The 288,358-nt window shown below is 42.4% G+C and overlaps 1 protein-coding gene across 1 annotated transcript; it reads right to left on the bottom strand.

The window, feature by feature from the left end:
- Positions 1 to 109,889: 109,889 nt before the first annotated feature.
- Positions 109,890 to 282,409, bottom strand: KCNH5 (potassium voltage-gated channel subfamily H member 5). The gene is made up of 11 exons (XM_086613018.1): positions 282,337 to 282,409; positions 266,908 to 267,031; positions 258,451 to 258,557; positions 253,975 to 254,103; positions 238,162 to 238,277; positions 233,932 to 234,324; positions 217,949 to 218,378; positions 165,576 to 165,775; positions 153,667 to 153,919; positions 142,724 to 142,920; positions 109,890 to 110,837 (listed from the first exon to the last, which is right to left on the bottom strand). Exons 1-11 carry the CDS (start codon positions 282,407 to 282,409, stop codon positions 109,890 to 109,892), a joined length of 2,970 nt encoding a protein of 989 aa, XP_086469144.1.
- Positions 282,410 to 288,358: the final 5,949 nt, after the last annotated feature.

Below are 288,358 nucleotides of genomic sequence, written 5' to 3'. Positions count from 1 at the left end.
AGACTTCAAGTGCTGATAGATGTACAATCATATGATGTTAGTGCTTTACATACCAAAGTGCACCCATTTACAATCTTTGTCATGTTTTCTCTCCATAGAGTAGTAAATTCCTCATTGTAGAACAGCTTATCAAACTTTTCAATCTTTAAAAGAATCCCCTACTTGCTTCTGAAATGTCCTATAATGGCTATAAAGAAGAGAAAATAGAAAAGAAAAATCTTTACCTTCTTAAAATAACTTGGAATGTAAGAGCAGGCTTTGAGATCAGTATCGTGATTCCTGTTCTCTGCCTTAGTTGTCACTAATCCCATTATTGACTGGGTATAATGGGCTCACTTTATGTTTTATCCATGAAGAATCAAGAAGCAATCTGGCTCAAGACTGTCTCTTGTTTCACCAGAATCTCCATTATTGGATCTCACAAGCCTCACGGTCTACTTATGAAATATGGGAAATGATTTTTTAAATTTATTTGTTTGCTACTGTTCTATGGAAAATGAGTATATCATGGGATTTCATGCAGTTCATCACAATGTCTCCATACCATTCCATTTTGAAACAATAGTGAGGATCCTAAAATATATGAGTAGCTATGGAGGGTTGTGGGCTACACAGTCTTCCTCTTCCTGAGAAGGTGACCTCTTTACGCTTTATTCAGAGTTAATAGTGAGAGACATGATCCTCTCAGGCTGAATCAGGACATCTGAATTAGGTTCCTTGACCGACTCTTGTTCTCTACGGGAACCCATTTCTCTTTACTGACTATAGAGGAAACTTGGGATCCTTGTCTCCTTATTTTAACATGGGTCTTTGAATAACTGCTGAAGACTTTATAACCTTTTTCTCCTAATGAGGTTCATTAGTGTAATTTAAATCTCATTAAGCTAATTGTACTCTGTTAGACCACGCATCTCTGAAAATATGTTTAAAAAACACAAGGGATGTTTAATGCAGTAAAGTGCTATATGAAGTACTCAATTAACATTTAAGTAAATTTTCCTTGCATTTATGCTTGTATCTGGAACAGTTTGGCTAACTGAAGGGATATTACCCATAAAACTTCATTAAATTATTGAGAAGTAATTGTCTTTTTCTATCAAATATATCAGTCTTCTTCCTAAAAAGCCAGCTCTTTAAAATAATGAAAAGATCCAATATTCTTAAAACATTTTCATTCAGGGTATGGATCTGTATATCCAAGTTTTGCCATCTATAATTACCATTTAAAATACAAATTGAAGTGCCTTGGCTTCTGGGATAACTCCCAGGTGTGTTGAGATGAATGCTGTAACCTCCCTGTGAAGCAGTGCTTACTGCTGCATTTCTCAAGATTGCATTTCTTTAGGAGGTCTTCCAAAACAGAGGCATCCCAAACTGCTGCTGAGTCTTGGAAAAATCTTGGCTATGGTCAAAGGCTAAAAGACAGAAATAGCAGCATCCACTCTCTTGCATTAGAAAACCATTTGACATGTTCATGTTACTGCAAAAACTTCTCAGATCTCTGTTTCTCCAAAGAAACATCAGGCTCCAGCCTGGAATGAACACCTGCTCAATAAGGTTGGCTTTGCTTGCTGCCAGCAGTTAGACTTGGTGCAGGACCCATTTCTCACACCAGGGAAGGGAGGATCTCAAAGCTGTGTGGCCCTTTGGGGGCTCTTGCCTGCAATATGTTGGTTTTGGCAGGGCAGATCCAGCCAGCTCTGCTGTGCTTGGGGAATGAAACAACCTCAAGTAGGCAGATCTTATTTAATGTTGGGTTTTGTAGATCAGAGCTTACCTCTGGGCCCTCGCAAAAGCTGTGGTTCTGACTGGGAGTATACTGGGACTGTGTGTTCACAGACTCCATCTGGTGAGTGGATAGGATTCCTCCTTCACCACGTTTTACTTCTAGTGCATATCTGTGATCTTGCCCACTGGGACCACTACATAGAAGTAGTGCACTCTAGACATGGCAGTGGGTGCACTTCAGGCTAACAAGAAGTGCAAATCATAGAATCATGGAATGGTTAGGGTTGGAAGGGACCTCAAAGATCATCTAGTTCCAACGCCCCTGCCATGGCAGGGAAATCCTCCACTACACCAGATTGCCCAAAGCCTCATCCAACCTGGCCTTGAACACCTCCAGGGATGGGGCATCCACAACTTCTCTGGGCAACCTGTTCCAGTACCTCACCACCCTCAATGTAAAGAATTTCTTTCTTATATCTAACCTAAATCTACCCTCTTTCAGTTTAAATCCATTGCCCCTTGTCCTATCACTACATGCCCTTGTAAAAAGTCCCTCTCCAGCTTTCCTGTAGGCCCCCTTTAGGTACTGGAAGGCTGCAATAAGATCACCCCGGAGCCTTCTCTTCTCCAGGCTGAACAGCCCCAACTCTCTCAGCCTGTCTTCATAGCAGAGGTGCTCCAGCCCTCTGATCATCTTCGTGGCCCTCCTCTGGACTCGTTCCAGTAGCTCCATGTCCTTCTTGTGTTGAGGACTCCAGAGCTGAACACAGTATTCCAGGTGGGGTCTCCCGAGAGCTGAGTAGAGGGGCAGAATCACTTCCCTCGACCTGCTGGCCACGCTCCTTTTGATACAGCCCAGGATATGGTTGGCTTTCTGGGCTGCCAGTGCACATTGCCAGCTGATGTTGAGCTTCTCATCTACCAGCACTCCCATTAAATAAGAATTAATGTCTGTATTTCTTGATTACAAGCATGGATTCTTCAGTTTTTCATGTTTAAGTTATCACTTCCACATTCCAGCTCACTTGTATTGCTATTAAAACCTCTGTGAACGTTGTTCTTTGGCTAACATTTGAGATCCCATCATCATTCCTCCTTTCTTTCCTCCATGTGCTGTGGTCACTTGGCTTTCCAGATCTGAATCTTGGTCAGTGCTACAAATCCTTCTTGGGCTTTTATCCTACTGGGCTGATAAAGTCTGTAATGAATGGAAGTAGTGATTTATGCGGAGACTTTGATACCCAAGACATAACTGTGAGAGAAGCCTGTACTAATTAGTAAAACTTGTGATTAAGTATGGGGTGGGGAATGGGAGAAGAGGGGTTGCTGCCGCAACAAAAGCTGTGCAGGTGCTAAATATGCTGATTATAAGCTTGAACTCCTTGGAGAAAAGGAATGGTAATGGCTTATTGCTGACAAAAAATGGTTTAGAAGGAAAGTTGAAATATAATGTATTTGGGCATGCGGTAGTGTTATTTGTGTATTTCAAAGTGAAAAAGTCACTCTCCATGACATTGTTTTATAACGGGGGAATTTAATGTTAAGTTTGGGGTTTGTAACAGGAGTAAGAATCGGAGAGCAAGGAGGATAATTTGACTTCCAAAATCAGGATGATAGACTAGTGCAGTGCTTGGTATCAATTCTTTTAGTGGTTGGTACATTTCCAGTGGAAAATTATCTGTAAAACAGAGTTGTGCGTTTCCTGAAATGACATAGGGAGTGTAAAGCTGTGCCTAAGTCATGGGAACATACTGAGGAATGGATGTGTGGGACATGACCGCCATCAGTGATGTGGCTGGAGACCAAAGAGCAGCAACAGGAAGGTTGCTGTCAGCCACAAGGCTGCCAAACCTGTTTTCATCTCTAATGCTCCCTCTATTCCAAGAGCAAGGATTTTGTTGTGGGTTTTTTTTGTGTTGCGTGTTTTTTTTGTATTTTGTTTTGTTTTCTTTTTAAATAAGGTGTTCGTTGAATCATATATCTTTCCTGGGAGGAAAAGGTGAGAATAAACTATCAACAATGTTCGTCAGGTTACTTGGTATATAGTACCAGAAAGCACCACAAATGAGCTCCAATAAAGGAAAAAAACAGTAAGGGGAAACATAGATTTCATAGATTTCTAGGTTGGAAAAGACCTTAGAGATCATCCAGTCCAACTGTCCCTAATCCCCATTAAACCATATCCCCAAGTAGATCATCCACCCTATTCTTAAACACATCCAGGGATGGGGACTCAACCACCTCCCTGGGCAGCCTATTCCAGTGGCTGACAACCCTTTCAGAGAAGAAATACTTCCTAACATCCAACCTGAATCTCCCCTGACTAAGCTTATACCCATTTCTTCTTGTCCTATCACCCATCACTAATGTAAAGAGCCCTTCCCCCACCTCCCCACCATCCCTTCTCAAGTATTTGTAGGCTGTAATCAGGTCTCCCCTCAGCCTCCTCTTCTCCAGGCTAAACAGCCCCAAGTCCCTTAGCCGCTCCTCATAAGTTTTATTTTCCATCCCCTTGACCAGTTTAGTCGCCCTTCTTTGGACTCGCTCCAGGAGCTCAATATCTCTCTTAAAGCGAGGGGCCCAAAACTGGACACGATATTCCAGGTGCGGCCTCACCAGTGCCGAGTACAGGGGCAGGATCACTTCCCTGCTCCTGCTGGTCACACTATTCTTGATACACGCCAGTATCCCATTGGCCTTTTTGGCCACCTGGGCACACTGCTGGCTCATATCAAGCCGGTAGTCAACCAACACCCCCAGGTCCTTCTCCGCCAGGCAGCTCTCCAGCCACTCTTCCCAGAGCCTATAGCGATGCTTGGGGTTTTTATACCCCAAGTGAAGGACTCTGCCCTTGGCCTTATTAAAGCTCATGCCATTGGCCTCAGCCCAACGATCCAGTCTGTTCAAATCCCTCTGAAGGGCCTCCCTATCCTCGAGCAGATCGACACAGCCTCCCAGCTTGGTGTTGTCCGCAAATTTACTGAGGGTACATTCAATCCCCTCATCCAGGTCATTGATAAAGATGTTAAACAGAACTGGACCCAGCACTGAGCCCTGGGGAACCCCACTGGTGACTGTCCTCCAGCTGGATTTAGCCCCATTTACCACCACTCTTTGGGCCCCGCCATCCAGCCAGTTTTTAACCCAAAGGAGGGTGTGCCTATCCAGGCCAGCAGTTTCCAGTTTCGCAACCAGAACACTATGAGAAACTGTATCAAAACATGCTCCAACTGGAGGACACAAATCTGGGGAGAAACACCCTAAAAAGAGGAACGAGAAACATCAAAACAATTCTGAGCTGGGAAAACTGCAGGATAACAAGGAATTTTACACAGAACATTGAGAACTACTAGGGAGGTATGGCAAGTGTTAGTGAGCTTTTTTTTGCTTTTGGTTTTTGACAATTGTAAGATACTCTAACAGGAGAAAAATGACATATTGGTCAAATTGTGAAAGAGAAGTGACCAATAAGGAGGCTGGACCTTAGCTCAAGAGGTCAGGTACTCAGCAGGAGAACACTGAACACAAAAGAACATTCTTTGTGAAATCTGAGAAAACACTGAGAAAAACATTGAACTATGTCTCTTATGATTGAGTCTGGCATATCTTTGAAGTAACAATGCTCCCCCAAGGAGGTAGGAATTGATATGCAGATCTGTCTGTTGACTCCCTGGCACCAAACAAACGAGTCTGTCCTCTTTGCTCTTCTTCTGACCTTGCAACTCTTAGGTTCTTGGCTACAGAAGGACTTTGGTTTTTAATTCGTGCACAGAAGACAGAAATCAGGATGGGCATGTCAGCTGCTAAGTGCAGAAGGCTCCAACCTGAATTTTGATTTCCCTAATGTTCTTTTCTGTAATCCCAAGATACAGACCTACGTCCAAGACTGTGGCAGTTTGATACATGTCCCCTTGACTTTGGCAATGGTTGACTTTTAAGTATCACTTATTCAGCGTACTGAAGTGTGAATCCTTGTACAATGTGTAACTAAGCAGTGTGAATTTTATTCTTTGAACAGCGTGTGGGTTTTGGTTGTTATATATATATATATACATGTTGCAGACCTTGACATCATGACTGTGTCCTTTTGGATTCTGGCCTCACAATGCTAGAGCTCTGAGTGGTGCAGTACTTGAGTTCAGCTAGGACGTTTCTGAGGCTTTTCAAAATGTGACTTGGGTTCTCTGACATTCCCCATTCTTCTGCTAGAGCTCTAAAGAAAAATATCTATTTTGTAAAAGACACCCAATCTTGATTGAAGGACTTCACACGAAAGAGGGTAACACCTGGCATACTTTACCCTGGGCTGTGGTTAAACACGCCTCATATTTTGCTCCTTTCTCTTTGCCTTAATATATTCTAACCTCAACTTCTAGTTCTTGAATCTTGTTATGCTTCTCTGTTCCAGTCATTCACTAAACTATATCTGAAATCTTGCCCCCAGTAATGTTATGATAGCTGCAAAGTGCCAGTCTTCTAAAGCAGACGCTACGTAATGTGGTAAAACACAGTGAGCAACCATTTATTAAAAAGAGAGATGTACGTATGCATCTGACTGTCTGATTTGAACATCCAGATGATGAAAGGAACCAGCACGATGAGGATGCTGTTTCGTTCCTCCATTCCTGTTCTTCAATAATCTGAGAATTTGAAAGGCATAAATATGCAATGATTGGTGGTTTTGTTTTTTTTTTTTCAGTTCTCTTTATATCACAGTGAACAATAAGAAAAGAGACTTTAGATGAGGTGTTTTAATATTAGCCCTTTTTCAATTGTTGACAACTGAAAAACGTACAGCAACAATAAGCTACAAAACCTGACCGTGAGGCAGCTTCTAAATAATTACAAGGCACAAGCTTGTCAATGCTATATTAGAGCATTGTTAAAGTTTGAGGAATAAAATCAGTAAGAGCTGTTTATCAGCTTGCTTACGTATCTGGAACAAGATGCAGCAGACTGGTAAGAGGCTTTCACAGCATGGAGGAAAATGCTACAATTCTTTGAGTGGATTGTCCTTAGTACTATTGCTTCAGCAGAGTTTCTCCTTTGCTATGTGTCCTTGTCCCACATACATGAGCAGAATGCGGCAGGCTTCCATAAAAATGAGGGAAAGATACTTTCTGGTGGGACCTGATTCTGCAAGCTTTAAAAATGCCACCTTTCTGTAAATGGTGCTGCTGTCTGAAATAAATAAATACATAGATTTGACTAGTCATTTGTCTGCAGGAATCCAGACCATATGGATGTGGAAATGAAGAAAGCTCACCTGGAAAGTCAGGCAATACTGGGGGGAAAAAGTTCCATGGTGGTTTGAAACATTTCCCATCCCATGAAGAAAACTCTACTTATTCAGGTTTTGAAATCAAAAGCACATTTAATATACCGGAATATGTAAATTAAGCAATCCAAAGCTGAAGTACAGGAGACAGAATTACACTTCATGTGTGGTAGAAATTAATACTTCAGTATGTCTTCAATATTTTGTTCCCATTTTACCCAAATAAGTTATGCTAAATAACCCCTTGAGTGACAAAAATTATACCTTTCAGTTCCTATACGTATTTTAGTAAAGTCCTGCTAAATACAGCACAGTATATGTGCATTTGGTGACATGAGTTTACAGTGCTTAACAGGAGACTTAAAATCTGATGCAGTTAACCTCACTGCAGAGCAAAAGAATAGAGCAAGACAAACCGTGCAGTTGCATTGAGGATGCCCCTCCTTCGTGGAAGATGATGGAGATGGCTGTGTTCAAAGTGCGATTCCCCTTGAAATAGTGCTTCCTGCAGCTTGCTTGCTCTGAGTGTATGCAGTTTCTCTGAGTAAACAGTTGTCTTGCAAAAAGTCAAACACAGCATGCATGGCTTCGGTGGTGTTTCTGAATACAGCCACAGCATAGAGCAAAATCTGACCAAAGTAGCACACTAAATCACCAAGAAGACTGATACAATTTTTTTCTAAGCTTTTTTTTTTGTTTGTTTGTTCCCTGCCTCATCCCCCTCTCTCCTCCCCTTTCCTCTGGAAACCTGGACAGTCAAAAAAATCTGGAAACGCTGCTATAATTAAATATGTGGTATGAAGTGTAGTGGCTTTATACCCCTGGTCTTCCCCATGAGCTAGGCTCTGGGATGAGATGTGTTTTCTGTAAAGCACAATGGCTACCACCCCTCATGAGAGAAGGTGAGGGAGAGCTGCTCAGGGATGGCTCTGGACAGCTGATCCTCCCTCAAGAGAGATGGACAGGTCTCTTCTCATCTCAAGTTATTTGCAAAATCAACAGAGTGGTTTGACCATAAGGACGTTCTTCTGTTCTCTTAGCTGAGTATGAAGCTTTTCCTAATGGAAGCATTTGTTCAACTGTTCCTTCTGCAATGCTGAGAAAGAGAAGAGGGCTGATGTAGTATAGGCCAATATGGGCCATCCTTATGTGAATGTATTTTTAGGCCTGGCATTATGGGCACAAATGGGCAGGAAGTTCTGTTTAAAGATACGAAAGAAACCTTTTTTCCTGGGAATGTGGTCAAAGAGTGAAAGAGGTTTCCCTCTGAGGTTGTGAAGTCTCTATCCTTGGAGCTATTCAAAACCTGACTGGATACAGCCCTGAGTAACCTGCTGTCCCTGGCCATGCTTTGAGCTGGGCACTTGGGCTAGACTGTTTCTAAGGGTCTCTTCCAGCCTCAGCTGTTCTGTGATTCTGTGATCAGAACCTTTCCCAGATGGGGAACGGCCAGTCTGCTGTGTGTGGCTGTCACCAGCCTGATGCCCTGTGGGCGAGGAGAGGTGGAGCAGTGAGCATAGCAGAGCATGCACATGTAACCTACAAAATTGTGTATTACGCATCTTTTTCTGCCAGATGCTTCTGTATCTGTCCTTTAACTAGCACTTGAATCCTGTGCCCCACTTCCAACTATCCCAGTATGTTCTGTCCTTTAGAAAGGCTGATTCAAAGCTGGATGAAGTCCCTGTGTTGTTCCCCACCGACTTTAGCAGACAGGGCTTCAGGTCCTAAACTAGCTTTGTTCTCCGCTTGTGGCAAATCTGGATTGTACAGAGGAGGCATTTTCCTGATTAACGACTCAGTCTTACGCTGCCGCCTGGGCTGTTCTAGGACAGGATCTGATGAAAGCTGCTGTTCTTGGTCTCTCTAAAGGAAGAATCTGAAACTCCTTAGTTTTGAGACAGCTGGTGGTACTGCTTGGGATACACACATTAACCACCCTTCAAAATGATTTGTCTGCAAAAACCACGGCTATGCTGTCACCCCATGCAGCCCCTCACCGCACGTGGGCACACACACTTTCCTGCCAGTCCATTGTCTCTGACGGGCAGCTATTTTTGCAAAGCTGCCTTTTGTTTTGTCTTCTGCTTTCCTGGCTTTGCCCACACGTGTCTCTCGCTGAAGCCATCTCTCCCTCTTATAGGCAGGGAGCTCTTCCCCCACATCAGCTGCTTTGCTTTTCATCCCACTCCACCATCTTCACCATCATGGACAGCGCCCTCAGAGCTCTTTGCCTTTTCATTTCAAGGGACAGACTTCCAGTTTCCACTATTGCCAGACTATTTCTTTTAGTACATAACCACATGCCATGTGCCTTTCCTTTCCAACAGAGATTCATTTTGCAGAAGCCTTTGTCCTACAGACACCTGCAAACTCTTCATTGGTTTGTCTTGTCAGCTCTCCCTGCTCAGTCTCTGCACTGTCAGGGTCTCTGGCTCTACTGCCTGCAGCTTTTCTCTTCTTGCATAAAGGTGCAGGCAGATATACCTGTGAGGCCTCTATTGTCAGCAAAAATGGACTTCCATTGGGGCCAGAAGTATAAATAACTTCCTTGTGCTCTTGTCCAAAAAACAAATTTAAAAAAAGCCCTTTTATCTGTCTGCACTCACAGAAAGTGCAAAAGGCTCCACTGCTGTGCCTTCTGTAGCTTTTTAAACAGGCTGCTTCCTTCCCTTCCCTGATTTCTCAGTGCAGCTGTTTGAATGCTGTCCAGGGCTATTTAGTGCTCCTGCCCCCACGTTAGACATGGCGTTAAAAAAGAAACAAAAAAGAAAAAAGGTTTGATGTAAAATGACCATTTGCTTCAAAAGACCATTGATTGAATAATACATCAAGTTTCACTTTGGTGCAATGTTTTTAATGAAAGATGTGCCTTTGCCCACACGCTTCTGCTCAGCGTTAACTTGAGAGACTGAAATGTATTGAGTATTCTCTCTAATTTAATAATCAGTGGTTAATTCTCCTCTGGCCTCTTCTGATCCTTTTGGTAGCACTCACCGGCCATTAAAAGTATGAAGGTGAGATTTAAATTGAGCTCAAGCCTCTAAAGCTTTGATCAGCAGACTAGGTTGGTTTTCTTCAGCATAAACTAATAGGTGTTAGTGTTCGCATTCCCAACTAGAGCGAAACAGGAAAGTGCTCCTGCAATCCCTGCAGCAACACCAGCTTTTTCAGGTGGCAGAGCTGATCCCTGTTTTAGGGATAGGGCTGATTCAGTCACACTGAAGTTTTAACACCTAGATTGTCTCATGCTTTCTGGGGAGTGTGCCAGGGGTTTAAAATAGAGAATTTGGAACTGTGCATCTTTGACTCCAGTCTCATGTTATCAGAGGTGAGGTACTTTTCTCCAGTCCTCCTTTCAGCTCAGAAGTACTGCTTCTCCTGTCAGTCCACACAGTGCCACTTCAGCTTTTTCTCCCAGTTCCTGTCCCATGGAAAATTCTTCCTTTCATCCTCCACGTGAGACTTGCTGAAATTCTCATGTCCCCATCATGTCATGACATCCACTCCTGTCTGGCACCGTGGGTCCTGCTGGTCCAGCTCGTCTCCCAGCTGAACTGGTTCAAAGGCTGTTGACCTTCTCAGTCTGTCACTGCAGACTGACACTGGTGATTGTTCCAAACTGAAATTGAGCTTCCATGGGCTAATTTCATGCTAAACTTCACACTGGCTTTTCTGAAAGTGGAAAATAAGATCACTTGTAACTTGTACAGTGTTGATTTGCTACATGGCAGTCTTGAATTTATCAACATTCAACCCAAAGATGTGGGGGACGTTCATTTTTACTTCTGTGAGAAGGGAAAAGGTAGTGTCAGGTTTTCATCTGGTCAATTGAAATCAACCCTTGTTCTTCTCAGGAGAAAAAAAAACAAACTAACCTTTATATTGTTGCAGTTTTCAAGTGGCAATCTTCTGTACCTGGTGAGACCCGTGTTTTTAGAACCTAAGTTCAGGTTTAGTTCTGCTCCCATTTGCTCTCTATGGAAACTTTGCCATTTACATGAACGGCAATAAAATCAGAGCATAACTATTAGCATAAACAGTTAGATCACTATTGCTTTAGTCCAAATTCAAATTGCTTGCTGATAATTTGAGAAATAAACTGGCTTTGATAAATTCTTTTCCCGACATTATTTAATAACCATAATTATTTGCTGTTCTGCTTTGAATCTGCAAATTATCTCATACAGCTATATTTACACATGCAATAAAAACTGAGTACATGATCTATCATCTTGCCAAGAGTAAAATAAATAAAACAGTTTGTGAAAGATTATGTCTGACTCTTTGGCAGAGCTGTGATAAATAAATAAATAAATACTTAGATGATAGATTCTTAGAAGGGATAAGTATGGAACAAGTTTGAGATGAAACACTTTAGCATATACACTGCTGTAGAACTTTTGTCTGAAGGCTTATTCTAAAACCATATTCAGATTAAACATGGAATTGCAATAGATTTTTCATTTTGAAACATGTTCTGATAAAATATTCCTCTGTAAAAGGAACACAGTCTTTGAGTTTGAGCATTTGTAGTTTAGCCAATAAACCTGTCTAAAAGACACAGTGGATGAAGGTACATCAATCACGTTTTATGATTATGATAGCAACATGGCAAAGAAGTAATGTACCAAATAAGCGTTGAAATTGATGGCTGTACCCTTTGTAGGTCATAAAGAATAAAGGCTTGTGAGATGTATATATTTTCAGTATTGTTGGCAAATTGCTTTGATATTTTGGATACAAATATTACAAAATCAGGTGTAGAATTATTGGCATGCATTCTTATTTCCAAGAATGTGTAAAAAAATCCTGATTGAGAAGGACCATCAGTCACGTGCAGGATAGAAATCCACACAAAAGCATATTTCAGCAAATATGTCGTAAGACCTGCTCTTGTGGCTTCTACAATATTTTAAAATAATTTTCTGCATTTACTGATAAACCAGATATTTGTTTAAAAAAATTTTAATGAAAGCAGTAAAGTATCTGAGAGTGTCATGTGAACATATTTGGGTAAAAGTTAGCAAAAGAAATTTGACTTGCTTTTCATTTTGTAGTTGACCCATGAACCTCCACATCACCTTCTAGATTTGGCAACAAATCAGTACACTGATTATTCATGAGCAGTCTTCACCCTGACAGAAGTTGAGAAAGACTTAGAAGTGTAACTGTAAAAAAAAAAAAAAAAAAAAATCATGGTGGAAGTGATATGTGAAATGGAAACGGGTCAACAATGTCAAATTACTTTCTTCTGAATGACTCACCCAGCTGTAGCACTTACAGTAGCGTACAGTCAGCAACAAGGAGTCAGGACAATAACTACGGATTTCCTTCCTCCTTCTCTTGCATTGGGCGAAAATACAAACTATTGAAAGTACTGCTAGGACAGGGTATATCTTAATACCTCTCCTAGGTTTGTCCATCCTGTCTCCAGTCCCCCAAAATCTAGTGGCAGCTCTTCAGGTTAGCAATACCTTTTATATCGTTTCATGTTCTCAGTTTTCCTTACCTGAGCAGAGTCAGGCTCAATTCCTGCAGTGGTATAAGCCGTGTATGAAAAATTGTGGTTACCCTGCAAAGTTCTATTGAAACGGGTAGTGCACGTCCTCGCTGTGTTAGTGCTCTGGGTATTGCATCCCTGTGGTCAGTATGTTCCTGAAGACGTCACAGACCAAAGGAGGTGGTAAAACCATGACCATAAAAATCCTTCTGCAAGACTCTAGATGTTGTCTCAAACAGGTGACCTACTCTGGGTAACCAAGAGTCTGTCCATGCATCCAGGTGCAATCAAGTCACATTTCACCCTTCACAACTGGCAGGACCTTATTCTCTGCTCTGAGATCAAGCACCTGTTAATGAGAGTCCTGCCCGGACTAGGAAGCCCAGCTGACACGTACAACTTGTTAGCACCATTGTAGTAATTTGCTACAGTCTTTACTACACTTCCAGCCCAGAACTGCCTTGTGCCGCACCGGCCCAAAGGGTGAGGAGATTTTGTCAGTGACACACTGTGCTCTACTGCCTCCATATGTCTTCAGAGTTGGCTCAGTGTGTTTCCTCTGAGCCTTCAGTTTGATGCAGACCTTCTCTCTCTGTTAAACTTGTGGGATGTTGTGTGTAGGAAGGAAGCCTGGCATGTCCTGAAGGAGTGTGCATTTCAACATGAGTGAGTGATTCTTGGGTACTTGCAGTGTTCGTTGGGTGTGAGCTTTTTTCTGTGCTTATTACCTGCTAAGTGTCTTTTGATCTTTCAGGACAGGAAGCCTGACTCTGTAATAAGTTAAGGTTTGTTTATTGTGCTGAGGAAACATTAAAGAAGGTAAAGACCCCTTGAAGAAGAAAGGACTAGACATGACCCTAACCTAGTACCTATGCAATGGCTGATCAGTTTGTAAGGAATCAACACAGACTCCTTGCACTTACATAGAGAAGTGAGCAAAAGCAAGGCAGAACTTTTTTCAAGGCAGCAAAACCCAGAGTTGTTTACCAGGTGAACCAATTCAAGGCAGACCTGCAGCTAGAAATTCAACACGTTCTTTGCAAGTCTATCTTTGCATGAGGATTGCTGCTCTTTAATGTCTTCTTCCAACCTGCAATACTTAAAAAATTACTTTAGATTCCTTGTAAATCAGTGCTAATAACGGCGATTGAAGTACTCTTTACCAGCCTCCTTGCACGGTACTGAAAGCAATCGACTCTGTGTAAAAGTAATATGCATGGAATGCAATGTTCCCTTGGGGAATAATTAGTCTTCTTATATTACCTTTACCCATACCCTTCAGGTATACTTTCCTCAGCTGTGATTGTTTTGCAAATAAGGGTACTGGCTTTCACATTGCTGTTTAAATGCTGCTGCTGCATGTGCCTGGGGTGATGGTTCTTTCAGGTTTTGGCCTGAAAGACTGTTACAGCACTGAAGCAAGATATTGGAATAAGTCCTCTGGCCTTTAAGTTAACTGGCAAACTTGGAAAAAGGTTAGAGAATATCAACTGTTTGCATAGGATGCTCTTTTACCTTGCACATCAGGCGTGCAACTATGTCCATTTTACTTTAGAAATGCCTTTGCTATTGGGCAGAGTTATTTGCACCCGGACTTGTTCTGCTGTGCTTCTGGAAGGTCTTCTTGAGACTCATATACCTTTCCATAAATATGCAGACACCTCTCCTGACACAAGAACAGGCAGAAGGGGCAGAGGTGAACTGCACTGAGTGTACACATAAATGCTTTTTCTTGCTGTGTAAGGTGTTAAGAGGTCCATCTGACTAGAGGCTTCTGTGGTCCTCATTTGCCTGGTAGCACCTTGTAGTGTTCGCTAGACTTCAGCCTTGATAAGTTCAGCAAGGAAGAGAAGTGAAGCGATTATTTCCATTTACAGCTGGGGAAGCTGATATCTCTGTCAGATCTAAGCTTATGTGAGGTTGTGCAGACCATCCGCAGCCGAACTGTGATTTGAATTAGTCTCCAGCAGTGTCTGATTCTCTTGATACAAATGAAGGTCTTTCATAGTTCTCGTCAGGAGTCTTTTCTAATTCAGGAAACAGAGTTACCGTGCTGAAGACTCTTCTTCTGGACTACCCATGTCTGTTTCCAGGTCTGTGTGGTCTTTGGCTGCAGGAGTATAGAGCACGGTTTCTATCTACTACCTCTGTTCTGTGCTCTTGAATAGATGATCTTTGAGCAGAGACAGGTCAATTCGTGGCTGCTCTTTCTCAATGTGGAATTCAGTGATGCCCTGTGCATGAACAAGAGACAAACCTGGCATCAGGTGATGACTCCTGGAAACAATGTGTTTTCTGTCCTGTTTCTGAAGGGATGGAACCTGAGGGTATTTCTTACATAGGGCTTGTGACCAAATCACAGGATATCCCAGAGTTACTCCTCTGCCCAACCATTTATCAGGTGTCCTGGAGTTGAACTGTGTAGAACAGCAGGGTTAGTTCTTGATAGCCGTTTCACTTAGCAAAGCTGAAGCATGTTTTACCCTATGAATATGACTAACACTTGTCATAAAGGCAGGAGAGAAAAATCTCAGTCCCTGTGCTGAAGCAATAGCTAGTAGGACTGATTATTGGTAATTAATTATGTCCTGGAATCTTGCTGTACATCTTGTGTTTACTAGAACTCCTTACAATTATTGTTCGCCTACTTTCTATACTATGGCACAATGCATGTACTGTGCTTTGAAAGCACTAAGTGCATTGAATAAGTTCAGAGGAGATTGTCTCAAATTTCAAGGTAAAGAAATATGGGTTCTGCTCTTTAGAATAAGCCCCAAGGGATCTGAAAATCTTCCCTTTGTCATTCTAGGTCCTCAGTATCCACCCTGTGTATATGATATTCAGACCTTTCTGTAAGAATGCCCAACTCCACTAGCATATTTGGGCATTCTCTTTTTCTTGGCAAGTTCTGCTTTGCAAGAACAAATTAAGTGCACCTGGAAATGTAAAAAGTGAGTTGTGGAAATTGATAAAGGGAGCCAGTAACAGCTCATCTGCAAAATGCACTTGCTCCCAAAGCCGTTTTGGATGCTGCCTGTAAGACACTGGAAAGGTACCACCATGCTAATTTAGCAGGGATGGGATAGCTGTCACCAAAATGTTAAATCAAAGGGCTTTATAAACTGGAAAAGTGGGCTTCTTGGTAATACACACAGCCTTCTAGAATCTCTCCTGCTTTTGACATTATTATAGGTTTTCAATGAAATGGCTTCATTTCTCCACAATTGAGGAAATCCACTTATGTAGTGGTTTTATAATAAAAGGATTAAGGGTTGAGACAAGAACAGAGAGGGAGCAACCACCAACCATGGTCCTGGGCAAAACAGACTCGGCTTTCTTAAAACAATTTATTAACAGTTGCTTAAAAGGACAAAGGGAAACAAAACCGGTTACTTGAGAGGATAAAGAGAAAACAAGGCCAGATCTTAAAAACAACACCTCCCCACCCCCCTTTATTTTTTGTTCCCGGCTCTACCTTCCCCCCAGTGGTGCAGGGGGGCAGGGAATGGGGGAGTGCAGGTCAGTTCATCCATGTTGTTACCGCCGCTCCTTTCTTAAAGGAGGAGGAGTCCTTACACCATTTTTCCTTGCTCCAGTGGATCCCCTACTCATGAGGAAAATCCACAAACTTCTCCAGTGTGCGTCCTGCCTACAGGACACAATCCTTCCCCATCAGATTGCTTCAGTTCAGGCTTTACCACAGTCTCGGATTCTTAGGGAGTTGTGGCCACTTGCTTTGGCTTGGGTTGTCCCACGGACTCTAGATGCCTCACAACCTCGTCGTGCATCCCATGCTCCATTATTAAGTTACTCATCGTGCATCCCCTGCTCCACGACCTCTCTCAGGCTCAGGCATCTCTTCCCCGACGTGGGCTTCTCCACGGGCCATGAGTGGGTCTCTGCTCTACTGAGTTCATCCCTGGCTGCAGGGGGGCCGCCTGCCATCTTGCCACTGGTTGCAAGGGAAACTCAGCTCCAGCACACCTCCTCCTGCTCCATCTTCACCACCTGGTGTGGCCGTTTCTCTCAGGTCTTAGTCCTCTCTGGGTGAACTTGGCCCAGAGGGCACCCCGGGAGCAGGGCTCTCCCCAAGTTCCCCACGCAGCTCCATCGCTGCCATCTTGAGCTCGTGGCGCCGGCCTGGCACGGGCAGCCGCCCGGCCGGGGGCCAGGGAGCGAGGTCAGTGCCCCCCTCCCTTCTCCTAGCTCCTGGGCAAAGCACCTTTTCTGGTTCCTTTGTCCCAACTTCAACAGGGCAATTCACAGAGGGCACCGATGATTGGCTCAACCCCAAGGGGGATGGGAATCCAATCTGGTGACACAGGGAGCAAATCCCCTCTCCTACCACCAGAACCCTCTTCCCCACATCGGACTATCACAACTTAGAATTTTACCTAGTGCGTAAGAACTCACCAAAGCAGTGTTGCGCGTAGACACCAAGGAGTCAGGACAGTAGAGTCTGAGGATTTCAGCATGGAAACTGAGGGTCTTTGTCACTTAAATTGAAGCAGCTCTGCGCTAAACTGAAATATCATAGCAGGCTACTGTTATGACTTCCCACTACTAGCAAACTCATTAAACCAATGTATAGGTGTTCTGGCGTGTGTGTACAATACACTCCGTACTTGTTGTGGTTTTTTATTGTGTATCGCCTGAATTATATTAAAGATTGATTGAGCTGCACTAGCCTCTATTGGAAGTCATCTGACTCAGTGCACTCTAAAACCAATATAGGTCTGTAAACCTATTTAATTCTCCCATTTGGGAATGCATTTCATTGAATATAGCAGCTTGATGTTCATTAAAATTAAAGACAGAAAATAATATGAGGTAATGCAGCACTTTTCCCTCAGCAGTGTAGGGCTGGCACCTCCTTGATGAAAGTTTGACCCTTTGTGTTGTTTTGAGAAGTTGTAAATTATTTTCACATTATTGGGATATTTTCTCTGATTGCTCCTGTACTTCTTGTACATGATCATCACTCAGTCTGTCTTTCCCTATTCGGATACTTTTCGGAGAATGAAATACCAACATAGAAGAGTTTTATACCTATTGATCTTCCATCTAGCATATAACAATAGTCAGTTTAGGGCATTGGACTCACTAATTTAAGTCCTCATTCCAAGCCACAGAAAGGAAATGCAGCTGTCAAGGTACAAATAAATGTTTCTTACACAGTGGGCATCGCTGTGGCTGTTTGAGTCTAAAATACCAACAATAGTAATGCTCGTTTTGTAGATACTATGTATGGGTTACAACTACAGAAATCTGTTTCCGATATTGTGCATATCAACTTGCTGGGTCAGTAACTACAGTTTTTTTCCAACCTAGCACAAGTCTGACTTACCTTTAGTTCTGGAATTGGGCTGATTTCTCTTGACAAGGAAAAACTGGAAGTGAGTAGAAGTTTAAAAAATGTTGAATGTGGCAGATAGTGTTTATAAAGCTGTAGCCCCAGAACTAGAACAATTACAGATCCAGAAGAACAGTACTTAAATGTTAACGTTTATAGACTCTTTACAGAACATCAGAATTACCATAATGGACCAAGTGCATCCTGGGTGTTAATCTAGCTGAGGTCACTGTTGTACCAGAGATGCTGCTGATGTACAACATGAAAGAAAAAGTGCTCTGTTTTTTAATTTGTGGAGGCTTGTTGCTAAGCAATTGGGAAAACAGTAAGGTAAAAGATATGAAAGCATAATTCACTTTGTAAACAATAAAAATCTTTACAATTTTGGAAGAAGCCGCAGCAATAATGCATAACATCAGAAAGGAGAAGCTCTACAGAACATCAATAGAGCATTATTCATTTTTTTTAAGAATGTCAGAAGATTGACGACTCTATGCCAATGTAGAATTGAGTTACCATCACAGATATCAATCATTTCCCTACCATGGTAAACAGTACCTAAAACCTCAATCAAGTTAGAGAGGCACGCACACGGTCACACTGCTGATTTATTTCACCAATGTAGCTTTATCACATCAAAAACAGTGACAAAGTTTTGCAATTTGCAGGTGGGGAAATCTTGATGTTAATACAACTTTGTACAGTTGGCTTTTTACAAATAGTTTGTGCTGTGGGATTATTTATTTATTTATAAAGAGTGCCAATAAACATCTGTGCTGCAGTGGCTTTTGCCTGTGAATTAGTACAGGAAGCACTGATTTCTCAAGGACAGCAGAAAATTAGCTACTGCTTGTCCCTACAGATGAACAGGTTTGGGAGAAAAAAGTAGTCACATCTATTCTTTCCCAATCAGTGCTATAGCTATTTTGCGTTTATGATTTTTCCAAATGGTGTTGGCTCCCTGGTTCGATAATTCCGACTAAGCACCTACCTGAGGGTCCTGCAGCATTATTCCCTGTACCAGTCCTTGTCTGTTTAAATTGATGTTGCCCTTTTGAAATCAACGGAACGAAGACATTTTCCATTGCTTGAGGAGCTGTCCTAATGTAGAAATAGTTCCTTTTCTATCAGCTCTACTAGTTTCAGTGGTGTTTTCAACTAGCTTGGGGGTGAGTTTGAAGACTGTAGTACACTTTTACATCAGCTACCAGAACATTAGGAAAGGGTGGTACAACCTGTTCTCCTGTTATCTTTATAAAAAAGATCCAATCTTTTATTTGAAACTCCCAGATTTGGGAGTCCAAATGCTCTCAGTGCTCCTGGGTATTTTCTAGGAGGTTGTTCAAGCAAGATCATTCAGGTGTTTCACACATGGAGATGTGGGAAGAACACATCTGGATATGTGAAACTGATTGCACAGAAATTTTTCTTCTGCTTGTGTTTGTGCTTAGCTGTATTTTACTATGAAATGTTTTCCTTTGGTAAATTTAGGAGAAAACCCTAACGCTCCTCTTAAAACAAGCATGGACTGTGGCATCCACAAAGAACTTGTTTTAAATCAAAAGATTTCTCTTGTTTATTTTTTCAAAGCTAAGTCCTTAGACTGGTTTAGAAAAAAACTTTTCAGGAAACTGTATGAAACTTTCTCGCAGCCAAGAGAGTGAAAAGTTTTTTGGTTACCATTTTGTCCCTTTTGCCAGCCTTTCTCATTTGCACTTAGCTGAGGAATAAAACAAAACCAAAAAAAACACCATCCCAAAGCCACTTTCTAATCCTTCTGCTACACCTCTGGTACACTGCACTTGGCGGTGATCCACAGCTTACCAGATCAGTCATCCCCATCACCAAATCAAACACAACCACAGCAAGCGCTCAGACTGAGTGCGTCACCTCACCTGAGCAAACCCATGTTGCTGATGCCTCTTCTTTGGTTCCATTCCTCTGTTGGTTTGCTCCAGCCATCTGATGCATTGTGGTGGGACGGGATGCTGGACCTTGCTGAGCTGTCTGTGTGTGCTCTCCTGGCATTATCAGGAGAGATTTTGCCTTTGCTGCAGCAGAAAGAACTGCAACCAAGATTGTAAATCCTTAGGTGAGTGATGGTCTTTAATGTCTGCCCTGAGCAATGGGACCTCTGATACTAAGCCTTTAATTAAAGGTTGAAATTAAATTCTAACAAGTTGCTATGAAGCCTTATGATCCATTGAAATCAATGGCTGGAATCTTGTTGACTGCAGTGCATCTAGGCTTTGTCTAAAGGTGTTTCGGCTTTATTCACGTCCTCAGAAATGCTAAGGATACTGCTGTGTCTGTTCATTTGATGAAAAGTCCTGCAAGATCACAGGAACAGGCCTAAAAATACAGTTGGCTTTGGCCTTCTACAGACAATATTAAGGTTTGGTTTTTAAAGTTTTGATTTGGGTCTCATACTTTCATTAAACAGCAGCAATTCAGATTTTATTTTCCGTGCAAGTCTGGTAATATAAAGAGTTTGTTTGGTACACAGGTGAACTCATCCATGACAAATTATATGGAAACTATGGAAACACTCTGCTTAATGGAGTACAAGGTCAGGCTGTCTCATGCTAAAAAATTAATCATCCCTCTGCTTTTTGCACAGGGTTCCTTGGGAGGTGGGGGAAAGAGGTTCAGATTAGTAGGACACAGGAAGACTAATAATGGAATTGTTTAGAGTTAGTTGAATTAATCATTGAGAACAAATTACCTGACAAATTTCATCTTTTCCTTTTTAATTGGTTCCCTTTATGCGAGAGGAAGCGTTCATTTCTCTAAGCGTTGATCGAATGATTTACCCAAATGTGTTTCCATTTCTGGAGCGCTCATGTCACCCACAGATGTGCCCTTGTGTCCCCTGGGACTCATGTGGGAGCCTTCTGTATTGAACAATTAACAGCCCAAGCGATGAGATAGGGTGGCCCCGTGGGCAAGCAGGAGTCCCAGGCAGGGCTGGGATCCTCAGGCATCTCTTGCTCTTCAGTGGCTTTGCTGGTGGTGGTTGAAACAGGCCATTGTGATATAGCATGTCAAAATATTTTCAGGACGTTGGATGTGGATACTGTCACTTTCCACTCAGCCTGACTGCAGGAGAGTTGGTTGCATATTGGGTACTTGAATTCATCCTCATAATGAGATTTTGTATTTTTGCCTTTGTGACAGCAATTAGCTTCTCTCTTTCACATAGACCTCCCATCCAACGCGGGTTTATCCAGCAGTGTCCTGGAATCATTGTGAGTGCTCAGCAGAGCAAACATAATTTTTGGTGGATTTTATCTTAGATTTATTTGGGGTTTTTTGTTTTGTTTTTGTTTTTCTTATTTGATACGTATTTCTCCCCTTCAATATTTTTAGGTTCTGGTAAACTTATAACCAGGTTCATTCATCTAATGCTGAAATAACCCAAATGTTTGTTATTCAGTTTAGCGTATATGAAAATAACACCATATATTTGAATTCATATCATATGAAAATTACTGCTGTGAAGAAGAGATGTTGCATATCTGCCATCTATATTGTTCTTGCTTGGTCTTTTTCTTGACCTGGAAGTGATACAGTCAGATTCATCTGAAAGAATGAATCCTGAATTCCGAATGGAGAGGAGTGCTATGAATTTCTGAAATAGGAGAAATGAGTTGCCACATATGCAAACTTGTCACCCTTAGTCTAAGGTTATTTAATACAAATACTTAAGATAGTTAATGCAACAGAGTAGGAACTACCGAGTAGCTTGACATCAATAAGATTTCAGCATATACTTGAATGTTATGCGGATTTCAAGATCACAAATATAGTTAATTTTGATCGTTTTGATGAAACAATGCATTCACAAATACAACTTACCATAGAGGTGGGTTGTTTATAGTGATATTTTATTTCAAGAGGCAGAAATGGGAGGAGGAAGCAAGACTACACTACCAGTAGCCAGGACTCTGGCTGGGCTTGCAGAAGACAGCTCTCCAGGTCTGTACCCTGCCTGCATCAGAGACCTCTGATATGTGAGGAGCTCACCTGTGAACCAGGCAGACTCAGGGTGTTGATTTCAACCTTTTCTGTCCTTCCCATCCATTTATCTTAAGGGAGGAAAAATAAGGAAATCCCTATTTCTGTGGTTACATTTCATAGAATCATAGAATGGTTAGGGTAGGAAGGGACCTTAAAGATCATCTAGTTCCAACCCCCCTGCCGTGGGCAGAGAAATCCTCCACTACACTTTGCTCCCCAAAGACCTATCTTTGTTAGTGCTCTTTATCCATGAAGATAAGTGACACAACTTCCAGAACAGGTCCAGTCTTAGAGGCTTTGTGAAGTGCCTGGACAGTAGATATGTCCATAAGTATTTCATGGCTCATGAACACACATTTCTGTCTGAAAGTTTGGATATGGAAAGAGGGGAGCCCTACATTGCTAGTTTACAGGCAAATATATTCCCAAGCACCAAGGGGCAGTGTCTCATGGGACTGGTTTTGGTCTATATATTACATCCCTCTGAATCATTTTCTTGAGTGGTAGCTTTGGAGGGAGGGAGCTTGCTTTGCGCTTGGTGGACAGCAGAGCCTGCTCAAGGAGGAACGTTTCCAGGGTGCAGGTGATAAGAGAAGAAAGACAGCGTGAGCATTACAGTAAAGAGACAGAGAAGACTGCAGGCATGAGATAGACCTCACAAAGGATGGAGACAAAAAGCTTCCTTGAAATTAGGGGGGATTCACAAACTTTTTGTGACTGAGAAAGTCCTTGAGCTGGCCAAAGCAAATCCCAAAAGCTGGAATCAGCTCTGCCAAGATGTAGAGGAAAGGTAGCTGATAAGCCCCTTTTTATTTACCTTCTTCCTTTCCTGGTAATTATCAATTGTTCTTTCTGTAAGAAGTAAAGTATTCTGCTTCAAGTTCTTATGCAACTTGACATTTTTGAATCTTTCCTTTTTTCTTTTTTTTTTTTTTTTTTTTTTTTTTTTGCCAGGTAGGAAAGGCTCTCACAAACCCACCTGAGAGCTCTGGTTCACCTGAGCTCATCTGACAACACTACTAAGCTTCTGACCAAGATTTGTCATTTTTTGATAGTGCTGAGTGTCCTGCAGCTCCATATTTTATTGTTTTGCCTGACACTGATTTCTTGGTTTTGTATTGGAACACTAGTACTCTACTGAATATTTTGAACAACCATAGAAAAATGCCACTTGCCTTATCAATTATTTCTGTGAATTTGGTTCCCTCTTCACCCTGCTCTTGTTCTTGCATGGTTTATAGCTCTACTTTCCTCAAGCCTATGTTAATTGCTGGTATTCTCTGAGTGCTGCCTGGCTGGAGGTCCTTGATTAATGTTTACGTAGGCTGGTGTGAACTAGGCATGTATGTCTTTTTTCCGTGAGCATGCCCACTATGTAAGGCCAGAAAACTTGCAAAGATCTGATTTCTGCTAGCCTTCCCACTTAGGGTTCTAGACACAGGCACACCTGCTGCTTTTGTCTCTGAAGCGGCTTAAACTGGGATGAACGTTGCATGCAGGGAAAGGATAACTAAAACCTGGGAAGGAATCTTTGATTGCCATTCAGATCAGACCCTCTGGCATGTATACCTAGAAGGAGCATGAGTCATCCACTTTAAGATGTTTTTGTATCTGAAATTCACTTCTCTGCAGGTGGATTCAATATTACCATAGCTTTATGAGGCAAGGCAAATGTTAGCTTCCTGAGTGTGAGTTCACCCACCTTTTGTTCAATGAAAATAAGCTCATATTCAGCATCATTAATAACATCCCTATGTGTAGATTACAAATGGGTCCACGTTTACCCTATTCTCAAACTTAAACCAAAAGTATTTCTGAAACTCAGTACAAACTTGTTCTCCTTCTGCCACCCCCTTTACCTCTATCTCAGCCACCTCCTTCTCCAGGCAGATGGTTCCCACCCCCTCTCAGCTCCCCTTGACACCCTGCCAACACCATGCCCAACCACCCTTGTCATCTGTCTCTTGTCTCTAACCCAGTTCCCTCAGATATGACAGACTGCAGTCTCCTCTTTTTCCCAAAAAAGAAACACTGCACCAGCATGCCAGTACCCTGAAAACCTGGTCAAACAAATGTGATCGGGGATCAGAGAGGGGGTGGAAGGTTTCCCTATGGAAGATCTTTGACTTTTCAGCCAATACAACTAGGAACTGTCAATTTTTAGGCTATTTATTTCTTCCTGTCCAAAAAAAGCAAACACACCTTCACTTCATCCTCCTGGTCTGGTTAGAAGTGCTGTTGAAGAACAGTGTGGCAGCTCTAGTGCAATGTCTTGTGCATCCCTTCTCTCCTGACTCTTTCTGACTCCCCTTCCTTCCTCCCAAAGCACCCCACTGAGCCTCCTGAATCCTAACTCCGTGCTTCCCATAAGAAACCCAGCCCAGAGAGATGGAGAGAGAATGTGGCATGTCAACATCATGCCAGTCACATGTCATGTTTTTGGCTGAAATCTGAGAACTTTTCAGAATCCAAATGCTTTGATTCTTCATTTTCTCTAGGAAGTTGAAATTTTTCAAGAAAAGCAGAATCCCTCCTTTTATGGGGAAAAGAACCACCTCAAAACCAAATCAAAACCACCAAGAAATCCTCATTCCCACAATTTCTGCTGAAAATGTTTTGATCAACTTCAGTAACAAGCTATCTGCTGCAGCAAATAAGGTAGCCATAAAATGTGACTTTTCTTGAGACATATCTCTAAGGTCTGCTGGCTCCAAGCACGGCAGGTTTTTCATCTTTGGTACTACTGAAGTTGTCTGATCATAGCACTCTGGTCAGGTTTTCTTTGCATATTAAAGAACTTCGTGTCCTCATCTCCCAGCATTAGGCTTGCACATAAACCTTTGTAAATTGGCCTCGGGAGAGCCTGGGGAATTTATAATCAGGATCGTAATACATCTTCGATAAAGTATTTTCATCTAAGATTTCACATTTGAAGTTAGACATATACCTTTCTAGTTCAGAGAACAAAATGGGACTGCCTCTGCCCTTAAACTGATATTTATAAACTACCCTTAATCCAGTGCCTCCCACTGGCACATTGGGCTTTCAGTGATCTGTTAGGCAATACCTTGTCCTTTCTCTCCGTTGATCCCTTGTTTGTTTAATATATTTTGCATTCCCTAGTCCTACAGTGATGTAGTTTTTCAGTTATGTTTGGATTAGCGATACTGGAGAAGGCATGTTTAAGAAATACTTCTGATTTTCCTTACCTTTTAATACCTCGATACGGAAGCTCTGTCAGTAGGATAGTGCTGGTACTGCATAAGGTTGCTAAAGAAGCACTTTTAGAAACTCTTTGAGGTTTCTCTGTGCTTGCCTTTATTTATGCAAGAAGACGCAACCCCAGGTGAGAGATCATAAGAAACCAAGGAAAAGACTGCTATAATTTGTTGCCATGTCTTGTGGATATATGTTATCACATAAATAGATATATATCTGTACCTCGAAAACATGCCGATGGATGTAGGGAGGTACGTTCATGCTGCATTCCTCAGTGTTGTAGCGTCTGCAGGGACACCTGTTCCTTGAGTTTTAGTTTTGCTCTGCTTTTATCTCATGCACATAGTTATCAATGAGTAACATGAGCTTAACTTTTGGTGGTGAATCTGTGCTAACATTTGAAAACCTCTCTGATTCCATTTATAAGCCTAACAGGGTCTGAGAGGTGGTCACTGGCAAACTGAACGATCTGCTTTCTTCTGAGACATCGAGCTGTTGTCAAAGAGTCTACAGGGCTGAAAATCACATCCTGAAAAACATAGACATGCACTCTATGGCTTTCAAAAGCAGCTTGGTGTCTCAGGTGGCAGTTGATACACTGAAAATGAGTGAGACTTTTGCTCTTAAGAAATTTAGCTAAAAAAATCCCCTCCTGTGTTTTGTTTGGTGCTAAAGCTGAGACAGGCAAAATTGTGAAAGTGAAAGGTGAGTCAGGGAGACAGTGCTGTTGTTTCCACAAAGCTGAAACAATGATTGACCAGGCTGGGTTCCTGTTTCCTCTAGAATTATTGGAGTTCTCAAGAACAGAGTTCCATGAAAGGTCTTCATATTCTTGCTCTTGTCCAATGCACCTAGGAAGGGTTTTTAATATGTTACTGACTTCCAGTAATTTTCTGCTTTTGCACTTGTTTCAGCCTGGACAACGGAAATTTCATTTATCTATTTCTAACCACAAAAGACTTTTTGTTATCATGTAGCAGCCTAGCAATAGCAGTGGGAATTGAGAAGAAATTTTAATTTCTAGGACTTGATAAACCTTACCAAATGTAACTGCTTGTATTTTCTATTTAAATTGCCGAAAGGGTCATAAATCTGCCCTCCTTAGCTTTAACAACAACAACAACAAAAAGTCTCATTCTTAACATAGATGTAAAATGCAGAAAAAATGCAGAAGAAAACAAAGAATAATAAATTGAGACCTGTGGTCAGGGTTTTTCTTTCCTACAACTCTTTTCTGAAGGGTTAAGTGCATAATGCTATTAAAAATCAGGTTAATAAGTAAACACTATCCTTCAGCAGCAGCTTCTTCTAGGATGCAATCTAACCAGCTTTGTTTAGAAAGCTTCAGGCTCCGTGATGTAATTTTAATGACGTATAAATTTAGCATTCATATTGCAGAACAAAGAGAGACTTGCCCCTGTGCAGCAAGGCTTCTTGTTGCCATGCAGAGGCGAAGGCAGTAAGGATTCTGCTCATGGCACCGTGGGTAGTGTCCAGAAAGAGTCATGACTGCGAGTGGAAACAACTCCCCGCTTGCCCCCATGTCATTAAATAAATATTTGTCCAATTAATAAGTGCTCCTTATTTTAAGCAGTTAGGTTAACCTAAAAAGGGAGAAAAATAATCAGTTTGTGCTGGCTGAGGCAGCAACTCTGCTGAGTGCCTGAGTGATAAACAGCAAGAGTGGAAGAGGGAGCAGACATTCACACTCATCCTCAGAGACTGCAAGTATCACTGAGCACATGCAGACAAAATATTCATTATTTTTCCATTGAGGAACAAGGAGGACAGTCTGGGAATCAAAATTTTGATAGTCCATGTAGCCCATGCTTCTTTTCAGCCCCATCCCAATATCAGCTTAACAGCTCTCAGGGAAATGAGTCTACACCAATGTTACCCATCCTAAGTCAATGGATACCTTATTTCAAGAGGAAGCTCTGCCTGCCCTGCTTCCCAGCTAGCACATTCCCATTGCCTGAATGCTGTCCTCCTCACTAGGTTTAAGTGGCCTGTGTAGCATGGAGGACCTGTTGGTGTTTTGGTTCTGCCCCTGTTCAGAGAAGAGGTGCAGGTTTGTGGTGAGGCCACATACTGTGTGGGTATCACAAACTGGGTGCTGTTGGTTAGAAGATGAAGAGAGGTGGCATTAGCAAGGCCATTGCTGGAATAGCACGTTCAGTTCTGGTAGCTATGCTGAAAACCGAGTTTGGAAAACTTGGAAAAGAGCTACAGAAACAGCTCCAGACCTGGGATTGTACCCTGGAGACCCTGAGCTTGAAGACGGCTTTAGTGTAGAAGCTCTGTAGGTGGGTGACCTCTAAGATGGGGGGAATGGTCTTCAAATTGTCAAAGACAGAATGTGATCAAAGAAGATCAAAGAAGATTTAGATTAGATATAAGAAAGAAATTTTTCACTCAGAGGGTGGTGAGGCGGTGGAACAGGTTGCCCAGAGAAGTTGTAGATGCCTCATCCATGGAAGTGTTCAAGGCCAGGCTGGATGAGACTTTGGGCAACCTGGTGTAGTTGAGGGTTTCCCTGCCCACGGCAGGGGGGTTGGAACTAGATGATCTTTAAGGTCTCTTCCAACCCTAACCATTCTATGATTCTATGATTCTATAAGTGGAACAGAAAATTCAGACAAAAGTTGTGCTGGAAAGAGAGTGTGATTTTTGACAATAAGAATAATTCTCTACTGAAACTGCTTATGAGGAGATATATGGGATCATCATCACCCTAGACTTGACTGAATAGCGTTCTAAAACATGGGCAAGAACTTCAGAGAAACTGTGGGTTTGATGCTGGTTTTCAGGTGGGAGATTTTTGGTCCGCAAGCTGTAAGATGGTACAAGGCTCAAAACAATTCTGTGTGCTTCTTTACAGGGAAGTCTTTGTTGGTCACTATATTTTCTTTACATACTTGGGGTATTTCTCTGTGTCTCGGAATGAATAAAATGCTAATCTTAATGTTATGTTGTTTTTCATTTAAAATTGCAACATTTGAGAGGGACTTTTTTCCCCTTTAGAATCTTATTCCTTTTCTCTGTTTTTATGGCCTGGAGGTTTTCTCTCTCTTTTTTATTTATCATCTCATATTGCTACGGTTTGAAGATATACAGCAATGACGCAGGCTGCTGTTGAGTTTTGGTTCTTTGACTGGTTTCTATTTTTAGAGTGTTCTTAGTTGCACTAAAAACAAGCAGCAGCAACTGTATTGGCCCCAATATATATAGCACAGTTTTTGTCAGAAGATACAATGTGAATAACACAGCTTGCCCTATATTTAGGGACTATGCAGAACATGATCCTTTTAAGGAACATACTCTGCCTGTATAAGTAATAGCTCTCACTGTGGCTGCTTAGATCCCCTCTGGACAACTGAGACCAGAATTAATAACCTTGGCTCAGCATCCTCACCGAGATTCAGTGCTGTGACCAGCTGCATTAGCTCACCCTACAGAAAGTGGTCAACTATAGCTCTTCTGCTGTCTAACTGGCCATGAAATGCTCAGCAGGCTTGAAGTGCACGTGTACTGCTGTGCAGGTGGATGCCCTAACCAGCCCAGAGGATCAGCCTGCCTGTCTCTTCTGCCCAATGTTTGATTAAAAAGTGGAACATCTCCTCCAATCGGGGAAGAGTCTGGCACCTCGAAACTCAAAGCAATTAGAGATGACAGAAGAGCCAGGATTAACTCTTTGGTGTGAGCTGGCGGATCAGTGACTGTCCCTCAGCGCGCCAGAGACCGGCTGAGCATCCTTCGTGTAATTAGTCACGGTCTCTTTTCTTTGACGAAGTAAAAAACACTGAGCCCTAATTTTCTCCCAGGGTATGATGGGAACATTTGGGAGTTCCCAAAATTTCCACAGGTCAGAATAAATAAAATTTTAAAAATCCCTGCTCAGTACTTGGCATAACATTTTATTAGTGTTTTTGCTTTAGAGGAATCAGGAATTCCCAATTCTACCCTTTCGTGCAGCTACCTTCGATCTAACTCAAAATCCCTGTAGGAGATATCTCCACTTGGGATAAATAAAATGAAGTAATTTTGCTAGCAGTTTCCTGTATAAGAAACTTTGCCTGTGAAAGACTTCTTGAAATTGATTTTCCTGATAATATGATTTCCTTTTTTTTAACTTGAATTTCCCCTGAGATTTTGTCTCTATATTTTTGCCTGGATTACCTTAAGTAAGAAAGTTTTAGCCGAGCTGCTTTTGAAGAAGCAACACCAATATTAAGAAAGATTCTGTTTGAGATTGTGATTTCTGCCATGTAAAAGTATTCCTAAAGTTTGTATCAAAAAAAAAAAAGGGGATCTAATAATGGTGAATAGGGCTAAGTGAATGAAAATGCAGACTTAACTGTGGTGTGCTTTTTTTAATAGATTAGATATGATGCCTTTTCCCAGCCAGTTTGAAAACATTATCCACGCCAGGCATTTAATGCTAAAGCACAGCTCCATTAGCTATATAAAAAAACTGCCCTAGTTGGGGAAAGACTCTCGTACAGGCTATATTACTTCTCATATTTTTATTTGACTTCTCTTCCCAGTTGTGTTCTCAGGTCGTGCACTGTTCATGTGGATATTCTGAGCAGTTAATGTCACTGAGCAGTCTGTGTCCACATTGCAAAGTGCAGGTCCAGGGTTCGAGCTGGTGGCTGTCCAGGACCCCCTTGGACACATCAGTCAGGCATCATGAGATTTACCTGAGGGAAAAGCCTCAGCATGAACTCACTCCTTCATACCATGGGGAGAGATGAGATGCACTCCAGGCAGTGAACTCGAGTATCTGACAGCTTTGTCCCCAGCAGGTATCTTCGTAGATGCCTGCTTTAAGTCAAACCCACTTACATCTACCAAGAGCCAACTATGTGCTCAGCATCTGCATAGAGTGTGGCTCCTGATACGTTTTATTCCACTTGACATCCTGGTTTTATCATCCTTTCTCCATCACAGACAAAGCCATGGGCCAAGAAGTACAAAAGAGAACCTCACTGTGTTATTTTCCATCTTAAATCAGATCTCATGGTCATTTGCTCTGTGACTGTTCTTAAGTAATTCTGTCTAGCATCTGATTTAAAAATATCTTAGGCAAAGTCAAGCTGCGAGCAATATCATCTGTTCAAGGCAACACCTAAACTGAACTGTAACTGCACACTCAGTGCCCTTGCTTATTTCTGAGGAGGAATGTGTTTGATCCAGGAATGGAAGGATTTCTGCAGCTTCTGTATCCACTGCTCTAAATTTTTCCCTTAGGTTGTTTTCTGAACTTGCAAAAGGCATGAAATCTCTTTAATTCTTCATCTATTTGCAGTTGTTCTGATTAGTTGTTCCTTTTGCTTGCCCATCTTGAAATCAGAATGTCACACAGCAGTATATTTTGCCTTAACTAAGGGCACATTAGAAAGTACTTGAAAATAGTTTGGTTGTGATTTTGCAGCCCATAGTAATTGGAATGTCATTAATGTGGACTGTTCTCTATATCACCCTTACGTCACCCTTACAACTTTTTCCTGTATTCAGTATTTTCCCTTCTCACGTCAGTCAGTGTTAGCCTGAATTGCTCTTGGTTTTGTTTGTTGGTTTTTTGTGTGTGTGTGTGTGCATGGCCAGTAGCTGAGCATGATCCTAATGACATTTCAAGGGCATGTTCCTCTCTCCTGCCTGATACGTCCTTCCGTAATGAAATATGTTGTGAAGTTTAGAGTGAGACAACTGTTACCTGCCTGTGAAGAAACAAGCAATACACCAGGTTAAGTACCGTAGTACCTTGGTAACGACTGAATAATTTGGGTTGGAAGGGACTTCTGGAGATCATCTAGCTCAAAACAGGCACAGCGCTCCAGACGCAGTCTCACAGGCACTGAATAGAAGGGAAGAATGACTTTCCTTAACTAGCTGGCTATAGCTGGAGGGTCTTTTTAGCTGCAAGGACACACTGCTGACAAACTATAGCCAAATGTGGTTAAGAGGTTTACGAGTGGCCCAAGAGGGTGAGGCACACTTGTGCAAGTGGCCATGAACTGAATAGTAAGTGTGTGCATTGCTCACACCCCTGCTGCCCCTGTGGGTACGATCATCCATGCATGCTGTTTTCTCCAGAGAGATGATCCTCTTAGGCAGAACTTGTGGGATTTACCACTAGGTTACAGACAAGCTCCAAAGCAGATATTAGAGGCACAGATGAGTGTGGGGAGCACTGGTGAGATCCACCCTGCCCTAAAGCTTGAACTCGTGTACTGGTCATCTATCAGAATGTGAAGTAGTGCACAGGACAGATGTTCTTTCCAGGGACAAGAAGTGCCTTCTTAGTTTGTCCTAATAGCAAACATAACTCCCTTCTTCCTTTTCTTGGTGTGTGTGATGCAAGTTTCCCTTCTCTCCAGAGTACCTCTTTGGTTTCCCCTGAAGTTGTGGTTCACCACCTCAACCAGCACACAGTCTGGCTGTATCATTGCTTGTTTTATCTGAGACCTGCAGTGCAGTGCCCACCCTCTGGGTTACATTAGCTTCTGAGGCATGAGGGTTTGACGCAGATGCCCTCGAGGGCGGTTGCAATAGAAAGAAACACCAACATTTCTTTCTTCTCCAGGGCTTTCGCTGTTGCACAGAGCCACAAATGGGAGCTATAGCCAGGAGGGGTTGTGACAGCAGCACCATTGAGGAAGTTTGTTTAATGTTTTCCTGACTGTGGGCTGGAGCTGTGGATCCAGCAGAACACCAGAGAGCAGGGTAAAGGGTCAAATCCTGTGTGTCCTCCCCAGGGGCTGCATCCCTTGAGGGTCCTCACATGCTCAGGGAGATGAGGTTTGTACTTCCCTGCACCAGAAGGCAGTGGACCAGAAAGCCATAATTTAAATCCAGAAGAGGCTGTTTATAATACTCCATTCTCAGCTCCTGCCTAGCACGGGCCAGAGAATTCCTCCCAGTAATTCCTGCCTTGCACATGGCATCCCAGCCTCTGTTTGAGCTAGAACAGATCACTCGGAAATAGGGGTTTAGTCATGTTTTAACAACACTATGAGGTGCAGAATTTGCTGCTTCCCTTGGTAATCTTTTTAATCTAACCAAGCCCCTGAGTGGGAAAATAGGCCTCAGACTCTTCCTGAATAAGCTGGGGCTTTAAACACTTTTATGAAATATTTTTCAAAATAGATTTGCTAACTATTAGGAGCTTATTCTTACCATTCTTCATCTGGAAAAAAAAAATGACTTGACGTCAGAAGCAGACCTGGCAGGCGCTGTAAGTCCATTTCATTTCACTTTTTCATCTGGATAGCTAAGAAATGCTAATAACTTATTGCTCCATTATCTTAAGGTTAGCCATTAGCTTTTTCCAGTAATGCAAATATGTGACTGGTGTTGATGCTGTTAATTAATCATATTTATTCTTTTAATCTCCTTTTGTAACATGCAGTCCAACTGCTTATGCAGATGCCAGTCAGGCAATAAAACCCCTCAACCCCAAAAGACAAAATCACGACTGATGGCTCTATCTCGCAGCACTCATTGCCTATGCATTTGGTGATAAATCCAATGCTTTTTCTGCATCATTGACTAGCAGCTTGAGACTCCTGTTCTTTTTTGTCAGTAGCTTGTACAATGCCATTTTGATGTTCCTGTCTTCCTAAATGCAGCCTAAGATCTGGGTGAGGCTTTGGCTGTGCAGGCAAATGAGCTGATTGCCCTGAAATTCAGGAATAGTGAACAGAATTAAGTTGAAGTGCTCATACTGTCTTCCCAGGTCTGTCTGCCCACCTGTTGAGCATTCTTCCAGGCCATGTCGGGTATGAACATGCTTAGTTCAGGCTGCACCAACCAGCTGCTGTTTCAGATCCAAGAATTTCACTTCTTGGCTTCCCTGACAGCAAGGTCTGGAGAGCTTTTGGGATCTCCAGATGAATAACTATGATTAGCAGGTGGCCTTGGTTATCAAGGTAACCTTGGTAAACTCTGAACCTTGGGGATCATGAGCTGAAATTCCCCCTGCTCTCAAGGGAAACAGTATGAGGTTGGGAAGTCAGTAATTCACCCGTGTCCCAAGAAGCAGTGAGAAAAACCAGCTGAATGAAGTAGCTCCCTGCAAAGCTGTTGAGCTCAGGAGGCCTGTTAGAAAGGTTTTGTGAGCCCTGTACGAATCAGAGATCCTTCAGCATCCCAAGCATCCTCACTGCAAATGTGACAATGCTGTGTTGTGTGTGTGCTGTTCAGCCATATACTGCATGTGAGGGCTGGACCTGTGGGAGCCCTGAGATTTATCTATGCATCCACAGCAGCCGTTGTCCAGAGACCAGGTGTCCAGCAAACAGGAGTTGCCCCAAAAATTTGGGAAAACCTCTTCCATGGATACTTTTCTCAAAATACATCATGGTGTAACATAATAAGGATGTCCTGTATTTCTCAGGGTAGACAGCAATCAAATCAATCTCAGATCTCTTTCTCTCTGAGGGCTGAAGGTCTGAGCTCCATGGAACTGTGGCACAAAGCAGCACCGAGCCAGGTGCAAAAACTCAGTAGTGCTTGAACTGTGTCAGCAAGCAGAAGACAAGGGGTAAAAAGAAATTTCTGCACAAATGCGTCTCTTGGAGCCAGAGAAACCAGGGCAATTGTTCTTTTGGAGAGGTTATTAACTCCTCTGTAGTGGAGACATCGCTGTATTTCATTCCTGTGGCTGGAGCTTGTGGTGATTTGTGGCTTCTGTGGTGATTCAAAGCTGTTTGCTGTGATCAAGGGCAGAGCTGTGGCCTCCTGGCAGCACAGGACCGGCTGCAGCGCAGGCAGGATGGCACCCGGGGAATACGACGTCGGTACCTGCAAGTATCTTTCCACTTGAGTTAACTTTATTGTTATAAACTCCTGACTTCTGGGAATTGCTCATGCCAAATTAAGATGTGCCCCATGAGATCGCTAATGCGATTGCAGCTGAAAAGCTCCTCGAGACAAGAATGGGATCTGAGATTATACCAGGAACCCTGTAGTATCCGCTTCCCAGTTCAAAACGTGACTGTAATGGCAATTGCGCCTCATGTCCCATTATTTTTTGCCCATTTTTTTTTTAGGAACTGAAATATTTAGCCATTTTTCCAGCACAGCCGGACCTCGTACCTGGTTACAGAGTACACCCCTGGCAAGCTCTCTCTGGAAACACTTTTCTTCTCTCAGTCCTGATGAGAGCACGCACACCGTTTCACTGAGTTAAGAGTCTCTAGTGACAGAGGTACCAGGGCAAAAGGGTTTTTATGCTGATAATCCAGGATTGGATTATAGCACCTGGAGCAGTTTACAAGCCATGTCATGAGGGTTTCCCAGAGCCTCTGTCACCCCATAAGCCTGTATGTCTCTTCAGTTTTTTCACAGTATAACTCCTCTCCCTAAGAATGCTCCTTAAAAACACATTGAAATCACTTTAGGGGGAAGCAGTTTGATCAAATAAGTCCCACTTCATACCTCCCTTTTGCAGTGTCCACCGAGCCAGGATGACACACACCCTGCACATCTGCACGGTGAGAGAGAAGAGGTGCCGTTCCAGCTGAAAAACTGCTTTTGCTGAATTTCTAAACCGTTTTGCAGTAGTGACATGCTGTGCAAGTCTTGGAGCAAGTCTGAATTTTGTAGTGAGTCTGGTTCAAAGCAAACTTTCCAAAAACTTTTTATACCCACTCATTTGTTAACCCAGAAGTGGTATTCCACTCACTGTACCAAATTCACTCACTTCTTCACCCAGATGAAAATCTCATCCTCTCCAGTATGCAAAAATGGTCCAGCAAAAGGCTGTTAATATCAAGAGGTGTAATACACATCCTGACAACATACTTATCCTGCTATCACATTTCATTGAGTTTAAGCCATTGTAATTACGGTTTGGTCTCCTGCACAGAGAAGCTTATTTTTCTGGGAGACAGATACTTGTGATTGAAATGGAATATATATTTTAATAAAACATCTAGTCTTCACTTACAAAGGTCAGATGATGGTATACTGTATTAACCCCTCTTCGCACTGTGCTCCAATGCTTAGTTATTTTCACTATTCAAAATGTCTTATTCTATATTTAGACTTAAGTCTCTGAGGACTGGAAATTTTTACATTTGCTGGTTTAAAGTGTCGTTTGCATGGGGCCCGTTTTCACTGTTACTGTCTTGTGCTTTCATTTAAATCCTATCTTAAGCTTTTATCTGATAAATAGAATAGCATAAATAGAAATCAGAAGCTCTGTTCCATGAAAGATAATGGAATGTAAAGTTTACATTAATTGTGTCAGAGCACATCTTCAGTTAAACTATATTGCAAAATGCAGGTAACCTGTGGGAGCAACGTCAAACTGGAATGTTTTGATATGACTCAAATACTTCCGTCTATGTGTTTTTGAGAGAAACTTAATTTAAAGTGACAATTTTGTGTTGAAATCTTTTCTTATGGAAAGATAATTTCGGACGTGAGATTGTGCTGTTGGAAAATTACTGGTTAGCCTGAGCTCCTTCTCTTTTCTTTCAAGATATGTCTTTAAGATAATGCATTTTCCCAACATCCTTTTAGAAGTGTGGATGTTCCCTTGGTGAGTTTATTATTCCATATGTGGAGGAGACATAAACACTGTGTATGACACCCTTTTATAAATGCATCCAAGGACCTTTTAGGAGTTCTTGTCTTTATGTTTTGTTCCTCTTATTTGATTTTCTTGCACCAGCTTCCTTTTCAATAATTTTCTATATTTTTTTGTCAATTACATAAGTTGCTAAGGAAGACATTTACTGCTTACTCATGTCATTGTTGTGCATAGTTTGACTTGATTAGACTTGCCATGCCAATTTGCTTTGAATCTTTCTGCCACTTATTCTGCCAAATGCGATATTAATCTATTTTTAATAACTGCAGTGTAGTGGTCTTATTGTTGGCGATTTTATTAGCCAATGAATCACCTCACAACTGCTTGTTGCCCTCAGCTTCATAACATGGTCTGCTTGGGAACCAAATTACTACTTCATAACCAATTCTCATGTCTTTTACAGATTGTAGACATCTGTGTTTTCTTTACCTTTGCATATTTTTACAAGTGCTTCTCATCCTTATCATTTGGTATCCAGCTGATTGTCGGCACAGGTATAAATCTGCAGAGGTCAGTCTCTTCACTCAGCATGGAGATGCTGACAACTTGGTACCAGATAGGTTCTCCTCTAAATTTTGTACACTTTAACAATGACTCCCTTCTACAAATATTTGGGGATGCATTTATTTTATTGCTAACTCACTGATAAGCGTCTCCAGTGGATGGAAACCTGTGGTAAGAGCCTAGTGGGAATGGGCTGCCTTACCCTTTACACGAGGAAAGATGGAGACTGTGCATAGCAGGGAGTACTGAAGTGTTCTTCACCCACCAGTTGTATGTGTAGATGTTGGGAAGCTGAGATGTGCAACACACCTCTGTGGTCTCCCTGTCAAGTGTCCCTCTGCTCTTGTGCTGCTCCTGCTGCTGTGCGAGGCTCCGCAGCCACATTTGCCCTATACACAGGTGTTACTGTGGCATCTTTGATTTCATCAAATTTCAAATGAAATCATCAAATTTCTTTTGATTTTTGTGTTTTCTTTTCTTATTTTATTTATAACTCAGGACCAGGGTCTAAGGGCTAGGACTATGCTGCCCTCCTTGGGCTGTGATCTTTGCTCCTTACTGTCTTCCATCCCAGACAGGACTGATGTGTACCTTGTGGGAAAACTCTGTATTCTAGGAGACCAGAACCTTTTGATCTGCAATTGCAGAAGGTCACTGTGAAGTGTCTGATCAAGCCAAGTCCACGACATGAGATTCTATCCAAGTGTGTTTCCTGCTTCAGAATGTATTTCTCTCTCTAGTTTTATTCCTCAGATGAATTTATCTAGTTTATAAGTGACAAATGACTACTTCAGCATGGTTGTGGGTTTCTTTTACGTGACTGCTGTTCTGCTGACATAAAAACTCAACATATAAACTCTTCCCTATTCTTGGGAGTGTTTGTCCTAAATCTGAGCCTGCAAAATTTCTGCTTTCCCCACTATGATTTATTTACAATACAGAAGGGAACAGCTCCAACAGGAGAAATGTAGAAAAGAGACAGATTGTCACCATTAGCCAAGTGCTTGGTTGTAAGGACATTTGCCTCAATTGCAGGAGATTTGAACTCACAGTCTTGACTGGTATCCTATACACTTGTAACTGGCACACTCGTATTGAGGAAGAATAATCTTGTTAATGGCCCCTTTCCTATTTGGCTTTGGTGAAACTTTGTGTCCCAGTGGAATTGTTAATGCTGCACTGATGTTAACAAACCTTGCCTGACCAAGGTTATCATCAAAATCAGTATATTTCCCTGAAAGGGTTTGGTTTCAGTCAATTAGTCAGTAGTTTTTGATGAACAATAAAAGTTATTATCTCCCTCCCCCCAAAAAATTCCACACAAGTCTCCTAATTACATGTCTACCAAAAGATCACAAATCTGATTAAATACTCAATGGTAGCAGATGAGGTCCAAATCTTTGAAAGATTCTTTTCATCCAAGTATCAGAATGCATAGCTCAGGATATTGCATAAGTAAGTAGGCTATCGATGGCAGAGAGTGCAGAGGGTTGTGCTTAAAATAGACAGAAAAATATAGAAAATGATATGTCAGCAAAATAATCTCCAAGCATGTTTCAGAATTTTTCATGAGGCATCAGGGATCTTTGACCTAAGCTCAAAAAAAGATATTCTGCCTTTCGTTATGTATCTTAGTCATAGAGTGACACTTTAGGTTCACTTCAGCAGAGTCTGTGCCATCAGAATCCAGCGTGACTTCTCCTGTGACAGCATTAGATCTATCATGTTTTAAAGAATGCAAGTAATTGCATCTGCTCCATTTTCAGAGATAGTCCAAAACTGACACTTTGGGATCACTGCAACCTGAGTTTCTAACATGGGTTTGAAGGTGAGAGAAAAGTGTCACAAAGCTGTATTTTCAATATTCTTATCTAAAACAGTTGGTTTCCAATTAAAAAAATAGAATATGAACAAAATGCCTAGAATGAGTTTTCGAAAAATGCGATAAATCTCAGGGACTTCATTGAACTCAAAGCACTGTTAGCCCTTATTGAACACACACTGAGGTTATAATTTTAATGGGTAGGTCAGGGTATTTGAAGTTCAGACATCTGCAATAACCTCTGTGAACCAGGTCTTTAAAGGCAATCTTTACTCCAGTGACAGACCTAAATAGAGAGTAGAAAACGCCACCTGGATGTAACTTCTTGATGAATTCACTAGGAAGGACTGATACATGTGGTCTTTGAGAAAAATGGGTTACAAGCCCAGTGAGAGCGCTTTTCCTCATGCTGTAGATGTTCATGAAGGCAATCATGATACGTGCATCTTTGCTAAACTTGCACCTCCTTTTCACAGTCTTGTATGCAGGCACTGGAAATTCAAGCCAAAACCAGACTAGAAACAGACTGTGTTTTTCATGGTGATGGCAAGCAATCACTGGAGCAAATGCGAAGCGTTCTTGACAGCTGTCTGTTGCTAGCATCTCTTAAAATGAGATTAGACAGTTTTCAAAATGGAACTGTACTTTAAATGCGGAGAAATCCCAGGAAGTTCTTGGTTCTACATTGCACAGAAAGTCAGGCTAGTTAACAGCAGTATTTCCTCCTGACCTTGTAGTCTGAAGGTACATTATGTACCTCATGATAAGGCTGTACCACCAAAGAGAAAAGGCTGTGGGGAAATAGGAATTAAGACGTTTTCGCTGCTAGGAGTTTGCATTCAGAGAGCATTCCCTCTAGCTTTACTGCTGCTGTCCTGCTAACACAAATGCTCTACACATTTCACCTTCTCCCATGTGTCTCGAGAGGCCCCACTGAGTGAGAAGATCCTCTAAGGACATCCTGCAGCTTTATCTCCTGAAGTCTTAGCTGAGTGCTTTGCAAGTGAAAAGGAATAAGAGACACCACGCCAGCCACCCCCTTCCCCTCCCTTGCCTCATGACCAGATGAAGCTTGTCTCTGGGATTTTGTTCAAGTGGCAGGTTGGGTGAGCATTGAAAGCAATAAGGATTACATCTTCCCGGTTCTTCAGGGTTTCTAGCAGGTAGCAAGTCAGGATAGACCAGCACAAGTCCTACCAGATAGTGATGGAAAAATCATAGAATCATAGAATCGTTAGGGCTGGAAGGGACCTTCAAAGGTCATCTAGTCCAACCCCCCTGCAAGGAACAGGGATATCTCCTACTAGATCAGGTTGCTCAGGGCCTCATCCAACCGGGCCTTGAACGTCTCCAGGGATGGAGCATCCACCACCTCTCTGGGCAACCTGTTCCAGTGTTCTACAACTCTCATGGTAAAAAATTTTTTCCTAATATCCAACCTGAATCTACCTCCCTCTATTTTAAAACCATTACCCCTTGTCCTATCACAACAGGCCCTCCTGAACAGCCTCTCCCCATCTTTCTTGTAGGCCCCCTTGAGGTACTGGAAGACCGTTATAAGGTCACCCCGGAGCCTCCTCTTCTCCAGGCTGAACAGCCCCAACTCTTTCAGCCTGTCCTCATAGGAAAGGTGCTCCAGCCCTCTTATCATCTTCGTGGCCCTCCTCTGGACCCTCTCCAACTGGTCCATGTCCTTCTTATGTTGGGGACTCCAGAACTGGACGCAATACTCCGAGTGAGGTCTCACGAGGGCAGAGTAGAGGGGGAGAATCACCTCCCTCGACCTGCTGGCCACGCTCCTCTTGATGCAGCCCAGGACGCGGTTGGCCTTCTGGGCCGCAAGAGCACATTGCCGGCTCGTATTGAGTTTCTCGTCCACCAGTACTCCCAAGTCCTTCTCCTCAGGGCTGCTCACGATCCATTCTCCGCCCAGTCTGTATTTGTGCCTGGGATTGCCACGACCCAGATGTAGGACCTTGCACTTGGCCTGGTTAAACTTCATGAGGTTGGTACGGGCCCACCTCTCCAGCCTTTCGAGGTCCCTCTGGATGGCATCCCTCCCTTCCAGCGTGTCGACGGCACCACACAGCTTGGTGTCATCGGCGAACTTGCTGAGGGTGCACTCCATGCCACTGTCCATGTCACCGACAAAGATGTTGAAGAGGGCCGGGCCCAACACGGACCCCTGAGGGACGCCACTCGTGACCGGTCTCCACTTGGACATCGAGCCGTTGACCACTACTCTCTGAGTGCGGCCATTGAGCCAATTCCTTATCCACCGAGTGGTCCATCCATCAAACCCATGCCTCTCTAGTTTAGAGAGAAGAATGTCGTGCGGGACAGTGTCAAAAGCTTTGCACAAGTCCGGGTAGATGACATCCGTTGGTCGACCCTTGTCCACCAATGCTGTCACCCCATCATAAAAGGCCACCAAGTTGGTCAGGCACGATCTGCCTTTGGTGAAGCCATGTTGGCTGTCACCCACCACCTCCTTGTTCTCCATGTGCCTTAGCATGGTTCTCAGGAGAATTTGCTCCATGACCTTGCCAGGCACAGAGGTGAGGCTGACCGGCCTGTAGTTGCCCGGGTCCTCCTTGTTCCCCTTTTTAACAATGGGGGTTATGTTCCCTCTCTTCCAGTCATCGGGGACCTCGCCAGACTGCCACGACTTCTCAAATACAATGGCCAGTGGCTTGGCAACTTCATCCGCCAGTTCCTTCAGGACCCGCGGATGGATCTCATCAGGGAGAAGAAATGAGGCCAAGAGAAAATGAAGGCCAAGAGAATGATGCAGGCACTAAACTTTCTCCTTCCCACTGCAAAATGTTCTCACTAGTCCTTCCCAGGCTCCATCCACAGGCAAAGATGGCTATTTGGTAGTCAGCGCTTGTGGCCAGGCCATGAGTGATGAGGCTAGAGGCAAAGAGGACACATCAGGATAGCTCTGTCTCTTCTCTGTGCGTTAAACCCTTCCGTTTTCTACAAAGAAATGGGAAACAAAAGGTTATATTGATAAACTTAATAATCGGAATCTGTTTTTCATGTGCCTTTCATACTGTGAAATCAAAGCACTGCACCCCTGCCAGGCGTTAAAATGCCAGATTTGACATTAAAAGCAGCAGTGTGCTTAATCAGGAGCCCTTACGGAGCAGCACAAAGCTGCTCCTCCCTTTCTGTACATGATTTATTTTTTAGTAAGGGCAACCACGATGATAGCCTGTGCCACACACTGTGCTGTGCGAGTGGCTCTGCAGCGGGATGCAAACCTGCTCTGAGAGGTTTGCAAACTCTCTCTGCAATGTTAATGTCTATGTGAACAACTTGGAGGAAACAGTGCCTTCTTATTGCTTGAAATGCTTTCCCTGGTCATATGGGCCTGTCTCATTCTGGGTAAAGAAAGCAGTTGCAGGATTCATTATGTAGATATGAATTTTTAAATGGTGTATGTTTATTACCTTCTGGTTTCCTCTGCAGACTCCAGTATTAGTAACCCAAGGTACAGAAGCTCACCTCCCTCCGTCTTTGGAGAGCTATCCAGCCTTCATCAGAAGATGCTAGCTGGCCATTATGGTAGGCTTGGCTTATTAGCTTCATCCTCAAATAGCAAGGATGTTGGATGTGGGACTAGATGAATCTCCAGCTGAGTTTTTACGAGTGCAAAATGCAATGCACTGGGTGCAGCTGACAGCTAGCTGTTTTCCTGGTTCGTTGTAGCTCCAGGAACCCCCTTGGGTAGGATTCATCATTCAAGTTAAGCACAGGATCTTCTTGACAGGTGGCATAGACCTCACAATGTCACTGTCTTCAGGGTGGTTTGGAAGCCAGGCCAGGTGCACTGGTGTCCACACATTTTATATGGGCAGAATATGATCTTCATATGCTCCCACTCTGAAAAAAAAAAAAAAGGCAAGCAACCAACCTGCCTTGCACAGTCTGCTACCATCCTTTCAGATGAGGTTCACTGCCTCATCTTCAGTCACCGCTGCCACAGATGTTTGGGTGCTGGGTGGCCCTTGCTGATTCCTCTCTCCAGCTCTGCCAGCTCCACCTGGAGCTCGAGTCATCAAGCCCAGGAGCAGATTTTGGCTCAGGCTGCAGCCAGCAGAGCCTCAGTGGTGAGGGACCAGTGGTTTGCAGCACACAGCCCTCATCCAGGTGTGCACCCGACTCGACTGCTTCTCCTGTGGCTGAAGTGTCGTAATTAGACCAATTACCACAGGGCACAGACCTGTCACAGGTCGTCAGGCTGGGATATAGCTAGCATGTACAGGAGGACTGCACCTCCTCTGGATTCCCTTTTCCCCTTTGGAATACAGGACTCGATGCTAATCTTCATAGAAAGGTGAGGTTTTAAAGTGGGAGAGGATGGACACAGGGAAAGCAGATGATTACGTGTGAACGATACATGAGTGAGAGAGGCACCTGCTGTCCTAAAGGATTTTCAGATGTTAAACAATATCATTGGGGGCATAAGTTGAAAGAGTGCACAGGGAGCTTTTAGAGTGGGGGGCTGGTGCTTACACAAAGGATCGCCCTTTTGTCCCTCTGATTTTGGCAGCCTCCAGGAGCAGTCTATTCACATGGCTGAAGGATTAAGAAAAGAAGTTCCATGTGGTGGACAAAATAAGGATCACATTTGCCCTTTCCTTTCAAATCTTCCTTCTTCTTTCTGAGTCTTTGCTAAATCAATAAATCCTCACACTGCAAGCTACCATTTATTTCTCTGCATTTCAGACATAAACCTACCTCTTTCACGCTTCCTTTTGTGAGCCAGGGAGACCGTTCTGAAGCCCTAGGGACATGCAATCGTGCATCTAATTTCCTAGTGACGAAGGCAAAGGTTTTCCAACAGATCTGATGACTGTGGGCAATCACTTTGTGAGAAACATAAGGAGAACCTGCAACTCAGAAAATGCTGAGCCTTTTGAAAGCTGTCTGTTTAGACAGAATTTGATGGAGGGAGAAAAGTTTGCTTGTTTTTTCCTTTTTTTAAGCTTGCAGATGGAGCTCGGCTCTTACGAGAGCAAGGGGTGAGTCGCACGGATATGAGCCAGACATAGGACTGGTAGGCTGTGCTGCGACTGCCCCAGATAGATGTGTTCATCCCTCCGCGCGAAGCATCCTCTGTTGTTCCCATCCCAAACAGCTCCTGATCACAGACTAACAGCCGAGCTGTGGTGTTGATTATCATTAACACTCTGGGAAGGTTATAAAGGAGCCTGCTTTTTATCAGAGCCTGAACTGGGAGAGTTCATTTCCCCCTAGTTGAGCTAAAGTTTTCAACCCAGTTGGGTATGTTTTACTGATTTTGTTGCATGAACTCATCACTCTTGTGTGGCCTTGAGACTGAAGCATTTGAAGATTACTCTATATTTGTGAAGTGTGCACGTGCTGGTTCAAAGAGCAGTGAAGACAGAAGCCTCAGATTCCTCTGCCTTTTGTGCTGAAGGATCCAGAGGCATCTCTCAAGTTATAAATTCCCTACACCACTGAAGTGCCACAATTTTTTAGGATGTTCCATGGATGTCCTGATGAATAGAAGAAGCCAGGAGTGACACACTGTGTAGTTGTGGATACAAGGATAAGTAGCCAAAGGATGAGTGAAATCATGTCCTGAGGAAAAGATGTTTGGTGAACCCCTGAATGACTGTGCAGCACAAGCAGGATTTAGCCCTCCTCTGAAGGACCAAGGCTGGTTAAACACTTGGTATTCTTCTTCTCTATCTGGGGATACTGAAGTGCTGAACAGGCTGTGCCAGGGTTTGAACTTCTGCCTAAAAGACATTGATAAACTTCAAAGATGAAGTGTTATAATGATACTAGGTGTTTTGTTGTATGTATCCTGGTGTAACTAGAAGACAGATCTCCTGTTTGCACCACCATGATAGTTCTTTACCTGCCTCTTGCTTTTTTAAAAGAAACTTATCCTGCCCCCAAATCAGCTTCAGGTCTCCAACAGACAGCACTGTGAAAAACTTCCAAGAGAAATATTTTGAAATTTCATTGTAATTGTGGAAAATGTGATTATTTCGTCCCATGGTAAAGGTGAAGCTCAAGGCTGCAGCAAGATGACAAGGGGTGGTGTAGCAGATATAGGCAATGTCTGGCTCTGGCAGCCTCTCCTTGAGGAATGTGTGAAGAGGACAGCCATGTTCAACTGTTAAGAGAAAGTGGTTTTGGAAGGGCTGAAGATGCTTTCTCCTCTTCCTCTTTGAAGCCATTAATTTATCCTTTTTTAAATTCTACATTTTTATTGTCTGGCATTGTTAATGTTCCCTATGTGCAGATTTTTTTTTCTTGTAAAGCATGAGATAAAAGTGTAGATTGGTAATGTTGGATAAACCAGTTCCAATCATTTCAAATGGATTTGACTGTGGCTCAAGTGGAAAAATCTAAATTTTCTTGGGGATGATCTTTTCATTTTGTCAACTGGACACCCCCCTCAGAACAGGAATGCACACAAAAGCCTGCAGAGCTGTGATATGACCACAGAAAAGATTTCCTTTGAATCAACACTGCTGTGTGGCCTGAAACAGCACTAGCTTTGTCTGCTTGCATGCTTAAGACATGAAGCATCAGCAGGGAACACAGACAGACCAGAATTTGACCTAGTGGACATGGAAGATACACGTATTCCCTGGAAGTAAATCTGCCAGCAGGATGTGGATGTGCACAACTTGTTCTGGCCTTTCAGATAGCTTTTCATCTCTCCCAGATACTTTGACCCCTAAAAATAATGCTGCTTCTTAAAGAGTGTGCTGTCATGCTGCTGAGACCCTCCCGAACAGGAGCACATTAGCCCTTGCTAGCCCACTTAATGAATATTCATAATTAATGAATATGCCATAATTTGTATTCACTCCGCTATACCCCCCCCAATCCTGTATGGTGGCATCAAAGTAGATAAAGGGGTTTTAAATGTGAAGAGATGATTAAGAGGAGAGGGTAAGGCGAATTTCACACTTCAGTTAGTGCTTTTGAGTCAGCCCCTCTGGTTGCAGTTTGCCTAACGCAATCGGCTGCTCCCCACAGCTGCTGCTGAACATGAGAAGCAATCCAACTTGCCCTGAAGTCCCTGGTTAACAGCAAAGGTCATGGAAAAGCAATATTGTGGTATTCCACAAGTTAACACTGTAATTAAAGAGAAGCTAGGAAATAAAACCTTGCTGATGGTTGGCTTGTCAACATCATATCTCTGCATTCTGGCTGATATTCAGGACAGATGCCTATGAAAAGCAAATGAAATCCTTCCCTGCTGCGCAGCCTGCAGAAGGAGTATGTCTTTTACACCAGGAAAGGCACAGACAGGACTCGGAACGGCTCAGATACACGTCCCAGTCACATCCTGGCAATGTGCCCCTCTGCTGAAAGCAGCGTTCAGTGCAGCGCAGCCGTCTCTGCAATCTCTCCAAAGAGACATTTGGCCATGTTTTCTTTTCCATCGTCCCCAAATTCATGCTTGTGACCTCTTTTAGACTCTTCAACTACCTCCCCATTTCCTACTCATTTTAACTCAGACGTAACTCAGCGAGAAGACAGAAAGCACAGGAAACTAGTGATGCCTTAGATAACCCCATAGATTTTGCTTGCAGTGCAAGGATCTCCAGAGGGGCAGGCTGAAAGACCTTGCTCCTTGCTGCACGGAAGGGGTGGTTTAATATGGAGGCAGGATGAGGACAGAAGGACAGTGTATCTGCTGGTAAAGGTCACATTAGCGGTCTCTTGACTGCTAACAACCTCTCTGGTCCCCCTGAAAGGTATCATTTTGACTTCACAGCATGCAGCCCACTTGAGGGGTCAGGCACTATGTTGGGGTCTCTCTGGAGGTGGAAGAAGTCAGCAAACAGTACTTTTTGGCTTTTATAACATAGGGTAGCAGAGAAAATGGAGGAGCCGCCTTGATTTCCCTATTGTACACCTCTCCCTGCACAGGGCTATGTGTGGCACTGAAAGGACCCACTTGGGTTCCAGTGCATTTGAATCCAAGCTTATTTTCTTGTGATGCTCGGTGGCTGGAGTGGAACAGTATGCCTTGGTGCTGCCCCAGCGCAGAGCTGTGCATCACAGCCTTTGCATGTGCATGTCACTTTCTCCACTTTCCCTTGGGCAAATTTGTTCAAAATTCTTGCAGTGTGCAATGCTCATCTCTGGAACACTCCATGTTATCCGCCAGCTGAGAAAGCACTATGTTGAGATTTGAAATCTATCAGTAAGGGGGAAAAAAGAGAACACTTAAATGGCCTCAGACTGTGCAAGCCCTTGAGCATGTAGGAGGGGAAGCGATTCCTCAAACAAACCTCTTTATGTGAATACTTCAGGACACTTCATCTTAACTGCTCCAACTGCCCAGGCAGGGATGGTGAGCTAGTGCAGGCCAGAAGGGACCACAGAAATACTTGTCTGGTCTGTTTGCTGCAGAAAAAAAACCTTTCCAAAGTAGCCTTACCCTCCCACAAAAACAGGATCTGCTTGGAAAGAAAATGCATATCAAGCACATGGGTAAAGGGAGTGCCTCAACACACAAACTAAAATTTATAGAAGTGTCTGACTTCCATCTTTCTCAGATACAAATAACTTAAAAAAAAAAAGTGGAAAGTATGACAATAAGTTATTTAAGTTATCAAACACAGGGACAAAACATTTGTGACCTGTCTCTGCACATTTCGTGCAAGACCCACTGAAGCCTGCAATAGGTAAATGGCTTCCCTTAATTCTATTTCCTTTCCTTTTCTTGCTTTCCAGTGCTCTCTGAAACAGGTTTCCTTTTCTTTGGTGTATTAGATTTGTCTGGACGTTTTTTGTAACATTTTAAAGTGGCCGAGACCTGTCCTGACTATTATCGAGGGCTGATGTGGTGTGTGCAGCTCACTGCTGTTGCCCATGAAATATTCCTGGTGTTTGCCCTGTGAGAAGAAGAGGAAGTTCTGGTAAGGTAATAGTCCAACAGACAACTGGAGCAGTGCCCCATAGCAATGTGTGACAACAGGCTCATTGTATTCCTTCGAATTATGTTTGAAATGCTATTATTGAAGGTGGTCAGTCAGAAAATGGAATTCTCATTCTGCAGGAAGCTTACAATTTTATTTTCAAACCAGCACGAGAAGTCAAAATTAAATACCAGCTGAAGATTGGGAAATTTTTTGTTTCTGAGACATTGAAATGGGTTTCTTGAACTGCTTCGTAATGGTAATTTAGAACATTATGCTCTTATTTCTGCTTGTCATAATAGTAGCTAAAATTATTTTATTGAAATAAAATTATTTGAAGGTATCACAGTGAAAGGTAATTTCGTGGTGAAAACACTTACGGAATTTGATACCTTTCTGCAAAATGTCTTGATTTTGTCAAAAAAAGCACTTATTGTTATAAAACTTGAACAAAGCAGCCTTTTTGGACTTGTTTTTATTCCATTGTCATTTGTGCTACTTTGTGTAAAACTGAAAAAAAAATCAAAGCTAAAGAACAGAAAGGCAGATTTGAATGTCTTACATTTAGGTAACCAACATGGAGAAGGAGATCATAGGGTTTTTGGTCTGTGTTGCATCTGATTTTCTGTTCAATTAACCTAACAAATTAGTCTCACTGAGATCCCTTCCTCCCTTAGTGATGTCTGTCTAATCGTGCAGATGTAAGTCTAGCACATGATGACAGGAAAATCCGTTAAAGCTTTGTAACGTCCATCTTCCTTCTCATCTTTCTTCTAATGTGGAAGATGCTGAGTTTCTGCAGCATCAGGCTGTGATACGAGATCTGAGAAGACGTACGCTCTGGACTGGTAGCCATGTCTGCTGCACTCAATATTTTTGGCAGCGCCTTAGGATCTGTCTCTGCATAGGATGTCTCCGGTCCCGCTCTGCAATGTTGTTCATCTCTGCTCATCTTTCTTTGATAGAGACTGTGACTTACTTTCTTTTTGGAACAAGCTCATAGGGCTGTAACAGCTAGATAGACTTCTCTGTAGAGTTGGAGGAGATGATAGCTATTAGATGATGTTTCGCAAATGGCTTCTCTTTCTGAATAAATTCCTTCCCATCTGTGTTTTTTGAAGGCCAGTCACTCTTTGAACCACTTGAGAACTATAAATGATAATCCTTTGCATCACGTAGGTAGAGAGGCACCATTAATGCTTACAGGGGCTCTTGGATGGGAAGATTCTACCCACATGGAGTCATTCACCCGCCTTTGCAAGTGTGGCAGCTCTCTGTAACACTAATGCTCCTATTACTTCTAACATATCAGCTTTGCTAGGCGGGGGCATAAAGCCCACATTATTAGCATCCAAGATACATTTCTATTAATAGCTGTTCACTAGTTCTTTATTAGATTGGCATATATTGAAGATATGTAGCTGAATTAAACTAGACTGAATTAAGACCTGCTAGCAGAATTTCCAGATTTTTTACTGGATTTTCCATTGTCATCTTGTTTCTATAGCTACAATGAATTTTTCCTTAGGTTGCTGCCTTGATAAAATACAGGGCTCCTATAGAAAGATAATAAATAACCTGGCATACATTCCCCACACCCCCCTCCCTTCTGCATGATTGAATTTTTCAGCACCTAATAACAGATCTTGCCAGCACAGCAATATTATTTCTAAATCTCAACACACAGAAAAGAAGTAAGTTTAGACAATATTGAAGTGAAGCAACTAAAAGTTGGAATTGAAGTCTTGGCACTGAGTACGAAGTCTGCCATTTATTCAACTTCTAAAACATCCCAGGCTCCATTTCGAAGCAGACTATTGTCAATATTTTAATTCAATGTCTGAGGACTTTGTGACTTCATTCAGGGCTTTTAAAAAGTCTATTAAATGTTCCAACTGCTTTTTCAGAATTCACAATTGTCCTCTGTTACTCAATGCTTTTTTTGTTATTGGGTGGGTTTTTTTACCTCCAGCCTCAATAATTCAGACCTGTTAAGAGCTGACTGACTTTTTCAATCTTGAAGGGCACTAAAATTTCAGCCAGGTTCGGTAGCTAACTCGTTCACACTATGAAAATTCATAGGATTTCCAAAAGACCTGGCTTGTTCCCACTCATGATGTGACTGTGCCAACTGATTCTAACACTTTTGACAGACGTACAATGATTGGCGAAGGCAGGCGAGGGAGAATAATATATCACTAGAGTATAGGATCAGTCAGCTATAGCAACAACAACGAAAACCAGCAAAGCTGTCCTCAAACTGAAATAGAAAGTCATGTTTTCAAAAGTAGGCACTCGCTCCTCCAGTGAGAGTCACTTGCTCAAGATGCCATGCACCCGCAGTTTCACGTACCCTATAGGGATAACGTAACAAGCTCCATAGCCAACAAGTATTTGTGTTTTTATAATGCTTAATGTTACATGAACTATCTGCCTGACAATGCCTCAGAAATGCCTGTATGGCCTCTAACTCTGCTTGTGTCGAGGGATTTTATTTACTTTCATTATACAAGCCAGTAGTTAAATTCATCTAAATTTGCCAAATCAGAAATGCTGGAGTGATGTTTCTGTAGGAACTTCTCACCTCTTTGACAGGCGTCACATCAAGTTGGGGAGGGGGGTTAGCAAGGAGGTTTGGTGCATCATCTACATTAATACGAAAGGAAGTGAATAATGAAGTGACTCAGTAACTTTACTGGTGGAATTAAATACTGTCACCAGAAATGGAAAGTGCTGGAAGTGAAAAGACAGCTCAGGAAATGGGCAAATACTTGAAAAGAAAGCTTGTCATTTGTTCCTAGGTATGAGCTTTGGAAGAGGCTGGCTAGATGGAAGTAATGATAGATCATTAGACACCTCAGGAGAAGTTGCTCGTCTCATACCCAATCTTCTCAGTCAAGTCTTCAGTCAAATGTATTACTATTCCTGTTGTATATCCTTAATAATGCAGTTATATGGGTTTCACAGTGCTGAACAGAGAAGGGTTGGCTGTCCTTGTGCAGCAAGAAAATGTGAAAAAGAGGCATGGCTTGTGTTATTCAGCAGGTCAGCAGCAGACCTGAAACTAGGCAGCAGATCTTCTGATTGTGTCTCTAACCAATAGGTTAGCTTTCATTTGCTACTTGTATCTTGGGAGATTACAAATGAAAACACTAAGAAATCATACCAAAACAAATTTGCATGTTGCCTTATTATATGGAATTAGACAATGAGTATTTTAAGATAACAAAGCTGATCATAATTAAATTAGCATTATAAAGACATTGCGTGGCTCTTGGGCTCTCAGTTCTTTTAGTGTCAGTCTGGATTGATTGACAATGGATTTAAACTGAAGGAGGGGAGATTTAGATTAGATATAAGGAAGAAATTTTTTACATTGAGGGTGGTGAGGCAGTGGAACAGGTTGCCCAGAGAAGTTGTGGATGCCCCATCCCTGGAAGGGTACAAGGCCAGGTTAGATGAGGCTTTGTGCAACCTGGTGTAGTGGAGGTTTTCCCTGCCCATGGCAGGGGGGTTGGAATTAGATGATCTTTAAGGTCCCTTCCAACCCAAACCATTCTATGATTCTATGATTCTATGACCATACGAGAGAATTTGCTCCAAATTTGTGCTGTTACAGTCAAGACTGAGAGCTACCCGGTAATGCTGCATTCTTGCCCGAGTCTGTAGTGTTTGAAGGAGTTTTACTCTGAAATGGAAAGCTGAGTGCTACTGTTGTTGCAGATTTAGCAATTTGATAAGAAATTGGCATATTTCTAATTGATGTGTTGTCTTTTGAACAAGAAGAAACCAGGAGCTTTGGTCCTAAATGTCAGTTGTTGGTCATGCATTGGTTTACATCCTAATGAAAATAAAATAACTGGGGTTGACTGCCCACTCAGGCTATCTCTGTGCACACCTAACAAATGCTGTTCTCCTTCAGCATCTGTTCTTCAAAATCATAGATGTGTGCAATGGTGGAAAAGAGCTTTTGTTGGAAAAGAACATCTATGCATCTATTGTAAGGCAGACCCAATTTCTTTTGTTCAGAAACTGCACGACCCAGTAGAAAACCCTTGTCTAATGGGACCCTTTCTGCTTGGCAGCATTTTGGTGTCCTTCAGAATAATCTGAATATGAATATTAACCATAGACATCATATCAATGTCCTCGGTTTACTTGGACCTAGACCACTTGATGTGATAGGACATTTATATTGAGCTAGCCTTTGTATCCAGCAATGTACACAGCAATGATGTGGGTGTAGTGGGTGTTCTTTCAGACTACTGACAATCCAAATAAATATGTACCTATTTAAAGTGGGCTCAGTTCAAGAAAGCTTTGGTACTACTCTATACAGAGACTTAAATACCTGGATGCATAGCATGATTTCTTCACCACGGAGCTTTAAGATCTTTAGATCCTCGGAATTCGTAGCATAGCACTGGGATTCATGGAAGCAAACTAGACGTTTACTAGAGTAAACCACACAGTGTTAAGGCCACTGCTGATTTTCTGCTTGTGGCAAACTAAAAGGTACTGCAGATCGTATTTTTCTGGAGTGAGTTATAAGCTCATCCCAACAAGCAGCCTGCTCGGTGTAGAAGACTACTGGTGAGGATTGCAGAAGTTTCCTAATTTCTTTTCTCCTGGCCTTTGATTAGCTGACTGTCAAGGCTGTTCTTCACTTATAACACTGCAGCACTGGCAGGTATAAGCAAGACAAATGTTGCTTTGAATGAACTTGACTAGGGCAGTGCAGTCAACAGTGACCCCAGGAACCTAATGGATGTGTCATTGTCAATGTATTTGCTCAGGGCGTGAGCACTTCAATCCATCAAGGTGGTAGCCCATATCTAATGGAGGCAGAAGGCCAAATGGTGTCTTGCTACAGGATATTTTCAAAGGCTGGAGCTCAAATATTTGTATTTCTTGCTCACTCTGGCTTTGTGACTAGTAATCCTTGAAAACACATGTGAAATGTGTCACCTAGTGTGAGGAAAACAAGCTCTTTACTGTCCACAGGGCCAGCTGGTTGCACTGATTTCTGGAGTGCTTTGCAGGTCTCCAACTGGGCTTGAGTCAAAACCTTGAGTCATTTTTTAGAGGAATAATTAATGGATTCTGGTCAAACTGGACTATCTGCTCTCAGGGCAGCCCTGTCATGGCCAGTGGTCTGCAGAAGATGAGCAACAGCACACACTGTTGTGTCTATCTTCAGTTGCATCATTTGGTTTGTCCTTTCCATAGAGCTCAGTACTGTAGGTCAGAAAGACAAAGGCTGAGGAAGGGAGAGCCCAGCTGGACACAACTGCTGGTGAGAGCGGCCCAAACACAGCATTTCCAGAGGTGGTGGTTTTAAGTGAGCTTGTCTTCTCAGCTGCACCAAGCAGAAGGAAGGTGTAAACAGGCCCCACTCAGGCTCTTAACAGTCTCCCTTTATTGCTTTCCCTTGACCTGTCTCTGTTATGAATTAAATACTTCCAACTGAAAAACTGAAAAAAAATTATACATGTGATTGAGTATCTGTATTTTGTGTCTGAAGGATATCCATTTAAGTAGAATGCCTTGTTTTTAATGAGGAACACAGGTATCCTGCCATTAATATTCCATGCTGTGAAAACAAAGTATTTTACATTGATATCTGTTTCCAGAACATCAATATTTTATTTGCTACAGAGTATGGTCATTGGAAAGAATCACATGCTTTCTTGATTTTGTATTGTTAGCACCCAAGAACTATTCCCAATGTTTGTTAACAAACAAATCCACTGTGTTGGTGAATAGCTTCAAAATCCATTACTGTAATATTTCATGTCATCAAGAACTTTTCTAGAAATATTTGTGCTAAAATGCAGAGAGACAGTTTAGTGATTGTTTAAAAGCAAATATATTTTTTTCTTATTTGTGTGCATGTTAGAATGTTCGTTCCATTATCCATCATATCATTATATTATTAATTAGTGCTTATAAGACGCTTCCAATTATGGAACACAGATGACTCTCCTAGGCACTGGAGAAAGCACAGCAGAAAAGATTTTTAGAAGATGGTTGTTACCATAAGGAACTACCCAATGTATGTGTACTGGGAGTGTTGTTAGACCCACACACTGACCTTGTAGGTGCCGTATCATCTATATATGAAAGAGAAGCAAACGAAGATATATCAGGCTAGAAAGCCAACACACTCACTACAGTGTTTTTGAGTGAAAAACAAGTGAGTTTTTTTTTGTGTGATAGTTTTTTTTTTCCAGAGGCTCAAACCGAATTGCCTGTAAAGCACGTTATGTCAACTGTCATTGTAACATGAGCCATTGCTCTAGAGAATCTGCAAAGTAGGATGTGGTAATCACAATGAGTGGGAAATAAAGTCCTCGTAAAAGACCGTGGCTCCTAAAAGAGTGACCATTTTAACCACAGCGTTAAAATGCTGTGTGAAACTGCTCTTGTACTAAGGGAAACCTCATGTGGCTAGAACAGCCTGAAGCAACCAATATCTGGACGTTTTCAGCAAAAGTTTGGCTGTCCTCCTCCTTTCTCAAACCCTTGAGAATTGGATTCATGGCACTGTCAGAATAGAATGATTGCAGGAAAAGCATGGATATCATAGAATATTTTTGTAATGCATGGAAGCCAGTTTTTAGGTAGGTTCACTTGATATACTAAAATTGACAGGTTCACATATAGCTGCAGTGTAATTTCAGCAGCCTGACAATGTTTTGTCCCATCATTGTGAATTGTTGTTTTTTTTGCATTTAATGATGGGTGGATGAAATATGAAAACATATTGGCTTGGAAGAGGGCACCCAGGGCATTGAATGCAGTCCTTTGCAAGAGCAGGACACCAAGCAGTAGTCAAAAAAGTCCATAGGCTTCTCCTCACCCCAACAAGCACCATAAAACATGCCCCATTTGTGACCAGTCTAAGACCTGTAGTGAATTAGTAAATGCCATAAGCATACTACAAAAATGGGACAGAAGTTGAGGGAATCACCAGTGTCTTATACCCCTGTGATACTAGAGCACCTGGTAAATGGATTTCCCTTAAGATTATGGAAGAGAGATAAGGCTTACGATAGAGGCAAGCCAGTAAATGCTCAAAATTTCCTGCCAATCTCACTTGGAGGGAAAATTCCCTTCCAGTCTCAAGCCTGGTGTTTGAGTGCAAGCACTGCACACCAGAGAGAGCAGAATGTCACTGGATGTCCCAGAAAAGCAGCCTTCCTTTCATGTTCAAATTTGGCTACTCTTTGGTACCCAGAGAAAGCAGAAAACAGCAACCAGCCAGAAATTGAATTCTGCAGCAAGACAAGAAAGAAACCTGAATTTCTTACTGTCCATTGCACGCAAGCAGCAGCAGCCCCGAAGTCTGAGGCTTGTATCATGTGGGTACAAAGCTGAAAAAGAAGTCACCAGCCACCTCCTCGCCTTACAAACCTGCTTGGATATATTAACAAATCAGACAAAATGCTTTATTTTCTGGGACAATCCAGGATCATGGAAATGGAGCGTAAGTTGGTGTCTTCTGGTGGTGCAAGGCAAGAGACGTCCTGGTTAGTATTTGTAACAACAACTCTGCAAAACTTCACTGGTTTTGCTTTCTGTTAAGGCAAACAGGTTATTATCATAATTGCTTTTAATTTTGCCAAGACCATAACTCCCTCTGTGCATCTGTAATTAAGCAGTTGCTCTGCTGCCTGGCCAGGATTGTCTGTCTTTTTTAGCTTTGTGGTTTTTTTCCTTTAACAGGAAATGGTATGCAGTAGGCGTTTTTCTGCAAATCTGAGCAATTTGTCTGCTGGACCTACTTTTTCTAAAAATAATTAATAGAATATCTGTGATGGCCGGCCAGAACGTCTGCAAAAATTCCCTCACATAGAGTGGGAGACTTTAGGTATCTGCTTAGAGTTGATTTTAATCCCAGCACAGGGTTTTAAAACCTGCAATGACAGCCTCAGCCACCAAACCCTGCCGAAGCCTGGTCAGACAGACAGACTCCCTTTAGTGGCACTGCAAGAAGCACTTCTCCATCCCTTGTAAAAAGAAGAGTGAGGTTGAATGTGAAAAACAGCGTTGCAGTGTGTGTCCCCTGGATATACAATTTTCCTTTCACACCTGAGTAATGAAGCTGCAACAGGGCTTCTTTCCCAGACATGTTCTCCCACTCCTCCAGCAACCACTCTACAGAGAATGGCTTCATTTTGTCACAGCTGTCATCCTTTAAACTCTTTGGTAACAAGGTCTGCACAAAGCACCTGCTCCTTCAGCAGCTTCGGTCGGTTGGCTTCAGGCAGGGCCAGGGGGTGCATCTGCCTGGCTTCCAAATTTGCAGATAGGTTGGCAGCTACTGTATCAGCTAGTCCTTGGATTTTGGGATACATACCAATAATCCTCGCTTTCTTCTAATCTTCCTATCTGTAACAAACTGCTTGAAGCCACTTTTGATGGACATCTGTGGCTAGCTGATTTGTTTGAGGCATCTGAGATCACTAATGTTTCCTTCAAATAAGGCATGTTTTGGGGAGAGTGGTGCAAGAAGTGATCAAAGTGTCTCCAGTCCTTCAGCTCTTTCTGTGATATGTGTTGGATAACTTGAGCCTCTCAAGAGCCCCATAAGTGATTTCTCCAGGGTGTTTCCTCAACACCCAGCTCCTCATTTCCCTGCAGCAGCGCCTGCTGCTGAGACCTGTGCAGAATGGCATTGTTTCTGCCAACTCTGCCTCTGAGAAAGGAGCCAAAATGGGGAGAAATCACCCTGTTGGGGTGACCAGAAAAGTGGTGTGTTCTTTGCTCTTCTCATGTCAGAGTGTGCAGATGGCTGAGGACCACTCTTGCCAAAGCAGCTATTGAACTCCTGGAGGCTTCAAACAGAAGTCAAAGGTGTTCAGGACCCTCTTTCCTGCCACCTCCCCACTGGGTGGGTTGTGCAGTTATTTACTTTATCTAACAAGGTAAAGCAGGTCCCCACTAAACAAGCTTGTCCTCAGACCTCCAGCCCAGGCTTTCCTGGGTTAGACCCTGGAGGAATCTTCAGCTGAGGAGACAGCCAATGTGTACCCTGCCTTTTGGAACATGTGTTAGACAGCCTCAAGGGGTAAGACTTTGGTGTGTCTTAGTTTTAGCCACAGCACTAGACTATGACAAAAGTGCAGGCAAGTGAGCAATGCTTGAGGTGAAAAACAAGGTTGAGTGGCTGAAGCAGCAGAGCATGGCACAAGGAGATGCAGTGGATGGTGACCTTTACACACCTTGATTTTAAAAGCTGAAAAATTTAATATCTAAAACTTAGTCCTAAGATTTTTTTTCTTCTGATCCAGGATTAATCTCTGCTAAAATAACCCTCTTGTTTTAAAATGAAAAATACACCTGCTGGGGTCACCTCATAAAAACTGCTGTGGAAAAGGCATGAATTCAATTTAGAGGCCTCTGGCCAAATTCATCAGTATCCAGCCTGACTGCCTGCCCAATACCGGCAGGGAGCCAAAACTATACAAACGCCTGTCCTCCTCATTTGTGCATGAGGGCTTGAAAAGGGGCATGCAAGAAGTTGCTGAACCAAGGACCTTCAAACAGCTTTCATCTCGGTAGATTTGGCCTTTCGGTGGTGCTCCGACTCTGCTTCTTTTCCTTCTTTCTCCCTCTTCCTATCCCTTGCTGTGAAATCTCACCTCCTCCCACTGTCTCACTGGTGTCATAATGTACAGTCGGGATTAGGCTGAGTATCCAAATGTGATGCAAGGCAGCGGGGTGGTTGCTAGATCACACATTGGCTTGCAAGGTGGATCGTTAGAGGGGAAGACAGCAAATGAGTGGCACGGGAATCAGCCCCATCTCCCTCTCACTGAGAGGTGGATTTACCTTAATGAAAATCCAGGTCCTCTGTGCTAAGAATTTTAAATGTCTTTTCCATTTTACATAAGCAATGGGCTAAATCTTAGAACGTAATGATTTTGCTGAAGGGGAGAAAAAGAATCAGGAACTAAAGTTTGGAAATCTTACTGCAATTACCTAGCTGCTTGGTTACTGGGAGAGGGGTGGCTGGTGAGTGGTTGGAACTGAAATGAGGGATTAGGGTTTGGAGGTTCAATATACAGCTCTGATTCAGTTGGTAACGCATGAAAGCTTTCTTAACTTCTTTATGCCTTAGGTTACCACAGCAGAACACAATAGTACTTAGTTGTCTCGCGGGCATTAAGAAGATTTATGAATATGAGGCTTGAAAAGTACATTGCCATGAGAGAATGAGGGATATTACTACCTACAGATGCCAAGAAGCATTTGTAGCCTCAGCACTCCTGGTGAAGGCTGAACATAGAAAATGTTTAGAAATAATAATAATAACAAAAACACTTTCCCAAACCTGCAAAAAGATATGGTGCAGTTCATTTTGGAGACTTGGGCCAAAGTTTAGAACAGTTTAAGCATTGCTAATCTAAAACCTCTCTTCTTTGTAGAATGTTTTTTCTACTGCAGGAAAAAAACAATATGCTGTTCATTACTTGTTATATGGCATTTAAAATTGAGTTACTGTACACAAAAAGGCAGCACAAGACGAGGTGTCGTGCAAATCCAGGTGGAGCCCCAAGAACAAGAGGTGGAGGAGCAGCACAACTTTCTTCATAAGACAAGCTTGACCCTCAGCAAACTGAGCTAAGGAATTAAATGTTAAAGCCTAAAAATCTTCAGGTGGAAAATCATCCCTTTAAAACCTAGAATTTTAGGCTCTAATATTAGGAATTTCAGGTTTGACTGACTGACTGCAATCAGTACAACACTCCATTTTTAGGTACTGCAGGTATTGTAAGTCCGATCTTCTTCTAACATCCTGTTGCTAGGAAAAGCTGCGTTTGATTCCTTTTCAGGCAGTTCAGACAGCAGTGAACAAAGTCAAGACGGAACCAAATGCTTACAAAGCAGAACTTATCTGAGAAACATTTCCCAAGCTGAACTTGAGCTCTCTGTCCTTTTTTGACTCGCAGGAGTGGAGAACAAGCCTAGCTGGGGCTGCGATGGAGGAGTGAAGTAGCAAAGAATAATATGTGGCTTTGATTACTGCTAGCTGAGCACTACAGATGTTCAAGTTTGACTGACTGTATAGCAGCAGGCTGACAACTGTCATATGAACAGTTTTTCCACCAAAGAGAGCAGCAGGATTTACTTGCAGGCAGGTAGAGGTGTGAGAACAAATTCACTGCTGTGATGGCCCTGCAGCTGCAGGCTAACAAACACGTTTGGGAAGACAGGACTGAATGTCCCATTGGCATCAACGAGCCAAGGTTTGTGGCAGTGGGTAAGGGCCAGGGCATAGTCTGTATGTCTTCCCATCCTTCCTAATTATGCTTCATTCCTGGAAGGCCATCTGAGTCAATGCTGCCCTTAGTTTATCTTGAGTGCCCAGGGAAAATTTGGTGCACCAGTGGTTTCTCAGAAATACCACAGACTGTGACGGAAAAGACATATAGGAGACCTGATGGTCCATCCTCAGGATGAACTGAAGCAGCCTGACTTTTATTTTCATACACCCTCACATGGCTGAGGCTGAACCCCCTCATGCTAACCAAAACCTCCCCAGTTCCTACAGGGTTCCTCATGAGGAAGGCTGTCCTGTTAAGGTTCAGGCAGAATCCACGCTGCATGAGTGAAATAAGCATGGTGAAGCTTCTGCTGAGATTAATAATTTAATTCAGACTTGAAATTCAGAATTAAGTGAAAATTTTGACATACTCCTCCTTTTAGGTAGACACCAGAGACATGGAAATAAAAACACACATGGAAGAGTCAGAAATTGTTTGTTGCTTTAGGCTTGTTTTAATTTGTTGCTCGGTAGGGAATGTATCAGCCCTTCACTTTGCTGGTGTAACTAAAATTATTAGTTCTTCAACTCTGTTTTTTGTGGTGTCTCTGGAGCTAAGAAACTCAAAATAATGAATGTACCATCTGCCAGCAAGTTTAGGTACCATTACTTGGTTTATAACCAGGACTGTATGTGACGAAATGAACCAGTCTTGCTAAAAAGGAAGGGATGGAGAAGTTGAGCAGTTTAACAAATGGAAATTATACACAGAAGCTGAGGATCCTCTGAGCAAGGTGAGATGTTGGAGCTTTTAAACAAATATGAGTGTTTGCTCCCTTCATTTACCAATGTGCAAGGAATTTGTCCCCATTAGGTGACTCGTGAGGGAATTTGTTCCCATTACAAATACTAAAGTGGAGTCCATGTCTCCATCATGTAACTTGTTGCTCAGCATGCAACAGAAGACACTCTTCATCTTTCCTTCTGCTAGGACAAACCAGTTGAGGGCCCAGGAATCCTCTGCCTTACCTCACACCAAGAAAATGAATGGTATGAGAAGAGGTGTCTTTTTTTCCAAAATCCAGGGACAGAAATCATATTAGGAAGCATGCATTTGGGAATACAAGTGTTTGTCCTGTCCTCAAATCCCTGTGTGTGCTACTCATCAGATCTTAGTTTTGCCACTCATTTCAGCCTGCCAACTCCACCTAGAGGCAGCCTGTCACTATGCTGTGGTGTGCAATGATCAAGCAGTCACTGAGCAGCTCTGGTTTTTGGTCCTCTGGAAATGCTAGACAAATGGCCATGGTGTGCAGACACAGCAGAAACGGTAAATGGAAGGACAAACTGGTGCTTCAGACTCACTTCTCTTGTGACATAGAGCCAACCCATGCATAGCAGGGGAAACTCGACTGGCTCTACGGGCAGAGGTGGTCTGCAGCAGAGGTACCAGCAAACCTGGTGTTCCTCATGACTGTGGTACTACTTATGAACTTCTCCTGTGCTGGTGAGTGTCTGCAGCTCATTGTATGGTGTAGCTCAATCCACTGGTGTACAGTGGAAATTACAGTCTATATTTCTTCTTTGTGTCATAGAATCATAGAATGGTTAGGGCTGGAAGGGACCCTCAAAGGTCATCTAGTCCAACCCCCCTGCAAGGAACAGGGATATCTCCAACTAGATCAGGTTGCTCAGGGCCTTGTCCAACCTGGCCTTGAACGTCTCCAGGGATGGAGCATCCACCACCTCTCTGGGCAACCTGTTCCAGTGTTCTACCACTCTCATAGTAAAAAATTTTTTCCTAATATCCAATCTGAACCTACCTCCCTCTATTTTAAAACCATTACCCCTTGTCCTATCATAACTGGCCCTCCTGAACAGCCTCTCCCCATCTTTCCTGTAGGCCCCCTTGAGGTACTGGAAGACCGCTATAAGGTCACCCCGGAGCCTCCTCTTCTCCAGGCTGAACAGCCCCAACTCTTTCAGCCTGTCCCCAACTCTTTCAGCCTGTCGTTGTGTCGTTGGAGCAGGAATTGCTTTGTGTGTTATAGTCGCAGAACACCTCTGACTAAGTTGCAGAATGTTGAGAGTGACTTGCTACAGAGTTGGGACAGTACAGGCTTTGCATCAAACTGCGTGCTCATTCAGACTGGGAAGCCAAAGGTTGCTTGGTTGTCATGCAACGTATTTCCTTCCCTTGTGCCCCATCAAGTTCAGCACAAGTGGACAGAGTGGCATTAATGGAATGGCCTGGCTCAAAGTGACCTTAGCATGCTGTCAGTGCTCAGGGTCATTCAGGAGGAAAAATGTTGGGAAGCAGGGGAAGTAGGGATTTGATGGGCTGGTATCGAGATCAATGAGTGATCGCTTGGGACCACCTGCCTGTTGCCTTTTTCAGCAGTCACATCAAAGAGTCAGAACCTTTGAAACATCTTTGTAATGGGAAAAGGTGATTTGACTTTGACGCCATTCCATTTCATTGATCATGTTTCATCTTCTGTAATCCTGGAGAGAGAAACATCTTGTCCGACTGCTGTGCCCTGCTTTTGAATGTCTCCCTGAGAAGCCTCATTCCTGAGAGCCAAGAATGCGAGTCTGGAATCAGAAATAAAACAAACCCATGGGCTAGTTTGGGCCTCTGGCGCACTGGAAACCGGGCCCAGTCTTGTCATCTCTGCTGCATATCTTTTTGATTTGTATAAGGAAAGATCAGGGAAGTCTGAGGTGTGCACTTGTCTGTTTATTCCTTGACAAAGCCTTTCTCAAGTGTCCATACATTTTGTACTTGATGTGTTTGTGCATTTCCAGCACACTCACCCTGGCTTCCCTTGTCTGGAACAGACTTTTCAAATTCCTCTACTGCTGCAATGATCTTTTAGAGTAAACACGGGTTTTGTGTTAATTTAGGCAAAAAGTGCACGATGTACATGCTCCCTTCCTGCCTTCAGTAGTGGACATACTCTCCGTGTATTTTATCTTAACACGCTCCCTTGCCATGCTGCTGGGGGTCAGAGGCTCCCAGACTGCTTCTCTAAAAGTTAGTGCAGTTGGAAATGGTTTAGTTGCATCAGGATGATGTTTCATAAACCAGGACACATTGGCTGGGAAACGATGCCGTGACTGTAGCGATGTGAATCATCTGCGTCCCTTCACCTGGTGACAGACTCTTCACACGGGGGGTCTGACCAGAATGAACCAGTAATGAACCCTGGTGCTGCTGACTCTCTCCAGACCTGGGCCAGGAGTTCCTTTTCAGAGCCACTTTGGCTTTGGGCTGTGTCTACCGTCTACAGCTCTCATCAAGCCTCTGAGTTGGGTCTCCTCACTCTATCCATCTGTGAATGCTGCCAGCTCTCACAAATCCCATTCCAACATCCCCAAATCTGCACGGATCATGGAGCGCATTAGGAATACTTGAGCAGAAAAAAAAACCAACGAGATTCAAAAGAAGCATAAATTACCTTCACATTTGTATCTCGTTATTGATTTATGCTGTCACTTCAACACAGAGACTTTTTTTTCGCTCCACTGATTCACTGATTTTAGTAGTGCTGGGAATCCATAAAAGAAAATGAATTCAGTTTAATATATTTGATGTGTTTGTTAGAAAACCCTTCATTGAGTTTGAATAATTAGAAAGAGTTCATTTTATCTCTACTGTCAGGTCCTGGCTCTATGAATATGAGTTGGTTATAGAGATCTAAAGGTAAGTTGAAGCCTGTATCTTATTGGACTATATTCTTGTTGGAGCCAAAGTGTGGTGATAAATTGTTCATAAACCGCATCACAGAAGACTGCTTATTATGTCTTTGAGTTGCATCACTGTCTCCCTAATTGACTTTGATATTGCTGTGCTTATTTTAGGACAGTTCTGATGAGTGAAGAATTCTCGTTTTTCCACTCTGAGATAAATGTGCTATCTGTAGTTCCTTTTGCACTGTTTTCAAATTTTATTCCAATGCTGTGGAGGATATTAAACCAATTGCGTTGCATTAATTTCTGCCTGTTGGATTGCTGCCCTGTTTCTATGAGCATGAAACAAATGGCTAGTCAGAACTAAACTGAAGAAATTTAACATATATCTTAAAATATTTTCTGAAAAGTAAATGTCAAGTTCATACAAATATTTTGCCCTCAGCTGATTCAGTGGTCTCAGCTCTCCTCAACAGTGGTAAAGTTTGGCCTTGCACCAGCCACAAACGTAGTTCATGCTGTCGGCATCTGACGTGAGGCCCTCATGGACTGGGTTAAGTGTCTCCAGGACAAGATCCAAGTTGATCAGTTCCAGACCATGCACAGGCATTTGAGTGTCCAAACTGGGGAGTTATAGTTGCTTTCTCTCTAAGGTGCTCTCCCACTGTCTGGTAATTCCTGTTCTTCTGGCTACTCAATGTCTCAGGAAAGGCAGCAAGCATCCCTCCACCCTCACCTATCCCACAACCCCATCCCACAGTAGCCAGGTGGCTCTGGTACTCCTACACAGGCAACTGAGATGGACTGAAACCTCTTCAAGCAAAGACCTGCAGTTGAGGTTATTTCAGGCCAAGTCCTCTGACTGTTGGCTGTGATAAGAAAGGTGGCAACTGTCCTATTCAACATAAAAGTCTGAGGTTTTGGAGGCCCAAACGTGATAGTTTAGCCAAGAAGGTGTTGCTTTTTCTTGTGGATGCCCAAGGAACCTTGTGGCCACCTCAAAGGACATTGTAGAGATTCAATGGTAAAGCAGTGCTGAAGAGCAGACAGGCTGCATCAGTACAGGGACTTGAGCAGAATTTAGGTTGTCTGGATATTGTCTACAGAATCTGATTGAGGAGACAAAAGTGTGCTCCCATCCATCTCCATCTCTTTCAGGAGCAAGTGCCTCTGTTGGGTCATGGAAACAGATTTTCTGGAAGTATCACTCTACATCTGAGTATTTGGAGATGGACGGATCATGTGGGAAATAGAATACTCAGAAATGAATGTACCAAGTCCTAAGAAACATAAAATGATAATGAAATTACTGCAGTCAAAGAGAGACAGCTGCAGCCAACAACTCCTTAGAAAGTTCTGGTAAAGTAAGAAAATCTCCTTTGTCTTTGGCTGAAAATGGGGATGCCGTGGACAAAGCTCACTCTGCTGAGCTTTACCGAACAACAGAGAGCAAGGAGGGAGGAAACTGGTGAGCTCCTTGGTTCATTAAGCATCTCTTCTGTCTCATTGCTTTCATCCCCATTTTCTGTGACTCTTGGAGGACATGATGCCTGAATTTTTAGTCTGTAGTGCCCACTGCCCTCACTCTTCCCTCTTCTGATTCACTGTAGGGTTTTACATTCCCTTTCTGTCTTTTAAGGCAACTTGAACTCCTAAATATGGGGAGCAGACATGTTCTCCTGAGCATGAGACTTAACCAGCTTAGATGTTTTGTGAAAGGATAGCAACAGACTTTTGCGAGGTTTCCCACTACCTTTACTGTGCTTGCACTGCACACGTTGCAGCCCATGAAAAGGCTGAAGAGATGCTAAGTTAAATGGTTGGAAGGGACAAATATGTCGTTCACGTCTAGTCTTGCGTGCGTTAAGCAAGGTCGATGAAATCTGAGAAGTATATGTAGTCCCAGAAGAGGAGCACTGGGAAAGGTGAGGAGCAAAGAGAGTGCAAAGTGGATTGTCCAGAGGGACCAGGAAGAATATGTATCCCTCTTAAAGAGTAGTGGGTCTGTTATGTTCATAGTGCTTTACTTTAGAGTGGTATCCTGGCTTTCAAACATGCTTTGAAATTGAATCTGTGTTGTTATGTGCTCTAGGAAAGCTCTCAGGAAAATAAATAGGTGGTTTTCAGTGCTTTCTGCCCTGTAAATACAGTCATCCTGCATTTGCTGTCTGAAAATGATACTGAGTTCAATAGTTTAAATGAATCATAGTGACACTCTCAAATTATTTCTTTCAGCAATGTAAGACGAGCACGACACAAGATATTAATTACTGAGATCTATCTTTGTGTCAAACACATAATCAACAAAAAAATCTGATTCTGACAAGGGAAAAGGGAAACCACCATTTCTGAACTGCTCCTCCTGAAAACTGCCTCCTTTCAGGACTGGATTCTGGGTGGCACTTCCAGGCTTTGTTTCTCACAGAGTGCAGAGATTTCTGGACCAAAATTCTTGATTATAAGGAGAGTTTAGTAAGGGAGTACCCTAGCCCACCAGCCTTTGTGGGGAGCGATGGAAGGACACTTGGAGTGCGTAGAAGCACAGTGAGAGCCATGGGCCATTTCAGGGAGAGTCCAGGATCACAGCCACCTCACTTCATTTTAAGATGTACAGAACATCACAGCACTGTTTGTGTCATCTATTCTTTCACAAATCTATGACTTCGTTGCACGCTGATTGCACATCTATGATGTGCAATATGATGAATATTGTACAAGTCACCTCTTGAGCTACAGAGATGGGAGGCAGAAAGAGGGAAGCTGATTCCATTATGCTCAGGGTCCGAACTGATGGAGTGCTTCAGTTAGCTATTTATTTTCGTTTTCCTTTTTGCACTCCCATGTCACTGGAGAGACAGCCAAGAGATCCTGAGATTAGCTCCTGGTGAAGCTCTCGTGTTACAGCTGTGAGCCATTAGTTTGGGGCACGCTGAGGTCTGCGCTGTGCCATCGCAGAGTGATTAATGTGGCTCTCGGGCATGTCCAGCTCTGAAATTCTAATGGAGTTTTGCTTGGTGCAGGGGAATCGTGCAGAGTGACGCTTGCTTGTGTTTGATCAATGCCAGGGAGAACTCTGGATGGCATTTCCTGCTCTCTGTCTCCACTAATTAACTATACGTGTTGATATGAAGTTTTGGCAAGAATTTGATGTGAGAAGTTCTAAGGTAAATGTAATAGAGTTACCATATATTCTGAACCCTACTGAACTACCTGTGTGCCTTCTTGATGCCTCTGGGTGGAAAGCCAGAGTACATCTAGTAAATAAATTGCTTTCCACAACCGCCTTCAAGTCTGCCTCCTTTAAATGAGCATGGACGTGAAACACAGCTGTGAACCTCTGCCACAATTTTTCATTTTAATTTGTGATTTTATCCAAAGCTATAGGCTTCTCAAAGCTGGCTTCATCACAGTTCAAATGTGTTCAGCAGAACATTAACCATCACTAGTGCAACTCATCAGGTTTTCCGCTTGCAGGGAGAACTGCTTGTTGCTGTTTTGCATTCAGGGCTAGCTGTGTGCTGCTTTGGCTTGTTCCACTTCCTCCCATGTTCATGTTTAAGTGGGGTCATCTCTCGGGAGGAAGGCTAAGTTAACTTGCTGAAAAAGCAAAGAGCTTTCTTTTCTTAGCATGAAATTGCAAGTCTCTTTCAGTCTCATTTAGGGGGCTGTTACACTGGCACGGACACCTGATTTACAGTGCTGCCTGATTTACAAGTCTGAGAGATCAGATTTAGCCCTGATTTCTTGAGTTAATGCAAGTGGAAGCATAACTGAAGAAAAGACAGCCGAAAGGAAAATGCAGTTTAATGGTTGCTAATGAGAGGAGTAATTATGGCTAACTGGTGACTCGATACACAACATGAGTGAGCTAAAACCGTGACACTTGTGTCCAGGTGCAGTAAAGGGTGGAGGGATGTACTCACCTTCAGATACGAAAGCTCCATGGGCTACACCTAAAGCTAAGCTTGTGAAGAATGACTTTGGATCTGGTGAGACTGTGGTCTAGGAAAACGGTTTCTCCTTTCGTGCTCTTATTTTTATGTAGGGTCATGAAAAACTTGGCAGGCAAGTGCCAACCCACTTCCTTTCAGGTTGCTAACCTGATGGGAGGAAAGAAAACATTGGCGTGCTCTGGTTCTGAGGCTGTTGGCTCCAGGGATTCACTGCCTGGGTGATTTTTACTTTTCGTTGTTTATTAAGATTACAGTGAGTTGGCACCAAACTCATGAGGTCAGGAGTCTCAAATTAGGCAAATAAATATACTTCCTTTCTACTTCAAAAAAAAATCTGCAAATATGCTTTTCTATGAGAACAGATGGTTCCATCATTTTTGCTTCTGCGTAATGTTTTGTTGTCATCTCTGTTGTTTTTCTTAAGGTTTTGGTTTATGTCAGTTTTCACCATTATCACATCTCTGAGTGCATTAGAACCCAACTCTGTGACTGCAACAAAGATAAAGTGGCTTTGCCAATTATTTTCATAATTTCTTAAAATACTTACAGTTTTCATTCTGATTTGCAATGAAATAGCAAAAAAAAACCCACTCCTGTGGCTAAAAATTCTTGTCAGCTCTCATTTTGAAGCAATGGGCCAAGGGACACAATTTAAAGTGCTAGATAAATAACTGGCATGCACACCCTACACTGAAAGAACATGGATCACATATGCTTCCTTCTCTCATCTTTGTCTTGTAGACTATCTTGTTTGATGGACAGCCAAGCAAGGGCTGAAATGTACTTTAGATGGAATTCAGTAGCTTTTTTTTTCTATTTCCTGGCCAGTGGGATTTAACTTGCAATATTTAGCACAGAACCGTACACTCCATTTGGTACAACTTCAAGAGCACAATAATTACAGGAATAAATCACTAATATCTGCTCAATGTTTGTGGAAATTAAGATTATAAAGCACTAGAGAGCTGCAAGCACTAACAGCTAGAGAAGATGGTGTTGGAAAGTCGTTTGTCTCAAAAGTTACCTCCCTAAGGAAAAGAGTTAATTATGATAATAATATTCTTATTCTTTTGTTTCTTTGGGGACCAGAACTTTGGAAATGGGTCTGAGCAGTAGTATAGGCAGACAAATCCAGAAATGCTCCCAAATATAAAAACTGCAGTATTCAAGGCATCACCTTCTAGATAGAAATGCATGGAGGACACTTTCCCTACATATCTCAGGCACCTTGGATCTTGATCTTCAAAAATATTCCAGTTTTTGGTTCCTATGGAAAATAAGGGAGGTTAAAATGCCAAGCAGGTGTTTATGTCTGCTATCTCAAGTTATTTTTTTTCTTTCTGTCCTTTTGATGCTAGCCCAAATTTACAGCCAAATTTGCTATACAACAAATGTAGTTTGGATTTCTTGATGTGGGATACAGAAACCTGCAAGCTTGACCCTCTTTCCGTCCCTCCACTCCTCTCCCAGATATAAGTATGGCAATAATCTGTATTTGTACCAGTTTGGGCTCCCTACAGTACTTTACCAAAAAGCTCTGCAGAAAACTTTGTGCTGTGTATACAGACACTCAGCCTTTGGGATTTTTTTTTTTTTCCCTTGACAGGCACTAAAGCAAACAAGAGCTCAGCTACTGAGGAGAGATAAATTTGTTACAGACAGTTGTTGAGATTAAACGCATCACTTCATCATCCTTGAAGGTTTTTGGAAAGGTTCCACATCTCCCCCACATTTCTTGAAGGAGTCTTCACAGAAGCATCTGCCACAGGTCCTTCCAGCACTAGCCAAGAATTGAGGGTCAGGGCAGGAAGAGTGATAGCTGATAAGGCACAACAAATCATAGATGAGATACCTGGAGGGGTTTTAGACAGTCCTTGAGTGTGAGGATTGAGTTTCTGCAATCTTCAGTTGACTTACACTGAATGAGGAGTGCAACCGGCCCACTGGTATCGATTTAGACTTCCTTGCCAGGGAAAAGCTTGTTACACGGGTGAGACTGTATAGTCTCCAAGTAAAACATTTCATAAATGAGAGCAAGTGCCTAACATTTACAGGCTGGCTATTTTCTTTCTGTGATAAATGCCAATTCTGAAAGGCAAACAAGAAGCAGAGTCTATTCTATTCTTCAAAATTTTGGATAGTAGAAGTTGCAAACTGTTTAAATTTGGAACCACTTGAATGCTAAAAAGACACCAAAACCAATATAAAATATTTTATAAATATAGTTCAATACGACTGATTCATTTTGCTTTGATTAAAGTAAGAACAAACCTCTTGTGACATTTTCAAAACAAAATGGGACAACCTCAATAAGTCATTTACATTTTTTCTATCTAATAATAGTTTGAAAAAAGTATCCAGAGAAGGGTTTCACTTTCAATGAAACTGCAAGGAAAATCTCTTCTGGCTAATATATTTCAACCTGCTCTGGGATTGAAAAAATCCTGGGTCAACATTTATTTTACAGACCATCAGATCCATTTCCTGGCAAGACCACCTGGCTGGTGAATACCAGGGAATAAAATCAACATATACAAGCCTCAGGATGAAGGATTCTGTCACAAATAAATCAATGTCGCAGCAGTACATAAATGGAAAGTAGGAGAGACTGTAAGGTTGTGATCATGTGAATTTATTAGAATTCAGGTCATGCTGATATATGAAAAATGTCGGGGAACAATAATTCACTTTACTTTGGACTGGATAGACTGGGAAATATGGCATCTTGCCTTAGTTTTCAGAGCTGGTATTTCATATGCATGGGAAATGTGAAATTCACTATGTCAGTAAGGAATGAAGCTGTAGGGGAGAGAAAATCTGGGGCTTAGCCAAAACTTTCAAAGCGACTACTGACACTGGGATTGCTACTGGAATCTTACCTTCAGAGAGATAATCTAGAAACATCTGTGTCTCTTTAATGTCTCTTAAAACTGGGCACCCAAAAAGTGAGGAACCCATCCTAACTTAATAAGTCTTAGTCTTAGTTATTAATTCTAGACTCTCTCTAGAGCCAATACTTACCTGGACAAGAAGAGATTGTGTATTTGTAAGTCAGCACTTGTCCACACTGGTTTACAAGAACAGGAGACAAACCCATAATGAATAAATGTGATCTTTTCATGGAGTTTTTTAGCATCTTGGTTTCCCGTTTCCGCACACCTTATTCTAAGAACCTTTGTTTATTGCCCAGAAGTGGGCTTCATCAAGTTTATTAGCATGGTGTCAAGTGACATCAAGTGGTCATTTTAAGAAAGCATTTATGTCTTTCCTTCAGAGCAGTGGCCTTAGGCTGCTCTGCAGACCCCCAAAGGCTGAGGTGCACAGAACCGTAGTAAGAGCTCAGTACTACTCCATTCTACTGTATTAAAACCAAATATTCATAAATGTGTGCACTCTGTGATTGTACTTTGTGCAGTTCGTGAAAGACTATAATCTTCCCAGGATTCCGCTGAGCCAAATATTTGGGAATCAAATTCTTGAAATTACCTGGGATTTCTCTACCTCCTCGATCAGCTGTACCTGTTGGTATCAGCCAATACATTCCTAAATATATTGAAACAGAGCTTGTTTAAATAAACTTCTTATTCTAATCTTAACAAATCCATGGTCCTGACCATCAAAGTTCATTTCACAGGTGTCTGAGAACTTTTCTAAAACACAGCTGGGCCATGCTCTAGGAGAATGGGTGAAACAACAGGCTTGGTAGATGAGCAGCCCTGAGCAACCTGCTCTAGGAGACCCTGCTTGAACATGGGGTTGGGACTAGGCGACCTCATGGAATCATAGAATACTTTGGATTGGAAGGTACCTTTAAAGGTCATCTTGTCCAACCCCCACCCAACCTGTCCTTGAATGTTTCCAAGGACTGGGCACCTACCACCTCTCTGGGCAATGGGTTCCAGTGTTTCACCATCCTCATTGTGAAAAATGTCTTCTTCATATCTACTCTGAATCTAACCTCTTTTAGTTTAAAACTATTACCACTTGTCCTGTCGCAACAGGCCCTGCTAAAAAGTCTGTCCCCATCTCCAGGGATCCCTTTCAGCCTCATCCATTTTGTGAACCTGTGATCCTGTTTGGTTGCAACAATATTGAAATTCTTGTTTTGAAAACACTCTTCTGTGTTCGTTTGTTTTTTTTTTTTTCTCAGACCACTTATCCTCACAACATGGTTTCAATCTACTAGAATGTAATTTTATAGTGTAAAAACAGTCTTTCAACTGTTTAAAAACTTTCAACTGCTGTAGTTCACAGAGTTGCTATGTGAAAAAATTCCAAATCCATAATAACAGGCTCAGATCTGAGGGCAGAGACACCAGTACTTGAAAACTCGCTGTCTAAATCTGTTCTTGATTCCTACCAGGTCTGATGTATTGGTAACTAGATTCTGTGCATGTTTTTCGGGGAGGCTGAGGACAATGTAAGTGTTATGAATTCAGCTCAGTTATTCTTTATGCAAGTTTTCACTGTCTCAAAGTTTCAGAGTTCTGGTGATAATTAATTGCAGCAATTTTAAAATTTTCATCTCCACCTTTAACAAGTACTTTAGGTTTAATAAACCCAGTAACTAGATTAATGTCATCTCATCCATCTCTTCAGCTTCTCTTGTGATGCTCTGGTGGGATTACATGGCTTCAATTTTTTTTTCAACTGTTAAACTTGTATTGATAAATATGTAATAGCACAGAAGTGAAAATCGTACTAAAAGTGTTGTTATGAAGTTACGAGTTGAGGTTGCTTATAGCACCTGTTGTATTCCTGACCTATTCAGAAGTGATTTGTTTTTCCTCAGCATTTCAATTAAGGCATGTTGAAATCATTTGAGGTTTAACTATTAGACATGACACATCCTTCTATCTTTAGAGTTTAAAAAAAAAAAAAAAAGACCTAGCTTGTCTAGGAAGTAGGAATATTGACACATTCAGGTAGCGTTTTTTATTCCATTATGTTAATTTCTACCAAAGATTCCCCATGTGTCTGATAATTTAAAAGAAAACAGGACAGAAGTTTCCCGCAACTTTGGAAAAAGTAGTGACAGGGTTCAATGCTCTGTGGTGATGAGATGGCCCCAGATCCATCTGGGAAATTTATATCTGTGTTACTAGACAAGATCTTCTGTTGGACCTTGCTTTCAGGCCCTGTGAGAGGGACCTGCAAGTGTGAGGGGCAAGAGACAAGCTCTAATGCTCATATAGTATCCCAGGGTAGAGTCTGCTTCCACCATATCAAGGTATCTCCTGAATGGTGCCATCATACAGTGACGATCGAGACCATCAAAAGATGAAGGGACCGGTTCTCTCCTTTGTCGTGTAGAGTTAGATATGGCAGCTCTCCAGTTCCTGTCTTGTTCCAGATGAAAAGAGCCATGACAAATAGAGTTATTTTCTTTTTTAAAAAATGACCAGAGGAGATAGATCTCATCTTATAAGGGCCTTATTCTGTAAGTGTGTTAGGTACAGCTCTGACCAGAGCGGGTATTTCTAGAGAGAGTCACTGCCTCACCTGACTTCTAGATCTTTAGCCAGTCTCTGGCAGGAGCAGGAAGTCCAGTTTTGGGAAGAGTAGCTTTGGTGCTGGGCAGAAGAGGTAGCTGGGAGAGGTTGGCAGCACAGAGTTGCTGTTGAGCTGAACTTTTCTGACTTTGGTCTTTGGGTCAATTTAGGATTTATTTCCTGCTCTGCTCACTCTATCCTCTAGCAATGAAGCAACTTTAACAGCGCCTGGAAAAGCAGTAAACTTACTTAAGAAAAGGTCCTCTTTTATGCCATGCAAATTCAGACTGTGGTAAGCTTCAAATCAGTCCCTCAATGTAGGTTTTCAGATGTCAGTACTTTTATTGCAACTCATCCCACTTCAACCTAGGCAATCAGCTACTGAATCAAAACTTTATTGTAAAGTTCCAGCAGTGCTTCCTGTCCCAGTGTACTCGCATTTCTATGTAATATTATATTTGTATCAGTCATGGATCAAACTCTCCAAATGTCACTTTACCATTTTTACAGTCACCCTCTTGCGTATTTTCCCTTCACATCTTGAATTTCTTCCAGACATTTCTATATCTTTAAAACCTTTGTTTTTACAGAAGCAGTTGTGCTTTTCCCAATAGGTAAAACTATTACTATTCCAGATATTTGCCCAGCAGTTAATAACTATGTCCTATAAATCAAATGACCTAGAGCTTTCTGAAAAGCAATGGAAACTTTTCCGTCAGTGGGAATGTGTCAGTATTTTAATTAAATGCAAAATAACACTCATTACATCTAACAATGCAAGTAGAGAAGCTTTATGTTTTATCCAAATAAATGAGCAAACAGTCCAAATCCCAAGAGCAACAGAATGAAATGGAATTAAGCTGCATATGATGGTTACCCCCGCAAAAAATAATCATTCCTGGCCACTGTATCACAGGTGCTTCCGTTTTTCAATTTATTTCTTAATTACATTTTCCTTTCAGAATTTTGTCTCTGACTTCAAGTGCCATAATTCATCTATCTCTTTTCCTTCCTTTCTAAAAGTTGCCTTAGACTCAGTCAGAAATGAAAGTGAGGGAGCAAGCTGGAGCACTGATTGAAATGGAAAATGGCATCACTCTATTAAGGTCCAAAATAACAAATGGAAAAGTTTCCAAAAGGTAAAGGAAAAAAAAAATCGGTGATGTGTACAAAATATCATCAAAGTACCCTTGGGTTGAGTCAATTTTGCCCAGTATGTTAAACCGCTTCCACAGAAGAGTCACCAGAAGGCTTGTCATGTGCAGAAGCTTTAACATGCTTGCAAAGCCCAACGGGACGTATGACGCAGCACTGCTGTAAGGGAATTTTGAGGTCTCCGAGAAGGAGGATCCAGGCTCAGATTCAGCCTGTGAGCACTTATGGAGGGCTCCAGGCAGAGGTTGCACAGCCAGGAATTCACACCTGCAAGTGGAGTCTTACAGTGGCTCTATATGCTATGCCACCACCCTGTGCATAGGCTTTGCTCTCCAGCGTCACAGGGCTGCTCTGTGTTTCCAGAGTAGTCCAACCACACAGCAATGCCGTACCCTTTGCCAGGCTTCTAGGGAATATCTGTGCTGTGAAATGAAAGGCAAAGAACCAGCTTAAGTGCTGGACCTCTATCGTCCATGTTGCTTAGCTGATAACTCACTCTCCAACTCTCTTGTGGCCTCTCCAACTCATTTCTAGACAAATTTGGGACAGAAGGGTAAGCTCTAAACAGTGTAGATGTGAGCCATCTGGTTCCACTTGCTCTTGGTGTCTGAGGCTGTCTCCTTTGGCAGCACAGATATGGCCTAAGCAGCTCTCTGGAGGAATTGCCTGGTTGATGTTATATCCCAAAACAAAGTCTGCAGTACTTTAGGGTGGAAAGTTAATGGTGAGGCATTGAGTTTGGGACCTCTGTTCATTCAGAGGCTTCACGAAGAAACACGTGAAGTGGCTTCTAGTATCAAACGGGCCTGAACAATTTTGAAGTGAGTGGAAGAATTTCTTCTGGCTCCAGGGGCCCTATATCTGACCGTAGTTGTAAAACTGCTCTGGGGACTGCAAAGGAGACCAGAGGTGGGCTGGCTGTGCAGGGACTCCTAGGAATATGCCCGCAGGGTTTGTCTACATCAGCAATAGCTTTCTGCACGTTGCCTGGCTATGTTCTGGCCAGTTGGAAGAAAGCAGAGCTTTTGAGCAGTCCGTCATAGTGTGTTAGTGCCTTTTCTGTCCTGTTCATATCCCGTAAGGTGCTGCGCTCTACTGAGATGTATTTTTGCTAAAAAAAAATCTGAAAAAAAATCTGAAAACCTATTAGGAGTGACTTTAGTGTCTTTATCAGCAAAAATGCAGATTTAATCTGATATGAAAACTACTAATCCATTAGGACTTGGACATTTCATTAGCATGGAGAGAAGCTTTTATTGCCTACTCAAGCTTGTAAACTTGTCTCCAGCTGGAAGGAACTGGCATGTAGTTTGAAATCCCGGAGTTGGGTAGTACATGTGCTCAGGTGCCACGTCAATCTCACTTGCCCCAGGGAATGCTTGTAGCACTCTACTAAGCCTATGCTTAAAGGTCGCATGAGGAGAGACTGCTACTAGTCATGCTGCTCTGCAGCCAGCAACTTTCCTCTGCAGTCACTGTGCTGGGAGCTGAACTGTTGCTTGGGAAAGTGCTGCTTGAGTAGGGAGAGGTACTAAGCTACTGGCCAGCTAAGCAGTCCCTATGAGCCTCTGACATCAAGGAAGTGGGAAAAGGAAAGGAAAAGTAATTTATTGAGAGTCACAGGTGAGGACTTGGCTGGGCTTTCCACCCATCAGCATCAATTCCTGCCTTAGAGGGTTCAAATAGTAAGTGACTCACTGGAGGAAGTCTTGTGTCCTTTCTTCCCATTCTGTGCTGTCCCACCCAGCTCACAGTCCCTTTGGCTCTGTATCACCCTCACAAGTGATCTGCCTCCCTGTCTTCTCCTTTCCCCTTCTCCTCTCTCTGCCTCTGCACATGCCTAACTGGGCTTTCCTACTCCACTACTCCTTCTCTTATATGGTTCAGCCAGGTTTATCCCCCTTTTCCCAGCCTTAGGAAGGGTTCTTCTATGTTAGCTCTTCTTCATAAACTGTGGAGAGCACAGATTTGAGCCTTGAATGAGGGCACTTCTTCAAAGTGCTCCTGGAGGGAACAAGGAGGTTTAGGGATGGCTCTACTCCTGGAGAGAAGATTTGAGTCTACTGTTTTCTCCTCCCGAATCTTATATTTCATCCAATGTTAGAAAAGATTACATGTAGGCTATTACTGTCACAACCATGGTGTAGATCTGTTGCAGGAAGATTTATGCATAGTATTGGTTGAAAATGGCAAGAGCTGGTCCCTGCTGCATCTTCTGCCTCTATTACTCAGGTGATGGAGCTGCATTTACTGAATGTCAGGGGAATTCTGATGAACATTGGTACAATCCCCATCAAAATCTAGATACTGGTGCTCTATTCAACCTCAAGGCTGGAATGAGCTTATTCAGAGCAGCTAGCATTAGGGTCTAGCATTTCAAGGCCAGTCCCCTGTATTGCCGATGCTGCTGTCATCCCAGTGGAGGGGGATTGCCTCCCCAGAAGAGCAATTCAGAGTGGCAATTCTACCTCCTCAGAGCTGCCTCCCAACTTACTAGCAGAATACAAAGTGAGGGTCTTCTGTTGTCTCTCAGCCTCCCAACTGCTTACCTTTTAAGTTGTACCTTCACTTTATCTCCTGAGCAATCTGATAATAGAAATATATCAGTGAAGCAAAACTCAGTAACCTGATAAAGCAAAAAATGGTCAGAATCCCCAAGTACATTATCGTTTAGCAGAAAGACAAAATTATCAGTGTTATTTATCTGACCACTTCAGCTGTTACACAACAGCTATTTGCAAAGCCAGGGTTATGTCTCACAGCTGGTGCAGCCTGGCTTAGATAAATATAAAACTTGCTGTAAGGGAATAGCTCGTAATTGGGTTATGCACAGTGTTTTAATTAGATTTACGTAAATGCATACAATGCATTGCAGAAATCAATAGCTTGAAGAGCTTCCTCGGTTTTATTGTTTAATTCAGCAACATCAAGGCAGCTGAATTTAATAGCATGTTTGCATTTACCCTGACCCTCCAAAAATGACACTCTGAACATGACTGATGGTACGTTTGCAATGTACAGTGCTGCATAATGAGCTCCACTGAGCGGGTCCATTGCACAGTACCCTCTTTTACGGGTCTGGCCCCTGAAGATTGGGCACTTGCAGACAGTACCTGTTCAGTGCAAAAGGAGGAGGTAGAAAACGTTTCAATTCTAGGAAGAATTTAAGGATTACACAAAAGCTGTGCTATCCGAAACAGTAGAGGTTAACAGTGATTCATCTGACTTGGTAGGCTGGCACGAGCTAACCAGTTATTGGAGTCAAAGCGTTTACCACCTCTGCAAACGGCAGCAATGGTAGAGAATAAAGCAAAGTCTTTCTGTTATGACTTGAAGTAAGAGCCTATGAACTACCTGTATCATGTTTCATAGATAGGGTGTGATGTTTTTCTGCATAGATCTTAAGGAAAAAATAATTGTTACATTTTTTATTTCAACTGAGAAATGGAAATTGTTAAAAATAATTGCCTTATTATTACTGATAAAGACTTTCTTGCCTATATCCATCAACTGAGAGGAAAAAGGCAGAAAGAAAACAGCATTATCAGCTGTTTCTTAAAGGGGACAAGTTCAAGTGCAATTTGAAATGGATTTAAAATACTCTAAGGGTCTCACATAGTTATGTATTGCATTTGTTTAGGGGAAAAAAAGGAGCAGACTTTCTTTTTTTTTCTGTTTTGTTTCCTACCTCAGTGTGGTCAGGTTGGCACTACTGCTTTTCCATATCTGAAGAAGCCTTTCTGCCCTTAGGAAAACTCTTAAGTAAAATAATGGTGAGACTTTTAGAACTTCTTGATATTGGGCTCACTTAGAGTCAATGGAAAGCAGCCACCACCAAGTGCTTCAAAGCTCTTACCTTAAAAGATCACTTGTTACAGAGAAAAAACATGACTTTCCAGGAACATCATCAAGTGCGGAGTTATGCACTCAGGAGTTAACTGCTAGATTTAAAGAGCTTGTGCAAGGTCCATTTTTGCAGAGTTTTTATGATGCAGTCTTTAATTGACTGATCGCCGTCTAATCCTGCAGCCTTCTTCAGTACCTCAGTGGACACCATTCATTTCTGCTCGCTGGATGAAGTGTAGTTTCAAGCCTTTTTTAGTGCTGCTCTTTAGCCCCAGTATATCGTTCTTCACTACCCAAGTTTTATCATTATACTAACCTGACCAGATTTTTTTTGGGTCTGAAGATGGTGAGAGTTGTAATGGAAGTTTTCAGAGTATCATAGAATCATAGAATGGTTTGGGTTGGAAAGGACCTCAAAGATCATCTAGTTCCAACCCCCCTGCCATGGGCAGGGAAACCCTCCACTACACCAGGTTGCCCAAAGCCTCATCCAACCTGGCCTTGAACACTTCCATGGATGGGGCATCTACAACTTCTCTGGGCAACCTGTTCCAGTGCCTCACCACCCTCTGGTATAATGGTTTTTCCCTGGAAATCCCAACTAGATCCTCCTGCTCTTCCACCTATAAGCCTGAGCTTTTCAGTTCTACTCCTCCAACCTGTTTTGTTTTTTTTTTTTGGTCTCATTTTCATATTGTACCATTCAATCCTGTCTTATCCCCTTCTCCCAAGTTCAGACCCTGTCTTGTCTATTCATTCTTTCTCCTCCATTCTGTTGCTTTGCTGGATCCTCTTTCCAAGCCCTTGTCTCTCCTTTTCTTTGCTGAGCGGATCCCATCACCAATCCTTGCCCCATCAGTGTTTCATTTTTTCAGTGTTTTTCGTGCCCATCATCTTGGCTGCTTGTCGTCTTAGCTTTCTTCATACACCCTTCCTGTTTAGCCAGTCAAGTGCTATTCAGCAGTGATCAAAGAGAAAGTCCAGCTCCTCTTTCACCACTGCAGGCTGCAGCATGTGGTGTCCCATGGGGCCGTGGCCTGTGCTCCACATCGGTTGCATATTAGAAGGATTACACATCTCAGAGACGTGCAGTCTTCTGAGACTGAAGCTGCCATCTTCAAAAGTATCAACAGTCAAAGTCAGAAAAATCCACTAAATCGAGCCTTATAATCCGATGGATTTTCACAGCATCGGAGAAAGGCAGAGCTATGACCCTGAAGATCAAGCCTGCACTAAATTCTAGTATGTTTATGGTTTCTAATGAAACTAAGGAAAGCAAAACAAAACAAAACGGCTTGCCAATACTATTTTAAGGCAGCAAAGGACAATATACTTCCTATTCTCTTTTATTCATTTTCAGAAGTTCTAAACTTTTTTTCTCAACTGGCTTTCACCAGAAAAGAAAAGAGAAAAAAAAAAACACAATAACCAAAACTAAAACCAAAAGCCCAAGCAACCTCTGCCTTATAGGAATTCTCAGAGTGGAAAATTCTAGTGACAGTATGGCAAAGCTATAGGCAACTGAAAACAGGTTCTCTTAAAGGAAGTATTGTCTTTATCAGACCTTGCATGCACGCACCCACACCCCTTCAAATGGCTCTGAGACCATCTTGCTTTCAGTAAGTCATGTTCCCCTTCATTAAACACCAGAAGTTAGTGTTGATAAATGTATACCGTTAATTTAATCCAAAAACCAAAAGCCATGTGTATCTTTAATAATGTTTGGTGCTAACATTGATTTATACCGTTTTAAATACTAAGTTTAAATTTGATGAAAGGATGGGAATTGTCATTGTTGAGGGCTAAAGCTTTCATTCTGTCTAGAGTGCAGCTAGAGTGAACAGCAGCAGCACATTAACACTTACATAGACCACGAAATGGGCTACATGAGGACTATGAGAACAAGCACTTAATAGAAATAAAATCCTTCAACCAGCTAATTTGTGATTTCCCATGTTTGCCACTTAGTTTGTTCTCTTACCATTTTTTTCTCTTGTCCTTCATCTTGTGCTACCTGCAGCAACACCGTAGTTCCAGAAAAACAGGTGGTCTGATGGGTCTGGTGAGACCTGTTTTCATGCAAAACTTCTGCTAAACAAACTGACACCATAGCCGGAAGTATCCAAGCAGATACTGTTTTCTGAAAAAAAACCCCAATGGTAAAGACAGCTAATAGAGTTCTGTGCTCGAGCACCTTCATCAGGCAGATCCTGAAAATTATCCTAGTTGTCTCAGTGGATTGAGAACTGGTGATCAAAAGGTGGTTTTCAGGAAGGAAGATTTAGGGTGCCATTTAAATCAGTGCACAATTTTGTGCTAACCAAGAAAATTTACAGTCATTAGGTCTGTGCAGACCAGACTTAAAACATATCATATCATCTAAACAGATTTAAATCAGGGGTTACATAACTAAAATACAAGGACTTGGTCTCTATAAGGAGGAATTATATCAGGAGCTGACCATAGATGCAGAATTTGCATATAGCAAAAAATAGGCAAATATGCCAATAAAGTGTTTAAAATTAAAATAACAATCACTGGAACAAAAAAAACCCTTTCAGTTCAGCCTTTGAAAGAGTATGAAATAAATTCCTTTGCAGAAATTTGAAGGTATGCCCAGCCAAGACACATATGAAAAGAAATCTGAATTTGAGGTGGGAACATGCATGTGTCCTATAAAAATGGTGGATTTTTTTTTTTTGCAGAGTAAGACATTCTTCAATTAACTTTCCTAGACTCAGCTTGTGCAGGGAAATGCTAATGTTATTGTGTAAAGGAAGCTGCTGGGCCAACTCAAATCAAGTTTGGACTGCATCCTACAAAGTCTGTCTGGTTAAAACAGAAGGAAGCATATGCATTTTTGTTGCCTGGATTTGAACAGTAGTCTCCAAAATAATTTTGTTCGATATTTGGCAGACAGGGAACAAGGAAGAAAAGCTGAATCTTCAATAAAATTGTCACTTGCATTCACAAGAGTAATATAGACCGGAGTAAGGTGCTTTGAAATTGCACAAAAGAGCAAACAAGAAAATGGAGCAAGAGATGGTGAAAACCACAAGAAAAGATAAATAAAGGTCAATGCTGTGGTAGGCTTGACAGTTTCCCTGAATGAAAAAAAGAAATCAGTTCCACATGGGAGCCAGGAGCCAATAACTAGTAAATGATAAGGGCTGGAGACAGTAGAAGAAAGAAGGTCCTGGGCTAAGAACCTGAAGAAATGGCACAAGGAAATGGACACTGAACAGACAATACTGCTTAACTGTAGTTTTGCTTACTCGCAGTACTTGGGGAGCATATGTGGTGTATCTTGTCATCTTTAAAAATAAAGTTGGGTGGCTGGTGGCCTGGTGCATCACTCTTTTTGCAATTAGTTTCATGGTGAGAAGACTAACTTTTCATGGTGTTTGTGAGGATACACTAGCCCACCTCCTTTGAGCCCCAGCTGATGCATAGACATGAAGTGTTCCCTCGGTTGGCCAGTCCAGGTGGAGAAGTTGAGCTTATACCTCCACCAAGGTAGAGTGGTAAGCCGTGGTGGCCCTAAATTGTAGTGGTGCACTCCAAAACTTTCAAACCTACTATTATCCTTTTTATATTTCATTATTCAGCCCTGGCTCTTTCCAGCTGAATCTGTTCTGACTGTATAGTAGGGCTAAATTTTTCTGTTACATATCTTATGGAAATCCATAAAGCAGAATTTCCAGAAGCAATGTTATTTGTTTTTCAATTAGACTGTTGAGACTATAAATTAATGTGATGGCAATACTTTTCTTGTGAAATGTTGTGGAGAAAGAAGCCCACACTTGACTAATTTCTTTTTGCTCATTTTTCTATTTTAAGAACTCATATAGAAAGAGTCAAGTTTTCTGCAGTCATCTACGTCTGTTGGTTATTCCTGACACTGGTCACATCACCCTGGCATGCTCTCAGGAGATGTCTTCTTCCAGGTTCTCACAGCGCCATGGGAATAGAAGCTCTTGGTAATGCTATGGCTAGTGGCACTTCCCAGGAGGTGGGTGTGGATTGTGCCTGGTCAGTGGTTGCTAGGAACAAAAAGATCCAAAAAGATAGTAGTTAGGGAATAAGATTAAGAGATTCTTGGCCAGAAAGAGTCACCTTGATCAGCCAGTCTCATCGCTTGCATAATCAAAGCCTGATTCGGTCAGTAGTTTATGTAAGAAACTCATAGTTCTTCAAGATGTTGCTTTAAATTCTTTTAAATGAGGTTCCGTGTCTTCTTAAGTACAGCAAGGAGTGGTGAACCCACCACTTCCCAGCCACAAGTTTGGGAAGCCAGTCAGTCAGTGCAACAGCAATGCTCTCTCTTCTCTAGTGTGTCCTTGTCCAGTGGCCCGCATGCTGACTTTTGTAATGTCTTTCAGAAGCAATAAAGTCATCAGTGATTAACTGGGATGTCTTCCCCACCATGATCTCAACCATGATCTTCATAACTTTCTCTTGGTAGTTAAACCAAGTCAAGAAAGATGGCACCAAAGTCCCCCTAGCTATATTTGTATCATGCAAACGTATGTGCTGCGTGACAGAACTGACAATTATTGTTGAGATGCAGGAGCAAAGTCTAGACAGAGCCTCTTCCCTCTCCCACTTCTGCCCTGCTTTTCGTTCTCATCCCGGTGAGTACTGCCCAGATGGAATACTCGGTGGGCTGAAGGGATAGCAAAAGGCTGTGGATGTACAAATATCAAAGGCCCTTCATTTATCTCATCTGAACTCATCTGAGCATCCCCCTGGCCAGCAGAAGCAAACCAACCATGAGCGGGGTCACCACATGTGCTGGCTCAAAGGCAGTTCTGCTTCAGTTAGCTTTGGAAATTTGGCCTTACACAAATTTAAAGGAACCTAAATCTTTTAAGTTGTCCACAAAGGAAAATTAAGAAGAACATGTTTCAGAAGTAAAATGCTATAGTTCATTTCTCCTTTCTGTTCACGTAACACACAACTTTTTAAAGCAAAAGTGAAATGCTTAACTTAAAAAATCCTTGAAATAGTATGGTGTGACATTGTCTGCTTTTTTCTTAACTTCTGTTTGCTTCCAAAGATAAAATATTGGCAAAATCAATGTGATTTTAGTATTGATTCATACTTTCGTGGAGCTATGACAAGCTGCCTATGGTGTTTGCTATAGTTAGTTACATTTGGGTGGTCTTTCAGATAAACTGGCTCGCATGAATTCATTCATGGGAAAGGCTGACCACACATCTGGGGCTGGCAGCTCCACTTAGTAAGGGAAAGAATCTGCCACCCTTTCTTCCAGGGTTCGGTGTTATACACTTTAATTATTGCCAGTTATTTCAGTGAAACTGTCAGTGCAATAAGGTACTTCTCAATGTTCAGAAAAGCGATGGAATCCAGCTCTACCTCATTACCACGGCTATAGTGAAATGGTAAAGGCGGAATAAATTGCCTCATATAATTATGTATATGCCAGATGTTCTTAATCATTCCACTTCAAGCCTCTTTTGCTAACTGCAATTTTGAGCCTTTTCCGAATCTAAAGGAATTGGTAAACATGAGTAATTAAAAAGAAATTAAATGGATTTTAGAAGTGAATTGCTGTAGTTCCTGCAACACTATATAATATAATTAGCACCTCTAAAATCAATCTGGGCTGGAAGATGCGCTTTATGTGGCACAAAGGATGTTTCATTTGTGGTTTGCTCTAAAAACATAGCTGTTAGTGTGGTTAAACATCTCAGCAGAACCATACCAGGCAAATAAGGAGAAATTTATTCTTACAGCTGATTTATTAAAATAGAAACAGAAAGCCATATCTCAGCTGGTGTAAATCACAATATTTGCACTGGCTGTTACATGCTGAACTTGCACCAGCTGAGCCTGTGGCCCATCCTCCGTTTGGATTCATGCGAGCAAAGGTCTGTTCATAGCCCTATTTGTAATGAATGATTTTTGGCTCTGCAGGTAGAACTCCTCTTTCAAATGGGACAAAGTTCCTGTAGCTGAAAGTAGAAGATACCTTACTATTAGTTAATGATTTATTTTTTTTATCCTGTTGCAACCTTTCTTTTATTTGCTTTCCAATACTCTAAGGGTATGAAGAAAATGGCAAAGCTGTTAACATAGATTGTCCCAAAGAATTTTAGTTCAAGGGCTAAACGTTTCTGACCACAGTTTTCCTTAGAGGCTCAAAGACACTTGTGCTTTGTCAGAACTCTGTGACATCCCATAAAAGCTCTATTTATCCAGGAGAATACAGGTATTACCAATCAGAAGAAAGTGAATAAGCACAGGATATCTGTTACCGGAATCACAGACATAGCCGTGTTGATTGGAAACGAGCTCTGGAGTTCTATAGTCCAATTTACCGGTCAGCCATCATTTTGTCTAGCTCTGTCTTGAAAGCCTCCAAGGATAGAGATTATAGCACCTCCCTGGGTGGCTTGCTATAGCATTGCAGCATCCTCCTGGTGAAAAAGTTTCTCCTGAATCCCCAAAATGGCAATTTATGGGTGTTTTTCCTTGTTATATTGTCTGCTCCTACTGAGTCTGGCTTTGTAATCTTTGTAATTACGCTTCAAGTTGTTGAACTACCCTTCAAGCCACCTGATCATGCCTTAACCTCCTCTCTGCCGGATGAAACAAGCCGAGCTCCCTCACCACTTCCTTGTAGGTCATGTGCACTGTTAGCTCTTATTCAACCATAATTCCCTGCTCCTCTTCAGCAGGACTGCTGCTCGTTGAGGCAGATCCCAGCCTGCACGAGGGAATGGGTTAATTCCAGGCGCGGAACTTTCCACCTCTCTTTGTTGGACTCCATGAGGTTTCTGTTGTCCCAGTCAAGTTTCTCAAGATCCCTCTGGATTGAAGAGAGGCATCAAAAGAGAGAAGAATCCTTTTCCATATATTTTGTCCTACATACAAGACACCTCCTTGACTTACTCCCAATAAATTCTTTACCTGCAAACTAGAGGTGTACCCTTCTAGTATTTCCCATGCATTAAAGAACAGACATACTGTTGCTTCCTTCCCAGTTTGAAATACTTTATAGTATTATCTGTTACCATTTGTTACAGGATCGTTCATTAGATGCAGCATAAAGTAAAAGTATTTTTATAGGGTTTTCAGCTCTCTTTTCCTGTTAGAGAAAGTTTCCACTTTTGAATGAATATTAGAAGAACATTGAAGTCTTAGATATCCCTAATCTTTATGGTTTCATTTGAGTTCATAACGTATCTTTTGGTTGATCCTATGAGCTGGGAGCTATCTATTTGAGGGACTTAGTCGAAAGATACAGTATAAGCAGATAGTTTGGTTAAGCTGATTTTTGCAGTCTAAGTGGGTCTAAAGCACTTCATGCCTGGGATTATCTTTATACTTGTGCTTAAATTTGACAGAATTTGAGCATTCTCTGTGTATTGCAGCGTACAGCTTGGAAAGCAAAAGGCAGCTAGGTTAGTGGTTTATATGTAAAGGAGCGTTTGAAGAAGCACGTAGATGATTTACATTTTCATTCTTTTCTGCATCACTCAGGGAGAAAGTAAATATTTTGGCAGCTTAGATCATGTGATAGCGAAACAAAAGACCTCATTAATTCAGATATTTCAGATTCAGCAACAGCAGAAAGGAGAGATTATGACTGCCCAATTTGATCCAACTGGAAAAATCTAAATCTAGACCAAGGTCAGGTACATCACAAATGAAGGAACAATATGAAGTGCATTTAATTTCCTGAGAGCTGTGATAAAATTAAGATAGGAGCCCTGGGAAGAGAGTCTAATACACCACTCAGCCCTATGAAGCTTCACATGTTTACTAGGTGTGTCATAGCTGATTTGAAAGGATGATCCCTGAAAGAGACCTGCAGAATTTTCTATTTTTATTCTTTTAAGAGTTCTTGTCTTTTTAGGCAAGGGCGATTTCTTGTCTTTCTTGTAGGGCCATTCACATGGTCAAATGAGATTCAGTTGTGCAATATTACTTAGCAAAAGTGCTTATCCCCTTTGTCAGTAACTAGGGGCAAGACCACACTTTCATTTCTTCAGCCAGCATATAACTCTGGGATGAGCTGTGCTTTCCCTCTCAAGGGACTGCAAATCAGAGCACTGCAATGGGCTTTGCCACCTTCGATTTAACATTTGCCCTTCACAGCATAGACTTGCTCATGATAGAAAAGACCCTTCCTCGAGAACTCCAGGGCCCTGGAGGAGTCCTGCACCACTGCTCTTGTAAAGCATTTCCTTAAGAATAATTTATTTTGCAGAGAAGAGAAAAGAGGGAGCAGCACTAGCTAAGGGGGGAATAGAGGCAGTGGAAACATAGCTGCTTTACATTGCCATCTCCCTGGTCGCTGTTCTGAGAATGGCTGTTGTTCCAATGGGTGAAAACTTGCCGTCTTCCTCTACGGTTTTCCTTCTCTCTTCAGCCCATCTCTTCAATAACTTTATTTGCATGCCCATAGGAATATGCGTGTGCATATGTACACACGTATATTTTTATATAAGGGTGCGTGTACATTGTGATGTGAATTGAAAGCGTGTTACTACTGTCTCCTACAGACTGAGGGCTGTGCTCTAAACAGTAAATGTCATACGCATTCACTCCTGCTTGAAAATAACACCCCGCGTTTTCTTAGCTCTTATTAGGTCAGATCTAGGTAACACTAGGAAGGAATTTAAATTGCCCTCTAACCCAAGCCTATCTTTCCTTCTTGATTTCACAAAGGTCAGACGAGCCTGTGAAAACTGCTCTTTGTCTTCTGCCCACTTTCCTATTCTCCTCACCCAGGTAACAAAAATCCTCTCTCCCTGTCCAAAGCCCAGACTGGAACAGCTGGCTCTTCAGCTCAAGTAACAGCAGTCGAGCAGAAGCGTTTGTGATTTAAAGTAACCGCTGATGAAAGGGGAGGAAAGCAAAATACCTGCAGGCCACCCAACGCTGCCCAGCAACTCAGCTGTAGCCAACTGCGAGCGCTAATTAGAGACATTGCATCACTGACCTGCTATTAAAAGGGAAAGGAGGCGGGTCTGTTTACCTTTATTGTGTTTAGTTCAGCTTACAAAAAGAGTGACTCTTTCTCCTGGATTTTGAAAGGTGTGTTGCTGGTCCGATGCTGCACCCAGAGCATGGCTCCAGCAGTGAGTGAGAGGGTACAGAGGTGCAGGAGAGCAACAGGTTCTCAGCAGCGAACTGCAAGTTCAGGTGGACCCTCAGAAAAAAGTCTATATTTCTCTTGTTGTCTGAAAAGCGAATTCGTGCCCCGTGTGCAATGAACCAATTCCACACGCTCAGGAGAGATGTTGTATTTATCCAGGCCTGGGTGCTCGGTGGATTTTCCACAAATCAAGCACACTGACCGGGAGAGAAATTGCAATATTGATACAGGAGGTTTACACAAAATCCAGCCTACCTAATACATACGCAACAGATTACCTCACTATGCTAGGTCACTCTTCTTGGCTTTGGATCAGAACTCAGTGTGTTTGAGCCAGTTCTTCTGATAGTCCCAGGTGGTCTTATAAGGGTCTTTTGGGGAGCATCCCCTTCCTCAGTTATTCCTCATAAGATATTGATTCAACTCAGGACACAATTATACACTTATTCCTCAGCCAGGTCCACCATCCATTAACCGAGAAGAATATATGTCTTTGATTAAGCGATATCGGCTGTGCTGCAGACATTGTTTATTGTTTTATTGTTTTATTGTGTACTTGAAGAAAGATCAGAGAACAGTTGAGGAGAGAACCACTTGTGAGGAACAGCTAATGAGGAGGGAGGATGGAACAGATAAGGAGATGACTGCTTATGAGGAACAACTTGTGAGGAGGGAGGATGGTTAGTATCACTACGAAATGTAGTTGTGCAGTCTCTCTCACACGCACATAAGTATTAAAATCAGATTAAATTAAAAAGGAAAGCAATCCAAGGGGTTTTTTTTAGAGCACTGAGTTCGGTATCACTCGGCAGTAGGCAGCACTGTGAGCACCGTGCGGGCAGAAACCATCAGCCTGTTTCCCCCCAGAGTTCACAGGGGTGTAGGGCCGGTGTATGCAGCATTTTGCTGTTGTAAGTTCATGTGTGAGTTTGTGTGTAATTCTCAAGGGTGGGTGAGCCACGCATTTACATTAAAAAAAGAAAGAGTAGTGATGGCTCTGAGGTGTTCATATGGCTGTAGGATCTAATGCTTTTACAGCTGTCAGATGTCAAGAAATTTTACATAATAATACTACTAATAGTACAAAATTACTAGTTTCTGTAACTCTCAGCCTAAGCAGGTCTTTATGTCCTCTTTATACCTGTGTGTCACACGCTTGTTCCAAGGCATGAAATCTAAATTTAAAGTCTTCAATTATCTTCCTTAATTCTGCAACAGCAAGTCCAGAAGAGGAGAGATATTTGTCACCCCAAAAGCTGTCCCCTTCCTCTGCTCTCAGGCATCAGAATAAACGAGAGCAATAATTTCTCATCTCATCTCACCATCAGAGGCATGTGGAAGGATTTACCTTACCCTGATGGAAACCCCTCAAACGGATCTTCAGATGAGATGATCCCACTGATGCTTTCAAAACTGTGGAACCAGCAAACAGAGATCAGATGTGAGAAATGTATTTCCAGATTAAAACACCACTAACTCAAGGTGCTTTGGGAGCCAAACTCCTGGTAATTTCATGTTAGCAATGCTGAGTTACCTTCTTTTGAAGAGTTTGGAGGTCACCCTCCATTGATTCCTGGTTTGCTGCTCTCCGGATGATCGGATCGTGGTTGCAATTGTCTGCCACACTTGTTTTAAGTTAACATTTTGCTTCATTTGTTTGGGATTTTATTGCTCGGCATGAAAAGATGTGCTTAGGTAATGGAAACATGAACTCATTGTTGTAGCCCTGTACCAGCAGCTTGGTTTGTCTTGACATGAGGGTTGGAGTTGAACATACAACTGCAAGCCAGAGGGAGCGAGGTGCATGTCTGATTATTTGCAGGGCAGCACTGCACTGAGGCTGCTGATGTGTTTCTGCAAAAGAGGCTGTGTGTTACCCAAAAGCCATGTCCAGTGCGGGAGGCAGCTTGAGTGGATGATCAGTTGGCAGTGCCAACAGTGATGTGCAACCGCTGAAGCTCCTCCAGCAATGGTGAACCTCAGATCAGAAACCTGGGCTGCATTATAGGTTGAAATTACCTTCTCAGGAGAAGGTTGGAGACCTCCGTTGCAGGAGAGGGATGACCAGGTGACCTTGATCATCCTTAAGGAGAAATTACACAGCCCTTGAGTCCTCATTGTTTTTCTAATAAACTACTCAACAAGCTCATCTTCCTGCAGTGGGTCCCCAATCACAAGGGTGAAGAATTTTCTGTTTGTTATATCTGAGCACAGAACAACTTGCATCTCTTAGAAATGCCAAAGTAATACTGTTTTTTATACAGAAAGGATCAGCTGAACGTTGTATGCTGCTTGTTTTGAAAGCACATTTCAATACATACTACACGGTAAATGAACCCAGCGATTGTCTGGGACTCCATAGGGGGTTTTACCCCACACTGGGAGAAGAGGAGGGCTGCATCACCCACACAGGCTGGCGTGGTGTTTTGGCAACATGGCAAACAAAAGCAATTCCATAGAGACATTACGCAATCTTCTTCAAGATGGGTTAGATACATGAGCTGGAAACGACAAACGATCATGTGAAACTTGTAAAGGGAGAGAGATACTCCCTAAGTACCAGTGCTGAAAAACCTTTACTGAGCGCTCTGTTCAAACACACGTTTAACATAAAGCAAGTGGGCTCACCAAAGTTTGAAATTAATATCCTGGGTAATAAAAATTCTTGTAGCCAAAATGTGGAATTGAACCAAGAAAGAGTGTAAACACAGTGGCTGGGCTGCTGCAACCAGAAGCTGGGAGCACTGCTGGGGTCTCTGCGGGCCCTGGGACAGGTGGTTCAGAATTATCTGCTGGTTACAGGGGAATGTTTTGCCAGATCAAAGCCTCAAAGAACGGGTGAGATTTATCTGCCCAAACAAGGCAGTGCATCTCATGAGGTTCTAAGTTCCTAATTTAAACCAAGAGAGGAAGAGTTCCTCATAAAGCACTGTTCGTCTGACCTGTCCAGATGTTTAATTTTGAGAAGAATATGCTGTTCAGGCACACTGCTGCATGCCTGCACACACATGAGCACATGTACACACACACAGCCACACATTTTGTCTTTTTAGGTTGCCTGCAAAAGAGGTCTGGGTGATTAGCTGAGTTGCAAAAAATTGCAGGCCAGGCACCAAAGGGTGAACAGATGAGCCCCAAATGAACATGATGTTGCAGGGAGCTGTGACAGCAGCACGTTTGCAGGAGGGAACAGCTTTTCTGTGCATGGCGCTGCTCAGCACTTCGCTTGCATCCAAGCAAGCCCCCAGCTCTCTATTTAGAGGTACTAGAAATGATATTCTGATTTCTTTCACGGGACAAGAAAAAAAGAGCATTCGGAGACAGGATCAGCTGCTTCTCCCTTTGCATTGGTGGTGCACACATCTTTTTTCCTATCGCCCTGGTCCTTCAGGTGTTCAAATGGGCAGCAGCAGTGCTGGGCATTGGGCGAGCATGTGTGGGTCAGAGCTGATGAGCCCTGGGTGAAGCTGGACGCAGCCTGGAAGAGAAATGGGAGCACAGAGGAGACTTTTAGGATGAAGCCCCAGATCAGCAGGTCATCAGGATGCTAGCACTGGCAGCATGATGGGCTTGGGTACTAGCCCCTCTTTGTGACTCCAGTCCAGAGCTTGGCATTGATTTTTAAAGTATTTGAAAGCACTGAAAGGTTTTCTGCACCTTGCTGCTAATGAGATTTCAATGTAAGATAAAAGGAACCATGTCTAACCCAGATTAAACTCGTTCCTGAGTTATTTTTAGCTTACCTAAACTCTTTCAACCCTTTTGGTAAAACTCATCAAAATTCATCTGTACTAAAGGGATGTAACTTCAAAGAAGTCATATGCATTAAATGTCAACACGCTTTACTCATTATAAATTACAGTATCATTAAATCTAACATGAGTTAAAATGAGGAAGATTTAATTTCACTATCTTTAAAATGAAGGCTTTTTAGCAAGGGAATAAACTTTGCTTTTAAAATGATTTTTAAAGTAAAAGTTGGTATAGAAGCTTTATTTTGCATTGTATCATGTTTGTATACAATAATAAAGGCAAAAATGTAACACCTCATTGTTCTTAGGAAGATGTGGAAATAGTAGCTTACTTCTGCTCATTTTACAATCCTCTTTTTGGACACACTTCTAATTTAAACTATGGAAAGTGAAAACGTTCCTTTAAAACTGGTTGTCATGGTTATAAAATCCCGAAAGAAATGATGTGCGTCTGCATCTGCTGAGGGAAACATTTATGGCATGATTTAGCAGGGAGAGGGGGGGCAGGGGGAAGCAACCACCCACCACAACCCATTTTCAGACTTGCTTATTACATTACTTGATATTAATTCATCACCCTCCCCAAAAAGCCACAGAAAGGATTCTCACACATTTTTCACTGCATGCAGTCCGTTAGCAAATATCATATGGCGAGGGGTTAGTTCTGTCAAGATCTAACAGGTCAGGGCTTTTCGTTTGTTTATTTTCTTTAGTTGCCTTTGTTTCAAGCAAGCTTATCTGGAACTACAGAGTGTGCGAGACTGCTAGCATACATTTGCTGTCACAATTGATGTCTTGCCTTCCCTCTTTTTTTTTTTTTTTTCATTTCCCTGCTACAGTTAGAAAGTTGGCTGGCCAGAATAAAAACCCAACCTCAAAACTGTAGGTCAAACAGGTCAGAACAAAAGGCTGCATTTCTTGATAGAGCTCAAAAATGAGAAAGAAAAGGAAAAGGGGAAAAGGAAAAAAAAAAAAAAACTGAGAAGGGGAAAAGGAGAAAAAAAGGAGAAAAGGAAAGGAATAAATGTAGAGAGAAAAAAAAGAAAAGGGAAAGGGGAAGGGAAAAAGGGAAAGGGAAAGAGAAAAGGAAAGGGGAAAAAATATCACCCTACCAAAGGAAAATTGAGTCTTCTGTAAAGCTGTTACATGGTTATATGCTCCTAGGATGACGTTTCCCAACCTTTCAAAGCTGTTGGGTTTTTAGAAATGGGTCCGTGTTGGGCCAGGACTGATCTCTTGCAGGGATGCAGAAATCTGCCCATGTCTTAGAAGCTATTGTTTGGCACTTCTCATTTTTCACTAAGAAAAGCTAATTACATACACAATTGAAAAATCATGCTGTGAAAGACAGAGGTAGCATTTTTCACCTTTAGAAGGAAGGAGAAGGTCAAAGGGTAGGTGATCTCTTCGCTGGAGGAAATCTCTGCAGCCTCTGCCCCTACTTCACAAAGTAAATAGGAGATAAATAGGATGAGGGTGTTCTAGATAAATAATATGCTTTTTGTTTTCAGATTGTGAAACACAAATGGGACTCAAAGGGTCTGCCTACACCCGTTGATCCTGGGCTTTTCCTATACAAAAACTGCTGCTAGTGTTTGGTGTCCCAAGCATGAAGCAGAACCCTTCTGAGGACGGGTGATTTAGCAAATCACGACAGGCTGAGCTACTTCTGAAAAGCTGTGAATGTTTCCAGACCCTTCAACCTTCCCCCACCCAGGAAACCAGGGATGTTATTCTTCACTGTTCTGTTTCAGTTGAAAATAATTTCTAATGAATATTTTCTACTTTCCCAATAGAAGCCAGTAGTGCATTGCATCTGAATGGAAGAATGTAAGAAACTGAAGGAGAGTGGGAGCAGCAGGGACAGATTTATGCTTCTCCAACCCTTTTCCCTCCCTTCTTTCCATCTCGGCAAACAAAAACCTTGCCACCATTTTTGAATCCCTGAATGTGACTTCTCGTTGTTCATGTGCAGCATGATCACAAATTTGCCTTTTCCCTTGCTACCTGTTGAGTGAGACATGTGCTTTCCCATGTCTGCACCACCCAGCCCTCGCCCAGGCTCTGCTCAGCCCTAATGGCTGCAATAAATATGATGAATGTGGGCAGGTGGCGGGGCTGTGTCTATCCAGCTCCTCACAGCTGGTCCCACTGGTACCTTCTGCCTCCACTGCAGGGTACTGCCAGTTATTGCATAGTGGAGCTGGGGTCTTTGAACGTTACAACACATATATATGTATGAAAACCAGCTAAATATGTCCAAATTCTCCTCTCATGTTGAATAGTGTCTGTTCTGCAGTCTTAGATCTCTCATACCGATGTGCTATTCTTTGAGTAATGTCTGTGTCACTGATTCATAATGTCATCCTAATACCTGTGTATAAGCAGATGACAAGACTGATTAATCCATCAAGGCTGTCCATTCATCTATATTTCATCTCCCTTCTTTTCTTGCCTGTACCTAGCAGACAATCAAATGATTCATTCTATCTCCTTAAACAGCCTTTCCTTATCCCCTGCTAATTATTAGTAAATAGACCTGGCAGTTTCTCAGAGGGTCACCCTCTGCCTGGTGCCGTGGGGGCAACGTTCTCACCTCCTGTGAGCTGAGATGGACCATCACACCATTCTGCCACTGAAACCCTGCTCTCTCTAGGGGCTGACGACAGTCCTCTTCACCGCAATCAGATTAATTTGGAAGTATGTTACTTTCCTGGAGAAAATGTCACAGAATTACAAAGGAGAGAGATAGAAGAGGTTTATTAAAGTGGCCGGTCAATCTTCCTGCCAATCAAGGGCAGTTCCCGACTGCGCACTCCCAGCTCTGCTCCAGTGATGTTTTAAAAGTGCCTCATGATGTGCTGCCGGCCCCTGCCCTCAAGGGCTCTTCACAGCCAGCACCATCCCGTGTTCGGCAGCACTTATCTGGCCACACGTCCCGGCCCATCACTGTTTCTCCGCATTTATTTCCACTTGCGAGTGACACAAGCGTACTTGGAAGACCTTCCTCCTGTTTGTTAGAGAGGTGTTGAGTAGCACAAATCCTGGCAGCAGCACTTGTGAAGTCAGAAAGCCCCTCTGGGATGGGTGACTTTGGTGTTTATCAGGGGAAGGTCATCTCAATGCCTCAGTGGCCGGTTTCCAGCTGATGTAGCTATGCTCTCCTGCATCCCAACAGGACAAGATACAGACACCGAGATACAGATTTAGACCCTTTGCTATAATATTTAACTTGCCCTAGACTTTTTGCCTTCAAACTCTATCAGTGAGAACCTATTTTAAAGTAATATTTTAAGTTGTGGTGATCTAATGAGAAACAAACTCTTCATGTAGTCTGTGTAAGATGGGAATTCCCCAAAATACCTATGACATTTGGACATTTTTGAAAGTCAGCGGGCCAGCACAGCACTGGGCTAACACGGCCAACTTTTGTTCTAACCTTAGCACGTATTTAATTTCAGTGTGAAGTTGGTGGTGGGATTCCATGACCTGCTGCAGAAGTGGGTGGACTGTCCCAAATGGTGTCCCACGCAAGCTCTCAGATGCTTTTCCATCCTAGGCATCAGAGATGAGCCTTCAAGAAGCAGCAACCTGCTGCTTCTTATTTCAGGTACTCTTATCCTTGTTTCAGCATCTCTGAAAATCAGAAAGGGAGCAACTGGATTTGCAGAGAAAACTCAGGTTTGGGATCTTTTTAAATGTCTGTCTCTACCATGCAGAGTCACAGGCCGGCTTTAAAACTGTGCCCTGAATTGGAAGTAAATGACTGCTCAGCTCTCTGTCTGTCTTGCTTACCTGCCATGGGAGCGATGGTGGTGGGAGCTCTTGGGAGGTAGCAAAGTCAGCAAGAACTAGGCAGGAGCATCCGACTCACAGTCACGGGGCGAAGCGAAGGGACAACAGGCAGCAGTGGGTGCAGACCTGAGCCAGGGAGCTCGTGGAGACAGGAGCTGACACAGATTTGTGCTTTCTCACTGCGTTAGTTACCGGGCACTTCCAAGCAGAGACACTTGTCATTTGCAGGGAAAGACCAGCCCACTGGCTTTCCTCTGCAGATGTGTTTATAAAAAGCCTGGGCAGAAGCGCACGTTTCTTCACAGAGTAACTCCATTTGTGGCTTCCTTTTCAGCAGTAAAATGTCCATATCTCCTTTCTTGACAGATGTTTCTTTCCCTCCTCCTAACCACAGGTTCTCCACATGCAGAAGAATAAATTCTAGACACTACCAGTGAACCAAACTTTGCCTTTCATAATCCAAATTTTAATAATCATGTAGCCAGCCCCTCACAACACATTCACAGAAAGCTTTTGGCAGCTCCTCTAGAAACAAATTTCTTCAAGTCTTTTGCAAATGGGCTCTTCAAGAATGGTCTTGATGTATAGTACGTGTTGCTCTTGATGGCCTATGTGATGACTCTAAATACCGCATTTCACCTTCCCAATATGTATTTGCAAAGATACAGGAGCCAATGTTTCCATGCCTGTGTTTGTACAGCACAACGGCAATTCATAACTACGAGCACAGGACACTAATGACATAAGGGTCTTGTCACCTTCTGTATAATGGTGTCAGATAAATTCATCGAAAGGGTTTCAGTGAGCTGGGAATGCCCTGTGTCTTGCCAGTCATGAAGGATCTTTAGGACGATCAGGTTTCAGTTTGGCATTCTAAATTAGTAGCATAAATTTTACATGAGATGAACATAGTCCATAGGAGAGTAATAGTTCAGATATTGTCTGTCTCTTGGTGAACATCAGCAGAGCTTGAGGGCAGATTTAGATTAGATATAAGGAAGAAATTTTTCACTCAGAGGGTGGTGAGGCACTGGAACAGGTTGCCCAGAGAAGTTGTAGATGCCCCATCCATGGAAGTGTTCAAGGCCAGGTTGGATGAGGCTTTGGGCTTTGGGGTTGGAACTAGATGATCTTTGAGGTCCCTTCCAACTCTAACCATTCTATGATTCTATGATTCTGCATGTCCATTTTTGATGGCAGAGAAATTAAGGTGAGTACTTTGCTAGTGTATCTAACATTTCTTTATACAGCACAATTTATCTATATTTAATTCTATAAATTCATGATATATTTGTATTTATGTGGCAGCCTTTGAAGACAAGTGGTCATGAACAGGAGAAGCCATTGACAAACAACTTGCAAGGCAAACCTCTACTTCCCACATCTGAGCTAGGCAATCAGGACATGTTCTTTCTGTCTTTCTATCTAACCACGGGCAGAAGAGCATTTCCAGAAAGTTGTGGCGGTGACTGCTGGGCAACTGCTGGTACTGGAAGTCCAAGGGACTGAGCAGTGCTGCCACAAAGGTGTTTGCAGAGAGGTATTGCTGCGTGTGAGCTGAGCATACCTTTTCAAATATCTGCCCCATTCTGACCAAACGCTTCAAACGTTCTACCCTGAGGCTTGCAGGACCAGCCCGTGCGTGCCTGAAGGTAAAGATTTATGGACTTTCTTAAGTACAGTCAGGTGAGCAAGAAACTATACTCAGGCAGACCTGGCTAGATGGAAATCGTTGGCCAGGAGAGGGAAGTGGTCAAGATGGCCCCAAAAATAGCTGACATCAGTGGCGTATCTCTCTTTATCCATTTTCTGAATTGTGCACTAAAAATGTTCAGGTAATTTTCAATGCCTGGCTCAATTTGTGCTCTGAAGTGAGCAGCTCCTTTATTTCTATGCAGCAAAGTTAACCACTGAAGAATTTCCAACATTAAAGAATTTGCTCACACTGTCTTTATTACTTTGCCCAATCTGAGGTGCAAGATGATCGTTTTAGCCTTGTTCTCTGTCAAATAACATCGCTGTGGACCATAAGGAAAAAATATTCTGTAAGGAGTTGCCTGTAAAGGGTGCACAGGTGTGAGGAACCAGCCCGTCTGAACCAAGCCTCAGTCTCTGGCCCGTGCTCCCAGCCCATGTTCGCTTATACACATTGTTTATAGCTGGATCTTAAATCAGTGGGAGCATCAGTCCTGGAGAATAAATCTTCAGCCCAGTGTGTTGGATGGTGCACTCGTAAAGTCAGTGAGATGTGCATGTATTTCAACTTGTTTCCCTGGCTTTTGGGGCGTGTTTAGGTAATATGCACAGGTAAAGCAATCTGCAAAGTGGAACCGGGGCTTTGTCTCCCCCAGGGCCTCCACTGTCTCAGGGACTGGTCCTGCATCTCAGCCGGCATCCTTGCTGCTTGCAGGGGTACAAGCCAAACCCTATCTGGGGGAGCAGGAGTTTGGGATGCTGGTGAGGACCAATCCCATGGATAATGACAGAAGTTGCCAGCTTGCTCAGGCACAGCTGCACAACCACAGCCAGTAATAAATTAGCTCCTGCACATAAACCCACTGTTGCTTTACCCTCCAGTCTCCCTCCATCGTGCCTGGCAGCTCCCTTTCCAGCACAGCTCCCAGGGCTGGGATGCACAGGCTTGATACGGTCCCAAACATCCCCTTGGAAAAAGCTGCTGTGCTGACCCTGCTGGCTTCTTATCTGGTAAAAGCCATTCCTAATCACTAAAGACAAGCAGCAGCAGCAGGTTCTGACACTGGGTTTTCAGCAATGGAAATTACGGCCTGTTCCACCAGTGCCTGCCATGAAGGCTTTAAGCTGTGCCCCTCCTGAGCTGAGCTTGGGGTCTCCTCATCGCAGCTGAGGATGCTCAGAGTGAGAACTCAGCGAGTCAAAAATAGAAAAGGTCAGCAATGGGTATTTTTCACCATAAATAGAAAACATTTTCTCCCCAGAAAGGCTGTCCCTACAGATGGCAATGCCTATCTGCAAGATTTGGATGTTTTACCCTCAAACTGAATTAGTCCCGCTCTGTCTGTCTCAGCTGTTAATTGCCCTTCCATACCCAGATATCACCACTGGCCGGGACAAAGCTTGTAGGATCTGGGTCAGAGCCACTTGCATGGGAATAGAAAAACCTCCACCAATTTCCACGTGCTTTGGCTTCTGAGCTGAAGGAGTGTCAGAGCAACCGTGGTTACAGGAACACGTCAGCCATGTTGTGTATATATGTGTCAGGAAAGACACAGGCACCTTGGCACAGGTGATTCTTTGGGTTATGCCACTTGTGACAAAACTAATGATGCAAGAAGCAAAGGGAGGAAACGTCTTAGAAATTATTGGAACTTGCTATTTCCAAGTGAAACACTTCCACCTCTACCCCACCCTCTCAATCTTTATTTTTCATTTGGGATGTGAATAACATATGGAATTGTTTTGAAGCAAAGTTACGCATTTGCACTGAATAAAATGGAACATTTTATGAACAAAAGGTTATACGCAAATACTTACTATCCACTTAGATAGTATTCCCTCTTCATCTTGATTTGCTTGAGGGAGGGAATTAAATGCTACAAAAATTTTATGTATGAGATACCTGTGCCCAGCTCAGCTTGATTTATTTCCTATTGTCTTCAGGCTAGTGAGGAGGAAGGCCAAGCATTGTTCCTATTGTACTCTATACCAGCTCCATTCTAACAACAGATTTATGTGTCTCCCCCATCCTCAAACCTCCTAAAAATAAGATTATGTTTTGCTCATTAATCTCAACAAATTGTGTTCCGCTTTGGCCAGGAAAACAAGAGTTATTGCTTTTACGATGCCAGAGCTGAAGTAACAACACAAGTACACAAGGTCAATAAAATGCACTTTTTATTCTGTATCAATGAAAATATAGCCACATGTAAATAAAGACGTGTGGAAAAAAAAAAAAAATCAACGTTGATCCTCCCTGAAGAAGTACAGTTCATTGTGCTAAAACCCATAATCCTTTGGGTTAGAAACAGTTGTCTGCCAATGCATTAAAGTGACCCACATTTTCCTTGTTGTTGAATTTTTAGCAAACAGAAAAGTGCAACAAGCAGCTTGCTACAGATTAACCAATTTCAATCGACCACACATGGCAATGTCCCAAAGTGACAGGGTAGTCACGTTTAATCAATGTGTTCCCATGCGTTCCTCCTCGGCAGTCACGAGACTGGTCAAGGGAGCATCCACTCTGTACGACCTGATGTGTGATTTTCAGTAGAAAGATGGTCCTTCCTCGATGTAACTCATGATCACTTTGCAGATTTCAGATATGCTAGCAGAGGTGCATTCCTTTTATAGCTGTTCAGTTTCAAATGCTTTATTTATTTTTTTTTCTCTAGGTTTTTATAAGCTTCGTGCTGTCAAAATACAGTTCTCAATTGCTTTTGTAGAAATAATCCTGAAAGGCAGAGGCATTTAAAATCCCCCCAAATCCTCAGTATATTAACAACAGCAAAAAAGATAGCTGGGCTCTTCAAAAATATCATCAGTTACATGAATGCCATTTGCATCGGCTAGTGTACAAAGAGCAGCAAGTAGTAACAAAAGAAACATTATCCAAGCAATAACCCTTTCCCCCAATTTCTCCCTTGCAAAAAAGAGTTTTCCTAAAATATTTTTCCTCCCCACAGTCCAGTGTCTATGAATCCCATACATTCAAAAGCTGCAGTTACTCCGTAAATCAATTTTCCCAACATGAGCTTTTAAAACCAGTCGCTTTGCTCAACTTCTCTGTAAGGGTTGCGCAAACACGGTTCCACCAGCTGGTGCTTTTTCAGCTAATGGGACACCTTGAAATTTGAAATCAAAACTAAGGACCTCAGGGTAAAAAGGAAGCTTTAAAGCCCGTTATGCTTTGCTTGGGAAGAAAGTCCTGCTAATGTTGGTGGAATGATTCTCACAAACCAGGGATTAGCATTGCAGGATTGTGCCTGTTAGGCACCCAGGAGTGCAGGTGTCATTCAGGGTGAGGAGGGAAGCCTAAGAGAAAAAGCTAGAAAAATAGCACAATGTTCTGACTGTAATGGGGTCCTCTGTGATGACAAAATTCATTTAGAAAAAGCTCCCCCTGCCACTAATTGTGAGGACACTGTAAGCACGCTCCTACAAGGATACTTCACCAGACACCACTGGGGAGCCAGGGGTGCACAGAGACATATGCAAGATCACGCCCACCCCTCGTCCGTCTTTCCTCCTAGTATATATTTCCAAGATTTTTCTTCATTTAGGAGCCTAGGATGACTAGTTGTCTAAACTAAGTGGGAACTTATAAGCAATCCAAAGGGATGGGAGAAAGCAGAGGAGAAATCCTAAAACCCATGCCAAAACTCCTGTGGCCCTCATGGAGCCAAAGGGATGGGAGAAAGCAGAGGAGAAATCCTAAAACCCATGCCAAAACTCCCGTGGCCCTCATGGAGCCAGGACTTCACCCTTTGAAGCCTGGTCTGGGGTGGGGGGGGGGGGCTACACTTCCTGAAGTCCTACGCAAGCTGCTCCTTCCCTGAGTGATGCTCTGTTCCCCTCCAGGTGTGGACGGACACGAGGAAACACAAACAGGACTCAGAAGCTGAGCACGTCAGGCCATGTCTGAATCCACAGTGCTTGGATACAGGGCTGCAGGGCAGGAATCAACCTCACAGTACCTGGGGCATAACCTCCTGTCTTTGTCATCGTCTCTCTCTGTGGTGGCAATAATAACTTTATTTTTAACTGTGCTTCTCCCCAGAGAGAGTTTGCACAGCTTAGGTACATATCTGGTTTGTACAAGGATATTCTAGACAGTCATGAATTTTGAGCAGTTACTTTGGATGGAAATTACTGACAGTTCAGACACCAAGAATAAGTGTCTGAATATCCAACTAAGAATATTTGAATTCAAATATGTATTGATTAAAAAGTGCCCTTTCCCTGATCGGTTCAGCTGATTTTTATGGCAATTCACCATTGCTGTCCCAATCTTCAAACACATCCTCCACATTTCTGCCTGCATTCGGCATGTAGCATTTTGTAGGGCATGAAATCTTGGACCAGTTTGCATCAGACAAGGGCCTGAAATTAAAATTCTAGTACCCACAGTTCTCAGTTTCCAGAAAGCTCAGCCCACGCTGGAACTCACTGTCCTGGTCTCTCTGCAAGAACTGGTTAGAGTATAGAAATTAATTGAAAGATTTCCAATGACCTTAATAAGAGCATTTACACAAGATGCTCAGAAGTCTGAAAATACTTTGAAATACCTTCAAAACGAAGAACATAATTTAGAAGATCTGCTGAGACCACTTTACTGAACCACTCAGTCACTGGCTGGTATTTAAGCAGGACATTAACAAATCAGCCCTAACTACAATTTCTATTAGCATATTATTTACTCTGAACACAAATAGCAAAACAGATCATTATTTCATTAAATATGCTGATGCAACATTACTTAATCAATCTTCCTGTTTCTACAAGTTGTTAGTCTAATAATCTAGGCAAGAAAAGAGGAAGTCAAGGAATGAAAGAAAGCAAAAAAAGAAAAAGAAAAAAAAGAAAAAGAAAAAGAAGAAAAAGAAAAAAGAGAAAAAAGAAAAAGAAAAAGAAAAAGAAAAAGAAAAAGAAAAAAGAAAAGAAAAAGAAAGAAAAAGAAAAAGAAAAAGAAAAAGGAAAAGAAAAAGAAAAAGAAAAAGAAAAAGAAGAAAAAGAAAAAAGAAAAAGAAGAAGGAAGGAAGGCAGGAAGGAGGGTAGAAAGGAAGAAAGAAAGGAAAAGAGAGAGGAAGGAAGGAGGGAAGGAAGGGAAAGGAAGGAAAGAAAGAAAGAGACAAGGAAGGGAAACACTACTTTTCATTGTGGAAAATATTCTGCTTCATATCACGTAGCTCTCAACACACAGAGACATGAGCACAAGATACGCGGCTACACCTGCATGTAAAAGCCCCAGCCAAGTGCCATATGCGTAACAACAGTAAACAGGTATGTAAAGTTTATGAAGCATATCATGTCCTAATTCCTGTGAGGACAGTTTGCAGTACTAATGGGATTTTGTTACACAAACTGTGCTGATAAGGCGTTGGAGCTTTAGACAGTGAACAAGTGCATTTTTACTACTGGGATGTTTTCCAGAAAAAAAATATGGTGAGCCTTTATCTCCACTGCATCCTGCAAGCTGTTGGTTTATTGTGGTGTCCCACATCCCCCTTCAGGGCCACAGCTGTCTTAAAGGGCAAATAATCGACAATCAGTGACGAGCAAGGAAGAAAATGAACCTGTCCTAGGAGAAATACTGTGGTTCCAGCTTTAGGAGCATCTTTGAATCACCGTGAAACTAGTGGCAGGGGAAACACACTGAGGTTAGTTGTGAAATTTGTCCATGCTAGTAAAACAGTGCTAACAATTACTTTTGAGGAAACATGTTTTGCATGCAGAATTTTCTGGAAAAGCTGATTAGCCAGTTCTGCACTCCACAGAAACAAGTCTTAGTTCCCCTTGTCTGAGTACAGGGATTTTCACTGGGACAGTTGAAAGGTACATTTACAGAGTTGCTTTGCACTTTAACGCTAATGAGCTTTTTCACTGGTATCAATAAATTCTCCTGCTCACATGTTTAGCATTCCTTTGGCATGCATTGCCAGATAAATCCTTTATTGTCTTTCTGGTAGCTTGCCCAATTCCCACAGGACAGATTTTTAAAACCCAAATCCTGTCTTATTGCTAACTACTGCCTCTCCCACTCAATAAATTCAATTTACCACTTGATAAAATTATGCAGTTGGTGGCACTCAGCCCTTCCTTTAAGACAAAAAAAGCAGCTGGGGAATCTACAGAGCATCAACGGGCAGTAGGAAGAGCTGGGATGTGCCATTGCATCCTTGCACCCACAGTCCTTTTCTAAGGGCCACATCGTGGGAGGATCCTGCAGAACAAAAACCTTTCTGGTAATGAATTCAGGAGAAGGACGTTCACACTGATGTACCACCGATGACCCCAAAGAGATGAGCTCTGAACCACAGTGAGTGAAATGGGGTTGCTGGTATTCAAAAGCTAGACTTAAACTATTAGTTCAGGTGACATTTCAGCTCTGTAGTTTTTAAGTACTGCCTGACTGAGCTTGTTTGTAACGCCAGGACTCCTAATTATACCTAAAATAAAATAAAAAGATAAATTAAAAGCAGTTGCCAAACAGCATTTGATGATCCAAGTGAAGAAGGCAGTAATTAATCCTGCAGGAACAACAGAGGACTAATTAGAAGCAGAGCACATATTTTGTTTTGCTTTAGAAAGAAAAAAAGAGAGAGATCGAGTTATGACACCCGAGTTACAATCTGAACTGTGACCTTCGACTAATGGTCCTGACAGCAGCCCTGAATGGAACTGGATTCCTAACTGATCAGCCAGAAAGCGCAGCGTGCCACATGGCTCCTTGCCTACTTGCAATGAGCTGGATGTGTCTTCTTCTGCCCCACCAGCTGGAGGAGGTGGACACCAGCACAGAAGGGGCTTCTTTTTTTTTTTTTTTTCCCTAAGAAATCAAAGTGGTGACAGAGAAAAGAGGTGTGACAACTCAGGAAATTCTTCTGTAACCAAGCCCAGGACAGGAAAGCACCTGCGTGTCCTGGCATAGCACACATGGAAATGTTGAGCAGAGCCCCAGGGTCTGCCTGAGGAAATGAAGAGGACTTTTACCAGTACTACATGGAATCAGTTCAAAGTGCCGCTGGTGGAAAAGTTCACCTAAGGTGTAACTGGAGGAGGAAACGGTCACACAGGGCAGATGCTGGTGTGATGAGTGTGAAGCTGGTGTCTCACTCGAGTTCCCTTTCTCAAACTGGCTCATTAAAACCCACAAACACTCCAGTCCCTGCTATTCTACGTTCAAGGTTTTCCAAAGATCCATAAATAAAATAAAAATTAAGGTTTGTTTAATAAAATAACGCACCAATATGGCATAAGTTTTGCACTCTTATTCCTAATTTACTTGGAGACTTGCTGCTAAGCCATAGATTGGAAAGGATTTTTTTGAGTAACTGTGAGGGATATGGAGGATAGGGATATACAGTCTGGAAAAAATAACTTTTCACTTAAACCTAATGGGGCCAGGTGTAAATCTTGGGATGTGCCCAGAAAAGCAGGGAATAAGCCTGGAAATGGGGCTGGGGTAGGCTCTAGGGACATGCATGGGCCCCATGGATGTACCCAGACCATTTCAGCAATGGTGTTCACACGCTGACAGTGAGAGGAGCAGGCTGAACCCAGAGGGTGAGAATCACTCCCAGACCCAACCACTAACGAGAAACCTACGTGCCACTGCCCTTCACGCACTTCCTATAGCCTTGGATGTGGTGGTCTGCCAGAGCGACACTGAAAACCAGCTGAAATGCTACTGATTTTTGAAGGGCATTTTCAGATCATAGAATCGTCTTTCACTGGGCTGGGGAAGAGGCTGGAAGAGGGAGTGGGTGTTACTGATGCATCCATACTAGCCCGCCGCTTCCAGAAACTGCACGGTCACTGAGACATTCTTAGTGTTTGGCATGAAGCGTGGATGTCAGCTGATGCCCAGTGAAGGGCTTAATTTATTTATAAGCTGTAGTTTTAGATCATGCCAAATTTCTCTGGTGTCTGCCTGATGAGTATCAGCTTTTAGAAATATTCATTATCTTTAAAGTTGGCACCACATTCCTCAGTATGGTATTTAAATTGAAAACCAGAAAATAATGGAACATTACTAAGAACCTTCTATATTTTACCTCCTCTCTCCTTGCGCAAATAAAACTACAGAATCACTGAATGATAAAACAACATAGCTTGGAAGGGATCTTTTGGAAATCATTTGATCCAACCCTGCTGCTCAAAGCAGGGCCATCTTCAAATATAGAGTCCATACACTGATGCTACACCATATGGATACTATATGCCCCCTTCTGACAACTCTTTGGCAGGATGAAAGAGCTTTGGCTCTCCTGAAGCCCTCATTTTCCCCTAAGGGCATCAGTATTTGGGTATCCTCTAATGGCCCTTTCCTGTCCCACAGTTGCCACCCCAGAAAGGACTGCCAGCCTCATCCTTAAATGCCACCTGAAGGAAAGAGGAGTCTGCCAACTTCCAAATAAATAAATTACGAAGGCACAAACAGCCACCACGCAGAGACTAGTAAGTACTGACTGCAGTGGAATATTGTCACCATTTTTGGACACCATTCTTTATATCCTTTCTTCTCCCTCTCCCCTCTCTCCTCTCAGGCTCTGCTGTAGCCTGGACAATCGCCTGACTGTCGGTCACTTTCTGTCTACCTTGGAAGCTCTTCACTACAATTTTTCCCTTTATTGGATGTTTCCCAGTCTCGGCCTCTTTCCACTGCATAACATGTCTCAGCAATAAGACTCCTAATGTCCTCAATACCTCAGAGCAGCCGAAGATCCCACGTAAGTGGCAGCCTTTCACTGTCCAAAAAGTGACCGGGGATCCCCCTGTGCCTTGGCGTTGTACATCATGATGAAGAGCATCTCAACTGCTATATACCTGCGAAAATGGGGGTCCCTGGACTATCCTGCCATGGCATTAGGGTAAAAAGTTAAAAAACTGATCACCACAGACCAAGAACTGAGCATTTGAGTGTCTTTATGGAGCTGTCATTAGCAGTTCAGGAGCTGAACACTTTGTTTCTGGCTGCACACTGAGACATTTCAACATTCCCTGTGCTTCTGTGCCAAAAAGATGGTAAGTGGTCCCTTTTAGAGGCACCTGTTTAATACAAATGGGATCAGGCTTGGAGCTTGAGTTATGGGTTGGATTCACTTCATTTACCCTCTAGCAGTCTACAAATCAAGTGCCTAATCTAAAGTCGTTACTCTACAATAAATGATGAGAGACGGGCACCTCTGGAGCATGATTTCTCCCACCTATCTGAAACACCTGTCTTAAACCAGTCAGATCTCAGTTCCTGTTCCAAATGGGTAGGTATACATACATCTGGTGTGTCTATGTCTATACATCCTTTGCAGGAAGGCAAAATATACTCTGCCATTGCTTAGTCTAAACTCAATCTGCTCTGAACCAGATAACATACAGTCATGTCACTGCGGGCGCAGGGGCAGATTGAGCCCAACCTAACAGAAAATCCTTTTTATAGGGCTTTTAATTAAGGCTAATTGATGCATCTGTGGCGGACAGCCATAATCTCAGACTGTGGGCCAAGCAAGCTTACATCTCCAAGCAGAAAATGATGACAAAATGCACTTATCTGCTTTATAAACAACAGATAAAAAGGTTTGTGAGAATATTGGCCCAGATGCCTGTTTCCACCTGTCTTGCATCAGGAGGCTGATTAACATAACATAATAAATTAATATAACTTATTTAGCACGGCCTGGTCAAGCCCTTTTTGAATGCTTCTATCATTTGAGTATTCAAAATCAATATATGTCTTCTTGTCCCTCTGTGCCATACAAGGTCAATTTTCTGTATGACTAAATGCACCCTCAGTAAGGATGATTTTATTTTGTTTGTCATTTGTTGGGTATCACAAAGCTGATCTTTGCACAATATTCTTTATGTCAGTAAGAAAATTTGCTGCTTTTCTGCCAGAAATAATGTTGACTTCTTGTCTATTTTAGCTCCATTCAGCACTTTGCTTTAAGAATATATTTAATTTTGAAATGCGATATAACATATTAAAACTAACAAAAAATGTATAGATGATGTTATCCAATTTTTTTTTACCAAAAAAATAAGGGGAAAATTATAAAAACTATTCCCAGATGTGGAAATCCAGCCTGATTAGACTTTTCCTCCCTGTAGGCTCCGTGGGAAAGCACTGCTCTGGTGACATGGGCGAAAGACTGGGGCCATCCAGGAAAAATGGCAGTGTCAGCTTTTTTATTTCCTTCCTTCGATTCCCTGAAAGAAATCAGTGCAGATCCAGAAATGCCAAGGAAAACGCAAACTACTGCTGTTTAGTGCTCCCAGCTTTCATTGCAGCTCAGGACAAGAGAGTCACAGAGCCCACGCTGCCATGGAGAGGTGCCTTTCTCCAAAAGAATCCCACTTCTCAAACCTCCTCTAACAAGTATGTTAGCAGCAAGATGATAAAGCAATATAGATCTTATAGACCTGAAGATATGTGTTAACAGAGCAGCTTCTGGTACAAAAAAAAAGAACTGAAAAAAAAAAAAGCCTTTAGATATAGCCTATTAAAAACAAAGGTAACAAAACCTGTTAAAATCCTTTTCTGTAGGAAAATGGTATTTGAACACTTTTTTTTTTTTAAATCAGGTATCACTTTGATGCCACCTCACTTAGGAAAAAAATAGTTATTTTAACAAACAACCTGTCCAATTCTGACATCCAAAAAGATAGGTTTGGGTCTTCTAAATCCTGAAAATCTAAGTAAAAAAGTGTCAATTCATTATAATATATCTTTCCACCTCGTCACTCCCAAATTCGATATTAAGTCTTTGGCTTTTTATTTTCCCTTCCAGTTCAGGATGTCTTTTTCCCCAAAAAGCCTCCAAGCTATCTCATGGGCACAACATCTGTTTTCTGACCCATGTAAACGATGATGTCTCTATAACGGTCTCAGTTACTTCCAGAGTGACTACTCACGGCTTGCAAATAGAACGTTATTGCAACAGCTGCCAGTTCTCTAAAATTGTCCTGGGATCCCAAATACACTTTAAGCTCCAATATGATGATCAGATTCAACTTTCAGTTCACACCTGTATAACGTGGTGGTAAATGAAGCCTGAATTAGAATCTAGCAACGAGCCCGAACTTCAGTGCCAGCAGCAATGGGTCCCTATAGTTGTGCTACTTCTCCACAACAGGAAAAAGAAAAACGGGCAAAGCTGAAGTTTGTCACTTCCAGAGTCAGCTCTGCTCTAACCCCTATCCCCTGGCAAAGACAGAAAGATGGAAAAAAGGATTTACAAATACAAATTCAGAAGAACTGAATCTTCACTACAACAACTATTTTTTTTTCAGTTATTATCCTGAAGTGCTGTTCTATCTCGTATACGTAATATTACACAAAAAAGCTATTAAAGGGTCTCTAGTTCATTTGCTTTGGAAAGTGTTTACTTTTCTGTACACATTTTATTTCTATTCCAAAGTCCAGAAAGATAAAATCCACTTGTATGCAGCGAAAATGCTTTGAACACACAAAGCACAAGGTAAGTGCTAAGAACGCTGTTGCCAGCACGTGGCTGGAACATCTACCCAGGCATACAGCTCTTACCGGAAAGGAGAGCATGCAGCCGAGAGCTCCCTCCACACGACATGTAGCTGCTGGAGCACCAGCTTGGGTGGAAGAGACACATTTGTGTCCTTATTGCACTTAATGACTACAGGTGGTTGCTTTTGGTCAAGCCTGAACTATGAGGCTACGACTCAAGCTTCTTTAGCAGAAAAGGAACGCCCCAGCTGGCAGCACGCTCGATCGCATCACGCGCAGCCGCGAGGGGACGGGAAAGCTGAACCAGTGCCCTGGTAACAACTCCATGAAACAACACCCGAACGCTTCGATCAAGAAATTTGGGAGGCAAATTGCTTCAGAACTGTACAAGCCAATTTTTCAGAGTGACAGCTGCCAGAGTCAATCCCACAAATTTGGTGTCCGGCTGCACCCCCGGCACACAGGGCCTGGGATAGCCCATCTGCAGGTGGTATTTATCCTGTTTGCAAGACACCCATCGCGCTCCCGCCTCGTACGAGGTACAAGCGGGTTGGAGAAGTGGACCTGGAAACACTGTATTTGTTTCCTGAACTTGGTATTTTACACTATTTATAGCTTTTAGCCACTATACGTTTTAACCAGTCGAGTTGCACTTGAACTGTAAGAGACATTCTGGGCTTGAATAATTTTCAAGGTCAGATTAATCCTGTTACATGTTCTCTCCTTGTAAAGTGGCACAAAGTTACACCTGATTTGCAAGATAAACCTAAATAGAGGCTCCTTTGCATGCCATGCACTCCTATCTAGGATTGGTATCAGTTACAGAGAAAGAAAAGAGGTCCCTCACAAAGGCAGAGGAATGCCATTAAGGCTAAAGCTTTCTAACAAAGTCACCCCCGTTACCCTGATGGCTCTTTTGCAGCATCACATCACGGCATATTCATGCATTCAAGGAACTTTACCAAAATCTGCCCCCAGACAGCCTGCGTGACTCAGCTATTCGCTGGGCAGCTCCGGGCAGTTGCTGTGTGTCTGTCTTAACCAGCGACCCAAGTCAGGCAGGAACAGTCATCTCTTCAAAGCTTGGCACTTAAGTTGTACCCACAAGGTCTGTACATACTCCTGAAGCTTGCAGCAACCCCGTAACTCCCTAACCCTATGGCCCCTGGACCCCTTCAGAGTCCCAGGGTTGGATTTAGAGAAGGACCTTGAAGGTTCTGCTGTTTCACAAGCGCAGTTTGTCCTTGCAAACCAAAGAATGGTTGCAGAGCTACAGATTTGCACTCCTGTCAGAACAATAGCTGCAAAATACAGCTGCTGCAAGTTTCAACAGTGGCAACCGCAGCTGTGGAAAACTGTAATGAGCAGGCAGTCTAACCACCAAACTTTGGGAAGAGTTGTCCCTTTCGGTGGCTTTTTATTCTTCCTAAAGAAAGGAACTGGAGAAGGGGCAGAAATAGGCCTGAAAGAAAAAGCAAATGAGGAAGACCACCATGTCCCAAAAAGCCTCTGTGAATTGACAGAAAAAAAGCGATGACTTCTTCGGCTTTCTTACAAACTTTTTGGAGTTTATGGGTTTGGATTTCACAGCAGACCATACATTCAACCTAAGATGCAGGTTCCTAATTGCCACTACTGTAAATGATGATTTGTTTTGTTTTTGTTTTTGTTTTTGTTTTTTTTCAGTTTTTCAGCGATTTAGTTTAGTTCAGTTTCCTAATGTTAGGTAATGCATCTGGTATTGGTGTTTGGTAAGGATGCCCACTAATTATAAATATGTATTTACCTGATTGATAGTGATGCCTTGTGGTACACAGAATCATAGAATTGTAAAATCAAGTCCAACCACTAACCTAACACTGCCAAGTCCATCACTAAACCATGTCCCTAAGCGCCACGTGTTTTACTACAGGCACTTCTGAAAACACGAGATCTTGATGCAAGAGGCCATCTAAGTGTGGTGGGGAAATCCTTCCCTGAAGGAGCCATTGCACCCTGCTGGGCTGACCTCAAGCTGTACCAGTTAACAGCTCTGAAGCTGTGATGGCCATTTCTGCTGTGCATCGCATGTGGCTGGATTCTCAACCAGTGCAAACAGAGAGGCAAAAAACCCCACCATGCTTAGGTGCAGACCGAGGCAGGGCCCAAAATCTGAGCTCCAAACGAGAAAGAACACGATGCAGTGCAAGAGCCTGCCCTGATGTAGCCCTGCGAAGCCAGCAGCGCCGCGTGGAGGATGATGCTCCAGCCTAGGTGGTGGAGATGGGGTCTGAGCATGGTTCAAGACTGGGACATGATGATGGAAGTCAGCTAAGAGGAGGGTGAGAGCACCTGACAAAGACCTAAGGGCCTTAGTATACATAACAGGCTGTGTGGGCGCTGCAAGCCTGCTCCTGGTGTGCCCCTCCCCATGCACTGAAACCTTCCACAATTCCAAGACAAGAGCAGTGGGCAGCACCCTATGGAGGACTTCATCTCCCAACACCCCCGCCACTCTCCCACCCAAACATTATCATCCAGGTGCCTTGGACTAAAGGGAATTTCATCCTGACTGGTTATTTTCTCTCTGTCTCAAAGGCAGTTGCAGACTGATAAATGTCTTCAGAAAAGAGAGTGGAGGGTGATTAACTGCAGCCTTTTAACTTCAGGCTTTCAAACCTGCTCACATGGCTCCCGAGGAGCTGAACTACAATTGTTCTCTCCCTTGCTCAGACCTCGTGCAAAGTCTTTCTGCCAGGGGCAAGGCGGGGGACAGCGGGAGAGCAACCTCAACCCTGCAAAAACGGGACATCCTAATGAAGATACTGACAGAACCAGACACCGTCGCTGAGTGCTGCAAAGAGAATCTACATAATGTTACTTTAACAGTTCAGTAACAATGGCATCTGTAAAAGGAGGCTTTCAAGAAAGAAGTTACCCCCAAACACACAGGGACTGCAGCTGAGAGAGTTTCTGTTAGTTTCATTACATAAATCACCGTTATTATTTCTTACTTACGATGTTAAAAGAGCAGGAGAATACTTGAAACAAAAGGCTGTGCATGCACAATACCCACACGAATAAATTCCAGTGATCCACCCCAGCACCGGACACGGTGCCCTTCCCTGGTCACTGACCCGAGCCCTCCCTTTAGGAGAAGGAGGGGAATTCATCACCAAATATACAGTATATTGTAATGGAATGATACCAGGAAACAATACTAATTGGAATCTGGACGTGTCCTCCATGTGGTCACGTTAATCTACTGTTTAACTCGGCAGGAAAGAGTGAGGAAACAAAAGCTCAATTCACCCAGCCTGAGATCAAAACTGTCATGGCAATATTCGCAGGTTAGACCCTGATTCTTTAAATAGTACATTGCCTTTGTTAAACAAAAGTCATTCTTTTATTACATCATAGAGATTATAAATAAATGTAAAGTGTGCATGCAGTCAACTGCATATTATACAAGCAATATCTATGTTAATAATTGTTTTCTTTGGCAGGCCAGAATCCAGCTGGACATGCAATATTTACATATCAAAATCCTTGGTGTGTTCAAGTCATATTGGATGCAAGTGAAAATATATATGTATATATATTTACTGTATACACACACACATATATATGTATAAAGGTATATATACACCTCTGCATATATACTGTATACATATATACACATAGGTATATGCTAAAAGTGGATTTCATCTTTTTCTGATTCAGGTGATGCAGGCCTTGAAACACTAAAAATATCCTGACAGGGTATCTGGGAGGGCCGCTGGGGTGATAAGTGAGATGTGGGGGAAGAGATCTGGGGTACGTTCTTTTCGGACAATATTTTTAAAATTTCTGCCACCTGCTTTTCAAGGGCAGCCATCCTACTGCTTAGCAGCTGGATATCTTCTTTGAGTTCATGCTTGACTTCCTGCAGAGTGGTTTGTAAGGCCTGCTCAGGAATAGGGTAGAAAGGATGCCTAGCATCAGCCTGAATGGGGCTGTGCTCCAGGGGACTGCGAGTCTCACCAGCTTTATCCAAGCGAAGGTCACTTTTTGTTATTCCACTGTCACAAGAGTCTGTTTTCCTCAGTGGGTTTTTATTTACACCGTTCTCTGAGTCATTGCACTTGGGGTCGTCCGACAGCAACCCCATGGACTCAGCCTTTGTGACGTTGTTCCAATCCTCCTTCTTCTCCTCATGGGTTCCCATTGTGTTCTTCAGGCGAAGCCACCCTTTCCCATTCCCATTTTTCATCCGCATAGGACTGTTTACTTTCAGACATTTTTGGTCTCCATTTCCATTTGGCTTGAGCTCCATCGCATCCCTGTTGTTCTGCTTCACAGCCTCACTGGTTTTCATGTAAGCCAGGGACGTCTGGATAGGGGTGATCTGAGACACGGTGACCACGCTGGTACCTGTGATGGAGGCCCCGTTCTGCACGCTCCGGCTTTCCACCTGAAGCTGGTTCCGTTCTGGATCGATGTGGGTTGAGCCTTGGTTACGCATCTCCTTTTGCTGTTTGAATTTCTGGAAGAGTTTCCGCACGGGGTGGTCCACTGGGATGCTCAGCGTCACCTCGTTCTTCTGGCGCAGGCGCTCCTCTTCTTCCTTCTTGACATCGCTGATCTTCCGGAAGATGATCTATGGGGGACATAACCACAAGAAAGTCGGTACCCAAAAGACATCATATAGGGCAAACGGTACTGGGAGATGAGGAAACATCATGGCCCCACTGAGAGAACAGCCATGTCTCCTTCCAAATTTCTTATAGTGAATTTAAATGGACCTGATTAAAGCATAATAACCACAGATACATGTCACTGCATAGATGGGATAGACACACACACTTTCTTAAAAGTATGGATTAAAAGTGACTTTCACCTTTATTTTTGATGCAGAAGATAGAGCTTTGAAGAATTAAAAATATCCCAACACCAACAGAAGGAAAGAAACTGAATAAAGAGAAGAAAGAAAGTGAACCAGAATCCAAATATCGTGAGACTTACCTACCCATTACTCACACTCATACCTGCTCCATCGCTATCCTTAGTACAGATCAAAAGAAAACAGTAATTCAGTGGAGACTACACAGCTGTAAGTTTAACTCAACACACACACCTTTCCAGGGACTGAAAAATCCAAACGTGCTCAGTACTTTTTAGCTTTGCTTCTTGCTAGTTTTATAACAGTGGCTGGAGGGTGCAATTAGGTTCCCCATGAGCCTTGTTGTGTGGCTTCACACAGCAACAGGAGCGTTTCCTAGAGAGTTTGTATGTCTAATATGTGTGGGTGTACTGGAAGCACCAAGAAGCACCGTAACAGGGGTGTGAGATTACAAAACCCAGCAACATCCACTGTTTCATGATGCCATGCCATTTAACACTGCAGTTATTTCACCCTGCAGCATCTCTCAGGCCTCTACAGAAAAAGAAATCTGAGGCTCAAGTTTTGGAAGGATCCACAAAGAAAAAAAAACCATTCTGTTGATTTTATGCATGTTACTCATCTGAAATGTTGGGGTTTTTTCAAGGTTCATCCAGTTTGAATGTGGGACTGAGGCAGGATAGGGAAACTCTGGTTCTCTGGATGACGATACTAAAGTGAAAAGCAGCACGTGATTAAATACAAATATGGACTATGTAGGGATAGTGTTGATAAGAAAAGTAAAAGAAAGCCCCTGTAATACAGAAACAAATCCCCATGACAGTCAGATGTAGCTTTTGAAGTATCTGTTTCAGTACCTGTATTGCAGTGTCTAACTACTGTTTATAAAAAGGCTTCTCGTGCCTGTCCATATTTGCAAAGAAATAGTTGCTTTCAAGTCTCACGTATTCAGAAGTCAGCAGAGGAGTGCCACGATGGCCACAGCTCCTTCCCTGCATGAATCTGGGATGAGCTGGACTTCAAAGCTTCGTTAGAGAGCTTTCAAACGCAGTAAATAATATATCCTCGCGTGCTGCTGATAGATGCAGCTGCTTGTAATCATTTGGAAAGTTAACATGTTTATTAGAAGCCCAGTTTAAAAAATAAAAAAGCAACAGAGAAACATGGAAGATACTTTCATCTGATTCTTCTGACCTAGATGCAGCGACATGTGCTCATTTGGAAGCTCTCCTTCATCTTCATTAGCAACTCATGGAGCAACTCCCTTGGACAAGCCACTGGGGACCGCAAATAAATGCAAGAGAAGTTGCCCTTGATTCAAAATTAAGTGATTACATTTAATTGAAGCCACGTTCTCTAAATGAAGATTTGGAAGGTGGGTTGTGTTGTTTTGTTTGTGCCTTTCTTTCCCTGGAAGGCAGCGTGGCACCTCTGGCAGATGATGCAATGCTGAAAGCAACCAGCTGCAAAGGATGTGTCCCCAAGGTGTGTCTCAGAGAAGATGGCCGGTTCCTCTGCTGGTCTCCCCGTCTGGCTGTGCTGGTCTGCCCTGTGATGTGCCAGGCCAGAATGGCTGGGTGCCTGAAAACATCTGGGGTGGGGAAAACATCCTCTACTCAATGTTTTCCTGCTCTGTGGCCATGACCCGACTTCACAGCTTGAGCATCCTCCTCTTCCTCAGCCAGCTCGTGCCTGGCAGATGTTGGCTGGAGGCAGCCAGGGATGCTGCAAGGCAGGCAGCTGCCTGCAGCCTGGCAGGGGCTCGCAGCGCTCCCGTGTCCAGCGCAGCAGTGAAGGTAACTTTGGTAACTCCTGTCCTGCCAGCTGTTTATAAAGACCAGGGCGACAACAACAAAGACCGCAGCACCAGTTTTTGATTCCTCGTCAAACACTCGCCCTTCACTGAAAACTACCCTCATCTCCTTGTTTTTTTTCCCAGTCTACTCTTGTTCTTTCATCTCTCCCTTTTCTCCTCTCAGTTCAAAACTTCTCCTGTCAGAGGTTATCTCCCTGCACAGAATATAATTACCCGTGTCTGCTGCTGCTGCCTTCTGTAGCAGAAAAGCCAAGACTTGGCTAATTTGACACTGCCTGTACCTCACGCTCCTGAATTGGGCCCTTCCGAAAGCCACAAAATTACTTTGTTTTTCTCTGCCGGACGCTTCGCCCCAGAACCACTTGGCCAGATGTCACTCGGATGAGCCGAGCCCACTGGCATGGGGAGTCTGAGCCCGAGCGCCGCTGTGCTGCAGCACAGGGCCAATGCTCTGGGGAAAGCTGAACGCGTCCCTGCTGCAGGGATGGGTGGTCCAGGTGACAAACACCATCAGATCCGCAGTGCAAATCTCCTCTGACCAAGTAAGACCAAAGACTCAGTAATCACTCACAGCTGTGGGGTTTTTCCCCACTTTATGCCCATGCAGTAGAGAAGACACACTCCCAAAGCCTGCTGCCACCTTCTCAGGAGGAGAGGTTCCTTCAGCCTCTTGCAGGACACAGGCAGGAGCCCAGCAGAGCTCTTCCATAAATCTTTTCCTTTTTCTCTGCTTGGGACAGGAAGGTGCTACACCCTGGAACGATTATGGGCAGCTCTTTTGAAGAAGCAAAGCTGCTGCACTCGAAATTAGCACAGAAAATGCCCAGGGACTTGGAAATCCACGGGTTAGCTGGGAGTCAAGAATTCCGGATTGATCTACCTTGGTGGAGCCGCATTTCCAAGGGAGCAAAGGTGGGCTGACGCACAGTCCTGCACCCACCCTCCCCTCGGCTTGCTCATGAAACCTGGATGTGTTCACAGGTGTTGGCTATTTTGTTTTTCACTCTGAAATCCATAACCATGCAGACCCTCATATCCCAGCTGACACAGTGAGATTACAGCACTTTGGAGACCAGGGTCTTGGTCCTCGTTCACCCACTGAACTACTCTGTCACCACGACAAAAATGTTTCACCCCTGCGTCACCCCACGGAGACTGCGGAGACTGTCCTGTCTTCAGGATGTCCACCCTAAACCAAGGGAGCACTACGCCTAGCACAGCAGGGATCCAGTCTTGGTCAGGTCTACTTGGTATTGTTAGAATACGTACAAGTAAAGGAAAAGAAAGATCTTCTTATACAGACAAAGAACTGGGAAAAAAAAAAGGAGATGTGAATCCTAGCAGTAATAGTTGTTTCTCGTTACCAAATGTTTCCATATTAGGAATTTTTTCATGCGGTTGGATTTAATCCACTTCCACAGTAGCTTAACCTAAGCCAGAATAGGATTAAATATGTTTACATGGAGACTTAATTCTATTAATGTCTAATAACTATTACTGGCTATTTTTCTCTATAAATAAGAACAGAAAACCACTCCATGCAATCTGACATTCCTCAGCAAATTGGGAGAGGCTTATTTTGAAATCTTAAATTGGATGAGCTATCTCAGTTGTCCCTGACCCCTTTCAGAGAGGTTACACATAGGCCTGTCCAAATGTATGTCCCAGGAACAGACACAACCCCCAAAGGAGCTAATGAGAAGAAACTGAATTAACTGTGTGCATAGCACATCTCAAGGAGCAAAGAGCCATGCCCCAGTCTCATGGCAAGTGCTAATTAAAGTGATGGAGATTCAGTGTAGGACTTCATTTCCTTTACGGATGGGATTGTGAAAGACTGCTCGGTGCAACACAAATCCTGTCTCTTGAGACCAGGATCTTGTTTTGCTTACTCTTAATGTATTTGTTTTGGGAAGGAGGGGGAACAGAGGTGACATTGTGTCATGGTTTAACCCAGCCAGCAACCAAACACCATGCAGCTGCTTGCTCAGTCTCTTCCCACCCCTGGGGGATGGGGAAGAGAATCAAAGGGGTAAAGAGAAGGAGCCTCACAGGTTGAGATAAGAACAATTTAATAATTGAAATAAAATAAAATTAAAAGTAATAAGGATAAAAATAGTAATAAAAAAATAACAGAATACATGAATGAGTGATGCACAATGCAATTGCTCACCGCCTGCTGACCAACACCCAGCCCGTCCCGGGCTAGTGACCCCGGAGGAGAGAAATCCCGAAACCACAATCCCGGAAGAGAGACAGAGCTTCCCAGCCAACCTTCATCTATATACTGAGCATGACATTGCATGATATGGAATATCCCATTGGCCAATTTGAGCCTAAGCCCAAATCCTAAGCCCAGAGTTGTGGGCCCATTGTTCCAGCTATGCTCCCTCCCCGCTTCTTGTGCACCTGCACACTAGCAAAACATGGGAAATTGAAAAGTCTTTGATTTCTTAGCAACAACTAAAAACATCAGTATGTTACAAAATTCTTCTCATACCAAATCCCATACTAAATCCCAAACACAGTGCTATTCTAGCTACTAAGAAAAGAATTAACTCTATCCCAGCTGATACCAGGACACATTAATCATTGAGCTGGCAAAGGTTAAGTAGAAGTTAACTGATGGCCAGCCCTGGAAACTGAAGCATTATTTGGGTTATCTATGAGGCAGGCACAGAGGAGACAACAGCAACCTGGGATTCTCCATTTGATCTTAACCCCAACCTCCTTTCCCTCCCCTCTGTAGCAAGAGGTAACTTGGCTGATTGCAAACTCAGCCCATCACTGCTTCCAACGAGGGACCTTACCAAAGGTACTGGCAATGGGTACATCACTGCTGGAGCAGCTCCCGTGAGGTACCAGCTTGTATGACCAAACCCAAAGCCAAATGCGGACGAGGGCAGCAGCAATGAGAGGTCGGGGAGCCAGCTCAAGAGTGAGACACACACAAGTTCTCCCATCTACTGCTGAATTAATCGGTAAAGCTGCAGCCTTTCCAGATGCTTTGAAATGCATTCCTTGTCTCTTGCCTTTTTTTGTGCCAGTACTGTGAAAATCATGCCTCCATGACCTTGCTCTGTTCACAAAGACCCCTTAATAAGTGATTCCAAGGACAATACGTGAATGGATTAAAGAACTGGTAAAAGTCTTGAAGAATTACAGTGAGTTCATAGAAGCGGCAAATATTTGACCAGAGATCATCCTATCCTGTTCCCAGAACATCCTATGCCATTGTCAGTGGCGTTCAATACACACCTGCCACTCACCATGGAAATTCACAGAAACATTTAACGGTATAGCAAAAGGGCACACAGTTGTCATGGTGATGAATATGGCAGGTGAGCACCAAGTGAGAGAGCGGGAAAGCCACACAAGCCCTTCAATGTAAAGATTTTCACAGTGACTAGTAAACTCTGGGTGCCCAAGCTGAGGCATCCTACAAGCGTGGCTGGTGGGCATGGGATGCTCGAGTCCTGCAGCAAGGGGAGACCTTGTCCTAGGAAAACTGGCTTGACTCAGCTCACCGTGTCTTTCTGCAGTGCCAAAAACTGGAACAGAAAGCAAACACAACATTTCAGCCCCCACAGGTAGACACACCCATGTAGAGCAGAAAAAGCCCTGCCATGAGGCTGGATTGGGGCCGCAGTCAGTAACCGACAGGTTATTGATGTACAGGCTAGCCTGATGTGGGTGGTGGTCACCTCTCAAACATTTGTTCCAGAGGTAAATATCTTGTCTGTATTAATGTCTTGTAGAAGCCCCATCTCCCTCACATCTGGTTACTCACAATCCAATCTATTTGCCCAGATCCCTGTATTTTTCTTCCCATTTAATACAGGAACATCCTAGAAGGCACCTTAATTCAATATTGTGGCCCCAAAGACAACTACTTGCTGTTCCCCTCCTGAGCAGCATTGAAAATTGGATCAGTGAAATGATCCAGGTTAATAAAACTGAAGAAATAAATAAAGCTCTTATTTATTTATTATTCTTGGGCCTGCAAGAAAGCTGGACAAGAAAGAGGGACTTTTTGCAAGGGTATGTAGTGATAGGAGAAGGGGTAATGGCTTTAAACTGAAAGACGGTAGATTTCTTTTAGATCTAAGGAAGAACTTCTTCACTCTGAGAGCAGTGAGGCACTGGAACAGGCTGCCCAGAGAAGTTGTGGATGCCCCATTCCTGGAAGTGTTCAAGGCCAAGTTGGATGAGGCTTGGAGCAACCTGATCTAGCGGAAGGTGTCCCTGTCCATGGCAGCGGGGTTAGAACTAGATGACCTTTTAAGGTCCCTTACAACCCAAATCATAGAATCATAGAATGGTTACGGCTGGAAGGGACCTTTAAGATCATTTAGTTCCAACCCCCCTGCCATGGGCAGAGAAATCCTCCACTACACCAGGTTGCCCAAAGCCTCATCCAACCTGGCCTTGAACACTTCCAGGGATGGGGCAGCCACAACTTCTCTGGGCAACCTGTTCCACTGCCTCACCACCCTCAATGTAAAGAATTTCTTCCTTATATCTAATTGAAATCTCCCCTCTTTCAGTTTGAATCCATTGCCCCTTTTCCTATCACTACACGTCCTTGGAAAAAGTCCCTCTCCAGCTTTCCTGTAGGCCCCCTTTAGGTACTGGAAGGCTGCAATAAGATCACCCCGGAGCCTTCTCTTCTCCAGGCTGAACAGCCCTAACTCTCTCAGCCTGTCTTCATAGCAGAGGTGCTCCAGCCCTCGGATCATCTTTGTGGCCCTCCTCTGGACTTGCTCCAGTAGCTCCATGCCCTTCTTATGTTGGGGACTCCAGAGCTGAACACAGTATTGCAGGTGGGGTCTCACGAGAGCAGAGCAGAGGGGCAGAATCACTTCCCTCGACCTGCTGGACACACTTCTTCTGATACAGCCCAGGATACCATTTGCTTTCTGGGCTGCCAGCGCACATTGCTGGCTCATGTTGAGCTTCTCATCCACCAGCACTCCCAAGTCCTTTTCCTCAGGGCTGCTCTCAATCCATTCTCCGCCCAGCCTGTACTTGTGCATGAGATTGCCCCGACCCACGTGCAGGACCTTGCACTTGGCCTTGTTGAATTTCATGAGGTTCTCACAGGCCCACCTCTCCAGCCTGTCAAGGTCCCTCTGGATGGCATCCCTTCCCTCCAGCGTGTCCACAACACCACACAACTTGGTGTCATCTGCAAACTTGCTGAGGGTGCACTCAATCCCACTGTCCATATCTCCAACAAAGATGTTAAATAGCAGTGGTCCCAGTACTGACCCCTAAGGAACACCACTCGTCACAGGTCTCCACGTGGACATTGAACCGTTGACCACAACTCTTTGAGAGCGACCATCCAGCCAAATCATTCTATGATTTCATGATTCTACAACCTGGACCATGCCAGTGACCCATCTGACAGCAGAGACTCACAGTTGTACTGGAGAACACTGCAGATGAAGTGAATGGGATGAGTGAATGGAGCAAATGAGAACTTCCCAAGCTGGCTGCAGTGATGGAGGCAGAAAGCATGTTAGGGAAATGGACCATCCCTTGGACCACACTGAAGAGCTGGTGGCTCCCAGCTTGCTTGTGGCTGGCTGAGACCTGCAAAGCAACTCCTTCACCCACATTCAGATCCCTCCAGAAGAATTTGATCTGGTCCACGTCCTACAGGAATGTCTAATTCCCACAAAAAGGTCAGTGTCCTCACTGTGTGTTCTTCTTGTCACTGTTTTATATAGGTTCTTTTCTGGAAATACGAGAGTTGTCTTCCATTGCCTCCTTGGCCTGAAATGATTCAAGGCGAGTCTTTCACACAAGCTTAGCTGAAGCTGAAGGATGGATTTTAAAGTTTTTGATGATACAACCAATATCAGACAAATATAAAACATCAACCAAACCTTTGTAAAGATGTTTGCAAAAAATGCTATTATTTTTTGCATCTTGGAGTGCACTGCAGAAAAGTAATTGCCATTTTTCTCATGCTAATGAGGAAGGCGGATTTGTGTCAGACCCAGGATTTAGATACAGGATGCCTCAACCCATGCTGTGCTCAGACAAGTGAGCTATTTTTCTGCTTCTAAGAACAAACTACAAAATACACCCAATTTCCAGAGCACAGACGCTCAGAACAGGGTTCACCCACAAAGGCGGTGTTTGCATCTGACCTCATCCTCCAGGATGAGCCCTGTACAGTCGAGGGAGAGAAAAAGGCACTTGGAGGGTGTGAGTCATTCCACCTGCAGCTAGATGTTAAAACAGGTCAGACAAGCTGTACCCCACAATGCCTGTTTGTCTCCGGTGTCTATACCGGGAGCTGTGTCCGTGAAGCTTGGTGCAGACATCCTCCACGTGATGGTGGGTAAGAAGCATCCAACCCCCTGCCTCTAGCAGTGCAAACGTCAGGGTTTGGCGCAGATCATGTAAAAAGCCTTCCCGGAAAGCTTTTCTCTGTGTGTGTGTATTACACCCTTCAGCTGATGCTATTTTTATTCCCTGCCCCCCCCAGCACGCTGAGGTATTGCCAGTTCCCGGCTGGGATGCATTCTCCATCCTGCCTCAGAGACCAGCCAGTCCTTCCAGATAAACACTATTATTTTAAAAGCTGCAGTGGGAGAAACAGCGACAACCGCACAGAAGACCATGCCAGACTGGTGGGTCCAAGTGAGAGCCTGTGAAAAAACAGATATTTTGCCTGCATGGAGCAATCAGATGAACCACTAATGGGGATGGCAAAGCCCCCCTGTTCTTACCCTGCTCCCCAGGAAATCCCTCCAGCAGTTGGTGGGGAGTTAGGGGAAGGGCTCTTTACATTAGTGATGGGAGATAGAACAAGAGGAAATGGGCATAAGCTTAGTCAGGGGAGATTCAGGTTGGATGTTAGGAAGTATTTCTTCTCTGAAAGGGTTGTCAGCCACTGGAATAGGCTGCCCAGGGAAGTGGTTGAGTCCCCATCCCTGGATGTGTTTAAGAATAGGGTGGATGAGCTACTTGAGGATATGGTTTAATGGGGATTAGGCATGGTTGGACTCGATGATCTCTAAGGTCTTTTCCAACCTAGAAATCTATGAAAATCTATGAACTGAGCGGGTCTCCCCACAGCTCCAAGGACATTGAAGGCCACCTGGGATGGCTGTGTCTTCTTCCGTACAACCACTCTTTTGCAATTGCAAATCTCATCTCACTCCCAGATGTTGCAGCTGCAGGACAGATCCTGCTCAGATCTCTGTCACCACTGGCACTGTGTGCTGCTATGGACTGTCATCATCAGCAAACCCTTGCCAGGCCATTGCTTTGATGTGTTCAGGTGAGTCTAGGATGCTTCATCTCTCAGTTCTTATGGCCAATCCCTCTCTAAGAGCCTTTGGTTGTCAAAACAAGGCATATCTGGGGACTCTCTATTTTAATATTCTGAAAACTAGTCCAGTCAAGCCCAATTTCTTAGTGTAACCTTTGGTAAACAGGCTTGCTCCAAAACCAAAGTGATTTTAAAATCTAGATGGGCCACAGAGAACATGATTCAGTATTAATACTTGTATGTTTAAAAGTTCATAAATCTTATTTTTTCAGATATGAGATTTTTTTAAAAAAAACAATTTTTAAGATGTTAACGACTCTTCCTTTTAATTTACATGAATTATAATGTGCTTAAAGATAAAAAGTTAAACTTTTGAAAAGAATGGACAGAAATGAACGAATAGGAAATAACCTCACACAAGCCCCTTTGTCCGTAAACAGGCAGAAAATGGAGCCCTGGGGCCTGGGCTAGCAGAGCTGTGAAATGCAGTTCAGTCTGACAGAAGAGCCACAGGCCTTCTATCTGTATTTGTCCTTCTTCTGAAAGTCCAGCCTGTGAGCCTCACAGCGAGCCGGAGAAACCTGGACAATTAGTGTCAATGCACCGACTGTTGGGATGGATGATTGACTAATCATGGGACGGGTGCAGGAAGCTGCTGCCATGCACTGTGGATGGACTCACTATGTCTGGGCTGGTTCCCTGCCTTGAAAACCTGTTTCACTGCAGGTTTACTGCCCTTCCAAGACAGAGAGGGCGATGGCAGCAATTCCAGCTCTTGAACCCAAGGGAGAGTTTGGAGTAACGCCTCCTTCTCGGCAAGGAGGTAGAAGCAGACAGCTAGGATGGGAAGGCCAAGCCAGCAAGACCAGCAAACACCAGCTAAAGGTCAGCAAGCAGAACTGGCCCTGACCCAGCCAGGTCCATTAACAGCTTTTCGGTATGGCTCATGCACGAGCGCAGCCTCCGACCACGGGGTCTTGTGCTGGCAGGAGCCTCTGCAACCGAGAAGCACGGTTAGAAACCCTCTGCTGAATACGACAGAGACAAGAAACCTGGCAGAAATGGAAGGGAGCTGAAGCCACAAAAAGCAAGACTTCAAGCCAGGGCGCCTCATTCCAAATGCAAACAGCATTTAGGCTGCTTCACCTAATTTACTCCTGCAAATCTCCATGTCCTCTTAGCTCACTTTCCTAATCTGCACTCTGAGGAGGCAGAATAGATGGCCTGAAATGATGGCTTTATTGTTCTTCTGCTCTGTACACTCCTCAGATAGCTTTACTTTGATGTGAAATTCAGCCTCAAAAAACAAATTGCCCTAACAACTGTTTTAATTGCTCTCCAGTAAATTCTCCTTAATCCTCCTGTCCTAGGAACTGTTTCGTGTTAAACCATTGCTCCATCTGCGTGTGGGAAAGGAATCGTTGTCCTTGGCTGTGCAGTGAAAATGACTGACTGCTGAGCAATTAGTTAATCTCCGGGATAGGAATGTTTCACTAAACAGTCTTTCATGCTGGATTTTGGAGGAAAAGAAGATTTTTGTAGGTTAGTCTGCTGGCTGCTTGAAAGAAACAGTGAATAATAGCCTTTCTGCAAATTTCCATTGATCCTGACTTCACAGCTACGGTAGCATGCAAAAGCAAAAGCTTACTACCAAGCACGAAGTACATTTTAATTTTGCTTTGGAGAAACTGTATTCAAGCAGTTTCCTCCTAAGCGATGATAGAATTGACTTGTAAGAGATGTGAAGATTTCCAATCCAAGTAACAAAGTGATGTCACTTCAAGGAAAGGAGAATTATTTCCATGACGTTGAAAAAGCCCTTTCAAGGGAAATTTAATGGCATTTTATGTGCAAGAACAGGGTTAATCTTTTCATCATGACTTAATGAAGATCTGTGTCCCCCAAGTTGCTCATCTAAAGAAAAAGTGGGGTAAGTAGGGAGGGAGAGACCCTTCAGAAGAACCCAACAACAGCCAATAACTGATCTCCCAGAGCCGAGAACTTCCATCACCTCGTTACTGCTTGCTCTGTGTTTTAGAAATTGGTTACTGTAGGTCAAATTTTAATCTGGTTCCATTTTGTGTTTGCAATCAATTTGCACGGCACCCGACTACTCTTGCAGAGAGGCATCTGTGCATGCTGACAGTCAATTAGGCTGATCTGCATTTGTGAACAAGCACGCATATTAAGAAGAGAGCACTTGAGAGTTTGTGCCACCTACTTCATACTTGGTATGGATCTGAAGCCATCCTGCTTTGCTTTAAAACATGTCTGGATTGAAGAAGAAAGAGAAGAGAAGCAGGCAGAGATCCAAGTCACATTTGTCATACCCTGAGAGCATCATGGAACAACACACACTACACCAGGCTGGGATTCAGGAGGATGGATTATTCCACTGGCCTGACCTTTGGCCAAGTGGGAGGTCTTGTGCAAATCATGCTATCTGTTCATGTCTCCATCTCTCCCAGTGTAAGAAAGGATAATAACACTGCCCTCATTTCTGCAATTAATTGGAAATCCCTCTATCAGCGCTAATTATTTACAACCAAGAGACTAGGATCTACGGATGACAGCAGAGAGAGGCCACTGTTTTGGCCTATTGCCAAAACTGAGACAGTTCATTAAAAAAAAAACACCACCGTAAAAAATACACGCAGGTGTTCCTAGGACTTTAGCTCAAGTGTAAGGTCCCAAGGCACTGCTGCCCTGAGACATCTAGGGCAGTGCACAGCGGATGTACAGTGCTCCATGAAGGCCTTTCTGATGCCCTGACACATCAGCCAGACCTCGATTAAAGGTAGCATTGACACCTACTTTGCAAGGAAGGACAGGTCAAATCGCCCAGCTTGAGTACGATGACACATTTAACTAAGAGCATGCTGAGCTCTGGGGATAAGGAGTCAGATTTCCAAAAGAAACGCCAAAGCCTCTTACTCTGTTTGCACAATCATACACATTCACACCAACCACAAGAGTATTTTTGCAGAGCAGCTTAGTCTCCTGAATCAGGAGCATTTCTGTTCTTCCAGTTGCCCTGACCTGAGCACCTCCTGCCCATACATTTGGCACTTAAGATGTCTCCTTCTCTTTGTACTCCACGACCTTCTGCTGCTGCAGGCTTGGCCGTATCTGACGCCTGCTGGGCTCTGTGTTTCTGCTCGGAAAGGGGTGCTGAAGAAGGGCACTGTGCACCTTTGGAAGTGGGGAGCTCTGCCGTGGGTTTTAAACACGATTCTGGAACTGAAACTGATCTCTTCTTTTGCTGCTTCGCCCTCACTATTTTCAGGTTTTCTTTGCTTTACCCAAACAGCAGATGCCGTAGCATGTTGCAGAACAGCCAGATTCAGACCTACTCCTCCAGTACTACCAAAGACAGCAAAAGGCACCTTCCACACACAGAAAAAGTTATTTTGAACAATAAACCACTATGTTGGATTTATATGGTGGGGTTTTGGTAGTGGGGGAGGGGCTACAGGAATAGCCCCTGTAAGGTGCTGCTAGACACTTCCCTGGCTCCAAGTCAGACCCACCTCTGGCCAGGGCTAAGCCCAACAGTGCCTCTGTGAATGACAGATTTAAAAAGGGACAAAGTAGCCTGTGCCATGCAGGACCTGCAGCAAAGAGAGGAGGGAAGCGAGGGCCTGGAGCCCAGCATCCCGGGAGGACGGCTGCCTGTACTGGGCCACGGCCACTCAAGTGGAGATGGCCGCGGTGGCATGGCTTGGAGAGCTCTAAAGTGTCCTGCACCTGGGGTGCCCGCTGGGCAGAGTTCTTCCTGCTGGGACTGCTGAGGTTCATCAGGCTGGTCAGGCCTGGTGTAGCTGCAGTGGAGAGAGGACTGAGATCTGAGAGAAACAGCCACAGACACCATGGACAGTGAAGATGGAGCGGGAGGAGGTGTGCTGGAGCTGAGATTCCCCTGCAGTCCGCGGTGAGAGGCAGGTGGCCCCCCTTGCACCCATGGAGATTAACAGTGGAGCAGAGATCCATCTGCAACCCATGGAGGACCCCACGCTGGAGCAGGTGGTGGTACCTGAAGAAGTCATTACTCTGTGGGAAGCCCACCGTGGGGCAATCTGTTGCTGAAGGACTTCACCCGGTGGGAAGGACTCACATGAGAGAAGTTCATGGAGAACTGTCTCTCATGGGAAGGGACCCCACTCAGAAGCAGGGGAAGAGTGTGAGAAGTCCTCCCCTGAGGAGGACGGAGCAGCTGAAACAACACCGGACAAACTGACTGCAAGCCCCATTCCCCGTCCCCCTGCGCAGTGAGTGGGAGGAGGTAGAGCTGGGAAGAAGGGAGGGGTGGGGGAAGGGTTTTAAGATCTGGCTTTGTTTCTCAATATCCTTTCTGATGTGATTGGTAATGAATTAAATTGATTTTTCCTCAAGTCAAATCTGTTTTGCCCATGACCACAATTAGTGAGTGATCCCTCTCTGTCCTGTCTCAACCCTTGAGCCTTTTGTTACATCCTCCTCCTCTCCATCCCACCAGGGAGGAGGAGTGAGCGAGCAGCTGCGTGGTGCTTAGTTGCCGGCTGAGGCTAAACCACAACAACCAGCAAGGCAACTTTACTTGTGAATTTATGGTATTTTTCAATCAGGGACTATTGCTGGTTGACCTAGTTTAGGGTCAGTCCATTGCAGAGAGGAGTACTGATCAGTGCAGCCTCAGAAGAAACTGAACTGTGACCATGTTCCAAAGAGACAGTCCTTTCTATGGGGCTCCTGTCACAACTGGGGGCAATGAAACCCAGCTTTAGCCTCCTAATTCTTTTTCAGGACCCTAAATCTTACACTGAATTCAATACAAAGACTAAATTGGACCGAGGAGTTGAAATACTTTTTGAATCAGGGCCTGATTTGTTTTCTGTACACAACACAGAGATGGTTAAACATGGGGAAATTGAGCAGAGAGCAATTTTGGGATAACTGTTTCAGAGTAACTATTACTGAGTAGGGTCTCATGGGGACCCTTGTTCCCTCTCACTGGTTAAGGATAGATCCCACTTTGAGATTTGAACTAATGCCTTTCTTTACTCCATAACAATTCTCCCATGTAAAATGTCCAGCCTGGGTTGGTCATAGATTCATAGATTCATAGATTTCTAGGTTGGAAAAGACCTTAGAGATCATCGAGTCCAACCATCCCTAATCCCCATTAAACCATATCCTCAAGTAGCTCATCCACCCTATTCTTAAACACATCCAGGGATGGGGACTCAACCACCTCCCTGGGCAGCTTATTCCGGTGGCTGACAACCCTTTCAGAGAAGAAATACTTCCTAACATCCAACCTGAATCTCCCCTGACTAAGCTTATGCCCATTTCCTCTTGTTCTATCACCCATCACTAATGTAAAGAGCCCTTCCCCCACCTCCCCACCATCTTTTCTCAAGTATTTATAGGCCGTAATCAGGTCTCCCCTCAGCCTCCTCTTCTCCAGGCTAAACAGCCCCAACTCCCTCAGCCGCTCCTCATAAGTTTTATTTTCCAGCCCCTTGACCAGTTTAGTTGCCCTTCTTTGGACTCGCTCCAGGAGCTCAATATCTCTCTTAAAGCGAGGGGCCCAAAACTGGACACAATATTCCAGGTGCGGCCTCACCAGTGCCGAGTACAGGGGCAGGATCACTTCCCTGCTCCTGCTGGTCACACTATTCTTGATACACGCCAGTATCCCATTGGCCTTTTTGGCCACCTGGGCACACTGCTGGCTCATATCAAGCCGGTAGTCAACCAACACCCCCAGGTCCTTCTCCGCCAGGCAGCTCTCCAGCCACTCCTCCCCGAGCCTATAGCGATGCTTGGGGTTTTTATACCCCAAGTGAAGGACTCTGCACTTGGCCTTATTAAAGCTCATGCCATTGGCCTCAGCCCAATGATCCAGTCTGTTCAAATCCCTCTGAAGAGCCTCCCTACCCTCGAGCAGATCGACACAGCCTCCCAGCTTGGTGTCGTCCGCAAATTTACTGAGGGTACATTCAATCCCCTCATCCAGGTCATTGATAAAGATGTTAAACAGAACTGGACCCAGCACTGAGCCCAAACTGACCCCACTGAGTCACTTGGTGGGTGAGCAAATGAAACGGTTCCTCCTACTCTCTGCCTCTTTCTACCAATCTCTCCTTATTGCAATGTGCTCTCAATAGAGAGTATCAAGTACTCATCTCTTTATCTCCTTCTCCTTCCCCTTCCCTTTCTCTTCCTTACTGAAGGAGTTATCACAAGGAGCAAAGGGCAGGGGAGATATTTCTCCTACTTCTTTGCCTGGCACTAAGGCAGAGAGAAGAGCAGATTTCTAACACTCTTTCTGGACTTTTTTTCCCTCCAACTTGCAGATGTTTCTTGCTCTGTATAGCACAGAACTCCTGCAAGAAGGGAAGCTGAGGTTCTTACAAGGACTGTAGTGGATTTCCGGACTCTGGGAAAGAGCCCTTCGGAAGGCTAAAAACCCAAGTTTGGTAGACCCAAGATCTTCTACTGGATCTGGAGGAGATCCTTAGCAAAGACTGCCTCCACTCACCACAACAAAACCATCTCATGACTATTAGGATTCCACATTGATGTAAATGGCTGGTGACATATACCACTAAGTGGTGCACTTAGGCCATGCTGCCAGCACCAATTCTGCCAGCACGTCACCATTAGGAACCCTAGGGCTCAGGAGTTGAAAGGAGCTTCCCATCGCCTCCCAGCCCAGCTGTGGGGTGGTGTGCTCACTGTGAGACAGTGACCCTTCAACAGGACAGTTTCCAACTAGATCAGGCAGGCCTGGTCCTTGCAAACTTATACCAGCCATTGGATCAATATCTGCTATTGGCACTGGCCTAATGAGATGTCAGTAAGCAGTGCTGTGAATTGATTCAGGCTTTGCTGTGGTGCAGATGAGTTACAGTCTGTGCATTTTATTACAGATGATTAAAAAAAGAAACTTCTCAAAGAAAGCAGCCTTCACTTTGCCCAGCACAGTATCTCCTAGGAGTGACTTGCTTCTGAGCATAAATAGGGAACGATAGTTCAAAGCCTCCAGATGACAGCAGGGTGGTTTGAGCTTGAGACAGACTGCAGAAATGATGCTCTCTGGGATGGGAAAAAGTACCAAAAGACTTTTCAAGTTGCTCTTCAGCCTGATTTAACTTGAAACAGAAAATCAATCATCAATAATAATATGCAGTACTAACCTAGCACTCGTCTTTCTCCATACTGGAGAAAGCAGGATTCACAGAATCATAGAATCATTTAGGTTGGAAAAGACCTTGAAGATCATCGAGTCCAACCATTAACCTAACACTGCTGAGTCTACCTCTAAACCATGTCCCTAAGCACTGTATCTACATTCTTTTTTAACTACCTCCAGGGATGGTGACTCAACCACTTTCTTGGGCAGCCTTGCTGCCTCTTTTGCCAGATGCCAAAACCATGGCTTAGACAGGTCATATATCACTTGCCCAGGGTCATCGAGCTGCTTAGTGGATGAACAAGGGATGGAATTGAGGTTTCTAGGCCAGAGTCCCCACAGAAAGAAAACTCATACTGCAAAAAGATACATACGTAAAGAAATATATTAAAGTAAAATAAACTCATTAATATAATAATGGACTTTCTTTTCACTACTGTCTGGTCTGGGAAATATAGACCTGGATTTCAAATAGTTGGAAGGGGTCAACTGTAATTGCACTTAACTGCTGAAATTAAATCTTGTCCAAAACAACTTTACTGCTGTTCAGGTTTGTGTTGGAAGGGGGTGGGGAGGTGGACAGCACTATCTCTGTTTTAGTGAAAATTTTCAGAAGGTCTTGCTTTTATTCCAATGAGAAATTTAAAAAAATTAACATTTGGCTTCTGGCCAACCTTACTTGTGACCAACCCAGTATATATTCCTAGCACAAAGCCACACAGAACATGGGCCCAGAGGATTTGCAGAATTCATGTTCTGTTCTCTGCGTTTTTGCCTCTTCTGGGTTCCTGCCTGAAGACCAAATGTTCTCAATAAATGCCTTAGAGGCTCTCCATTTACAAAGTAATATATTAGCAAAAGAATTGCAAATTGCTCCCAAAATGAACTATTCTATCTTCTCTACTTTAAGTGGAAATTTCAATTAATTGGAATCATTATGGGTTTTTTTTCCCTTAAATATTACTGTACCAGACTATAAAGTGCCTGAAATTTAATCTGAAGTCTTCAGACCTGAAAAAGTGTATTGCAACTGAAAGCTTGTTGATTTTTTTCCAGCTATACCAACTGGGCTAACTAAAGATAACACCCCTTGCTATCAGACTTCCTTCTGACATTGAGGACATTCTACCTGGCTTTCAGAAACTTTGGTTTTATACGGAATGTGCTACCAGCTACTGTTTGTCCACTTCATCATTTTAAAGGTTTTGTTAATTTATTGAAAAGCTTTTATAACAGGAGCTTCAATTAAAACAATGCACTTCCAGTGCCATGCGATGCAGAACACCATCAGTTTTGTTTGGAAGTGATGAGTCAGAAATGAAGAACTAATTTTAAAGGGCAGAACACATGAACAGACCCAAATGAAAGGGACAACGGGCAGCCTCTGTCCCTCAAAGAGCCAAGGCATCGAACCTTGTTGTATCTTTCTGTGTTACAAAACAGAGAGGTAAAATGTGCTGCTCTGCCACTGCCAGACATCCCTCACCTTAACTAGGTCTAGTAGTGGAGCCTATTTCGGTGAGGAGAGCCACTGACTCCAGATTCACACAACTTCAACAACATGGTAGTATTGCTGAGTGGAGCAGATGTAGGCTGGTGGCTGGGCAGTCATTTGCTCATTTCCTATTTGCTTCTTGACTGAAATCAAGGACCTGATCTTTTAAATGCTCATTAGGCAGAAAGTGAGGACATGTCTATGCCACACCACAGAGAAGGGCACATGGATCCCTGCTGTAGCACAGTAGTGTTCCCCTTGCAGAAAGCCAGGATTAATTAGGCTCGGTTCAGATCTGCTAATATGGCTGTTTTCAGGCCCAAAGCTCACTTTGCATCATGGATCTGCTTCCAGCCAGCCAGCTATGCCCAAATACCTCGGAGTTACTTCTTTTCCTTCTTGACCCATAAATACAGCCTAGTGCCATATCAGAGAAGACTGAACCTGCCTGGACCAAATTCAGGTATGTGCTGCCAGTGCTCACTCCCTTTCTACAGATCTTCTGGATGGAACCCAAGCTAAAATGACCACCAGATGTATCCCTGTGCCTACCTTTCCCACGGGATGCCATACAAATGAATCCATAGGGATGCTGTAGGGAGAATAAGCTGGGGCAATTCAGCAACTCACATCTCTGCTTCTCAGCTCAGACATGCCAGAATGAAATCCACTGGCAGTGCGGCCTGACAATTCTTTTAAATTGAAATCGAGACTCGAAAAAGATGAATGTCTCTGGCAGATCATTCACTGACTGAAAGACAGGGACAGCCACTGTGTAACAGATGTGAAGTAACTCAGTTAAGCCACTGGGAAATCTCAATTTAAAAGGAAAAAACACCAAAAGTTTATTTAAACTTTTAATATCTTCTTCATTTAACTACAGAAAGCTCTGTGAAATAACCTTAACAAGTAACTCCGGAATTCTTCGAGTGAAACATCTCACCCAGTAAGAGCTAAAATTTTCCCAGTTGAGAGCTCTCAGCTGGCAGCATGTGAGTAAGGAGTGCTGGCTGTCGAAACATACTGAAATTGCCTTTAATATAATCACAGCCAGTGCTTTGGCAGAGAGGAACTCCTTGAGGAGAAAAAAAGACCCAAGACATAAGCATGCAAACATTGAAGAGTACCCAGTCAAGAAGAAACATACTATGAAGAGGATGTGCTACTTTCACTTAAGCATCTCCCTTTAGCCAAAAGCAGTTGGTGTAGAGCTGCCCCTGAGGATGGTTTAGCTCACGAGATTGAAGGAATTACAGTTTTTCAGAGGCATCTGTAATTATCAGCAAAGCAGGGGCCTTCTATTTGTGGCACAATCAAATGGCAAATTTTTAGAGAGCAAAGACCCCATTTCAATGATGTTGCTAATGTTTCCTCGTATCCAATTTGCACCAGTGAAGAGCTCTTCCTTTCTGGGGCAGAAAGCCAAGGAAAATCACCCACAGCCCGAAGAGCTTGGAGGACAGTTATCCACCAACTAGTGAGCTACCTATGACAGTGTGGAAATACTGCATTGGTCATGTGAAACTTCAACACAAAGAGAAGCGCGCTGCTCCCTGAAGGTTACTTGTGCAGAAATTAAGCTGCTAATGATAGTTGTATCAGAGCCTCTTGTGGGCAAAACCAGTGGGTTGCCTACGTGACAAACACCCAGGGAGGTTGAAGTGCTCTGCCTGTCCCCAAAGGGACCATTAGATGTTTTTTCTAACCTCAGAAGATGTGACTGAGGAATCCGGCAAGTGGTGACTCTGCAGAGCTTTGTATTTATTTCTGAAGGGTATCAGCAAGAGGAAGAGACAGCACAAAAGAGTTAACTAGTGGGGTTACGGGGATAGGATAAACAGATGGTGTGGTGAAGAGCCATTTCCTTCCCATTTACATGCTGACTGTATTAAATCAATCCCTGGGCTTTCATGGCAATAAGCAAAGGCTCTGCTGGGGAGGATTTTAGTCATCTGGCTATATCCTAGTTGTGGGTATCATACTATTGTGTTCCAGCATTTAGTCTATTATTGGGGAAAAGGTCCTTCTATTTTTTTCATGTGATTCTTAGTGATCTTCCCTAATACCTATATCACAGTCATCACCTCTTTTCTAGATGTGGATCTCTATAAAGCTCATCAGCACTGTTTTATGTTCCTATCCATGTATTAAGGCACTGACACAGGATATTCCTTAGGGGCTGAGCCTGCTGTTTTTGCAGCCTTAGCTTATCTCATTGCTCCAGACCCAAACAAATTAGTTTGTAATCCTCAGTATTGTATACTCTGGCAAATCTGGCTTTAAAAATGATCAGAAATGACCTCCTCATGTAAAATTGGAGTCAGTCCAGTTGATTTGTCCCCTCTCCCTCTCTAGGGATAGTAAGAAAACTCTGTACCTGCATAAATAACAGGTCTTTGCAATCGATAACATTGACGATTCTATATTTCCCCATTTGTGACTATGCTGCACCCTGTTTACACAGTGTTTGTATCCTTTCTACCACTCCCTGTGCACACACAATTAACAAAACACCAGCTGGTACAGGATAAATGCTGCTGCAGGGATGCAGAGAGACATCAGACAGAAGAAGTACAGATCTCTACCTCTGGCTCTGTTACCTTTTCATCTCAGATGCTGCGTTCACATCCCAATAGTCCTTTTGACCTAACCCTAACCCTCCCACACAAGACACCAGTTCTTCAGTCACCTTCTCCCAAGAAGGCCTTGTCCAGGCACTTCTAGGAGGCTGATCTTCTCAGTGGGGTCTGGCACCAACCTTAGACGCTAGAAGATGCTTACAGATGTGTAACTGTGCCAGATGTTCCACCCATGGGGCAGGGATGATCCAGGAAGCAAGAACATCAGCCCACAAGAAGCCTAGCAAGGTTAAAGAAGGCTGTTGGGGATTTTGCAAGGTCAATCTCTGTCCCAGCAGACTCCTTATCTACCCTATTAGCAGCTATCTGACACACTGGACTGAATTTGAGCACAATCGGTCTGGGAGGAAGCTCTTCATCAGACACACTACTGATGGACCACAGAGCAAATGATGCCTTGGTTCGAACTTTCTGACAAATGCTTTATGTTGTGGCTAGTGGGTGATGAGGATCAATCATGCATCTGTTTGGTATATTAATGCATAGCTGCATTGAGCTTGTAAATTATTATTCATGAACTTTTGTAGAACATCTTGAGATTATTGGCTAATAAATGGGAATAGCGACAACTAATAACACATGAAAAACACGCATGATTCAGTTCATCCATTTACATTTCTGTTGTAGCCTTCTTTGGCAGAAAGGCTAATACAGCCTGGGAGAAGGATGGAGAACATTCATAATTCAGCTGCTCTGAACTACCAACAACTGTTCCATTTAAAAATGGATTTGCCTCAGACACATGATGGAGATAGATAGAAATTCAACAATGGCAGGCAGTCAAGGAAGGCAGAATCAGTGAAAACGGTGAGGCTAGACCGAGAAATTAAGTGCTGAGATGCCAGGATGCTCTGTTAAGGTCAGAGACATGGCAAAAGAAAACTGGATGTCTGTGCACTGAGAGGCAAGCGATGCACACGAATGGAAAAGCAAAGTAATCTTAATAAAAATGCTACGTTTCAGCTGACCAGTAGAAATATCCTGCTTAGAAATGGCTGTTCTTTGCTGCTGTCATCTGCTGGTTGCTTAGGTCCTCATTTTCACATTTTTAAGGGAATGCAAAGTGTTTTGGGCTCTCAGAAAAAGCCAAAGCCAGTTCATGTGGTAACAGGAGCACTGTCCATAATAAAAACCAGAGAACAACGAACTGTTTCCAAAAGAGAGATATACTCACAGGGCACGGAGGGGTAAGTCCCCGTGCTCTGGAGGTACAGTGACTGATGGAATTATTTAGATAGGAAGTACCATACAAAATCTTTTTGGCAGTTGAGACAGCTTCATGGAGTACTAATAAAATAATCTAAAATTCATCTAAAAGTCCAAGGGGAGGTCCCAAAGTTCAAAAGATCAGACAGTTTAATTAATGGAGTTAAGAGAATCAGAGGCTTTTAGAACTGCTTACACTATACTCCTTTTTTTAACAGTAACTTACATCTGAAAACCATATTATGTTTTTGTTATCTTTAGGAAGGGAAACAAATTAAGACTAAGGGCTGTGAAAACTGAGAAATAGGAGGAAAAAACATGGATTAATAATATATATTCTTTCCTAAACACAGAGAAGATTTTTGCCTTTCAGGAAGTTGCTCAGAAGTACAATAATAGGGGACTCACCTTATTTCAGGTGCTTCCGAGAATGCCCACCTCTGGCATATATGTAAATCAGCTCCTCTCAAAATTGCTCCTCCAGACTTCCTTTGCATAGGACCTAAACTGAGGCAGCAGTTGCTAATCACAGCAACTGGCTGACAATTAAAAAAGGCACAGTCAATCAGCCATCATTAAGTTGGAAGTGACAGGCTGGGTTTTATTTTTAACTAAAACTAGTGGGATTCATGCAAACTTCCCCACAAAGTTTCTTTTGTGCTTTGTGTACAATTTAATACTTTCCTACATGCACTGTTTCTTTGCAGTAGAAGGCAGCCCAAAAATAGCATTCGAATTAAGGTACATCTAGGATTTGCACAGCTGCAATGATTATCACATGCTGAACCAGCACATTTGGGTATTACTGCATCTGTGAAGTGTTGAACCCTGAAATTGTTTAGGTTGGAAAAGACCTCTAAGATCATCAAGTCCAACCCTTACCCTAGCACTGCCAACTCCACCACTAAACTACATCCCTAAGTGCCACATCTATGCATCTTTTAAATACCTCCAGGGATGGTGACTCAATCACTTCCCTGAGCAGCCTGTTCCAATGCTTGACAACTCTTTCGGTGAAGAAATTTTTCCTGATATCCAATCTAAACCTCCCCTGGCACAACTTGAGGCTATTTTCTCTTGTCCTATAGCTGGTTACTTGAGAGAAGAGACCGACACCCACTCATTTTTATACCTGCAAGTCATGCTGTGCTGTATTACCAAATGTCTGGCGTTCACCTCCAGGAAGCAACGGTGGAAGCAACCAGAGCACTTGGAATGAATCGTCTCAGTTTTGTAACATTTCCTCCTTTTTTTTTCCCAGTTATTGTGTTGGAAAAGTTGTAGGTCTACATGGTAATTAGGCTCAACATCTCATGCAAGAAGAAATACATTGCTCTAGGCTCACTTTTTGGAGGGGTGCGAGATAACAGAACAAATCTGTTTCCCCACTTTCTGTGCAATCCTACCTGCCAGGATGCCATTGGCCTTAGCATCAGGCTCAGTTCTATGTAACGGAGGTGTCCCACAAGCAGGGAACTACCTGCATCAGTGGCAGCTCCTGGGCACATCAAGGACATCGCAAAATAAATTGGCTACTCCCAGCAGTAACACAAATGCATTTGTAATGCTCCCATGGTTTATTAGGCACCAGAGGAAGGGGGCATGGGCATGGGCAGATCAGCTTAGTTAGGACGCCTGCTGCAGAGCTGAGCCTGGCAAAGTAACAGCCCATGAGGGAAGTTCAGGGACAGGGACAGTGATCCACTCGAATCTGCTGCTGACTGAGACGCCGGTGCCCGTGTTCATCATGACATCAAAACACAGTGGGGGACGATGATAAAAACCTTCTTAACTGGCAATCAATAATGAAACGGCAATGTTGCTTCCCACTGCATCATGCACATTCCCTCCCCTTCCCAAGCACTTGGAAGAGATTAAAAGCATCAATTTTAATCAATGAGAGGAGGTGAACACAAAATATTTATCTTTTAATATTTACAAGATTAAAAATAGCAAAACTTTGATTTATTTTTTCATCATCACTCAAGTCCTGTGAAAGCAACACTGCCCTGAATCGGTATTAGCAGACAGCCTGCAGAAGGCTCTGAGTCAACTAAGGAGAGTCTCTTAATTGAGACAACTTTCTAAACAAGAAAATGGTATTAATTCACAAAAAGCACAATAGCAAATCAACCTCAATCTGGATCTGCAGTCGAACCTAGCCAGTTTATACTTTTATTTTCCTCTGGACGCTGCCCATCCCTGACATTTCCTGTTTAACGATCTCGCTACACGCAAATAAATCAGTTTTCACTGCCTGCCCGAAGAAGAGATGCTCATACTTTTCACTGGGGTAAATTAGCAGAGTGCCTTTTATAACAGCTGCTGAGTCCCTACATGCAGAAAGCAGCACATCAGCACACATGATTTTTTTCTGCAGCCATACGACACTGCGCAAAGATCCCTGAACGAAAGTTATGCTAAATTGCCTTGCATTTATCAACAAAAACCAACAATTAAATAATAGCCTGACAAACAAGATCAAATGTCCTTTTCATTTAGCTTTAGACAGAGAAGCTACAGGTGCAGCAACAAATAAATCTACCTCTGTAATGCCAAAGGATTATCAGAATTGGGCTCAGTCCTACTTTAAACAGAGTTGGTGGTGCTTTGCGTCTTGCTCCTACAGAAGCACGGTCAGGACCTCGGAGGAAAATATTTAAGTTAGAGATTATATGCAGAATAGAATAGGGGCCTGCTGGTACCCTGTGGGATTAACGTGGCTCTGAAACACTATTAAAGATGACAGTGTGTTGGCTAATCTCTGCATCTGCCTGCAGTCCAAAGGCAAAATATATCAATCCAGACTGTGCCATGAATACATACTACCCCAGCCCTCCCAAAGATCCCCAGAGATATTCAGTTCCCTGATTTTCAGGTAAGTATTTAAACACTCTCTAAGATACCCAAGTCTTTGAGGTGGCAAGGAGAGGAGAGATTTCAGGTTTATCACCCACTTCTGCACTCATCCTCACACACATTCACAGCCAAGGGAGCACCCTCTGCTTGTCGAAGGAGAGAAAACCACTGTGCTCCCTCTGTGGCTCCAGGCAGGGGTTCAGAGGTGCAATTGCTCCCCTACCCCCTGTTTTCCATGGCCCGTATGACCTGAAGGGCACCCAGAAGAGACGACCGTAAGGGAAATGATGAAGCGACAAAAAGGAAAGGGAAGGAAGGGAGGCAGGCAGAAAAGAGTCAGGTTCGCAGCTACCAAAAAAAGAGAAAACGAACCCACTGGCAGCTTTTACAGCAATCTCTCTGCTCAGACAGCTGTCCCATGCCGTCTGGCAGAGAGGCACAGAGGGGTGAAGTTAATGCGGCCGCAGCTTTCTCTTTGAATTTTTATGCCGCTTTTCTACGTAGCAAAGTCATGCATGGTCCTCCAAGGACTAACTTCCTTGCTTTGACTGCCTCGAACTCAAAAACACCCATGCCCCTGAAGAGGAGCAAAGACACAGGAATTGCTCAAGGGAGCGGGAGATGGGAGCGAAGAGCTGCAGAAAAAACTCTTACCTCCGATCTGTAATGCTCCCTCAGAAGGAATCACATGGGTCTCTTGATGGCAGAAGGTGTAGCATGGACTGTGCTGAGCTGTCTGCAATCACACAGCTACAAATACATGAGGAATTACTTCATTCTGAGTACTGATAAATTCCTCACGTGGGTTTGGCCCAGACTCATTAGCAGTTTCTCAAGAAATACCTGGGCACAGACCAGCCAGGCATCACTGTCAATTGGCAGCTTCGACACTGCTACGTTGTCTGAATGAAGTGGGTTTCTCTGTCCCATTCACATTCAATATACAAGTCTAGACACCATCAGAGGTGGTACTAGATCTCACTCAGTGAAACAACCCTTTAGAAAATACTGCAATGGAATATTAACATACCTGGAGATAGCTGTGAATGCAATAAAGCCAAACAATTTTTTTTTTTTTTTAAATTGTCTTAAGTGAAAGCCTCTTCAAGCATAATGTAGGCTGCAGAGTCTGCTAATATGTGAACAAAATAAAGCCATATTGATTTTTGAGAATATAACTTATTTGCTCTGTAATCATGCTAAGCTGCCACTACAGCTAAACTATAGCTATAGGACTTCATTTTCTGGGACAACATGTTCCTATAAAAGAAGAAAAAAATCTAGATAGCTAAAGACCAGAGAGGGACAGGAAAGGGCAGAAGCATCCTGAGACAAGGTAAAACAATGTTTCCTTTCTCACATGGAAATGGGGAAAAGAATTTGGTGAAATTAAAGGCGAGGCTACTCTGTGAGCTCTACCATGGGAGCATGAGGAGATAAATTTCCCCCTTTTGCCCAAAATGAGCTGACTTTATTGCTTAAATAAATAAATATAAAAAGAAAAGAATGAGGTGCATTACTTTTGTTGGAGTTAAAGGTGAGGAGAGTGAGGAGGCAAAGTAAGAGGTGAGACCTTTGACTTAGACAGCTGAGAAGGGTGTCCTTTGCCACGGTCACAAGAGAGTTGCCTGTTACTGCAGTAAGCAAGCAAGAGCTGTAAAATCCAAACACAATGTCATGGGCAGCACAGCTTGGAGCTGTGACTAACGTCACTCTGTGTTTTGCCCTGGAGAAGTGAAGAGAGGTGTCACCATGCCTGGATGGGGAACTCTACTGTGTGCCCTTGCCTTGACTGGGGGCAGCAAGCAGCAGGACGTATTAGCCTGCAGGTGCTTGGAGTCCTGGAAAAGATAGAGGCAGGGAAAGGAAACATGCCATACACGTTGCCATCAAGAAGTTGATCAAATTAATTTTCAACAGGCTTGAGCAAACCGTTGAGTTACAAACAAACTCTGAGTTAAATCATGTCAAAAGCCTGCTGGCCATATACGCCATAATAGAAATTGATCTGTCGGATCTGCCCTTCCAAAGGCTTGACCCTGCACTCTCTGGGACCTTTGCCACCAGCTCAAACCAGCAGAGGAACAAGCTGCACATGCAAAAGAAGCGTACCAGGAGTGAGAGATGAAGACCTGGTATCAGCCCATCACATTCCCCACAACAGGACAGGAGCCCAGGACCCCACTGAAGCCCTACCAGCTGATCTACGTTATAAGTCACAGTGGCTTCCTAAGTAGCACGGTCTCCTTCCCTGCTTCTCTGCACTAACAATGATGGAAAAACTTGTTTTGCCTGGATAGGTTTTGCCATCATCGCTGTTCCACATGGAGGATGCTCCTAGTAATAGACTGAAAAAAGGTGATAATGGATCATGGATCTGCCAATAGAGATGGACTACTGGGCAGAGGAGGTGTTCAGCACATCCTCCTGCTCCACAGTTACCATACAGCTTCCTGTTTGCCAGTTACCCAGTGACAATGCTCTGGTCCTTTCCCAAGTCATCCCCCACAACTGATCAGCAGCGAGTGTGAGCATCAGCTGGCAAAGTGCAAACAGCTCTGAATCAAGCTGCTGTCATTGTGAATGGCTCTCAGAGAACAAAACATGCAGAAGTCCTCAGGTTCACCAGAACATGTGCAACCTTCAGGAGCAAGGGCCAATACGCAGAGCAATGCTTTCTGCCGCCGACATTGCTTCTGCATCAGGACACACTAATATAGCACGTCATCTGGAGAGCCTTAAAAATGAAAAAGAAGGGGGATCCTGAATGAACCTTGGTACAACCTTCACTTTTTGAAGACACAAGCACAGAATTCAAACTAAAATAAAGCTTTTCTAAAAACTGTGTGACACAGAAATGATGAGTGATTCAGTCAAGAAGCAACATGCGATTCACTAAAACCTCAAGCAGAAACAGAAAGCCAATTTAAAAAGAAATTCTTCTAATCTGAAATAGAAAGAAAAACAGGATATGTGTGTTAAGACAGTCCAATATCCGCTATAGGACACCCGCTAAAAAGCCTCAGAGATTCACACTGTGCTGAAGGAACCAGATAACATCAGTTGCTCACAGTGCTGTCCCTGGCTTTAAGAGTGTCACAGAGAAAAGAACCAAACTTCTCTGGTAGATGGCATTTCACTGCCTTAAAGACACTCGTTTCTCCTTGCATCTCCTTGGTTCACTCCCCAGCACACCCTCCAGGATCAAATGTGCCAGAGGTCCTATACGGACAATTGTCCTCTTCCCTGGCTGCTCCTGACTTGCTCATGGTAGAAGACAGCAGTATATGGCCGTGTACCTTAAGAGCTGGGGGGGGTGGGGGGAAATCTTTGTTTTGCTGGAGAATTTTAGCTCTGATTTCAGAAGGGCCAAAATTTCAGTTTGATTTTTTCTAGCATTTGCACCGTCAATGTTGGTCTAGCAGGTAGCTGGAGACGGTGCATTAGCTAGTGCAAATGGAAGCAACGATGAGAAAAGGAAAAAAAAAGCTTTACAAACTTCTGCTGAACGCTTGTTTTCTGTAGGAATACATTCATTAGCTTGATGTAGGCTTTCCTTCCCAAATTCTGACCATCAATAAAATCTACATTTATTTATATGGGTTTGAGCCTCCTAGAAATCTGTCTTGGCTCCCTTCCTCAGGCCAAGCTTAATGGCTCAAGCTTGCAGAGAAGCCGTCCTCCAGCCATGTGAAATCTTGAAAGGGACTTAATGAATTAGACATTATTAATATTCTCTTCCAGCATCAGAAGGCAGTAATTAACTCTTCGAAGACTCATCTTAAACACTGCTTTATAACTTTCAGTCCTCAGAGGCGGCTATGTAATCTCATTGTGATTTTAAAGAATACATTTCCAGCAAAAAAGTTCAAATTTCTGGTTCTGCTTTGGAATATGCATTAGTGACATGAGATGTGCTATAAAGATTTCAGAGCACGAAACAGGATATGCTGCAATACTTTGCAATTACTGATTAAAAGTCACCTCGCCACCCTGGGCAGGAGAGATGACTGCAGGTTGAAAAGCTAGCCAGCACGCTCACTTTATGGGCTCATAAATGCAGTGTGATGGCTGAGCTACCTAACACACAAAAAAGAAAACAAAACTCCAGAGTTGATAATAGCATGCTGAGCAAATACCTTAAGTAGGTCATTCAACATGCCAGGCCTCTAAATGTTATTTGGGAGAGAGAAAATGTTATTTTCCCCTTTCAGCATGACTTTCTCTTCCCTGTCATGTGGAACTAACCTTTTGTGCTCAGTGCTATTATTAATTTATTAGCCTTTTGAACGTCTAAATTGTTTTGCAGTCCATGGACTACATCTAAGTGCTTGTTGAGGGACAAGTCAGCACAAATGTGTGTGCATGTGTGTGCACCCACAGACGTGTATGCGTATTCCAAAGAGCAGACTTGATGAAAGAACAATTCTGTCTATATATTTCTGACAGCGAGAATATCCATTTTCCTGAGCACAGCACCGCAAGGAGTGTATTTTTGTTATAATTAAATGTCAAACCTTACGAGTGATGACTATGTAAAAAAAGTGCTAAGTATATTTCTATTGAAATCAATTAAAGGAGACAATGATTTTCTTTCCATTTAGATTACATGACTTCAGCACAAACTGCTGCAGTATGGAGCAGCTCTGTCAGCCTGGTCTCATTGTCTGAACAATTGCTTTTTGTTCTCCTGATGAAACTATCCTGGACGGCACTGCTTTTCCTAAGAGATGAACTCACTGTCAGACACACCGGTGCCCAACAGGGAATCACGTATACTTTCAGTAGATATGAGGCTTGAAACAATTCCCTGAATAACTTTATGTAACAGGACTTAGATCGTGTCGCTGGTGTTGGAAGTAGCATGATCTATTTTGTGCCTAGGAACAATGAATAGAATTTCTGCAAAGCGGGCTCCGGCTCAGTACAACTTACTGCAATACTAGAAGTAAGACTTTTCTCAAAACAGTTCTTGAGTAAAACTGCACAAGACATCATAGGTGGAGTTCATCTGATGTACCCTAGGTATTTAAAAATTAGTGATCAAGGACTCTCTCCAAAGCCAACAGAAAGGGGATGATTCTCCCAGACTGGGCACTGAAGAGGGGCCAGACGAATGCTTTCTGGAGAAAACATTCCTCATGGGCTATAAAGGTGGTCTGTGACTAGCCTGGATGTTCATCACCCAGCTCTTAGTGAAATGAATTCCACCTTGCATGTGTCGCATTGACACAACCTTTCTTTGACTGCCCATCCACTCTCACGTAATGCGCACACAAGCAGCTGACCAATGTTTCCTTTACTTCTGCAGAATCCAACCTTTCTTTAGAAGTGCTGTTCCTTCTTGGTTTGAGTCACTGCCCCCACAGCAAAGTCCATGTACCTACCACTGAGCTGTACAGCAGGTATTGGTACTGGGGACCTGAGCCCCACGAGCGTTTCTACCTGGGTGACTCCCTATGGCAGGGCTCATCAGGGAAACCAATTTTCCTGAAACAAGGTGCATAGGAAAGAAGAAAATCCATGAAAACCCAGCCAGGATCCTATTCCCTGTATGTATCCCTGGACTACAGAGTTGAACTCCAGCACATTACCCTGTCAGGAAAAGATCTATAAGTGGCTTTGCTGTACACAACCTTGTCAAGGCTAATGAGGGAAGGGGAGTTCCAGGAAGCTAGCTGAAGTGACAGGTTCACAGTTTTAAGAAGGAAAGAACACATTTTGGCACAATGTATATGGCATTATCTTGTCCCACGAAATCACCGCCAGCAACGCCTGAGTAGAATTGTCATTGTGGGACTGTAGCTGGTGGCACGTCGCAGGTAGGCGAGACGGCAATGGGAGGTGCTGAAGTCAAGGCTTGGAGGAAATCAGCAACGGAGAAGTGATAAGCTAGAAACCCCAAACCAGCTTTCAAGCCCCAAAGCCCTTCTTCAGGTTTGAAGCAAAGTTAACAAGCTTCAAGCCAGAGGTAAGATGACAAGCTGGAACCAAACCTGATGATAATTCAGCTCTTTCAGGCTCCAGCACTGACAGAGGGGGACTGTAATCCCATTGCATCTGCTTTATGCCATAGGTATTTTGTGCCAAATTTGGTATATTAATGAGCACAAGGAATGGATTAAAAATTAAAACTCCTTTGAAAGAAGCCTTTGTAAGATGCTCCAGTGGCTAAAGAGAAACTAGACACAGAAAAGTAAAATGCAAGTTATGTTCAACTCCTGTTCCTGTAGAGGCTGAAATTGTCTTGTAAAATATTGAGGCAGCCTTGATACATTATCAGGTGAGATGCCCTAGGTACAGCTGCAGAAAAATGTGTTTCAGCAGCTAGAGGACCACAGTTAATGTTCAATAATCTATAAATCATTGTTATGAGATTTCTCTATGCAAACGAAATTTATACAACCCTCATCAATCTTAAAAAAACCATCATAAAGATTAAATTTTGCAGCCGCAATGCGAATTAAAGAATCCCTTAACCTGTTTTCAAGATACGTCCTTATAGCTAATTAATTTTTAGATGGAGTGTTCTTTGAAAGGACTAATGGATAGTGAGCATTGCTGATTGATTATAAAATGAGCAGGAGGGTTTAATAAGTGAGCTGTGAATGTAAAATCACTACCAAGCTTTATTAACCTTGCCATATTAAAATTCTAAACTATGCAAGAGAGAGAAGCAAGTATTAATACAATACTTTCGCTGAATACATTGTATTTCTTTAACATCAATAAGTTTCTCTTAGCCAGTCTATGCCATGCAGATCCACCAGACTGTCCTCTGACCTGTATCTTAGCAGGTGAGAGATTAAACCTCACCTCTGAAGAATCCAGAATCTGGATTCTATCAGACTATAAAATTCGACTTCATGCATTATGCAATGGGGGAAAAAAGCCAAAACCCAGTGACTGCGAAGAAAAGGAGAAGAAATGCAATTCATATGTCACCCTGCCAGGACTGCTTCTCAGCGCTGCAAATCTACGGGAAGCTTTTATTGAGCCATCACTAACGAACAGCAGTAACATTTATTGAAAGACCAGTTAATCTGCAATGACCTGAAAACATCAAGAGTAAATTGGGGATTGCCAAACACTGCGAACAGTCTGCAAGAGGGTGCGATCTCTCGGTGAGAGAAAGGGGAAAACAAAAGTCGTCACCTTACCCGTTTCCTCAGATTGCAGGTGAGCGTGAGATTCCTTGAGAACGAGTTTGCAAAAGCAGTATAAAAGTCCAACACTTTAAGCAAGGCTTCTCGTTTAATAATATGTAAATCGCAGTATGTCAGAGCCCGAACATTGGCACATGCGTGGGCCAGACTGGTTTCCTTCCAGAAAATATCACCAAAGACATCACCTTTACCTGAAAAACAGCAGGACGGATTTGTTAAAAGGTAAAGCTTACGCAGTGTTCTTCACCACACAGATGATTTCTTCCCAAACTGTCTCATGCTTCCAATTATTCCAACATAAGCTCCCAACCGTGAAAACTAATAAGGGTAAAAGTTTTTACAGTGTCTGAGGTACTTGAGTACCCTTACCAGTAGCCTCAGGTTTTTAAGTATTTATAGATTGCTCTGTGAAGTGTCACATAGTATAAAAGCCAGATTGTAAAGGTCTCCCTGTAGGTGAAGATGTAGGTAAGAGATTTTTCAAAGGCTCCTGAATATAGTAAGCGTTTAACTAACGTTCAGGTGATGAAATATTTCCGAGGGTCTATTCCTAAGTGACTTAGGAGACCCACTCTCACAGAAAGCCCATGACATCTAGGTTCCTACATCACTATGGCTTTGCAGCATGGTGCAAGAGTCACCTTCCAGGGCCCAAGGACGACACTTTAAAGGATGTTAACATTTTTAGGATGTTAACATTTTAAAGGATGTTAACATTTTTAATTCAGCGTGAGTGGCAACATTCTTTCTGAAAAAAACACCAAAAAATCTCCCTGAGACTTTTAACTTCTAAATAACTGGCTTTAAATCTTAAACAGACCCAGAAGTCTAGTTCTAAATCCAAACACATCCACTTAAGCAGAGGCTTATGTTTAAGTCTGTATTTAAATGTCTGCTGAGTAAGAAAGGGTTTGACCACTTACACACCTGCACATACAAACAACTTCAACCAGATGTGAAAAATTACACCTGAAGGCTATTTCTACATTGGTAGGCAGTGCAGCAAAACAGCTGATGTTGAGGACCTGACCTTCACCCTACACATTTTGAGGACTTAGGAGTATCTGTAGTCCAGTCTCATAGTCAGAAGAGCTCCAAGGAGTAGTAGTGTATGAGATGTGTTCCTCTGTGACTTCCAGTTTCCTTCCCTCTGCAAGGAATTCATACCCCCAGACAGCCATGCTAGACACCGAAGCAGGACAAGTGAGGAAGATCAGGACATCAGATTCAAAAATCACATTCCTGACCCAACCGAAACACCAGCATGGACGCAGACTGGAGAGGCTCTTGCAGGTTCAGATCCTATGGTTGCTCTGAGAAGAAGCAGCGGCAGAAGTAGAAAGCACCTTGAAGGATCCAAAAGCTGCCTCTTGCTGCCCAGCTGCTCAGCAGCCACGGGCTGGGCAAGGGCCACGGCGTGCGGTCTGTGGTTGACACCTCAAAGCCCAAAGCAGAAACCATGGTACAAAGGGCATTTTTTGTTTCAGCCTCCACTGATACCCAAGCTCTTTATTTTAGCAGTTATTAAAAGGAAACTAAAATCAATCAGTCAGCGGTGGTATCACTATTGATTTCAGGTACCTCAAGCAACCTCTTGGTGAAGGTTAGTGATTTTATAGTTTTGGGATAAAAAAGGTAATACATTTTAATATTTCCTCTTCGTTTCACTCAACTCTATTTTGGGAACACACACCAGAGTAATAATTTATCCAATCTTATTGCTTTTTGGGGTCAGAGGCTCTATTTATCTATTTCCATTTCTGCTTTAGGTATTGTACCCACTAAAACATAGCCAATGTTTCTCATGTAGAGTAAAATAAAATGTGCAAGTCCTTATCTTCATTTCCTTGTTTCAATTTCCCAGTAAAAGTCTGTATAGGAGAATCATCCCTTTAGTAAGGTTATAACTACATTCTCATTGAACTGCTTTTAAATAATTCTACGCATTTTGATGTAATCAAAATTAACTACAATACATAATACAGATGGTATAATTTATAAAACAAGTTGCTTTAAAATGCTTTCCTTATCACAGAGCATTTCCTAGCAAAATATCATTTATCTAATGTACTGTTTTGAAATTACCCTTTGCAGTTAATTGTCCTCGTCTATACCCACAGTTCAAAACCTGGTTTACAGATATACTCAGCATGCTCAGTTACATAATTTATAGAAAATAGACCATTTCTGAAATGCACAAAATTGCTTAATGGATTTGCTCTCTGAGGTGGACACAGGACAGAATTGAGTCCTGCTTTCAGCAGCTACAGACTGCGGTTAAAAAGACAGAATTCAGTAATAGGGACTATTACGATTTTCTCACTGAAATGTGAGCAAAATACTTGTTTTCTTCCTAAATTTAAGAAAATAAATTTAAGGTAATACACAGCTAGTTTAAGCCAAGGGGGATGCTCACTCCAAAACTCTGTACAATATTGTCTTACAGAATGTGTATCAAAGTCATGGATAAATTAAATCACCATTCATACACTTGAGAAGGTCTCCTCATTGTCTTCAGTTCCGTGAGGCGGTGAGCTGCACTGGGTTCCTCACAAAGGCTGGGACATGGTAAACTGGACCTATTTACACCTCCATGAGCCATCAGTCGCTGGATCTGAATGGTGAAGCTATAAGCTCCTCTTACATTGTGGTTTGTTCTCTTCAGAAAGCATAAAATCTTGGAAGCGTTTAAGGGTTCTTGAATTTGACGTTTTCCCCATACACTTCTGAGTCTCTTTTGCTTGTTATAAATGTGCTAAGGAACATACTGAACGAAAACAAAACCAACCAAACTCTCCAAAACAACATGCCTTTTCTCATAAATATAGAGATTAATGCACTATACTTCATCCCTATTAACTGGAGTTCACTGAGTAGAGAGCGGTAATTATTCATTCAAGTTTAATCTTACATGGTGCAACTAAACGAAAGAAACCTTTCAGGGTTGCAACAGAAAATTTAACTGATAGGTCTGAAACACCAGCTACGCAGAGGCACGTATATGTTGTACACTTGCACAATGTCCACACACCTCCAGGGAAAGCCAGGGCCAGGCTGGGAATACAGAGGTGCTGGGGGCTGATGTAGCCTGCAGACTTTTCAAAGCCTCTCTCTAGAGATTTCAAGAGGTCCCAGCATGTTACCCCGAAATCGGCACTGCCTTGAGTCCTGAGCAGTCTTAACACCTCTCCTGAATGGAGGCAAAGCTCTGGGAAGTCCTCCTGTTCCTGCTCTCACAGCACCTGAAGCATCGCTGAAAAAAGGAACACCGTAAAATTAGAGTGGGAACTGCTTGCATCCATTTTGCACTTGGTGTGAGGAAAGGGAGTCAGGATTTGGGTACTGCTGGATCAAAGCTGGCAGGAACATGAGTGTAAGAATTTGGGAACTGAAAGAACCACAGAAAGCAGGATGACATGTGCAGGATGTTGGTGACAGGCATAATTTTTGCTGAAATAGCTACACTGGTATCATCCCAAATACAGACAAGAATTTGCTGGTGTATTATGTACGTATGCCTGTACATAAAACATAGGTACATATTCATCCATGTTTGTATACAGATTTAGAGACATCATGTAACCATGTAATAGATAATGATACTTCTATACACTATTCTATCTTTTATATTATGATAACTTTCCCATACAGAAGGCAAGGGCAGGTGTTCTCCACAGCCTTGCACCGTCGACTGACTTGCCAGCTTGTGAGACAGTAGCTCACGTCTGGACCTTTCAGGCAGAAAAAAATCTTAAGGGCCTTATGAAACTCCCCAGGAGCTTGCAAAGGGAATGAAAAAGTCCTTGAATGCAGAGAGGAAAGATTCTTGTTAAACAACGTCTCAGAACCCATATATATCTATGTAAAGGCAAAATTTATCTTCCTCCAGAAGAGGACAGAAACTGAGCTAAGAAATATCCTAGTCAACATAAGAACTTGATGGCACCATTGGGAGAAAGTTTGGGCAGGCAGTGAAAGAATAAGTTCTTGGTGGGAAACAGCACTGAGGAAAAACCCATAAAAGGGACCAAGACTTCTTTAGGTGATAATGTGTTTTTCTATGCTGTGCAGTCTTAGCTAATAGACACTCATTTTAGAACATCTCCAAAGTCCCATCAGTCACACTAGCAAAAGCCAGACATGATGAATAATGCAGGCTTTCCATCATGATACATCAAATCTTCTGCTGCTTACGAAAAGCAAAGGCTGATTTTGTTGCAGAATCAGTTAAAACTGTATCGTGTAGAGAAAACGTTCATCTAATCAACTCCAGTATCAATAGCCACAAAGTGACAGCAGCAGTCACAGAAGTGGAGGTCAGTGACCAAATATCAAGTCCCTGCAGCCATAAATACATGTACTGGTATGCACGTTCATACAAACACATCTGCCTGTGTCTATACATCTGTGGTGAAATCTCTGACCGTAGGACAGACGTATCTCAAACTGATGTCGAAATCCAATGAGCAAGGAGGGAATCAGCTCCTGTTACCCACAGCAGCACACAGCCTGTGATGGTTCAGCGAGGAGGTAAGCTCTGTAGCTTCTTGCCACAGGACATTGGGGATGGTTGCATAGGTTTACAAAATGATGGGATGTATTCATGGAATAAAATCTATCTGTGGCTATTAAAAGATTACGCTCTGGGTGAGGAAGACAATTGAAACACAGTTTAATGGAGGGATAGAGAATATTCTGAGAGGTATCACTGTTTGCTTACTTCATCTTCCTACTTTTTCCTGCACATCCCCTATTGGCCATTTGTGGAGACAGGCTACTGGACTGGCTGGATTTCTGGACTTAGCTGATACGAGTTGTTTATGTCTGAAGAGGGGATCTGGAGAAGATGGGGGTGATGTAGTGGTGCAAATTCATCAGCTGTCTCCTGCCAGCTGGGACATCATTGCTTCCTGTAAGCACAGCCGATGATGTGCAGAGATGACTACTAGGCTGTGAGCAAGGGCCCCTTGCCTCTGTCAATGTTTTAGCCAAAACCTCAGTCCTTCCCTGAGCATCCAGAAAGGCCTGAACTCCCTTGAAAATCAGACCAGAGCCAAGCTCTAACCAGTCAGAAATCCAGCTCTACAGCACTACATATTAACATGTAAAAGGGCAGAATGATGATCAAAAACAGCATTTCTGGCACTTGAGAGATGGCCAAAATAGCCAGCAAAGAAACAATAACAAGAGACTGTGCCAAAGATCCAGGTCCAGGCTGGCAGAGGTACTTCACGTTATTTAACATAGTGTAACCCTCCTCATCAGCACCTACAAATACAAAATAAATTTACCTTTCTTCCAGCATTCAGGACCACTGCAAGGTCTATAGCAAAGCAAAAGGTCTATATAGATATTCTCCTGTTAGTGAAGGGTTTATGGTCCCTCATCTCTCTCACTTTTAGTGCAAGTCTCCGAGTACTCCATATTTTTCTAGAAGCCCCAGCTCCTGGAGACAGGATATCTCCATTGTGATTTTACACAGAAAAAAGTTTCTATCCTTCCTGACTGAGGAAATAAACCCAAAAGCATGACCATTCCCACCATCTTCAAAACTCATCAGGCAAATCGGATCGCCTGAAACTGTTAGTCTGATTTAAAAGAAATGTTTGACATGATATTTAAATAATTTTTTCTTTTCTGGCACTGCCGAGACTTTTGAGTTGCTGGGTTTGGCAGTGAAGTATTCAGGTCTAATTCAAAAACATTGCAATTCAGTGAAAGGAACCCTTCTGACATTGGAGGCTGCAGATCACCTCTATAACACACCAGCTGGCACTAAATTAAGATTGATGCTTCTTATTATAGTTAACCATCATGCAGATAGAGATGAAAATATTTTAAATTCACAAAATAATGTGAAAAATTGAACATTCCCTTCAACTCTGTCAGTAAGAGCTAATAACACTTTTGAACAAGCATCAATATGACTAAATCTTACATGGCACTACATATGCCAACCCAGACCTGCAAGATACGACTTATTCTAAGGCACGTGCTTAAGAAGAACTGCATGGTGCAGAGCTGCACATCACATTGCTTCTCAGATCAGTAATCCTTTAAGTATTTTGGAAAATGCTTTGAGATTCAGCACTTAAAAACAACCTGCATCACCTTAATTATTGCAGTCCTGCTAGCTGAAAAACACCCCATCCTTTCCTTTATGAATCATTTTCCTCTCAGTTAATTTAGAGCTTTAACTCATGGGAACAAAAGGGACTTCTCCTATAGATGAAATAGGACACAGGCTGTTCGGTAAATTGTTACCAGGTGTACATTACTAGCCTGGGGAAACTCTCACAAGTAGTCTGCCTTGGTTTACTTCACATGAAAAACAAAAAGAAGTTCAGTATAAAATATCAAGAGCCGATTTGACATAGCGGCAAATTCTGTCACCTTCATTTCACTTGAGAAGTAACCTAAACTGCAACTAAACTAATTAAAATCACAGAATTAGCTACTATGCTATGAAATGGAATTGTACTGACAGTTTTTCATGTCATACATTGCATCACACACAGCCAGTCTTGTTCTGCACAAAGGACATGTCAGGCTGTATAACACCAAGGAAATTCAAAGTGCTGATGCATGGATCCCAAGTTACTAATGTTCACGGATGAGACCTATGGAGCACCTGGGTCTCCTGCTCACTTAATGGGAGCTGCTACTTACTTAATCATCTGACCTCCGAACACATGTAAGATTAAGAGTAGAAAAAGAACCATTCCTATTTTCAGCTGTCATACCAAATTCAAGAAGATACGCCACGTGTGCTCTTGGTTTCCTTAACTCTGATACTGTGTAATATCCCCTTCCCAGACCAAACATTTGGAAGTAATTCATGAAGCAGATCTTTAGTAAGAGAAATTCTGGCTTGCCTAAAAACAATAAATCCAACAAACAACAGGTTGCACTGGGACTATACGCAGAACATGCTGAGAATTAATGTGAAACACATTAAGGCAAATAACAACTTAATTGAATACATACGGGATCAGGACCCTAAGTGTGGCTGAAACATGAGCTATTAAATCTATAGTCATCCTGGCTTGACTATCAACATTGAATTCATTCAGCAGCAGCCCCCACTAGGAATTCACTGCTCAATATATTTTTATCACTGTGCAGTTTGAGCAATATTTTTGATCAATTCCTACAATCAACATTTGAACGCGGTGGGTCATTATTTCTCTGCTGGCAAAACGACTTCTTTAAACCTTGTTAATCAATCTGCCTGGTTTAAGTTACTGCACGACTTACGCAGTCAGCTGCGCACACTGCAGGAGCTGGAAAGGAGATTCCAGAGACACTTACACGAAACTCCTCATCAGGAGCAAATTCAGGTTAATTGCAGCAGGGTGAATCGTTTGGTGCCCTCTGCTAGCAGATGCCATTTCATTAGCCTGGGGGACTTCAAACCCCGGGTCCTTCCTGAGATTTCTCTGTCGATAACACCTCCCCATGCAGCGCAGTGGCAGTTAAATTGTTTACTCCTGCTTGAGACGGTGGAAAATTACTGATGTGCCTTCTCAGGGTCACCTCGCTTGCTAGGAAAGTTTTGATAATTAGAAACAAGACTGCTTGCCCTTCTCCATTATCCTGGCAACCGCAGATGAGTTATGTTAAAATGACTGGATCTTGTTTTCTCCAGCGAAGCAGAAGCCCATCACACCAGCTCTGCATGCGGTGTGTGTGCTCTCTGCTATGGTACCTGCGAAAAGTGGGAGACTGTCCTCAAGAAATGGAGATAACTAATGAGAGGAATGTACCTGGGTATCTGGGCACCTGGGTATCTTCATTAATGAGTCCTATAAACTGCGGATCTACAACTGGATCATTCTCTTACTCTGCTGATTTCTATAATGCTGATTACTGCAGCAGCTGAGCATTTAAGTACAAACAAATGAGAAGAAAACCAAACCAGAGGAGAACAAAACATCACAGTGCTGCAAGTTGCCCTGTCAATCACTGGATTTCACCTGCTTACAAGCACAAGAAACACCAAAGCTGGGGCTGTTGAGCCAGGAAAACTGTTGCTGAACAAACGGTTGGTTGTCTCCAGAGTGGAGTCTGCAGAAAGCACCTGGATGGGACGCCAAGTCTCCTGAGGACACCATCTCAGCAGGAAGGGAGGCTGGATGTGGCTGTGAGAGAAGGGAACGTGATAAGGGAAGACAGAGAAGGGGAAAAAGCAGCAACATCATGGATTGATTCAGGCTGGGACCTGAGGGAGAACAAAACACCGCCCTTGCGACAGAAGCACGAATGTGAGAGATAGAAGATGCACATTCTGAACTTGTTTTGGTGCCACTACCTGATTCACTTTTATGAATACACCAAAACAACACAACTTTTCTCTCTCTCAGCAAGGCAAATAACCCTGCCTTATTAAATAACAGTGCGCTATCAAAACAGTAACTGCAAAGTACCAGTTCCAAAGCAAACTTAGGAAATGGGTGGCTCTGCAATGAGAAGAGGCTGGTAGACAGCATGTCCAGCCACACCCCTGCTCCCATACAAGAAATTAATGAAGATGAGTTTCCAAAGGACACTTACCCCATTTCTACTCTAGATTACTGCTGGGGGATGGGGAAGATGGCCAGACTGGTAGTACAACCCTATAAGTTACTTTCCCTAGGAAACCCAACGTGATGGCAGATGCTTGGAGTATCCAAAGCAGGCTACAGAGGTTTTCACGTTAGGCAGAGGCTTTTAAACCAGGTCTCCCCCTTAGGCAGATTTGCCTTCCTTGTGCTTGAATTTCTCAAGGCAGAACAGACTGATAAAATTTATGTTCTTCACTGTCTGATCTGTAGTTCACTATTTCAGGTGCCACAGCTGCCACTATAAATGCCTTTGCAACTACATTTTCTTCCGCAAGTGAATTTTTAGGATATGACATCTCATAATTACTCAGTTCACTATTCTGTTAAATAATCTGTCAGAGCATGAAAAAACTCCTAAGTGTGCTCTATGACCGCTTCTAGAGGAAGCGGTTTATCTTGCTTTAAGTTGAATGTACACATTCTGCCAGTCCCTATAGTACACAATGAACATAGCTCTGAGTCATTGGATCGCCTGTCAGCAGTCATAGCAGAATTGAAGATGCTTTCAGTAATTAAAGGTAATTCACTTTAACTAGATATGGTTAAAGCTCTCTGCAGCCAAATGGAGAATAACATAGATACTGAATTTACCATATCTACAAGGTAGAAACAAATAAGTTCTGTCATTTCAAACACACAATACTCATTAGTAAATGCAATAAAGCTTTGCATGTAATCCATTTAGTGATGGCTCCTAGTTAAGTAAATTACATATTTATTGTTTGTTTTCACTGTAATACCCACAAAACCATTGATTTGTGTAAATGCTGCTACTTAGTCTTAAAGCTTGTCTTTTTTAAATAGCTGTAAGCAAACACGAGATAATCATCACTGAGATTAATAATAAAAATGAAATGGTCCAGTGAGCTGAAGTACAAGGAATATTTTACTATGGAAATTGCAGATTTAGGAGCTTTCACCATAATGACTACACATCTGAATATAGAAACAGATTCATTCTTACACTAAATCTGTCTTTTTAAAAACTTTTGTACATACTAGAATACAGAAAGATGCAGCATGTATTTCGAAAGAGCGTGGGTGTGCCTTTTCCTGAGTTCATCCTCTCCAGCTGGGAGGACCTGGGGATGCTCTGGGGGAGCCGTCCCCATGCAGTCCTATCCACGTACCTGCACTTGCAACCAATCCTATCCCATTGCAGGACATACGAGCCTTCATCAGCTGCACACTTGTCCTCATTTCTCCTCTCCTCCCCCTTACTGCCAGCTAGGAAGGAGCTGAAGCCTTGACTCACAACCAGTATTGACTCCCCATGTCTGCCCTCTTCCCACATTCCAGCACAACTCCCAAGTGTAGCCCTCATCTCCCAGTGATTGTCCCCATGAGATAAAAGAGGGACCCATGGAGCCCTCTGGAGCCACCCTTAGAGGGAAGAATCAGCACAGAGCTTCAGGAAGGGTGTGAGAGGTCCCCTAGGACAAGGTCACCCACTGGATTTGCCCTCAGGGAACCACAGCTCCAGCTTAAGAGAAGGCAAACAGCCTATATTCAACAGCAGACAAGTTCTACAATAAACGGGTCTATTTTAAACAGACAAGACAGACTCGGGATGGTTTTCATGCAGAGCCACCAGTTCTTCCTTTACATTGTTCTGCCTCTGAGGATGATACCTGCCTCAACGCTACTGCTGACCACTCAGTCCCACCATCTGCTATACCTTTCCCAATCCCATACAAGCTAGTGAGAAGTCTGCATTAGGCTCTTTCCCACCCACTGCTGGCAAACCAAACACTACAGAGGAGTGACAGGGTGATTAACCTGAAGCTCCCCCATTACTCAGACTTCTCATGATTGGTTGGATAGATGGTGCATCCCTCTGTTCATAGTCAGATCAGACTATTTATTTTCTGTAAAGTCAGTTCACTGCAAGCAACAATTTTCCTTCCTTGTAGAGACTGTTGGCAGGTGTTATTCTGGGCTAGGGTACAGACAAAGGTTACAGACCTTAAGACACAGAATACAGTGTGAAGGTGAATGTGGAAATCCTCCTGAGAGACTGGTATAAAACAATGCGCACTTCTTCTACTAGGCTGTTTAAAAGATGTCAAGCACACAAACGCCATTCTCTTATGCTCAGAGACACTGTAACTGTGACCAATGAGCCATACTGGGCAGAAAGAGCATTTCCAATGTCGTAAAAGATGAAGGGTTTGCTTCCAGAGTAATACCTCTGGAGACACGACATCTCCATCTTATGACAACCACTAGCTTCCTGTAGTCCCAGCTGATGTTAGGCAAGACTAGTTAATATTCGAAGTGAAGCAGAAGGCAAATACATCCAAACCACCACCGTTTCAATAGAAATCACAGTACCTAAAATAGCCACCACCTCGTCGTCCTGGATGACTTCTAGTGATCCTGAGACCACAAAGCAAAGAGCATCGACGCTTTCCCCAGCATGATAGATGAGGTCCCCCGGGGCGCAATGGATCGTCTGAAACTCCACAGCCAGGGCTCGCAGGCAGCCGTCACTGGCCAGTCGGAAGGCAGGGTGCTCGTTAAAAACTTTCCGGTTTAGGTGCACACAAATATCTGCTCTCATGTCCTTTGGGCAAATTGAGAGAACCTGAATAAAAGAAAGGTGAAAAATAATCAGCTGGGAATATGACACCAGACCAGCGCGCGCTTTACGAAATAACTGAATGGATGGATCTTAAGATCCACCATCCATCCAGTTATTTCATAAAGCTTCTGGTGGGACTTTTATCTTGAACTGGGGTAGTCTTTTTCTACCATCTACTGCTTTCACTGCAGCTGAAAGGGTAACGTGGAAGAAGGGACTATTCTGTTACACTGTTCTCATTCCTAACAGTTTTCGCACTTGTTTTCCAGAATTGCAGGTGGCACTACTATGTCCTTTGTGGATATCCCTCCAGACTTGGTGCCCAGACTATCCGCCCGCTGCTACGCTCAATCCCGGCAGGAGCACAGAACGGACGCTCAGAGCTGAAGGAGCTTGAAGACATGCAAAGAGGGACTATTCACAATAAAAAACCACCACATTTTGCTCACTTCCAGAAAACCTAGTCTTCAAAAGTCTTGATGCAGATGACCACTTACCAACGCGTATCCAAACACATCTAGGGTTTAGTTTCAGTGCCGTACCAATATATAGTAAGTAACCTGCCCCAAAGGGCTTACAGACTAGAAAATCCAAAGAGCTTGAGATCAGAGCAAAAAGAAAGTATTATGAAATCTTGTGAAATGTAAAGTGAAGGCGAGTGAAAAACTGTCCTGTGAACATGAAGATGTCTTCATAGCGGATCAATTAAATAAGACCTTCAATTAATTTCTTACCTTAAATATCTTTCCCTATCGAAATATTAGCACAAATATACCTGAAGGAAGAAAGCGAAAACGTGTGGATCTTGTTATGTTTGTAAACTCTGTGTTTAATATTTGCATATCTCCTAAACACACTAATGTCCTTATAACCCTAAAACGCGTGGTAGCTACTTGCACTGAGAAACATTTAAAACCTTTTGAAGTTTTCCTAGGATAAATAATAGAAAAGAGCATAAGATTAAGAGCACTCTGGAAGTCTCATATAAAAAAGACTGCAGATCAATAGCACTGATTAATTTCTCATTGTACGGAATTAATCTGGCAGTTTGCTCTGCAGACAGTGTGAGAGGCAGGAACATTGGTCAATGTGTTGACTACCATTGAATATTAGCAAACAGAGGGAGACTCTGGTAACCCTGACTAATCTTTGAGGAAAATGGTCATGTTAATTTTGAAGTAAAACCACGATTTTCATTTCTGTTTAATGCAGAAGAGGTATAAAACATATCACTATGTATTACTTAGTAATATGTAATACACTATGTAATACTTAGTGATATAAACATATCACTAAGTATTACTAAAGATCCTAAAGGATAGAATGGGAAAATCGTAAACAAATTCTAGTTTGATCAATAACATTTAGTCCCTTTCTTATTTCAACAGATCAAAGTTTCTTTGTGGTTAAAGATATAACAAATGCAAAAAGGTGAAGTAGATGTCACTCTCCTATCCTCTGTACTATGACAGTCTGAGGCTAGAAAGGGCTACTGCAACCATCTGTACTAACATCTTGCACTATGGGTCAACTCATGCTTTTCATATTAATCTCAGAACACCTGGTAAAATTATGGCCTAGTAGGCCTTGATTTAATGTTTTCAAACGATATACAGTAGTTGTTCCGATGGATAACTACTCTCTCTTTTAAAATATGTGCTGTTTCCAAACTGATTTTTTAAAATTATTTTCAGTCAACAGCCAGTGGATCTCATCATGTTGCTCGGACAAAAGACCTGCAATCATGGGAAATCTCTTCCACATGTAGGTGTTTATAGAATACGACCAGGTCATCTCTTGATCTCATCTTGAAGAAACAAGAGAGATGCTGCTTCTTGTGCCTAACACTACGAAACATAGTATCTCCTTGGAAACTTCCCCATAGCATGAGGTTTTCTCACTCACAACCACCTTCCCAGATCTACGAGCAAATTATTTTTTCATTTGATTTGAGACAGACTGAGTCAATTTTGCGTAATGCTACTTTTCTGTAACAAAATGTTGTAGAGAACACATTAAAATACCTTGCATAAGTCTGTTTCATCATAAAAATTATTAATAAACACATTTGACAAGATATATTCTCCATAAACCATCATTCATATTAGTAATAATGTCTTGTCTGAGTCACTGTTGATCATATCTCCCCTATCACATTTCCATAATTTCATTAGCGGCAAATGTCAATTTTACAAACTTACACTTACCTGAGTCATTCCATCTACCATTAGAAATATGGACACATTTTATTTTTCCCAGTAAAAAACAAAAATTACTTTTGAGAGGGACTGTTTCACCTCAGCCCTACTTCTGGATCAAACAGAAAGCTCGTCTATATTATAATAAAACAGAAACATGCCATCTTTCTATTTCTCAATAGTAATTTAAGGAAAAATTTTGCTTTCTTTTCTATCATGATTGATGATTTTTAAAATTTTTATCTACTCTTGGGCCTAAATCATGGTTAGACCTTTTTTTATGTTCCTTTAATACTTTCAGTAAGGTAGGAGCTTTTGACTTAACAAGGCCACGAGCTATGAATTCTCAAACACTGCTCTTAAAAAAATGTGTGTATTCATACATAACTGATCTCCAAATCTTATCTTTTAAGCTTCCAAACTGCAGGAAAAATAGTTGAACAATTTCTCAAATGTATCCAAAAATTGGTTAAACTGTTGCAGAGGTTGTTACTGTAAGATTCAGGGATGTTCCAGGACCCTTTGTTTTTTGAAGTGTAAACAAATGGTGTCCCTCAAGAATAAAAGCCACTTGGATGCAAAGTAGCATATTGTCTCCTCACAAATACGGAGTTAAATGCAGAGTATTAAAAGCATTACTCTTTGTATAGATACAACAAACCTAACTACCATCACACAATGTAACACGAAGAGAGAGAAAAAATTCCATTGCACAGAAAAAGCAAGTATTAGAAAGCATAATTCAGGAATTTACTGATGTCATGATAAAGTGATTCTCCTAATGACATATTACTGTATGGAGGTATATGGAGATGATACCACTTATCAACTAGCAAGCAGTAAATGAGTAATGATCCAAGAGTTAGCCAGGAACAAATATTCTGTATTTCAGTTTTCTTGTCTGCTATGCTGCGAGTACTGAGAACAGAAAACGAAACAGAAGACAACTAAAAGATAAACTTAATATTAAAAGATTTGGCAAAGGAGCTTTAACCGATAAAAACAAAGGCAGATATATGTAGGGGAAAAAAAAAAAAAGGCAAAGAGACAATCTCAATATTCAGATATGTGTTTACTGAATGCTCCAAGCACGGGACTTCATGAGCTCCAACCCAACTTTGCAGCGCTTCTTTTTGTGTTTACAAATACCAACGCCACGAATTTGGAAGGGGTCCCACAGATGCCAACAGCTCCTCTGATATAACTATTAGTTGTGCTGTGGAAAGGAGTTGTTCGTGACAGATGTTACACATGTAGTAATGTTCCTACTTCCAAAGAAGACACATAATGTGAGATAGGATCACACAGAAGCATTCGGAAGCTAATGACAAATGGTCCAAAGATCCTAAGAGCAGAAAATGATAAAATGAGCACTTCAAATTCAGATAAATACTCTTCTGAAAATTATCCCTCACTGGTGATACAGGACTTAGACATTCGCATTGTGAAATGCTCCGACTGCGATACATGCAACTAAAAAGACACGAACTAGCAACAACATGGTTGTACGTGAGTCCATATCGTCGTACAAATGCACACATATGGGCATAAAAGAGAAATTCAATCTGAGGGAGAAGATATCCTGTAACGTTCAATCAAGTGTTTCACTATTAGGGAAACGTCTCCAGCAGTAGAACCGAAGTTCAGCTGGGATACGCTTCTTTCAGCAGCGTATCAAAAACCACAAAGACAAATTTCTGAATAGGAAATTTCCTTAGAGATTTCAAGACCTTTCTCAGTGAAACCTGCAAGGCAGGATGTTAAGGTTGCTGACTGCAATGCTTTACTAACTGATGGTTTTGGAGCACACAACTTGGAGCAGGCAGTCTGCAGGGACCAGATGCTTGTGCTGCTACAGAAGTTGCTCCATAATAAATCTGTAGCCACAGACTTTGCAGTCAGCTTTCCCATATCATCCGAGCAGCATAAAAGAACAGAACCTGCTATGTTTCAATGCAAAATCAGGAGAAAGTCAAATTCTACCCAGAGGAAGATCTTCACTGGTTGTATAAGCTGTGTTTCTATCAGAAATGAAGGAAGGTTCCGTGCCACGCACAAACAGTACACATGTATCCACAAAGACCTGAACAACTACAAAGCTGAGAGAGGAGAAAGTAAAGCACAGAATAACATTTAACACTTCTCTGCACAAAAAATTAAACCTTCTCAAACTCAGTATAAAACAATTGCTGAGCTGAGCCATCATCACCCTCCGCTGACAGGCACCCAGCTGACACAAACCACCACACCACCACCCAATGCAAAGACTCAACACCACTGTCATCTCTAGAGCACCCTATGGCATAAGTAAAATGCTGGCGGTGACTGAAAAGCTTGTGGTTGCTGCTAGAGAGTGGGAAAGGCAGTAACCAGCTCTGGAAAAGTCATAGGGAACTGGCACAAAACGCCTCATTATCTTTTCTACTTGAGATCCGTAAGCAAGAAATAAAATTCCCAAGGAGGTTCCATTTGATTTTTTTTCCCCTCTCCCATCCATTTCCTCAGCATGCTCAGGCAGTTTAAGATAAGCCCCTTGAACAGCTCAAAGAACTCTACGGGGAGCAGAGATTATAAAGAACTCAAAGAAAAGCAAATGAATTGAAACAAAAACTGTACAGATTAAGAGTGTGTCCAAACAGCATCTTTTAAGACGGTTTTAACTATTTTGAAAAAAAAAATAAGTCTTTCTCAGCTGGAAAACACTACAGGATGGCTTAGCAAATATTATAGAATCTGTTAAGACTTGTTAACAAAAAGGGCAGAGGCCAGTGAATCGTGAAAGCTATCTATCTGCAGCTCTCTTTCGGTACACGGGATTCTCACTTTCTCGGGGTTGTAGCTAAGGGACATACTGACCGACATTCAAGCGAAGAGCTTAGACAGTCTTCGCAGTGGAATAACAAGGACCGTTTCCTAAATGAATAACTGTAGCAGATATTGGAGATACTAAAAAATGTCAGCCTTGACAATAAATAAAATAAACTCCTCCAACTCTAACCAGTTATAAGCCCTTTTTATTTTGTGGAGAAAGGCCGCTCTGGGTTTTCAGACACATTCAGCAGTCAAAATCAAGGTCAGTTCTTGCCAAAAAACCACAACACCCTCTAGGCACCTGACCAAGTTATTCAGATTTTTAGAAGGATTTGGCTCATTTGAGTATTGAAATCTTTTGCAGACCTGGCTAAAAGTGTTACATTCAGCATTGGATGGAGGCCAAAGAGACAAAGGGAAGAAGACAGCTGATTGGCAAATCACAGAGTATTTTCCTGTAATAATCAGGTAATTTGGTAAGTAACTCAAAGAGGACGTGGAACTGAGCAGTTATTAACCCTGCATGCATTAGGGTAATCTTTAATACATCACTGAATACCTTGGCACTAAGAACTGAATTTCAGCAGTGACAGTGTGCTCCATTTTAATTGCACTAAAATCCAAGGTCACTTGGATTTAAATGCTCAGAAACCAAGATCTGAAAATCAAGTCTAGTAAGTTGGGTTTGGCTTGTTTTCTTTTAACAATACATGAGCTGAACCAGTGATCAAAACGGACAGATTTAGTGGCATGGTAGTAAAATTAACTGCTTTTTAACTAAGTAACAAGTATTAGAGATACTCAAAAATCCCTAGAAACTGGCTCTGGATTACATCAAATTCACTGCGGTCAACACAGATCAAATCTGGCTATGAGTCTGAAAAACAGGGGAAGATGAGAGGCATCACCATGTGTTTTAAGGAATCAAGTAGTTCACCAGAACAGGGCCTGCTGGTTTATCTAATGCACTGAAAATTGTGGCACATTAGTAACATTCACTAATGATCCAAAGTAGCAGATCCCAAGTTGCCTGAGTGTTGTAGAAGTCTCAGAACAGTTAAAGGTTTTATTGCTTTCAGTTTTGTTATAATATCTATCCCAAGCACAATCATTACATGACTGTCTTATAGGGAAATGACAGCAGATTCCTGGGAATTCCGTCATTAAATATCAACTTTTTAGATAAAAGAAAGGAAAATAAACAGAAAGAATATAGCATACATCAAAGAATCTCTCAAGTCACAATATTTTTTGGAGTGACAACTTCTGACACAAAGGTCGCCCTTGGAAGGATGGAGTAGATCAATGGATTATTTTATTTTGCGCTTCTTCTGGAGGTGGCTGAGATGTAGCATTATGTAAAGACAGTCAAGGGTGAAAGCATTAAGAAAGCAGATCTGGAGAAGACCTTTCCCTAGATGTGGTCTCTGGAACTGACAGCCCCTCTGTCAGCTCCGCGCCCTTGGTGGAGTGCTCAGGAAAATGCTCCACCTATCCACTCAGGTTCTTCTTTCCCCAGAAAATAAGCTCATGAGCTGCTCCGTAGCCATAGTGTATAGCCCTAGCGCTTCCTCAAGCATGACAGGTTCATAATTTAATCTGTATCAATCCCAAGATGAACACATCCAAGAGGCAGAGACAATTGCGGAGGATCATCTTCCCTAGCTCTGCACAGTGCATACAGAAGGTAAATAATCCATACCATCCACAAAGGTAAAACAGAAAGCCCCATTGGTGCACAGGCCCCGCTCTTGGACCCGTGTGAAGGACAGTGAGACCCTGACCGTCTCTCCTGCATCCCGCTCTCCAAAGAACCGTGGATTGTAACTGTACCTGGTCCTAGCTCAGCTCTGTGAGGTGAGGTGAGGGAAGACTTCTTGTTCACCTCGTCCCGATCTGCAAGGAACGACCAACAACCCCGCCTCTACAACGAAACAAAAATACTTGTCCAAACGATTTTTACCTTCCCTCTCCAGCAGGGAATTGTATGTAGCTGTCACACCTAATTTGGTAGAAGTTCTCTCTGGCCACGAAGCTCGGAAGCCTTCTACCCCGGTCATCCACGAGGAAATCCAGCCAGCACTTACAGACACCTCTATGTGATGGGACACTGTAGGAATGGCAGCCTGATTCCCCTATTCGTCTCAGGGTATCACTAATTATTACTACAGCTCTTGAAGATCTTATTAAGAGCAGACACGACTAAACTGCACTGTCCTTCTGTAGATTAATGTTTAATAAAGTTACAACCTGTGTCTATTTACCATAAACCCATTTCTCTTGTATGAAAACTTAGTTGGCCAGTAGTGAATAGTTTTAATACTGTGTTATTCTCCCACAATTTCCATTTCAGTCATTGCAATGTGGAATTGGCTCTCACTATTCAAATTGCCATTGATGCTTAGGTTGAGACTAAATAGATGCCTTTTTCTCTTTCAACCTATGGCTCTTCTGAAGGAATCGACTGTTAAAACATGATAGACATTTATTTAATTGCTTTCTGAGCAAATCCTAAGCCATACAACAGCACAGAGGTCAAGAAGAGAAAATCTTTGGGTTTTACTGATATTTCAGAATGCTATCATTAGATGAGACCTTGAGACATCTGCATGTTAGTTAACGGTTGTTCTGCTTTCATGTATAATGACCTATTTCTTATAGAAGAGCTAATATCTATAAATTTTTCATTTGCTGCCTAGAGATTTCAAGAAAAACTAAGAGATTTGAATTCAGTGTGTCTTTCATATATCAAATTATTACTGTAAATATTTTTTTCAGCTGCTTAAAAACGGTCATATACAGAGAAGGTACTGCCTCTTTTCCACCTCTCAAAAAAACAGATTCTGCTAGATGCAAGATACTGTTTAGCACATAAAGGCTTCTTAGTTTTGTCATGGTTTTAGCTCTGCTTATTGTTAGATGAATAACCCTGAAACCTGCAGCATTAAATATATAAAAAAAAAAATCCATCTTGTTTGAGCCACTGTTACGCCAGGAGATAAGAGTCCATGTGCATGTATTACATATATCATCCCAGCTGTCAGAGGAGGGCTCTCATGTTTAAGTGATTTAAGATTATGGATCAGAGGCCACTTGCTTCCCCTTAAGTAATAATAATAAATATGCTAATGCTTTTAGTGTCACTGTTAATTCCTTATTTGTGAACACTCAGAGACAGGCTGAAGTGTTGCGGTTTGAAGACAGGATTTGAAGATGAGCGATTCCCAAGGAGAACGGGGAAGCCAAAATTGTATGCTTAAGACACCATCACTTCAGTGTGGGAGAATAAATCCTCTTCCACATACAAGGACAACAGATTGGGGCTTTAAAATCAAGTTCTTTTTGGGACAGCTTGCTCTCATAGGCAGCAAGGACTAGATCTTCATTAAACTTCTTCCATGCTAACTTCGACTTTGCTGTCAGTTCCCATCTAAGGACTCATCCTTACCAGTTTTAGCCCAGATCTTCTTTGCAACTACACATTGAATATACCATTCAAGGATAGATACTTGAGATTTGATGCAACAAATCTACACGTTAAGTGATTCCAATCAAGTTATTAATTTATATTTTAATTTCAAGCATATTAACCTAAAATCTTTAGTTATCAAAGAAACACATGCACATGTGTTTATTTGTACTCCATCAAATTGCTAGGATTGTTTGTCACCATAGGAACCTACTGTAACACTCAGGAAATTTCCTTCTTTGTTAGTACATTAACCTCCTTGTTCTTTGAATTTGGATTTCAAAAAAAAGCCATTTCAACATGCTGAGTGACTGAATGAAATGTATTATAAATTTGTGGCAAATGATGTTGCAAAACACATTCCAGTGTGACAATGCAGATATATTTGGAACAGTTTAGGATGTAATACTGTATGTTAGGTTGAAAAACATCCTTGGATGATAGAAACTGAGCTGTCTGATGGAAACTGAAAAGTTGAGAAATTCCTCACTAATTATCATGTGTCATAAGCACACGTGTTTTGCAAAATAATGAGAAGTTCATTGAAAATTTCATAAAAATTAAGGAGAGTGGGAAATCATGTGATGCAAAGATATCCAGACAACAGACTGGTCAGAATCTTATTACTGGAGCTTTGAAAACTAGACTGGAAGAAACCCCTAAGGTCACGTCCAGGCTGTCAGACAAAGCAGTGCAAAGAAGCAACTCAAGACCTGGGGCAGTAATCTGCTATTCCAACCTATGTTGGAGCACTATCTGGATCTAGCAGCTCAGCTGCAGGTGCAGTGTAGTCCCATTAGTCTATGGCAATAAGTCTGACTTGACTGTGCACCTTGGAGGTCCCTGCAGCGTGCTCCCATCCACTTGCTGCTCTAGGGTTAGTAGAGATGGATTCCATTTAAATGCAGAGCGTCTTGCGACAGGGCTTGAAGGGGTAATGAAGGCACTAATGCAAGAGAAACGATCCACTCTACCTGACTAGTCTCTGGGACTGTAGCGCTGTCCCTACCTTTTCTCAGCTGGGATTTATGACATTTTGTCATTTGTTTTAGTGAAGCACATTGCAACACCTTCCTGAGTGAAGATAAAGGTAGGAAGGCTGCCTGGCTACGACACAGCTTTCCACCCTTTTGCTGGAACAAATCTTGACTTTGGCTAAGGTCCTGCAGCTGAAAGTAAACTGCCAGATCCTTACACTTGTACAGACCCAGGGATGCTCAGTGCGGGCACCACAGGCTGCTGGTGCTGTTGCTTTTGCAGACTTGCAGGCTGTAAGGGATACAAAACACCAAAATATTCAACCCGGTGCTCAAGTTCTTACGTTTATCTTGTCTCTGTTCTTCTGTAACATGGACTTTTCTGGGAAGTTCGATTAGATGTAACTATTGATGTCCAGATGCAGAGGTTCCTGAAATCCTTCCACTGTTTTAAATAGGTTTTGGATCCAGGCCTAAGTTTAGGCAAGTCTTTACCAAGGGAAAATCGTTAAAAACCTAAGTCACAGATTTTACAGCCATATTAATTATCTAGCTAAGCAGCCACTACTATCTTACAGACCAGAGAACACTGCTTACCATAAGTCAAAGATTATGGCTCTAACTGCATTTTTATAATCTATAAAACCGGATATGTGGAAACTATGGAAGGAAATTTCAGTAATTAAAGCATAGGTTCTCCTAATTAACTGCAAAGCATCATTAAAATCTAATGAAACTGTAGCGGAATAATACAGGATTCTGGCTTAACTGCAAGGAGATAAATGCAAATGAAAGTTGAATTTTCACATGGTTTTGAGTTTACACAGTTAGACTGAAAGCATTTACAGTACTTTACAATATTAAAGCTCACTTTTAACACTATTAATCAGCATTGGGAAGTTAGGGTATTAGTGTGTAAGAAGTTAACATATTAAAGAATGTGGCATAATGAAGCACAAGAATCAAAGAAATCAAAATCCTTGTTACTTAAAATAGTTATATTTGTGATGGTAAACTGAATTTCACAGCAGGTGATTAATATGATAACTGCTGTTTCATCAGCATGATGTAAGACTAAATTTTTCAGTGTAGCGACTTCATCTTGGCATATCTGAACAAGCTGCATCATCAACTCATATTATGCCATAGATTCAACCGAAGCAAGAATTTCAAAGCTTTCCAAGCACTAGACATTTTAAGATATTAATCTGCTATGACGCTTCCTTACCCTCCCTTGGACAACTGCCTTTTAAGTTCTCAGGAGGGAAAACTTAATGGAAAATGGAGCTTGAATGTCTAACTTCAGCTGATGTGTATCAGGCCCACAGAAGCCACAGGAGCATCGCCAATCTCCACTGACCAAAAATCTAGACCTAAAACTGTTGTATCTTGCCTACCTTCACAATATCGCAGGTGGAAACCCTCCCACCTGACTTCAGCTCTCCAAAATATCCAAGGCTAGACAGACTCACCACACATATCACGGAGAAAGAGGGGACCTGAGAGCGGTTCACCTGGCCTGTCCTGGCACACAGCAACTCACTCTTTGAAGATGATTCTCTCCTTTAATCAGCTTTTGAAGAAATCTAAATGACCGGTCCTTTCTGAGGGCTAAAGTCCTGTAGGACTTCTATCCCACATGGCTGCCAGCAGTGACACATTTTCTGTATCTCTCTACCAAAGGCCTTAAGTTCTAGCCGAGAGCTTTTAGCTCAAGGAGATCAATCTCTACTGCCATTAAATCCTATACTAATTATGCTGATGGGTATGTCGATGTCCTGGGCATCAGCAAATGGTCCAAGCCAATCAAACTCATTTCATTGCAACTCACAGATGCCAATACTTTTCAGAAGAATACTGATGTAGGTTAGACAGCAAATTACGTTCTCAAACTAATCTGAAGACCAATTTCCCACTGATTTCAATAGTCAAGTCCATTACAATTATTTAGTATTTAGGCAAAGTAAGACTGGAAAGCAGAAAACATTTACCATAATGAAAAATAAAGGCATATTTCCAAAGCAGCATAACAGTCCTTTTTTAAAAACTTTCTGGTTTTGATCCAAATACAAACATAATAATGGAGGAGCATGCAGTTAAGAATTTGTTAGTAAGTTACATGCTGTTATACAGCCCTGTTTCTAAGAAAGTACACAATGGACACAAACTGTTGCTATCCAAATTGTTACATCACATACTCATACCTTCTCCGTGTCAATTCCTTTAGACATGGACCAGGTTGAGACAATATAATCCATGACTCTTTCACTAAGGCCTTTTGGGACTTGATATAATTTTAGGAAATCCCTCACATTGTTCAGCATCTCATGGTATCGGTTGGTGTTGGCATACATTTGCTGGAAAATGGTGGTGACGTTTCCAAAAATAGTTGCATAAAGAAGAGCTGAAAAAAAACAAAGGTAATCAAAAATAAATATGTGTGCATCAGTAAATGCTACTCATAATTCAAGGATAAGTTCAAAGAAATTTATGTATGGTTACAAATTACTACAAATGCATATATGTAAACTGAAAATTTCTATTTATGTGCACACTCTCATGTACATAGGTGTACAGTTATTTATTGAATTTACTCATACATTTCATATTCAGTGTGCATTATGTTACAAAATCAACCATACAGATAACGTCCACACATGGAGTTATTTAAAATCAACCAGTGCATTTTAACTCTATACCCTACAGCAATCCAAACTAATTTGCAAATGTAGCTGCAGACTGCCAGTAAATCTTGAAGGCACTACCCCAAGAATCATGTGAATCTCCTGTAAGATTGGCTCAGGTAGCACATGCTATGAGTAGAGAATGGCTTCAGTCCCCAAGAAGAAACGAAATGGAGAAGAAAGGAACCTGGGAAGCCTGGCAAGGAGATATCTGTACAAACAGAGTCCTGTGTCAATGGCCAAGGTGTGCATAAGAAAGATTCAGACTGGCATTTCACAGTCAGCCCCAGCAGATGACTTAGGTGTGTCATGTCAACTCTAGATGCCAGTCACTAATGATGCCAAAGAGAAAAATCGGATTAGTGAATAATAGAAAGTCTCATTGCTGAGGGCACGAGGAGGGCACGGTAGAAGCACCACCTCAAACACACTCCTAGAGTTACTGTGCCACCATTACTGTCAAGCTCAGCCAGTTGAGTTGTGCAACACCAAAGAATGACGTGCTATATTTAAGAACATCAAATGTTTTAAGTAAGCCTTTCCAACTGAAAAGGCATGAACCTCAGTATACTATTACAAGTGCAATGCAGTGAACACTATTTGATGGAAAATGGTTAATTTTTGAAGCCAAGCATTTAAGCAAAACCTTAGACGTACGCCTTTGCTAGTGCTGTCTTGAATAGTCGTGAATTGAAAGACACTCTTAAAGTCAAGCAAGTTTAAGGTGCCTTATCGAGTCACAATGTAATTACCCTTGCAAGCAAGCCCAAAATGACATTCTTCCATTAGGTGTCACAGATTTTGCAGAAAAGAGAATTATTCTAATATCTCATAACACCAATGTGCGGCACTTTACTTCTGTTCTTGACGTTATCAGATACACAGAAATGTGTCTGTCATTTTTAATAATCTTTGCTCGGAGGCACTTTACAGCAGAATGCAGCTATGCATTTCCATATTCCAACCGCAGCCTACAAATGACAAGAAATAACCCACTGTGAAAGGAAAAAATGCCTTCCATCTCTCAGTGCATAATGTCTTCCCTCTACACAACACATTTCTGTCTCACTCCAGAAAACTCACTTTGTTTTATACTCATTTACTGTTGTTTATCACCCCTATTTGAGAGGTGGCATTTTTAAAGAAACGTGGTGCTTTCCTAAAACCTGTCTAACAGAAAAATTGTACTTCCATTTCTCACAGTGCTTTTTCCTATATCCACGTAAAAACCAGATGCTGAAGTTCATCAGAAATACGACGTTTATTGTTTTATCAAAGTCTTGGGATTTTTCATCTCAACACACAGTATCATATCAAACAAGGTCACACAATGTGTAGCAAAGATGAACATGAGGTTTCAGTTTTAGAAAGCACAGCAGATTAATAAGCTCTGTGATGTCTGGAAATTAAGCTCTTTGCAAGGGTAGGGTTCTTCCTTGCTTTAATGCTTGTTGTATCAAATCTGCTAGCTACTGAAAGGTTTTCTCTACCTCTATACCCATTCAGATATATCTCAACACTCACTCAGAGTATAAGACTACGTGGATTATAAAAAGTCTAGACGGACGAATGCCACCTGACTTTTTTCTTTCTTATTTTTTTCAGCTTTCTCCACTCTTTTGGACTTTTGCAGCAGGATAAACCTGATGAAGTGTCACTTCTAAGTGCAACATCCCTCATCGTTCTGAAGAACAGCTGCTGATTTATCATGAACTCAGCTCATCAGATATACAAGTGCAGAATATCTCTTGTCTTGCCTCGTTAGATGTACCTGAAAATTAGTGTGACTATAAATGTAAAGAGAAGTCATAATTGTCCCCACAACCCTACTTTTCTGCACGAGTAAAATTTATGCAAGCCTGTAACTACACCTAGACTGCTTATGCAATTACAATGCATACAACCCAAGGGGCCGTGCAAACCTACACATAGGACAATGAAAATATGAAACAGTGCCCTGTAAAGATGGGGAAAAAAGAGATTCAACTCTGACACCTGCCAGGTTGGAAACAGCTAAGAACATCATGGTGAAAACAGCTTGTCTGAAGCAACTGGCACATTTTACCTCCTCTGCAAAAAAAAATTACTCTTTGGCAGAGACAATTTGTAGAATATAGACAATCAGAAGAGAAATTCTAGTTCTGTGTCTCCTAATACAGGGTTCTGGAAAGTTGCACTTCAAAAGAGTGTGTTTGTTGAAGAAATTAAGGATAGAAAAAAAACATTGGATCAAGCTTGCAAAATCACTGGAAGCATTACCCAGCAGTACCTCAGTAAGCCAGAATTCATGAGCCTACACACTGTAGAGTCTGCACAGACAAAATCAGCACTACCCCTTTGTTGGAAATCAAAGTCTTCCTTTGCCTCCTATTGGAAATGGTAAAGACACATGGCTGAGTTCATCTAAATATTCCACTTTTCTTACAGATTACTGCATGGGGGCCTTTGGCAAACATTTAAAGGGAACCTGCTTAGATCTTCACAGCTTTGAAGCTGTGCCTCAAAGATTCTCCTTGCTCGTGGTGCTTTTCTACAACACCACTGGCAGCTGCTGGGATCAGTTTGCCGTTTTTGTGTTTGTTTTTTTTTTTAAAAAAACCATATTTTTTGTAATTTGGCATGGAAAATCCACCTTTCTGTAAATCAGCTCCCCGTCCTTGTTCTCTATATGACATTTGAAAAAGCAGGTAATTAAAAAAAACCTAAGATTTATAGTTTGGCAGGTCTTGGTATGCAACAAAACAACTTCGTGCTGATAAGGAAATAATAAATATATAAATAAAATAATTCACATTGCATTTGTGACACCTCTTGTGACACTGCTCTACAGGGAAAGAGTCCTCTGATTGGGAAGATCTACCGAGAAGACGTTAATCTGCCTTAAAAATACAAGTTACCTGTTTTTGCTCTTCTCCACCCAACTTTAGGCTGGAGTAACTGCAAGAGTTGCAAATACGACAGAGACAGGACAGAACAAAGAGGTGAGCAGGATGAGCTCCTTGTTTGGTGGAGATGTCTCAGCTCAGGGAGCCGACAACATCCGGAGCATGTTAGATTCCCTGTGCAGAGATGCACGTGTGCAGGCATGTGCACACACGTGGACGTGCTGGCAAGCATCAGATGCTGCTCTTGCCTTTCTCAGCCTTTAAAGGTTTAAGGCTCTCCATCAGTGATCCTAGTGCCTGTAATTGGCAAACAAAGACTTCTCAGAGCACCCTTATTTAATGAGCAAACGTTGAAGTGCCAAGTTTGAACCTCACTCCTCACCTTTAAAAAACAAAGGCAGAGGAGCACATTTCACTTTTCCTGTATCTTAATTATTTTTGGCAGGGTGAACTGGCAGTAAAGATCATTTGCAAAAGGTTCTCAAGGATATAAAACACTGTGCCTCTCTTGACAGGACGTGGATTTAAACGATCTCTAAGGAAATCTCTGAAGGTATACATACAGACACTCAATAGTTTTAGTCTCTCCTTTTGCAAGAAACGGGAGAGATGATGCTACAGAAGTTGTAGATGAAATTAATTTACCCAATTTCTTGAAAAGACTAGTTAGGTCAACCTGCATTTATTCACCTTCTCTTTAATGACTCGCATTTCTCCAGACGTTTCCTGTTTTGTTCCGACAATCATGCAACACTCATTTACTTAATTGTCCTATGTGTGTAAATCTGGAATAGTCTTCACTATATTTCATAGAGATCGATTTGATATAATGATGCAGAAATAATTTCTCTCAGTCCTGAAAATGGGGTAAGTGGTTCAATTGTTATTTTAATTTCTATTTTTACTTTTCAATGTTGAAAAATTTCCCCTAAATTATATACCAGTATCTAAGTGCTATATATTTTTATATATAAAATGTGCATTGCTGTATTTGTACATACATAAAACAGTTTTAATGATTAGCAACAGTGTTACATAAATCTTCAGGCCTGTTTAAAAACAAAGAACTTTCTAAAAACAATGACTCAGAGTCACGTAAATTATCCCAAAGCATTTCAGATCTCTTATTATCCTGACTGTATGTTAAATGTGCCCAGATAGGAACATCTGCCTTTAGGAACTGAAGGCTTGATTGAGAGACCTAATTTTCCCCGTTACCTAATTTTCTGTTCTATGCTAGAGTATTATTAATCTAAGCATATACAATATGCCTCTAAACTGTAACTGTAAAGAAGATGAGGCCTTGATCCTGGAAAAATAAAGATCCTAATTTTTGCATGCTGATGCTAGCTGCAACTTCATCAATGAATTTTTGGAATTAGGTATTTCTGTAAGATTATTAGATTAATACTATTAAAGCTGTGTCATTCAGGAGATATTATAAATAGATATAGATATCCAATATATAGATATTAGTTATAATTAGATATAATCAGATACAAGCCCAGTACCCAAATATCTGATTTATTATTTTAAAAGCTGAGTAGTTTTCTCAGCTGAGGGTCAGTAGCCTCGCTGAGACCGCTGTCACAATGAACAGCTTTCTTCAAATCCATCAACATTATTCAATGAAGTGTATTACTCGGGAGAAAATAATCCAAGTCCCCTCCCTTATCATCACCTTATAAGCACTTTTTTGACGCCTGTCCTGTCCTGCCCCGCAGCCTCAGCCTCCCACCTCCACCCAGCAGCGACACTCCCGCCTGCCAGCCGTGCTTCCCAAAGCATTGACACAGCCCTGTGGTTTTACAGGTCTTCAAAAAGCCAATTTTAATTTCGAATCCTAAACCCCAATAAAAGTTGTACTGTTAAAATACACTATCTCATTCCGGCAATGCTGACACCATCAGTGTCCTAAATATAATTACTCTCTATTTACAGGGAGGAGATACCACAGCACACCAGCTTCCACATTTTGCTTCCAAAAGTACCCAAAGTAAAAAAAAAAAACAAACACACCTCTTTCCTCCAATTACAGTTGCAGTCATAACACTGTACTATCCCGTGCCACATAATCCAATATATTTATCCTCCCATAAGTGCCAACAATGCATTGTTACACCCACTTTGCAGAGGAGAATGTAATGGGCAAAGGTCTGGATTCAGCAGTGAACTCAACTCTGAACTTCTCACCAACATCATCCGACTGCTGAAATCAGGGGGGAGATGGAAATAATTGTGCCTAGGCGAATACACACCAGCCCGAATCCATCATCCCCATGGTCGATATGCTTTACACACAGTGCCCGCATCCAGATGTATGTCCCATATTGCCAGCACAGCGTGGTGGTGGCCCTCCATGCATTCCTACATCCCATGCTGCAGTAACATAAGATGCCCAGCCCCTCCATGGGTCCAGCTGACATTCATCCCTGTTTCCCTGACCCAATACCTTCTTAATACTATAGTAAAACACATTCTAAATTAAGAGGATAACGATAATAATGATAAATCTGTAAAATCCCCTTTCACATTGATGGGATATTTGTTTGATAAGAATGAAATAATCACGTAATTAAGAGGATCATCAGTAGTAAACTGTAGCAACTCACACTCACTGTTCTTCTCTTTACAGGGGACACTGTTTGCAGAGCAGAGCGGAGCAGCTGCTTTGGAGGCAGTTAGGCATTTTGCACACTTTATGCAAAAATCTTTATAAAAATAAGGGCTTTCAACTGCACTTGTACAGTCACTAATTTTTAAATGGTGAAACTGGGAGCTTTTTTTTTTCATGAGAGCACTTAGCTAACAGAAAATATTTCCTTTAAAGCTCCAATGCCTCTCCACCATGCAAATGTGATGAGCTGACTAGTTATATTTTTTGCACACAGATGGAATACAAGACTGGCCAAACTGGTACTGCACAGTACCATGCTTTACTGAGACAGTCTTAAATTAAGGCTACTGTTGTCTGTAGTTATCAGTGCTTTTGGCTTCTAGCCCCGAGGAAGCGATGGACACGCGTTCAAGTTTGCTAAGGTGACTCAGCAGCATAGACAATAAAATTACCCACTGCTCCCCCTAAGGATGAGGGGCCAAGGGCTGCCTGGGTCTGACGATGCAGGTGCTAAGCAGCTTGAAATCACAGTTCACATACAACATCATCCCTGCTCGACATCTCCTACCACAGCCACCCCATGTTATTAGACCACTTCTTTTGTTCACCTGAGAAATTGCGCTAGTCATCAGAAATAGAGCCCTGCACGGGTTCAGTAGTCTCCTCTTGGTGTTTGGATGCAATTTTCTGCATTTTCTTTCATCTGGAAAGCTTTATGTGTCGTGGGTCTCCTAGGGTCTGCTTCTCCCTCATCATATTATTTGAGGGTGTCAAGCATCATATGGTGAGGCACAGCCTGAAAAATAGCTGCAATTACACCACAACAGGCAGCAGGGCAAATAGCATCACCCTGGGTTAACTGAGTGGCAAAACCTCACTTTGATGGAAAAAAAACCCACATATTATAGTGAAGGGACCTTAATTCTGGAAACTTTTTCCCTAAGTGTTTGGGAGGAAAAGGCTGAGAGGGCTTTTCCTACACATTTCATATGCAATGGAAGTTGGGTCTAATGGGTCACAGTTTTTGGTGGTGACAAAATATGGGTGGGGGAAGAATATTTACGTTTCTATTTATAAGAAGGGTACAACATAAACACAGAGAATAATTGATCAGTGGAACAAGCTAAACCATTTCTTATACTAGCACGTCATCATTCCTGTTTCTCCAGAAATCCGTCACCTCCTCACCCAACGGCACATCTAGCATCTCACACGCTGCATAAAGCCCTCTGCAATGGTAAATGTTAATTACAACACAATCACTTCCCTGAAGGAGTTACAGTGGGTGTAGAAGGAAAGCAGAGAGGCAGAAGATGACTACAATTCATGAGAACTATGTTCACCATGAATGCCAGCAACCCCATGCCTCTAGCACTTTGCTCCATCCCTTATTTATAATTTTCTTCATCTTTAATATTATCTTTAACATTGCCTCATTTCCATGCAAATCTCTCCAGTATTTAAAAAAAAAAAAAAAAAAGCTCAGTTGTGTCTGTCAGACAGTCATCTACCCATCACATAAATCTTTCTCTTTCCTCTCTCCACCAAAGAAATAAAGAAGCTGCTTTCCCCGAGTGCCATCTCTAGCGTTATCACCGGCCAGCGCTGATGCCTGTGGAACAAAACCATCTCATGTGCCTTCCTCGATGTGCCTCACTGTGTCAAATGTGTCACCAGTAACAAGCACAAGACACAAAGGGTCTCCAGCACTCTTGAATGGAAGCACAGGAACCAACAACAGCAGCTCAAAAGGGATCATCTCCAGAAAAAAAGTTCTCTGAGTAACGCTGGCAGCTGTCAGTATTACCATGTGAAACAACTCGACAGCTTATTGCTGGATTCGAGCTGCGAGGGGTATTTTTTTTCTGTTGTTGGGTTTTATCTTTAATATTTTTAAGGGAATTTTTTAGTGGGACACCGAGTACTTGTCACATTAAGATGAACTCAGGCTAGCAATGTTGCTGGAGGCAGGACGCCAGAACATCACTTCCACACTGAGGAACACCACCCAAATTGCCTGTCTTACGAAAGTATAATAGGAAATCTGTAAACACACCTTCAAAGTACTGGATTGTACTCAAAGTTGTTTCTCGCTGGCTGCTCCTAGGTTCTTTTTTTTCCTGCATATGCCAACGTAAACGTTTGTACTGTATAAATCTGTGTGTTGGTGTGTTTTAGATACTCACAAATAAGCATATATATACATGTATGTACGCACAGATACATACATTCACACATCTATATGTAAGTGCAAAGGGGAACATACAAAATGAATGAGCTCAGACTTTTCTGCAGCTGCTAATTTTCCTTTCTTCTAATTTGCTCATTCTTTCTACTTCTTTCAAATCTAACTTTGCCTATTCATTTAATTAAACGTTCAATTCAGCATGTTTAATTAAATCTCAGCACAATTAATAAGAATGGATTTAAGACAATTAGACAAACGATTCCAGCTATAAAACACAGGCCACGCAGAGCCTTGAGAGGGGTGGTAAGCACAAGCGTTGGCATAACAGTGCTTGCTTATACAACATTTACCTGAAAATATTAATGAGAGAGAGCACAGGTAAAGCAATGCTGCTTCTATTCAGTAGTTCCTTCTTTCTCTATTTTAATTCATCAGCCTGAACTCTGTGTGAGGATAGCTTTTTTTTTTTGTAGGTAATTATAGGGTATTTTTAGGAACAAACAGAAGAAAATAAAGTACTTAACTGTTAATATTAAAAGCCTCAAATTTTCAGAATAACTCTGCTTTGTAAAATGACCACAAAACTGGCTACATTGAACTGAATAATTATGTTTCTTACTCATCTACATCGTCCAAGAAACACTTTCCCTCTAATTCTGAGTCCTGCAAATTCAGCATCTCTGGACAGAGTTGAGCAAAATTTTGTATCCAGAATTTTCTATGTGATACTGACAGTCTATCTCAAATCAAGTTTGCCTTTCCTGAAGGCAAATCTAGTGTTTGCACTAAAATCAAGGGAAAAAAAAATACAGAGTTCCATGAAAAGTTGAAACAATTCACCTCCAGGTTTTGTAAAGCTCAAATAATTTATAGCAAAATATTTTTTCTCCAGTCTTTTGATTTTAATCCTTTGAAACCTGAACAATGGAGGAAAATCACAAAAATGAAAAATTCATTGAAAATGCAAAAAAAAGTCTTAACAGCTTAAGAAAAAATGGAACATTCAGCAGCTTCACAAACACCCCAAATTTATATTATCATATTTTCCACAAAATTAAAACCATGAGTTCCTAGCACACTGCTAGCAATCCAGGCCAACATAAACCCCTTTATGCCTGATTTATCAGCACCAGATTTCCATTTTATCAAAGCATCTGTGCCCGTGCCTGACGTGAAGCCTGCTCCTTGCTCTCACTAAAGGCAACGCTCAGGCAGGCTGCTCAGGGCTGGACCTCGGCACCTCTCATGTTTTGCTAGAATAATGCTGGTTTTGTCTAAAAAATTTCACACTAGTATTTTGAGGCTTTCAAGGTGAATTAACTTTACTCTGCTTTGATTATCCACTTTGGGAACCTGTCCTTCATCGCAGTATTGATTTAGCTGTGGCAGATGCTGAGCTGTCACTGAGCCTGACAGCTTCTTCAGAGCTTCCTCGGCCCTTGTCTTGTAAAACAGTCAATAGCCAAGCGAAACCCCACTGCAAAAACAAGCTCGTTTCTCACTTTTATACTCTATAAAATCAGGCGTGCTCCTCTCTACTGCATTCCTCCGGGAAGAGGGGGGAGAAGAAAGGTGCCCTCTTAATTTAGCATTTAGCATTACCAATTAACCCTTTATGTATGCAGAACACACCCACTCCCCCAGCCCTGACATATCGGTGGGACCACGTTTCAGTCACAGGTCTGTGGCTGTGGCGTCTCTCACCGCCACTTTAAAGCCACTTCTCACCAGCGGAAAAGGGTCTTTGGGGAAGACATTAGTGTGAACGTGCTCAGTGAGAGGCCTTCATCTCCTGCGCAACATCGATTTGAATCCCAGTATATTTGAGTAGATTTTATGGCACTTGAGAGAACGTCTATGGTCCTAGGAAGATGCTCTCCACATTCACCTTTGAAGTGCTACAAACTGTTCTGCTGAAGAGCAATGGCATGGCAAAACGGCTGGCAACACCCTAAATACACTTTTGCGTTGTCTATCAGAGGGTCACAAAGCCAGACAATAATGTATGTGTAGAACTGGACATCAGCGCTCCAAATGTAACAAACTTTTTTTTTTTCCAGATAAATCACGAGCTGACTAAATACTCTGTCAAGCACAGTAGCTCCACACCTCTTTCCACCAGTCCCACAGCTCTCCACCACTCGCTTCCCCGTAAGGCCAAGCACACCAACATTGCTGGAAACATTACTAGCCATTGATGCTGTCCTGGCAGAAGAGGTTTGGGAATACACAGGAGAACAACAAAAGATGGTATGTACTGGCAAACTAAAACAAAAAAAGTCTAGCTTTTCATTTCAGCCTCTGCGCATGCATTACTGAACTCTCCATGACTATGTGAGATTGGAAAAGTGCCTTTATTTCCTGGCAGCAGCTCCTGGAGCTCTCCTCCTCCTTGTCCAACTCCTTCTGATCAGCACTTGTTTCTATCTGATTACCTCTCTGTTTTCTTGCTCACTATTCCAGGAAGGAGATGCTGGAATTAGATTTGCAGCATTTCCATTCCTACATTAACACTAATTTCACTGAAGTCAATGAAATTACACTGACGTCTGGAGAGTCTCTGAGGAGAATAATTGAGTGTATTTTATCACTTTCCTTTGACTTTTTTGTGGTAGTTTCATAGCATTTTTAAATGTTCTGTTTCACTAAAATCCATTTATTCTGCTCTTGGATATTGCAATGAAGTTGCTTTGGGATGATAGTGCTCTTGCTGTAAAGCTCCAGAAGCCATCTGGAAGATGCCTGGGATGTGTATAGCCCACAGAAATGTGTAACAGCATCACATCAAGTGCCCATCTAAGCCAAAAACCTTCCTCCGACTGCAGCCTCTTCTGGATACTTACAATAAGAGTACAAGCAAGATGGTCATAGAACTATAGAATAGTTTGGGTTGGAAGGGACCTTCAAGATCATCTAGTTCCAACCCCTGCTGCCATGGGCAGGGACACCTTCCACTAGGTCAGGTTGCTCAAAGCCTCATCCAACCTGGCCTTGAACGCTTCCAGGGATGGAGTACCCACAAATTCTCTAGGCAACCTGTTCCAATGCTTCACCACCCTCAGAGTTAAGAAGGTCCACAGGATATCTGCCATAGGCTACTCCTTCCAGATTTCCATGAACCCAGAGGTTATATAACTGTCCACTGCATCCAGAACACGGTACTAGCCACAGACCAGACATCTCCATCAAGAACATCCCACTACTTTCCACAAATTCATTTCTGCTTTTTCTCACCAAAACATTATATGACAAAGTATTTTGTAATATACTCTGTCAGGCCGTGACAGAGTCAAATCTGGCCAGCGATATTAGAAATAACAGAAAAGGATTTTATAGGTATGTGAGAGAAAAAAGAAAAACGAGAGAGAATGTGGGGCCTCTCAGGAAAGATACAGGTGACCTGGTAACTGAGGACGTGGAGAAGGCTGAAATATTCAACAACCTTTTTCCCTCAGTCTTCACTGGTAACCACTCGAACCACACCACCCAAATTACAGAGGATGTTGGCTGGGTCTGGGAGAGTGAAGAACCAGCCAGGGTAGGAGCAGATCAGGTCCGGGAACACCTAGAGAACCTGAAGGTGCACAAGTCCATGGGACCTGATGAGATACATCCACGGGTCCTGAAGGAACTGGCGGCTGAAGTTGTTAGGCCACTAGCCATCATATTTGAGAGGTCCTGGCAGTCTGGTGAGGTTCCTACAGATTGGAAAAGGGCGAACATAACCCCCATCTTTAAAAAAGGGACCAAGGACAACCTGGGAAACTACAGACCAGTCAGCCTTACCTCTGTGCCAGGTAAAATCATGGAACAGATTCTCCTAGTAGCTGTACTAAGGCACATAAAAAATAACCAAGTGGTTGGTTACAGCCAACGTGGCTTCACTAGGGGCAAGTCGTGCCTGACTAATTTAGTGGTCTTCTACGACAAAGCTACAGTGCTGGTTGATGTGGGTAAAGCAATGGATGTCGTTTTCCTGGACCTGTGCAAGGCGTTTGACACTGTCCCACATGACATCCTTGTCTCTAAAATGGAGAGACACGGATTTGATAGATGGACCTCTCGGTAGATAAAGAACTGGCTGGATGGTCACACTCAAAGAGTTGTGGTCAATGGCGCAATGTCTACATGGAGACCAGTGTCAAGCGGTGTCCCTCAGGGGTCTGTTCTGGGTCCAGTGCTGTTCAACATCTTTGTCAGCGACATGGATGACGGCATTGAGTGCACCCTCAGTAAGTTTGCCGATGACACCAAGCTGTGTGATGCCATGGACTCACTTGAGGGAAGAGATGCCATCCAGAGGGACCTTGATAGGCTTGAGAAATGGGCCAGTGCAAACTGCATGAGCTTCAACAAGTCAAAATGCAAGGTCCTTCACCTGGGTCAGACCAATCCTAGGCACAAATACAAACTGGGCACAGAGTGGGTTAAGAGTAGCCCTGAAGAGAAGGATTTGGGGGTGTTTATAGATGAGAAGCTCAACATGAGCTGGCAGTGCACTCATATGGCCCAGAAGGCCAACCGCATCCTGGGATGTATCAAGAGAAGCGTGGGCAGCAGGTCAAGAGAGGTGATTCTCCCCCTCTACTCTGCTCTTGTGAGACCCCACCTCGAATACTGCGTCCAGTTCTGGTGTCCCCACCATAAGAGAGACATAGATTTGTTGGAGCGTGTTCAGAGGAGGGCCACAAAGATGATCCAGGGGCTGGAGCACCTCTGCTACGAGGACAGGTTGCGGGAGCTGGGATTGTCCAGCCTTGAAAAGAGAAGATTTCAGGGGACCTAATAGCTGCCTTCCAATACCTGAAGGGAACCTGCAGGAAGCTGGGGAGGGACTTTTCACAAGAGTGTCCACTGATAGGACAAGGGGAAATGGGTTTAAGTTGAAGGAGAACAGATTTAGATTAGATCTTAGGAAGAAATTCTTCAGTACGAGGGTGGTAAGACTTTGGAATCAATTGCCCAGAGAAGGTGTGGATGCCCCCTCCCTGGAGGAGTTCAAGGCCAAGTTGGACAGAGCCTTGAGTAGCCTGATCTAGTTGAGAGGTGTCCCTGCCCATGACAGGGAGGTTGGATTAGATGATCTCTGAGGTCCCTTCCAGTTTATGCCATTCTATGATTCTGTGATTTTGTCGTGCTATTCTACAAGTCTGGCTGCCCCAGCCTTTACATTGGCCACCCATCGCTTCCCTTCCAAGACACAGTGAGCAAGTACTCCTCTTCACCTCCTGTCCACCACTCTCGTTTTTTGTAAGCCTTCCTCCACTGTGTTTTCTCGGTCCCGAAGAGCCCTTGTCTATTTCATCTTTCCTTCTGAGAAAGTCATTTCACACTTCATTCTTGTCACCTTTTAGACACCCTTTTCAATCTTACAAAATCTTGTTGTACAACAGCGCAGTGTGCTGCAACAACGTTAATTTCAATTACTTGCCTAGAAATCCTGTTTGCCTTTGTTTGACTAGTACTGAATATTGCACTGATATTTTCCAGGAACTATCTGCAATAACAGTCAGATGTCTTTCCTGAGTGGTAACTGCTAATTTAGAAACTATTATAGTATAGGTATAGCTAGCTATTTTTTGCCTGCATGTATTAATTTGCATGCAGTGACACTGAATTTCATCTGTCCTTTTCACAATCGCTTCTGTCGTGAGATTGCTATATCAAACCAAAAATTCTAATTTCAGGATTAAGCAGAAAAAAGACCTGCAGCACAAGGAAGAAAAGCTGCACTTAGATACAACTACAAGGTAAAGGCTAAAAAAGCAATCTGGGCAAAATTAAATTGTTTCTTAAATTTTTTAGGTTTACGCTAGTATCATGGCTTAGGTCCCAATAACTGGGAAGATTTTATCATCCTACTACAAGCAGGATTGACTATTTCCCAGAGCAGGGCAAACGCAGGCAAAGCTGTTCCTTCTTGGATTTTATCCAAGAGCGACTAAGCCAATCCTAAAAGTCCAGTGAAAATAAATGGGAAATTTGACAGAATGAAAATGTCAAGACGCGACCCAACGCTTACAACAGTTACGGGATGTCCCTTGAACATTAACTCTTTAGCAGCAAGAGTAAGCATTAATTTCTAAACCACACGTTTAACCCTCCAGTTGGGCAGTCCCAGCGTCACACTGTTGCATGCGCCATTAACGGCGCTGAACGGCTTTAGTCACGTAACAGTGACGTCAGCTACGAAGGCAATAAGTTAATTTAAGTGACCTTGACGCCTTCAACGGTTTTGTTCATACACTGACAGCTGAAGGAATTACTTCAAGGTCTCTCCCCCACCACTTATTTTGCGGATAGGTGAAGCATCCTCAGTTACTCCTGAGCTGTTATGAGGCACTAATAGCTGGGCATGTATGCCATTAATACCTTTTGCTAGGGGCAATGACAGCTGAAATTATACACAGAATAGGGATTATATGTGGAACGGGGCGTTTGAGCGTATTTACAGGTTTTTTCGGTCCCTCTGCATTAGTGACCTAAACCAGCTAGTGCCACTAATACCTGCAGGTATCATTCACGTTCAGCTGTTCCTACCACTGACTACTTCTATGAGTAAGAAACTGTTGAAAGCCTTGCAGGACAAAGTCTTCAAGCCCAATGAAAATTAAATTCAACAACCTATTTATTAGCACATCTTTCCAGGCCTTCCAGTCTGCTTGCTCCCAAGCCTCGGCAGTATGGTACACTAATTTTATACCGAACTATTCACTATAGTTGACTTTGCAAAGCTGTTTTCTTTACATTTTTTATTCAGTTTTGCAAAACCAATCCCAATGGAGTTCATTTTATTCCCCACAGTTTGTTTGATCAAATTGCAAATATTTCCTTTAATCTTTTAGGGCTCTCAGATTTATTATCCATGGAGCAGAGCCTCTTCATCTCCTCTACTGAAGGTTTGGGAGAAAAAAATCTTTCACAAATTTCTCATTTTATGCAAGTGTTTATTCCTCTAAGTATATTTTAGTAAGCATAACATTAAAACACATTTACCTAACCTAAATAAAAACACTTTGAACCAAATTTGCAAGCTAACCTGCCTTGGTTCTTAATGATATTAATCTGAACCCATTTTTCCCAGAGGTTGTGATCCATAATTCACTGAGGTCAATGGAAAGCAGTTGCTGATGTTAGTGAGCTTTAGGGCCGGCAATAAACAGGTATGTTTATCTTTTACTTTGAGAATCTGTATGGGAAGTTTCCCAAAGGCACAGCAAAAGGCCTTTGGGAAACTATTTTAATTTTCCTCTTATCTATTCATAGTAAATTCTTTGCAACATGGACACTGCACATACAGAAGGATAGATATTGTTACTAAGTAAGAGGGACCAAAAAAAAAGAGAGGAATTAGTAATATTAGTAATAATAATAATAACAACAACAACAACAATAAAAATATTATCACAGCCACCTCATATTTGACATTTACAAATATATTTTACGAAGAAATAAAAATTATTAAATTTTGTTCCATACTTGTCATTTACTTCAATTGTCTCTGTTCTATTTTTCATTGGAAAATTCAGAATGAAGGATTTCATAAAATTGAGACATTTACTATTTTTAAAAATTATTATTCCTCATTTTATTATTTAGCTATTTTTTTCTAGTGAAATAGGGAAAAGTTTAGGAGAAAAATGAGAGTAAGTAATACCTATGTGTTTTCTTAATCTGATTTTGCAAGTATAGAAGATGTTTTAACATGAAAATAGAAAAGTAATGTATTCTTTCTTTACTATGTTCTACTTTTTCCACTATCAAAGTGAAGTTTTTTTTAAACAAAATAATTTTCTTTCATTTTTAAAAACTTTTCAATCGGAAAACAAATGGAAGGATTTTCCTCTGGTTTCTTTCTAGTGTAAAAAGATCTGAAAAGCATAGAAAGTGAATGAGCAAGAGAGAACTTTTCTATCATCTTGAAAACAAAGACATATTAGTTGGGAAGTAAAACAAAAATTTGTATGTATATCAATTATATTCTTCAAAACACGTCATTTTCAATAAAAAGACATTGTCAACACAATGAAAGGTTTATCCAAATACTTTCCATATTATCTGAGTAAGTTTCCACAAGTTTTTTTCACTATCTCATTAATTCCCTCCATTTCTTCCTCCCCTCCACGTCTGCTTTCAGCCTCTGCTGAAGTCTTCCAGAAGTGATATAGCATATCTTTTATTTTGTTTAGAAGCTTAGCTGCTTCCCACCTAACATCACTCTGAGTTGTTTTTCTTCATTCTGCTCAATCTAATTCCTAATTATTTAACCTAATTGATAAGATGCCTTCTCTGGATAGAGCTGGTTGTCATTAAACTGTAAGAAATGACTCCATATTTCTCCATCCCTGGATCTTTCTGAAGGATTTATACAGAACATCTCGCTTTCACCAACTCCCCAGCTTCGCACACATCCATAAAAAATAATTAACTATCTAAGCCTTGCAGCCAGGTTTTATCAGAATAATAGGGCTAAAAATGTCGTTTTTTTCATGAAGTTTTCCCCTTCTATTAATACTGGCCAAGATCCTACAGCTTTAGTGCTCTGCCGTAGCACTGCACACCTTTGTCACATGAAGTCCAGCTGCCAAATGGCAACCTCTCATCACAGGGGACTTCTTTTACTGAAATAACCATAATTAACAGTCTCATCAGCTCGTGTCCTCTGGCTCCTACTAGATTACTAGGGATACCAAAGACTCAGGGCTGCTGAAGGACAAAACTCTGCCCGATTTCTCTAACCTGCCCACCGTATAGGGCTCTACGACTTTGGCTTGGCTTTGGTCTAAGATGTGGGACACACGGCATCACCCACAGAGTGTCCGAGGGTGTTAGCCCAGCTGCTATAACACGGACATGGACATGGACAACTCTCCCCCCACCTGCATGTTCCTCCTCAAATTCAGACAAAACAGAGGCAGAGAATGCACCTTTCTGCATCTGCCATCGCCTTCCACGTGCCACCACCATCACACATTCAGCTGAGCAAGATGGGCTGTTCCTATGGCACAAGAGCTACGACTGCCCAAATGCTGGCCCCGACTCATGCTGTATCTATGTCAACACCTGTGCTAGAACATAGGAGTCAGGGCACCGCAAGGCAGAGGCACTCTTCCTCCATGAATTTCCAGACAGTAAAGCACAAGGAATCAACACAATAGCAATGATTAGCCTTATAGACAACTTTCTCCCTAATGACAGCTTTTGAAGGCACCCATGAAGAAGGGGAGTTTCCAGGTCTCTCTAGCATCTTTGTGACCATGCGTAAACCTCCTCCTCCACTAACATGAGGAACAAAATGGAAGGTGGTAGGTAATGTGTGGCTGTTAAAGGTAGAGGTACAACAAGCTGTGCAGAGGTAGGACCACCCTGACAGTGGAAGGCTTCCAAGAGACTAGCAAGACAAAGGGTCTTAGAAGTGAAGGCAAATAGGCTATGCTTGAAGCAACAAATCAAATGCACCCAGTGGAAAGCAACAAGCAGTGGGGCGGCACAGGCACAGTATCATCAGCATCATGCGGCTGATACGGGTATGACTTTGGTGGGAGCCAAGCTGGGTTACAGCTGAGTGCTTTTGCAAAGCTCCCCCACGATTCATGTCAATAAAAAGTGGTGTGTTCTCAAAAACATGGAGGAAAGAAGACACAGCTTACAGTAAATTGGTGTCTAAGAAGCTGGAGCCTAACTCTAAAGTTTCAGGTAACCTTCTAATTACAGAAATATGATTTGAGACAGTGAATTTCAGAACAGATGTTAATAGCTTGAGATGTTTTAAGGGCCCTGTGACTCCCTAAGAGCTTTACAGTTGCAAAAAAACGAGTGCACTGAGTGAAGTGAAGTGAACCTCGTGCAAAGAGCAGGGACACAGCAAGGAGCTCCAGAGGAAGCTGACATCCCTCTCAGGAGAGCGATCCTTGCTAGAAGATCACTCTAGATCCTTGCTCCACTCACCTTTGGCAAACCCAGCTCCTCCTGCCAGGCCCCTAAGTCACCCCAAACCTCAAAACCAACCTCCTCACAACCTCATGGCCCAGATCTTCCCAGTCAGGACATTCGTTTGAAAACATGGAATGAAGCCAAAGCATGTTAAGTATACACCAAGCAGCACTAACGGCTCCATCTCTACAGTCCATTTTGGACTGGTTTTAGATAGTGATCACACTGCTTATATCGCAGTACTCTGGAGAATTACGTACAATTTAAAGGACCACAGTTCATACCCGAGGCAGTCTGAAATACACAGCATGGACAATCCTCATAGTGTATTTGTCCTTCTGAAAGTTGCTAGCAAAAGAGAATATTAGCTATATCCGTTATTTTTATTTACACACACCACTAGAGCTCTGGTTCTGCTCTTCAAAACTACGTACTTAATACTGCAGAACTGATACAGATTGGGAATAGCCCAGCTCTTTATGGAAAGAAAAAATTCATTTATTTTCATTTTTACATTATTAACAAACTTGCTGAGTAAAACCTGCTTTTCTTGTTGTTGATGATGATTCATCCACAAGTCTAGGACAAGAATTGTGGCAGAAGCTAACGAAATCTTAACTAACAAGTCAGATGTAATAAAAAAAATTGTCTGAAATGCTTGATGTTATCTCCATCTCTCACTTCAGAGGCATAAGGCTATTATTAAATTTCATTTTTTAAATTATTATTTTGGGCAGATTCATGCCAGATTCAAGGACTGATTCATTTACCTAATGTATTTATTTTCATTTATGAAAGACATTTCTGAGTGCTCTAACCAAAATAACAACAAATTAAAAGTCTCAAAAGCTAACGTTTACCCATTAAAATTAGTAAGAGCTTGCCCATCTCCCACCTCATTTACGCATAATGAACATACAGTCGATTTCCAGGTTCATCCTCTAAAAGCAATCAGCAAACAGTAAGTACTTCACAGAACATACATAGAGAGGGACTGAGTAGAGGATGAGAAATGATCCCTTCAACCCTGCAAGGAACCCACAGACAATTTAAGCAAACCTGTGCCCACACCACAAATCCCCTCCCGCCTCACTCAGACATTTGCCTTGTGCATCAACTGCTCCATAATTAGACAAGACCAAAGACATGAATGTCACTGAGCAGTGTCAGGGTGCAGCACACACAGCAGAGCGTGTCCTCTTATGGCCCCCTTAATTAATAGGTACCAAGTACATGTCCATTGAAGACAACAGGCTGCAGAAAACCATGCAGCACGGCCATGAAGAGTCGCCTAGATGGAAAGGGAAGTTGCCAAGGACTTGCAAAAATGCCCATCAGTCAGCAGACTATATACTCCCTGGAAAAATGAGCCAACAAATGCAGAAGAGCAAATACATTTTCTTTGTCTACAGCTCTTCTTGATGATCTCTGACTGGTAAAGCTGTAGGTTTGGTCCCAGTCCTGAGTCGGTGGCCAGGCTGCTTTGCTTTACTGTTTCCAGCTATTACTGGAATGAGACATTTTGCCACTCTCTCTTTCAGGGACAGTTAGAAATTCAGATTTTGACTTCTCCCCCCCCCACCCCCAGCTTGATATTTACCCCCTGTGTCCTCAAAAATTTGTATGGATTGATATGGCTTAGATTTTCTGTCTCCCAGGAAACTCTAATTTTGAGACTAGACTGGAGAGAAAGAATAATTTTTAGATTTAAACATTGGGGGTAGGTGGGGGTGGGTGACAGGAATTAAATCATTTTGCACTATTTTGTATTCCACTAGGTAACACTAAACACCAAAAAAGTCAGAGCAAAAGATGCTTAAAGAAAAAATTGATAGGGCAGTTTGTCCCATATTGAATTTCTCAGGACATAATGGAAATAAAAGGACATAGAGTGCAACAAGTTTTTAAAAGATATTTTGGCAAGATCAGTTAAATGCTTCCTCTTTGACAGATAAGCTTCTTTTATTGAAATAATATTATCCCTCAAAAAATATAACTAGCTTTAATAATCCACCAATTTACTTGCTAGTAAAGGGATTTCTGCAATACTCCAATGGCATTTGCATTCAAGGCATTCAGACTTACAAGGGCCACATTGAATATCTTTGTATTTAAACTCATGAGGATGTTCAGACAAGTTACCATTGTGGCACAATCTAGTAGTAAATTACTACGAGCAGTTTGAAAGTAACTGCTCATCTAGTATCTTGACTTTTCTTAATTATTGGAAGAAGAAAACTCTTGTCTTTTTGATCTCATAATCCTCACATAGGCTGATATGATAACTGGGAAAGGGTATCATGCACGTTTACCATGACCGACCTTCCACGTGATATCTTTCATTTTCCTTCTGAGAAAAATAATTTAAAAAAATGATTTCTCAGTATCAACTACTAAAAATATGTATCACAGTCCTTCAGAAGCAAGTCTATTTCTCACTATGTTTCACCTATTTTATTTCAAACAGAAACTGAATCATTCAAATTCCTTTTTGTTAAAATCATTACAAGGGCAGTACACTCCGTCCACGGAGCAGCAGTGACTTTGTCCTCTGCATGGATCTAAAATATGACTTAATATTATACTGTCACTGATGGACTGCTGGCTCTGCAGGCTGTTCACCAGGTCTTTGTAACCAGCAGTTGGTCAGGTCACTGCTTTGGACAGATAGTTTCTTCCAGACAGAGCAGGCTGTGGGAACTTGGAAAGGAGGTTCAGGACATGCCAGATCTTTTTTGCAGTTTCAGCTAGCCAGGGAAGGTGGGAATCATCAGTAGTTACTAAATGAGGATCTGTTCTGCAAGAATACAAAACGTTCTCCATGAAAATATCCCAACTGTATCTGTGCACAACTGTACACAACCATATATCCCAACTGTATTTTGCATTATTTAATGAGAGTTTTATGATTAACTCACCTGTAAGCCTACAGCACAGCCACAAGCTAAGTAACAGCAAAATTCCTGTAAGAATTTTAATTAGTCTGGTAATATGCACTTCAAATAATTTGCAATAAAAAGCCTTTTAAAAAAGTTACTTGAGAAAATGTTATCTTCATAGAGAGAGAGGGGAGGGGAGAGAAAGAACATTACCCAGCACTTTATTTTCCTAACTAAAAATAGTTTTTAACAGAGCCTAAATTTATGGGTAGTATATTTAAATTATAAAAAGATAGAAAGAATCTATATTGGGTGTAATGTCTTCTATTTAGAGAAAAGTGACAATAGAAGTTCTGGAGACATAAGTTACATAAACCTGGCATCAGAAAATTCAAGCTCCAAAGACTGCGATATCGTAATTCCCTAGAAGCCGACAGAACTTCTTTTCAACAGTCCCTCGCTAAGAAAGAAAGGGAAGGGAAGGAAGGGTGGATAAAGATGAGGAATAAGGACTGAGGTTTCATTGGCAATACATCATCATTTTTCCAGTTGTTGGCAAAAAAGGTTTTAGAATCCTTTTACCTTCATTACATGAACATTTCATGATCCATTTGAAACCAATAAAGAAAAGCTGCCATCTATTTTAAGAAACCAAAAACTGTCTAAATTCAGCCTGCTTCACATTAACTGCATTACTGGAGGTGCTGAATTAACACTGTTCTGACAGCAAACTCGCAGACCGATTCCTGTGCCTCAAGCAACTGCAGAGACATATTTGGGAGATGTGTATTGATTTTAGCACCAGCAGAAATAAAGAGGAAACGACAGGGAGAGGTGAAAGAATTTAAGCACTGCTTTGCTTTGCTATCCTAGCACTATTTTTGATTGAGAAAAGAAATGAAAATTTGGGTGATGGAAGATTTTAAGAAATCAGCTGCACCGGGATGGTAAACACAGGTGTAACCTTCTCTCTGTCCAGACCCCAAATAACCACCTGGTTGTGATTATTTTCAGTTCTCTATTTTCAGCTTCTCTTCTCAAGAAAGATACTATAGCTGCTACTTTTCCCACAAATAGCAGCAAACATATAGTGGAAGCCATTTGAGAAAGCAAAGCCTATTACTCATGCTGAAAAGTTTACCTTTTCTAAGTACAAAACATTCTCATCATTTTCTCTCTTCTTTATAAGAAGCGTAAAATAGGTATAGCATTTTCAGATGTTTTATAATTGCATGTTAATATACTCAACAGTTTTTGCAAAAGCTGAAAAAAAAGCCCTAAAAAGTAGCACGCATTTGCACAAAAAATACAATCTCGACAATTTGATTCTTCAAGAAGTAAGACAGCTTTTAAAATACCAATTTTAGAAAAAGCATCCCATTTAAAAATTTACTTTTTCTCCTAATGCAATTATGTAATTGTATTAAATGCTCTTAGTCCTTGAAATTTTTGAAAAAAGAATGCAGGACAGGGTACTGCAGATGAAACTGGTCTGTACACACAGCTTCACCTCAATGCCAGGGTATTTCAGCATAAACATTCAGAACAGAGAACTACACTTGGATGAGTGCCTTGCAAAGTGAAAAATGGATCATTGTTAGGGTCTTTGGACATCATGGAACAGGTCCAAAGAAGGAGCCCAACCAGAAAACAAAGGTTAAGCAAATTCAGATGTCTGCATCATTGTCTTGTAATGAGGACTAACCCTGGAATTATTCAAAATCGTTGTCTGCTTCTCTTTAATCGACATATTTCCAATTCACCTTCAATGCTGCTTTTCTGCAGAGACCAACAGACTTGGCAAGGATATGGGAGGGACCAGGCAGAGGCACCTGCAAACAATGGAGGTTGCTGAAACTACGAAGACATGGGGAAAAAGTTAAGAAGAATGGCCAGGCTCGGTCACAGGAGACGAATGAGTTCATCTTAAAGAGAATATCTGGGAGGGAAACAGGCAGGAGCCCAGGACTGGGTGCAGTAAGAGGGACAAATTAGAAAGGAGACCTGGGACCACTAGAAGGTGAAAGATGCGGGACTGAAATCCCTCACATCAAGGATGGTTGCCCAGGTCCTAAGGGAATATTCTGATAACCAACTTCTCAAATACACAGGTGAGGGCAACCACCCTGCCATGGTGAACCACCGTTGACTCCTTTCAAAGAATAACTACTGGCTCCAACAGCATTTGTGGTGGTGGGTCTCAGATGGGCAGAGGATCCTGGTAGACACTCTGTCTTATAAGCTTCTGTTCATAGGATTTCCAATATTTGGACACCCACTGTGTTCAACAAGCAATCCACTAGCAAACGGCCAACTCATTTGGCCATTTCCATATTGTTCCTGTCCTATGCTCCCACCCAGGAAGCAGGTAAAAGGCACCTAGAATTTATAAGGATGTTTGTAGCTTCAGCCACTGCTTTGAAGACTTGTTACTAGTGGTGGAGTACTTTTGTAACCTCTGGTGTTCATCATTCAAAGCAAAACCTAGGAGATGATCCTATGGATCCAATTCTGTGTGCATGTTTACTCACACTTGTAACAGAAAAGTGGGTGTTTTTCTGTCTTCAGGTAACACTCCAATTCCTTTCACTAATACATCTCTCTTAAATTTCTCTGCTTTTCACTAATACATCTCTATTAAATTTCTCTGCTAATTAAAAAAGCCAAGGCCATAGCTAAGGAATTGGAAAGTGCTCTAATGGAATTACTACTCTGAGGTGGCTTGAATGTCATCATTCCTTCTCCAACATAGCAAAATCTGAACAATCACATTAAAGATAAAGAACTAGAATAAATGCCACTGGCTTTTTCAAAGGAAACATCGTTATGGATATTAACACCTTCTGTGTTAACAGTAATACACGCATTAAATATAGCAGCTCGAGTGACTGAAATGTCTATAAAGAGAACTGGGATTAAAACAAGATCTCAAGTATAACTAAGCTATGACTTCCATCAGACTACAAATACAGTCCTTTTCAATTAATCTTCACATTTAAGAAATTATCTAAGCTATTTTGACATAAGGCCATGCAGCACTTATGGTTTTATAATCACTGTAATAGTCCTATGCTCCAGGGACACAGTCTTTCCATTTTCTATCACATCATTTTATGGAAGAGGTTAAATGGTCCCTCAGCTTTTCACAGTGGACAGGGAACATGGTTAAAGAGCCAGTCTGCCTGTGCATGACCAGAGAAGGTTTGTGTATGCACTATTGTACAGTTCATAAGTATATGTCTTGTACATATCTTATGAAAGACATATCACAGAATCACAGAATGGTTTGGGTTGGAAGAGACATGGGCAGGGACACCTTTCACTAGATCAGGCTGCTCAAAGCCTCATCTAGCCTGGCCTTGAACACTTCCAGGGATGGGGTATCCACAACTTGTCTGGGCAATCTGTTCCACTGCCTCACCACCCTCAGTCATGCTTCATGTTTCAGTCATACTGGTGAAGGCTTTTTTGAGGATTTCCAGGCAGAATCGTGGACACATAAGCTGGTGGCATCTGTCCCCATGCCAGAGTCTGCTCCTCTCCGGTATATGTATGTCTTTCTCTCCCAGGAAAGACAGCTCAGCTCTCCTCCCACAAGCCTGGTCCCACAGTTGGCTTTAACCAAGGATGGCCACAGTTTTAGCACTGGGGTATACAAACAGAACATATGTCCCATGAACCTCAATCATGTGCTAAACATTGTTTTCCCTGTTTCAGCTTCTGCATGCACATAAAACCTCTCCTGCCCTCAGTTGCTTCATAACGACTCTTCCAACATACATGCTATTTTCCTGCCCAAGCCCTCTCTGCCTGGCAATTTCAAAACTGCCAAAACAAATCAAGCATCCACATGGTGCAACTTTGCCAAACCTTGGTTATGACCCTGCTGAGCCATTGGTGTTTGCTGAGCATGGATGAGTCTGGGGCTTCTTCCTGGAGTTCACTGTGCTTGCAGTAACATCAGAGACATGTGGACAGTTTTACCAGCAGATGACACCTCTGACTTCAGGTCTGGGCTGCTGTTACCTCTGATACCATCACTGCTTTTGCATTTAACAAATGAAACACAACTAAGACCAATACTAAAATTTAGGGAGCGCTGGCATCCCTGGTTTTGCCTAGCTTTTCCAAGGTTTTCTGCATTACGGCTGTTCCAGTGCATCAACTTTGAAAGTTCATGTACTGTCAGGTATTTAATATTTAAATTGCTGAGACTGTTGAGTGGATCCAGAGTTGATATTTAATTTTAAAAAAAGAAGGGAAAAAAAAAAAAGGAGAGGCAGAAGCATTGCAGACAAAATCTTTTTAACAGTATTATTTAAATAATAATGGTAATGATAATTTGCTTTGATGAGTTTTACCCCAGGTCAAGCAAGTTAGCATATAAGGAACTGAGTCATTGCAACGGACAGGAAGGAGAAGGTGTTCAAGAACAATTTTGACAATGCATTTCCTCCTCTTTTTTGTGTGATACTCCTGATGAGCTTTTTGTCAGTTTTTTTACCATGTAGCTCTATGGCAGATCAAAAGCTGGGATAGACAAACATAACAGCTCTAAAGCAGTAATCTATGGTTTTTCCAGTAAAGTGAGAGTAAAAAAAAAAATCAGCATTTGAAAAATGCCTTCCTGCTGTCTATAGGGATAATTGCTCAGCAGTAGTTGAGCACCAAATGCCACATTTACTCAAAGTAGCCATTTCCCTCTACATCTTATCCAAGAGGTGGAACACAAACCAGACCATTACAGAGCCCAGAAAACAAGTTACCGCAATGCCCTTAGCTCAAGGCCAGCCTGAAAACTGTCTCTAAGCCACAGCTGCACAACAGCACATCCCTGCAAGATTGCTAATGTGGATGTTGGGAGTCAGTACCATTCCCAGCTGCCCGCATTCCACTCTGCCCTTGGTAAATCAAGTCTTAATGTCAAGTACACAAGGACATAATAGTACCTACATGCCTTACTGTGGCTGTCGGCGAAAGGACTCGCCACAGACAAAAATGAGCAGCTTTCAAACGGACTTTTCAAATAACTTGATTATTCCATAGCGTGACAGACAGAAGGGAACAAGAATAAAGAAAGGGAGTGAGCGCTTGAAGTGAATAAAAGGTTAACAACAGACAGTTTTACATAACTAGCAAAAAGGGAAAAGTAAAGAAAAAAAAAACCTCTTCATGAAAGGGGCTAAAATGTTGTAGATTAAAGTCTCAGTTTAAAAATTGATTCACTGTGGGAAACTGAATAGCTCAAAAGAAGAAAAATGACAGGACACAAAGTTTTTCATCTCTCCATTCTCGGCCTCTGCTATGTGCTGGTCAGTAAATCTATATTCCTCGCTGGGTTCAAATACAGGCAAAGCACACTCAAATCCAAACCCTCCTCTTAACTCTTCGAGCCTGAACATCCAACTCATTTGCAAATCTTCCTAACTCAAATCCTCCCAGAGGACATAATTGCAATAATATGATAATCGAGTTCACAAGACTCATCTAAAGAGTAGTTTAATGTTCATCTAAGGAAATGATACCCCTGTTAAGGTAACTTGCAACTGCTTGCCTACGTTTTCTGCCCTAACTGTCTCACAATAACTTCTGGACCCAAAAATAGTTGGCTCTCCCTGGGAACATATTTGGGTATGTGCATAAACACTTCTTCTAATTCTCTTCCCACCATTTCAGTCTTTAACCAGAAAGAAGCTAAGGTGGCACAGTAATAGAAGTCCACTGCTGACTGTAAAGTACCAGATTCAAAGATGTGCTTACACAAAACCCCACTCAACCTGGAGCTCAAGAGTAGAATTAGCAAAGGGATTAGATCCATGAGGTCAAGGAATAAATTTCTCGAGGAGATTAAAAGTATGAGGTCAAAGAGCCAAAGAATTACTGTAGGGATTAAGATTGTTCCCTGGCTATTGCTATAGACACTTCTTCCCTGAAGCATTTTCTCTTGCGCAGTTTAAAATAAAAATGCTACAAAGCAAGCAGGAAGCAAGAAAATCTGAGCAGTGGCGGCAGCAATCACAAGGCAACATATTTGTCCTCACCCAGGTGGTTTATTCATCTACCAAGATGCCGAGAACATGCATAGAGACACCAATTTTCTTTACTGATTGGGAAACGTAAACAACTTTTTGTCAGTTAATATTGTGACACACCAAGTACCTGGGTGTAATCAGTGAAATCTTGAGAATGCTTGAAACAACTAAACTGTCCTCCAAGTGACCACAGGTAGTGAACCTTTGCCTGGCTCCCGAATAAAATGAAAAGGTCAGTCGCAATCTAAGTCCTCTATTCTGTACCTCCACAAAGACCTTTAGCTCCAAATGTTTAGAACAAATTTAATTAGAGTGAAAAAGCAGGGTTTGTGCGCCACGCAGAAAACATCACATTTTACTATATATTTAAAATTTCAAGAGACGATAAAACTACCTTGCAGGTTATGATTTTCCTAATGACCTTCTTTCTCTGCCCAGTCCTGCTGAAAAACCAAACTTTTGAACATGCTGCAGTCTCTGTGCATCACAGGAAAAGTCAAACTTTAGAGCAAAGAGACACAGCAACTGCCCTTTCTGTAACCACAAACTGATTTTTAAAAAATCACCAAGTTCTTCAAGGTCTGCATGTGATTATTTAACTTTGCACTATGATGCACTGACACGGTCAAGAGATTCAAGTATTAGACATTTGAAACATCATTACTCTGAAATGAAATAGTGCATTACTTCAATCAACTGCTCTTCCAATGGACTCAAGCAGGAAAGACATCCCACAGAGGCAGCTGCCACCAAGATGGTGCTGTAGTGGCACTGTATGCCATGGTGAGGAGTCCCTCTTATAACTGGTACCTTCAGGCAGCAGCAAGTTTCAAGAGTCATGACACTTTCCAAAAGTTATTTTCATTTATTGCCAAGAGGATTCAGCTGATTGACATTTTCCACATTGCATCTCAGCACATGACGGGAAGAACAGAAAAGGTAGATGCATCTCCTCAGTGAGTGGATAATTCAATATGGAGCCCATTTGTCGAAGGCTGACTCTTGCCTTATCCCCAATAACCAAGCACCATTACAATCTGATTACACATCTCAGGTGCTCTTTCTTGACCATTTTAGATCTAGAATTTCCTGCACTGTAAATCACAATGATAATCCTTCATTTTTATGATTGGAATTTATTTATCAAAAAAATCTTGACATTAGAGAAATCTAGTTGCTTGGAGGAAGTGAAACCACAGTAGCCTAAGTCTCCTGAAGCAATTTTTCGTTTTTGCTTTCTTTCTTGATTTTTTGTCAAGCACATTTGGTCTTGGCAGGTTGAAAAATGAGTTGGTGGTAGGGAAGTACTCACGTGCTCAGCCTATTATATGCTGGTTAACAAAAAAAAAAAAAATAGTGTTTTATATTTGTAATTTTTGTTGCTATTGAAAATATGCAAACATTTGCAGGGAACTAGCTGTAATATTTATATTAAAAAAGCGGCTTTTATTGCTGCAATGCAATTCAACATGCAGGACAATATGGTGTAATGTGAATAATGACATTCAAATAAGAGAAACGTAACTGTATTTCTTACAAGTGAACAAAGCATAAAAAATACTAGGCAAGTCATCCACATTAAGTTTGGTACTTCACAGTACTGAAAAACAGAATGTTTTTTATTTTATTTGAAAACAAGTTGGTTTTGCTGGATTATGATTGTATTGTTTGTGTCTTCTGAAGGAGCAACCCAGAGGAGAAATCAGGGGTATTGCCTGTGAAAGAGGCAAACCGCACTTCTTCATAAAGGTACTTGTTGCACGTTTCATACCTCTACTCTCCACCGTTTGAAATGTATGCATATAAAATATAATCAAAGGCTTCCATACTCCTGTAATTTTAAACTAGTCTCCAGCTTAAAAACCATTCACTTCCCATGATCTAACATAGCTGGTGCCAAGCCTGTACGTGAGACTGACCGTGGTTATTACAGGATCTATTCTATGAGCACAGTTAATAAACCCTAACAAAGCGATGCTGCTAGTGAAGTTACACACTGTCATCAAGTGCCAAATATATACAAATTATCCTGCAACCCAGAGCACTAAATACTTTTGCAGGCAGATAAATCACCTATCCAGCACACCGAGTCACAAGTGACTGTGTGCAACGTCTGTGCGGAGCCGGGTAAGGCAACGCTCGTCAGAACTGATTAAGTTAATGGGGTTTGGGAGCAGCATTATCTGAGTTGCTGTGCTGAATCGAAATGATACTATCAATTTTGCATTCACTCTCAAGGTACTTATCGGCTCCCTCATAAGCCGTTCTTCTCCCAAGCGCACAGCAGCGCCGACTGCCCCGTTTCCCTGCAGGAATTAGGTTAGTGGTTATTGTGTAAAGCAACATACTCAGCTCTCAGTCGTATTTACCATTTCTTAGGAGATTACCGAGTAACAAAGGAATACATAGGCAAGGCAGGAATTTATCACTGCTCCGCATATCTGCTCAGAGAGCCCAACTGCAGCTCTTAAATTTCTGCACACGACTTGCGAAGCTATTGATTAAGAAGGTGCTATCAGCAGACTGCACCGTGCAACTCAGGGCATCTTTTCAAGAGAGGATAAAATAAAGCAGGTTTTCAGTGACATCCAACTACCTCAATTTTAAAGTTTCTCAATGCTCAGAGTAATCTCTCCAGATCAGGTACTTCTATCAAATAAACCTGATCCAACTCAAACTGTTGCAACCGCAGGCTGCAGTGGTATATAAGGAGTAAGCACACTTCAGGTGTGGCCAAGCTGGACGCACTTTTGTTGGTATTTTAAATAGTTTTAGGCAAAGTGCTTTCATCAGGGAAAGCACAATTACACCAATTAGTAGAACCCACTAGAGCTGCACATAAATCTACAGAAGATTCGCCTACGATTGAAGGAATGATGAAAGTAGAGCAATTATAAAAACAAAGCATTCAGACACACACAGCAAGTTTATATATAAATTCCCACCCACCCACATGCAGTCAATATACATACAAAGAGAAACAGTCCTTTTTGCTTTCTCCTCCTTCTTCTTCCATAAAAATAAGCTATTTCAGTTCCACAAACTTCTATGACAAAATATTTACTGGCAATGTAAAAACTCCCAAGCTTCATGAGATGATTTTATCTAAGTACGGCTGCATTGTTCTTACAAAGCTCTACCTATGTTTCTAAGGAAATGCGGGATACAGATACCTACATTTAAATTAAGGTTTATAATCAGACTTTAAGAATACAGTTTCATCTCCCTTTAAAGTATAGACACCTACAATGGGTTGGATGGATCGTGCCTTCAAAGTGGCCATTTCTTCGAATTGAATCTAAAAGAAACCTAAAGGAGGTTAGGAAAGACAGTAATTTTTTATATCATACATGTCTTAAGTTAGGCAAGATTAATTCTAGCCAAGGGGACATTTTTTAAAACATTCTGGACCATACACTAAGATTAATACTCATTTATGAGAAACAATCTGCTTTTTTAAGATGACAGGGAATCCAAGATTATGTCCCTCCATGATACTGCTTTTCACTAGGAAAGTGTGCAGCATGACGGCTGTTAAAGTAGAAGTCCCACAGCACACTGAAATACTACAGCCTGAGGTCAAAAAAGAAAATCACATAACTTTAATTAAAACAATTCCTCTTCTTGCTGACTTATGGATGTACTTCAAACCTCTTCAGGGATAGACTCTCCTCCTACCTCTACCTAACCCCATCCTTACATGATATCTGTATGTCAAGCACCCGGACTCTGAATTAGCCTACAAAACACCACTGGGACAGTAGAGAAGCACTAATGAGATATTATTTCAGGTCACAGACCAAAATGAAGGTCAAGTTTTGTGCTGACAGTAGAAATTATCATCCACAACTATTAGCATAATACATCAGAAACACTTTTTTTTTTTGGACTTGTTCAGTTTATTATCATTAAGAAAAAGAGGTTTCTCATTAAGGGCATCTTAGAAAGAGCAGTGTGGCTTTTACCACAGGGCTTAATCAGTTCTCTGAATCCCTGAGAAAACAATCAGGTTAAACAAAATTCCACATTGCTTTGGTAAAGTTGGCTCTAAACTGGGGAAAAAAGAGGAAAAAAAATGGCAGCTGGATGAAAGTCCAAAATAATTTTCTTCTGGTTAATTCAGCAAGGACCTACTAACTACAGATGTCTTGAAATCCTCCTCCTGCATGCTCCAAGCAGAGGATTCTGTTCCTCTCTTTCCCTTTCCCCCTCCCACCCCTTTATTTTTTCAGGCCAATAAAGGAACTGACAGAATAAAAGCTTCAGATATAACATTTCAATCCAACTATATTGGTCCATCCACTTACAGAAAACTTCCAAGACCTAAAATAAAAACCGTGTAGTGTCCTTTCCATGAAGGCATTTCCACTGCAAACAAGCCTCTTGCACAGAACGACCATTCCAGTTTCACCCCAGGTTTTAACATGAACCCAGGTTACTACTGACAGACACCCCAAAATCTGTGTCCTTCTTCCTCCATGAGGTCTGGATGAGGAAAACCATACTTTTCTGCCATTTTTCGCTTGGACCATTACTGCCCATGGTTTTGCTCACACAGCCTTTCCAAGGCAGTCTGGAGATCCCTCGCAGAGATGAAATCTCCAGGATCCACACAAAGCACACAGAAATGAGGTCTGTGGGTGCAACTCCTGGAAGGAAGAGGCAAGCGGAATCCTCCTCCTTGGAGAATTTAGCACAGCTATTTGGTACTCCTTAGAGCTCCTTAGTCCTTAGAGATTTGTCAAGTGGGACACCTTGCTTTTTGAAATAAGTTTGCTGCACTCTCCACTAAGTGCTCAATTAATGGACAGCTGCGTATGTGCTGATTTCGGAAGGGGTGGGAGTCTGTCCTTTTCGTGGGAAAAGTGTGCATGAAATTTTCCAGTGAAAAATGGGAAAGATTAAAGCAGAAGGAAAAAGAATGACTGTTATGAAATGAGCCCAAAGCGCTTTTCGACTATATTTTTAAATTTCTCCAATATTCTATACTTAAAGACTCTGACAACATAATTCTGTGAAAAGCCTTATTTATCCTGCATAAAGAACACAGAGAACACAGAGCACTAACCTCCCAAAGGAAAGAAAATACTTACGCCTGTTGCTGTGATAAATATTTTAGACGACAGCAGAAAATGTCTCCTCTAGTAGCATGAAGAAACAGAGACCAAACCTCACTGCCAGCCCTCATCCCAGGCCATTTATATATTCCAGGTTAAAATGAGGAAGAAAAATTTCTGATCATAATTAATTTCAACTTTTTCTAATTTCACCATGATCTATGCTTATAAATATTTTCATTAACTATCCCATACAACACTCAGCTATGTACTTAGCCTAATTAGATTATGGAAATGGTTTTAAATCAGGAAGGCTTAATTAGCAGCAATTATTTCACATGCTATCTCCACTATGTTATGGGATGGCATGGATTATTTCATAATGAAACAACCAAAAAAAGACTTCTCACAATTCCATATACTACAGTGACGTACAATACAAGCTTCGCTTTCTGCCTATACAAATAGATGCTACTAACAGCCACAAAAAATAACTCTGAGTTGACAGATATTCACTTTCACATCTCAACATCATGACTCAAGTCAGCTTGGCTTTCATTTAAAAGAGAAAAAAGAAAAGAAATAAAAAGGAGATGGAGGCTGAAGGTTCCCCTGTTTTAATGAGAAGATGCCACGTAAATCAACCTCCAAGATACCATGGTCCCTGCTCTACCTTGTCATGAAAAGTGAGCTGAAATTAGTATCAGCAAGACATATTGTCGCATAGTTGAACCTATGGATATTCTAGGTCTCCACTTGTTGTCAGAACAATAGGGGTAATATGATGGTTGCATGGAAATAAGCAGAAAACTATGTCAGGATTTTACCCTGGGACAACATGGATGGCCTTATTCCAATTATAGCTGTACATAACTACCTAGCTGCATGCCGGGTCAACAGTTGCGCCACATCAGCAGTTTTTTGGGGAAAAAAAATTAATTAGCATCTTCGCAGAAATCATTTCAACAAAAACACCATGCGAGGATAGAGTCCCTGAGGATAACAAGGGGATAATTGTCAAAACATCTCAGTCTGATAGATGAGATTTCCAGACTGCATAAACAGAATTCAGTAAGGCCCGTTGTTTTATACTGGGCTCTAAAATGAAGTAATAGATCAAAGCATTAGAAATGGATTTGTCAAAAATTAACTTTGTCCTCATTTTGTGACATTTTTCCAACTAAATCTTCTGCCAAGGATATTAACTTTCTTGATATTTTTAGTTAGGTGTCCTGAATGTGAAGCAACTATAAAACAAAGGAAAGAGAATATTATAAATATAAAGCTGATCGTCAAATTTTATTTGGGGCAGGAAATGGAAGTAAGGTAATAGTGTCTCACAAATGTATAATCAATGTTTTCTTTTACCAAAATAAGGATATTTAGTTTGGAGTAAGAAAGGGAGTTCAAATGTTATTTGCAGAGTGAACAGCGTGTTCCCCATCTGAGACTGTTTCACCTCCCACTCTAAACTTCCTTCCTTTCATCAGACTATTTTGTTTGGGCCTGATATTTTCCAATGTCCAGGCGAATGCTTTTAGGAAATTTGAGGGAAAATTAGTTTGGCTGGTTTTCATTTGTTGTAGCTCTATGTGAAAAATACGGTCTTGTTCATTCATTTTTGGAAGTACATGTAAGGACAACAACAGCTATAGGCAGAAGTATCAAATTCGATGCAATTATTGATCACATTAGGATAAAACAGACATACAAACTTTGAAAATATCCTTCCAATATTAAAAGCAATCAACAATAACATGTTTGTTCATCTACAATAGAACTGAATTTATTTTGCTTTTTTTTAAGGTTACTCAAAAATTTTTCAGACAGAAACAGGCTGCAAGAACCAAGGAAATCTCATGCAGAAAGCACAAACCAATGACAAATAATCATAATTTAAAATCTAAAACCAGTGAGATCTTAAACTGGTTTCTTGTTCTTTATGGAAAAAAAATGTGTCTAATATTAATCCACTATTAAGGCTTAGCACTCCAAGACCTAGTACTTAGAGGTCAGGGACCTCAGAGTAATGGCTTGATGGTCTATCTTAACCTTGCCTGTTCAGTAGCTGTTATTTCACATTTCCTTTTTATAACTACTGTTTCCATGTTGTTTCGGAGAGTAAAAGGGGAGCAAGGAGCTTAAATGTTTAAGGAGTTTAAAATGTTCTATGTTGGTTGCAATAGGAAAGGTTTTCAGAAAAAAGGAAACATGATGTAAAAGCCAAGATCTCTCTGAAAGTGAATGGGACACAAACGCCCTGAAGCTGTATCAGTTTTGAATATGTTGCCTAATATCCTAACAACTCACGTTTTCAGTGTCTACGATGGGACTTCCAAATCTTTTGTAGATTTATAGCAGATACTTGTTGTGATTTTGTCGTGTTAGCCATATATATCTTGCCATTCTACTGAATAATACTGGTTCTGCCTTTAGCATGCTAATAGAACAGTTTAAAAGATCAAGATATATTGGACCATTGCATTTATGCCTATATACACTCATCACATTCTTATGAGAAGCAAGAGACAGGCACTAATTTCAGCACAAATCCACACTGTTCCCATGTACCCTGGCTATATTAATCCTAGAATTGCTGAACATACTGTTCATGGTAGAAAGAATTGCCTCCAGTCCTATTTGGTAGGCTGCATGCCCTGAAGCAAAACAATTTTTTTTTTTAATTAATTTTTTAAAATCAGGATGAACTACAAAGTTCATCTGATTTCTTCTCACAAATGCTGTGGCTCAGACCCACGTGAACTTTTGGCCATCATGAAATATCCTGACTGCAGGCTATCAGGCACAGCAATGGACAGTATCCTGCACTTACCTCTGCCTTCACCTGAGCTTTTAAACTGCAGATTGGCAAAAATTAAATGCCTCCTTCACTCTCTGCATTTAACCTGAGGTCTGAACCAGTTATGTCGAATCAGCTACAGAAATTCAGACTAATTCAGTGCAGTCAGACTCCTCGGTTTTGTTTTTGTTTTGGGTTTTTTTTGTGATTCCTGAAGCATTTTTATTTGGTTTTGTTGGCTCCCTGTAACTTGGAATGTGGTTTGGTAGGCACTGTACAAAAACACGTGGAGCTCCTGCCCCCAACTGTTTAACGTTTAAACCAATAAATCAGGCATAGGTTTGGAGAGGAAAAAAGAACCACAAAACTTATCAAATACCAAAGTTCATGATTCTGCCCAATGTGAGATCTGGAAATGAAACTGAAGGTTTCACATTCCTAGACGAGAGCCTTAACCTTTAGACATCTCTACCCAAAAGCTCTTGTTCCTATATTAAACGCTACCAATTACAAGAGACCACAACTGACTCCTCCTCCTTTTCCACATACACATGAAACCACCTTAATTAACAACCTCCATGTGTTGCCATTATACGTGAAGATGCTTTGTTGCTACAATTAGAACCTGAAAGTCAATAAACTATGAGAAATCTGATTCATTCTGACATTCTTATTGCAGTAACATAAAAAGCATAAAAAATGTCATGCCACCGCAGAGATGTCCATGTCACATTGACATGACAACGCGCCTTTATCCACAGTATAAACTTGGTTAGAAATATTTGTGCAGCACACAAAGGAAGAAAGGAATAAATATCTGGTGCAGAGAGAAAGAACACAGGACTCTGTTTGTTCCCTTTGAATTTATAATCGCAAAGTGATATATTTCAGCAAGCGTCCTCTTTGATGCTTTCTCAGTTGGCTGAAAATGGATTATAAGGTGAGGATGCATAACTTCTCTACGGTCCATTATTTCTTATTATCATCCAGATGGAGCGTGGCTATTAGAGCATCACTAAAAACGCTAATGAACTGCAATGTTTTAGATTACTAATTCTTCAACAGTGTGTTTGTATATCAATAATAGACTGTAAAAACAACAACAACAATCTGACTAATTAGGCTAGATCAAATCTGCTCAGCTCGGCTTCCTGACACTCCTATTCTGTGTGTTCGTGTGGGTGTTCAGTACTGATGCTGTTTCCATTAAACTCCTTCCAGAGCCTCTAATCACCCCTTACAATATTGCAAACGTTTAGAAGTCTTTAATGGCTTCTCTTACCTATAAGAAGGGTTTAAACAAAAACACACCCATGTTCAAACTACATGAATAATTTTCTGTCTGTAATGAAAGGAGTTTAAATCTCACTCTTTCCTAAGATAGCTAGAATTTTACTTGAGAGATTCCCAATATTTATCATTAAGTCCTCCATTTAGCAAAGCACTTTAGCATTTAATTCATTAATACTCTCTAATATTCCTGGGTTTGTTGTGTTGGGTTTTTTTTAACGGGTTTCACAGAAACTTGACTTAAGCTTGTGCTTTCCCAGATTGCTCCTTTAGTAGCTGGTAGAATACATAACACAGCTGAAGAGCCGGGCTCTGCTCTGAAGCTTGGAAAAATTTATTATTTTTTTCCAAAATGCCCAAAGTAGACTGTGAGATCTACAAAGTCACTAGCTTCCTAAAATTGTAATTCTGCTCCAAAGTCCATCAACACAACACAAATAACGTGCATCTGTTACGATCCTTGAAAAATATTAAGGAAGTTCTGCCAGTGAAGAGTTATTATTTTGAAATGAAGACTAATGCTTCAGATAAATCTCTCTAACCCTGCCATTTAAAATCCCATCTAACAGCCAATGCTACCCCTCTGCTTGCCAAAAGACAGCAGAGCATCCTTGACAAGGGTGCAACCGTGGGCACCTGCCTGCTCCTACCTGAGAAACAGAAAGAGGACAAGGAGCTCAGTGGCAACAACCACATCAACACTCACGCAGTCCCATGAGACATCATCAGGCTAACCTGTGTTTCGCTTCTCAGCAGGACCTGCTTTCAGCCCCTCCTACAACTGAAACGTATGCCATAGGGCTCAACACACCGTCACTCACACGCAAACACACACATAGATTCTTGCAGGTCATTAAACAGACCTCTCTGTTAAAATGACCTCGTGCACGAGGAAAGGGAAGGTTGGCCAAGGACCTCCAAGGGCTGTGACCACGCCATGGGTGTTGTAGGTATCTCACACAGTTGTTCTCCCCTCCTCTCCTCCTTCACTTGATTTATCTTCAGACAAGGAGATTTGATTACAAGCTCCTTCTTGCATGACCAACCTTCATCTACATTTAATCATTTCAGACGTACATCTTCCAGTCCTTTCAGTATTTTCTGATACAACACTGATGCCAATAGCTTTTTTTTTAACTTCTTTCTTACCTCATTGACTTGCTTTTTATTTTTCTCGTTCAAGTGCTAGAAAGATTGTGTTTGATTAACTAGAAAGTTACATTTCCTTTAGGTAAGGTGGATTATCAATTTGGGCAGGAAATGTCTGTATTAATGAGGCACAGTAGTAACCTTCTTTATGCCTCAATTTCCTATCCAAAAATAATGGAGTGGAAGCATCCATCAGATTTTCAGCTTTAAAATGTTTCTGGTCAAGGAGGAAGAAGAGCGAATGAAGTTAGTCCTTTCACCATATAAAGGAATGATTGTTCCTGCATCTTTACCAAACAGGTGATCATTCAAACATATCACGTAAAAAAATAATTTCTGTACATGAGACCTCACTGAAATGGATGGTGAGGTTTTACAACACACCTACATGAATTTTAGGCATGAGTCCTAGTGACCTTCAAATAGGACTTACCCTCCTAATTCTCTCATGACTATATTTGGAAGATCCACCCGTAAACCTGAAACTTCACAAATGTTCCTTTCATTATGGCTCATGGCCAGAAAAACACTTAAAGGTAAGCTCGCATTAAGCAACAATGAGGTCAGTGGGACTATTAGAGTGCTTAAAACACACCGCGTGTTTAAGGTCCTAGTTCAGGAAGGACCAAACAACCTGATTAAACACTTTTAAAAAATAGGTAAGAATTCATCACACCTCACTCGGCCCTCCTAGTCTGTAAGCTAAAGTCATAGATTTATAGAATGGTTTGGGTTGGAAGGGACCTCAAAGATCATCTAGTTCCAACTCCCCTGCCATGGGCAGGGACACCCTCCACTACACCAGGTTGCTCAATGTCGGGGAAGTCTTCTGGCTGCTGTATGGGTTGAATAGAAAGCACCTGTGTTTCGTTAAAACAGGTGCTGTGAGTCACGTAGGTCAGCTGGAAACCACGTGACCCATGGGTGGTTAAAGGTGGGGCACTCCCTCCTGGGAGTGGGGCATTTCCCTCCAGGACGTTGGAGAGGTAGGAGCCCTTGGAGAGTGGTTGGAAGCCCTCTTGTGATAAAGACCTTCTGATATATGAGGTGATCGCAACGACCCTTGGGTTGCAAGAAGATATCTACAGTTTGCGACAGCTCAAAGCCTCATTCAACCTGGCCTTGAACGCTTCCAGGGATGGGGCATCTACAACTTCTCTGGGCAAACTGTTCCAGTGCCTCACTGTCATTCGATCTCATTTGAGGCAAGAGACATGAGTCTGAAAGGATGCACCACCCCATCCAAAGCTAGATGATATTTGTCTGTGTGACAACTGATGATGCTTTCAGGCTGTCCAACCTTGCCAATACATTGCAAGAATTACAATCTTTCCCTAGCTGCTACTATTACTGTTGGCACGTGAACAAACATACACAAATTTTGAAGGGACACAGATATGACTACTACTTCCAGTGTTCCAACTTAAAAGAAAGTTCCAAATTAAGGGGCTTTTATTTCAAAATGGACCATCTTCCAGTGAGGAAACACTGTCACTGAACTGGACCCGATGCCTCTATCGAGCTGGGCTTTTTCCTGCAGAGGAATTCAGCCTTCAAGACATCTCTAATTGTCACATCACCATGTACAAATCAATGGCAGATATTTATAACCCCTTTTCCATCAACTTCATTCTATTTCAATTCTGATTACGCTTCATGTTAGAGCTTTGAAATACGCTTTAATTTTCATTACATGCTTTAGAAGAAATTAAATATTCTGCACTATTAGAAAATCCTTCATGTTCTTATGCAACAAAAACATAGACAAGATAAGATAAAAGCTTATTAATCTTTCAACTCTTTAAAAATATCTTTTTCTATCTGCTGGCCTTCTTCCTTCTATTGCTTGTGTAGCTTCCCTTGGAAAAATAGAGAAATTGTTGAAAGTGAGAAAACCGCCTTAAAATCTCTCTTTTCTCTTTTTCTCAATCCTTAAGGAAGATTCTACTTTCATCCTTCTACTATTGTTCTAGTGGGTATTACCAAAAGGTGCTGCATATCTTTAGAAATATATTTTAAAGAAATAAAGACAAGGAAAAAGAAAGGGAAAAACAAAATTTCAAAGATAAAATAAATATTCTCTCTTACTTTAGTGTAAGTTTTTGTTTTCTTAATGAAAAAGTCCTGATGAAAATACTGAGGCAAGAATATTTAGCTGAGAACTATATTTCAGTAACAAAAACTTTTAAAGCCAAAAAAAAGTCAAACTCCTCTACTGAAATTAATTTCCCTGTTTCCTGCAGATGGGCTTGATTCAGATCCACACTGAGAACAGGTGGTTCTTCCATAAATCACTGAATCAAGATTTATCGGATACAAACAATGCCTTTCAAATATGTTAGAGAATATGAACACTGCCACACAGCCCTTGTACTTCAGAAGAAATCCCACTAAAGCTTTTAGTGTTGGACACCTCCATTCATCTCTCAATGCCTCACGAGTTGGATGACAACAGCAATTCCATGGGCTGCTGAACTGTACACAAGCATGTGCATGCACATTTTATACTTCAAACATGGAAGCGATACAGGATGTATATGCAGTGCAAACACGCAGCCACTACATCATGGACCATAAAACATCACTAAATGTTAAAGGATGCTCAACTACCTAAAGAAAGTAAGCTTTGCTGGCTTTGCTTTGCTTAACGCGTAACAGCGATTTTCAGCTGTACCTTATTCTCCCTGCAACGTAAGAGAGATGTAGGGTTGGGAGTAAGCTCAAGCAGTGGTCTGGTCCCATTGCCATACTGAGGCAGGGGCAAGGATACCTGGAGCAAGCCTGACAGATATTCACCAATGAAGTGGAGTCTACCAAATCCGGTGGTGACTTTGTTTATGATCTAAATCCACCCACAGCTGAAAAGTTTTGGTGGACCGGAAACCCCTGTTTCCAACATCACTCACTCATTCTCTCCTAACTGACCTGACTGCCCTTCAGAAAACACAGAGGACCAACATTTTTTTTCCCTTTCAAGCACACTTTTCCATGGTAGAAGTCAATTTTCATGTTCCCCTTCAGCTTCCATCAGCTTAAACTAAAGTCAGTTCCTCCAACCATTCCCCTGAGATCCTATCTTGTAAGAGTTTTACTGATCTCTCTCTCCAGCCAGTCTATAGCTTTCATAAAGCCCTGTAAAAAAAAAAAAAAACAAACAAAGATGTCTCACCAGCCCTGATCCCAGAAGAATAAACGCCTTCGTCAGCTTGCCTATGGCATTGCTCCTGATACCTTCCAGAGTGAGATTTACAAGTTTTAGCCCACTGTTGTGTTACCTTCAGTCTGTTGTTGAGTATCGCTTTCCCCCTCCCTTTTCCTCCAAGATCCTCTCCAGCCTCACAGAGGCAGAGCCAGTTATTCCCTATACTGTGCTTATGCATTTGATTTGCCCTCTTTACACGTGGTGCATTGCACTTGCCTTTATTGACATTCACCTCACTGATTTCAGGCTGCCTTTCCAATTTATTGGGATTGTTGTGGATTCTGATGCTGTCATCTAAACCGTTTGCAACCCTTCCCATAATTCTCTCGATGTACTCTCTCTGTTCTGTCAATCAACTCTGCTAATGAAAGTGTTGAATAAAATCACACGTGGGGCAAAGACTTCCCTAGCAAATCCCTCCAGGTTTGACAGCGAAGCCCTTGATTACTTTTTGAGAGAGATTTTTCAATCAGTTATCGTTGACTTTGTTATGACTGTGTCGAGATCATCTTTCACTCGTTTGCTACGAGACCACGACGTAGAAAAGTGTCAGAAGCATTTTAAAAAGTTCAGAGATATCGTATCTACTAAATTCTTCTTATTCACCAGGCAGTTATCTTGTCAAAGAAAGAAATCAGATTAATTTGCCATGAACTCATCTCGACAAATCCATGCTGGCTGCTGGCCAGTGGAAGAAAACCGGTTTTAATCATTCATCATCAAAATATTCCCACTGAGGCACATCTGGATTTTTTTTCTGACTCAGCACTGGCAGGGATGCACAGCAGGTACCCAGGAGAAATGTCATTTTCGATGCTATCCTGTCCTTCCTCTAAACTGAAGGGAAAGAGGTAAAGCTCTTTAAGAAGGAACCTGCAGTCATACTCCCACGTATGGTACGCTTCCACCAGCAGAGAATTTTTCCTGATTCTAACAAGGTTCTTGCAGAAAAAGTTGCAGGAATGATGAATGAAGACGAGAGACGTACAGGCTCAGTCCTCTGTGCTCTCAGTACTTTCAAGAGAAACATGACATTGTACTACTTCAGACCTACAGAAATGAAGCAATGAGAAGCCAAGAACTAGTATCTGTCATCTTTACCCAATTACCTGATATACCTTAGTACCACCAAACATGTAACAGTACCACAAGCAGCAGTGCAATAATGAAATCTCCCAGAGATTTGAGCTTTTTCTTTCTTTTACAAAAACAACACAAAAACCCCAACTCTATCAGCTTCTCTGGATGTGCAATGATGTCACACAGTTTTTCAGTTTTGAAATTCAACCTAACAAAATTTAGGCAAGGAAATCTCTTGATCTTGATTTAAAAAAAAAAAAAAAAAAAAATTAATGCGTGCTTCACTGTTATGATGCCATTTTTCTACAATGGGACACTTCCCAAAACAGCTTGTCGCCTCACTCCACTGTCCATCCTAACAACTTGGTTACACTCTGGTTGATAAACCACAGCACCTGTCTGCAAGTAAAGCTAGGCCAATATTAAGGAGATTTAACAGAAAATACCCGAGGAGCACATACAGTGCACAAATACAGTGCACACCGAGGAGCATGGATCCCCTGAAAAAAGGCAGGATCTGTCTGGGTACCTGGCCTGACTTACTTGGGTAACTATCCTTTTTGAATGCCAACCACACACAGGTATTATCTCCGAGTATGCAAAACTAAGCCCTGCAGATTTCCAAGGATCTCTGTGCAGACACGGGCCTAGATCACTCACTTGACTTTCTGAAACTTCAGAACAGAAAACCACGAATAATCTCCCTAGTCCCTTCCATCTCAGTGGTATAATACCTCGGGGGTTATCTTTTATCTAAGATTTGTTTATCCCTCTAGCACAATATGCTAGGAAGCTGTGCTGTGGTGTGAGCTAGTCGGATATATTAGCTGATCTAGTTGGATTAATTAAAACTTTTTGCTTCCTGAGAGATACAGATGTTATGAGTAACCCAGGACAACCTGATAACCCCTCTGGGACCATCTCAGGTGGTTGGTTGCACTCTATGTGAGCAAGAGCACTGTGTAAAGGTTCGTTTTCCACATTTATGTATCATTTATTTAATAGTAATTTTCAGTTGTTTTAAATAACATAGCTCAATAGCATGAAATAACATTTCTTTCTTCATTCTTACCTCTCCCACTCACTGCCCCATCTCTCTTGATACCATAAATTCATTTAAACATATCAAGCCAATGATAATAAAAGTAAAGCTTATATAAACACACGCTAGCTATAACCTTGCAAAAAAAATTCCATAAAGCTTCCCAAGGAAGCTGTTTTACAGTTTTAAAGCTCTTTACATAAAAAGACACATTTTTCATAGAATTTTCATAGAATTTCATAGAATTTCTAGGTTGGAAAAGACCTTAGAGATCATCCAGTCCAACCATCCCTAATCCCCCATTAAACCATATCCCTAAGCAGTTAATCCACCCTTTTCTTAAACACATCCAGGGATGGGGACTCAACCACCTCCCTGGGCAGCCTATTCCAGTGGCTGACAACCCTTTCAGAGAAGAAATTCTAACATCCAACCTGAATCTCCCCTGACTAAGCTTATACCCATTTCCTCTTGTCCTATCACCCATCACTAATGTAAAGAGCCCTTCCCCCACCTCCCCACCATCCCTTCTCAAGTATTTGTAGGCTGTAATCAGGTCTCCCCTCAGCCTCCTCTTCTCCAGGCTAAACAGCCCCAATTCCCTCAGCCGCTCCCCATAAGTTTTATTTTCCAGCCCCTTGACCAGTTTGGTCGCCCTTCTTTGGACTCGCTCCAGGAGCTCAATATCTCTCTTAAAGCGAGGGGCCCAAAACTGGACACAATATTCCAGGTGCGGCCTCACCAGTGCCGAGTACAGGGGCAGGATCACTTCCCTATTCCTGCTAGTCACACTATTCTTGATACACGCCAGTATCCCATTGGCCTTTTTGGCCACCTGGGCACACTGCTGGCTCATATCAAGCCGGTAGTCAACCAACACCCCCAGGTCCTTCTCCGCCAGGCAGCTCTCCAGCCACTCTTCCCTGAACCTATAGCGATGCTTGGGGTTTTTGCACCCCAAGTGAAGGACTCTGCACTTGGCCTTATTAAAGCTCATGCCATTGGCCTCAGCCCAACGATCCAGTCTGTTCAAATCCCTCTGAAGGGCCTCCCTACCCTCGAGCAGATCGATACAGCCTCCCAGCTTGGTGTCGTCCGCAAATTTACTGAGGGTACATTCAATCCCCTCATCCAGGTCATTGATAAAGATGTTAAACAGAACTGGACCCAGCACTGAGCCCTGGGGAACCCCACTGGTGACCGGCCTCCAGCCGGATTTATCCCATTTACCGCCACTCTTTGGGCCCGGCCATCCAGCCAGTTTTTAACCCAAAGGAGGGTGTGCCTATCCAGGCCAGCAGTTATCAGTTGCTCAACCAGAACACTATGAGAAACTGTATCAAAGGCTTTATTGAGGTCAAGGAAAACTACATCCACAGCCCTTCCCTCGTCAACCAGGCGGGTCACCCTGTCATAGAAGGTGATCAGGTTTGATTGGCAAGACCTGCCTTTCATAAACCCATGTTGACTGGGCCTGATCACCCGGATAACCTGTATGTGCTCATTAATAGCACTCAAGATAACCTGTTCCATGACTTTGCCCATCACCGAGGTCAGACTGACAGGCCTGTAGTTCCCCGGATCCTCCTTCCGCCCTTTTTTGTAAATGGGGGTAACATCCGCCAGCCTCCAGTCCAGCGGAACTTCCCCAGTGAGCCAAGACTGCCCAAAGATAATGGACAGGGGTTTGGCAATGACATCCACCAGCTCTCTCAGGACCCTCGGGTGGATACCATCAGGCCCCATAGACTTGTGGGCATCCAGCTGGCAAAGCAGATCCTTGACCTGTTCCCCTTGGATCACAGGAGCTTCGATCTGCTCTCCCTCCCTGCCCTCAGACACCATAGGCCGGCTCACCTGGGAACTACTAACCTTATTATTAAAGACTGAGGCAAAGAAGGCATTAAGGACCTCAGCCTTGTCCTCATCCCTAGTGACTAACGTACCCCCTGTGTCCAGTAGGGGCTGGAGGTGATCTTTAGCCCTCCTTTTGTTATTAATGTATTTATAGAAGGACTTTTTGTTGTCCTTTTGCTATAAACTAGAACCTCGATATCTAAAAATCTACTGCCATGTCAGAGTTAAAGCAAAACAAGGTGCACGTGTCCCCCACGGTGCTTCTGCCAATTACTCTTGTTGCATCCACCCCAATCTTGCTCTTAGGCTGAAGTTTCATGAAAAAGTAGAGATGTTACATCTAAGAGTAACTTGCCTTTTACTACAGGCTACTGATACATTTATACTCTAAGCCTTTTCCATGCAGCTGTTCAGAGAATATCAAGATTGCCAAGTTTGGCTACTACTCTTGAGATCTATAACCTGCCAGGAAACACTTCATCTGCTCCAGCTGTGAGACATAACTGAGATTGCTAATAATTAAAAGGTATCACAGAAAAGTCTTGATATCCTTGCTCTGTAGAACTGATAGCACTGGTGCTGTGGTCCAGCAACCCAAAAGCATCAAAATGTTTTTTCAATGGCACTCAAAAGGGGACATTCCCACTGAAAGGGAACTTCACGTAACTTTGTGTCATTTCCTTCTGCGTGTGCTGATGGGTAAATGTGAACAAACAGTTTTACTCCCTCCTGATTTAGATGTTAACGAATTAATCACCTTTCTCATCACCTCATCTGAAATACCAAACTAGTAAATTTATCCCCAGTTCCACTTATAATTGCATCAATTATTTAGTTGCGCAGAAATCTTTACCCCTAGTCTTCTAGGTGTCCTGTCACTTTTTGAGAACCTTTCTTCAAGCTCTGAAATATCAAGATATACTCACTTCAATGAGAAGGGGTAAGGGTGATGCACAGCTTTACTTCTGGTATTTCATCCAGCAGGATATTGGTGATGAGGCCAAATGCCAACCTACCCAGAACGACACAGCTAGTAATACACCCAAATCACCCCTTCTGGGAAAATCTTTGGCACCCTGTCTCAATGTTTAAAACCACTCTGGGTCAAGCAGTTCTTTACCACAAGGCAGTCCTCACATCAATGTCTCCTCCTCCATTAGCCCTACATCTCTTAGAAATCCAATTAGAAACTAATGATCTCCTCCAGAAAATCTCCACTGTCCCTTGAATAAAATGCTCAGTCTTTAAGACGTACTTATTAATACACAGCGGAGTGTGCAGACTTTCCAGGCGGATGCATGCTTGTGCAGAGGAGCAGGAGGGGAAGCAGTTGCACGCAGAAGAGCTCCTAGTTTGGAAGCATCCTTGTGCCCTCCTCTCAGTAGCATCGAACACGGCAGTTTCACCAAACTATGTAGTAATTCACATTGTACAATGTAGAAGACTGTGAAGAGATGAGAAGCTGCTTCATCCCTCCCTCACTGGCCCAAATTTTGTAGGACATACAAAACTTGCTAAGTCTAACCTGGCAATAACCTGCAAGCAATCCTTCCGGGGGTGCAGGCTGTCACCCAGCTCTCCAGCCACTTCACACTGGTTGCTGTGGAAACATCCTGCACCCCACCTGCCGAACGCAGTTTGGGGGTTACATCCGTACACAGCTGAAGCAATTAAGAGCTCGCTATTGGGGCCGTGCCCTTGTTCAGAGAGACATGTTTTCCCTCGCTGGCCCTCTTTTGAGAAACTGTAAGGAGCAGCTCAAAAACTGGCGCAAGTCCTCTGCTGCTGAAGAAGTCAAACCCTTCTGCGGCTCCCGGACAGGCAGTGCAGAGCCGTGTCTCTCCCATATCCCACATGCATGCAGGAAAAGAAAGTGCCCTTACACAGGACTGACTCTTGTAGGACACCCTTAGAGCAGAGCTGGATTTCAACCATAGCTAAACACTCGAATCTATAAATTCCTGCAGATATAAAGCCTTCTCAGATTACTATCTGTTGCTGTGAAAAACATGATCTAATCTACACTACTGGCAAGGATTTTTGCTAGAACGTGCTATCTTACACATGCATTTTCCTTGGGATCAAAAATTAAATCCTATGGACTCTTGGGATTGCTTGTTTGGAAGTCTGCCAGACAAGCGCTTTCCTACAATTACACACTGTTGTGTCAGCGCGTGGGCTTAGCCACTGCTTAACAAATTTACTAGATAAACCCCCATGATTCATACAAACAGCACTCAAGTGGCTAACTACCATATATTGGCAGGGAACTGACAAACATTACTTGAACAATGAAAGAACCCACTTGAATAACGAATTAGGTTTTGGCAGATCAATGGAGCGATGACTGATAGTCTGTGGCAGTCCACGTCACAACTCCAAAACAAGAGCTGAGCAGCAGCAAGGAGGGTGCCATGAGCAACCAGCAGCTTTTCAGCATTGTTCACCCATTATGAGAGGTTTTAGAACCAGAGGTGGCTCTGATGAGAGCATCTCACGTGATCTCAATAGGAAAGAGCATGTCCTATTCTCTCTGTTCAGCAAAATTAAAAACAGAGCAGCGTATCAAGAGGAACCCACCCACACTCTCCTTCACCAGCTCTCCCCTGAACAATAACAACTTGGGGTCAAAGCGACAGCAATCACATCTGTTTTCATTTCTAACCTCCAAATCATCATCCTGGCTATTTTTAAGATGAAAACAGGAAGTCAGCATTTCACACCATGAAATTAGAAACTGAGTTTTGGAAGGAGTTGTCTAGAAATTGCTCCAATAGTTGGTAGAAATGACCAATTTCCTAGAGAAGGTATCTTGTACAATCACCACAACAAATTGTTCTGCTCATGCACAAAACCAATTTGAATTAACAAGCTTGTCTTCACCATTATTTAAAACCAGTCATTGAAAAATCCTATCTATCTCCTTCACAACCACCTTCCCATAAATCTGGAAGTAAATGGAAGCCAAAGCAAGCAACGTATACAAGATGTAAGTATCTCTCTAAAGTAAGAGCAACAAAACACCCTTCCTCAGCTTTTCTGGGGACTGATGGATGACCAAGAGATTCTTATGGGACCTTCCTATCCCGAGAAACAACAAAGTATTCAGTGTTCAATTGATACTCCTGCCTTCAATATCTTGTTCTGACCTTCCCTTGCAGCAAGGATCATCGGAGCACTTCAGTCGCCAGTGGAATATACTGGAATTCTGTTATTGCTTAGATGAAGCATGTGGTGGGTTGAGCCCACTCGGCTGGACAAAGAAACTCATGTAAATGCCATATTTATGGGGCTAGACTGACTCTGCAATCTGCTGTATGACATTCAGAGTAATTTCATTGTTGCACATGGACAGGGGCAAAACGATGGCTCCAGGTTACACAAGAAGCATGCGGAAGTGCATCAGAGACCTCTTGAGCCGCAAGCTGGAAAGTTGGCCATTTTTCTCCCAGTGGAAGCACAGGAAGGAAGAAGACATACAGCAGCATGCAAAATCCTGTGGCTTAAATGTTCACACTTGTTTCTTCGGAAGAACTCATCTCTCCTGAATTCTGCAGGCTGTTTCACCCTGCCATATCACCACCTTCCTCAAAACACCTTTTCCCTTTTAAAGACTTTCTGCTCGCTGAAGTCCCAGCTGAGTTGCAAGATAGTAATGGTGTACAAATTAAAGATATCTTTCTGGTTTCTTCCTTAAAATGTGCCTTTTTGTGAAAGGCACAAAACCGGTTAGTTTTACATCTACATCCATGCTGTGCTGCAGAAGCCTAAAACCTGCCCGTGAACTGGACTAGAGCAACACACACCAGCAGAGGCAGAGTTTCTCTCTAGAGGCTGAGAGCCGAGAGAAGATAATGGGAAGTTTACAAGAAAGGTCCTTCCTGAATGCTAAACGATTCCTGATCCATTCAAAGGATCTGACGGACCTACCTATTTGTTCTGTTCTGCACAGAGAGGAGGCGAAATGACCTACATCAAAACAAAAGGAGCTACAAAAACCAGATTTTCAATGCATATTCAGCAACTCTAGGCAACTCAAATGCAGAATGGGTATTTAAACAATAACCCTTGTAAAAACCTTGCTCCCTTTTCATATGATGCTTTATGTCTGCTATTTTTAGCTTTTCAAGTGTCAAGAAGCAACAGAAAAAATATTGCTGAACAGCACTGGACACCAAGAGCAAGCAAGTGAGGAAAAAAGAAATTTGAAGCAAGCTCCACAAGATGAGGTTAAGTTATTCAAAGCTCTCTTTCCCGCAAGACAGGTGATGCATTTCAGCCTAAATATCCCACCTAATTCTGTCCTTGGTGAACAAACAAGTGACAAACTGCCAGTCAAACTGAATAGCATCCACCTTTATCTGGGTTTCCCCCGCCACCACCCCGCACTGAGCACTGCTTTATCAGCAGCTACAGAATCTTAATTTGGCTATTTTTAACAAGTACACCATTTTGCAATCCTGCGCACCAGAAGAATTTGCAAATCTCTCCAAAGACTCCTCCCAGGTCCCGATAACTTCGCCAGCACGAATAGGAAACTTCTGGCTTGCAGAACAAGGCGCTGCTAGCCAACAAGGCAGTGAAGATTTTCTTTCGTATCTGACGTTCGCATGAGTAGGCAGCTGGGATTGTGATGAATTACTATCACCGATTCCAGTGCTAAGTTTAAGACATTTATTTGGCACAGTCTGTTAGAAAAGACGCTGCCAATATCAACTACTGGTATTAGCAAACTTCTTCAGGAAAACTACCAAAGGTGTTTCACAGTCTTTTTCTGCTTATAATAGGAGTTAGTTCAGGGACCAGAGTTTTTTACGGACTGAACTGTAATTGGATTTTGCTGAATTTTTATCTTAAAACACTGTTTCCATAGAAAAACTGCAACATCTTGTTTTGAAACCAACTCAAATGAATAATTTTCAGTTCTTTCTCACACCTTTTCTTGGGACCAAATCCTTTTCCCAAGCTCACTGGCCACTTTGATTGCCTGAGAAATTGCATTTTCCATCAGCTTTTTGTTGTGCTTTCCTGTCCCATTCTGGCATTCAGACTGTCATGTTTTCAGCAGCTGGCACTGCAAAGTGTGTTTAAACAACCCTGCAAGTCTGATCCCTTTGCAGAAATATTGCATGTATAAAGCCCACGACCATTATCTATTTGGAAGTTGGTGTATTTTCTAAGCAGTATTCAACCAACCAGACAACTCCTTTAGATTTCAGGAGCAGTCTTCATATTGACATGCACGAATTGAAAATCTTCAAATCTTCATTGACATGTTTGCAAGAGATTCAACAATTTGATCACAATTGAGCATTTTTACACATGCAAATAATCTGCGCTGGTGGATGAGAAGCTCAACATGAGCCGGCAATGTGCACTGGCAGCCCAGAAAGCCAACCCTATCCTGGGCTGCATCAAAAGGAGCGTGGGCAGCAGGTCGAGGGAAGTGATTCTGCCCCTCTACTCTGCTCTCGTGAGACCCCACCTGGAATACTGTGTTCAGCTCTGGAGTCCCCAACACAAGAAGGACATGGAGCTGCTGGAGCGGATCCAGAGGAGGGCCACGAAGATGATCCGAGGGCTGGAGCACCTCTGCTATGGAGACAGGCCGAGAGAGTTGGGGCTGTTCAGCCTGGAGAAGAGAAGGCTCCGGGGTGATCTTATTGCAGCCTTCCAGTACTTAAAGGGGGCCTACAGGAAAGCTGGAGAGGGACTCTTTACAAGGGCATGTAGTGACAGGACAAGAGGCAATGGCTTTAAATTGAAAAAGAACAGATTTAGATTAGATATAAGGAAGAAATTTTTCACTCTGAGGGTGGTGAGGCACTGGAACAGGTTGCCCAGAGAAGTTGTAGATACCCCATCCTTGGAAGTGTTCAAGGCCAGGTTGGATGAGGCTTTCGGCAACCTGGTGTAGTGGAGAGTTTCCCTGCCCATGGCAGGGGGTTTGGAACTAGATGATCTTTGAGGTCCCTTCCAACCCTAACCATTCTATGATTCTATGAAAAAGAAAGTTTTTTCTGTCTGTAGCCTTCCCGTATGCCACATTGCACTTCACTCCACTCACAAGAGAAGCCACGTTTATTTTGATGGTATTATTTGTATGTGATAAGCAAATTAACTGTCCTTTTGCCATGCTTCTTGAATTTTAGATTCTACTTTTGACATTGCCCAAAAGCCTATAAACCTACTCATGGATTTCCAACTACTAAGCTTGCAAGTACCACCTATAAATTTGATGTGTTCATTTAATAATCTTGTAGGTAACACTTACAAAAACCATTAAAATTATCCAATGTCACATATATAGGCTGATTTAAATGTCAACTTTGGTACTGCTATGTGTATTCCTCATCATTAACACGTGTTTCAAAGATGAAAAAGCAAGAGTGCAATCCAGCTCGAACAAATCTAAAGCATGTTACAAGCTCTGTTTCCTCTTTGCTTACTGAGGCCACGTATCTGATTTGTTATTACTATTATTATTACCATTCGATATGTTTTTATGGCTCTTGCCCCATCCTAAATCATTTAACATGGCTGCTTAGTTCCCTCAGTGGGACCCTCCTCTGCAGGGCAATAGAAGTCCTCACAGAAGTCAAGGGAAGTAAATATTACGATACTTAAAATGTTCTATATCCACTTTATTCTCCAAACCCCCAGTCTTCTGTAAATACCACAAAGTAGTTTCAACAAACAGCTAATCAGCACCTATAGGTTTTCTATGGCCTAGCTGCAATAGCTCATTAATGCTCTGGCTTGGGGATTTGCTTTTTATGGACTTTGAAATGTTTTGAAGCACATCAACTCATCACGTAAAGATGCTGTTCAGTAGAAATTTCCTTGCACCACGCTGCAAGCAGAGCCCTAAACCTGCAACCCCTCTTTTTAAAAAGCATTTAAAAATCTCCAAACAAATAGCTTTAATCTTCTAAAGATCTAGAAAGACTGTAGCAAGAAAACTTCCTTTTTATAGTTCAGTATTTCTCTGAGATGTGCTCAAAGTGTTAGCTGAGATAATTATCAGAGAGATTATGCAGATCTTATTTTCAAAAGGTTTTGTTTGCTTTCTTGTTATATAATTGCTTAGTGTTTGTATGGAGCTCAGAGAATAGAAAGCATCAGAGAAATACCAAGAATTATTTATTTAACAGAAAAATAATTCTCCCAAATGATATTAACGTTTTCAGCAGTCTTTACTATATTTTGAAGATTTCTGTTAACCTGGAGAGCTGCTCAGTGATCTAAACTTGGCAGCACATGAAATGAGAAATGTGCCTTTCCACTACTGTTTTTGGACTATTTCAGCAGAGCTGTGAAAATGCAGGAAGTGAAGAAAAGGTGCAACACAGCATCTTGACCATTTCCTTCACTTCCAGCTTTACTGGTAACAAAGGTCACCATGTTCAGGCGATAAAATCAGGACTTGTTGTAAGTCAAACCAGTGTCATAAAGTACACAATCACTTTAAGGAATCACGAAATGTTTCAAGAATTGGCTAAAACCATTTCAAACGTTCCCAAGCCTGTGCAGGTTTACAAGCAAAACTCAGCCAAACTACCTGAATTTGAATATACACTGCAACTTTTAACCAAATTCCAGCCAAGACCTTTCAAACACAACCAGAGCCATCTTTAAAACGTAAAGAAAAGGCACTCTTACGTACGTACTACCCTTAGTCTCACAAACAATTTAAAGGCTACAGCAACTACACAATCTCAATTCCTGTTTTCAATAACTCCAAGTTCATTTCATGATTATTTACAGATGCTTCATATTTTTTAGGATGTCCAGAAAGCTTACAGCAAGCGTGCTATGCAACCACCACACTTGCTATACAACTACCTTTTGGTTAAACACAATAAAATCAAATTCTACTTACAGCCAACCATCATCATGGCCACCGAAAAAATCTTCTCTCCATCAGTGGTTGGTGCTATGTTTCCAAATCCTATCGTTGTAAGGCTTGTCATGGTAAAGTAGAGAGAGGATATGTACAAGGAGTCTTTACTGGGTCCTCCTTCCCACTGCCCTGAGCCAGTGGTGTTATAGCGATATGGTGTCCCGATACTCAGTGCCAATTGGTAGAGCCAGCTATCTGTTTTGATTGTATTAGTGACTTCATCTATAACTTCGTAGTCCCCGATGCTGTACCAAATGCAGGCTAGCCAGTGGGCCACCAGTCCAAATACACACACCAACAGTACAAGTACAGCAGCACCATATTCCAGATAATGGTCCAACTTCCTGGCAACTCGACCGAGTCGTAGAAGACGCACCACTTTTAAGGAACTGAAGAGGCTACTGATCCCCTAGAAGAGAATAAAAATCATTATTTCACCTGAAATATCCTGCTGGTTAACACAGAAAGCTGTACAGTGATTCCTGCATCAGTTTTAAATCTTTCCACACAATTTTTTCATACCCCAGATGACAGAAAACAAGATTAAAGTTTCCTCCCCCTCCAGTACTTTTGTCCTCATCAAGGTAAATCAAGTTTGGCATTCATTAGGTGGATAAATTACTTCATTCAACCTCAGTCATTCCAAGTAACAGAAGAGTTCTGTGAAATCAAAAGTGAGGAATGGCATGTTTATTGCAAAAAGGAGTGATTCAATACTTTGCCAGCTTGTAGTAAATAGGAGACTCTGGAAGTCAAACGTGGTGGAAGAGCAGTCACAGATTGATCTACATCATCCAAACGGGGTCTTCATGAACCTTCTCAGAGAGCCAGAGTATTCCATTAAATCCAAGCAGAGGATTGATATTCTGACCAAAGCAGGGGTCCACTAACCTCAACAAACCTCAGCATTAACAGACGCTCAAGAGAAATGTCAGAAATTGTAATGGGTTGCTACAGAGAAACCTGCCTATTGTTCCTCTCATCCGTCAGAGAGTAGCTGGGTAACTTCCTCTAGTCCAACAGTCTCCACCTCATATTATCCTTCGCTGCAGCTAATATAACTCTGGATATTTTGTTATTGATAAGATGTCTTGCCGACTGAACATGGAACTCATAACTGAGGGCACATCACCTTTCTGAGTGAGGTGATACAGACCACAAGGCACTGGTACGAGAGCCGCAGTATAGAGGGTTAATTTCCTTTCTATCAACAGACAATGCAGACATTTTCTGAAAGCAAGTACTTGTGCAGTGTGGGTTTTTTTCACACAAGATAAATGAAGTACAAATAAATGGAAGTACAAATATTTAGAGAAGAGAAGCACAGGGACCATCAAAAAGTTAATAGAAACATCTGAGAGGGAACAAGAAATGTGTATGTCCTCCTCAATGCACAAATGGTTTGCAATGTATTTTAATCGAGTTTATAGATGCAGAAAGAGAAGAAAAATATGTTCCTGATCTATTGCAATCCCATGATATACCTAACTTCTGCATTAAATTAATTAGCGACTCAAAATAGAAGGTTTGTAAAGGAAAGTTTCTAATATAAAACATTCAGAAGCTGAAGACATTTAATTTAAAGTAGAAATTAAGACATAGAAAGCAATGAGGCAAACATTCCTAGTTACTGTGCCAAGATTAAATTGCCCTTTTCTATGCATCATTATCGAATCAGTCTAGTCAAAACACTGGCTAATTATATTATCAAACAGTAAAAAACTGGAGTTTCTGGAGTTTTCCATACCAGAAAAACATTAATCTCTTTCGCACCTCTGTTTCTCTTCACAACTAATGTTTGAAGGTAACATACATCTGTTTGACAAAGTTCTTGTATGCTCTTCAAATCCTGTTGGAATTTGTTTCAGATCCCCAAATCCTTAATAAATTGAAGTTCTATATTTGCATTCAAGCTCTCATGATGATTAATACCATGGAGGGAAGTGGAACTTTCCCATTTTGATTTCTGTATTTTGCATTTACACAAGACACAGATCTAGTTTATCATTCCTGTTTCCATCTAAACGTATATCTCCTTATTTGCTCTGGGATACATGTCTGTGAGGCATTCTGAACAGCCAAATTGTCCAATAATCTGGGAAGTCCTTTACAATGTTCATTACACAACGGACTGGGGGCAGTGGACTACTGAATGAGGGTCACACCCCCACAGACACAGTATCTACATTAAAAAAGGAAATTACAGATTAGTTTCATAGAGTATATCAGGAAACCAATCTGCAGTATGTTTCAGTGAATTATCCCTGATTCTTAAAGTTCACAAATTGCTGTGAAATCAGAGGGAGGAAACAGCAGAGTGTGGTTTTGTAGGATCAGGTCCTATTGCGTTGGTCGAGGAGATATGCATTATTTCCATTTTACTTAAAAGAGTCATTGTTCATTACCAAGACTAAAGCTTGGGAACGAGTTAGAGACCTGGAATCTAAACTTGGGAGTCCCCTTTTTGCACCCAGTAGTTTATATTTGTCCCAGTGGCAAGGCTTACGCTGCACCTTCTTCTGCACAAACCCAAGTCGAGAGTCAACCCTTGATCAGGAGACTTTACAGCCTGACATTTCATCCTCCATCTATATTACATCTTCTCTCTCTAAATTACATGGGTAGTTTAGCAGTTGTACAACTACTATAAAAATATAGCTTTGATATCAAAGTCTGGGAGAAAGTTTGTGTTGTGATTATTTTCTTACCCAAGTGCGGATAACAATCACATCTCTTACGTATAAAACAAAGAGAAATGTTTTATTTCAGCTGACATTGAAATGTATTCTTTCCAAAAAGTAATTCATTTAAGTAAGTTTCACTCTAAGACTTAAAGCAGTTCAGTCTGACCCACTACTTTAAGACCAAAAAAAAATTGAGATCTATTTATTGAGCATTCACATTTCATATCCAATCTTGCAAAATAAATAGACGGTATTGGAAGCTGTATAAGCCTATTTCATGAAACACTACCTAGGAAAGGGCGATTAAGCACCTACTAAATGAGCATGTGAGCCATCACGCTGTTTAAGTACCGAGTTGGGTCAAGCTGGTACCTTTACACTTAAAAAACCCGCCTGACAGCAAATGCACAATCGTTAATTGCACAAAGCTCTGCCTAAGATTCAGCAATGATCTCTGTAGTGGAAATCATATAAAAGACTGAGTGCCTTGAATTAAGTCTGAGCTGTTAAGAAATTCAGTGTTCTAAACTCAACTAATTGCTGGCTGCCGTTAATTTCATTTTTCTTTTAACTGTATTTATGTTTCGTAATGAATATTTTGGAAACCCTTCTACAAAAGGATGAGCATCTACTCTAACTGAAGTAATCTCAGCACTCAAGGAACACAGAGGTGATTAGAAACCTTGAATGAAGCATGCAATCCCGTTTGGCACTAGCACCGCGTAAATAACACGAGTTTTTCATACTGAAGATCCAACCTTCTGAAAGGAGCATTTGACACTCTATCGCCGTATTTAGTCAATTGGGTCAACTGTCTGTAATTGCCGCTGGTCTGTGTTCTCTGACTGAGAATATCTCATTTTGTTATGAACCATCCAATCCTGCCCCTTGAGGTTTTGATTAATGTATTTGATCATGTCTTAATCAGATGAGGACATTCAGCTTCCTCATCTTCAATCATCTCAGCTGCAGAAATCTTTTCACTGAAAAATGACCTACTCCAGAGTTGCATTTTGTGTGTCAAGTTTGGAACCAAATTCCTATCTCACACACATCATCGACTTGATTGTTACTAGTGTGAGTCACAGGAGATGGTCCCAGTGACTTCTAAGGCCATTGGATCAGGAGAGGACACAGGCAGCAGCTCTGAACCATCCCTTTTTTGTACCACTGTTTCTATTTAGCAGACAGTTGAAGCCACCACGAAGGATGTAGACAATGTCAAATTTATCCGGAAAGATATTTTTGAGGAATGGATGTTCAAATTCGGAATTAAATTAACCATTCACGATTAAACAAAGCCTAAGTTTACTGACATAAGCTCCTTGCAAGGTCTGTGTTCTCAAATTCTCTTGATATACCAGGAAAGGAAATTCAGTTTGACAGTGGGGGCACAAGTGATGACAGCATCAGCCTGACATGCAGAGGGACCATTCCTTCCTATTAAAATGACCTGCATCTTGCCATTTCAGATCCTAGATATTAACACGTTGTCAAACTTCAGTCTTCCAGGATGACAGAAGTGTCTAAGCTCTGGGTCTGCATCAGGCTAAACTTTTCTGACCAAAAGGCTGACAAAAAAATGTTTCCTGCAATTGCAATACACGCCATGGAAACAGACCTCTGCACCTCGAGCAAGAACAGGGAGCTAAGTTCTCTTGCATTTAATGAACCCCTAATATGTCAGGCAATCGGAAGGATGAAGCTGTGAAAGTCATGTTATACAGGGTTCGAAAGCCAAACATGCAAAAGGATAAAGTGAACATCGTCACCAAAGGAAAATGAAGGTGAACAAGCGCAGGAAATCATTCAAATCAGTATGAGTACCAGAGATGATCTCCTAAACCCAGAAAAAGTGGAGTCTGTTCTGCACTAAAGGAGCAACAGAATAGCAGAGCTGCATCTTTGTAAAAGTCGTAAAAGATTTAATCCACTGGTTACATGCTAATCTAATAAGTGTATTCTGCAGCAAGAAGTTATTGTGTAAATGTTTAAAAAAGTAAAATAAAAACAAAAACAGCTATTAGTTTCTACCATCTAAATATACTAAAATCTGCTTAAACCTCAAAATTAAATCCCAGTATGCTGAAATAGTAAATCCGTGCATATTTTTTTTCTATTAGGGAACAATGTGTTTGTAACTCCAGGAACTTTTTCGATTAGATTTCACCTCATGATTTTTTTATTTATTTATTGTTAGCTGTGGGCACATATGCAAGAGCAACAAAAAAATGAAACATGCATTTTAAAAGTGTTCTAAAACTGAAATCCTCCTTGCTCTGAAAATGGGGATCGGTACTGCATCATTTAACAGAAAGCAATGCCTTGGAAAAGGTCACAGGGAAAAAAAGAAGAGCTTTTCACTGTGTTTTGATGTTCAGCACATTTTGGTTTTGAAGAATTTACAGAGTGGCCAAGAACCAGAGCTGAGAACCTTTCTATGAAATGCTGTAGGGCACATTGCCACTGCAGTCAAAGGTATGACTACAGTAAATACCGACCTTTTTAAACTAAATTTAAGCTAATATGCTTAGAGTTGCTAGATACAAGCAATTACAACGACCTGCACTCAGCAAAACTAGCCATTAAAGTGATCAAATCCTCTGAAGAGCCTGCAGACCAGGCTGAGCTCTTTATCTCTGTGCAACAGCAAAACTGTTTCATCTAAGTTGAGCTCGAGCACACCTGCACAAGTCACAGACTGAGCTCTAACCACCCTCCTGGGGTGGGATTCATCTCACGTAATGCTGCAACCTTACGGCCAGTCACCCAGTCTAAGTGAATTGTCCAGCTCTCCTTCCTGGTGAGGGAAGAGAGAGGCATGTCAGAGGAGTGATTCACCCAATCCATTTCAGACAGCGGTGACAGGATGAATCACCTCCTGGAGCTGTCTCTCTCCCCTCCTGCTGAATACAAAGAAGCTGAAGCCTATCACTTACACAGCTTATGGGAGAAGAAATTAAACCTATCCTTAGAAATCTGGATAGCCCAGATCTGGGCAGCATCCAAACCTGTATAATGTTATTACAGAGATGGTTATTACAGAGCACTGCCTCACGATGTGAGACTTATCTTTCTCGATATGAGCTTGGAGAATAAATGCTATTAATAACAGTAGGCTGAGATTTCCTGCAGATGCAATAGCATGCTTATTTCTTCATTGAATAGCCAATTACTCCACAGAAAGTGATGCCACACTGCATTTGGTTCTTATGGGATTTTGAAGAAGTCCCCATTGGCTTGAAGAAGAAATTGAATCAGTTCACAAAAAAATGAACAATCACAAAGTAAACTGGACTGGGGTTCTTCATCTCCAAAGGGCAAGAGCTGGTAAATTAAAAATGATAGTATATTGAACTACAGACAATAATAAACGAAGACATCTGGACTGTGAGAGAGAGAAGAGTCAGACACCTGGCAGCAGAAGACACCTGGAATGACCTTACAGCAAAAGGTACAAAATATCCAGAGGTTGCATCTCAATGAAGGGGAAAAACTTGTAAAGCTGAGCATCAGTTCTAAATGCATAAATAATCATCTGAAAGAAGAAAAGAGAAACAGAGAACTGGCAAGGTATGAGAAATACAAAATTGATCAACAGAAAGCTACACCTTAGACAGTAAAAAGAACAGGGATATAGTGAGAATTGCCAAATGTCAGGTTGAACTTTTCCTTGTAAAGAACATTAAAACAAATACTCAAAATTCTTCACATTCATAAATGAAAAAAAGAAAAAAGAACAACAAAAACGATCAAGTTCCAATGAAGTAAAAATAGTCCAGGCTTAGCCTAAAAAATCAAATTAATTCTTAGCTACAGTTTTCAAATATGTTGTTGATGTTTTCCAGAAAAGCTAATACATCAAGAAGGAAATAAACAGATACATTACCTGACCAAATTTTAAGGGAAAGAGTAATTAGAAACATTGAGATAAATCAAAATGCAATCAGTGCAATAATCGGTTTGCTGAGCTTAGGTTAGCTGGGATCTAGCCAAGTTTTCCTGACAGCTTTCTCTGATAACACACCCCATTTTCTAAAGAAGATAAATGCATTTTTCAATAAAGCAGCAGATGAAATGATTAGAAAACACAGAGAAAACAGGAACTACAAGGGGGGTTGTAAGGTGACTGAGGAACTTGTGAAAACGATGGCAAAATGGAGACCACACAAAGGAAGTCTAGTAAGGGTTACAAGTGACAACTGCCGGTGATTTTGTCGTTTTCTTAGTGATGTAAGCAGAAATATCATACGCTTTTGAAATCTGCTGATGGCATACCTTTGGAGCACACTGTCAATGCAAACAAAAACCAGGTGGGAATAAAGGAAAATGTGATCAAGCTTAACAATAGAGTCTCAAGGCATCCATTACAGGGCAAATCAAGAAAAATGCCTACTACTACAAAGTTCTTTAGCTGAAAACGACTGAGAAAAAGAAGTATTTGAGTATACAAGTTAATCCCACAGTGACTAAGAGCAATCAGTGGGTTGCACCCGCAGAAAAGGTTAATTCAGTTCCAGGATGGATCAGTTGAACATTTCCACCACCAAGAAGAAAAGCCAAACCTCACTTAAAAGGCAAAGATGAATTTTCCGCCTGGAGTAATATGCACAGCTGTGCTGTAAAGAGATGTATTCAAACTTAACTCCATGCAGAGAGAGGCAGCTGGAAAGGCCAGGAAAATTTTCATTAAATTTCATAAAAGAGGTTTCTAGATAAGATCGGTTTGCATAGATTAAGGAAAGAACAATAGGTGTGATTGTGCAGGGGGAGGGGGATAACTGTTCTTTCTAAGCACATCGGGGAGATAAACATACGGGAAGGAAAAGAAACATATAAGCAACCAAGAAGGTCGGCACAGGGACAAATGTGCAGACTGCACAGATTCGCAGACACCGTGAGTTAAGGCGGATTTTGACCAGTTTATGGGAAGGGTGCTAATGACGAACCTGCCCACCAAAGCCAATGACTCGTTGACTCAAAAGGTCCTTGTGAGTTCTACCCCTATTGCTTTATCTGCTTTTATTTTCATTCATTGAAATGTTGAAGTGAAGCAAATATAGTCTCAAGGGCAGGATGCACCTCATCTCAATCTAAACTATACTGTGGAGGGGTCTGCATCTGAGCTAGTCACACTAAGGTCTCTAGTAAGAAACTGACATTTTAGGGCAGGGTGACTCCTCAGACCTATTTTGGAGGAATATCTTAGAACATGAGAAGCCATACCTTGAACGTGTTGTGGACTATGTCCAGCATACATTTCATCGGATGAATCTCATGCTTAGTACATTTAGAAATACAGTCCAAATACTTTATTTAAAGAAGCATGGGCAAAACTTTCGTCACCTTTTCCTCATCAGAAGTAATTACACATACACAAAAAACCCACCTAAACTCATAACTTAGCTGATTAGCTGATTCTGTAAAGTCACAGTATAGCTCAGTAATAGGTATTGAAGCAGTGATAAAGGCACTGTTTCTGAAAGTGCAACGGGGGAAAAAAAAAAAAAGCAAAGTGCCTACAGATTTTTGGAATAACTAAAATGGTGAGCTTTTGCCAACATGAGCGGGTGAACCTGCAGGCACATCTCCAGAAGGTGCTATTCTGCGTGGTACAGGAAGAGTATTCATGAGGACATTTAGGCTGTTTGAAATTTAACCAGCAAATCATTCCCAAAAGAAATTTTTGGGCTTAGCTACTTAAATAGAGCTTAGCTGTAAAATCCCTGGTTAGCTCCTTAATGCTTCTTTACTGGGGTTACTATGAAAATAAATCTTCTAACGTATCTAAGAAACACTTCCTTTTGGGTAAACAATTAACATAATAAAGTTTCATAGTTACACATCAAAATGCTGGAATAAGAAAAATAAAAAGCAACATTTCTGATTTATCACCACTTTAAGAGCTGAATTTAAGGTTGTGTCCAATTACATAAATCCCCACGGGAGTAAGGGGCTCTGCTTCCGCACAAGCTATCTAGATCCCAGATACAATCACAGCCCATTTAATACTTGACGCTGCCCCACTGGTAGCAATGGGAGTAGTGACTGCAGTGAGCACAAAACAGAGTCCTTGCAGCAAAATGAGAGCAAGTAGGTTTTCTCACGCAGTCTCTGAAAGCACCTCTAAATTTATTGCTTGAGATTTATCTTTTTTTTCCAGGAAGATGAGGGAGCTTTTCTTTCCCCTCTCCCTCTAACACAAATGTCAATAAGCTCTAACATTATAAATAAACTTCTAGTGAATTGCTTATGGCACAACTATACAATGCAATACATTTCAAACAGTGGATAACTGAGGTTATAAAAAGGACAATTACCAAATATTTCTTCTAGATTCAAGCTAAGGGGGATGTGGCATCTTGCACTATTTATTTGTTAGTGCATCAGTGTGCCCAACCAGGGAAAAAAGAGAATGACATCATAAAACCTGATAATTTTCACTTACTTAGGTAAGGTGGATAGAGGATGAAATGGGAGGGAGAAGAAGGTGTGTCACATCGGCTTCTGAGCAGGATACTGAACTTAGCTGATAGTTTAGTGCCAGCAACAAACTACAAACTTCCTATGCCAATATAGGAATAAAAAGAGAAGAAACACCTGGAGAGAGTAAGCTGAGCTGCAATGTTTCTGCAAGGACTTCTGGAACTACACGTATCCCCGGTGCCAAGGGGCAGACATAACACCAACCCAGTCTTGAACAAAATACAGACTCACACCAAGTTACGAGGATGTCTTGCTAGTAAACCTTTGCCAACTCTGATACTAGCCATGCAGTTAGTTTCTCTGAGGCTGTACCTTGGCTCCATTTTGTGCAGAGCAATTGCCTGTCCCTAAGCCTGCGACTCTTTTCCTCCCAATGACAGTCATGTACAGCAATTTCAGTAATGTGGATTTGTCCTGCTCCCATCAGCATTATTTTAGTGAGTAGCCAACCAGATTATTTCATTTGTCTCGTCTCCTTTGTAAGCCTTCCCCTCCTCAGCAAGTGAAGGGATCATGCAGGACTCGAAGCTTCCCTTGAAAGTATTCCACACATAATTTGCCCCAATTGGACTCTGCATCACTTAATACGGCTCCGACTAAAGATTTGATTTAAATGGTTTGTACCCGACATCTGCTTCCTGGTAACATATACAACACATTAAAAAAAAAAAAAAAAAAAGGAAAAAAGACCGCTGAGACATGTAATTAAAGTTCAGTATGCCATAATCCGCATCAGAGTGGTGCAGGACAAGGCTACCAGGTCACATCCATCTCTCTGGACACCCTGCCTGCCCTCCCACCACCCCCTGCATCGACTTCGGTTCAGACCCTTCCTTTCACAAGCTGCCCCTCACATCAAGATGACATTCATATATCTCCACAGGGGAACCTGCAGAAATATCCCAGACCTTGCATAGCATTGAAAAAGCTGGTAATTAAGCAGTGGTAGAACTTGAATAACACCTTAGCTTGAATAAAATTTAAAGAGATGTGGTGCAATTCTGCAACTAAATGCAATAGGGGTGACAGGGGCGAATAAGTGACAGAGGTGAACACAGTTGACCATCTATATAATATATTCCTAAGGTGGATACATTTATATTTGGACATGGTAATCAAGTCATTGTATTCCTATATTGTGGTTTTCAGCATGCTACAGCAGGATGACAGTATTCTTCATATTTAATTGCCTTCCAACTGCATAACAAAGGGGAAAATGCCAGGTCTCAGGCTTAGTGCGTCTGCCGTTATGTTGCTAGGCGTTTTCATCACAGTTTAACACTTGGCTGCAGCAGGGATTTAGTTCTGGGAATTATTTTCTCCATGTCAGCCACCTAGATTTAAGAAAGGTAGCTAGCCATAGACTATTTCTCAGAGCCAAAGCCACATTCTTTAAACACATCAATTTATTTTCACCTTGCACATGCCACTCAGAAGGTCCACAAACCCTTCTTCACATACTTCCAGAAAAGGGAACGTTTACAATAAAGCACTGGAAACATGAATATGGCTAAACTAGTTGTATCAGCTTTTATTTGCTTTCAATTTACAGACGTTGCTATTTCAGTTGCTATTCATTGCAGTGATGCAAAGAAGTTTCTGCCACCACTGAAATAGATCGATAATAGTAATTAAAAGAAGATTCCAATTACAAGGATTCCATGCCTTAATATGTCCTGCACAGATCACTAAATTTTAAAGGCCATTGGGTCATGCAGTCTTACATTATTAAACAACAGACATAGAACTTCAGAGTTTTAGGTCATTTAAATTTGTCTGCTTTCACTTCCAGCCACTGGCTCATGAAAACTAATTTTTGCAGAAAGGACAATCTTTTATACAATTCATTCAAAAATCATCTCTTTGGCTATCTGTATGTGTCATCCTGACATCTGTCCCGCTCTTCTCAGTATGTTCCATGTCATTTTAGGGCCACGTTTCTGGCAGAGAGACAAGATCGAGTTTCTAGGTTTTGTTTCATTACAAACTCAGAAATTCATGAATCTCAGTGAAAATTAAAAAAAAAGGACAACAGGGAAAAAAAAAAATACATCATCAGTATTTTTCCAATAGCAAAATGGGCTTTTTCAGCTGTATTTAACATTTAATTTGTGGAAGCATTTTCCATTTGGCCAAAAGCTTGTCCATCCACCTAGTCTTAGGAATATTTATTCTATATACTAATTTACAGAGGTTCAAATGTAGCCCTCAGCAGTACTGTATCAGGGTGCCTGTATCTGACTGCAGGTACCTGAGGTCCTTCCATCTCCAGGTGCTCTCCCAATTGCATGGCTCCATGTGGGTACAAGAGCCAAGCACCTGCACAACATCCTGGTTTCCCTGGAATGTAACTCCATGCATTTGGTCCCAAAGGGAGTTGTAGCACAGCCTGGAGAGGGACTTTTGACAAGGGCATGTAGCAATAGGACAAGAGGCAATGGCTTTAAACTGAAAGAGGGGAGATTTACATGAGATGTAAGGAAGAAATTTTTTACTCTGAGGGTAGTGAAATACAGGAACAGGTTGCTCAGAGGAGTTGTGGATGCCCCATCCCTGGAGGTGTTCATGGCCAGGTTGGATGAAGCATTGAGCAACCTGATCTAGGGGAAGGTGTCCCTGCCTGTGGCAGGGGGGTTGGAACTAGATGATCTTGAAAGTCCCTTCCAATCCAAACCATTCTATGATTCTATGACCATATCTGAACAAGCAACGGGATCAGTGTTCTCAGGCACACTATAAACCCATCTGCTGACCATTTCAGTACAGCGTGACTCTGATAATTGTGACTTGTATGGAATCAATGGTTATCCACGCTGTAAACAACCTTTTGGTAGCCCAGACTGACAGAGATTGGATATTTCTCTCTCTCTAGTAGGCAGAACACATAAAGGCTAAGCCTTAAGGCAACATAATTCTCTAGCTTCAAAAGTACAGAGACATCATTTTAGAAATATAAGTGATGGTGCACACACCAATGGAAAGAGTGGTTACATACAGCTGAGTACTCAGGGCAAAAATTAGAATCACTACAAGTGATATGTAACTCCAAGGCAAAAATCAATCTTCTAGTCGCTACATACTTCACAGCCTAATAGCAATAGGAACGTCATGTGACCAAAATTTTTGGATCCAAACACCATGTGTCCCATTACTCCAAACTTTTTTCTTTATTTTTTTTAATTCAAAAGAAGAGACAGACAGATACGCACTTTTGGACTAAATCTGAAGTTTCAGAGAACACTTACTTTAAAAAAAAAACCCAAACATTAGCCTAGTTTCAGAGACTCTGAGCACACACCTTCCATTCTGGTTCATACCTCGAAAATTGGCTGGATTCTTCAGTACGTTTTATAGTGTCCCTTCTCATGTTTCTATATATGAAAGGCTTTCTATATGGCTTTGGTTTAGACAGAATGTATTTCAGTGCAAGTAATGTTTCCCAATTAGAAAAGATGCCACACAATTTTCTGATTTCTAAGACTACTATCCTACCAATTTTCTTAAATAAAGTACGTATCCCACTAAGGATTCCACTTTCCTCTCTCTTAGCTCATTTTTTCCAGCCTATTTTACCTTGTTTTCCTACCCTTTCAATACCACTTAGCCACTTAATTCCTCATCCATCACATCAATTTAGATGACTCTCTGCTGTGCAAGGTATCTCTCTCTCATTATCTTACCTTTCCCCCTCCTTATCATGCATCCAAATCCCCCTGAGCAGGCTGTAACAGCCTGGCTCTGTAACTCCAAGCATGGAAACCTACACATCTAATTCTGCCTCAAATCATCTTAATCCTCCCCAATTCTCAATTTGTGTGTCATAATCCTTTTCATCATATCCTTCTACAGAGGCTCTACATCTACTCAACAACAAAATAACTTTAATTTCCAGTCATGTTTGCCTAAGGTGGGAATTTCACAAGACTCCGGCCTTGGCCTAATGTTTTCCATGATGGAAATGACACTGTTCCTACTCAGGCCAAGACCGACCGTAGTTGAAGAATTCTAACCCTCAGTAAGAAAACTCACATCTCCTTTTTCCAGACCCCAGTTTTTAATCTTTCAATTTAGCTCCTTAATTCTGACATTATAAAATAGCATTCAAGTGCATAAGGCACCTTATACAATGACTCAGCAGCCTCTGCACGAGGACCTTTAAGCACCTATATCACATATTGTAGTGTACATCTGCAATGGAGAAACACAAACATAAAGTTCCTTGGCTGTATCCTTCTTCACAGGTGAGAGACCTGCCCATAGAGAGGAAAAGAAACTGGCTGCAATGGCGTGTCCCCCTACTCGCCCAGTCCCTTAACAACTAACAAAAGTGCATTTGATGCTTTATGTGGAAAAAGGAGTCATGGAGGTGGGACACACAAGGGAAATCTGGAAAGTCACCTTTCACTCAGCTGACTTTTAGGGCTATTCACTCTGATTTGGGTCCATCCTTTGTCGCCATACCAAGAATGCAAAGAGCACCAGAACGTGGCCCCAAGGCCTTTACCACTAAGCTCTGATTTTCTATTAACTTTTCCTGAAATGCCACAATCACCAATGAGTCAATGCTAAAGACCAAACTTTGCTGGCCCTTAACCAACACCCAGGGCCAAGATAAAGAGCTAGAACGTACCAGAATCAAGAGCTAAAAGAACTCTTCTCTCTCCTACTTGCCTTAAGGAGGAAACACTCTGCTTTTAATCAATCAGAATATTCTTCCAAGCTTATTGATTTACTTATTCTTTACCCATGAAGAATGTTTGAGAACACTGCTGCCAGTGGGCCAACAAGTTAAATCCCAGAAAATAATTACCAGTTAAAATAAATGTTAAAAGCCAAATGAAGATAAAGAGCATTAATAACTACAGCCACCCAGAACACACCGACGAGCTCAAAAGACTTAAATGTCACAAATGAAGACATATCACAGGGAAAAAAAAAAAATCTCCCCTGGAAGATAGAGAAAAGGGAAAATGCAGACCCAAGGAGGAAAGACTGTCTGTTTACATACCTGTTTTCAAAATCACTTCAATTCTTTTCAGGCACTAGGGAAAACTGGAGTTGGAGGGGTTTGAAATCAAGTACATATACATCTATACTCCAATGCCTGCTGGAAGCTCCAGAGCCCCAACACATCATTTCATGAGAAAGAAATGTTACTACTGGTTCTTTTATTAAAAAGGAGTTGATATTCCATTTGTTAGAAGGTAAATGATAGAAGCTCTAAGATCACTGGAGCTCATGATACCTTGTTATTGTTATTACATTTTGGTTAAAGTTTGCCTCTTTAAGTTTGCCTCAATTATAGTGCACTATGCCAATGATTCCCTTCACTGTCACAAATATTGCAGATGGTTTATTTCCCATCTTTACGTTAGAGAACGAGGTTAAGCTCATCGTTTAAATCTGTACTGCTCAGGCACAGAAATTTTCTGTTTGTTTTACATAGTGAAGCACAAAAATCTGGAGATAACACTGCATTTTTATAAAAATCAGGTTCCTCTTACTCTGAAATTGGTTATCTTAAAAAACTGTATTATATTTACAACCTTGATAATATCACCTCCTTACACAGCCTGACTGTACAACCTGCTTCCAGACGGGCAGCCCTCATATGATCTTGAATTTAAGCTGTAAGTATTATCACTTCTGTCATATTTGCTATAAATAAAATGGAACAATGTCAAAGGGTGGTACTCAGTACACAGAGAGGGATGGAATTTTAAAGGAGCTCTACAAAATCTGCACCAAAGTCTGCATTAAAAAATAAGAATGTAGATTTTATATGGTGAGGATATATAACTGCAGAATTTAAGAATTTTAAAACAAACAAAACCTCCACTCAACAGTGTTCTAAGAAAAAACTGTTAAAATGTTAAAAAATGAACGGAAGCTTTTTCATTTGTTTATGGCCCTAAAGATAAAAGGCTCTAGAGAAAAATTAAAACAAGTCTTAATGCCATTATAGTTGCATTTTAATAATGAATTTTGTCTACACTGACTTGTGCATGCATTAGTTGTTGTAGTTATTGCTTGTTTTCTCTATTATCTTAGGCTGAAAGCTCAATTTCATAACTGTTAATACATTTAGCAGTTAAAAAGCTTTAATTCAGCCTCCGTTTAAGATATTTATGTCTTGTCTCCTCAAACAGTTTCTAAAATTCCAGCAGTAGCTCAGGAACTGTTTAAAAAAACGAAGGTAAATTTCTCTCTCAATCAGAAATTTAAAAAGACATAACAAAAAAAAAAAAAAAGAAAAAAAAGAAAATTACAGCATGGTTCAGAAAGTAATCCTAGGGCAGGATTTGAAAAATGCTCATTCAGAGGCATTCTCTACTTTCGTATAAGTGAGGGGCAAATTTGCCATCAGCTTCAGCCAGAGCAGCTACAGAGTTTTGATTATTTACATCAAGCTCTCTTAGTCTGCCCTGCAACGGATTAGGAGTGCTTAAAGCTAATCACCAGGTCTGAGCTGAAACGAGAGGCTGTGGCAGGTGGACATCACAAACAGTCCAGCCCATTTTGATATGGGCGTGCAACAACGCTTTCGGAAGACTAGCAAGTGATTCTAAAACCCACATCCATTAATGTAGACATCCACACACGGTACTGAAATCGTGAGACACGTCTCCATCACGGGAATGCCGTATAGGTAAAGCCCAGCAGCTTAAGGTCATCCCTGCATATCTGCACAGAGCTTCAGGTGCCTCCTAGTGCTGCCAGAGGCCTGGGAGCATGCTCCTAAACTAATTCCGAATTAAAACAACACTTTTGAGGCAGACTACAATCACTTACCTCATCCACATTCTCAAAGGCATTGATGATGTCATACGGTAAACAGGACAGAAGATCAATCACAAACCACGTTTTCAGGTAGTTCATCCTTATGAGTTTGGGATCAGATATAACCTCTCCACCAGGGCCAACAAAGGTCGTGTGAAAGTTCAAAACAATGTCAACCAAAAAAATAACGTCCACGACACTGTCCAGCACGAGCCAGGCAATGTTGTTCTGTTTTGTCTTGAAGGAGACGTTATATGGAACCATAATTGCTGTGTAGAAGGTTAGAATTAAGATGACCCAGTCCCAAGTGGTCTTAAAAGCACAATAGTGTAGTATAATGTGTGGTGGAGTCTTTGGAGCTTCTTGCTTGTACTGAGGAAGAATATCAGATCCCAGCTGGAGAACCTGTAAAAGACAGAAAAGCAAATGTTACTGCTTTCAATTAGTATGATCCAATAAGGGGTCTTACAGATTTCTGTAAGGAGCAGCACAAGGACAGGACTGTGCTCATTGGACATCTCAAGTCAACCCGCTGTTTCTAAATTATCTGATTTATTAAGAACATGTGGAGGCAGCTATCACTTGATGAATGGGAGCAGCAGAGCCTCTAAGGATATTCTTGCAAAAAGGGAGATCTTTGCAGATGGACTGAGGGGAAACCATGCCAATAGCAACAGCAGAGAGGCCCCATCAACAGGTTGTGGGTACTGCCACACCAGCTTATGCTCTGCAATTATGAATATGAGTATTTATCCATATTTGGAAGCGTTACAAGACTAATCCTTCGAGCCTGACCTCTTTTTCAAACCATTGTTTAGCCAGAACAATATCCTATCAAAGGTAAACCTGACTTCAGCCTTGCTGGCTGACCTCCTCCTAAAATGAAGCACCGCATGCACAACTTCTGCCCTAACACCCTGGCAATATCACGCTTCCTTCTCATTTTCTTCAAAATGTTGTTGTTCTTACAAGCTCAATATCACTAGTGGGTTCTCTTTTACTTCTTGTAATTACTTTTCTGTTTTGCATACGACTATAATCTCCTGCATCCGCACTTTTGTAAAATGTGGAACTGGAAACACTGCAAAGGAACCAAGCCAAATTCACTTAAGACATTCCTCCCAGCTAATCTAATTACCTCTTATCTCAGTCCAACACAAGAAACAAAAGCACAAAGGAATGCACAACGTGGCAATGTATTGCACTGACAACTGATTCATGTGTATTTTGGAACCAGTAGTACCTTTTACATTTGGAAATCTCAAGTCTATATGGGAAAAAATAAATAATTCTAGCAACTTTTAAACTCATTTCAGCCCTTCACCTGTCCTGTATTGGAGCTGATGCATCGTATTTGCAGGGACGGGACAGCTGGATTGCAAATAGCAGTCCCATATGTGTAAAAATGATCAAACGAAGGATGTTTCCGTGATGAAGAGGAGTAAATGGCTCTGAACAAATAGCACAACAACTAAGAATATGAATTTAGGTACCACAGATATGGATTCTCTGTTAATTCTTTGCAGTCTTATTTTTAAGATGAAAAAGCCGTTACTGAGATCAGACAGTAAAAGTCTGGCTCTACTGAAAATTTGTTCTTCAGAAATCACCAAGGGACAATAGCAGCAGCCTCTCTCACTGTGTGTTGGGGGATGTGGCTTTCCAACACGTCTGATCTGGCCCAAAGTCAGGCTGTAACCTGATGGGATGCAAACCTGCTTCTGCCCGCCGTTCTCACCCTCCCTAAGGTCAGACTTAGCAACCACAACCTGTAAGGGAAGTTAGTTAAACTGGTAATGATGAAAAACTAACTTCTTGTTACAATAGTTAGCCATTTGTTTTCTACAGTCAGATGAATGGCACAAATTTATCCTGTGGCCAGAAAACCACTAGACCCACTACACAAACGGCAGTGAGAGTGCAGCAGAGACCTCCAGGAGACCATGGCTGCTGCCTTTACCAACAGCCTCGTATCACACCAGCTTCAGTGCAACACAAAGCCATGTGTTGAGCTCCAGCTGAACAGCAACGCACACTGAGCAGTGTGGTCCCAATGGCACTCGTCAGAGACCCCCACAGATGCCAAACCCCTGGCAAGACCCATAAAAATGTCAAGGTCCACGTGTCCCTTCCCCAGTGACCAGGACTAGGCTCACTAACAGCACTCCCATAACCACCTAACGGCAAGGTTCAGCTGACCACTGCAGCTCATTGAACTCACTGGTGGATCCACGGGTCCTTCCCTGAAATAAAAGCAATGATTGATACAGTCATTTTTTCACAGCAGCCTTTGCCAAATCCATGAAACTTCTCTGAACATGAAAATTGTCCCCAGCATTTCACACACCATTTTGGCTCTGACTCATAATCTGGTCGTTATCTTCGGTTATCTGTTTGGACTCATCTGTGGTCAACACTTTACTGTACTGATTAATCAGGACTGGGACTTCGTTCCTTGGTTTCTCCAGTCCTATTTGATCCCTGCATTGTTCTCTGCGGTAGGAGCTGGAAACAGCCTGACTATAGCTGGAATAATAAGCTACTTAGGGCTTAAGCCGAATGCGATGAACGTATGCTTGATAGTTCCCTATGTCTCTGGTGGTGGAGTGCTTAGGAGCTCCCATGATACTGTAAAAGCATAATTATTATTCTTAACATAATATCATGCTGAGTTTGACATGGTGAGTGGGTGGCAAGTGGCTGTGGAGACCACTGAACTATAATGATTATTTCTTTCATGCTGCATGAATTTTTAATTTTAAACCACTAAAGAATATACAATAGCTTGTTAGTCAGCTGCATTCATCACAGCCTCTCTGAATTATTCCCCTATACAACTAATGAAAATGGCTGATAACTGCTAAGTCTAATAAAGGCCAGCAATATGCTCTGCAAGGGATGAGCTGTGATGACAATGCTCCCCCTCAGACACAGAAGTATGGAAAATGAGGCCTGCACAGCAATGGCATACCTGCACTCAGTCTGCATTCCTGACAGCACTTTGCCTACAAAGCATTTTGCAGCTCTAAAGAACGTGTAAGAGAGGAGACTGCATACTCTCCAAGTAACCTATTTCCAGGCACAACCTTCTCCCTTACCTGAGCTCTTCCAACTAAACCGTCCTTGCTGTGACTTAACTCCATTATTTTTTCTCCAGCTATAGAGGACCTGGTGAACAATTTCCTCCCTCATTCTATGCAACTGCTTTAAACATATTTGAATAATGTTACCATATCTTCTCCAGCTTTTCCTTCCCTAGCCTAAACCAATAATGGATATAACCAGATTTACAGAACACAAGTGTTATGAATCAGAAAAGGAAGATGTGAAAGTAACTCAGCAGTCATCCAAGCTATTGGTACGGGATAACTCAAGGGAAAACATCGCACTGCCAACATCTAAAAACTTTGGGTTTCCATTCTGATTTTAATTTAACTAGAGTTTTTATTATCGAAGCCCACTAAAATCAGAAAGTGAATGAAAAAGACATTTAAAACTGCCACGAGTTCTTAGCATTGAACCCAGGACAAGCTCCCTGGCACAAGGTGGTTAGGGCTGTCGCTTTCAGTAGCCCCTATAGTTTTGACCCGTACATTTTTCATTACCAATGGACATGAAGATGAAAGCAGTACCTCTGTTTCATCAGTTAACCTGAAGGCATTCACTTGTTGCACCATCTGCACTGTTAAGGAGATGTTTGCAACCTGCCAAAGAGGTCATTTCATCAGTTCTGAAGAAAAAAAACGATGAGCAAAATACTGCAGGAATGACTTTGCAAGAAAGTCGAGATTAAGATACATATGTAGTCAGTGTGCCTGTACAACCCCAGGGACCCAGACAGGGACGCTTCCAAAGAGGAGGACCTGGTTTCTCAAACAATCCCACTTCCCCAGGAGAGTAAGCGACCGTCCACAGGGCTCAAGGACGTCAAGTTTGGTTCCATGTCTCTGTGAGACAGTGCACGGAGGAGCACACTGTGCACCCCAAGTTGAGCAACAACCAGCAAACTGAGAAATACATGCACAGAAATACGGCCGTGGAAATAAAAGTGATCTACAGAGATCATTTTCATGACGGAAGGAGTACGACCTGCTGCTTCGGGATGAGCAGAGGTCGAAAACAAAATCAGAGTTGGGAGTATTTTCCTCTAAAATACTATTTCTTAATGGGAATTAGGGGGTTTTCTCCCCACCCATCTCTTCCTGCCTTACGAAGGGAGCAGTCGGTGTCGGTCCCACTTACTTCGGCCAACCGGGAGTGTTTGTGCACCACCTCAGCCTTGTTCATCGGCGTCAGCTGCTGCAGCACGCTGCGGCTGTTCGTCAGCGCCCGCGTCAGCCGGGCAAACTTCGTCCAACCTGCGGGGAAGGAGGAAATTGTGTCAGGAGTGCTCAGACCTCACTCATCGTCAGTAAATCTCCTTCGTGTTCGCTGACACTAAGGCTCGGACTCGAATAGTTTCTCTAAGTTGCTGCACAGAACAGCTTCAGGCTCCGGGCTTAAAGACCTCGCCAAAGAGGAAAAAAAAAACCACGAGTAAATCTGAGTAAAATCAAAATGCTTTGGCTTGGTCTCTCTTCTGCCTTTTGGAGACGTTGTTGGAGGGATCATATTGTGCTTTCAGCCTTCTAGGGGGTTACTCTGCTGCTGAAATCTCATTCTAAGCCACTGAAGCTAATGCAAAGGCTTCCCAAGTCTGCAAATCCTGCTGAAGAGAAGTCCTCCCCAGCTACAGAAAGGCTCCTGCTGATTCAGGGCCACTGGAACAGCCCCAAAAGTCTGATTCTTAAATCTTTACTGTTTCTTGCCTCAACTAGAATTCAGGGACAAAACTAAGAACTTTAAAAAAAAAAAGAATCAAAAAATCAGCAAAATTCAAGGCTGCAAAAAACAGCAATGCTTCAGACTAAAAAATAAATCATTAAGACTTTCAAGCCAGCTTAAGCACTAGATTTTAAATGGCATTAAAAAATACATTTAGCTGTTAAACACTAATGATAAACAGCTGCCTTAATGGTAGCTTGAGACCCACACACCGGGCCAGCCCTGGGGAATTTTTTCCACAGCATTCAGAAAGAAGCGATCAGAGTTTCTTACTGACAGCAGCACTGACCCGGGAACGTGTCATCGAGTCATTTCTGCTGGAAAAACGCCCGCCCATACGTGACAGCTGGCGTGGATGCGTCAGTGGGTGAGGTAGGTGCCAGGGGTTTAAGCAGTGTGGTACCTTGGTGTTAACCAGGAAAATTGAAAATTCACATAGCCACAGGAAGGAGATGCCTCCCCAAGAGCACTGAAGGAGATGCTCAAAATTCAGTTTAGCCAGGTATAACCTGATATTTTGCTACACAGGTGTGTACAAAATACCAAACAAGTTATGGACAGGAAAGGGGTTCAGGAGAAGGTTTTACTTTTATTTAACTTGAATGCTGAGTAGATGAAAATTGGGGGGTAATGTCACACTTGAGAAAGGAAACACAACATATGTTAGCATGGTTTGTTTTTAAATGTCTGTTGTCTGATTGGAGTCAGGGATTTCCAAAGTTAACAGAAGACCTGGGGTAGATAAAGTGAAGAGCAGAGAACAGATAAGACAATAAAATTTCGAGGAAAAAAAAAAGAAATTACATTTTGGCTTTCCAATTTACCACACATATATTACATTCATGCAAATGTAAATCCATTGTTCATCATTTAGCAATCAGAACAGATCTAAATACCATGATACACCCACCAGCACAGCACAAATCATTTGTGTCTGGCTATTTATATATGACCCCAAAAATGCACATTAAGAACACACTGTGAAAAGGTAAAAAAAGTATTTTATTAACATTTCAAATCTAAACCTTAAATGTGAACTTCAGATATGTCTCACGCTTCTCGAGCTTACAGGGACATTCAATTAGAAACATGCACTTTCTGTATTAAACAAGGTCAAAAGAGACTATAGTTATCCAAGTATGAACTATTCATTTCTAGAAAAAAAAAATCTTACAGTTTGCTTTTTTTCTAATTGTCTATAAAACTGTGGCAAGGAGACAGCTTTAAGACAAAAGTCAAAACTGCTCTTTATCTTTCTCAGCCAGTGATTTCAAAGAGCAAGCAAGCACGGCAAGAACGTCGTGACAGCTCTGCCCCAACACTTCTTGTAATTGCTGGAGGCCACAGTGCATCCAGATGATTGCTTTTGGCACACTGCAACCACACTGCAAGAACCAGAGAGAAAGAACAGTTCTTCTCTGAGAAGACCTCCAGACCCTGGGCAGGTACTTACACACACATATCACACACTCAGTGTCTTTTTCCCCTGGAAAGATACTTTCCTGTGGTTCATAGAGATGGATTTGGGCCAGTCCTCGAGTTTGTCACCCTGCCCCACAGAGCTGATAAGAGAGTGATGGAAAGGTGCTCAGCAAAGCCAAAACCACCACGGTCAAACTTAGATTCAGTCCTGAACACCCTCATTTATCACATCTCAGCTTTGTCAGCTACTCCAACTCTGACAGGAACTTTATGACGTTCAACAGGAGAAGTACAAAGCCCTGTACCTGGGGAGGAACAACCCCATGCACCAATTTACGCTGGTGGCCATCCAGATGGAAAGTGGCTTGGCAGAAAAGGACCTGGGAGTCCTGGTGGACCAGGTTGAACACAAGCCAGCAACGTGCCCATGCTGCAAAGAAGGTGAATGGTGGTACCCTTGGCTGCATTAGACAAAGTATTGCCAGTAGGTCAAGGAAGGTCCTTCCCCTCTACTCAGCACTGATGAGGCCAGTTCTGGGCTCCACAGTACAAGAGAGACATCGACATTCTGAAGAGAGTCTGACAAAGGGCCACAAAGATGATTAAGGGACTGGAGTATCTCTTCTCTGAGGAAAGGCTGAGAGATCTGGGACTGTTCAGCCTGGAGAAGAGAAGGCTTGGGGCAGTGGATCTTATTAATGTATATAAATACCTGAAGGGAGAAGGCAAAGGGGATAGAGCCAGGCTCTTTCCAGTGATGCCCAGTGACAGGACCAGATGCAACGGGCATGAAATGAACAGGAGGTTCTGTCTAAACATCAGAAAAGTCCTTTTTACTGTGATGGTGACTGAGCATTGGCAAAGATTACCCAGAGAGGTTGTGCAGTGTCCCTCCTTGGAGGTATTCAAAAGCCATATGGACATGGTTCTGGGCAACAGGCATAGAGGGCCCTGCCTAAGCAGGAGGGTTGGACAAGATGAGCTCCAGAGGTTCCTCACAACCTCAACCATTCTGTGATTCTGTGACCTTTCTGATGTCTGAGGGTTAATGATTCAAGGTTTACTTTATCTTCTGAGGTTTAGGGCATTGATCTGTACAGTGATTAGATAAGGATTTGGAGAAGAGTCAAGGGCTAGCAATGATAGGAGCTGGCTTTGTGTACTCGATAGCAATCCTTTCCCATGGTGCTTCATAGGCTGAGAGATCCCGCTCATAAAAACATGGGGTTTAAAAATGTCTCTCCTCTTATAAAAGCAACACTGGTAAGAAATCCCTTGTCATAATCTTAGGTAAGAAAAACATCTCCTCTGTATTAACCACAAATACAGAAAGCCTGGGGAACTTGAGGAAGAGGTACTACAAGGAGCTGGAAGAGTAAGACACATACCAAAAACCAGCAATCCTTTTGCAGTAAAAATAAAAAGAAAGGAAAAACTATGACTTTGTCAAATACTCCTTTTCCACCTTGGTGAGATCATCAATGTCATGTGAAAGAAAAAAGCCACACATTTTAGCATTCAGGGTTAACACTCTGCTCATCTGGTCTGACCTCTTCTTTTCATGGGGCAAACCATTTCATCGTGCCCTTTCTCCATCAAGACCAAAGCTTTGCTTTGTGCTAGAGCAGACCTTTTGCAAAAACCCTTCCAGCCTCATTTAGAGACTTCACATTTTCACATTTCTTTCAGCCCTGTGAAGCCCATGATTCTGGACACTGGAAGTACAGAATACGCTAACATAACTTTTTTCTAAATCAGCACAAAGTTCAACATTATTCTATCATCTGCTCCATCTATCCATCTGCAATAGTGCGAAAAAGTACCAACTTCTTTTGTTTCCTATTTACAACCCAAGAGAACTAAAAACATAGCAACAGCAAGATGCCAGGGTATGAGTGGGAAGGTGAAAATGTATACAGGCTGCCTCGTGTCTGAAATAATCTGTACAGGGTACATTTCTCTGTTTCTTGACCTTGTTGAAGACTAGATAAGTTCAGAATTATATTTAAAACCAATGTGTATATTAAAATAGACCAGTCAAAATTTGCATAGCTGCCTACTGCTGTCAATGTTTCTTCAAACGATTCTCTCCTTTCTTCTCCACTATAGACAGAGACTTGAAAAGAATGATAATTTTATCCCATGTATTAGTGACCAGCTGTCCTCACAGATATTTTCAGTCTGGAAGGAGTAAAGGAGCGGCACAAATAGCAGGTGCAAGAGGGGAAAAAACCTACTTGTGAGAAAAAGCAACACTTCTGATGCTCTCTTCAGCTCAGCTGGATTGCGTCTTTCTTCCACAGCACCACTTGAAAAATAATACCCTGAACTTGCACCATTGCACTCAAATTCTTAGGAACAAAGGCAACATCACCAGATCACACACCAGATCAGGACAGCAGCTGCTTCTCCTTACAAGAAGTTAAATTGAGTATTTCAGAGGAAGATGTTAACTACCCCAAATGGAAAATTCTGGAATAACAAACACATAAAATGATGTTTCCCCTGGTTCTCTTTAGTTACTTTTGATTCATGGACAAAACCAGAAGAATTTGTAGCCCTGTTATAAAAAAACCAAACCTACTCATGATCTGCTTTCATTCTCACGATCCAAAAGAAGGGTCTGTTTTTAAACAGGAGCCTAGCAAAATATTTCCCTATCCATTACTCAAATTAAAATTCCTGCATTCTTAATAAATTGAAGATGCAGGTTTAACAACTCCATACAGTTACCAAAACAGGACATGAAGAAGGCAAGCATACTGACAGACATGAACTAAACTAGTCCCTGCCTTGGCCCAGCTGTAATGCTGTCCTTCCAAATGTGCGACTTTCTTCTTCCTCCATGCATTTTAGTCACAATTAAATATTTTATAGCCACAAAATATTCTCCATGTCTCTCGCTCTAATTATGACTGCCAATTTGACAGCCCTCTGACTGTGGGGCTAACTGAGCTGGCGATGACTTAGTGGCATACTTCACACAACAGATGTGCCAAAGGTTTCTCTGAAAAGGAAAAAAAGGAGTGCTAAATTAATTTTAAAAAGATACATTGGTATTTCTTTCAAACCTTGGATGCTACAACATGAGTTGAAGCTGTTAACGTTGTGCTAGGATGCCTGAGGGAGTGCAGGAACACAGAAGGGAAGTAGGCAATACTCAAGCGAAGCAGACAGAGTGCCCCAACACCTCCTCAGAGGGGTAAAGCCTTCCAGATGGATCTACGATGCTCACTCAGCCACTCCCTAGATTCACACACCACTACAGAAGTTCTGTGGGGGAACGGTATTTCCGGCTTAGAACTCGATCCTATCATCCCTCCACCGTCAGAAAGTCCAAACTATCTTACCTGAAACCTCCTACTCACTATAGCATGTGCCTTTCCATCAGCTACTACTCCGACAAGAGTAGTATTATGACCACGTATCTTTCTTCCTGACATCCTGAATCAATCAGTGGTTTACACTGGACAGCTGGGATGGGAACAGTTCTGCGTCAGCTGTTCCCCTAACAGCTCCACTCCACCGCCACACTCACTGCTCACTCTGTGTTCAGGGACCTTCTGCGAACTCCACTCTTCCATTGCCATAGAGATCTCTCTCCCTGCCCTTCTGGTTACCATCCCCTTCCCATTAGTAGACCCTGCAGATCGACCCGGTACACAAACACTCTCGTCCATCTCCAACACCCACACCTCTTCTCCGCTGCCTTCTCTAAGCAAAGAGAAACGTCATCCAGGTCGAAGACGCTGTTGCAGGGTATGGCAGAGCATAAAAAGCATCAGGGTAAAAGCTGCACAAAGAAACTGCAGCAAGGGAGGCTTCCCCAAGCAGAAGTGATGCTAGAAGCCATGGGACAGAATCAGTGTTTCCTAATGGCTGTCTGGAGACAAAAACCTTTAAATTCCTCTGATTCCTCCTGAGGTCACAAAGCAGGTAGAAAATTGGCTAGACTCCACCCCAACCTGTGATCTTCCTGACAGTGCTCCCACGTGCCTGAAGAGCAACTCCTGGTGCCCGTCACACACGGACGCTCCTGCCAAGGCACTGGGTTAGACCTGGGCAGTTCCCTCCGCCAGGAAAAAGTCCCTGCACAGGCACAGGGTAATGAGCAAAAAAGACTTTGTGCTTTTTTGCTTCACTGATGCTTAAGTCATCTTCCCTGTACAAACCTCAGCAGTCAATAGGCCTACCCATGGCCTTCAAAGATAACAGCAAATATTTTCAAATGTAAGTATTTGCAATTGAGAAAACTCTTCAAATTATCCCCATGATTTAATTAGGAGTTGAAAATTTGCAATCTCTCTTACTGGATTTGTGTGCAAATCCAAATATGGATCTTACCACCTAGCTAGCAGCCACACTGGGAAAAAAAATAAAATTAAAATCTCTAGTTCATAAACTATATTATGTTATTTTAGAGCTAAATTCATACATCAGAGTTTATGAAGAGTTTAAAAATCTCAAGGTGAGATGTTAATGTTCTTTATAGTGCACTTGCTGTGAAAAATCTAGACATGACCAGTTCCCCCTAATAAAACATTAGTGTAGCTCTACTGGGTTCCAATTAACCTTTTTGTCAAGGTTTGTCTGGTCTTAAAAGGATCAGAAATAATGATGGCTTTTAAATCAGTGTAACAGGGAACTATCCAATATCTTAGGCTGCAGTGAAAACACTTGGGTTAAAGCTAGTGTTCTGTGTAAAAAACAACTGCAGAGGGTAATTACAGCTACACTCCTGTAGACTCCTGCTTGCAGGACTACAAGGAACTACACCTCCAGACCATGGAAAGGTTGTTGTCCTCCTCTCACTCTGAAGCACGAGACAGTTAACACACAGAATTCTTAAATAATATATACTCCATGGCTTCTACAAAAGCAAAGAGCTAGCACCACTCAGGCAGTATGGAACTCGATTGATAGCATGGATAATTCTTTTGCATTAATAGTTAGCATCTACAAAATCTCAACTATTTCTAGATGTTCAGACAGTAAAATCATTACAATGGCTGGCTGTTTGCTCTTTACTGCAGGTATAGTATGGCTGAAAGCTCTCCTCGTTTCTTCGAAAAAAATCATCCTGGTTTTGCTTTATTACAGAGAGAAGGAAAAATGGGACTCCTGAATGAACAGAATAGTCAAACAAAGCTTAATCACTCCCATGATGCAGTAAAACTATTTACGGACTGAAAAACTAGAGTCCATGCAAATGTAGTTCAAAATATTAGGATAAATTTCCTGATTTGAAATTCTGTGTGTTCCACTGTCTGATAATGCACTGCACTCTGAGGATAATTTTTACATCTCATCTCTGATCTTGCTCAATGTTGTATTCCCAGTTATCATCCACCCACTTCCTTCAGCTACTGGGGAGCTCAAACTGGATGCAGAACCAACGGGTAATCTTGGACATACCACTTTACCTCTCTGAGCTTCAGATTCTTCTCCTTAAAACGAAGATAATGCTAATGACCTACTTTGCAAGCCATTTTGAGGTCTACTTATGAAAAGTGCTAAGATTTATACATCACTAGACTACATTTGGTATACAACGTATTTTTGAATTTAATTCTGACATAGCCATAAATTTAGAGTGCACAACTTCTTAAATTTCACATTTCTGCAACTAAAGCTAAACTTTATACACACACACAGGGCCACCAAGGACTTATTTCCCATAAGCATATAAAAATGTAAATGTAAATGTAAACTGTAAATGTCAGTCAACTGGCTTTTAGAAGCTTGTCAGATAGCAAAATAGTGCCGTTCAATGGTCAAGGAAAAAGGACTAGGCAAAGGCTCACGGTCAAAAGGAAGGCAGCTGCTAGAAACAAAAAAGGTGTATACAAAAAAGCACACAGGGATGGGAAGAAAGAAAGAACAACTAAGTATGAGAACAAGAAATTATGGCTTATAAGAACAGACATGGAAAGCTAAAAACATGGGAAAATTCCTTCTCTGCCTAGATTTATTACAGTAACAATGAAGCTTTTAAAGAACTCCCAGAGTATGACCAAAAGGGGTTCTGCACCCATATGCAGAAAGGGCAAACAGGCTGACTAGAGTAATTGCAGGTTGCTCAGCTTGATCTCAGTGCCAGGCAAAATGAGAGAAAAGCTGATCTGGGCTTCAATATGTTTAATAAAAAAGAAAAGGAAAGGAACGTGATGAATGGCTGTCAATACGGAATGATGTAAAATGCCCCACAATGTTAATTTCATTATTTGATAAGAGTATAAATTTGCTTCAGGAAGACAGCCAAATGCCTTGACAGAACAAGCTGCAAGCCAAATACGACGGCCAGCCGGAGCCATAGCACACGTACGATGTACACCGAGAGGCACGAGCCAGGGCAGCCCCCCATACCTGCGCTCTCTTGCTGGGGCTGGACTGGACACCAAAGCGGACCATTGCCTTGACGGTGGCCTGAGCAGCTGCCCTTGGCTTGCTCCCGCCTGCAGCCAAGGACCTTCCTCCCAACAGCTCCCAAATCAGCACAGCCACAGTGCTCCTCACATAATATCACTTTTTCCTGCTGCTTCATTTGGATCACCCAAGAGCCACACGTTGGCCAAATCCTCTTGTACAGTAACTTTCACTGAATTAACATTGTGTGACACGCTCAACAAAACATTGAGACTACACAGTTCAGTAAAATACAGGTTAAATGGATGAAGAACTCGCTACCTGGCAGATACCAAACAAGGAGTTGTAGAAAACAGTAACAAATTATTACTGAGAGCCTTCTGGACCCCAGCGGACAGGTTCCCTTCTATTCACTGCTTTTCTCTATGGTTTGAAAGGCATCATAAAATGACTGATCAAATGCCCAGATGACAGTAAGATTAGAGGAATGTTAAACAGTAGTGAGGGCAATCACACAGGATGGTGTGCTTGATAACCAGGCATATGCCATTAAAATGTGTTTTAAATGGAAATCAGATATCTAGGCAAAACGGATGCAAATTGTATCTCCAGCACGGGAGAGGGAAACATCCCTAGCAAAGAACAGTTCTGAAAAGGATCCAGAGGTCTTAGTAGATAAGCAATTCAGCACGTGGTTTGCTTTGGCAAAAATTCACCTACTCCTTGGATATAGAATCATAGAACGGTTTGGGTTGGAAGGGACCTCAAAGACCATCTAGTTCCAACCCCCCTGCCATGGGCAGGGACACCTTGCACTAGATCAGGTTGCTCAAAGCCTCATACAACCTGGCCTTGATACAACAGTAAGAGCTAGGTTTGGAGAGGCTGAGCAATGGGCAACATTGAGGAGTTAGCTATGAACCCACCCAGCTACAACAACAGCTGCAGAAACTTATTTGGGACCTGGGAGGCTGAGATCCATGCCACCACAGCTTCACAGCCAGTGAGCTGGATTCAAGCACAGCTAAAACGCCTGCATATTTGCCCTTACCAAACCTCCAAATTCAGGCTAGACAAAAGTCTAAAGGAGCTCAACTCAATTACTTTATGAAAAGAAGGTGGAGCGATGAGTTGATAATATGTGTAAGTGCCTTAATGGAACTTTTTTTAGAAAAAAATGCATAAAAAGATGCCACTGCAAGAAGCTGACACCAGGTTAACTTAAATATGACACTTTTTTAAAGCCAAAAGTGTAAAGGAAAAGCAAGAATAATATGAAGGAATGTGGCAGATCCTCAGCCTCTTCAAACTTCTAAATCAATACTAGATGATTGGTTTAGATACTGGAAAGGATGGTTTAGTTACACACAAGTTCGTGGGTTCAGCAGAGAACTAACTTAGTGAAATGTAATGGCCTGTGATATACAGATTAGACTCTTAAACTCTCTAATTCTAATGTATTTATACTTATTATTTTATATATGGCTTATGAGTGTTCGAAAGTGTATCCATCTACAAACAGTTACTGCTTTAAAGATCAACTTCCAGTTTAATTCAGTCCCTCACAGGGTTAGATTTGATTTCAATGGGATTTCTTTTTCATTGAACATTAAACTTACAGACATTTACAGACAGTTAACGTGCATTGTGGGTTGCTGATGGAGCACATAAAGGCCTCAAAAGGCAATACCAGATTCAGAAAAGTACTTGATTTCTGTGAAGGAAATTAAACAGCCCTGGATATGGAAATTCTCTCTTCATCACGATGGGTCTCTGACGACAGCAAAGCAAGAAAAGGGGTGCAGAAATAAGGCATTGGGGCGTCATCCCAAGAGCAAGGAAACAACTATCTCTTTGTGACTGCTCAGCCTTTGCAGATCTGCTAAAAGTGCCACCAGCGTGTCACTGAAGACAACAATAGGGATGCTTGCCCTGTACAAATAGGAGCAAAGCAAGCTCGGAGGTCTTCCTGGTTACTAGCAAGCTGTGCCCATCCAAAATGGTTTCAAATAACAAGAGACTATATCTTAGCATCATTCCTTTGAGTTGTCTACTCTTCACACTGGAAGCCCATCTGCTGTCCTGGCAAACGACTACTTCTCTTGTCACTCCCCTCAAAGTTCTTTCTCAAGGCCCAGGTGTCCCTGGGCATGCTTCTCTCTAGACCCAGGGGAGAATGAAGAGATGGAGGAGATCTCCTTGGTGCCTGAAGGCACTGGGAGGTGAAATGCTGCAGATCAGCGCAAGAGGAAACAGCACAAGAACAAGTGGGTCTCTATAGCACCAATTGTTACTACAGGCTTGGAAAAGGGGGCTGGGAAGGATATCCAAATTGTGACCTATTAAATTACTGTTATGGATTACTGTCAAGGTGATGTATTCAACAGGGCACACTGTACTTCAGCTAAAGGTAGAAACCTCATTTTCATGCTCTAATCCCTCCACCCACTTCTTCTGTTATCACCAGGATTGATACTCCCTCAAGGAAAATGTTCCCATGTGCAACTAGTTATATATGCTTAATAACTTGCACTTATTAAAGATAAAAAAGGATCAGAATTATAGGCTTAGCAAGGATTAGCAAGCGTAAGTGCATATTTCTGCAACTACTACACTTTTTATAGTCCTGTCACACTCCGAGATAGAGTTGTATCATTATATAGAGTTATATAACCATAAAGAGTTATATCACTGGAAGCATTACAGCATTGTCCCAGACAGTCTTGATTATCAAAGTCTGGCTCTATCAAGTGAAAAAAACCCAACAACAACAACAAAAAAGCCACAACTTCAGGATACTGCTGTGCCTTCTCCTGATCCCATCTGTTAACAGCACATGGTCCTGAGTTGTAGGGGCCTCATTAACACAGCTCTGCATCCTAATTCAGCATCCCATCAGTATTCACCAGAACTTCTCAATCACAAGCCTGATATTTCACTCAAAAGAAACTTAAGACAACCAGTGAGAATACTAGCCCAAAAATCTTCCAAGTTTACCTAGAGGCCACATTTTTTTCTTCACTGAGGATAACAAAGCAAATAAAGCCATGGCACAACTAGGTCAAATGCCACTATTAGCCAAAAAATGCCAGTCCTTTTTTTTTTCTATTCTTAAACTTTTCGTTCGATATAATCTACAGCTCTCCTGGCTTTAAACGTTGTTAACGTTTTAAGTGTTCCCATTTGCCCTTCTATTAGCTAGGGCCTAGCAAAATGGCTTCATTTTTTTTATGACAAATAAACATAAGATTATTACCATTGTATGTCTTTGGAGAGATTGAAAGTCTTCAGATGTTTTTAAAAGGCCATTGGGTAAAGACAGAATAAAAGCACAGCAAGCTGATAAAAGAATCCAACTGTGACCCTACAATGGTACAAACATAAAAAAGAAGATTCTTTGGGGTTTATTCTCTGGAAGAAAATACATAATATGCCCTTTCATATGCCTGTAATGGCCTTCCACCTCTGCTGTGTAAGGCATTCAGCCAGGACACCTGGAGATCTGGCCCTCTACCACTACAGGTAGGACCTACTGCTTGGTATTGAATCCAGATCAGACAAATGTTCATATTACCAAAGAGGAACAGGAGAAGGAAAGAGAGACCAAACAAAACATAGCACAGCTCCTTCACTGGAAAATAAGGCATTGTTCCAGTGACCACCAAGTGTGGCCATCATCTCCTGCAACATCTCCTGCGCCATCACTAATTCTCACCCCTCTTCTTAAAAAACCAAGTCACCGGCAGTGTGTTCCCCCTACCCTCCACATCACACAGCTGCTGGTGGCATCTTCACCCATGTGTGAACATGTGATAGCTGATGTTTCCTTCCATTATCATCTTCACTGCTTCTACTTGAGATGCTGGGGTTTGTGGGGTTTTTACGCTTTTGCACGGTTAGACACTTAAAGCAATTTTCTATTTACAAGGATACAACAGTACTTTTTGGTCACTGTTACATTGCTATACATCATAGGTCTCCTGCACATCGCTCAGTGATAACAGACACCAGCATGGGTAACAAGAAAATAAGTCAGTCAAACCTTTAGTGTTGAACTGCCTGCACCCTCTCAGAAAACAAGGGGTTTGATTTCTGTCTTATTAGAGGAAGGTAGTTTTTAAATATCCCTTTCCTCCAGTCTTGCTTTCAGCCCAGTAAGTTTCAACAGCTTTCTGGACTGCAACAAATTCACAGTCTCCTGGGTGACCCAGGAAAATTTCTCATTACTTTCATTCCTTCCTGCGAGCAAAGACCCCTGCTCCTCCTCCTCCTTTTCCTTTGTGACAGCATTCACACGCAGCAAACAGTGAGCACACAGGTAAGTGGAGATTCACCATCTGTCACAGTGCCCCAGACCCCCCTGACTCCCCTCGCTCGCACGGGGATAGTCCCCGTGATATCAGCTATATTTTTTTGCACTGAGCCTGTAAACGAGCATGTTTCTGAGCCTATATTGGACAAAAAAAATCCAACCTCTCCCTTGCAATGTGCTTTGTACTAAGATGACTATTTTCTTCTTTGTATGTCCTGTTTTCACAAACAGAACACCAGCTCCTCAACACCTCTGAGCAGTTCTGCATTCTCAGGACCAGGGCACCCTTACCAGTCCCCCAAAACTGTAGCTGCCCATGCAAGGTCTGCACAAGACACCAACCGTGCTGCAGCCTCCGCAAGCAGATCCGGCAAGCCCAACCCTTTATTTCGAGGAGCCAGGACACACAGTCACCCTGCAGCGTGGATACACCCATTGTCACAATTTAAATACCAAATCCTTGTACGTTGTTAAGTGTGACATACTGAAGCTTCACAACAAAGCAACATACCTTCGAACAGTGCAGAATATATTGGTACGGAGAGATTATTGCATAATGGCATCAATATTTTATTTCTGTTGAATTTTTTATCTCAAATTTACTGCTCCCGTAAGTAATAGACAGTAACTCATCTGCACCATAGTTACTTATGTATTATGTATTGCATGGTCCTGACAGAATTTCTGAAGAAAAATCCTCCTTTTAAAAAGGAAAAAAAAATCACCCTTTCAATGACAAATCCCAGCACTCAACAGCACTATTTTACCAAAACGCTTTTTACAAAAGTTCAAAAATTCTCCAGGAAATTGCAATGTATATGTTTACCAATCTCCTAATTCAAAAAGAAAGTGGCCTGACAGCTTCCAAGCACATTGTGATGTTATCTGCAAGGACAATGAATTATGCATCTCTCATAGCACTACATCTGACAAAAAACCACTGTGATCCAGGTGCTGTGGGATCCAGCAGATCCACCCCATCGAGACACAGAGGGTAATGCAATGGTGCTGTTTTCCCATCCTTGTAGCAAAATGGTGCAAATATTTAAATATGACTTTTTAATATGAAGAATATAAAAGACCAGCTCTAATTTACACAAAAGGAGAAGAAAAAAAATCAGGTCAATGGTTTGTAATTATGGAGCTTGTTGGACATATCGATCAATGTTAATTGATGCGCTAATCAAAGCCCACTGAGCAAATTCTGAAGACCCTCATCATGAGCCTTAAAGGCACTTGAGAGATGTGGCTGTACTGCCTTCTGTAGTGTCTTTTTTTTTTTTTTTAATGTATGACTTTGACAGAAGTAAGTGCTCTTTACACATACAGTCAAACCTCTCTGGCTGCTGATGACAATATTTTGCAATGCTCATAGTTAATACCTGGCATTTTAACTAATGGTACCCTTCACGGGAGAACAGCAGTACACAAGTTACGTGCTTCACAGCTATTGCTCTTTCCCATAGGGACATTTATTGTTCCTATAACAGATGCCAAATGTATTCTGCTCCCCCTCAGCCAAAAGATGGGGAGGGGGAGAGCTCTGCCCCTCAGCACATCCCTGCCTCCCTAGAGAAGGCAGCAGAGCATTCATCTCCCAGGCCGAGAATCCAAAGGAGGCAACATTCATCGTTTCTGCAGTTGGGAGCCACCTTCAATACGTCTTCCTTGTCCTGCTGCAGCCACACGCTCCTCAGTGCCACTACGTACTGCGGAAAGAGAGGCAGAGCCAGAGGAAGGGGGGAGTTTCAGAGGCTGGTTCCACGTGAGACACATTTCAGTGCCCCCAGAAAACCATCAACTAGAAAACCCTACAAGAGGATCCTTGCAAAAGACTGGCTTTTTTTCTAGATGAGCTCCCACTACATAGTATACGCTCCGCAGCAAGGAGCTAGTTTCGTGCCTTCCGACCTCTACAATTAAAGTCCTTTCAATTAACTGGCATTTATCCTAAAAATCTCAGATTGTTTCCAGGCAGAAGAATTCCACATTATGAGGCTGAAAGTGAAATAACGGAACATTTGCAGGTAGCTAACTAAATTGTAGAGGCAGTAAAGCTTACGATGGCTGAGAAGGTATTCCTATATATCAGGATCTTATAACTTTACGGATAATACTTCTAGACAAAAACAATCTCGTATTTGGTGCTAGCCTAAAGAAAGGCCTTTTGTTTTATTTTAAGTTTGCCTTTATAAATCTACTTTTCAGTTATCCAAACACACACAATAAGTGTTATCTAGATCCTAAGAAATTAGTTTAAATCCTGTTTGCATTCAAATGACATCAAGTTTATTCTAAAGAAGACAGCTTAGAGCACACATGGCTCCCGGTGAGAAAGCAAGCCTTCTCCAAGCATGAAGGGAAAAATATAGCAAAGAATTAATCATCAGAAGGCAACTTCCAAGAGAAGATGCGATGTGGATGCTGTAGCATAAATGCCTTTTTTTATGAAAGCGTGCATTATTTTACCCAAAGCAATACACATGTGAACCTGACACAAGACACACGTCTTACAACCAAAGCATAACCTCTGCACCTTTCCCCACCAATCCTCTCTTGTGCAAGGCTGTAGGTCTGGCCATGGGTTGTTAGGTGACGAGAGCATCACACATTTCAACCAACACCATCACCAGCAGCTGTTTAAGTGCAATGTTCACTGCCATGCAGGCAATGTTGGAGGCCAGGAATAAAGGACCTAAATTTCATCTCCAGGAGTGAGAAAGGGAGGAAATATCAACATCTCAGCACAAAGGAGTTGAAATGATTTTCTTCTGAAAACAAGATACCAGTCCCTTAGGAGAAAGGTCCCCCAATACAACACAGCATTAAGATGACTCAAAACTATGTAATTTTTAGCAAATGCCAGCTGTAGTGAAGAAGCAGTGAAACTACAAAGAGAAAGGAAGGTTTGTGTCTCTGGCAAAATGTTGTTAGGGAATTTCCACTCATGGTGATTTATCTTTTATTTTTAAGCAATAATTTAGGAGAGTGGCATTGAAACTCTGACAGGTCACAAAACATTTCTGGAATTCAAGACACAGATCACAGGCATGACATGTCCCTGTCACAGGACTGAGCTCAAGCATGTACTTTATCATTTACCAAAGAAAAATACTGTATTTCATATTTACCTTTTGTTGAATCATCTTCAATCGGTTGTTTGAACAAAGTAATATCCTTAAAAGTGCACAGGAACAAAACCACTTTTTCATGCTCATTTCTTATGGGTGCAATTTGCATGTAGAACCAAACTGGGGTTCCTGAAGCAAAGAAAAAGGTGACATTGGACTGTGGTGTAGCACAAACTTTCCCCAGCCCATATACAGAATATTTCATCATTTATATGTTATTATAACAGACATGTAGTTTAGGACCATATCTAGATATTGCTACATCTTCCAGATCTTTTAGTTTTACCTCCCCAAAGGAAAACAACATATTCCTATTTCTACAGATTCATTAAAATGGGGAGATGTTACCAATTTAATTAGCCAATAGGCACAGACAAGACGCTTTATAAACCTCCATTTTGAAATAAAATATATGATTCTTTCTCTGTTTTTTTTTTTTTTTCCCAGGGTGTTTCACAAATTAGGTGTCTGCAGGGTAGGCAGGTTAGAAAAGATGGATGGATGGTATCTTTGATTTCTTCTTCACATAATATGGAGCTATCAAATCCAAAACTGTTGGAGTATACTATCAAATGTTCCAAATTTGATCCTACTCCATTATTTAAGAGGATCTGAGCTAACCCAGACATAGACTGTAAATGTCCTATCAGGACAAATCAAGAGACTCAATTTTCTTTCTGTGTTTCAGTTATAGCCTCCACTTCCTCACTGTCCAGTCCAGTGGAAACACTCTCTCAATGCAATTATCTCTACTTAGCTTTTGAAATAAACACAAAATAATTTTCAAATCCTACCACTCATCAAATAAACAGCCAAAAAAATGCCTATGGTGTTGCCTGGCACTTGGCAAAAGCCGAAACTCTCTTGTTTCTTCCTAGGCTGAAACGCACATGGCAGTTCCCCGTGTACAGGCAGGTCTGCTTTGTAAGGGGTGAAATCCTAAAAGCCTTTAAACAATTTGCTTAGAAACACCCTGTTCACCTGCAGGGACATGAATGTCAGAGGAGCTTTCCATCCGACAAAGCTCCGTGCCCACGGCTGTGTCCCTTCTCTCCTAAACCTGCAACACCTACCCGCACTGTGCTATAAATGCTGTAAATGCCTTCACAGCCAGCTAATTACCTTTGGAATTTGACATGCTTTCAGTCAGTTGACATAATGGCTTTTCTCCTGAGCTGCCTGAATGCCAACCTGAGAGCTGACACATGGAGACAATCCGCTTGCCCAGCATTAGCCAAAGGGCACCGTTGCCTTCCCCTCCTCCAAATCTCCTCTAACGCACCGCGTCTGGGAGCTCTGCCAGGAATGGTAGGAGAGATGTCCAGAGAACAATGAAACCCATTTGGACCAGGACTACTGTGGAGCAGGTTAAAATCCACAAGGGTTCACGACAAAATTCAGCGTGGCTGAACTGGGATTAAAACAGTAACTCACTAGCAGTAAACTGGAGAAGTGGGAGAGATGGGGGACTGGTTTTTGTGATAATTCCAGAGCCATTATGCTGATTACTTGATTATCTCAATTCCCGGTTGCTAACCCAAGATAAAAGACTCTTTTCATAACTTCTAAAACAGAGTGCTGCAGCTCTCTGCAGTAATGCTGCGCACTTATACCTGGCAACTCATCGGCACCTTTCGAAAAGCTCTGAAAGTAAGTAGGCAACATAACCTCTACAGCAGCGCTGATAAAAATCAAAGACAGAGACGAGGCAGCTACTGCTGGAGAAGCAACAATCTGTGCAAAGTAGGCAAAGAGGTTTCCTGAGCATTACCCACATGTACATACATACATGTGCATGCCTACGTGGTTGCTGAATAGCTGGGTGGGTTGCGCTGGGGACGGTGTGTGGGGGAATGCAGTAAAGCAGGAGAAATCTGTAGCAACCTTTCAGGTCTTAAACTGAAACCTGCTAGCTGGGTTAAAATGCCAAGAGGGCACATGAAGTCAGCAGTTGTGTGGATGCTGCCTGAGAACAACGGCTCTTGAAGATCACCCCCGTGCCGAAGGAAAGAAGGATGGGAACGCAACCTGAAAATCTCAAAATCTCCCTCCGCCAAAAGCATAAAGGAACGGGTGAGAAAGAAAAGGTCGTGCCACACAATCAAAAATACGTGGCACCTCTGGACCTACAGTTTGAAAACGTGGGCAGGAGCATGCTACGAGAGCACTGCAAGCTCTGAGCAGGGTCTCTGCAGGTGATCAACCTAAGGCCTTCCACAGAGTAACTGTCTACATTTTGCAGATGTGTATTCCTACCAACAGAAAACTGTTCTTTATTTCTTTATCTGCTCCAATATTCAGCCTGGAGGATAAGCAGACAGTTTCTTGAAGGGCCTTCTTCGGAAAGGCTCAGAGTATGACAAATGGAAGCAAACTTTGGGCAAACCAGCTGCTGAACTGGAGCCAAAAGGTGAGCCTATTAGCGTTAGCAAGAGGTTGAAGTTCTGGGCTTTGGGTGATGGAGAAGAAAGCTAGTAACAGATGGGAACTGACTCAAGCCTGAAAAGAAAAATGAGTACTTTTTCATAAAGTACTTCTGTAATCCTGCATAACTTAGGGAAAGTATACGCTTGGCAATCTGAGCAAAGGTGAGGATTTTATTAAGGCAACTGCAGCTCAATAAATCTCTGATGTATCACCAAGCTCCAGCAGATAATTCACAACCCAAAGTAAAAAGCGACTGGTTTGTCACAGAAAAGTCACCAAGAGAAGGCTTTCCTGCTTTTATACTTAAATGAAACAGAAAGGAATTTAATTCAGGACTGGCCCGTGATAGGGCAGGAGCTGCCGGCCCAGTCAATATGAGAATAGCCAGGGTCGGGGACAGCACTGGTGTCCTCTTCAGAAATCACACGGACATAGGGCATGGCAACGCTGGGCACCATCATCTGCAAAGATACCCAACACGAGTCTGTCCTGGGAAATTCCCCTAAAGTGAGAGGTCGTCCAGGTGACCTGCACAGGAAACAGGCAGAGAAGCAGAAAATCCAGAGAACAGACACATCCGTATGCGGAGGAACTGAAGAGAGGTCATTTGGAGGGCTCTCCTGGGCACCCGCAGAAATGGCTGGACTTCAGAGCCACTCTTGCTTCTCTTTTTAATTAAAGTGTTGGCTAAAATGCTTTGAAGCAGGCAGAACTGGAGAACTCTAAAGACATTTCCTACTGTTCAACTGCACATACAGGAAGGCTTAATCTAAAAAGGAAAAGTGGAAATAAAGCACAGAGCATGTGAGTTTGTTTCAAGAAGATGAGGTATCTGGGATGCTCTTCAATGACACGAAAGGTTTATGTGAGTTGGCAGTGAAACGGGACAGCCAGGCACAGTTAGCTCTTTCCCGAGGCACACTGTTGCCATGACATGCAGAGGAAATCTCCAGCCTGACCCCAGGAAGGTGCCCTGTGCCAGCATCAAAGTCCACCCAGGGAGAATGTGGTCTCAGCTACTGGGCTCCAGGCAGCTGAACCAGGGCGAAAGCTCCCGACCCCACAGGAGCTGCATCCTGTACTGGGCAAGGAAAGCCAAACTGAAGAAAACATCTCCGTCAAGATTGCTCTTGGCTTGTGTCTGACATGGCTACAAACCCAGTCAACTAGACTTGGTCTGCTCAGTGTAGAGGAACCAGCTTTTCTGAAGCACAATTCATCTGACAATTTTGGCTTTCTGCCTTGGGAAGATGGCCTGTGCCAGTGGAGGAGGCTGCTCATCTCCACTGACAACAGGAATTTCAACCACAAGCCCATGAGAGATGTCCACACTGCGCAAGCCCAGCGTGAGACCACACAGCAGTATGGGTTTTGCTTAGAATGTGCTCCAACGTTGATAAACCAGAAATACCACTCACATATGTGCCAGGACAGAAAATGTGACTGGAGTGACCCATGGTTATTTGCAGTGAAGAAAATCTCCCCTGGTTCTGGTAACCTCCTGTAAACCCAATGTCACCAAGAGGAAGGGACGTAGGTCCTACATCTCATTAAGTTATAAATTTCCCTGGTTTTCTAATTAATCCCTGGGTTACACGCCAAATTTAGTACTCTCACTAGAGCTCACACGTGTTGGGTTTACACACTGCAGAGGCACCGCTGAGAGCATCTACTCATGGCAACCAGGGTCTGGGTTCTCACTTGTGGAGACATGAGGGTATTTCCTGAGGGATGTGAGGGAATCTCATTCAGGATTTCTTTTCACTTAACCCAGTCAGTTTCTCTTCAGGGAAACAATCCTCAAAACTAAATATATTTTGGAAAGGAGGAGTCAGACTAGAGACAGCAGGGAACAACTATTCTTGGCAATCTGAACACTAGTTCTGAAAAAAGAGTTTTTTTCTTGAGCTTTGGCAACTAAAATACCCGGTGCTTCCCCAAATCTTACCTCAAATTTACTCATATGTCAAAACAAAAATTTATTTTAGTCTATTTTATACTTTAAATACGGATTATCATCCCCAACACTATACACAAATATATACATACTGTTTTTCTTGTAGAGGAGAATTTCAAAGCAGTTTGACTCATAGTTGTCGAAAGTCTGTCGGACTTTTTCAATGGTCTTCTTGTCTGTCAGTTCACCATACATAAAACTGGAAAAGAAGAAACGTTTCTCTTTTTTCTATACAAGCAACAACTTTGTTACAATCACTTTAAATGACACGAGTATTGGAGATGGAGTACTGGAGTCATTTACCAAAGTTTAATTATGATTTACACTTAATTTAAATATTTAGAGTGTCACAAGGAAATCTACGACAGTGAGTAACCATGACCACCTTTTTACTGTAAATGACAGCAAATAAATCTACTGTAATGTTTCATTGAGTGCTTTTCTGAGTGTATCTTTAAGGATACATGGTTAGAAAAATGGTTATAAAACCATTATTGCCCCAGCTGCAGGCCGTGAGAATATTGGTGACAAAACAGAGAAAACTGAACAAAACCCCTAAAGCCTCCCAGATTTTGTTCAATCCTCTTGGAAAGGCTTCTGGAGGAGAAATGTGAAGCTACTACAGGTAAAAGCTGTTGGCTAAATCGATGGCTACAAATGTAATCTTGTCAAGATGCATCTAGGACAGTAAGATAATTGGAATCCTTTTACTAAATACTGATTACAAAAGGAGGGAGGATTTAACCAATAAGAAGTGATGATTCTAATTCTCTGAAAATTTGGCACAGAAACCAAGTGTATGAGTTGTCTTGGTGTAGCTACTGCTGCACTACTACCAAACATAACCAAATTCACTCTCGTTTTCCTTATTGTATACTGCATTTCCTTCAATATTTCAGTGAAAATATGGAAAACATTAAAATGCTTTTGGAGACTCATCCCTCTCCAGGCTGAGAACATAAAAATGTAATTTTAAATCTGCTATTTCTTGCCACTTGACCATCTCATCTTTGCATTCTTTTCCAGGTCAGACTTTCAGCTGGTGTAAGCAAACCCAACCGCCTGACCTCACTTGTGAAAGCGTTTGTTAGAAAACAGCCAGGCTCTCATTGTCAGTCTTTAAAATGAATGCATTAAAAATAAGCAGACTGCTCTGTGCAAATTCCCAATTACAGAACTGAAGGAAAATGGAACATGGGATAAAAGCTTTCAAACACTTGGATGAATACACTTTTAATTGATCAGACTTTTTTTTTTTCCCCCATTTTCTTTGTTCACAAATAGTTTGAGCTTCAGCTGAAATCTACAACAGACAACCCTGAGAATATGAAAGAGAAAACAAAAAGCTATCAGTGCCTCTGTGGTTTCAGTGCAGCTTCTCTTTTATTGATCAACAGACCTCCAAAGGTTCAATAAACATTTATTTTATGTCTACTGTTCCGAAAGAAACAATAAAACAGCGTAGCAGTTAGTGACTCGGCAAGCATTAAAATACTCAATGAAGGCCACGCCATGAGTCTCTTCTTTACACAGCCAACCAAGGGAGGTCATGGGGCTGCTCCCAGAATAAGGTGAGTGACGGAGGTGGACATGGGGTATCAGAGCAACTACAACATCTGTATGTCACTACAGGTGCTTCTTCGCTGGTGACACAGGGAGAGCTATTGATAAATGACCTGGCATACCTGTTACCTTTGGGACAGCCACATGATGGAGATGCCACTACGGCGACTGACGTCAGGAAATGGTTTTCCTGGGGCACAAGGCTTCATTTTGGCACTGCTTATCATTAACATACGCATCTTTAGGAAATGCAAAACACAGCCCACCACTCATTTTCAAATGACCTGCTTTTCTTTCCCGAGTTCAGCTGATAACCTTTTATAGGTTTATACGTGAGCTTACAACAAAAAGAGTTAGATTCTTACTTTTTTGCTAATCTACGCCTTTTTTAAATGCACTGATGAGGTAAAGCTGACTGCTCTCCTGCCTGCAAGACAAAACAAGAACTCGTAGTTTTCACACAGCCTGTTGTGCAATTCTTTTTTTGTTGTTTTCCTGAGATTTAAAACAATGTTTCTCTTAGTCCTGAAGGTAAAAATAGCAAGAATTTGTTGAAGTGCTTGACTTTACATGGCTTATAATACAGAAAGTCATCATTAATTAGTGTTAAAATGACAAATCATACTCAGTGTTCTGAGCGGTGGATGATACCAGTGAGCAGTGCTGAATATGATCAATCAACTTTATGTTTTAAATTAAAGGCAGCTTATTATTGCAGTAAACCTGTAATACTCGAATCTTACATTACTTTCACCTACAAACAGACATTTTAAAGGCTGCTGGAATAATAAAAACATTTTTCAGAATGCGATTTTTAACAGCACTGAAGAAATCTCAAAGCCACTCCTGGCACAAGTTACATAAGATCTTTGCTCATCACAGGTTTAATTTAATTTAGTCTGTCCTATTTTGTACACATGGAGAGACTCCTCCTTCTTCCATCAATCACTCTGTCTTTTTCTGCCTCGTGGTTTTTGTTATTTAGTGCTTGTACAGTTTGCACTTGAAGGCACTCGACAAGACATAAAATATCAAAACCACTCTGCTACTGGGAATCTTACTACCTAGAAAATAGACTCATCAAAGAGAAAGAAGACGTACTGAAATACTCAGAGAAAGGCACAATCTTAGATAGTTTCCCCACCTCTGAAACAGACTATTTGTCATTTAAGATGCCTGGGCTCCCGCCTCCCTTTGAAAGCATCCCTTGGCACAGGAAAGCCATGTCTGAAGCTTTGCCTCGTGCTCTTTTGTCCTTTGTCAGGATTCAGAGCAGCGGCATCAGAACAGCTCCAGGTCTGCAGCGCGTGCCAGGGCAGTATTTAACAGCTATTTGTGAAGAATTATCTAGGATAGAGGACAGGTGAAGCACAGAAGGCACATGATCCTACATCCAATTTACAGCTCTGTTCATCCAAAAGCGTTGGATGAAAAATCATCAATTGCAACAGTTGCAACCAATTGCACCTACCCAGGTGGGACAGCAAATACAGATCCACGTCAATAACTTCAAAACTTTGCAAGTTAAAGAGCAGTCACTATTTCTAAGGAGACGTGGTGCAGCTCCCCAGGTGCCACTGGTGGGCTCAGCGAGGTTTCTTTGCACAGCTTTGGCAGCGTACGGAGACCTTCTCACTTACACAAAAATCAGGTGACGCAGGTGACGCCCTAGTATCAAATCTAACTTTTTCCAAGTCCAATGCACCGTACCCACCATGCAAAATCCCATTTCTTTGAACACGGTGGGAATTTTGCCACTAGCTTCCCTGGAGTCAGGATTTCACTCACAGGCTTTTTTCAGTTCCACTTGAAATGTCCATAAATCGAAACAAGGGAGAGCAGAGATGCTCTCTGGAGTGCTGCAAGCGTTTCGGTGGAAACGCTACCTGTAAACAACTGCTTCGGCAAGGAGATGCGGCTCCTTCCCCCAGCACAGCTGGAAGGCAACACACAAACAGGGCCTGAGAGCAGGTTTCCTCTTTGAAAACAAAACCAGAACCAGCTACTGCCAGCCCAGTGCGAGGCTCTTGAGTGCAAGGACGAGGAAGCAAAGCAAAGCCTGGAGCAAATAAATGCCAGGTGTAAAATGTCAGAGTAAGTCTACTAACCAGCTCCTCAAAGGATGCTCTTCCAAAGGCTTGATGAGAGTACAGAGCTTAGCTGATCAGCAACAACATTTAGAAAACACCAATGTTACTGGAAACATTAAACTGGATTTTAACGTTTTATAACTGTTTATTTTTTCACTGTATTCATAAAGGCATATATAGTCATGACTGTGGGCAACTGGGCATGAAACGAGTGGTTTTGCTGCATGCTGGTTGATCTCTCAGCACACCTCCAGGCAGGGGTTTTGCATGGTTAATTGAAGGTTAGAGGTGTGGCAATTGCAGATGCCCTGTTCCTTCTGGAACTCTCAGCTCATTTTCATTTGGCATAGCAACGCTTCGCCACCACACAAGTTCTTCCACCCAAAAATCCTGTGCATTTTAGCACTCGCTTATACCAGTTATTCTGTCTATCAGACCCAGCTACACATACAACTTGTGTGCCATGTGCTCCCAGAAAGAACACACACTGATTCCCATCACGCAATATTCACGCAGCCTGACCCCTGTGTACACTGTGCCTCTTATATAGTGCCCGTGAAACCAGGAGACTGGCACTTGCACTGAGGTATTTCTAAGTGATCTTCCTGCCAATGGGCACATTATGGCTGATTAAAAAGATGAGAGAAGTGCAAAATCAAAGAAATTACCAGCTTGTCACAGCACTAACTCATTGCTTGAGCTGGAACAAAAACCACTCGCACCTTCGATTTCTCCACCCCTCCTTGTGATCAGCATCACAGAATCATAGAATGGTTTGGGTTGGAATGGACTTTAAACATCATCTGGTTCCAACTCCCCTGCCATGGGCAAGGACATCTTCCGCTACACCAGGCTGCTCAAAGCCTCATCCAACCTGGCCTTGAACACTTCCAGGGACGAGGCATCTACAACTCCTCTGGGCAACCTTTTCCAGTGCCTCACCACCCTCACAATGAAAATACTTTCCTTATATCTCATCTAAATCTCCCCTCTTTCAGTTTAAAGCCATTGCCTCTTGTCCTATCACTACGTACCCTTGTCAAAAGTCCCTCTCCAGCTTTCTTGTAGGTCCCCTTTAGGTACTGGAAGGCTGCCATAAGAGCTCCCCAGAGCCTTTCTCCTACAAGCTGAAAAACCCCAACTCTCTCGCACTCATGAATAGCAACAACAATAACTCGAATCATGGGCTAGATTTACATTGCTTGTATCTGCGTATTTTGGTTTGGTTGGATTTTTGGCACTAAAAAGATGAAAAAAACAGACCCTTCCAAAACCTGTAATAAAGCTGTGGCACCACAGCACTCTATCCCAGAGCACTTTCCTTAGAACAGCAAAGCAAACATTACATATAAAGCAATTTTTATGTATAAGGTAACATAATCTGCACATAACACAGCAAATCTGGACTGAGAGCCTGACTCAGAAAATAACATAAATAATAACCCCAGATATAATAACCCCTTCCAAGTCACAGAAGGCAAAGGCAGGGACTGGGAGAATGAAGAACCACCCACTGCAGGAGAAGATCAGGTTCGAGACCATCTAAAGAACCTGAAGGTGGACAAGTCCATGGGATCAGATGAGGTGCATCCACGGGTCCTGGGGGAACTGGCAGATGAAGTTGCTAAGCCACTATCCATCATGTTTCAGAAGTCGTGGAAATCTGGTGAAGTTCCCAATGACTGGAAAAGGGGAAATATAGCCCCCATCTTTAAAAAGGGGAAAAAAGAAGACCCAGGGAACTACAGGCCAGTCAGTCTCACCTCTGTGCCCGGCAAGATCATGGAGCAGATCCTCCTGGCGACTATGCTAAGGCACATAGAAAACAAGGAGGTGACTGGTGACAGCCAACATGGCTTCACTAAGGGCAAATCCTGCCTGACTAATTTGGTAGCCTTCTATGATGAGGTTACAGCATTGATGGATAGGGGAAGAGCAACTGACATCATCTACCTGGACTTATTCAAAGCATTTGATACTGTCCCACACGACATCCTTATCTCTAAACTGGAAAGATGTGGTTTTGATGGATGGACCACTCGGTGGATAAGGAATTGGCTGGATGGTCGCACTCAAAGAGTTGTGGTCAACGGTTCAATGTCCACGTGGAGGCCAGTGACGAGTGGTGTTCCTCAGGGGTCAGTACTGGGGCCAGTGCTATTTAACATCTTTGTTGGAGACATGGACAGTGGGACTGAGTGTACCCTCAGCAAGTTTGCAGATGACACCAAGTTGTGTGGTGTTGTGGACACGCTGGAGGGAAGGGATGCCATCCAGAGGGACCTTGACAGGCTGGAGAGATGGGCCTGTGAGAACCTCATGAAGTTCAACAAGGCCAAGTGCAAGGTCCTGCACGTGGGTAGGGGCAATCCAATGCACAAGTACAGGCTGGGCAGAGGATGGATTGAGAGCAGCCCTGAGGAAAAGGACTTGAGAGTGCTGGTGGATGAAAAGCTCAACATGACCCGGCAATGTGCGCTAGCAGACCAGAAAGCCAACCGTATCCTGGGCTGTATCAAAAGGAGCATGGCCAGCAGGTCGAGGGAAGTGATTCTGCCCCTCTGCTCTGCTCTCGTGAGACCCCACCTGGAATACTGTGTTCAGCTCTGGAGTCCCCAACACAAGAAGGACATGGAGCTACTGGAATGAGTCCAGAGGAGGGCCACGAAGATGATCAGAGGGCTGGAGCACCTCTGCTATGAAGATAGGCTGAGAGAGTTGGGGCTCTTCAGCCTGGAGAAGAGAAGGCTCCGGGGTGATCTTATTGCAGCCTTCCAGTACTTAAAGGGGGCCTACAGGAAAGCTGGAGAGGGACTCTTTACAAGGGTGTGTAGTGATAGGACAAGGGGCAACGGATTTAAACTGAAAGAGGGCAGATTTAGGTTAGATTTAAGAAAGAAATTCTTTACATTGAGGTGGTGAGGTACTGGAACAGGTTGCCCAGAGAAGTTGTGGATGCCCCATCCCTGGAGGTGTTCAAGGCCAGGCTGAATGAGGCTTTGGGCAACCTGGTGTAGTGGAGGGTGTCCCTGCCCATGGCAGGGGGGTTGGAACTAGATGATCTTTGAGGTCCCTTCCAACCCTAACCATTCTATGATTCTATACCAAAACACCTCCAGTGACATTCTACTGAGTAAGCCTAAGGAGGCAGAACTGGCCTTCAAAACTATTTTCCATTCCATATTGCTGCACAGCTCTTCATTAGAGATCTGCTCCAAAGACATTGCTCTGGAAGGCTACAGGCTGCATGTCAGACCATGCCCACAACCTTTCCAGCTCTCCTTTAATCTGCAAAGACTGGGATGTCTCCTAAGAATCAGGAAATACCACACTGCATATATAACTTCATCAACTAAGCCCCAGACACAACAGAAGTACTAGCCATGCTTTGAGTGTAGGGAAGCTGCTCCGAAATCCAGGGATGGATATATAGAATTATGATAAAAGAAAAAAAAAAAATCTCTGCTACCAATTCCTTTCTCCACAATAACTCCTCCTTGAAGTTGCATCTGTATGATTCACCTGTATGATCTACTTGAACATGGCCAAAACAGGATCCTTATAAATGGCAACCAAAGCCCATCACATTTACAAAAATGAGATTCCATCACAATATGGAATAAATCTTTTGGTCCCCTCAGTATTTGAGGCATAGGGGAACCACCATCAGAGAGGTATTGCTAAACCCTCACTTCCTCAACCTTTCCTACAATCTCATTCTACGTTTGTAATTATTTTAACATGCACAGACTATAAAAGTGCTGGCTCAAGCAAACTTACACAGTTCAATATACAAGACGGCATAGAGCAAAGGGGAAGGCATGTATGTATAGCCAGGATGCCTATGATAAGGCTGTTTCTTTCAACCCCACTGAGTATATCCACTCTGTTGCTACTGTGTGAACGAATATTTCAGTTCAGCAGCATACGTTCATCTCTTCTCCACTGCCCATCAGAGGACACCTGGCTGCACAGAGCAACCCTGGACCCCCAAGGCTTCTTCCCCTTCCTGGCGGACGAGAGGAGTGATCACATGTCAGCACATGTTGCTTTTTGGCGTAAGCGATGACCGACATCCGAGGACGGGCTCGCTGCCCGCCCTGCTCCTGCCAGCTGGAGCATCAGCTGATGATCAGTGTCTGGCAGCAGCCGTCTTGCAAAAATCATTGCTGTAGATAACGCAGCCCACTCCTCCCAGTGCCCTGGAGCCAGTCGCTCCCTGAACATGGGGAAAACCTACACAAATTTGTCTCTCAGCCATTCCTTATTGCCTCTGTCCCTGGTTTACTTCGCTCACACACACAGATACACATTAGGGATTTAGTCTTTCCCCAAAGCATCTCCTTTTAAAGGATGCAGCAGACAAGGCGTAGATGCGTGTCTAACCATAAATCACAGCTGCCCGCTCCTGAAAGACCACCAACAAAAGGAAAAATCCATGAAGCTGCACCGCTTAGAGTAAACATGTCATCAGCTTAATCACTCTCTTGGGAATAAAGATGCAGTTTGCACATTACTGTGCTCTGTGTGTGTGTAATGCCAGAGATCAACACAGGCTACAGAATAGCTGACCGCCTCCTGGTACGGTAACAGGAGAATTAGCAAAAATCTGGTTAAAAACGCCTTTGAAACACATTACCTAAAACCCCATTTTCTTTATTGGATCATTAGCTAGAGCACACCTGTACTGATATTAGCCAGGAAAAATTTCAAAGTGCTTCACCATGTCCTGCATAAGTTGCTGGTTTCATTCATTTAAAGCCTGTTTCAATACTTTAATTTCTGCAAAACAATGCTTTTCTTACATCAGTCCTTCTTCCAAAACCTCATCACCCTTCCCAGTTGATTATAATTTTAAAAGTGCATCGAGTGGCAACGAACAGACAGTCGACGTACCTGCAAGTGCTACTCTTCTGCATGACGTCAGCTCGATGATATCCAGAGAGTTTACAAAAACCGTCATTACTATAAACTACAGGCCAGTCCACAATCTGGGCATTTCCCAACAAAAAACTCGATTCTGAAAAAAGAAAGAGAAAAAGAGAGAAAGAGCTGCTGTCAGTGGCAAAGTACATTTAAATCCTCCGTGTGTTACACAGCAGCTGCAGAGTTATTCGTGATGGTAACTTCTATTGCGAAATTTCAGAGGGAACTGAAAACAAAACGGGCATCGGAAAAGAAATTGGGATGAAACAGGGTAACTCCCAGTAACGCAAGTAGCTTCTTGCACCCCAAAATACTGATATAAGCACCAACGCTGTGATAGTTTGATGTGGGGGGGTGTTCTGGTGGCAGGGGAGGGGATTTGCTCCCTGTGCCACCAGATCTGAGTCCCATCCCCCCGGGGGGTTGAGCCAAATCGGCGCCTCTGCGAATTGCCCTATTTAAGTTGAGACAAAGGGACGGGAAAGGGTCTTTTGCCCGGGAACGAGGAGAGGGGCGGAGGGCGCTGCCCTCGCTCCCGGCTCCCGGCCGGGCGGCTGCCCGTGCCAGGCCGGCGCCATGTGCTCAAGATGGCGGCGGGGGAGCCGCATGGGGGGCTCGGGAAGCGCCCCCGCTCCCGGGGTGCCCGCCGGGCCGAGCTCCCCCAGAGAGGATTAATATCTAAGAGAAAACAACCACAACGACCAGGTCAGTCAAGATGGAGCAGGAGAACGGGTACTGGAGCTGAAGTTTTCCCTTGCAATCGGTGTGAAGATGGCAGGCGGCCCCCCTGCAGCCAGGATGGACTTGGCAGAGCGGGGACTCACTCGCAGACCGTGGAGAAACCCACGTCGGGGAAGAGATGCCTGAGCCCAGGAGAGGTCGTGGAGCAGGGGATGCACGACGAGGTCCTGTTAATAATGGGCATGGGATGCACGACGAGGTCATGGAGGCATCTGGAGACCGTGGGACGACCCACGCCGACGCGAGTGGCAGCAGCTCCCTAAGAGGCCGAGACTGGTAAAGCCCGAACTGGTGCAATCCATGGGGAAGGATTGCAATCCTGCAGGCAGGACTTACACTGGAAAAGTTTGGGGAATTTTCCTCATGAGTAGGGGATCCACCGAATCAAGGGAAAAATGGTGTAAGGACTCCTCCTCCTTTGAGAAAGGAGCGGCAGTAACAACATGGATGAACTGACCTGCACTCCTCATTCCCTGTGCCCCTGCGCCGCCGGGGGGGAGGTAGAGCCGGGAACAAAAGGAAAGGGGGGTGGGGAGGTTGTTGTGTTTAAGATCTGGCCTTGTTTTCTCTTTCTCCTCTCAACCAGTTTAGTTCCCTTTTGTCTCTTGTTCAGTAACTGTTAATAAATTGTTTTGTTTTAAGAAAAAGCCTGAGTCATGTTTTGCCCGGGACCATGGTTGGTGGGTGCTCCCTCTCGGTTCTTGTCTCGACCCTCAGTCCAAAAACCACGACAAACGCTTTCACAATTTAGAGAGGGTTCCTTAATTCACAACATCTGGGCAAGGCATCACGTTTGATTTTCACTTTGCACAGATCTCAAAATCAACCTTCAATTAACCTGCGAACTGAGTTTTAAATGCTGAACCATACATGTGCCCAGCGCTGATGACGACTCTATTACTTAAGACAAGCAAATTTTTCTTCCTGGCAGGTCCCGGTGTGTTGTGCAGGACACAGCCAGCATTCCTGGGATGGGGGACAGAGAGCGCCCGGAGCCACTGGGGAGGGGAGAGATGTGTCCACGCATCTCGTCGTACACCACAACCCACATCACACCCAAGAGGACAGTTATTAGGTGACCCACACGGAAATTCGGCATGATTGGGGAACTGATGAGTGCCAAAGGGACTTACACCTTGAAACACCACAAAACAGGTATTGAATTTCAGTGGCAGTTTATCAAAAAGGCAAAAAGGTGGGTTTGGATCATCCTAGTAACACGCATCCATTGCTGTAAATACAAAATAAAGGCAGGGAGTATTTCTAGGAGGCTGAACTCGGGTTTAAATATCGCTGCGGTCATCTGTTCTTTCAGTCAGTGCCTACAGTTTATATGCACAGACCAGCACCAACATATTATGACTTAGTCCTAAAATAGTTTTATTCGCTAGTTTGGAAAGATTCTTCCATCCATGCTTATAGCAAGGCATTTCCAAAGAAGGGAATACTCATTTTGCTTAAACACCATGTTGTGGGACTTCATCGACACCGTAAACATTCCTAATATTCTCACTTAGTAGAGGTTCACAGATTGTAGCCTGGGATGATCTTCGCAGGTTTCTTTACTTATACTGTTACTTTTCTGTTTCATTTTGACCACAGCTGTGGAACTAACTGGTTACATTGTCCCATTCATTCATGCTAAAAACCTATTAAAATACAACTATTAAAAATCACTGCTGTATAGAAATGATAGTAAATGTTTCTTTCAGCAGTTCTTAGAGGGGAAAAAAAATAAGGAGAATTTTTACAAATTAGCCAATAATGGTTATGCCAATTACTTACAGACACATACTCAGGTGCACACATTCATTTTCACATAAAAGCAACTCTGGGTTTGCATGAGCTACACACGCTCTTCTCAGAGTATTTATAACTGTGACTGGATTGTACATTATGCAAACATTATTCTGTTGAACAAGGAAAGTGTACTGAAAAAAAACAGTATTGCTTTCTTTTTTCTTTATAAGCACAAATTTGGAAAAAAAATAATCTGGAGATTATTGGATTTTCTATAGAAAAGCAGATTAAAAAATATTTAAAAGCCAACCAATGGGAGAAATAGAAGTTTAGATTTTGTGAAATTTAACACTTTTAAGCTCAAAGAATTTATCTGAATCCATCACAAATATTCTTAAGCCTAAATGCCAACTTTAAAAATTTGCTTTCCTACCCAAAGGGAGATGCCCTTGCTACAAGCAGCAGGAGACATGGAGTAAAGCCTGAGCATTACACAAAATTTCCCTGGCTTTCAGCAGCCCGTTCCGCACTGAGGGACCCAGCCCAGCTTCCCTCTGCACAGCACAGATACCAACACAGCAGACATCCTAAATCCCTGAGAAACCAAAGGTTCACTGGAGCTTATACTACTGTATTGATGTCCCCATCAGAATGGAAAAGGGGAGACACCATCAACCCCCTAAACCTCAGGCTCCCCCCTACCACCATCATACCCCAGCAGCTGGAGAGGGTGGGAGCATAAGCAATTCTTAACTTCCAATCCTACAGGAAAGCAACCACTATTATAAGTCCTCTGGTTAGATTTGGAAAGAGATTTCTCTATGAGAATATCTTTTGCCAAAGTTTTGCTCACATATCTAGACGCAATGGGAACAACCCAGGCAATGGATGCTGTGCACATCTGGGTGCTGCCCAGAGGACCACAGTCCAAAAGCAGACAACCCTGCTTGGAAGCCTCCCCATCCGACAGACATAGCCTTGATTGCATATTCCCGTCACGTAACTGTGTCAGGACAGAGTGCACGGCAGAAGATCCGTGTTGCAGCCAGCAGTTGACGCACAGCATTTGATGGTTGTCTTCTATGGATTTTATACTTCTTTACACCTGAGGGTCTCTAAGTACTTGATAAGGCATTTACTAAACTGATCAAATCCACCAGAAACTTGGGAGGGAATAAAACATAAAGCCAAACTATTGATACTTAAAAAAAAAAAAACCCAAACAAACAACACACACAAACAACCAAAAAAACAACAAAAACATAAATCAGAAAAAAATTGTCACTAGAATTATCTTGGTAGATACCAGTATCTGCAAGGTCAGATCGGATATATAACATATGTACTAGAAATTTGACCAGACCTTAGAATATGTCTTCTTTTGTCCCCATGAATTTTCCTTTGCTCAGGTGACTTCTTTTTTACCCTTGTCTCCTAAGCAAATAAGGCTTGTTCATCCAGCACGTGAATATGTAGGTGTGTGTCCCAGTCCAGCTGAAGAAAAATCTTGAATCAATGTTTGCATCTTGTTAGAGACTAATAAATGTAACTGTGGGCACAAAGCCACAGGAACCCATGTTTCATTAATGCTGCTGCTCAGTGAGGACCTTGATAAAATTTAAGGAAGAATGGTCAGCATCTGACTCTGGGGTTTTACTGTGTATCCAAGTCTCAGCATCCACAGGACTCCACGCTTACCCTACATTTTATCACTATTTTCTCCAAACCAAGACACATATTAATTCTCCCTTATTTCTACAGTTTCTACAGATCAAAACTCCAGGCAGATTTAACTTTACATTGGCCAGTCTATACCCAGCTGTAAACATCCAAACTGCACAATGGATGACAGGACACTTTCAGAAAACTTCTCTTTTTCTTGGCCATAATTTGTTTAAATTGCAGAGTGCAAAGGGACATGGAGGAGATTTTGCTTTGAGTCCTCTGCTGTGACTCCTTGTATATTCCCTGACATGTCTCTGTTTTGGAGCCTAACCTTGGTCAATAACAGACTCCTTAGTGAGAATACAACCTTAGGGTTTCTAGGAGCTTTGTGTAGTTGGAGAAGAGACTGCCTTATATCACATCATCACCACTAGCCACTCATGAAAGTCCATTTTTGCAGTTACCTGCCATGAGCTTGGGTCCTAACAGCCAGTCCTGGACTAAAACCATCTTCATGTCCAACTTCCATGTTTCTGCAACTCAGTTACATGGTTTTCACACTGAGATAGGTCAATCCCAATTGTGTCTTGGGTGAAGATTTCCATCAGTCTGACCATGGCAAATTCCACTCTGTTCGATTTCCAGCTGGCTGCTTGAACATGGTGCAAGAAACAAGAGGCAGCCTAATATCAAAGATAAGTTTGTTCCCATTCAAACACAACTGCCTGTGTGCTCCTCCTGGCCTCCTTTACCAGCAGCTCCAAAGCAAGGACCCTCAGCCAAGACCACCTTGACATCCTCCGGTGCTCTGCTGCAGTGACTCTGTGTTGAGGTCCCATAGCAGCCTCTTAGCACAAGCCAAGTCTTCATTCAAGCAGATCAAAAAAAGACAAAAAAGGCAAAAGACAAATGCGCTACAGACCAGTCTACAGGCTGCCAACTGACTTGCTCCTTCCTGAGATACATCCATGCTCATTGCACACAACAAGGAGGAAGCACACCCAGATCACAGCTATTCACCTGATGGCAGCCCAGGGATGTGCCCCACCAGCATTGCTGCGGGCAAGCACTGGGTGCACCTCCATCACCAAACCCCAGGTTCACTCCTGGTCCTGTCCTTCCCCTGATGGCCCACACTCTTAGTTCATATGGAATTTTTTTTTTTGAGTGAGACAAAGAATTTCTACACAGCCAGTCTTTTCTAAAGCCCTGCAACGCCACGCACCACAAAGTGCTCCCCCAGTGCAGACGTCTTCTGCAAGACAGACCCAGGCTCAGACTCCCTTCCTGGGAGAGGCAAGATCTCCCTGCCTGCTCCGGTCTTCAACAGATAACACTGGTATTTTGCACCTTCTTCAGAAGAAAAGGAGACAACAAAAGATTTGCAAATTGCAGGGTGATGAGCATAGCAAGGACACCAGCACTGGGATCTCCACAGGCTGCCTTCCTGTTGGATTCAATACACAGACCTATATTCTGCAAACTAGATATTTTAAAAGAATATACTATATTGGAGGTATTCTCAAGGATAAGTGTCTCTAAAGACAGTCTAGCTATTAATAACTGGACAACACAGAATTCAGCCACTATGCCTACACCAGAACAGCTGAATTTACTCAGTATGTAGGCACACCACAACTTCACTCAAAGAACAGTATCACAACAGGGAATGCCAAGGATAGCTGAAGTTACAGACAGCAACAAATACAGTTCACGTTTTGCAATAAGATACTGATAATTAAGACTTGTGCAATATCTGTGCTGTGGCCCAGAAAGGAAAGTCTTCTCTCTCCATGTTCGGCAGCACCCACTCTCAGAGATACTTTACTATGGAGGCTGGGAACTTCTCCCCTGGTCCACTAGACATTGGCCATTGCTGAAAGGAGGATGGTGAATCTGATCAACTCATCATCCGATTCAGTGTATGAAACTCTATTACCACGTGGTGGTACATCACACTCCGAAAACATTAACAGGCAGCTAACTTCAAAGCTTCCACAATTAATTGTCAGAAATGTCTAGTAACGCATTCATCCCTGCTTGGATTTCTCCGATGCACTGAAAATGCTTTTCCACTTCCCATTTCCTTAAAGTCAATTTTTATTATTTCTAAGCTTGTCTTGATGCATTGCCTCCAACAGTCATTTCTCCAGCTATACCCCTTTCTGATACATTGTAGAGAGCCCCAGTCACAAATCATAGAATCACAGAATGGTTTGGGTTGGAAGGGACCTCAAAGATCATATAGTTCCAACCCCCTGCCATGGGCAGGGACACCCTCCACTACACCAGGTTGCTCAAAGAACTACTGAGCAAGAAGTTCAAGAACTACTGATGAACTACTTAGAGATATGGTTTAATGGGAGATTAGGGACGGTTGGACTGGATGATCTCTAAGGTCTTTTCCAACCTAGAAATCTATGAAATCTATGAAAGCCTCATCCAACCTGGCCTTGAACACTTCGTATTACGTTCTTTGACCAGACACATCTGAACACCAGTGTGTGCCTATACGAGAGCAGGCAAGCAGGGCTCAGCCAGCAGACTTTCCTGTCTCAGGGTTGCTAGATTCCTCTTAGGAAGTCAGCAGGCTTTTTATTAGCTAATATAACTCTCCTATTTACAACGTTTAATACTGCTAGCAAGGAATTGGGGTATTAAAGGCATACAGTTAGCAAAATTTCAGATTGGAAAACACAATTGAGGAAAACAATTGTTAAATGCACTGCATTTCGCATTGCTGTGCTTCTATTTTGTAAAAAGACTCTTTTGTATAAAGGCAGTCTATGCTGTGGAGCAGCAAGCCTTTAATCTTACTCTATCTTGCAGTAGCTAATACTCAACACAGTGCTGAGCCTTGTTTTGTTTTAAAAAACAAAACAAAACAAAACAAGACCACAGTGTGCGAGCAATTTTTTTTTTTTTAACCAACGAAATGCCCAAAGCAGTGTAAAATTCATATTATGTAATCACAGGAGAGCAAGAACAGTGAAATCATTCCAGGAGATATGCTTAGCCAAGTGAGAAACGTTGTCTCTAATCATCTTTTCTCAAGAATGCTTGGGTACCGCTTGTAACCAAAATTGTTTAAATCACCATTTCGGAATTCCGTCTTATCCCAAGAAAACTGGCAACTGTTTGTTTTTGAAAAGTCACCACTGAAAAGATGGTTTTAAAAAATGAAGCAGGAGGAGAACACAAGTAATAACAATTATTATAATAATAAAAAGAAGCAGTGTTTCCAACGAGGAATAAACTCCTAACTCAAGCAGCTTTATCCAGAGCTGTCCTTCAGAATTACCGCCCTTCCATTGCAGAGCAAACGCAGCCCGGACCTGACAGGGTCTGTGAAACGTCTGGAATTTGCCTTTTTTGTTAATGCCGTCTTATAAAAGCCCCAAACCACTTAAACTGCTGTCAGCTGACTCTCCTCATGACCACACAGGGTCAGCATATTGCTGCAGTCTTGTTTAGACCATCTTGGAAAACTCGTGGGGCTCCTCTGTCTGTGCATTGAGGAGAGGGGTCCTAAAAAACATTCTCATTTTTTATTTACTTTTAGCTCTCCCAACCAAGTCTTGACCCTAACAATGCATATAACTCCTGTGTTGTATAGAGTGACTCCAACCACACACTAGAGAACATATTGCATCCCCACAGAATACAACAGAAAATCCTAAATCCTTTTGGATCCTCCAAAATCAGCCCCAACGGGCATCAATATCCCTCCAGCTCCAGGGCTGGCTGCAGACAAACCACTGTGCTTGACGCAGCAACCTCCACCGGCGCTTTGTACTCCTTTCTATAAACCCACATTGCTGTTTTCTAACAAAGCTATTTATTTCCCTGGTGTTTTTAAAGCATGCAAAACATCAGTGTCATCCAATTTATCTGGCACATTAAGCGTTGCTTGCCTGAAAAAAAAAAATCTCTCAAAGGACTAACTCTTTACGTCACCTTTCTGTACCAGCGTTGTTTTTATTTAATACTCATATTATGAAAATGTAAAGACAGCTAAACCCAGAGCAAGATGCCACCATATCAACTGTGCTAAAATGATCTATTTCCTGCCCCAAATAAGTGCTCCTCAAATAAACCAGAAGATAAATAATCCAGCATTGGTTGAAATATTAAATCCACGTGTAAGTCACTTAGCCGGGAACACAGCAGCTTTCAGCAATTTAGCAAGTGAGATCAAGAAGAAAGATTAAGAGTCTGCCTGGAATTTATCTCCTGAAAACTTAAAAAATTAACTTTTATCTCATTCTGAATGCAAAAGCTCGCAAACAGCGTGGTCCCCTGCCCTCCTTGTGGCACATCATTGATCTCAGGAAGAGTTTTAAGTCAATAAGAAGAGTGTCCCTACAAGCTGCCTGTGAGACATTTCATCCAGTTCTCATCACAGGTTTTTCCCCATCCGTTCATTTATCCTGGAGTTAAACTAATCCTCACTGTCCTGGTTTCACTGGGATAGAACCATAGGATCAGTTTTCTGTTCAGAAAAGCTACATTTCTAAAGTAAGCTGCATTTTTCAGAAGACTGCGGCACCCGATTCGGTGAGAAGGAAGTTGATGAGACACTTGTTTTAGTTTGTAGCCAGCCCTGATATGCAGGTAACCACAGTGATCAAGGACTTTTCAACTTGTTTTTGCTAACCACCCAGATGTCGAAGAACCTGATGGGAGCATGGTCAGGATGATTGACACTTAAATTGGCAAACAAGTATTCCATAGCATGTAATGTCACACTCACTATAAATTGGAAAGTTTTCTGGGGATGGTCTCTCTTTCTCAATGGTCGCTGTCCATGGAGGGTCTTGCCCATCACTCTGCTCCTGAGGCCGCCCCTCTCTCTTCTCTGGGATTGCGGTTTCAAGATCTTCTTGCTCCAGGATCAGCCGTCATGAATGGGCTGAACATTGGTCAAGGGGTGGTGAACAATTGCACCATACATCACTTGTCTGTATATATTATTATTATCATTATTATTTTCCATTTTATTTTATTTTATTTCAACTATTAAATAGTTCTTATCTTAATCCACGAATCTTCCTTTGTTTTCCTGATTCCCCTCCTCGAGTGGAGGGTAACGGAACAGCTGGCTAGTGTTTAACCCCAGGAATGGGCTAAATGTAGACATTCACCTATCCTGGTTATCTTTAAATGCCACTACTGAATCTGTTCTCTATTAAAATTATGCAGAACACAACAAAGATGTAGTGAGACTAAGTTTAAACTGAAGTGCACTGTAGCTCTCACTAAAAGGCACACAGGCACCCTCAGGGAGCAACCAAAAATCAGATTTCTAGCTTTATACAACTGAGAGAGCTTGCTTCACATTCCCAGATGAAAAAAACGGGGTAAAAGTAGTTGTTCAGACACGGGAGCTCCTTTTGCTAACACTCAGCCCGAAGCTAGTCCTGGCCACAGTTCCCCAGAGCCTGGCCATATCTCAAAAAACCTATTTTGGCAGAGAATCGTCTGCCTCTCCCGTGCTCCCCTCTTTGTGCAAGTGGCTGAAGCACAACTAGCAGGATGGATCCCAGGAGGTGCTGCTGCAGGCGGGTGTCCTAAGGGGCTATTCACAAGGCAGCAGTCGGGCTCCTCCCGCTGCCACGTGCGGGTGCAGAATCGGGCCCCGGCTCGTTGGGTGACCCAGGGCTCAGCATTTAAAATAGCCAGTCACTGAGTGTGCTGATTAAACAAGTATCAGACTTTTTTTTTGTTCTGAAAAGCAGGTTGTTAGAGTGCTAACTCTAAACCCTTTTTCTATTACTTAATTTTATCAAACCAGAAAACCTATTCCCTTCACTTTCCAGGAGAATAACTCTAAACCCGGGTTAGCCACCAAACGGTACCCTGTTAAACAGGCTAATTAAATGTATTTCCGCAGCTCACTTGACACCATTCTTTAGCTGTGTACTCCTTCCAATAGCAATGGATGTTTACTGTAAAAAAATCAATAATTTCCTTTTTCTCTTCTCTCGCAGATTGAAGCACCAACCTGGGAACGCCACAGCTCTTGCACTGACCTCTTGTGGCAAGCGCTCCGCAGCGCTCGAGCCTCCCTCAAAAAAGAAGGATGTCTCTCCCGTTACATTATTAGATAATGAGAAATATTAGATAATTAGAAACATTAGAAAGAGAAGATGCACAACTGATAAAGCAGCTCAGCAGCCCTCAAGGAATTTCAGCTATTCCTCCAGCAAACGATATGGCATTATTTGGGCTTCTGAATTAGCACAATGGTATAGAGCTGTCATTTTTTTTTTTTTTAAATAAACACATCTAAAATAAAAAAATTTATACCGTGTAAAACTCCCCCCTTTTCAGCAGCAGTCAGATATGCTTCATCTTTCTCCATTCAGCAAAACAACTTGAAGAGTAAGGAAAGCAGGGCACTTGCAATTGAAAACTCCTCACAAATGCCACCTAGTAATGTTTCATAGTGTAAAAATCCACTTTACATTGATTTACCTATCAGCAGGCTGCCTGAAGCCACTGAAACTGAAAAAAGGAACCCTGTGCCTTCCAATGCCGGAGAAAGCCCTAACAACATAAACTCCTTGGTCATCCCCTCGGTAACATCCCCGCACTCAGGTGAACCAGAGGATGAAAACTGTTGCCCCACAGTTTAAAGCGTCTTTATGTGGAGATCCAGGGAACTGCTGAGGGCCATGTTTTTTCAGAGGATCCCCAATGACAGCCATCCCGTAAAGAAGAAACTTGCTTTAAAGAACTTTCTCTCTGCCATGTGTAGAACTTAATTTCCATGAGATGAAAAAGCAGCTTGTTTTAATTTAGGGGAGAAGCCACATGTATCACGTCCCATGAGAACAACATTTTGTCACCTTGCGTGTAAGCCATCGGATATGCTACATGGGCTAGTGAGAAGGACAGGAGACACAATAGACACATTTCATCTATAATACCCACATAATAAAAATAAAAAAGGTATCTTAGCACTACAGATGCGACACTCATTTCCCTCCCTCTTCCCGAGTGACCTGCCTTGACAACAGTCACCTGTAAACAGGGCTGATCCTTTCACCTATCGAAGTCACAGGGACCCAGCAGGGCGTAAAGCTCTGTCTGAAGGAGCTGCTTTGCAGGAATGCGGCACAAAGCTGAAAAAGGCCCGGAATTAAATGCTAGCTTCACTAAAGCCCAGGGCAAAATTCCCATGTAAGCCTTACACAGCCAAAATTTCCAAACACATTTGGGAAAGACCTGAAAGACCCATTTTCCTGAGGAAGCTTCTAAGAGTTACTGCAACAGAAACAATAACCAATAATGATGACTATTACCATATAGGTAAGACTATATATAGCATTTCACTAAACTAAGTCCCTCTTCCAGATTGAGAGCTCTTCATCATATGTTGCCGCAAAGCCCCAAAGTTAACCTTTTCCCAAACTCATCCACTACCATAAAAGCAAATCGTGCCATTAACACAAGCTTAATGCTTTTGCTGCTGCTTCAGCTGAAGGCTGAAGATGGACAGGCAAGACAGACACATTTCTCTGCCCCTGAGTGCATGGCTCAACTCGCCGGATCGCCCTGCACGCGGGCCAGGTCCACCAAGCACCAGCCCTGCTCTAGAGACTTGCCCAATTCTGTACCCGTTGCACCTCCACGATGCTGAGCCGAGGTCAGTATTGGCAGGAGCTCTGAATGCACTGAAGAAACAACCAATAATATTAGTAATAACGGGCACAAACTGCTGAGAACATCTTAGGAGAGAACATTGCCCTAAGAAGGCTCTTGTTAAAAGCCCAAAATACAAATGGCAGTAAAAGGCAGTCACCTCAACGTAATTTAACCCAGTGCTCTCACAAAACACTTCTTCTCTCAGCTCAGCAAAACACCTGGTGTTCTTAAGACCCAGGGCATAGTCAAGGCTGTAGCAAGATCGTATCAATCTTTGTGAGCCTCAGATAAGACCTTTACTCCTTTCACTCTGCTTTAAAAGAAAAAAAACAACAAAAAAAAAGACTGCAGAGAGTGCAGCGAGATTTATCCTGAAGACAGGTCTGTGTGTCTTGAGGGCTCGTCTCTTCTTACCAACTGTCTAAGGACAGACTCTGCTTTTCCCCACAGACCTTGTCTCTCCTCGAGCGGAGCTCAGCTATGGTGTGGGCACAGAACCCACAAAGCAGCTTAGAGGTTACCGTCCACCACCAAATGCTTTGGGAAGCACCTGCAACCCACTGCTGTCCAAAAAGCAAAGTATGCCGCTGCTCTAAAACACTTCACAAGCTCCAAGGTGTAAAACGGCCTCCAAAACAAAGGTTCCCTGGGCAAAGGGACACCGTGGGACCCTCCCCATCACTTTGGCAGTTGCTCCATCCTTCCTAAACACATTGACTGGGAGAGGAACATCTGGCAGGGCAGCCCAGAAATCCCACTGTCCATATGGAGGGCAGAAGATCCACGGCCACCCTGTTCCTTTCTGCTCAGCTCTTTGATGCTTTACTCATGACTGAGGCACTGCAAGCGCATCCCCCACAATTTTAACCTGATTTTTAGCCAAAGCTGAAGTGAAAAGGAAAGGTTCACAACATTCCTAAACCAAAAATGCATAAATAATGCTGAAAATTGAATATATGACTGCTTTTAACACCGGGCTGGCCACCGCACTAAGTCTGCGCATCGTGTTCCTACTATGTCAGTTCTAACTTTCCACATTTTAAAATTACTGCAATTTTGTCTATAAATTTTGTTATTCAGATCCATCTCTGGCAACTCTGAGTAATTTGTCTCCACCTACGTTTCATTTTGAAACCACTGCTTTCATTTCACCTGAAGAAGAGTCTATCTGCCGAAATACCTGTCTAATTTTTCTAGCCGTACCTGTTGCCTAATAGAAGATAATTTCTCTATCTACAAACTTTCTCCTGGTTGTTAAGAAAAGACTGCTGGTCAAGAAGTGCAATGGCATTGCATAAATGTGAGAAAACTCAAAAGACAGTGTTCTTTAACCAGGAAAGACGACAGAAGGGCTTTTTTTGAGGATGCTGAAGATGTATTTTAAAAACCAATCATCGGTCATTCCTTCATCCCATCCCTCAACTTGTCAATGAAAAGTCTTTTGGAAACTGGTGAATCCAAACATAAAACCAAAACCCAGCACACAGTCAGCAGACCAAATCCATGCCTTCTACCAAGCACTGGCAGGAGATACTTGAAGGATCTATCTATCGGATACCATTAAGTTTGGATTAAGCAGTGCTGAATCCAATGAAAATTACTATTTCTATAAGGGACAAACAAGGTTATGTCCTGGATGACAAAAACAAGAACTAAATCACGTTTCAGGGCACAACACTGACCACTTACATGAGTTCAAAACAAATTCTCAATCCACTTTTTGCTCTGTTGTCCAATGAGGCAGATTTGCCTCTGTAGCATCATGCTTAGGCAGCAGCAGCAGCAGATAAAAAGCAGAATGAATGACCAGATCAGCATGATCTATGCTCTCAAATTAGACCAGGTTAAAAACTGGAGAGGGATACGTGCTTTTGTATTACGATGTTTGAAAGTCTTCGGAGCTTTTCCAGTCTTTGACATCTCAAAGCTTTCCTGAGCTTTCACCAGGGAGGACATGTGATTTAATTAGAGCATGATACAAAAGCATGGCAATCCCAAACCGTGTTCCCAGCCCTGCCACCAACTTGCCGCACGACCTTGGGAAAACAACTATGATGCCCCAAGCCCCAGTTTACGCCACAATTTAAAGAACAGGTTGAGAATGCCTCTGTGTGTCCTCTTCCACAAGGAGCTGTGAAGTGTAATTAAATTCCACCCAGCACTTTGAAATTGTCTGAGGGAAAGTGCTATATAAACTCCTATTAATTAAGCTTGCATCTAATACTCTGGTAAATAAATACACTACTGCAGGAAACTACATCTTGGTGATCATGCAGCTACAGAGCTGGACACAGAGTCAGCTGTCGAACGCAGAACTGACACAGAGGGAGGAAGCCCCCCAAAAAGGGCTGATGGCTTAACACAAGGCTGGCATTTTAACATACAATGTTTTAAAACAAATTCTAAGTCCTCATCGCATTCCTGCTCCTGGGGAAGTCGATGAATCACTAATTCACTACCTGCCATCAAAATCAACTTCAAGCCGGCACAGCAGACCATGTTAGCATGAATGTGAGGTAAATCCAGAATCGTGCAAGACCAAGGTGGAAGGGAACACTTTTTAGCACTATTTCACATCACATTAGCATCTTGATTAATAATACATGGAGCAACTTTTCTCAGTGCTCTGCTCTGCCCACCTTTGCCATTCACGTCCCCAGATGCACGCTGGCACAACAGTGCTTGGGTATAGCAGGGTCTCCCTAAACGTGGGCTGCCCAAGGAGATATCTCCTAGCAGAAGCAAAGTCGAGGTCTCTTTCTGGACTTCAGTTGTGCAAACATTCATATGTTTCAATAGTTACACGCCACGCAAAGACTACGTGAAAAAGGAATGTCACTAGCACAAGACTTGCCTAAAGCAGCATCTACGTGACTACACCTAGAGAGATGGTCTGCAACCACATGGGAACTTTAATGGAGCTGTACACAGTCAGTGCTTTGCACTGGATGAAAGGGTAAAATTACCTCCAGTAGCAAGGCATAATTTGATGGCCATGGAGCCCTGAACCAGTCCTGTAAATATTCACCTAACAGAGGAGATGTAGATAAGCAACCGCAGACAGTTCTTTACATATTTGCTCAGCCACAGGATTTTACCATCGTCCAAATCACAGTCACTCTCCTCTGACTCTCCCTCATCCTCTTTCCCGGTACCTTTGCCACAGTCTTAAAAGTGTCACAGAATTGCAAAGACTTTGAAACACTGAATGACAATAGTCGCAAGCTCAGAGAACTAAAGAACGAGAAGGAAAAAAATGACCCGAAGAGCGGAGAGGATATTAGAAATGTAAATGATGACTACTTATTTTCAGAAGCAGCTCACGGGGGAAAAAAAAAAAAAAAAAAAACAGCTACAAATTCGTAGTACCGAGAAGGATGTAAGAAGTGAGGGCGGACAGGGAAAGGACCGCGGAAGGCAGGCTCCAGCAGAGCCCGGCGGGGCACAGCAGACCCCGTTCCTTGAAGGCACCGCTTTGGCACAGACCCATCAGCGGGGCAGAGGACGAGGCGGCTCCGCGCCCCGAGGAACCGCCGCGGGGACGGAGGGATGGACGGACGGAAGGACGGAGGGACGGATGGACGGACAGAGGGGATCTCTCACCGCTTGAGCGCCGGACAATGTTCTCCAAGAAGGTGTTCTGCGGTGCCACCAGCCCTCTCTTGCCCCCCGGCATCCTGCAGCGCCGGGCTCGGGGGCCGGGGGTGCGCGGCAGCGGCGGCGGCAGCGGCGACAGCGGCGGCGGCGGCGGCGACGGGGGGGGGCCGGCGGCGGCTGGTGCGCCCGGTGCCCGTGAGTCGCGCAGGGGCGGCCGCGGCCGCTCATGGTAGTGGCGCCCCCGCGGCGGCTGCAGCGCGGACTGGGGCCGCGCAGCGCACGGCGCCGCCGAGCGCCGCCGCCCGCCCCCCCACTGCGCCTGCGCGCCCGCCCCGCCGCGGAGCCGGGCCGCCCCGGGACGGGCGGCGGGGGAGCGGGGGGCGGCGCGGAGCCGCGCGGAAGGGAGCCGAGGCGAGCCGAGCCCAGCCGAGCCGAGCCGCGCCGCGGGGGGATGCGCGGCGGGCCGCACCCGGTGCCGCGCCCCATCGAGCGTCGTGCTGTGGCTGTGCCCGAGTCAGGCGCTCCGGGAAACCCCTTGGAAGTTTTGCCCTTTCCCCCCCCCGAGCGAAACAAACCCCCAAAAAACCCTAACCCCCTACATTTCCCTCCGTACAATGTATTTTTTTAAGACGTCGTTCCCATGTTCTCAGCGGCTGAGTTTTGGGGGAAAAGGACCTCGAAACGCTCTGTGACATAGTGGGACCTGGGTACGTTTTGCCCGCGAATAATATCTGTCAAGTGCAGAAGCCATCGACCGCTTTTTGGAGGATTCCTCCCTCTCCCGGTGAGAGCTGTGAGGAGGAGGCAACGGGAGGCAGATTTGGGGCTGGAGACCCCTTTTCTATCATTTTGTTAAGGGACCCAGCCCACCGTGTTGCTCCTGAGCCGGAGCCCCGAAGGAGCAGATGAGTCAGTGCAGTGAGACGCTACAGGCCAATTTCTGTGTAAGCTCTTCCCTACTCTTGACCCAGCCTTCTCCCTCCAGCCTTTTCATTGCTCCGACAGTGTCTTTTAAAGGTACGGACAGTAAAATCCTAGAAGGAATTTCTGCACCTATAGCTTCTACCTCTGCTAATTTTGCATGCTGCTGCAGACTAGAAAGGACTGTGGAAGGAAACAAGAGATGGAAAATTGCTGTTTGTCGAGGCAATCCACACCACAGCAGGAGCATGCCCTGCAGACCACATCCCGGCGTGCTGCACACGCCTGCCGTAGATGGCACAAGCAGCGGGGCTTCTCCCAGGAGATGTTATTCCACGCCAGAAAAATCAAATATTTTTTTTTTTGCCAGCCAGTTTTCAGCACCTCCTCCTTCCCATGCCTGGATCTTGGTCCAGCAAGTCACACTGAGGTACCTGAACTCCTCTGCTTAAAGTCAGGCACATGCTTAAAAGCTCTACTGCACCAGGAACCGTTGCAGGAGCAGCTCTTTCAACCTGACTGCCAGGACTGTTGTCCCTGTCAGCCAGCCCAAAACCAGCTGCTGGAAGGAGAAGGTCTGGCTCTGCTTTTGTTTAAACAAATGGAAATCAGGAGCAGCTCCATTACAATCAGCTTGTGAATGCTGATAGGAAAATAGCTTGAGACGTGAACCAGATCTGCCCTATTGGTCAAGCACTTACAGGTTCCTCCCTCCCCAAGCTTCGAAATCTTCAGGGCTTTCCATAGAGTGGTGTGGTTTAAAAGATGGTCCTGCTGAGCTCTGCCCCAGGTACAGGGAAATTTCACTCCTGGCAATTGGCAGATGGACGGCAACACCTCCATTTCTTTCAAGGGAGCAGCAGCTATATAAAAACATCTGTGCACAGCCAAACACTGTGTGACTGATCCATCTGGACAGTGTTGCTCCTGACCAGTGACCTCAGCTCCCCAGTTCCCTCTGTTCCACTCAATTTGAACCTAATTTGAATTCTTCTACTCATTTCCCATCCTTGTTTTGAAACCTGGAGTTGCCTACTTACCTTCTCCCCCTTGCCCCCAATCTTTTGATTAATGCATCAGACTCCTTCTTGTTTACTCTTCCTACCAAACTTCTCCGTTGTGGTGTGCTATATTTCCAGTGGCACTAATTAAACAACAGGTTATGGACAGGGACAAGCTCCAACCACATATCTTTAAGTGTCACAGCTGTCCAATGGGATAGAAAGGGCAGGAACACGTGGTAGGGTGCTTGTCTCCTGTCAAGCACTTTCGTCAAGGTAGCAAAAAACTCCAGAAGACACCGCTTTTTTTTTTTTTTTTTCTGAAATGCTGGATGAGGCTAAAGATAACCTTGAAAAGAAGAGTCCGATAACGGAATCAAACTGGGATCTGCAAAGAGACTCTTGTCTTCTTTGGGGGATCTTCAAATTGTGCTTGGAAACAGCGTCAAGCCACTGTGCAGGAAGCTGTTGGAAAGGTTTCAGGTCAGTGTAAGAAGGAAAAAGGCAGCAAAGCAGTTTCTTTCCTAATCAAAAATACCCTAGTCCCAACCAACTGTTCTTAAATGTGGCAGAAAATCCACTGTGGTTCGAAATACATTATTTTTTTATCTCAGAATCGGTAAGTCAACACAGTTTGAATTTTAGGCAATTAATTAGTTGTTCAAGTGTTTAAAAAAGAGTCTAAGCCAAATGTAACCACATTCCTGATGGAAAATCAGAGAATTCCCAATCTTTCTTTCTTCCCAGCTTTCAAACTTTATTTCTTTCAGGAAAGAAGCTAGATTTCCTTTCCTAAAAGGAAAAAGGCTAAAAGGAAATGAGTACATCACTGTACCAAGGTAAGAGAGTAATCACGATTCCTTCCTCATCTGCTTCAAAATTGCTTTTCCTCTGAAATTTCGAACACCTGCTCAGGGTGTTTTACCTCTTTACTGGTATTTCTATGAAAGGCACAATACCCCATATCCACCAAGCATTGGGCAAACGTTGACTCCCACAGCAAATGGAGACCGTGCACGCTGTATAGTTCTTGTGGTGAAGAGCTAATCTTTGGAATCTAAACCTACAGGAGAGGGTTATTTTACTTCAGGGACTATTAAACATTTCAGAACTGGTTCTTATCCACATCACAGAGCTGTAAATGTATCTTCCACGAATTTATGAAGTGAAGAATCATCACTTGGGGACTCAGGGGGCTCCTAGAAGAGGAGGGAGCCATAGGCCAGCATAAACAGGTCAGGCACTGATCCACCCCAACGGCCTGAGTCACTAAAACATCGGAGCTGCTTAACCGATTCACAACATTGCCTTTGCTTTCAGTGTTTGTGTGTAATAAGGTGCGTCAGGGTTCCTGGGACCACCTTGGGCACCTGATGAGACCCACCCACACAGGTTTAAAAATCTTGTGAGCAGAACTAAGTGATGAGACACCCTTGGCGAGGCTCAGAGCTGTTTTCTAACCCAGGCGAGCACAGACTTCCCATTCTAAAAATCATAATAATCATGACCACAAATTTTGGTTATAAACAACGTGATTTGTACAAGTCAGTTAATGAACCCCAAAACCAGCAATTATGATTTCCATTGGATTTATGTCTCATGACTTAAAAGTATATTGCTGAATTAAGGGCTCAAGTGGGAAACAGATGTCAGAAGGAGATGTATGAAGCATGCTAACTGCAGGAAAAGCAGGTAGAGTTTGCTCCTTAAAGCCCAGAGAATCTGTGCAGAAGAACGTTGCAAAAGAGACTTTTCTGGTATCTATGAGGCAGAAGGTCCTTAATAAATCTTTCACCATGGTTAAAGTACGTCTGTTGTCAGACACTGGAGTGAGACAATAGGTGAGCTCACACTATGGCTTTCTTCTCCTCAGCAGGGTGGACTATAAGGTCAATTCTCTTTTACTACCCAAGAAGTATGCGTGGGACTCATCAAAATCTGTAGGAGGCAAACACCCCTGAGCCTGCTGTCCCTGCAGCATTCAGGTGAAATCTGAGTTCAAAAGTTACCAAAGGGATGCTATCAGATCTGCTTATGCATGTGACAGCATTTCTTCATTTGTTCACACACTAGCCTACAGAAAGGAGGAGATACTTCTGCTCATATCAACAGCTGATAATACCAAGAAGCAATACTTAGGAGAAAGAAAAAAAAAAAAAAGGCTGAGAGAGGGAATAAATTACAGGTTTTTTCCTATTTTTTTGTCTTTTGCTTCCTCTCCCATTAGAAATTTGAAAAAGCAGTTTGATGGACAGGAAATCAATAGAAACTTGACAAAACTTGTTGGTTTTGGTATAAAAATAAAAATTGATGGAAAATATTGATGAAACCTCAGAGCCAAAGTACTTGCTGGTATCTGATTTGGCACTGATGAGAATTCTTTATTCTCTGGTGTGTTGTGCAGGTAAGTCTAGACAGCTAGACCTGGAGGTTGTGGATCTCTTGTCCCTTAGCCCCTTTGGCATTCCATAGCAAAGGGATGCAGAACTTATATGAAGAAATTTGGAGAGTGTTGGATAGCTGAGTCAAGCACACAGGAATTAGGAAGAATTAAGGCTTGTTTTGTATTGTGTGCCTAGGATGAACTCGGGATGATGCTCAGTGAATGGGTAACGGTTAAGTCTTTCCCCTTTATTCTTCTCATTCAACATGGCCCTGTGCCATATTCCTGGGACACCAGCCAGCCTCTGCTCAAGTACGGCACAATTAATTTCTTTGTGGTGCTCATCACTAATCTGCTGGTGCTTTGTAGGCATCAGTGAACGTCTTTTGCGTTGTACCTTGTCATACAGGGCTCAGACAGGAAACTGGGGCACAGCAGGATTAAGGTCAAAATGGTCTGGTAATTCATAACGTCCAACTCAAAACGTTCGGGATCCTATAGCAGAGGAGTCCACATTTAGTAGAAGATTACTTTTTCAGTGCAATTATAGTTGTGGGAGCAAAGCGCTTCTCCAGATCGCAACCTGTGCGTTTTCCATGAGCAAAAAAATAGGAAGAGCGGGCACTGGGAGACACGAGGTTCCAGTAACATACACTGCTTCTTGGACGAGCCCTGTAACAGATTTAACTGTTCCAAATCTTGTTTGCTATTAACATGAGACTTTTTATAGACCTTACCTTATTGCTTCATACCTTTCATTTTCCCTAACGCTCACATCAAAGGTATTACAGGCCAAAGTTGTACAGAAGTTAGAAGCCAGTGGCAGATATGTATATATGCACGCACATATATGAAATATTGTGAGAAAACTAACTGAAGACTGTGTTGCAATGAATAGACATGAGGGCAGAAGCAACCCAACCATCATATAGGCATTGCCTCACTTTCGAGCATGTAGAAACCCCCACTTTACTTTTCCACAGGCTTTTCTTAAGCCAGAATCAGATACTCGAGGCAAAAAAAAACACCCCAAAACTTTAAAATATTAACATTTTATTAACATTGTTTTTCATATTCCTCCACCTATGAAGTCTGTGCTTGAGTTATCATCAGTCCAGCTGTGCACTCACAGGGAGCCATTAAAGCTTCTGAAATGACCTGAAATAACACTTCTAATTTAACAACGTCAAAACTTTTGAAGTCCATTATCACAGCACCAGGCAGGTGCTGCAAGGTCCAAACCAAGACTCCTGTGGACTTTCTCCCCAGAAAGAAAAGAAATTCCTTCTTTTCAAGTGTAACAGAGCTCATATTTCTAACCCTGCAAGGAAACCATTATAGATGCTGCAGCACATTTGTCAGTAGAGAAACATACAGTGATAGAAGTGAAAGTTTTCATGTCTTTGAGACTTTCAGGAGAGAAGAGGTGGGAATCTCAAACTCCTGCTTGGAAAGAAGAGGAGGAAAGAGTCCTCTGAGGTAATGTAAAAACCCAGTAAGATGAGTACTACAGGACGGCAGCTTGCAGCTGATAGAGAAGTGAGGTTTGGGACAAGGGTAGATGGAGCACAGTCAGAGACGTCAGTGGTGCAAATGGTTGGTGTTCAGTAGGTCAAAAACTACATGGAATAAGGAGAGGAAACATTATTCCAGTGTAAGAAGAACAAATGTCAGCACTGAGGTTAATCACTGGAGGCTCTAACGAGCCTGCGCAACTTCCCCT

The sequence above is a fragment of the Tauraco erythrolophus genome, chromosome 6, assembly GCF_009769465.1.
Source record: "Tauraco erythrolophus isolate bTauEry1 chromosome 6, bTauEry1.pri, whole genome shotgun sequence".
NCBI classification, from domain to species: Eukaryota; Metazoa; Chordata; class Aves; order Musophagiformes; family Musophagidae; genus Tauraco; species Tauraco erythrolophus.
Note: the sequence above shows the minus strand (reverse complement) of the source record. Positions and strands in the feature narration are given on the sequence as shown.

What these genes read in the sequence shown, in the direction of transcription:
- KCNH5 (XM_086613018.1), bottom strand. Translation starts at nt 282,409, where the DNA reads ATGCCGGGGGGCAAGAGAGGGCTGGTGGCACCGCAGAACACCTTCTTG. An exon ending in CAGAAGAGTAGCACTTGCAG is followed by an intron (nt 258,558 to 266,907) that starts GTACGTCGACTG and finishes CTTCTTTTCCAG; the next exon opens with TTTTATGTATGGTGAACTGA. An exon ending in AAGGAATTGACACGGAGAAG is followed by an intron (nt 153,920 to 165,575) that starts GTATGAGTATGT and finishes TCTTTTATTCAG; the next exon opens with GTTCTCTCAATTTGCCCAAA.